Source organism: Gorilla gorilla, chromosome 13 (assembly GCF_029281585.2).
Source record: "Gorilla gorilla gorilla isolate KB3781 chromosome 13, NHGRI_mGorGor1-v2.1_pri, whole genome shotgun sequence".
Lineage (NCBI taxonomy): Eukaryota > Metazoa > Chordata > Mammalia > Primates > Hominidae > Gorilla > Gorilla gorilla.
In genome coordinates this window covers 133142485-133411985 of record NC_073237.2, presented here as the reverse complement: position 1 = coordinate 133411985, position 269501 = coordinate 133142485, and the positions used below count along the sequence as shown (strand labels likewise).

The following is a 269501-nucleotide window of genomic DNA, read 5'->3' as shown; positions in this document are numbered from 1 at the left end:
CAGGCTGGAGTGCAGTGGTGCGATCTTGGCTCACCACAACCTCTGCCTTCCAGGTTCAAGCCATTTTCCTGCCTCAGCCTCCCGAGTAGCTGGGACTACAGATGCCCACCACCACACCTGGCTAATTTTTGTATTTTTCAGTAGAGACAGGGTTTCTCCATGTTGGTCAGGCTGGTCTCGAACTCCCGACCTCCGACCTCCGACCTCAGGTGATCCGCCCACCTCGGCCTCCCAAAGCTCTGGGATTACAGGCATGAGCCACTGCACCCAGCCATGGGAGCAATTTTCTTTAATGTAGGATAGATTAATACAGTGTATGAGATATAAGGGTAGTGGAACTTTGCAAGCAGGAGAGGGATTACAAAGTCCCCACACACACACTTGAAGTCGGTGATGGAGGCAGAACAGGGGAGGGAAAGGGCTGACCTTTCCCAAGGCACAGAGCACCTGGAAGCTGGGCCGAAAAGAGGAGCAAAAGGTCCGGAGAACGAGCTCTAGGGGAGTGGGGGCCAGTCAAGTTTCGGGGTAGCAGAGGTCAACAACCAAGGGAGGTATTTGAGCAAGACTTCAGAGACGGGAGTGAGTGCGCTGAGTGGCACTGGGAGAAGGGCAGTCCAGGCAGGGGTGACCTGGGCAAAGGCCCTGAGACACGTGAGGGGCTGGCAGCAGGACGGAGGGAGGGGAGTGGGTGGTGGGTCAAAGGAAAGCCTAAAAGAGAAGACCTTGTTGGCCACCATCAAGACTTAGGCCTGAGGCCGGGCGTGGCGGCTCACGGCTGTAATCCCAGCACTTTGGGAGGCCGAGGTGGGTGGATCACCTGAGGTCAGAAGTTCAAGACCAACCTGGTCAACATGGTGAAACCCCGTCTCTACTAAATATACAAAAATTAGCTGGGCGTGGTGGCGGGCACCTATAATCCCAGCTACTCAGGAGGCTGAGGCAGGAGAATCGCTTGAACCCGGGAGGCAGAGGTTGCAGAGAGCCAAGATCGCGCCACTGCGCTCCAGCCTGGGCAACAAGAGCGAAACTTCGTTCCAAAAAAAAAAAAAAGACTTAGGCCTTTACTCTCAGTGCAGTGGGACCCACTGTGGGGTGCTGAGCAGGGGGGCCTGATCGGACACATCTTGTGAATCCATCCCCTGGGCTTCTAGGTGGAGAACGGGCTGAGCGTGGGAGGTGAGGGACTCGATGCGTCTGCAAGGGATTGGGGGCTGACCACAACTGGACCCACAGCCACCCCCAGAGGCTGCCCCACCCTGGAAGGAAGGAAAGGGCATCCCTGAGGCTGTGGAGGGCAACCTGCATTTCCCGGCTCGGAATCCTCCTGGGAATGCAGGGAGGGATGCAGAGCCACTGTGCTCCGCCGAGTGGTGTTTTTTTGTTTTGTTTTGTTTTGTTTTGTTTTTTTCTGAGGCGGAGTCTCGCTCTGTGGCCCAGGCTGGAGTGCAGTGGCACAATCTCGGCTCACTGCAAGCTCCATCTCCCAGGTTCACACCATTCTCCTGCCTCAGCCTCCCGAGTAGCTGGGACTACAGGCGCCCGCCACCACACCCGGCTAATTTTTTGTATTTTTAGTAGAGACGGGGTTTCACCGTGTCAGCCAGGATGGTCTCGATATCCTGACCTCATGATCCGCCCGCCTCGGCTTCCCAAATTGCTGGGCCCGGCCCGAGAGGTGTTTTTTAATAAAAAATTTTCTGGGCTGGGCCCAGTGGCTCACGCCCGTAATCCCAGCACTTTGGGAGGCCAAGGTGGGTGGATCGCTTGAGGTCAGGAGTTTGAGACCAGCCTGGCCAACATGGCAAAACCTGTCTCTACTAAAAATACAAAAATTAGCCGGGCGTGGTGGCGATCACCTATAATCCCAGCTACTTGGGAGGCTGAGGCAGAAGAATCACTTGAACCTGGCAGGTGGAGCTTGCAGTGAGCCGAGATCGCACCACTGCACTCCCGCTTGGGCGACAGAGCGAGACTCCATCTCAAAAAAACAAACAAACAAAACTCTGACCGACTGAGAAGGAGAAATCAGAGCATACTGCGCCCCATAGACCCATCACCCAGATTAAACACTATCCAAATATTCACAGATTTGCAACCACTATTATTATTATTTGTATTATTATTTTGCTGAACTAGGTACATTACAGCTAGTAGGCTATTTTCCTTCAAATTCTTCGAGACTTGTCTGTAAAAGACAACACTGTCCTACATAGACTCCAGGCAGGGCAGAGTTTTATGCGGCTCCTCCTGTCCTCCTCGCCCTCCACTCTCCGTGGGCAGGCCCTGGGTCAGGGTTGGAGCGCTTCGTTGGTCTCCGGAACAGCCAGGCCTCTGGGGCGGGTCCTGGAGCCAGGAGTAAGGGGCTGGGGAACTGGGGGACCCGGAGGGGTGCCTGGGGATGGAAGCCGCCGACACTGACTGGGGCAGCCGCTTGGGAGGACCCGGAAGGCCACGTCCCGCGGCGGTGTCCGCTGAAGCCTGGGGCGCGCGCCGCGTGGTGTCCGTGTCCCGCCCTCCCGGCACCCCCAGTCTGGGGGTCTGGGTCCGTGCGGAGGTAGAAAAGTCCCAGAGCTGGGGCTGGGGCCCGTGCTGAGGAACCTCCCTGCCACGGAGCCGAGGCTCGGTCCCTCCTGGGCTAACGCCTGCCCAGAGGGGCAACAGGGGGTGACCCGGCCCCTCCCCCAGGGCGCCCATGTACCTGGCCGCCCCCCGCCACCCCTCCCTGCCCCCAAGAAACGCACAGCGCCACAGGCATTCAGGGTGTTTATTGCGCTTGGGGCCAGGGTGTGGAGGGAGGGGGCTCTTTGGGGAGGGCTGGGCGCACGGAGCAGCTGACCCCTGCGGGCACTCAGGGGCTGGACCCCTCACTGCAAAACAAGGAGCAGGTGGGGGGCGTCCCCTGCCTCCGCCTCGTCCCGACGCGCAGCCCCGCGGTTCCCCAGGCTGCTGCGGCTCGGATCCGCCCGGGGGGCCCCATCACCCCCGCTGTCGTCCCTAGCTGCCCCGAAGGTAGAGGGCCCCGCGGTGCAGCCCACCGAGCTGGGAGGGCCCATGGTCCGCGGCTCCGCGCGCCCGCACACTGGTCTGCAGAGAGATCGGGCCTGAGGCGCCACCCCGCGCCCCCTTCCCTGGGACGGAGGCCCCCGACCTGCCCCAAGGCGATCTCCTCCTGGGAACACTGGCCTGGGCAACGTCTCGCCCTCCCCCGACCCAGACAAGCTGGGTGTGCCCCGGGCACTTCTGTCCCGAATCTGAGATCAGTGGAGTGACCAGGGCCTGGCCCTCCCAGCAGGGATGTGACCCGGGGCCTGGCCCTCCCAGCAGGGCTGCCGGCACCGCTCACCCGACTTCGGCAGCAGGACGCCCTGGCTGGGGCTCAGGCCCACTTGGGGCGCCAGTAGCTGCATCTTCTGGGCGCCTTCGGGAAACAGCTCGGGCGCTCGAGCTGAAGGTGGGGAGGGCGGGTAAGCTAAAGGCAAGGGGCTGGAGGGGCGAAGAGAGGGAGAGAGGGGCAGGGAGGGGCCAGAGGGGCAGGGAGGGGCCGGGACCCGCGGCCACAGACACCAGGAGCCAGCGGTTCCGCCTTCCGCGTGCAGAACGGGCTGGTGCAGGCACAGGGGTGACATCCCAAACCCGAAGCGGGGGTGTCTGGGTCTCCGCCCCGCAGCCCGCCCACCGTAGAGCTGCAGCCACTGGTTCCGCAGGCCCCCTTTCCGCGTCTCCAAGTACAGCAAGGCAAAGTGCTGGTAGTCGGAGAAGGCCACTCGGATGTCAGTCAGGGCCATGGCTGGAGGAGCGAGAGCCGCTGACCCCAGGCCCAGGGCACCTCCCCCCCCAGCGTGGGACCCCTCACGCCCCGGCCCCAGGTGTCAATCCAGCAGTCCGCACAGCCTCCAGGGCCCCCACTCCACAGCCCTGCCTGCTGCCCCACCTCACCTGGGTTGCTGAACTGCCCCTGTACAGTACAGCACCCTTGGTGAAGGTCGTGTCCATTTTCTGGCACCCGCCATCGGGCCTGGGGAGAAAGAGCCCCAGTTCCCTGAGTGCACCCCTGCCCAGCGCCCAGGCCCAGAGCCTACCTTGCTGTCTCTGAGCCCAGGGTCCCCTGTTCACCCTCACAATCCTTAGAGGACATGGGACTTTAGGATGACCTTAGAGGTGGGGACACTCCTGCTGGGGGTGGGGTGGGTATTAAGTACCTGTTCACAGGCACACAGCCTAGAATGCAGGGCCTCCAGGTCCCCCTTCCAGACACAGACACACAGAAGACACACACATACACACATGCACACACACGGAGATAGACACAGACACAGATACACTGACAGACACACACATACACACATGCACACACACGGAGATAGACACAGACACAGATACACTGACAGACACACACATAGACACGCACACAAGACACACACAGAGATAGACACACACAGACAGACACAGATACACAGATACAGACACACAGACGCATACAGTGATACACACATACATACTCAGAGGTACACATCTACACAGAAGACACACATGCATACACACACACACACAGACAGACACACATGCAGAAATAGACAAACATACACAGAGACACAGCCACATACAGTGATAGACACACAGACACAGAGACACAGCCACATACAGTGATACACACACAGACACAGACATGCAGACACTTTTCTCAACACCAGGCCTCAGGCAGTGCTTCCTCCAGGGCCTGGGTCCCTCTGGACTCCGTGTGGCTGCCATCTGGGGCTCTGCAGCACAGAGCCGTTGAGGACCCGTGATCTGACCTCGATGTGCTGGGGACACCGTGGTCCCTCTGGACCTTCATCTGGCCTCATGCTGGCCCTCCTCTGAGGTTGAGTCTGATGGGCTCGTGTGGTCACTTACGTGGGGTATCCAAACTTGAGGGCCAGGTCACCGTTCCCCAAGGGGGTCACTAAGACCACAGCCATCTTCATGGTGTCCTTGGAGTCCAGGAAGTCCTGGTCATCTGACACCACCCCGACCATGTACCAGGTGCCCTGGAACTGCAGGGCAAGTGCAGGGAAGGCTGGGAGGCCGCCCCTGTGCCCTGGGCCTGAGCCCACCACATTCTGCCCCGACACAGCTGCTTCCTGGCCAGGGCAGGGGCTGCTGTACACATCTCGACCCCGATGCAGAACTGAGGGAGGGGGGCCTCAGTACATGAGCAACTGGCCCTCACCAGCCCAGCACTGGCCTGTCTGCAGCTGGCACCCAGGGGGTACGGCTGGATGGGTGGGGCTGTGGCAAGGTCACAGGTCTATGTGGGGTGGGTGGGGGACAGTGAGGCACAGGCAACTGCAACTTGCCCCAATTTTGGGCCCTGGGGAGTGTTGGGGGATGCAACTGAAAAGGTAGGATGGAGGCTGCAGTCTTCCCCAGCCAACCCCTACTCCAGTCAGACGGAGCAGGTGAGGTGGGGGTTTCCCCTGCCCCTAGCCCTGCTGAGCCTGGATCAAAGAGGGTGTGGACAGGGACCCGGGGTGCAGCACCAAAGCCGGGAGGACTCATTGGAGATGAGGAGGAAACAGGGCTGGGCACACCTGGCTGGCATCAAAGTTGGCCTGGATGGGGACCTGGGCCTGGCCTGGGGACGCCCAGAGCAGGGCAAGGAGGGAACTGATCAGCAGAGCCCGAAGCATCGTGCAGCAAGATGGCGTCTCCTCCGGACACGGGAGCAGGGCAGAGCTGAGGTGGCTCCTCTGTAGGCTTTACGCCCCTGAGGTGCCCTGGGGCGGCTGGCCTGGGACTGCACCCACTGTGACAGGCTTCTGATCAAGTTGCACCCTGCAGCGCTCTGGCCTGGCTCCCTCCACCCAACCCCAGCCATCCGTTGCCTTTCCTCCGGGGTGGGGCCGGATGCCTGGCAGCTGAGGGTAGTTCTGACGGGCCTCTGGGCTAGGGGGCCTGCTGCTCACCCATCCTGCCTCTTCGGCCTTCTGCAGCCCCTCTGGGATGTTGGAATCCCCCCTACCTTGAGCTCAGGCACAGCCCTAAGCCCCCTTCTCCGGGAAGGCCACCCAGAAGCTCACCCTCACCTCCAAGCCTCAAAATGCTTGGTGCCTCTGCAGGGTCTGCCTCGTGGGGGGCCTGGTGGGCAGGTCACAGTGAGTCCTGCACATTGTGTACCTGAGAATGGCTGCCTGGGTGGGAATCTGGAAGGGAGCAGGGTTGGGCAGGGCACTGGCCGGGCATGGTGTGGCCGTGGTGCCAGGGCTCTGGTGAGTGGACAAGGCTGTGATCTGGAGGCCCAGGTCAGAGGGCAGGGGGCGCTCAGGGCGCCAGAAGGGATATGGGGTAGCCTGTCCCCAGCCCACTCCGTCAGTCTGTCCTGATGCGGGGTGGAGACACTCTGGCATGTTTCAAACAAATGTTTCTTTTTGTCCCCTGAAACCCTTATCTCTGCCCAATCTCAGTGCGTTAATCCCACACCTCAAGATACCCAACAGGTCCAAAGCTCCTCTGGGGCCTCGAGCCTCAGGCCTCTCCTGCTGAGGGGGTGACAGGCTGGGGTTGGGGGTGCAGGGCACCTGCCTAAGGGATTAGATGAGTCACTGACCCCCCAGCTCAGCACCGGCCTGGTGGCAGTGGCAGCTGAGGGGGTATGGCTGGACGTGTGGGGCTGTGGGGCAGGGGCACACGACTGTGTGGGGTGGGTGGGAGACAGTGAGGGACACCCCCTCCTAGCTGTCCTGACTCAAGACCCCAATGGGAGCAAACACTAGAGGGCCTGTTCCTTTGTTGACGTCAGGCTGAGATTTTAGAGAGGGAGGTCCAGGTGGCCAGGGCCAGGCCCAGGACGGGTGATGACAGCGCAGACAGCCAGGAGCCAGCCCTACTGACTTGCTTCCGGAGTTTATTTTGCAGGATGAAGCCCGAGTGGGCAGGGGTGCTTTGGCGGGGAGCCGGGGCAGGGACTCGGGGAAGGAACAGAGCAGAGATATCCAGAGCGTGGGGGTCACCTGGCTGGCCGGGATCCCAGCTTCAGCCCTGGGGAGTCCTGAGGGGTGTGACCAAAAGGCTAGGATGGAGGACTGCAGTCTACCCCAGCCCACCTCCACTCCAGTCATGGAGCAGGTGCGGGCTACCGGGACTTTTCTCTGCCCCCAGCCCCACTGAGCCCCGCTGAGAGCAAGATCCATCCCTGGGGCTTGGATTCCCGCTGCCCCAGGGTCTACAGACTCCACCCTTCCCAGCCCCAGGGTCCACAGACTCCACCCTTCCCAGCCCCAGGGTCCACAGACTCCAGCTCCAGCCTAGGCCTCCCTCCTGGGGGTGGTGGGTGAATCCGCCCCGAGCCTGCTCTCCGAGCTGTCCCACGGCATCCATGTAGCGTCCTCGGCCCTCCCCTTCCATCCCCTGTTCCCTCCCATCCTATCTCCCCCACCCTGGTTTCCTCCTAGCCCAGGAGCCAGACGCCCTTGCTGCCAGGTGGTCCCTGTGGTATAGCCCCTTGGCCTTGTCTGCCTGGGGCCTCGCACCTGCACCCCCCAACCGTGAGCCTTCAGGAGTCAGCCCTGTTCCAGCCACTGGGACAGGTTTTCCTTCCAAGCCTCACACCTGTGCACCCATCAATGTGGGCAGCCCCAGTGTCTCCCGCCCGGCCCTGGACGGCAGCCATCGGGAAGGATGGGTCTGCAGCACCAGGCTGTCCTGGGGCCCTGATCCATCCCATCGCAGAGTGGGTTGGGTGGATGTGTGTTGAATGAATGAATGAATGAATGAATGGAGTGGCTCACCTATTGTTCCGTCATGCACTTATCTGCCAAGAAAGAAGCCGGGGGCTGTCGTCAGAACCCCAGACTTAGGCCAATTTTCCCACTGGGCTTCCTGTTCCTCCCCTAACGCAGAACTCGTCTTGACTGAGTCCCCAAACTGCACAGCCCCCCCATCACCTCCCACCTCTCCCTGGCCCCTGGAAACAAAGAGAGGGCCTTTCTCTACCTCTGCCAAGAGCAGGCTGTCCACCCCTAGGAGGCTGTGCCTGAGCCCAGTATGGTTGGTTCCCCTGTATCCCCCATGGGCATCCTCTACCCTATGCCCCCCACCAGGCTGAAGCCCCACATCCTGGGAGCTGCTGGGGCCTGGCACAGAGTGAGCACCTGGTCTCCATGTCCCCCATGGAGGGGGCTCCTCATGAAGGGGCTGCGGGAGGGAGGTTCTGACTTGAACACTCACCCCCTCTGTCCCTGGCCCAGGCCTCGAGCAGGGCGGGGCCACCTCCTCCCCTCTGCCTCCCCCAGTCAGGAGACTGCCTGCCTGCCTCTAATCTGACCTTGATCCTCTCCCCATCAGGTTAGGACCCCTCACCGGTTTGGGGCAGGAAGACAATGGTATCCTCTGTGAAGCCCTGGGCCTTGCAGAAGGCGGTGAATTTCTCCTTTAACTCAGCCCTGGGGGTCTGGGTTCGGCCTGGGACAGGGTGGAGACGGAGCCGGCCTCAGCGGGGGCATGGTGTGTGCCCTGCCCTGGGTCTTGGGGAGCCCCCTCGGGTCAGGCCTGTGTGTGGGCGGCGTCCACGGGGCACGTACTGTACAGGGTGGCCATGCGGAAGTCCTCGCCAGGGCCCTTGCTGCCCTGGCTGTACAGCAGGGCGTACTGGTCATAGTCGGTCTCCACCACTGACACGGAGTAGGTGCTGCCCCAGTCTGGGAACCCAAGAGACAACCCTGTCGGGGACTCAGCCCCCCAAACCTCACCTGTGCTTCAGGGAAGGGGTGCACCTGTGGGCTTTGGGGGCACTCAGCCCCTCGGCTGGCCCGGGATGCTCCCCCACCCGGCTGCTCTCCAGCCAGTGCCCTGCTCTCGCCTGCACAGCCTGTGAACCCTCTCCCCAAACCAGAATCTGGGGGAGCCAGGCTCAGAAAACCAGGATTCCTGGTGCAGCCGCAGAAGTCGCTGCCAGAACCGGAAGTGAAGAGGTTTCCCCGTGGGAGCCATTCCCCAGGTGGGAGTGAGGAAGCCCCTGGGTCCTGGGGAGGAGAATTAGGAGGAGGCATATGGAGGGGCCTTGGGGGCTGCTTATGTGGGGAAAACTCCAGAGGGCAGGGAAGGGGCCTGACAAGACAATGGTGGGCTCCAGAGAGGATCCAACCCCCTGGAGGAAGGGTCTCTCTGTCCCTAACACTTGTGCATGGGCAGTCACGCCCAGGCCTGGCCTTTGCCTCTGACGCTGGTGGGGCAGCCATCACCCCCCACCCCATGGATCTCCGCGGCAGGGGGCTGGCCCAGAGTCGTCCCGGCAAGTGTCGCCCCCAGGCTGGGCCCAGGGGGCCGGTGGAGGCCCCACTCACGGGGACTCCGGTAGCTGTAGGAGCCGAGGGACCCCGCGGTCTGCAGCAGCATGGTTCGGGTCTCACACTGGTTTTTCCTGTAGGTGGGTGACCTCAGGGTCAGGGGTTAGGCCCGAGGGTGTTCCTGGACCTCTCCGTCCCAGAAGCCCACCTGCCCGCTGTCCCACCTGAGGAAGGTGGAGGTCAGGTTGAGGCCACCATCAGCGGCAGGGGCCACCACCGACTTGCACATGGACAACGCTGCCTTCTTCTCCCGGAGCCAGCTCGAGTTGGAGGCGAGGCCCGCGCTGAACCAGCGCCCCAGGAACTGCGGCGAGCGACCCCCACCCGCGTCGGCCAGGACCCTCCGGACCCACTTGCGCCTACCTGCGGGGGCGCCTCTGCCCTCTACTGCTCCGGTCTCCAACCCGGCCCCGCCCACACGCCCAATCCCCCGAGCAGCCACGCCCCTCACGCCCCGCCCCAGGAGCTGACCCCGCCCCTCACATCCCCGCCCCAGGAGCTGACCACGCCCCTCACGACCCCGCCCCAGGAGCTGACCACGCCCCTCACATCCCCGCCCCAGGAGCTGACCACGCCCCTCACGACCCCGCCCCAGGAGCTGGCTCCGCCCTTCATGGCCACAACCCGGGAGCTGACCACGCCCCTCACGCCCCATGCCCCCCTAGGAGCTGACCCCGCCCCTCACGTCCCCGCCCCAGGAGCTGACCACGCCCATCAGGCCCCCGCCCCGCCCCAGGAGGTGGCCCCGCCCCTCACGTCCCCGCCCCAGGAGATGACCAAGCCCCATTTCCCCCTCCCCCGGAGATGGCCCCGCCCCTCACGCCTCAGCCCCAGAAGCTGGCCACGCCCCTGACACCCAGCACCCGCGTCTGGCCACGCCCCTCCCGAGGACAGTCCCTCACCCTCGCACGCCGCCCACCAGCCAGCTTCGGCCCCTCCGCCCCCGGTCCCGATTCTTTGCCCTGGCTGAGCGCCTGGCCCATACAGCGGGCGGCAGAGGACGTCGTATTCCTGGCGGGGATCGGGTCGGGTCTTCGGCTCAGCTCTGCGGACCGCTGGGGGTCTCCTCGACGCCAGGGAGGGGCGCGCGGCGCGGGGACCCGCGCTCCGGCGCTTCCCCGAGCAGCTCCCGGGCGAGAGCGCGCGTCGCCGGCTGTCTGTGCGGTGCGCGTCCCTCCCAACCCCCACCGCGCACGGAGTGTTTGTCGCCATCCCTGTGCCCCACCCGCCCGTGTCCTGGCACCCAGGTGTGGAACGTGCGCTCGTGTGTCCTCTGGGGGTCGCGTGCCCACAGGGGTGGACGTATTTGGCTGGCGTGGGCGCGTGTGTGGCCCGGTGTCTGCGTGGCCCATCAGGGGAGACGGGACGCGATGCCCAGGGAGGGCTTCTCGCGGGCAGCCTCCTTGGGCAGCTACCCAGCCTCCTTCCTGCGCGCCCGCTCAGTCCCTGGCCGGCACTACCCGGCACTGCGGGACTTCGCTCCCTCCTCCCAGGGAGAAGACCCAGCCAGAAAGTGCCCTTCCCCTGACAAGGTCCTGTAGCCCTTGGGGATGACGCAGGAAAGCCCCTCACCTTGTCCTGCTGGAAGTTGGGCTGCACGGAGACCTGGGCCTCGGGTGCTGCCTGCAGGTCGCCCAGCACCCCCAGCAGGGCCAGTCCCATCCACAGCGTGTGATGAGTAGCCATTCTCCTGCAGCAGAGCGGGTGTCCGGGGCCTGGTGCCAGTGGTGTGGGAGAGCGAGGGAGGTGTGCGGGAGGAGCGGAGGGCACTGAGGAGACCCCTATTTATGGGCCAGGCTTGGCCTCCACCCGGGGCCCGGGGACAGCCCACTGAACACTCGTGATGCTGGGGGATGGGGTGGCCAGGCACAGCTGCAGCCTCGTCCCCCACAGGGCGCTTATGCAAGAGGCCTGGGCCTGCTGCCCCAGCTGAGGCAGCGTGGGGGTGAGGCAGAGGCCCCTGCCCACTGGTCCCAGAGACAGAGCTGGCAGGGACCTTGCCCACCCTCCTCCTGCTGGCAGGGCCTACCAACCCAGCGGCCCTGATAGGGCAGGGGCTGTGTTCCTCAGCCATGCCTGCCTCCGAGGCCTCTGGTGACTTCCCACTGGAGGCCAGGACCCACATCTCACAGCCCCTACCATCATTCCCTTTCCGAGCCCTGCCACTCCAGAAGGGGACACAAGCTCCACTTCCACCCTGAGAGTTTGGTCCTGAAACGCCCAGCGAGTGAAGTGTTGATGAGAAGCTCAGGCCAAGGTAGAGAAACTTGATCTGGCCCGCAGGGTCCCGAGGGCCAGGTGTGCTGGGCATGGCTTCCCCCATGGCCAGCTGTTGGGGCTCTGATAGTGACCCCTGGGTGCCCATTTCAGCCTGGGGCACCTTTGGGCTTGAGCACGGGCCCTATCCCTTGCCAGAGGCCCCAACTTCTCCCAGCAATCCCCCCACCCCAAGTCTGCCCCCTGCCGAGTCTGGGCCTCCCCACCCCGAGTCTGGTCCAGACTCGGGAGCACCCCGTGGGGCTGTCCTGTTACCCCAGCGCTGCACCCAGCTCCTTGGGCCCCTCCAGCTCATTGGCCCTGGCTGGGGCCCTGTCACAGGTCATCACAGGCAGGCACATGCGGTGGGCCCTGTCTGGATTCTGTTGGAACTGAGCTTCCCTGGCAGGCATGGTGGGGGAGCGCTGCTGCTGGTCTGAAGGTGAGCCCGGGTGGGGAGCTGGGAAATGTACATGAGAGCAGGAGTGAGTCGGATAGGGTGGGGTGGTGAGCTTCTACGGGGCTGCTGGTGACCACTGGGGGCTGGAGCCCGTCTTCTTCCTGGATTCTGTGGCCCATCCCTTGCTGGGGGCACACGAGCCCGGGAGTGGGCTGGCGTGGACTGCTTCCTTGTTCCCCTTCCCCAGTGCCCGGGGGTCAAGGAGCCCAGACTGGGGGAGGCGCATGCCTATGTAGCAGCAGGGGCTAGTGGGCAGCACTGGTGTCAGGGCTGGTGGGGGTGGCCGGGTAGCGTCCCAGGCAGAGGCCAAGGTGAGGGAGTGAGTCCCAGGGAGCCGGGAGGCACCTGAGAGGCAGGGAGAAGGAGGGCAGCAGTGCAGGGGGGCCAAGGCAGTCCTGAGAACCCACTCCTCCACCCGGACCTCCCATCAACCCCTGCCTGAAGCAGCGGTGTGCTGCTGGCTCAGATGCCATCTGTGCCCTAGGCTGAGAGGGAGAGTCTGTTGGAACAGATAGGGGTGGGGTGCCTAAACCCGGGACCCCGCGTGGCCCCCAGGCCTGGCTCAGCTACAGAGCTGGGGGCTGCCGTCAGGACAGGGGAGGGGCAGGAAGAGAGTTGTGGCTGGGATATCACCACAAGACTGGCCTCCTGCCCGCTGCCAGCTGAGTCCCGGCTGTCATTCCACTCTGGTGGGGCTGGTGGCCCGCTGACTGGCCTGGCTGGAGGTCCCAACCCAGGCTAGGCTGGTCCAGGACAAGAGCGCCTCCCGGTGGTGAGCAAGCTCTGGGGCGTGGTGGCAGGTGGCCCAGGGCAGGGAGACCCAGGACACGTGGCTCTGGGTCTGAATGGCTTCCGTCTGGGCAGGCCTGGGTCACCTGCCAGGGAGGGACTCTGAAGTCTGACGGGGCCAGGTCCTCCCATAGCCAGAGGGGTTCCCAGGGATCTCGGGTGTCCAGCCGTCAAACCCAGTGCCTGGAACAGGGACCAAGCCCCTCCTCTTCCCTGTTTTCTAGTGGGCAGCAGAAAGCCCAGCAGGCCCCACGTCCCTTCTCCTCCCTGACCAGTCGTTACCGAGACCATATGGTCACTGGCGCCTGGAGAGCTGGAAGAGCCAACAAGATGATGCTTCGGTTCAGGACGGACTCCTCAGTCCCTGTGGTCAAGATGGCCAGCGGGTGGTCAGAGACACTCCCCAGACACGGTTGAGTGAGGACCAGCGAGTGGGAGCTGCCCACGAGCCCTGATTCATGGGTGCACCTGGGCCCACCCCAGGGCTGGAGATTCATCTCTCACCACATCCAGGAAGGGCTGGGCAGTTGCCAGCTCCTGGCATGCCAGATTTCTCCCCTCCTCCCCCCGCTAGGACTGTGCAAGGTGGACAGGGGCAGGAGGGGCCTTCGCAGAGCCTCTTGCAGCTTGGGCAGGGACAAGGACCACCCTGCACACTCTCTGTGCCCTTCCCTTTGCTCTGAGCTTGGCTTCCAGGCAGTACCTTAGTGGAGCCTGGCGGAGGGCTGGGCAGGAAGGAGGCTGGCCGCCCCACCCCGCTGCTCTGGGAACCAGTCGCTTTGAGTCACAAAATGCAAGGACTTGGCCTCCACCCTAAGAGGTCACCAAGGCCATCCCCCTGCCTGCGGCCCAGGCAGGTCAGAGACAAGCCTGGTGGCCTGGGCCTGAGCTCCCAGAACTGACCCCAACCTTTTCCTGGAGGGAAGCTGTCTCCACCCTGGGGCCCCGGCCAGCATCCTCCGGGGGCAGTGGTGCCCCTGTCCAGCGTCCCCACCAATGGTTTGCCCTTGAGGGCCGAGGCTGTCCCAGTGACTGGTGGGAGCTGAGCTCGACTGAGTGTCCACCAGCCTCAAATAAACTCATGGGGACCTCGTGAGCCCCACCCACCTGCAGCCTGGGATCAACTCCCCCAGCCTGGGACTGGGGAGGGGCAGCCTCTACACCCCACCTTTCAGAGGTACCCAAGCCTCACGGCCCCAGAGGCTCACTCCTGCCAGAGCTGCCCAGCTGAGGATCTTCCATAGGGGAGGGCAGTGCCCGGGATCACTGAGACGCTGTGGAGTGTTCTGGACAATTCAGGGGCAGAGCGGGAGCACCCCTGAGATTGTAGCCAGGGAGACAAGGGCCGGGTGCGGTGGGGGCATCTCAGGGCTCCTCTGGGGCAAGAAATTCTCCCCGAGGCCTCCCTGCGTCAAGGGAGCTGCTCTGTGATTGAAGGAGGCCTGAGCGGACGGGCCACGTGGGACAGCCCCTCCTCAGGGCATCTCTGAGCTGCTCAAAGCACATGGGACCCACTCTTCACCCAGCCCTCCTCTCTGTGCCTGTCTGTTTGGGTGTTCACTGACATGGGGGACGGCCACCTCTCTGCTCACCCTTTCTGGCTGCCTCTGGCCACCTCTCCCAGCACCACCCTGGAGGTCAGGCCCGCCCAGCAGCCGGGGACGGGGCAGAGGACAGGGGAGCCCGGGACAAGCCAGAGGACAGGGGAGCAGATATGTCCCTGGGACTTGAGGCTCATATGTGCATTGCTGGCCATGAGGTCCAAAGACGGTTATGGCCAAGCTGCAGCCAATTCTGCAGCTTTGGAGCCAGGGCTAGGCTGGCTGGCTGTGGGGGACAAAGGGCAATTTGCGGGTGCTGAACGATCTGTCCAACGTGGGGTCCAGCAGGCTGGTCAGAGGCTGCCGCATCCCAAAGGTAGCAGGGCCGGGAGGAGGGGGCGGCCCAACCCCCAACACCACACCCACACCCACACCCGACACCCGACACCACACCCCCACCCGACACCACACCCACACCCACACCCGACACCCACACCCACGCCACACCCACACCCACACCACACCCACACCCGACACCACACCCCCCCACCCCCACCACACCCACACCCACACCCCCACCCACACCCCCACCCCCACCCACACCCGACACCACACCCACACCCACACCCACACCCACACCACACCCACACCCGACACCACACCCCCCCCACCCGACACCACACCCACACCCACACCCCCACCCACACCCCCACCCCCACCCGACACCACACCCACACCCGACACCACACCCCCCACCCCCACCACACCCACACCCACACCCCCACCCACACCCCCACCCCCACCCGACACCACACCCACACTCACACCCACACCCACACCCACACCCCCGGCCTCGAGAAGCTCAGCTCCAGGATCCCGGTGCAGTGGACCTCTGAGGCCCAGTCTGGCTTCAGGAAGCGCCCAGCTCGGCCATGGAAGGTCAGGGCTAAAGTGTCCCCACCTCGCCCATTTAGGGGCTGGGCGGGAGCTCCCCAGGACGGCAGGGTCTGGGCAGGGGCCAAGCCTGGGAGGGCCTCGCCTAAGGACCCCTGGGTCACTGTAGCACCAGGCTGGGCACCGCTCCCCACAGAGACCAGAAGCCGGAAGGACCATTCAGCGCAAGGGGCTGGCTCCTGCAGGGCACAGGTGGAGACCCGATCCCAGAGGCTGCTCCCCACCTCTGTGCCCACCCCCGGTCAGGGCTGGGCCTGGATCTTCAGGGACTCCTGCCTCCCATCGGGGGAACGTGGGGTGGCACACAGGGAGCCTGGGCCCACGCCTCTGAGATGGGGGCTCCTGCCTCTCACTCTGGGGTTCCTTTGAGGCAACCCAGGGGGATGGGGCCACAGATCTGAGAAGAGCCAGCGGTGAGGGAAGGGCGCTCCTAGCAGGGGCAAGGGCTGCCAGGTGCTGTGGAGCTGGGCAGGGACCCTTGGTCACAGGCCTCCGCAGCCTCTGGTCACCCCATGGTCCCAGCCCTCCAGCCTAGGGCAGTTTCTGCTGGGCGCCATGGAGGGTGGCCTATGTTTGAGGATGAATCTGGCTCAGTTCACCAGAGAGCGTGGGACGGGCCAGGAGAGCACCCAGCTGGGAGGGAGGCAGCCACTGGGGGTTAGATGAGGACAAATGTCCGAGCTCAGCTCCTCCTGGGCCTGGAACCTGGGCTGCTCCCCGAGGCCCTGCCCACCCATCACCCTGTGCTCAAGGACAGTCGGGTCCGGCTCCTCCTGGCACAGACTGTTTATTTCTGATGGGGTCGTGGGGGCAGGTGTGATTGAGCCTCCCACGGGGAGGGGGCACCAGTGAGGCTGGGATGGGCGGTGAGGGTGGGGCCGCCAAGGGCCGGGCCAGGCTCCAGTGTCCTCAGGACAGAGGGTGGCCGGCCCAGGCAGAGAATCACAGAGGGGCTAGAGTGAGAGGAGGGAGAAGCAGAGATCTGCAGGAGAGAGAGGGGTGGAGGGGGTGCCAGGGCCAGGAGGAAGGAGGGCCTTGTGGATCCCAGCATGGCCCGGGACCCCCAGGACCCCGGCAGTCACACTCGCGGCTCACCACGGGCTCTTCTGTGAGCCAGGAGTGCTGGTCAGAGGCCCAAGGGTCCAAGGCCAGGGCCGCACGACCTCTGACCCGGGGGCTCCTGCCTGCCCCCAGGGCTGCCTTGGGAGCTGCAGGTGGCCCAGTACAGGGGACCCAGGAGCTTGGGCAGAGACCCTCAGAGGCCCTGGGTTGGGGGGGGACACTCCAGGCCACAGGTGTGTCCAGGTCTGGGCCCCGCAGTGTCCCCCACACCTGGAGCAGTTGGTAGCGAGGCTCCGGCAGGGCCCCAGCTCACTCTCAGCTCTCAGAGCCTCAGCTGCTGTGGCCTCAGCTCATGGCCTCCCTCTTCCCACGGGGCCCCTGCGTCTGGGGGGCCTGGCCTCTTCCAGCTCAGAACCCTCTTGCCTCAAGCTTGGCCTTCCCGGCCATGGCTCCTTGGGTCAGAAATGGGGGCTGACAAGGGCTTCCCTGCAGCCCCTCCTCTGGCACTGCCGTCCCCTCCGCCTGCCGTGTACATGGGGTGCCTCCAGTGACCCCGGGTCCTGCCAGGACCCTCTGGCACCTGGCCTTGACCTCCGGACCCCGATGGTCTCCTGGGCAGTTCTCCCTGCTGGGCTGCACGGACAGGGTTGGGGCTGGTGCCTCTCAGGTTGTGTCATTCGGGCACCAGACACCCTCTCCTCGGCGGACACTGCTGCCCGGCCCCAAGCTTTGGCCTGCAGGGCTCTGGGCCAACCTCCCCGCATCAGTGTGGTCTCTGCTGCCTATCCCACACCCCGCAGGCCTGCCGGGGCCAGTCTGGGGCAGGAAGGGAATGTGGTCAAGGCTGATGCCCAGGATCTGGTCAAATCTGATAAATTTCTCCCTCAGGTCTAAACCCAGCTCCTTCCCCTGCCCTGTGCCAAGAAGGGGGGTGAGCCCTGGTGAGACCCCTCCCTCCCCAGCCCAGCCCTCAGGGGGTCCTGCGTGGCCCCTTCCCGCCGTGCTCAGGGCCTCACTGAGCAGCTTGGCCTGGGTCCCTTCTCCTGGTGCTTGGTCTCGGCATAGCGTCCATCTCGTCATTTTCCAACCCCACTTCTGCACGGAGCAGGCAGGGGTCAGGCAGGGCTCAGGACCCTACTGCTGGGGACAGGCTGCTGATCATGCCCCGTCTGGGGCCACACCAAGACCTTCCCTGGAGTGTCCATTTTAATTTATTTATGTTTTTCGAGTCAGGGTCTTGCTTTGTTGCCCAGGCTGGAGTGCAATGGCACGGTCACAGCTCAATGCAGCCTCCTGGGCCCAAGCAATCCTCCCTCCTTAGCCTCCCAAGTAGCTGGGACTACAGGCATGCACCACCACACCCAGCTAATTTTTCAATTTTATTTTTGTAGAGATGGGCTCTCCCCATGTTGCCCAGACTGGTCCCAAACTCTTGGCCCCAGTTGATCCTCCTGCCTCGGCCTCCCTAAGTGCTGGGATTACAGATGTGGAGTGTCCTTAACCTGGGGCAGTTCTGGGCTTTTCTTGGGGTGTCAAGCAGGGAAGACTCACCCTCCCGGCCTCCAAGGGGGTTCTGAGCTGGCTGCTTCTCTGGGACAGGGGTCCTGGCCCAGCGTTTGCAGGGTGGGTCCCTGTGGGAGGAGGTTGTGGTGGGGAGAGGCTGGGGTGAAGGCTTTGGGGAGGGGCAGGTCGGGTGAGCTGGGGAGGGGAGGCTTCCTGGCCTCCCGGAGGGTCCTGTTACCCACTCTTCCTGAGGCTGCTCTTCCTGGCAGCCCGCCTGTCCCCGCCTCTGACCACGTCCCCTCCCCGTGGAAGTTCTCACTGGATGCATGGAATTGGGATGTCCCAGCCACAGCCACCATGTCCCTGGGCCCTGCACCCTGCCCTGATCTTCCCCTGCCCCTGGGTCTCAGGACAGGCTCCTCCTCCAAACTGCAGGCCCCGGGAGAGGAGCAGGGGCCCCACAGCTGTGCTGAGGGTGTGGGTGAGCTCCCTCAAGGCAGGCGCTGCCTCCTTCCACCCACGGGGTCCGCCCACCTGCCTGTCTGTATGAAGGGTCTCCACCCCACAGCCCTCCGTCTCCCCTCCCCAGGCAGTCCCATCACCTGGCAGGGGCTTTGGGCACCCAGCTTCAGCTGAGCAGGCTGGACGTGACCACAGCTGCCACCAACATCCTGAATTGGGACCTGCGCTCTGGCCTGAAAGTGTTGACCGCCAGCCCCAGGACACACCACTCCCCCAGAACTGCAGGGGCTGGCAGTGGGCAGGGCCAGGACCCCCTCCCCAGGCAGGGTTCCCAGGCTGGGCTGGCACCCGTGACTCTGGCAGGAGTCTGGATCTGACAGGGATGGGTGACCCTGGCCAGTGGGTGGGCAGCCTTCCTGAGCCTCACTTTCTCCACTTGCACAGAGGGTGTGAGCTCTTCCCACCTGGCAGGGTTCTCCAGTGCAATGGGGGCCATGCTCACTGTGGCAGTCAGGCCCATCGGCCCAGCTGCACCCTCCTTCCTCCTTCCCCATCCTGGAGGCCACTCACCCGCTCCTTTCTGAGGCCAGGCTGGAGACAGATCTTGTGGAAAGGCAAGTTCAGGCCCCTCTGGGGGCCCTGGCGCTGTGGCTGGACCGTCCCCAGCAGGGTGAGGCCCACCCACAGGAGTCCCAGGGCTCCACACAGGGCTGCAGGGGGCAGGACTCTGGGGCAGCAGCCGGCCTGGCAGGGGGTGAGGATGGGGGTGGGGAAGGGGGTGGGTGAGGGTCTGGGCTGGGACCCCCTAGTAACGAGGTCCCCTGCTGGCCCCCACCCCAGGACAAGCAACCTCTTTTTCTCCAAGTGCAGGAAGGGTGAGATTTTGCCCCTCTCCGTCCTCAGCAGCGGGGCTAAGGCGCGAGGCAGGGCAGAGGGAGGCTGGGCTGGGGAGGCAGGGGGCCCTCCTTGGACTCGGCCCAGCAAAGATTGAGGAGCGTGCCTTCCACTGGTGCCCACCATTCCCTGGTCTCAACCTTGGGAGGGGAACCGGGGTGGAAATGTGGGCCGAGGGTGGGCACCCGCAGAGACCACCAGCTCCCAGGGAGGCCCCAGGCCTCAGCTCTGATTCCCAAAGCCCGGGTCCCTGCCCTCGTACCCCTACGTCCATCCTCAGAGCTGTCGCCCCGAAGGCTCCCGGCCAGCCCTGGGTCAGGGTGTGATGGCAGAAGACACCGTGCGAGAGTCCACTGTGTGCCCAGCATGGGTGGCCGCCTGGAGCCTCCCTGCCCTGTCCTGCCCTGAGGCGTCAGCAGGATCAGGCCAAGCTGTTCCCTGGCCCGGGGCAGGCTGCAGAGCGCTGGTGGTGGGTGGGACGGAGTGTGTCTGTGCTGAGGCTGCTGGCACCCACCCTGCTCTGCCCACGGGTCCAGTCTGGGCCAGGACCTCCCAGATGCAGCCCCACCCCCGTCCTCCAAGCCTCCTCTCTCCTGGGTGCAGCAGGTCTTGGCCCCACTCCCCCAGGGCCCTCAGCCCACCTGCCTCCCCTCGACAGCTGCTGTGCGGGGCAGCTGCGGACTTCTTACCACCCTGGTCCTGTAATGAGGCCCCTGGGGATGGCTGACCCTGGGAGGCCGCTGCTGACCTTGGCTGGGGCTTCCCCAGAGGACCTTGGCCTTGGCCTTTGCCTGGCCACAGCCCAATTCTCAGGGGTCCCAGGGAATATGTGCATTTCTGAGTTCAGGGCTTGGTGACCCAGGCGCTGGGCTGTGAGGGTGCGTCAACTCTGGGCCCGCTGGCAGAGGCGTGATGGGCAGGTGGGCCAGAGGATGTGGGCGCAGGCTGGAGGGTCCAGACACCTCCCACTGGGCCCAGCAGTCTCTGGGTTCCTCTAAGGCCTTGGGGGGCCTCTGTCCTCTTCCAGGATCCCAGCAGCTCCCTGGAGCTCAGCGTGCATTGGGGAGCATCTTGTGGGTCTTTGGTCTCTGCCTCACCCCCAGGTGCCCTGTCCTGGGCTACCCACCCTCCCTCAGGCCTGCTCACAGGGCACTTGGGTTATCTCTGGAGGGCCCTGGGCCAAGGGCAGCCCAGCCTGTGTCACGAGCTGCAGCCAGGTTGCTAGAGAGCCCGGGCCTCCTCGCCGAGGGCTGTCAGGGCTCAGCTCTGTCCCAGGCAGGAACCTGGTGGCCGGCAGGTGATGGGTGACATGACACGGGGACCTCACCTTCTCTCACTGTCTCCTCCACATCCAGCCTCCCTCAGGTCCCTCCGTGTGACTAAGGCTTTGCACAAACTCCCAAGGACCCCCCCCCCGCCATGTGCCCTCTGAGCAAGCGAGCGGTATTAGAGGCGTGGCAAAGAGGTCACAGATGGGGCCCGGCTGGTGTGCAGGGGGCTCAGGGGCCCCTCCCTCCCAGGAAGAAGCCCCTCCCCCACCCTCCCAGCCACGCTGGGGTGAGGGCTGCCGGGGCGTGGGCAGGGGAGGGGCGAGCCTAGAAGGGAACCTGCCACAACCCTTGGTGGGGACTGACCCTCACCAGACCGAGAATTAAATAGAAACAAAGATGTAATAGGGGCCGGGCACGGTGGCTCACGCCTGTAATCCCAGCACTTTGGGAGGCCGAGGTGGGCGGATCACAAGATCAGGAGATTGAGACCATCCTGGCTAACATGGTGAAACCCCGTCTCTACTAAAAATACAAAAAATTAGCCGGGCGTGGTGGCGGGCACCTGTAGTCCCAGCTACTCGGGAGGCTGAGGCAGGAGAATGACGTGAACCTGGGAGGCGGAGCTTGCAGTGAGCGGAGAACGTACCACTGCACTCCAGCCTAGGCGACAGCAAGACTGTCTCAAAAAAATATAATAGTAATAATAAAAATTAACTTCCCTTACTTTTCTGATATTTAAAGATTACAACATACTTCAAGAACATGACTCATTGTTTTTACTTAAAAAGTGAGTTTTATCTTTTTCTTGTTTGCTTCACATACTACACTGATGTAAATATCCTTTTAAAAATTTTATTTATTGAATGTAAACTTTTATTATTATTATTATTTTTTGGATATAGTATCTTCCTCTGTCGCCCAGGCTGGAGTGCAGTGGCATGATCTTGGCTCACTGCAACTTCCGGGTTCAGGGGTGGTAGACGCCTGTAGTCCCAGCTACTCGGGAGGCTGAGGCAGGAGAATGGCGTGAACCCGGGAGGTGGAGCTTGCAGTGAGCCGAGATCGAGCCACTGCACTCCAGCTTGGGCGACAGAGCGAGACTCTGCCTCAAAAAACAAACAAACAAACAAACAAACAAAAACAAATAGAAACAAAGATGTAATAGGAAGATCCAAGTCAAAAGCTGACTCTTGGAAAAAACTAATATAGTTTAAAACTATAAAAACTAACACAGGGCCAGGTGCAGTGGTTCACGCCTGTAATCCCAGCACTTTGGGAAGCCAAGGCAGGTGGATCACATGAGGTCAGGAGTTCAAGACCAGCCTGGCCAACATGGTGAAACCCCGTCTCTACTAAAATACACAAATTAGCCGGACATAGATGGCGGGTGCCTGTAATCCCAGCTACTCAGGAGGCTGAGGCAGGAGAATCGCTTGAACCCAGGAGGCAGAGGTTGCAGTGAGCCGAGATTGCACCATTGCACTCCAGCCTGGGCAATAAGAGCAAAACTCTGTCTCAAAAATAAATAAATAAATAAAAATTTAAAAAAAACAGTTACTTTAGAATTTTATATATATATATATATATATATATATATATATATATTTTGAGACAGAGTCTTGCTGTATTGCCCAGGCTGGAGCGCAGTGGTGCAATCTCAGCTCACTGCAACCTCCCCTCCTGGGTTCAAGTGATTCTCCTGCCTCAGCCTCTTGAGTAGCTGGGATTACAGGCACCTGCCACCATGCCTGGCTAATTTTTGTATTTTTAGTAGAGACGTGGTTTCTCTATGTTGGCCAGGATGGTCTCAAACTCCTGACCTCAGGTGATCTGCCTGCCTCAGCCTCCCAAAGTGCTGGGATTACAGGCGTGAGCCACTGCACCCAGTGTAGAATGTTTTATATTTACAGAAAAAAAAATGTGAAGACAGATCAGGGAGTTCCTGCGTGCCCCTCCCCCAGTTTCCCTCTCGCTGGCGTCCTAATTCTCATGGTCCCTTTGTCACAATCAGTGAGCCAGTGTTGGGATGTCGAGTCAGCTGACATCCAGGCTTTCTCCAGATTCCCTTAGTTACTGAAAGTCCCTTTCGCTCCAGGCCACCATGTGACATTCTGTCTCTCTTCCACGGGCTCCTCCTGAGTGACGTTTCTCAGCTTTTCCCGGTCCTTGATGACCTCAGCAGCCTTGAGGGGCGCTGCTCAGGTGTTTGTGGGGCGTCCCTCGGTTGGGCTCCGTCTGCTGAGTTTCTCACGCTGAATCCGGTGATGGTCGTGAGGAAGAGAATGGGGGCGGGGCTTCCTCCCACCACATCACACAGGGGACACCATCAGCGCGACCTTCACTGCCCATGTTGACCTTGGTCACCTGGCTGAGGTTCCTCCACCCTAACCCTGCGCCTCTCCGTCTTTTTCTCTTTGAACTGTCCTCTCTGGATGAAGTCCCTGTGTGTGGCCCTCACCTCCCCCAGAAGGGGAATCCACACACATTTGCAACTTTGCTGCACCGAGATCATTTGTCTCTGCTCTCCCATGGGTGGGCACAGCCCTTCACTGACATCGTGTGGACCTCAGGTGTTTTACACTTTGGCTCACACCCTAGTGTCACATTCGGTTGCGTGGCTCACATCGGGCCAGCTGCAGCTACTGGCAGCTCTTCCATTGGCTTCTGCGTCCTTCTCTGCGAAATGGTTTTTTTTTTTTTTTTTTTTTTTTGAGATGGAGTTTTGCTCTTGTCGCCAGGCTGGAGTGCAGTGGTGCGATCTGGGCTCACTGCAACCTCCACCTCCTGGGTTCAAGCGATTCTCCTGCCTCAGCCTCCTGAGTAGCTGGGACTACAGATACTCGCCACCACACCTGGCTAATTTTTGTATTTTTTAGTAGAGACGGGGTTTCTCCATGTTGGCCAGGCTGGTCTTGAACTCCCGACCTCAGGTGATCCGCTCTCCTCTGCCTCCCAAAGCACTGGGATTACAGGCATGAGCCACCGCGCCCGACCTCTGCGATATGTTTTGATGCACACACCCACGAAACTATCATTGCAATCAGGGGGCAGCTGTGTTGGTCGCCCTAAAGATTCCCTGAGCCCCCCTGGAGTCCCTCCCTCCCTCCTCTCTCCACCACCTCCCCTGCCCCCAGGCCACTGCTGTGTTTCTGTCGCTGGAGATGAGCCTGGGTTTCTGGGGCTTCGTGTCCAGTCCACGTGCACCACCGTTCTCGCTGCCTGACGCCCTCTGCCCTCCGCTCTCTGCCCCGCGCGGTTATTTTGGGGCTTGCAGGTTGTTGAGAGCATCAGTAGCTCCTTTGTTCACTGCTGGGCAGTGTCGCGTTGCGCAGATACATCACAATTTGTTCTTCTTCACCTGTGGGTGGACCTGGGGGTGTTTCCAGTTTGGGGCCATTACAAATAAAGCCACCGTGGGCACACGCATCGTGCGTGGGTGTGTGCTATATCTCTTTTGGGTAAATACCCAGGAAGGCAATAGCCAGGTCCTATGATGGTGTAGCTTAATTTTTAAAATACTGACGCACTGTTTTCCAGTCCTTTCAAGATAGGCCTTTCTCCTTCCTGTAGCCGCCTTGGGGGGTCAAGAGCACCCAGGGAGCAACACCAGGGCTCCCTGGTCCACTCGAGGCCGTGGGAGTGGGAGAGAGTCTCACTGAAACCCCCGAGCTTGCGGCAAGGCAGCAGAGGACCTGGCGTGCCTGTGGCTGAGACTGGACAGAAGTTTCTTTCTGTTTCTTGCAAACATCCAGTCATGGAGGCTTCCAGCGCCAGGTGTGCGGCCCGCCCCCTCTCCAGGACAGCTTCCCGGGAGCGCACCTGGCGTCCTGCTCTCTGTGCAGATTCAGCCACCGGGCCACACAAACACGGCCGGGGAAGCAGGGAGCTACAGCCTAGGTTTCCATGTCAAGCCAGAGGAGGTCCCTCCCTGGGTGTGGCCCGAGTCTCCTTCCTCTGCCGAGCAGGGAGTGGCAGGTAGTGTGGGGGCTGGAGAGGACAGGCGGCTTTGATGCCGGGCGGTCAGGCAGGTGCTGAACCCTGGGGCACTGCCATGCCCACAGCTGCCCAAGGCAGCAATCGATGGGTTCACGGACCCCCTGCCCGTCTGAGGTCAGCGCCAGGCCTGCAGGACCCCTCGTCAGCGAGCGTCTGCCCAGGGTGCCCCACGGTCACAGGGGGCTGAACCCCGGCGCTGTCCAGCCTGAGGGGAGGGGGAGAGCAGAAGAGAAACTACCCCAAGCCCCAGAACCACCTCCAGGGCCAGGGTGGGCACGGTGCTCCCTCTCCCCTGCCAGGCCTGGGATGGTCCCCCCTGGAAGGGTCACAGGACAGTGTGGGTATGAGGTGGGCCCCCTCCCCCAACTCCCAGGTGCCTCTGAAGGGGTTCCCCGAGCCTGTTTGCTGCTCCCTGAGCTGACCCCCAGCCCCAGCCCTGCAGCCCACCCACCCCATGCCTCGCCTTGCCGCCCAGCGGTGGAGTCTATTCTCCCTTCATCCAGGGGCTTCCGCTGGCTCTGGAACAGCAACCCCCAGACCCCAGGCCCACATCCTCAGCCCGGCCTTACAGCCCACCCCTCTCCTCCTCCCTGCCCCCAGCCGGCCCCATCTCCTGGGCTCATGGCCTTTCCTGGTTTGGGAGGTCAGCGATGCCTCCAGGGCAGGCCTGGGGCCCTATCGACAGAAAGAGGACGCCTGCCTTGAATGGGGAAGGACCCGCCGGCTTCACCATCCAGTGTGGGGTTCTCTCATCCCACAAGGACTCAGACCCCATGGGAAAGGTGCTCTGTGCTGGCCTCTGGCCCCACTGGCATGTGGACTGCCTCCTCTTCCTCTGTCTGACATCTGTCTGCCAGGCTGGGCCGTCCTCACGCTGGCATCTGCCACGTCTCCTGCCCTGAGCACTCCCAGGCCCTGGGCTCTGTGCCCCGAGTCAGGCAGGGACGGGGCAAGACGCTCATCGGCACCCTCCCAGCCAACTCGGGGCCGGCCTGAGGATCCCTACAACCCTGAGCCCCCTCCCAGGGCAGAGTCCCCGTGGGGACAGAGCCAGGGACCCACTCTGATCACCACTGAAGTGCACAGTTGCTGGCTAGATGGAAAAAACCCAAATCCCAGTTAATACATATAAACCTAAGAAATAAGACAATTTCCTGCAAAACAAAATAGCTTTTTCCACCAGCATTCCTCTCCAACAGGGCCCACACGTCCACATCCCTTGGGAGATGTTTCAGAAGAAACAAGGGAGACTGTATCACAGAGCAAAGGCCCTGCGTGCATGCGTGTGTGTGTGTGTGTGTATATGTGCCTGTGTGTGCCTGTGTGCATGTGTGTGCCTGTGAGTGCCTGTGTGCATGTATGTACCTGTGCACGTGTGTGCGTGTGTGCATGTGTGTGCCTGTGAGTGCCTGTGTCTGTACACGGGTGCCTGTGTGCACACGTGTGTGCCTCTGTGTGTTCACATGTATCTGGCATGTGTACGCCTAGGCAGGCGGTGCACACAGAGATGGAGACAACATTTCAGCCTCCCTGATACATCCTGGGCAGCTGCTCCTTCCTCACCATGGTGACTGTACCCACAGCCACTCCTTCTTTGAGATCCCACAGCCCCAGCGCACTCCTATTTCTGGTTTGCCAAGAGGACACTAGGAGGTGGCCTCCCCAATGGCCCACCTCAGGAGAGCCCCTGGGGTGGGCGGAGCTGCCTGGGGTTGGCTCTGAGGATGCTGGGCTGCCCCTGCACAAGGCCCCCCACAAACTTCACCCCCTTCGTCTTAGTCAGCTTTCTGTGGCTATAACTGAATACCTGACATTGGAAATGTACAAAGAAAGTAAATTTATTTCTTACAGTTCAGGAGGCTGAGAAGTCCAACGTCGAGGGGCCAAGTTGCAGTGTGGCAGAGGGCAAGAGCTGCCAGCTGAGGTCTCTCTTTTCTCGTAAAGCCACCAAGTCCCCCATGGGCCCAACCCTGAGGACCTTATCTAACCCTAATCACCTCCCAGAGGCCCCACCTCCAACCAACATGTGAATTCGAGGGCCGGGCAAGGTGGTTCACGCCTGTAATCCTAGCAGTCTGGGAGGCCAAGGCAGGAGGATCACTTGAGCCCAGGAGTTCGAGACCAGTTGGCCAACATGGAGAAACCCCATCTCTACAAAAAAACTTAAAAATTAGCCAGACGTGGTGGCGCACCTTCGGTCCCAGCTACTTGAGAGGCTGAAGTGGGAGGATCGCTTGAGCCAGGGAGGTCGAGGCTGCAGCAAGCAGAGGTTGCGCCACTCCACTCCAGCCTGGGCGACTGAGCAAGACCTTGTCTTAAAAACAAAAAAAAGTGGATTTGGGGATGAAATGTCAACACATGAAATCTAGGGACACGTTCATATCATAGCACCCCGTTTCCAGCAGAGGGGCCCTGGGGACTGGGAGGCCAGATCCTCCCCACACCCTAGGATTAGAGAGGGGCCCCTCGGCCCACCTGTCCCCCTGTGTGGGGGCCCTGGTGGCTGTCTTGATCCTGTGGGCCGTCCTGCCAGGAGCCCCGAGTCCCCGCATTGTATGTATGGGGCACGTGGGGTGAGTCTTGGGGAATCGGCGAGCCGGGGCCAAGTTTCTCACGCCAGGAGGTTACTGGGAAAACGTGCTTCCCAGGGACCGGGGGAAAGGTAGCAGGGCCTAGGGTCTGAGGGGGTCTCCAGCTCAGCTCTGCACCACAGGTCTGGCCCCCCATGCCGCCCACTCAGTCCCTGGATGACTCTGCCCCCAACCCTCCTTCTTCCTCCTGCAGAAAACATGCAGAGGCAGCGCTGGAAAGCCCCAGGCAGCTGGTCCCGGCCCAGCAGGCCCAGATGGTGGCCGGGAGGGCGCTGCTCTTGGCCAAGATAAAGAGACCGGATCAGGCAGGGCCTGAGGGACAGGGAGTGCTGGGCCCAGCTGAGCTGGGCGGCCCTGGGCTCAGGGGCCAGCAGGAGCCCCCGCCCTGCCCAGCCAAGGCTCCAGGTTCCATTCCCAGCAGCCCTGCACGCAGTCCCCTCGCAGGCCCTGGTGGGTGGGGCTTCCACTTGAGTTCCTGAGGAGCCTGGCCTCTCCCTTCATCTGTGTGCAGCAGCCCCAGGCTTTCCAGTCCTGGTGTGTACCCCTCAACTCCTCCTGCAGGGCTCAGGGCCCCGGCTGCCGAGTCATGCGCTGTGAAGGGGAGTGTGGAGGAGAAGTGGGCCAGGCAGGGTAGATCCACGGCCACCATCCGTGGCCTCACGGGATGCCTGGTCCACCAACACAGCTCTGAGCTCCATAGTCAGTGCCCAGCGGCCTCATGCTCTGCGCCAGGCCCTGCAGACATGAAGGCAGGGAGGGTGGGCTCTGCCTGGTGGGAGGGGGTCAGTGGGTGTTCTGAGAATGTGAACATGAACGTGTGCTGCACCCCCAGACCCAGACCCGGGAGCTCAGCACTCAACGGGAGGAGTTTCACCCACACACGGCAAGAGGTGCACGTGGGGGCATCCAGCGTGGCATCACCACGTCCCACCGTGGGAGCCGTCTCACAGCAATATGGGCACCTGAGTCGCACACCTCGATGAACACCCACGTGAGCAAAACCTGATCCTGACGTGGAACATTCCAGACCCCCTCCACCTCCTGCCAGCTGCAGGCAGCGCTCCGATCCCCAACACAGAACATTCCAACATTCCACACCCCCCCAGCTGCAGGCAGCACCCTCACCCCTGACCACAGAACATTCTACCCCCCCCCCAGCTGTAGGCAGCACCCTCACCCCTGACCACAGAACATTCTACCCCCCAACCCCCCAGCTGTAGGCAGCACCCTCACCCCTGGCCATAGAACATTCTACCCCCCCCAACTGTAGGCAGCACCCTCACCCCTGGCCATAGAACATTCTACCCCCCCCCAACTGTAGGCAGCACCCTCACCCCTGGCCATAGAACATTCTACCCCCCCAACTGCAGGCAGCACCCTCACCACTGGCCACAGAACATTCTACCCCCACCCCCAGCTGTAGGCAGCACCCTCACCACTGGCCACAGAACATTCTACCCCCCACCAGCTGTAGGCAGCACCCTCACCACTGGCCACAGAACATTCTACCCCCCCAGCTATAGGCAGCACCCTCGCCCCCAGCCACAGAACATTCTACTCCCCACCCAGCTGTAGGCAGCACCCTCACCACTGGCCACAGAACATTCTACCTCCCCAACTGCAGGCAGCACCCTCACCACTGGCCACAGAACATTCCATCCCCCGCCCCCAGCTGTAGGCAGCACCCTCACCCCTGGTCACAGAACATTCTACCCCCCCCCGCCCCAACTGCAGGCAGCACCCTCGCCCCTGGCCATAGAACATTCTGCCCCCCCCCCAACTGCAGGCAGCACCCTCACCACTGGCCATAGAACATTCTATCCCCCACCCCTCCAGCTGTAGGCAGCACCCTCACCACTGGCCACAGAACATTCTACCCCCCACCCCCCCAGCTGTAGGCAGCACCCTCACCCCTGGCCATAGAACATTCTACCCCCCACCCCCGTAGCTGCAGGCAGCATCCTCGCCCCCGGCCACAGAACATTCTACCCCCCACCCAGCTGCAGGTAGCACCCTCACCCCTGGCCACAGAACATTCTACCCCTCCCAGCTGCAGGCAGCACCCTCACCCCTGGCCACAGAACATTCTAACCACCCGCCCCCAACCAGCTGCAGGTATCACCCTCACCCCTGGCCACAGAACATTCCACCCCACCCCACAGTGTCCCCACCCCGGACGCAGCAGCCACAGACCTGATTTCTAACAGTGGAGAGGAGCTTGGCCTGTTCTAGAACTTCGTAAATGGAATCACATAATGTGTGGCCGTTTGTGTCTGTTTTTGGACACAGACCCAGCCCCGCACCCAGGTCAGGCCACTCTTGAGGTCAGGGCACAGCTGTGTCCACCTCCCCACCACACACCACACGCCCTCAGATGAAGGTCTGCACGGGAGCAGGCCCAGGACCCACAAAGACAGAGCAGCGCTAAGGGGACCTTCCCACTCCGCCCAGGGGCTCTGCAGCCTGATTCTGGGAAAGCAGTGTGGGCCCAGGTGCTGGGCGGCTCTGGCAGGTCTTCTACCACCTGTGCCTCACTTTCCTGGTCTGGGGTGCTGGGGTGGATACCCAGGAGCCTCCGGTCGCCCCAGGTCTGAGAAGTGTGAAGAGGAGCTGGGCCTGGTCCCCGTCCTGGGCCTGTGAACAGCCTGGCCCAGACCCGAAAATTCCATTCCCACCTGCCCAGCCCCTCCCAGACTGCCTCTTGGTGTCTGAGTGGGCGTGGGTGGAGCGCTTGTCCTGTGGGGCAGCCCAGGGAAGGTACCCGGTGGGTAGAGTGCCCCGAGGGGGCATGAGCTCTGGGAAGGGGTATCGCGGGGTGAGGACTGGAAGGGACCCTCCCCACCGTGAGCCGTGCGGGAGCTGCTTCCCACCAGAGCCCACCGTACCCAGCCCGAGCCCTGGGTGGCCTGTCTGTGGTCACCGTCACCGTCACAGTCTCCTGTGGTCACCGTCGCAGGCACAGGCTCCGTGTGGCTGTGGCGGGCCCTGGACAAGGCTGAGAGGGACCATAGCTGGCCTTCGGGTAAAGGCCCCCTCTGCCACCACAGGGGCTGATCCGGGAGGTGGTGGGGGCCACTGGAGGCACGGAAGCCAGCCCTGGGTGCAGCCCCTCCACCCACCAGAACTTACCTGCTCCCCAACCCCGCTGACCCTGTTCTGTGGGAGGGGCAGGCACAGGCTGTTCCCAGGCCCTGCAGGCCCAGATGAAAAGAGATTCAGGCCAGGGTAAAGAGATTCAATCTGGCCACCCACAGGGGCCTGGGCTGCCATGCTTGGGGCATGGGGGTAGGGGCCAGCAGGACACCCCACCCCACTGGGCCAGCCTGGCTTGACTCCAGCAAGCAGACAGGTGGGCAGGCGGGCTCCCTCTCTGGTCTGTGTCCAGCCCCAGGCCTCTGGGCTCACATGCCGGCAGACATTCCTGGACCACCTGCCTGTCCTCTCCTGGCCTCGGCTCCACGCCGCCAGCTCCCAGCCCCGTCCCCTCGTGCAGACATGGGGAAAGGGTCTTCAGCCAGAAAGGGGTGGTGCCCCTGGGGGACTTGAGGGGCGGAGGTTCACACAGGGCCCACTACCACCAGGGCCAGAGAGAGTTGTATCACCCCAGGAAAGATGGGATGAGGGGGGCTGTGGTAGCTGGAGTCCAAGACAGGGAGGGCTGTGTGGAGGGGCCCCCTGACCACTGATGGGGGGACACAGCCTCCACCCAGGATTGAAGACTTCTGGGAGAGAGACCATCTGCAACCCAGGTGGGAATGAAGCGGGCCAATGGGACTGTACAGCCACTCCGGCCAGGGCCAGTGACACAGAAGGGGGTGGCTGGGGCCCTGGATCCAGCCAGGCCTGAAGTCCGCCCTCCCCATAGGAGCTGGGAAGGAATGCAGGCCTAGGCAGCATCTCCTGTCTCCCCAGCCAGGAGTTGATGTGGAGGGAAGGGGAGTGCGCTGGGCTTTGCAGAGGCACCGCCAGGGAGGAGGAGGGTACCATCAGGGAGTCTTATTCTCTGCTTGTGCCTTTGTCCGGGGAGCTGGCCACCACCGGAGGGTACAGCTGGGTGCCAGGAAGGCGGTGGCTCCCACCAGCACATGGTGGTCATGATCTTGCAGCCGGGGTTATGTTCCCTGCCTTGGGGGAGGGAGGCTGGCAGGGGCAAGGTGACCCTGCCAAGTGACCAGCCAGCCTTCCTGAACCTCACAGTTTCTCCATCTGTGCAGAGGGACTGAAAAGAATTTCCGCTGGCAAAGGCTGTGCCAGGTCAAGAGGGAGAAGGTGGCCTGCGGAGTCTCTCTTAGGTTGTCAGGGGCAGGGCAGGGCTCTCTTCTCAAGCTGAGCCTCTCTAGGCCACTCCTCTCTTTTGGCCTAGGTCCTGTGCCTGGACTCCATGCAGAAGCCATCCCCTGCTGCAGCCAGGCATCGGGTGAGGGCGTGGCCCAGGCCCCAGGCTGGTGAAGGCCCAAGTCCTGGCCCTGTAGAGTGAGTCTCACCCATGGGGACACCGTGGCCCAGTAGGAGGAGGGATGAGGGGAAGGAGTAAGAGAGTAGAGAGTGAGGCCATTGCTCTGGGGGACCTTGTGTCTGACTCCCACCCCAGGGTTGAGGGACACCTCCTTGACGCGTTCAGGAAAGAACACCCAACAAGCCCTTTCTGCCAAAAGACAGCCACCTTCACTCTCAATCTTCCTAGGGTTAAATCCAATATATGCCAGGCCGTGGTCCAGAATTTCTGACACCCAGGCTTGTGTCCTCACAACCACACAGTATAGAATGTCTCCCAATCCAGACAACCAAACTTGCTGCTTTTAACCTCAGCCTCCCCATCTACGGCACAAGAAAAAAAGAGCAAAAAAGCATCATCCATCCAACTATCCATCCACCCACCCTTCATCCATCCATCCACCCACCCACCCATCATCCAACCATCCATCCACCCACCCATCATCCTACCGTCCATCCATCCACCCATCATCCAACCATCCATCCCTCACCCATCATCCAACCATCCATCCACCCACCCACCCAATATCCAACCATCCACCATCTACCCATCATCCAACCATCTATCCATCCACCCACCCATCATCCAACCATCCATCCACCCATCATCCAACCAGCCATCCACCCACCTACCCATCATCCAACCATCCATCCATCCATCTACCCATCCATCCATCCACCCACCCAATATCCAACCATCCATCTATCCATCTAACCGTCTATCCACCCATCCACCATCCAAACATCTACCCACCCATCCGTCCACCCAGCCCTTCATCCATCCATTTATCCATTAATCTACCCATCCATCCACCCACCCATCTACCCATCCTTCCATTTATCCATTCATCCGCTCATCTGTCCATCCATCCACCCACCCAACCATTATCCAACCATCCATCCATCCATCCATCCATCCATCCATCATTCAGCAGCTTTCTCTGTGTCAGGCGCCATGTTGGAATGTGGGATAGAGTGATGGACAAAGCAGGCCTGTGCCTGCCCTTGTGGGAGTTGTGTGTTGGGGAGTCAGACACACAGAAAAGGTTGAATTGTGGCTGCAGTAAGCACCACAGCTGGTGTCGTTTGACTTGATCATGGGGATCCATCTTGTTGGGGCCGTCAGGGCAGGGAGGAATTCCAGTCTGTCTGCTGTCTCTGTCCATCTTCCAATTCCAGAATCTGCTTGGATCCTGTACAGCCTGCCCAGCAGGAGGTGCACATGATGGCAGAAGGATTCTAAACAAGGGCCATGCTTCTGAGCAGCGGGGTGCTCCTGGTGGGTGAAGGTTAGGCACCAAGTTGGGGGTCTCTGGATGCTCTTTGCTCTCTAGCAAGGCCAGAGACCACTAGGGTCCATGGCCACCCTGGGTGGTGTCCTGCTCTCCCTGCCCGGAGGACAGTGGGAGCCGAGATGGACACAGACATCGGAGGGCTGAGAAATGGGTTGCTCTGGCTGGCCGGTGGGGGTGGGCGTCCGAATACAGCCATCTTGCAGGGGTGTACAGTCAGGGTTGGGGGGGCTCAGGCTGGGAGTGGGTGTCTGGGTTGTGACCTCAGACCCTTTGTGTCTCTGTGCCCAGCAGGCTCCAGCCCGAGGCTGCTTGTCACCGCCTCCCCTCTCCCAGGCCTGGGGCATCTGCACCAGGGCCTCCTCCTGTTCTGGGACCCTGGTAGCTCCAGGCCAGCTTCCCTGACAGAACAGCCGCTGCCTGGGACAGCTCGGGGTCTGAGTGTTTCCGGGGCAAGCTCCAGCCCGGCTGCATCTGGCATGGCAGCCCCGAGTGCTGACCAGGGTGGAGGTGGAGAAGGGCCTGCGAACTCCCACAGCCAAGGGCCCAAGGGGCAGGGATGGAGGGGCCTTGGCCTGGGAACGACCTTGTACAACCTGCAACCATGGGCAAAGACTCACGCATGAACACACATGTGCATGCCCTCACTGACACAGACACACACTGGCCAGAGAGAGCCGGCTGGGGGGCCGTAGTGTGCCCAGAGAAGGAGCTGTTGCAGCCCTGCAGGGTCAGCGGTCGCCTTGCTCCCATCTCTTTGCCCAACCCAAGGTCACAGTGGTCACACTCTGGGGCTCTGGGCTTGGTGCATTTATTCAGGTTTGAGAGCTGAGGAGGGCAGAGCTCGCGCAGCTGTGAGGCAGGGCTGGGCCGGACAGGAGCTGCTTCATCCTTCAACAGACACTGGCCTGGGGTGACCAGCCTGGTGGGGGAGATGGAGTCGGGATGGAGGACAAAGGGGGAGCAGGGGACAGAGCCCAGGAGGAAGCAAGGGAGGGCACAAAGGAGGGGCAGGTGGCTTTGGGTGAGAAGCAGGAGGGAGAAAGGGGACCAGCAGTGGGTCTAGGGGAAGGGGCTGGGGTGAGGGAGGCTGAGAAGGGGCAGAAGATGTGGCCCACAGCGGCTCCCAACAGCCCCAGGTCCTCAGGAAGCCCCTCACCTGTGCCTGTCCCCATGGGCCCCCAGACTCACTGCAGACCCAGGAGGCCTGGCATAGCGAGTGTGCAGGTGTGTGCAGGTGTGTGCAGACCAGCACGTGTGCCTGTGCACGGGTAGAGAGCATGTGTGCCAGTGTGAGTGGCGCGTGTGTAAGTGGGTGTTCGCATGTGGAGGCATGTGCCAGTCTGTACACGTTTGCTCATGCGTGAGTGTGTGTGCATGTGGTTATGCACATGTAAAGGACCAGAGGCAGGAATCAGAAGGGCACGGTGGGCATCCCTCCAGGAACAGGAGGGGCTCAGGCTGACCTCGCCCTCCCACAAGAAGAGTCAGGCCTTGGGGGCCGGGGCTGTCTGAGTGGTCAGGCTGGGGCTGCCACCCAGGGCAGGCTGCTGAGGTCCAGGGCACCTCCTGGGATGAGTCCAAGCTCCTTGTGAGCAGGGATGGGTGAGGGGAGGAGGTGGCCCAGGACAGGGGACCCAGAGGGAGGAGATGGCCCGGGACAGGGGACCTGGGGTGGGAGGAGGTGGCCCAGGACAGGAGACCCGGGGTGGGAGGAGGTGGGCCGGGACAGAGGACCTGGGGCGGGAGGGGCAGGAGGAGGTGGCCCGGGACAGGGGACCCGAGGCGGGAGGAGGTGGCCCAGGACAGGGGACCCAGAGGGAGGAGATGGCCCGGGACAGGGGACCTGGGGTGGGAGGAGGTGGCCTGGGACAGGAGACCCGGGGTGGGAGGAGGTGGCCCAGGACAGGGGACCCGGGATGGCAGGAGGTGGCTCAGAGCCTGGGTTGAGCACAGGGACCCAGGAGCCTGGAGACCCCTGAGTGCAGGCTGGGGCTGAGCTCCCTGGGTAGACACTGGGTCCAGCTCCTCTAGGGTCAACCAAACTCATTCCTGCGGTCCCCGTGCCTACTGCCCAGCATGCCTGCAGGTGAGCCATGTTACCAGTCACATCTGGGAAGACAATGTTGTCATCCGAGAGGCCCTGAGCTCTGCCCAGGCAGATGAACTGGTCCAGCGTCCCAGGAGGCAGCAATCAGCTACTGCCTGCGGCCCAAGGAGCCCAGCGTGGGTCTGTGCACTTGGCAGGGGGTTGGGGGCTGGGTAGGTGGGAGATTGAACTATCTGTACCCCCAAGTCACTCCAGGCGGGGTGGGGAGGCAGGGTCTGACCCAAAGCCTGGAAGGAGGTGCCTCCAGGGCCATACATGGGCCCAGGACGGGGTGGGAGGCTCACCCAGCAGGCTGATCCTGAGGACGGCCAGCCTGCTCGTGTGTCTGCGGGACAGCATCAGGGCGAACTGGGTGTAGTTGCTGTCCACCACCCGGGTCTCCTCTCTGTCCGCCCCGGGCTCTGAGGGGACACAGATGTCACGTCCCTGTGGGCTAGCACCCCGTCCCTCCCTCCTGTGACCGGCTTACCCACACCGTGGTCCACAGTGAACTGCCCGGGCTGGGCTGCCGGTATCAGCACATAAGACCATGTGTCACAGTGCTGGCCTCTGTAGGAGGGGACAGGTGGAGGTGGAAGGCTCCAGAAGCTGGCAGGTCCATGCCGAGGTGGGCCCCTCAGGAGATTTCAGCCGCTTATTCAGAGGGACCCACGGCGGGAGTGGCCAAGTGTCATGAGTGGAGATGATGTCTAACTATGTTGCTCAGGCTGGTCTCAAACTCCTGAGTTCAAGTGATCCTTCTGCCTCTGCCCCCTGAAGTGCTGGGATTACAGGTGTGTGCCAGCGCGCCCGGCCCCCGAAGTGCTGGGATTACAGGTGTGCGCCAGCGCGCCCAGCTGCCCACACTTTTTTGTATACTCCCCAGCTGGGTTTGGTCATTGGCAGGCAGAGTCATGAGGCTGCCTGTGCTGGGACGGGGCCCATGGCGCACCTGAGCCACTGGCGGCTGGGACCCAGGCCTGGGATCCTCCTCACCCGCTTGGAACGGCAGGGACAGCCACTCACCGAGTCATGGCATTCCACACCTCAAAGCGGCCATCATCACTTAGCTCGAAAGTTGCGGTGAAAGCGTTCAGCAGCGCCCTGTGCTCCGGCCTGAAGCTGTTGCCCGCCAGGCCCAGGACGAACCATTCCCCCTGGAACTACAGAGGCGGTGGTGGGCAGGGGCGGCGGTGGGCAGGGGTGGCAGTGGGCAGGGTCAGGAGCCCCCTCCCGCCCTCCCTGGCAGCTTCTGGACCCCTCACGGAGCAGTGCTCCCGGCTGGGCCGGCGCCAGGGACACTGGCAAGAACCGGAGCCTACTCTGGGTCTGGCAGGGACATGGTGACCCTGGCCAGTGGCTGTGCGGCCTTCCCGAGCCTGTTTCCCCTCACACACAGAGGGAGCGATGGGCTGGGGTGACGGCAGGGAATGGGTGCCAGGAAGGTCTGCGCTGGGCCCTCCTCTGCTGGAGGTCAGGGGCCCACCTGGGGTGCTCCTGGAAGCACGGCTGGTCCTGGCTCTCTGGGCAGCATCCCCAGGCCTGCTCAGCCACCAGCCTCTCCCTGCACTCAGACCCAGCCGGCTGCTTCTCCTTCCGTCAAAACCCCTGTACCTGGTTTCCTTGGAAGCTCTGCATCGGGGGCGGGAGTGGCGGGGGGGTTGGGGTCTGGGCCTGCAGGACTTTCAGCAAGGAGAGCCACAGCCACAGGCCACACAGCAGCCTCATCCTGGCAGCTGCTGGGCCCACAGGGACAGAGAGAAGGAAGTGGCCATAGGCAGGTGACCCAGAGACCCACCTCTTCATGCACGTACCCAGCAGGTGACCCTCCCAAGGGGGTGTGCCCCTCTGCCTCCCTCCTCAGGACTGGCAGGAGAGGTGGTGCCCAGGGCAGGCTTGGTGTGGGCTGGGTGATGCGGGCTCTCCTCAGGTCCCACCCACCCACCTGCGGTCTCTTGGGTTCCAGCCAGGTGGGGTAGGAGGGGCCCCCAGGTCCACCTTCCACCTCTTCTTCTCATTTCTGAGGCCCTGCCCCCTTCAGCCCCCTTCCAAGTGCCCCATGCTGGGGGTTCAGAGGCCCCACGCAGCCTGCCCCAGCCTTCCTCCCTGTCACAGAATGTTGTGTCCCAGGCAGACAGCGTGACCTGCCGCAGCCATAAGGGACAGGGCCCAGCTGTGGCCAAACCCGGGCATTCCCCCTGCAGGGCCTGGGCCTGCCAGCCGCCCCCCAACCCCCACCCTGCCTGGCTCCGCACATGCCTGAACCGCAGCGTGGGCCGTGGCCCTGGAGCAAGAACAGGACCAGGGAGGGGCCCTGTGGCCATGAGGCCGGGGTGGAGGTGGCCCGAGCAGGCGAGGAGGGAGGCTGGGGCCTGCAGAGCACCCAGGCACCCTGTTGAGGACAGCTGGGGCATTTTAAACGCAGTCTCTGCCCAGAGGGAGGAGCAGGGCTGGGAAGCCCCACTAATGGGAGTGGGCACCCCATGCTGGTCCTGCCTAAAAGAAAGGATTAGTAGGCCAGGCACAGAGGCTCATACCTATAATCCCAGCACTTTGGGGGGCCAAGGGGGGAGGATCGCTCGAGCCCAGGAGTTTGACATCACCCTGGACAACATAGCGAGACTCCATCTCTACAAAAAAATTTAAAAGTTAGCTGGGGGTGGTGGTGCACACCTGTGGTCCCAGCTACTTGAGAGGCTGAGGTGGGAGGATTGCTTTAGCCCAGGAGTTTGAGCCTGCAGTAAGCTATGATTGTGCCACCGGACTCCAGCCTGGGCAGGACTGAGATCTCATCTCTAAAAATATAAAAATAAGATGTAAAAAGCGGGCTGGCAGGGAGGGTATTGGCAGGCTTGGGGCTTCTAGCTGTCCTGGCACCCCTTGGACGATGGGGCTAGGGAGTGGAGTCCCCTTCCTGACCTCTCCTCCCATCCTCACAGGTAGCTGAAGCCTCTGGGTGCTGGACTCCATGTTATGGGGTCACCAAGGGTGAGCCAGGTGCCTCCCACTCACCGTGTGCCTGGCCTGTGAGCCTCTGTCCAGGCCACCTCCTCCCCCAGGTCTCTGTCCTGGCCGCCCCCTCCCACCCCAGATTCCCTGTCCTGGACGCCCCCTCCCACCCCAGATTCCCTGTCCTGGCCACCTCCTCCCCTCATCCAGCCCTGCTTACAAGGGACTTAGGCTCATCGCAGGAGGTGCCCTGGGCCTCGGCAGCCTGCCCTGGGTGGCAGCCCCAGCCTGGCCACTCAAAGAGCCCAGCCCCCAGGACTTCAGGGCTCCAGGGCTGGGCTCTGTGCCAGGCCTCACTGCCCACGTAGAAGGGCAGCTTGCTGTGCCTTGTCTCACCAGCACAACGCTAGCGTTTCAGGAGGCTGGCCCAGGAAAAGAAAAGTTGGAAATAATCTGTTCATTCCCCTGAACTCCCCAGAGGCGCCTTGGACTCTCCACCATCCGCCTGGCCCCAGCCAGCCTAGGAGCGCCTGTCCGCAGCCCTAGGGTCCCGCTCTCAGCGCAGCAGGCACCCCTCCCGGAGCCCGTCTTATCGCAGGGCACTGGGGAGATTTGGGATCACAGCACACAGCCCATGTACAGGACAGTCCCCGCTACGGACCCCGCCCATGCAGGGCCCTGCGGGAGGAAAACCGGGCCTTCCCTGGCCAGCCCGAGACCTACAGAGACTGAGCAGCAGAGGTCGGGTGGGCCGAGTCCTCGACACAGAGGAGGGTCCCTCGGCTCCAAGCAGCGCCTCAGGCCCCATGCTCCCTCCCCCAGACCCACTCCTGCCGCCCTGGGGGGTCTGTGTGTGCCTCCAGGTAGCCACTGGCTGCTGCCGTTAACCTCTGTGCCCCCCCCGTCCCCTGCAGGAGCCTCCCGCACATGACAATCGGTTCGGCGCACCTCCTCCCCCCACCGCGGGGCAGACGCAGGTGCTGCTCCTCCCGTCTAACGCGATTGGTGGAGGGTGGGCACGTGACATCCGCCGCCCAATCAGGGCCCTGCAGGTGCCTTTGCCTGGCTGGGCCGGCGGCGCTGGAACGGGCCGTGCAGGACGCGGGCCTTGGGGCACCTGCGGGGCTCCCGGGGGAGTCCTGGCTCTGACCTCGGCCTTCCATACAGCCTGGGGTGGGCGGGCCGGGCGCGGCAGCACACGCCAGTGAGCCCAGCGCTTTGGGAGGCCGAGGCGGGAGGCGGTGCCCGGGAGCTTGCGTGCCACGGGGAGGAGCAGCCGCGCCTTCTGCAGGGCGTCCTTGAGAGGCGGGAGGGAAACCGCCGCTTCCACTCAGCACCCTGGACCCCCAGCCCACCGTGGGGACCGGTCCCTGGGGCCTCTCCCATTGACCCCTCCCATCAGATCCTCTCTTCCCTCTGCTTCGCTCCCCGGCACCCCTACCCCCAACCCATCGCCTTCATCTCTGCCTCCCCACAGCAACAAGGACAGACTTCCCCTCCACTGCTCTTCCTCCGTTCCCGGAAAACTCCCGGCCTGTCCTCTGCTCACCCTCCCCTCTCTCTTCCCACTCCCCGGGCAAAGACCTTTTCCCAGACACGGTCCTGGGCGCTGGGAGGCCCCTTGGGGGTGGGGTGGGGGGCCAGGGGTGGTTGGGGCGTGGCTGAGGAGGAGGGTGCCTCGTCCCCACATGGAGGAGTCCTGGCCCACCTGTCCCTCTGAGCACCTGCGTGGGCAGGGAGGACGGGCACGGCACCCGACTGTCGGCCCTGCCTGTGGGACCAGGGGCTCCGGGGGCCCCACACAGCACTCTCACGTCCAGGCAAGGCGGGGGCACCCAGGACAGTCCTGGACTCCTGACCCCGCAGGTCTTGGGCAAGACTGCTAACAATTAAATGTTAGTTTCTATAGATGAAAAAACTTTTTTTAAAAATAGAGATGAGGTCTCACTATGTTGCCCAGTCAGATCTTGAACTCCTGGCCTCAAGCGATCCTCCTGCCTCAGCCTCTCAAAGTGCTGAGATTAAAGGTGTGAGCCACTGTGCCCAGCCAGTTTGCATAGTTTTGTCGTTTGTTTGTTGTTGTTGTTTAAATAAGTTGAGACAGAGTCTCGCTCTGTCACCCGGGCTGGAGTGCAATGGTGCAATCTCGGCTCACTGCAACCTCTGTCTCCTGGATTCAAGCGATTCTCCTGCCTGAGCCTCCTGGGTAGCTGGGATTACAGGCGCCCACTACGCCCGGCTATTTTTTTTGTATTTTTAGTAGAGACAGGGTTTCACCATGTTGGCCAGGCTGGTTTCAAACTCCTGACCTCAAGTGATCTGCCCGCCTCAGCCTCCCAAAGTGCTAGAATTACTGGTGTGAGCCACCGCGCCCGGCCATTTCCATAGATTTTTTTTTTTTTTTTTTTTTTTTGAGACAGAGTCTCACTGTCGCCCAGACTGGAGGCAGTGGCATGATCCCGGGTCACCACAACCTCTGCCTCCTGGGTTCAAGCAATTCTCCTGCCTCAGCCTCTGGAGTAGCTGGGATTACAGGCGCCTGCCACCATGACCAGCTAATTTTTGTATTTTTAGTAGAGACAAGGTTTCACCATGTTGGACAGGCTGGTCTTGAACTCCTGGCCTCAAGTGATCCACCTGCCTCAGCCTCCCAAAGTGCTGGGATTATAGGCGTGAGCCACCATGCCCAGCCAAATTTTGCAAACTATTTTAAAGAACAATGATTCACACAGAGCTGTCGTGATTTTATGTAGTGTTTGAAATTTAACTAGAGCTCATTCAACGCTTCTGTGAAAATGAAATTCCTTGTAATCCTTGCGCTGCACATCCTCTGGTCCCAGAACACACAGCCAAGTGGCCACGCACTTCACTCAGTGCGGGAACCCACCCAGCCCTGCAGTCAGAGGCGTGGAGGGTCAGGCTGGGCCACTCTGCCACCAACCACAGCACCCAAGGTCATCGGGTGGGTCTCTGGCGCCACCCCTCGGAAATTCAGCCCTCCCTGAAGCTTGTGACCGTGGCCAGCTACCCGACTCCTCCTGCCCCCAGATGAGACCCTCACTTTCTGTTTGGGGGATGTGGGGCCAGGCATGGAGGAGGCTTTCCTGGGGCTCAGGCCTAGAGTCTTCCCGGCGTTGCCAGCTCTGAACCCTGAGCCCTTCTGCTGCGCCCTGCTCTATATCTCATGGGTCTCTGGGACATGGAGCTGGAGTGGGGGAAGGCGATGCAAGGGTACGACCTCCTGGGCCCTTCTCCTTCCCAGGTCCCGGCAGTCAGGGCCCCTGCCTCCCCTTCCCACCACCTGACTTGCCTGCCCTCCTGGGGTCTAGCAGCTTAGTAAACAGGTGGGCACGGCAGGGGGAGCCCCGCCCGTGGGATGGGGACCCCCCTGCAGCAGCTGCTGGCTCCTCCCTGCCCCCACCCAGGCTATGTGCTTTGGGACCAACTCCAAGGTGCCTTCTCCTCCCATCCCTGCCCACTGTGGCTGATTGGTGGCTGATCCCTGGACTTGTAAGTTCCTAGGGGGAGGGACCAGCCCACCTGGTGGTCCCAGGGCCCGGCACACAGTGGGCCTTCAGAAATGCTTATCAAACAAATGCCAGTGGCCGCAGGCAGGGCCTGAGAGGAGCAGCTTAGCGGCCAGGTCCAGGCCCAGCGTGGCCAAGCCATGCCGGGTTCCTGACTCTCCGGCCCTAGCCCAGGGGCTGCCCCGAGGGCAGAGCTGGCCCACCCCCACATTCTCCTCTGCTTCCTGGTTTCACGGGGGACGTGGGAGTGGATGAGGTGTGCAGAGAGTGCAGTGGCTGTGGGTGGACAGCACCAACTGCTGCCACCAACACGGGCCAGCTGGTGCCAGCTCGGCTCGGAAGAGGCCAAAATGGGCAGTGACGGGAGACAGCTGGCCTCCCACGGGGGCGGAGGAGCAGCCTGGGGGCTGCAGGACAATGGCCCAGGCAAGAGCAGCCTTGGAGTGAGGCTGGACGCCCCCAGGTCCCAGCAGGGCACAAGGTGGGCATATGCCAGAGAGGATCTCCCCTCCCAAATCCCAAGAGCCGCTGAAATCGGCCCAGTGCCCACTGCGTGGACTCCAGCCAACAGGGAGCGCCGGGCTTTTAAAGAGGCGGGGTGGGGGCAGAGAGGGCCTTAGTGGTACTGGCGCCGGTCCAGAGTGGACAGAAAAGAGCCAGAGAGGGGTCTGAGACATTTAATAAGAAGGTACCACTCCACCCACTGTCCTCTGGGGCAGCCGGCAGAAGACCCCCTGCCGCGGGTGGAAGGGCCCTGATCTGAGGCTGGTTTCACGGAGGACGGGCAGCGGGCACCCCACTGGTGGGGCCGTCTCTCGGGGCACTGACTTCTCAGCACTGGAGCTGTGCGCTGGCCTCACCTCCTCACTTCTGCAGCAGGGATGAGACTCAGCCGGTGGCAGTGGCCCCCCTCACCACGCCGGCCTCACCTCCTCACTTCTGCAGCAGGGATGAGACTCAGCCGGTGGCAGTGGCCCCCCTCACCACGCCGCCATGCTTGCCCCGCTGTGCACTCACCGTCCAGGACGTGGAACTGGTCTGCAGCCTCGCAGAAGCCTGGGGTCCCAAGGCAGGGGTCAGGCTGGACATCAGCCCAGAGAGTGGGGGTGGCTGAGCTGGGGACCTGCTGGGGACACTCACCATACTTGGGGAAGTAGAAGATCTGGTCCTCAGTCAGGTGGGCCTCCTGGACCCGCTGCTCAAACCCACTCAGGACCGAGTCGCTCACAGGGAGCGAGCGGGCTGCAGGGCAGAGAGGGTTCCTGGGGTCCTGGCACCAGGCGGCGTGGAGGGCTCTGGGAACGGGGTCTGTGTGTCCCCTGCCCCCTCGGGGCCCTCTCCCTGCTCCCACACCAGGCCTGTCTGTCACTACTCCCTGGGCCCCTGTTTAGTAGGAGGGTCAGGATGGGAGAGAGGAAGTGTGTCCCCGTGGGCTCACCCAGCCCCTCGGGGTGGCCCAGTGAGTTTGCAGAGCTTGAGCGCCTGCCTGGTCACAGAGGCTGGCCCCCACATACCGTAGAGCTTCACTGACAGCTGCCCCGCCCGCTCCAGGTACAGGACAGCGAAACTCTGGTAGTCGGTCTCGGCGACAACCACGTGCACAGCCCCTCGGGCGCCTCGGGCTGGGGCAGAGCCACGGTAGCCACATCAGAGAGCCACAGTGGCTGCGTCACCCCCCACCCACATGCCCTGCAGCCCCTGCCTCACCTTGAAGCAGGAAGCGGCCGAGGACCCCTGTGTCTCCATAGAGCTGACGCACCTGCCAGCAGATCCCATCCCTGGGGGGGCGGGGAGGAGGCACCACAGGCTGGGAGACCCCAACCAGGAATCCTAGTCCAGGCCACAGCAGGGGTGGGGTCAGGGGCCAGAGCAGGGCTGAAGTCTGGGGGCTGAGAGGAGGGTCGGGGTTAGGGTGCAGGGCTGCTCTGGGACTCACAGCTTTCGGAAGGTACTGACAGCCATGGCTGTGCCCTGGGGAGCCACATGCAGTGTGGTGGCCTCGGCCCGGTGGCCCTGCTCCTGCAGGAAACGGCAAGCGGAGCCCACAGCCACAAGGAGCCAGGTCCCTGCAAACTGGGGGCAGACCATGGGAGAACTCGAGGGCACTGTGGGAGGGGCCCTCACCTGCTTCCCTCTACCACCCCCCCACAACTTCACCCTCTCCCCCCGACACACACCTTCTACCTGCCTCCCTCTACCCTCCTCCCCCGGCCCAACAACTTCACGTTCCTCCCTCTACCCCCCACAACTTCTACCTGCTGAGCATCAAAATTGGCCTTGGGCTGGATGGTGCTGATGGGGGATGGGGGCCGGGGTGGCCTCTGAGGCCTCTGGCCCAGCGAGCCAGCTGCCAGGAGCAGAGTCAAGAGGGTTGCGGTCCCAGGGGGCAGCATGGTGGCGGCGGCAGGGTGGCAGGACTGTGGGAGGCCAAGGGTAGCATCACCAAGTCCCAGAACAAAGTCTACTCTGCAGTCACAGAGCCCAGCCCAGGAAGTCCATGTCCATCCTTTGCCTCCCCAACCCCAGCCCTGGGGCAGCCCCACCCCCCACCTCCAGCCTCCTTGTGAGCCTAGCTTCGATCTGCACTTCCCGGCAGGGCCCTGGCACCATGTCCTATGTACAAAGTCCGAGTTGACCTCTGGCTGTTTATCCATTTTTCCTGCACCCCTGATTTCCACGACAATCCTTAGCCCTTTACACATTATCTTCCTTAAACCATCACCCAGTGGTCTTATCTCCATGGCCAACGTCACGGGGTTCATGAAGCCACTTGCTCAGGGCCCGGCAACAGGGAGCGCCGGAGGCGGGTCCCGAACCAGCGGTCGATGAGCCTCGCCTGCAACCCCGCCCACGACCGCCGCCCGCTGGCCGCAAGGGGCGCTGTTCCCACGCGCCCGAGTGCGCGCAGGCGCACAAAGAAAAGCCGGCCAGGCCGCCGGAGCCCAAGGCGCAGGCGCACGAGGGGCGCATGCGGGCTACCCGCGCGCTCGGCCTTCCTCGGCCATCGATGCCTCGGGGCTCGTGGCGTCGAGCCTGGCGGGCTCCCCGTTGGGCGGGGGCGGCGGTCCGAGAGGCTGCGGCAGCGGAAGCGGGTCCGGGTCGCGCAGGGCGGGGGCGGCGCAGCGAGCGGAGGCGGCCGTGGTGAGTGCGCCTGCGGCCCTCGGGGGTCCCGCCTCGTCGGCCCCGCCCGCCTTGGGCGAGTGCAGGAGCCCCGAGGCCGCCCGTGCGCTCGTCCCCGCCGTCCGCCCCGAGCCCGCCGGGCAGAGCTTCTCCAGGGCCGCAGGGCGGAGGCCACTGCCTGGCCGCCCCGAGCTTCCCCTCGGCGGAAGCCCGTCCCCGGACGGCGCCCGGTGTCCCCGTGCCTCGCGTGCGGCGGTCCGGGCCCTGGCGGGCTGAGGGGCGCCCGCTGCCGGCTGCAGGAGGCCGGGGGATGACGCGGCGGAGAGGGGCCGGCCTGGCCCGCCCGGAGCTGCCGGGTCCTTGGTTGGGCGGCGGTGCCCGGGCGTCCCCTGCAGACACGCAGTCCCGTGGAACTCCCGGCGGGACGGTTGGGGCTGGAGGAACAGGACGCCCGCTCTCGGCCTCCCTTCCCGGGCCTGGGCTGAGGGCAGCCGTTGGTGGGTTTCAGGGCCGCCTGGGCAGAATGTCACGATGGACGAGGGCGGCACGCCCCTGCTCCCCGACAGCCTGGTCTACCAGATCTTCCTGAGCCTGGGCCCGGCCGACGTGCTGGCCGCCGGGCTGGTGTGCCGCCAATGGCAGGCCGTGTCGCGGGACGAGTTCCTGTGGAGGGAGCAGTTCTACCGCTACTACCAGGTGGCCCGCGACGTGCCCCGACACCCAGGTCAGTGGCGTGTGGGGCCCCTACCCACGTTCTGCAGCCAGGGCCCCGGGCCCCTGCGCTTGGGGGTCAGCCTGGCTGGGGGCCCGCCCCGCGGCCCCGAGTGTCCATGCTCACACCCTCACCCTGATGGAGGCCTGTCCGGACACAGCACAGGCGCCCCTCAGAGCTTGGAGGTCAGAGGGTTCATTGGGTCACTTGGGGGGTGGGGGGTACAGGGGTCTCTGTGAGCTACAGGGTTGAATCCCCCAGCCGAGGCCTATGCCATGACTAGTGGGTTCCAGGGGCACCACGGGGCCTGCCAGGACTGCTGGGGCCACACTCAGCTCGTGGCCGTGACTGCGAGGAGGAAGGCCCGGGCCCAGGACTGACAACTGCCCACCCGCAGCGGCCATGTCCTGGTACGAGGAGTTCCAGCGGCTGTATGACACGGTGCCCTGCGTGGAGGTGCAGACGCTGCGGGAACACACAGACCAGGTCCTGCACCTCAGCTTCTCCCATTCCGGGTACCAGTTCGCGTCCTGCTCCAAGGACTGCACTGTGAAGGTGAGGATGGCCAGGTGTCCTTCACACCCCACCCAGCTCTGCTGCAGCACGGAGGTCCCAGGACCCAGGCGTTCCAACCAGGTGGTGGTGGGGGGTGGGTCAGGCCAGAGGTGACACAGCAGCCTCCCTGCATCCAGCGGAGGGACCACAGAGGATCAGGAGCGGTGCAGGGTGGCCCTCAGTGCTGAGGAGAGGGTCCCACACACAGCCGCCTGCTCCAGGGGCAGGCTCCTCTGCTCTATACCAATGCCCCCCGAGTGGATGACAGTGGCTGGAAGGGGTCCCTGCTCCCTGGTGGCCTCTGAGTAGGGCTGGCAGAGCTGGGGCCTCATGGCCGTGTAGTAGCAGGCCCCCGCCCCACGACCTGGCCAGGCGATCACTGCAGCCGCCCCTGCCGTACAGATCTGGAGCAACGACCTGACCATCTCGCTGCTGCACAGCGCGGACATGCGGCCCTACAACTGGAGCTACACCCAGTTCTCCCAGTTCAACAAGGACGACTCGCTACTGCTGGCCTCGGGGGTGTTCCTGGGGCCGCACAACTCCTCATCCGGTGAGATCGCTGTCATCAGCCTAGGTGAGCACGGGCGGCGGGTGGACCCTGCCCCCGCCCCACGCCGACAGCCTGTCCAGCCCCGGCCTCCCCACAGACTCCTTCGCGCTGCTGTCCCGCGTGCGGAACAAGCCCTACGACGTGTTCGGCTGTTGGCTCACCGAGACCAGCCTCATCTCGGGGAACCTGCACCGCATCGGAGATATCACCTCCTGCTCGGTGCTGTGGCTCAACAATGCCTTCCAGGTGGGTGCGGGGCTAGGGGCGGGGCTGCCCTCCCCGGGGCCTGGCGCCCACCTGGCACGTGCCCCCGCCCCCAGGACGTGGAGTCAGAGAACGTCAACGTGGTGAAGCGGCTGTTCAAGATCCAGAACCTCAACGCCAGCACCGTCCGCACGGTGATGGTGGCCGACTGCAGCCGCTTCGACAGCCCTGACCTGCTGCTGGAAGCCGGCGACCCGGCCACGTCCCCCTGCCGCATCTTTGACCTGGGCAGCGACAACGAGGAGGTGGTGGCTGGCCCGGCCCCCGCCCACGCCAAGGAGGGCTTGCGGCACTTTCTGGACCGCGTGCTGGAGGGGCGGGCGCAGCCACAGCTGTCGGAGCGCGTGCTAGAGACCAAGGTGGCCGAGCTGCTGGCCCAGGGCCACACCAAGCCACCTGAGCGCAGTGCCACAGGCGCCAGGAGCAAGTACCTCATCTTCACCACTGGCTGCCTCACCTACTCCCCACACCAGATCGGTACACCCCTGCCGCCATGCTGCCCGCCTCGGTCCTAGGAGCTTGGGGGAGGCTGGGCAGGGGTCCTGAGGGGCAGACGGCAAGCAAGTCCACAGGCAAAGCTGGGATCGTTCACTCGCCCCTGGGGTCACAAGCCCAGACCTGGGGCCTGTGGGATGAGCAGTGAAAACAAACGCAGGCAGGGCCGCTGGCCAGCAAGCAACTGACGGGCCTGATTCAGGTCTGGGGCCCCCGGAGCAGGCAGTGCCCACGGACCTCTGTGGTGCTCACAGCCCCAGAGACACCATTGGGGTAGGGAGCTGCCCTGGAGTGATGTCCCTGGGGCATTGGACAGGGACCCTCACCGTAGCCCTCCCTGCAGGCATCAAGCAGATCCTGCCACACCAGATGACCACGGCAGGGCCCGTGCTGGGTGAGGGCCGGGGCTCCGACGCCTTCTTCGACGCGCTGGACCACGTCATAGACATACACGGACACATCATCGGCATGGGCCTGTCGCCCGACAACAGGTGGGCCTCTTGCCAGTGTCCCAGGCGGGGTGTCCGCAGGCGGCCCATACCTAGCACAGTGCCCCTCGCCCAGGTACCTGTACGTGAACAGCCGTGCGTGGCCCAACGGTGCGGTGGTGGCCGACCCCATGCAGCCGCCACCAATCGCGGAGGAGATTGACCTGTTGGTGTTCGACCTCAAGACCATGCGGGAGGTGAGGCGGGCTCTGCGTGCACACCGCGCCTACACGCCCAACGACGAGTGCTTCTTCATCTTCCTGGACGTCAGCAGGGACTTCGTGGCCAGGTGCAGGGCGCGGCGTGGTGCGTGGTGCGTGGTGCGTGGTGCGGGGCGGGCGTGGGCAGCAGCAGGCGGGCGGCCGGCTCATCCAGGCGCTGTTCTGCAGCGGGGCGGAGGACCGGCATGGCTACATCTGGGACCGCCACTACAACATCTGCCTGGCCAGGCTGCGGCACGAGGATGTGGTCAACTCAGTGGTCTTCAGTCCCCAGGAGCAGGAGCTGCTGCTCACGGCCAGCGACGACGCCACCATCAAAGCCTGGCGCTCCCCACGCACCGTGCGCATCCTTCAGGCACCTCGCCCACGGCCTCGCACCTTCTTCTCCTGGCTTGCCAGCCAGAGGCGCTGAGGTGTGCTGGGTGCACTGGAGCCACCGGGACCCCTTGAGGACATCGCCAGGCTCTGTGTCTTTTTCCCGAGCGGGAGAGGTGGAGATGCTTGTAGCAGTTACGCCTTAGGAAGGGGACAACGAGGCCCCGCCACGCGCTCACACGCAAACCTGCTCACGCAGCTGTGATGCTTGGCACAGGGTGGCCAGTGCAGATGGAGCCCAAGGCCCCCTCGGCCTCCTGGCCAGCTTGGGGTACACAGGATACTGGGGGTGCTGCTCCTCACTCATCCCCAGGCTAGGGGTTCACCCGCCCCAGCTGGCCTCGGCCCGGGGCACCTTCGGCTGGTCCTGTGGGGCCCTGGATGGTGGCCCAGTGGTGGCAGGGGCTGCTCCTGGCTGTGGTTGTGCGCCCGGGGCTTGGGAGCGGCCAGTCATGCTGCTGTGGGCCCAAGTGTGTTGCATGTCCATGCACCACCCGTTCAGGGCCCTGAATAAACAGTTGGCAACAGCACATTGTTGTCCAGTCTCTCTCTGCAGGGAGGGAGACTGTAGGCACTGCTGGCACAGTGGAGTGGACCTCATGGTCACTGCTGACGGGTGACGTTACCGCTGGCACAGTGGTCCTGCTGGAGTGAATGTTGCGGTCACTGCTGACAGGTGACATGTGCGTCTGAGGTCATGTGCTGGTGCCAGACTTTGTCACACTGCCCTGTCCTCCCCCTATGACCTCCAGGGAGATGCCTGGCACATCTGCCGGGGCTGGCAGCATGCAGGGCCTGCCGTCTGGGTCTAGGGTCAGTATGCCATGTCACTCCCAGTGCCAGGGCAGCCCCCACAGTCAGTCCTGTCCTTGGAGTTCCTCGGCTGCTGGGTCGAGAGTCGGCAGGCCGTGTCGCTCCCAGTGCCAGGGCAGTCTCCACAGTCAGTTCAGGCCGGCGAGGATGGGACCAGGGGCCCAGAAGTGGGAGCAGAGGTGGAGCTCCAGCTGGACCCCACAGGCTTTGCTGGAACTGCACCAGGAGCTCAGGGGGCCCGGGGCGATGGTGGTGACAAGGAAGATGGCAGGAGTAGAGCCTGGCACTCGGGTCAGCTGCCCATTATAGGAAGCACACGGAGCTTGTGGCTCCAAACATGGCAGCAAGCAACCCCGTACAGAGGAAGGACGCAGAGGAGACGAGTGAGTGTCGAGGTGATGGTTCCCCTGAGTCACGTGGGCTGCAGGTAGAGACCCTGGGGCCGAGCTCGAGCACCGACGGGGTCAGGGACAGCACCACCAAGAGAGGCTGCGCCACCCAGAGGGACGGAGCCTCTGCCGTGCTAACTCCTGGTCTCCAGCTGGGAAGCCCTGGGGACCACTGCAGTTCATGATAAAACCCCCAACGTGGGCGAGAACAAGGAAAGGAAGGAAGACACACCAAAGACCCCCAGACAAGATGAGCTGCCCTGAGACTAACACCCTCAGAAGGGTGCTGACAGATTCTGTAAATGCAAGCACACCACGGGCAGGCTCCAAAGAATTGAGCAATTTCCTGAAAAGGACTTAGCTACGTTCACATTCAAGGAGACTAACAAAAACATTCCTATACACCATAAAACAAAAGTGGGGACAGAAATCAAGAGGACTTGGACATTTCAAAATAAAAAGGGAGCCAATTAGACAGTGGAAAATGACAGGGCGAGTGACTGCATCAAAAGCTTGATACGTAGGCCGGGCGCGGTGGCTCACACCTATAATCCCAGCACTTTGGGAAGCCAAGGCGGGCAGATCACGAGGTCAGATCGAGACCATCCTGGCTAACATGGTGAAACCCCGTCTCTACTAAAAATACAAAAAATTAGCCGGGCGCGGTGGCGGATGCCTGTAGTCCCAGCTACTCAAGAGGCTGAGGCAGGAGAATGGCATGAACCTGGGAGGCGGAGCATGCAGTGAGCTGAGATTGCACCACTGCACTCCAGTCTGGGCGACACAGCAAGACTCTGTCTCAAAAAAGGAAAAGAAAAAAAAAAAAATTCTTGCTATGTGGAAAGCGCTAGACCAGACAGACTCAACGAGAAGACGAGGCAGCAGAAGATGGCACAGAAGAGACGAAAGAAACACAGCCCTGGGAGGGGAATGGAGCGGCATGCATGCCCCCACCCCATCTACGGGGCGGGGGTGGAGACCCAGTGTTTAAAGAGAAAGTGACTGAATTACCAAAAGAACAGAAGTCCTCAGAAAACATATGCTGAGGTCAGGCCGGGCGCGGTGGTTCATGCCTGTAATCCTAGCACTTTGGGAGGCCGAGGTGGATCACTTGAGGTCAGGAGATCAAGACCAGCCTGGCCAACACGGTGAAACCCCTTTTGTACTAAAAAAAAAAAAAAAAAAAAAAAAGGAAAAATTAGCCGAGCGTGGTGGCACACACCTCTAATCCCAGCTACTCAGGGGACTGAGGCAGGAGAATTCATTGAACCCGGGAATGAGCTGAGATTGCGCCACTGCACTCCAGCCTGGGCGACAGAGTGAACTCTCTGAAACTGCAGCTATGAAACTTGTGCACGGGGCCCGGAGCAGCTGCCGGAGAGCTGGGTCAGGGAGCAGCAGCAAGATCCCAAGTTTCGCAGAACTGGTGCTTGACCTAACATCCATGACCTGAACTCCACGCAGCCGCAACACCGGACGTGAGTGCTGGGGCCAGGCAGAAAGCCCAGAGCAGCCCTAAGGGCCAGGGAAAGGAACCCACGCCGATGCGCAGCGTCAGTGAGGCAATGCCCTGGGTTTACCCTCTTCTCCATTCTTTTGTGACCCTGATGGCAGTGGGAGTGGTGGCTACAGGAACCCATCAGAGCCAAACTTGGGGCCAGAAAGTCCCTCACAGCTTGGTGCGGCTGTATTGAGGGTGGGACCGCCCCCGTTAGCTTTCCTCCCCTGCCCTCCTGCCACATAGACTCCAACGTGGCCCAGTCAAGGGCACGTCACTGTCTGAACTGACAGTGAGTGAGCCCAGCAACCAAACCCAGCGTGGGGAGCTTGGGAAGCACCCACATGGGGTGGCTGTGGATGCCGGGCTCAGCTCACATGCAGACACACGGGTCCAATGATCACACCATGGACGTGGGGAACTGCAGACCAGCCTTGGGTCCCAGACCAAAGACCAGCAGCTCTGAAGACAGGAGTCCACGCAGGCGGGAGCAGTGTGGGCCTGACCCTCACGGGACCAAGTGCCTGCTAACCAAAGACACCCACGCAGGCGGGAAAATTGTGGGCCCGACCTTCACAGGACCAAGTGCCTGCTAACCAGACTTCAACATTTCCCACAGGATTCAAACATGACCCAGATCTCATAAAGTCATATTCAAAATGTCTAGAATATAGCCCAAAATTGCTTGACACACGAAGAACCACATTTCAACTTGCAGCTGGGCACCACGGCTCACACCTGAAACCCTAGTCCCCTGGGAGGCCACGGCTGCAGGGAGCAATGACCGGGCTGCTGCACTCCAGCCTGGGTGACAGAGACCCTGTTTCTAAAAAATAAAAATAAAAAATAAAAGATTCAATGTGCAAAGGTAAAGACCCATAAATTCTATTTCCCAAAAACAATTAGTAGCTTTTTTAAAAAAACCACACAACAAATTTTTATTATTTTTTAATTTTTGTAGAAATGAGGTCTGTGTTGCCCAGGCTGGTCTCAAACTCCTGGGCTCAAGTGATCTTCCAGCCTCGGCCTCCTGAAGTGCTGGGATTACAGGCGTGAGCCACTGCACCGGCCAACACAATTCTTAAAAGGCACTGGGATTCCTCTGCTTCAAGATCATTGCTAGGCTAGAAAAATAAAGCTTGTTCTACCAGAAATCACAAGTAAGAACTGAGTGTTCTCCAAGGCAGAAATTGTAGAGTCTAGTGCCATTTCAGGCAATGATGACTAAGCTCTGAACCCCAACATCCACAGCTGCCCATCAGAACACTTAAACCAGCTCGGAACAGACCAGCACAATTCGGCTTCATCAGACAAGGCCACCGTGCTCTTCTAAGATGCTAATAACCCCAAACAGGAGGTGCTGAAACCAAAATGAAAGACAGTCTTTGAGGCTAGCTGCCACACCAACTGTGAGTTCCTTGTTATGCCCCCCTTCTATAACATTAATAAAGGAAATATTTTACTGCAAGGAGTATTTTATATGCCACTAGCCATGAATTTTTGTCATTAGTTACTACATAAATGTCGCCTAGTGCCTGCCATTATCCACATGGCACAACCATTTTATGTCTACAATTCACTTCTGTATTTACAGAATCTTTGTGATTCCCATAAGTACATTAGCAAAGCTTTAACATCGAGATGCAATCTAACATCCATGACCTCCATTGTTTTGCAGACAGCAATGTAGGAGAGAGAGGTTTTTGTTTTTTTTTTTCTTTTTTGAGACAGAGTCTCGCTCTGTCGCCCAGGCTGGAGTGCAGTGGCGCGATCTCAGCTCACTGCAGGCTCTGCCTACCAGGTTCATGCCATTCTCCTGCCTCAGCCTCCCGAGTAGCTGGGACTACAGGCGCCCTCCACCACGACCGGCTAATTTTTTTGTATTATTTTAGTGGAGACGGGGTTTCACTGTGTTGGCCAGGATGGTCTCGATCTCCTGACCTCGTGATCCGCCCGCCTCGGCCTCCCAAAGTGCTGGGATTCCAGGCGTGAGCCACCACACCTGGCTGAGGATTGTGCTCTTTAAAACCGTTTTATGACATTTGGATTTACAAAATCTGAACACCTTACAATCATTGCAGATGAACATTATGCCATGGCCCCAGGTAGATGCACCCTGGACAAAAACTCACACTTCCCGATATGCAGGGGGAACCTGCAAGTCCTCACCAACCAAACGCCAGGCTTGGGAGGAAGTGACACAGACACAGATGCTGAAATTATCTGACAAGGACTTTAAAGTAGCTACTATAAATATGCCAGAGAAAGCAATCACAAACATTTTGCAATGGATGTAAAAATATGAAAGTCTCAGCAAAAAAATAGAAGATGTAAAAAGGACCATTCATACCAAGATTAGGTATCTATAAAAAGAGAAGGAAAAAGGCTGGGCACGGTGGCTTACGCCTGTAACCCTAACATTTTGGGAGGCCAAGGCGGGCAGATCACCTGAGGTCAGGAGTTCAAGACCAGCCTGGCCAACATGGTAAAATCCTGTCTCTACTAAAAATACAAAAAAAAAAAAAAAGGCCGTGCACAGTGGCTCACGCTTGTTAATCCCAGCACTTTGGGAGGCCGAGGTGGGCGGATCACAAGGTCAGGAGATCAAGACCAAGTTCCAGCTACTCGGGAGGCTGAGGCAGGAGAATGGCGTGAACCCAGGAGGCGGAGCTTGCAGTGAGCCGAGATCGCGCCACTGCACTCCAGCCTGGGCAACAGAGCAAGACTCCATCTCAAAAAAAAAAAAAAAAAAAGACAGGTTCTCACTCTGTTGCCCAGCCTTGAGTCACCGGTACAGTCATGACTTACTGCAGCCTCAACCTGCAGGCTCAAGTGATCCTCCCCACCTCAGCCTCTCAAGTAGCTGGGACCACAGGCATGCACCACCACACCCAGCTAATTTTTATATTTTTTGTAGAGATGGGGTTTTGCCATGTTGTCCAGGCTGGTTTTGAACTCCTAGGCTGAAGTGATCCGCCTGCCTCGGCTTCTGTAAGTGCTGGGATTATGGCGTGAGCCACCACAACTGGGCTGCAGCCTCTTTTTAAGGGCACTAATCCCATCCACAAGTGTTGCACCCTCATGATCTAAAAAGTCCTGCCTCCAAGTATCATCACACTGGAGATTATGTTTCAACACAGGAAACTGGGTGGGGGGGCACAAACATTGTCTTCTCTTAGTCTGTTTTTGCTGCTATAACAGAATACCTGAGACCAGATGATTTATAAGGAATAGAAATTTATTGGCTCACAGTTCTGGGGGCTGGTAAGTCCCAGAGTAAGGTGCCAGTGTCTGGTGCAATCCTTGTTGTGTCACGGTGGAAGGTGGAAGGGCAAGAGAGGGCCAAGCTCATCTTATTATACCAGCACCAGTTCCAGCCTATCCTCCCTCTGACCTAATCACCCTTTAAGGATCCCACCTCTTAACACTGTTACAATGACAATTAGATATTAACATGAGTTTGGGAGATAAAAACATTCAAACCGTAGCATTCCATCCCTGCCCCTACACCAATTCATGTTCTTTTCACATACAAAATATACTCATTCCATCCCAATGGCCCCATTCAAAAGTCCAAAGCCCAGAGTCTCGTCTAAATCAAACATGGGTGAGACTCAAGGCATGATTCATCCTGAGGCAACTTTCCCTCCACTGTGAGCCTGTGAAATTAAACAAGTTACGTGCTTCCAAAATACAATGGTAGGGCAGGCACAGAACAGACATTTCCATTCCAAAGGGATAAATTGTAAAGAGGAAAGGAATAACAGGCCTCAAAAGCATGTCCAAAGTCCAACAGGGAGAATACTACTAAATCCTAAGCCTTGAGAATCATCATCTTTGACTCCAAATCCTGCCTTCTGCACGCCGTGGGGTGCGGCTGGGTCCTCAGGCTCTTGGGAACCTCACCCCTATAGCTTTGCTGGGCTCAGACCTCACACAGCTCTCTTAGGTTGGAGTCTCGTGCCTTCAGCTCTCCCAGGCTGGCAATGAACACTAGAGGCTCTCCAGTTCTGGGGTCTCAGGGGTGGCCTTATCCCCAAGGCTCTACCACATATTGCCCTAGTGTGGGCTCTCTGCCATGGCTCTGGCCAGGAGACTTGTGACATCCTGTGTGACACCCAGTGGATGAAGCCATGTTCCCACAGCTCCTGCAAGGTTGCAGAATCGACACCACCAAGGCTTATGACTTGTACCTTCCCTGGGTCCACGTGAGACAGGCTGGAGTGGGCTTAGGGGGTCTGCACTGGAATGCAGACAGCAAAGACTTGGGGTGGCCCTGGCCAGCAGGCTCTAAGGTCCACACCCTACACCTCTCTTTTGACATATTTCCTTCCCAAAGGCCTTGGCACTCTGGGCCTCTGGTGGGAGGGGCAGCACCAGGAATCTGAAATGCCTCTGGGCCATTTTCCCACTGTCCTGATGAGCAGCCTCTGGCTTCGTTCTGTCCATACTAAGTTGCTTGGCCACACACTTGGTCTGTTCTCCTAAAGACATCTTATTACTCCCTAAATGGGCAGGCTGAAAATCCTTACGATCCCTATTCTTTCCTTGTTAATTATAAATTCCATCTTTAATTCGTTTCTCTTCTCACATCTTACTCTCTGCAGTTAGAAGAAGACATGCCACACCCTGAGTATTTCTTCAGCCAGATATCCCAGTTCCTTCCACAAAGGAAGGACTGGGCATGGACACCGTTCAGCCACGTTCTCTGCCACTTTATAACTAGGATGGTCATTCCTCCAGTTTCTGACACCTTGTTCTTCATTTCTGTCTGAGATCTTACTACCAGAATGGCCTTCATTGTCCAGATTTCTACCAACATTCTGACCATGACCACTTGAGTATTCTCAAAGAAGCTTCAGACTTTCCCTACAGTTCTCTTCTGAGCCCTCAACAGAATCACCCTTTACACTCCATGAATGGCATCTAAGCTTCTTCTCGCTCCTCCAAACTCTTCTGGCCTCTGCCTACTACCCAGTTCCAAAGCTGCTTCCACATTTTTCGAGCATTTGTGATGACAACAAACCCACTCCTGGTCTCGATTTTCTGCCCACAGCACCCTGATACCAAAACCAGACAAAGACAATACAAAAGACAATTATAGACAAATGTCCCTCATGAACAGAGATGCAAAATCCTCAAAAAAAATTTAAATCAAATCCAGCAATATATAAAAGTGATAGTGCACCATAACCAGGTAGGGTTTATTCCAGGAATGCAAGGTTGGTCCAATATTTGAAGATCAACATAAGTCACCATAATTAACTGTACAGGAGAAAAACCACATGAATATATCACTTGGTATAGAAAAAGCATCTTTTTTTTTTTTTTTGAAGACAGTTTCCTTGTTGCCCAGGTTAGAGTGCAATGGCACGATCTCGGCTCACTGTCACCTCCGTCTCCCAGGTTCAAGCAATTCTCCTGCCTCAGCCTCCCAAGTAGCTGGGATTACAGGAGTGCACCACCACACCCAGCTAATTTTTGTTTTTAATAGAGATGGGTTTTCACCATGTTGGCCAAGCTGGTCTCAAACTCCTGACCTAAGGTGATCCGCCTGCCTCAGCCTCCCAAAGTGCTGGGATTACAGGAATGAGCCACCAAACCCAGCCATTGAAAAACATCTTGATAAAATGTCTAGTCATGATATATAAAAAAAAAAACCCTCGAAGCAAACTAGAAGTAGAAGGGAACTTGCTCAACCTGATAAAACAGCAATCACCAAAAATCCCCGTGGGTAACATGATACATAATTGTGAAAGCAAGAAAGCTTTCCCCAAGAGTGGGAATGAGGAAAGGTTATAGACTCTTACCATTACTATTCAACCTTATAAACGGGAAGTCAGCCAATGGAACAAGGCAAGCAAAAGAAATAAAAGGCACAGAGATTGAATAAAAAGAAATAAAACTGTCCTTATTCATGGATGACATATTGTTCACACATAAAATCCCCCCAAATCTATAAAAACAAAATCCTAATCTCCTACAACCAGTAAGTGAATTCATCAAGGTTACGAGGTATAAGAAGAACACATAAAAATCAATTTTGTTTTCAAACACTGGAAGTATACAGTCAGAAACCAAAATTCAAAAAACAACCTCTTACAACAGGTCAAGAAACAAAGTAAGCTGTGGGATAGGAAGCAATAAATACATAAGTAAAAGAAACACTGAAGCATAAACCTACTACAACATGTACAAGATATGTATACTGGCTGGGCGTGGTGACTTTTATGCCCATAATCCCAGCACTTTGGAAGGCAGAGGTGGGCGAATCACTTGAGTCCAGGACACCAGCCCAGGCAACATGGCAAAACCCTATCTCTACAAAAAATACAAAAATTAGCCGGGCGTGGTGGCACACACTTGTAGTCCCAGCTACTTAGGAGGCTGAGGTGGGAAGATCCATTGAGCCCAGGAGGTGAAAGCCACAGTGAGCTGCGATCGTGCCACTGCATTCCAGCCAGTTCAACACACACATGAAATACTACAAAACGCTGATAAAGACTAGAGATAGACTATGTTCATGGATTGTCTGACTCAACACAGATGTCAATTCTCCCCAAACCGATGTGTAGACTTCACGCAATTCCAATCAAAATCCCAGAATTTTTTTGTGGTTGACTGTGAAATATGTATGTACTGTCAAACGAACAAAAATAGGGAAAACAATTCTGAAAAACAAGAACCGGCTGGGCATGGTGGCTAATGCCTATAATCCCATCACTTTGGGAAGCTGAGGCAGGCGGATCACTTGAGCCCAGGAGTTTCAGGCCAGCCTGGACAACATAGAGAGACTCTGTCTCCGGCTGGGTGCAGTGGCTCATGCCTGTAATCCCAGCACTCTGGGAGGCCGAGGTAGGCAGATCTGAGGTCAGAAGATCGAGACCACGCTGGGCAACATGGTGAAACCCCGACTCTACTAAAAACACAAAAAAATTACCTGGGTGTGGTGGCATGCACCTGTAATCCCAAATACTTGGAAGGCTGGGGCAGGAGAATCACTTGAACCAAGGAGTCAGAGGTTGCAGTGAGCCAAGATGGGTCACTGTACTCCAGTCTGGTGACAGAATGAGAGTCTGTCTCAAAAAAAAAACAAACAAACAAAAAAAAAAAAACGGAGACTCTGTCTCTACTAAAAATTTAAAAAATTAACCGAGTGTGGTGGTGTGCCTGTGGTCCCAGCTACTTGGGATGCTTGAGGTGGGAAGACCTGCTTGAGCCTGAGGTCTCGAGGGTGCAGTGAGGTAGGATTTGTACCACTGCACTCCAGCCTAGGCAACAGAACGAGACTGTGACTGCCTTTAAAAAAAAAAAAAAAAAAAAAGGGCAGAGCAAAAGAAAAAAAAGAAAAGAAAAAAGGAAGGAGGGAGGGAGGAAAAAGGAAAAAAAGAAAAAGAAAAACAAGAATAAAGTTTGGCCAGGTACAGTGACACATGCCTATAATCCCAGCACTTTGGGAGTCCAAGACAGGACAGTGTGAGACCAGGAGTCTGAGACCACCCTGGGCAACATAGTGATATTCTGTCTCTACAAAAATTAAAGAAAATAAGCTGAGCACGATGGTGTGAACCTGTAGTCGCAGCTACCTGGGAGGCCTAGGTGGGAGGATCACTGGAGCTCAGGGGTTTGAGGCTGCAGTGAGGTAGGACTGCGCCATTGCGCTCCAGCCTGGGTGACAGAGCAAGACCCTATATCTTAGAAAGAAATTAAAAAAGAATGCTGACAACACAAAGTGCCCACAAGGATGTGGAGCAGCGGGAACTGTGGCTCATGCTGGCATTCCACAACAGGCTACAGCTATTCTGGAAAGTGCTTGGCAGTTTCTTTTGAATTTAAAAATACACTTACTGTGTGATCCAGCAGCCCCACTGCTAACTACCTTAATGAAATAAAAACTTGCTCAACAACCTGTACACAAATGTTTATAGCAGCTCTATTCAGACCTGCAAAACATTAGAAACAACCCAAACACCCTTCAACAGGTGACGAGACAAACTGATCCATCCATAGAGCACTACTCCAAAAAAAAAAAAAAAAAAGAGAGAAAACAAATGCTGATGCACGCATCCTGATCAATCTCAGCGGCGTTCTGCAGATCCCGCTGCTCCCAGCCACGCATTGTAGGGACTCCATTATGGGACCTTCTTGGAAAGACATAACTACAGTGGTGGAGGACAGGTGCGTGGCTGCCACAGGTCGGGGTGGTGACTATGGGGAAAGTGGAACAGTCTTCTGAGACGGCAGGGCTCGCCTGTCTCCCAGGTATGGTGCTTACCGACATCTGCACAGGTGTGAACATCCATGGAATTGAATGTTCCATGAACAAAACAAAAGAACAAATCAATTTTACTATGTGAAATTTAAAAATGTTATTAGAGGCCAGGTGCAACACCTGCAATCCCAGCACTTTGGGAGGCTGAGGTGGGCAGATCACCTGAGGTCAGCAGTTCGAGACCAGCCTGGCCAACATGGTAAAGCCCTGTCTCTACTAAAAATACAAAAATTAGCCAGGCGTGGTGGCTCACAGCTGTAATCCCAGCTACTCAGGAAGCTGAGGCAGGAGAATTGCTTGAACCTGGGAGGGGGATGGTTGCAGTGAGCCGAGATTGTGCCATTGTATTCCAGCCAGGAAGACAGAATGAGATTCTGTCTCAAAAAAAAAAAAAAAAAAAAAACACTTCCCGAGGGAGATGTAAGGTGACACAAAAGTTCGGCAGTTCCTCCAAGAGCTGAACAAGCAGCCCAGCAGCTCTACTCCTCGGTATAAATATTCAAGAGAAATGAAAACAAATACACGTCCCCATAAAAACTTGTTCGCAAATGTTCACAGCAGCATTTTCAGAGTAGCCAAAAAGTAGAAACCACCCAAATGTCCAGCAACGGGTGAATGGATAAATAAGGTGTGGTGCATCCATACAAGAGAAGATTATTCAGCCATTAGAAGGAATGAAACTCCGACGCATGCTGCAACACACAGGAACCATGAAAATATCTTGCTGAGTAAAAGCAAAGGCCACATTGATATGAATGTCCTGAGTAGGCAAATCTATAGAGACAGAAGGTAGGTTTGTGGCTGGCTGTCAGGGGCTGAGCGGGAGGGAACAGAGTGACTGCTAAGGGAAGGTTTCTCTGCAGGGTGATGAAATGTCCCAAAATTAGGTAGTGACGATGGTACCTCTGTGGGTTTGCACAGAGCCTGTCACTTCCCCAGAAGGCCACGAGACGGCTGGGCCAGGCCTGCCCACGGGGCTGCTCCAGAGCATTTTGTCCCTCAAGGGCCTCGGTCTGCTTCATGGGAGCTTCTTGGTGTGGCCGCCAGTGCCTAGGGAATTGTTCCGAGTGCAGACCTCTGCCCCTTCTGCAGCCTGGAGCCCGACGCTGCTCTCACTGCGTGGGGGGTGCGGTCCTCAGCTCTTCCCCAGGTTCTCCAGACCTCCATCTCCACTGCAGGGAGGTGAGGGCCAGGAGGACCATCCGGCTGCTCTGGCAAAGGACCTGCAAGGTAGCTGCTCTGCCCCGTCTTTCAGTTGATCCACTTTTAGACTCTGCTCCATGCCAGGGCCTCCCGGTGTGGCCAGCTTCCCCCTCAGCCCTCTTCTGCTCAGCAGCCACCCACCAACCCACTTCCCACCTTCCAAAATGGGTTCAAATCCTTTGTGGGATGTTGGCTTCTTCCCCATCTTTGTCCCTGGGGGAGGATTTTTTTTTTTTTGGTCCATCCCTCTCATTTCACAGTTCCATTTCGTTTTAAGTGAGAAGAGATGACCTCAATCAATCTGTTTTAACAAACTGCAGTGACCCAGCAAAACCTGTCACATACAAATAAATCCCCAAATATAGAAGCCCAGTATGTTAAAGACAAAACTTCAGAATCATTAGACGAAAACATGACAGTGGTTTCCAGCCTCAGGGAAGGTCAGGATGTTCCGAGTCGGTCGGAAATAGCACCATTCATAAAGGATAAGATCAGCTCATCATGTGTAAGGCTTAAGCTTCTGCACATCAGGAGCAACAGAAACACAGTTCAAAGACACAACCGAGAATCTGTAATCAGGAATATCAGGAACCCCTACCAACCAGCAGAATAAGACCCAGACCAACAACCAGAAGAAAAATGAGAAAAATACATCAACGGGCAATTCGCAGGGGAGAGAATCCAAGGGAGAGGTAAGCGTGGTAAAGACGCCTGACTCCGCCGAGTCATCAGAGAAACACATGTGACAGCGATGCCACTTCACTTCACACACAGCACGCTGCAGCATCTCAATTCCAACAACACGAAGCACGGGCAGGGATGGGAGTGATGGGAACCCTCCCCTGGTGCTGGTGGAAGGACTGGATGCAGCCCCTCTGCAAAGCAAGCTGGCAACTGCTAAAAAGGGGAGGCCTAGAAATCACCAACCCTCCTTCCAGGTTGACAGGAGACCCACGAGAGCAGGTCTGGCTGTCTCCAGTCACCAAACCCTGAAGACACGGGAAGAGACTGGAAGGTGCTCTCTAGGGAACTCACACACGGCAGTCAGAATCCACCATGCAGAGTGCCTAGCACAAGATGCATTAAAAGTAGCCAGGCTGAGTCAAAAGCCCAGCTACCTGCAGCTGACCCAGTGGATGGTTTCTGCATTTTTAATGCAATACTCTTATTTGTGAATACAGAAACATACAGATGCAAAATTCTAAAGCCCAAGGAGAACCGGAACGCCTCAATTCCCGCCACGTGGCCCGGGGAGCTGAGGTGAGGCCGGGAAAGGGAACAGCAGGGCTCTGCAATGCTTGCTCTTTAGGCCCAGTACACACTCACGGAACACAGACAATGCCCGTCGGTCAGCTCCGTGCCTGAGTTATTTTCTGTACTTTTCTATGGTCAACTTCTCAAACTACAACAGTGCGTGAAGACGTCGAGAGGGGACAGCACTTTATCCTGGACCCCAATACAGATGCCCAGTAGGTCCCAGCACAGCTGCCCTGACACCGAGTGTGAAGCCGTGCCTACGCCTGCCTGCACTGTCCCAAAAACACACCACAGGGGCGGTGCAGCCAGGACCCTCGGTGTGGCCAGGACGCTCGGTGCGGCCAGGACCCCCGGTGGAGTCAGGATGCTCGGTGCAGCCAGGACCCCCCAGTGCAGCCAGGACCCCTGGTGCAGCCAGGATGCTCGGTGGAGCCTATGCACAGAAAGGCAGGACCAGGGCTGGCTCATCCTCATCCTGCTCTCACAGGAGTCCCTGGGGAGGCCCAGGAGAGGAGATGGACAGGGAAGAACATTCCAGAAGAGGGAACAAGGCTCAAGAAGAGAGAGCTTACAGCAGGTGAGGAACAGAGAGAACAGCCTGGCTAGCTAGAGAAGCAGGCAGGGGCTAGGCACCCCGTGGGGAGGGGTCTGTGAGAGGAGAGGCCAGGAGGACCCGTAGAGGGTCACCACTGCCAAGGCTGGAAGCCACAGGCAACCTGGAATCAAATGGATGCCACTGACCACAGAGATTTGAATGGTTTAATAACTCTGTCTCGTGAGCTAGATGGCAAGCTCTCACACTTTACCCGCAGGCTGTGCTGTGCACCCCCCACACAGTGGTCTGAGCAGAGGCAGCGTGGGACCAGACCCTCTCCCACAGCCAGCCTGGCCAAGGTGGCACAGACCAGAGCTCTGTGCAGACAAGCACCCAGGGGTCTAGGAACGCTCCCTTCTCTCCAGGGGCCAGAGGGGAGAACCAAGCTGCTCGGCCTTCCTTGCTCTGGCCAGCAGGAGGCCCTTCTCCTGGAGCAGCCCTCCTTTCTGCCTGTCATGCCCGAGGAACACAAGGCCATCCACTGCGCTCCTGCTACGTGGGCACTGCTGGGATGTGCTCCCACTCTGAGTGTCCCCACCCAGGGCCTCTCCCTTCACTGCACAGGACAGCAAGGGCAGCTTGTGCTGGGAAGCACCTGAAGACCCTCGGCCAATGCCACCACAGCCCTTGGCTAAGCCCGTCTGCCAGGCCCCTCCACAGTCTCTGAAATCTGAGGACTGGCTGGTGGCTCCTTCCCCCGTGACAGTGAACTTGGCTGCAGGCCGACACCCTCCCAAGCGCCCAAGCGCGGCCCCTGCCCACTTGTGAGACCCTGGCCCAGCGTGGTGGCCCCTCCGTGAGCCGGCTGTGCCTGGCTGCCCCCAACCCCCGGACACCAGTAGGGGGCAGTTAGAGCCCTGTCAGGTCCACAATGGCCTTGATGAAGATGGCATCGTCCCGCACGTAGGAATTCTTTGCCTCCATCTTGGAGACGGGGCAGAAGAGGGGGCAGCCGCTTGCGATGTTCATGTCGTTGACTGGCCTCTGAAAAGAGGATGAAGTCACATCGGGCCTGAAGGCGTCAATCACGTGCTCCCGATTATTCTGGTCGAGCAGCATTAAGGTCACCTGGAGGAGAGAGCCCCAGGGAGGGGACACATGTCTGTGGGCCGTCTCTCTCTGGCTCCCGAGGGTCTGGACACTGGCAGGGCCACTAGCAGGAGGCCATACCAGGACCCAGGCCAGAGGCTGAGGCCCAGCCGAGACCACGTGGTGGGCGGCCTTGCTCCTGCCGCAGCGCCCGGGCTCCCCAGCCCTCCCCAGCCACCGGCATTCCGCTTCTCTCTGGGGAATGTGTGTCCATTCTGGCCTTTCCTGTCCACTGACATATGGAGTCCTAGACTAAAGCTTACCACTCCTGAACTTGAATTATTATTAGGAAAATGCAAAAAATAACACATCTGGCAAAGACATTTTCTTGCCAAAGAGATCATGAAGCACCCACTGCCCACTCGTGAAGAGCACTTTTCAGGGAGAACCTGAGTCTGCCTCTGTCAGGACTGTGAACCTGGACGCCCCAGGACAGACAAGGGCCTGTGGGCCCTCCACACCCCCTCCCCCACCCAACTCTGCTCTGCCTACTCCACTAGCTATAGGGGGTGGGGGAAGTAGCAAGTCTGGGCCAACTGTGGCAAAAGGAAGGGACCTTCTCATTCCAGTCTAGTCTCTGGATCTTCAATTCCACAAAATAATAGATTCTGATTTTCAAAATAGGCCAGGCACAGTGGCTCACTCCTACAATCCCAGCACTTTGGGAGGCCAAGGTGGGCGGATCACAAGGTCAAGAGATCAAGACCAGCCTGACCAACATGGAGAAACCCCATCTCTACTAAAAATACAAAAATTAGCTGGGTATGGTGGTGCATGCCTATAGTCCCAGCTACTCAGGAGGCTGAGGCAGGAGAATCGCTTGAACCTGGGAGGGGAGGTTGCAGTGAGCCGAGATCATGCCACTGCACTCCAGCCTGGGCGACAGAGCAAGACTCCGTCTTAAAAATAAGTAAATAAATAAATGACACCTCCGACGAAGAGGGCTCCAAAGCTGTGTTCCTTCCTCTGCACTCTCTCTCCAGGGCAGGGTTTTCAAACTACTGGTCCAGATGCCCATCAACATCTGGAGTCCTCGGCTAAAGCTGGGCACCCCTAAACTTGCATTATTTTGTGCTTTGTCCTTTTGTTCATTTATTTAGAGCCCGCTCTTGCTCTGTTGCCCAGGCTGCAGTGCAGTAGCATGATCTCGGCTCACTGCAGCCTCAACCTACTGGGTTCAAGCAATGCTCCTGCCTCAGCCTCCCGAATAGCTGGGAATACAGGTGCACACCACCATGCCCGGCTAATTTTTCTATTTTTTTTGTAGACATGGGTTCTCACTATGTTGCCCAGGCTGATCTCAAACTCCTGGGTTCAAGCAATCCTCCCACCTCAGCCTCCCAAAGTGCTGGGATCACAGGGATACACACTCCCCCCCGACTCGGCCTTGTGCTTTTTCTTAGTCATATTTATATTTGACAGGTCAGGAAGCCAGTTGCTTGTGTCACAGACCAGTGCTCAGAAATCATGGAAACAACAAACTACCAGAGCTCTCCACCGCGTGACACAGCATCACAGGGTGACGTGCCTACTGCAGACACCTGGTCCAGCGAGCCCAAGCCACCCTGTCCCGCACAACCCTGCACCACAGAAGCTGCACTGCCCAGAGGGACTCCCAGGTGCGGCCCTAGTGAAGCCTGCAGGGACGGCCTCACCTTCTGGTTGAAGGGCCACCGCAGCAGGGCGTCATTCGGGCCCTTCATCACCACAAAGAAGAGGGACAGGTGTGTTCCTCGCCCGGTGCCATCGCCGTTCAGGTAGATACGCAGACACATCTTGTAGCCGTACCTGCTGGTGTAGAAGGCTGGGGAGGCAGGAGGGGCGCCTGGTGAGCTGACACTCAGCAAGGGCGGGGCAGGGCTCTTCCTGCCTGGCTGCCCTCCCCCAGGGACAAAAACACCTACAAAGAAACATTCAGGTTCTGGGGTACAAAGAAAAGTTTTTTTTCCTCAAACTATGCAGTTAGTTTCCAATGAAAACAAATTTCATTACAAAAAAAAAGTAGTACTTAGAAAAAGTTTTTTTTTTTTTTGTTTTTGTTTTGTTTTTTTTTTTGAGATGGAGTCTCACTCTTGTTGCCCAGGCTGAGTGCAGTGGTGCAATCTCAGCTCACTGCAACCTCCACCTCCTGGGATCAAGAGATTCTCCTGCCTCAGCCTCCTGAGTAGCTGAGATTACAGACGCTCGACACCACACCTGGCTAATTTTTGTATTTTTAGTAGAGATGGGGTTTCACCATGTTGGCCAGGATGGTCTCAAACTCCTGACCTCAGGCAATCCACGCGTGTTGGCCTCACAAAGTGCTGGGATTACAGGTGTGAGCCACTGCGCCCGGCCAGAAAAAGCATTTCTAAGAATCCCGAATGTAACCCCCAAAACTTAAGAAGATGAGCAGAGCCACATGGCGAGATCCACTAAATGCAGTGGTTGGGATCTCGGCAGAGCCACAGAGGGAGCCCTGACCGGCCCAGGGCTTAGGGTGGGCCCCAAGCCTGCCTCAGAAGAGGCGCTGGCTAGAGTGAACCCCGAAACAAGAAGAGTCGACTTCCTTCCCACCCAACAAGACACAGACGTGAGTAACAGCCAGAACCCGGCAGAGGCTGCTTTCCAAGTCACATGACAGAACACTGTGTGCAAAGGTCTGCACGCAGGGACCCCACTGTGGCGGCACCAGGACCACCCTTCCGTCCTCGTCCTCCACCGCGTGCCCCCAGGCCCGTCCTCCCCATCCTCCCCATCCTCCCCATCCTCATCCTCCACCGCATGCCCCCAGGCCCATCCTCCCCATCCTCCCCATCCTCCCCATCCTCGTCCTCCACCGCGTGCCCCAGGCCCATCCTCCCCGTCCTCGTCCTCCACCGCGTGCCCCAGGCCCATCCTCCCCGTCCTCGTCCTCCACCACATGCCCAGGCCCATCCTCCCCGTCCCCGTCCTCCACCGCGTGCCCCCAGGCCCATCCTCCCCGTCCTCCCCGTCCTCGTCCTCCCCGTCCTCGTCCTCCACCGCATGCCCCCAGGCCCATCCTCCCCGTCCTCGTCCTCCACCACATGCCCAGGCCCATCCTCCCCGTCCTCGTCCTCCACCGCGTGCCCAGGCCCATCCTCCCCATCCCCGTCCTCCACCACATGCCCAGGCCCATCCTCCCCGTCCCCGTCCTCCACCGCATGCCCCCAGGCCCATCCTCCCCGTCCTCGTCCTCCACATGCCCCCAGGCCCATCCTCCCCGTCCTAGTCCTCCACCACATGCCCAGGCCCATCCTCCCCGTCCCCGTCCTCCACCGCGTGCCCAGGCCCATCCTCCCCATCCTCGTCCTCCACCATGCCCCCAGGCCCATTCTGCCCGTCCTCAGCCTGCACGGGTGCCGCACACAAGCTGTGTTCACCAGCGTTGCTTAAAGCAGATGTTCCACACAAACAGGTCCTCTTGCCTGAGTGCAGCTCCCAAGAAGACCACCTCCGTGGCAGGGCCTCCACAATGCTGACCCTTCACCCCACGCTTAGTGCAGAGCTCCCAGCATATACAATCGGCTGAGCCAGCAGCTGCAGAGGGAAGGTCGCCACCAGAAAGCAGTGCTGACTTTCCCAGCCCTGGAGGAACAGGGCCATGCCCTGCAGGCTGCCCAGACTGTTCCCTCGAGTTTCCCCTAAAACAATCTTTCATTTTTCCAGTCTCAACTCAGAGAAGAAAGAGAGTGTGAGTTTTGTTTCTGGTCCCTGCTGAAGGCCTTGGCAGGAGGCACCACACAGAACATGGCGGCCCCTCCAGATGACGCTTGGGTCTCTTTCAGCCTCGAGGGTGCCAGAGCACAGGACTGCCATGGCCCCCAGTGCTGAGTTTCACCAGCAGTGCCAGGCTAAATTCAAACAGGAAAGGTGCCTACAGCATCTCGGCCTTGATCCTAGAACCTAAGATTCTATTAGCAGGTTCACCAACTCAGCCTAAAAATAAAGTCTGCACGAGGGTGTGTTCTGAGCCATGGCAACAAAGCCCAAGAAGGGAGTGACTGAGTTGGGGCCGAGATGATGGCTGGGGCTGCCATGAGATCAGCCAGGGCCTTGACAGGGTGGGGGCCGAGATGATGGCTGGGGCCGCCACGAGGTCAGCCAGGGCCTCGAGGGACAGCAGGGGGGCCGCCTCTGGACTGCAGCGCCCAGAAGCACAGTCCTGGCAGGAGCCTGCAGCTGGGCAGCCACCACCCCACCCCCTCTCCAGCAGTGCCCTCCAGGGGAGACCCCACGAGCACCCTCTCAAGAGACCCCATAGTTGGGGTTTAAAAAAAAAAAAAAAAAAAAAAGGTGGGGGAGTGTGAGAAACATCCTCCCTGAGCTCCGTGTAGAAAATGAACCTGGGAGGGGTCAGACTAGCTCAGCCTCAAGGCCCTGGGAGCCATGTCCCACCCCCACAGCCACCCCCACCCGCCCTGTCTTCCTGGGAGCTGTGATCAGGCAGGAGAGCCTGTTGATGTAATGTCTGCTTTAGGGCCGTGTGCCAGAGGACCAAGCTGTGGGTGACGAGGGGCACACCTCGAGGGCTGGCATGGCAGGAGGGCAGCCAGCCCAACCCCCCCACCCCGACCCCTGCCCAAGGGCACCCACCGGCCAGCCCATATTCAGCTACCCCACTTGCCACTCAGGGAGGTGTAGCTGCTCCCGGTATCACTGGGGGTCGTATCCCAGCCCCACCCTTGGGAGCCATCCTATGTGGTCACAGGGGTGAGGGGACCCAGGTGCCAAGTAAACAGCAGCTGCAGTGAGGTGGGGGTCCTAGAACCACACCTGGGGAGAAGATGGCGGGTGTGCGGCCAGCCACAGCTTCCTGGCGCTTCCTGGCGAAGTCTGAGATCTTCCAGATGAAGACCCCATCGTAGGTGGATGCCTCCATCTCCAAGACCTTCTGCTCCAAGTCAGCCATCGCCAGGTCCTTGAGGCCAATGCTCCTCTCCAGCTGCTGCACCTGCCGGGTGCCAAGACCACCTTCCCTCTTACAGGAGGGGTGCGGGCACGAGCCCCTGCCTCCCACACCCACCAATTTCCAGCAGGACAGTGCTCTTGGGCACCCCTGGGCTCCATGTTTCTCATGTCCACTCCCTGCACACAAGAACCCAACCCCACCCTCACCAAGAGGTGGTGGCTCCAAGTCCACACAGAAGCTCCCGGCCAGCAAGTGTGCTCAGAAGCCACACCAGGCCATGCACATCCCCATCCATGGCTGACTCTGCCCTCCCATCAGAGAGAAGAGGCTCCCGCCCACGGCCTGGCCTCTAGGACCTTCCAGGGTTTGGGTCCCTTAGATGACAGGACTCAGAAATGAAGGGGGCCAGAGTCTCCCCTAAACCACACTGGACTGGGGTTTGCAGATGGAGTTCTACACTGTCCGGGCTCTAAAGCTCCAGGACCTGCTAGAACCTGCTGGGGCACGGACACTATCCCCCTTTACACTGTCCTCCTCGTGGCTGGCCACCCGGCAGGCACAAACCTTGCTACTCAGGGCTTCAATCTTGTCTTGGTCCAGCCGGTGCTGCCGGCTGCAGGCCTCGGCAGTCATGGCCACCCTCTCCACCTCCCGGTTCAGGACGCAGACAATGTTCTCAAAAGTGGCCGTCTTCTTCTCCAGGCTCTCACACCTCTGCAGGAGCTCTGACCCCGCGTGGCTCTGGTCTCCCGAGAGGGGCTTTGCCTCCAGCACCGAGCTCAGTAGCATGGCCAGGTGCTCCCGCAGCCACTGCGCCTCGTGCTCCTGCTGTTTCTCACCCTCTACCTGCAGACACAGGGCAGGGAGGCTGCTGGCTCCATCCACCATTCGGCTCCCACCCAGGGACGGCCACCAAGACGTGGGCCTCAGCTGAGCTGAGGAGACAGGCCAGGGTCAGAGATAGGGATGCCTGGGTGGCCTGGTCATGGCTGATCCTTCTTGTGTATGACAGACTGAAAGTCAGGTGTGTTTAAAGAACATGAAGCTATAGAACTTAGTTGCAGCCAGGCACAGTAGCTAGCAACTGTGATTCCAGCACTTCAGAAGGCCGAAGCGGGAGGATCATTTGGGCCCAGGAGTTGGAGACTAGCTGGGGCAACATGGCGAAACCCCACGTCTACAAAAAATTTTTAAAAATTAGCTGGGCATGGTGGTGTGTGCCAGTGGTTCCAGCTACTCAGGAGGCTGAGGTGGGAGGATCACTTGAGCCCAGGAGGTTGAGGCTGAAGTGAGCCGAGATCATACCACTGCATCCCTGCCTGGCTGACACAGCGAAACCCTGTTTGGAAGAAAAGAAAAAAGGGACGGGACAGGACGAGATGAAGGGACGAAGGGAAGAAGGGGAGGGAAAGAGGGAGGGGGAGGGACAGAAAGGAAGAGAAAAGAAAAAGAAAAGCAACACACCATTTTAAAAAAGCTACTCATGACCAGGCATGGTGGCTCACGCCTGTAATCCCAGCACTTTGGGAGGCCAAGGTGGGAGGATCACCTGAGGTCGGGAGTTCGAGACTAGCCTGACCAACATGGAGAAACCCTGTCTCTACTAAAAATACAAAATTAGCAGGGCGTGGTGGTGCACGCCTGTAATCCCAGCTACTCGGGAGGCTGAGGCAGAACTGTTTGAACCCGGGAGGTGGAGGTTGTGGTGAGCCGAGATCGCGCCATTGTACTCTAGTCTGGGCAACAAGAGCGAAACTCTGTCTCAAAAAAAAAAAAAAAAAAGCCACCCACAAGTTCCAGAGAAGCCTGGGCAACATGGTGAAACCCTGTCTCTACTAAAGATACAAAAATTAGCTGGGCATGGTGGCACACGTCTGTAATTCCAGCTACTCGGGAGACTGAGGCATAAGAATAGTTTGAACCCAGGAGGGGGAGGCTGTAGTGAGCTGAGATGGTGCCACTGCACTTCCAGCCTGGCCAACAGAGCGAGACGCTGTTTCGAAAATAAATAAATAAATATAAAAATAGGCCAGGTGCAGTGGCTCACACCTGTAATCCCAGTACTTTGGGAGGCTGAGGTGGGCGGATCACCTGAGGTCAGGAGTTTGAGACTAGCCTGGCCAACATGGCAAAACCCTATCTCTACTAAAAACACAAAAATTAGCTGGGCCTGGTGGTGTGTGCTTGTAATCCCAGCTTCCTGGAAGGCTGAGGCAGGAGAGTACTTGAACCCAGGAGGTGGAGGCTGCAGTGAGCCGAGATGGCACCACTGCACTCCAGCCTGGGTGACAGAGCAAGACTCTGTCTCAAAAATAAAATGAAATAAAACAAAATAAAATAAAAAATAAAAAGCCACCCACAGGGGAAGGTGAAAACACAGGGGTGGAAGCTAGGCCTCCTTAAACATACCTCATTTTATAGACTTGACTTTGCAATTAAATTATTTTCAAATTTCCACAACAAAATTTTAAAATGAGGCCAGGTACGGTCATGCCTGTAATCCCAGCACTTTAGGAGGCTGAGGCAGGAGGATCACTTGAGGTCAGAAGTTCGAGACCAGCCTGGGCAATATGGTGAAACCTCATCTCTACTAAAAATACAAAAATCAGCTGGGTGTGGTGGCACACAGCTGTGATCACAGCTACTTGGGCCTTTCATCACCTACTTGGGAGGCTGAGGCACAAGAATTGTTTGAACCCGGGAGGCAGAGGTTGCAGTGAGCTGAGATCATGCCACTGCACTCCAGCCTGGGCGACAAAGCAAGACTCAGCCTCAAAAATAAATAAAATAAATAAATATATATATATATACACATATATATATAAACAAAACACTCAAAAAATTACAGTAAAAGAAACAAATGGACCTACATGTGTACCCAGCTAGAGGCACGACCACCCAGAGAGCAGAAGGGCACTCAAGACACAAACAGCTGGACGAGAGCTCGCCCTGCATTTTCTCAGAGAGTGCTGCTGCTGGGACCATGCTGTGTGCAGCGTGGAAAAAGCAGGCCCTGGCTGAGCCTGGGGTGGGTGTGCCAGCACGGGGAGACCCTTTGTGTAAACGGGAAGCGAGCATCGCCACAGACTCATGCTGTGTTCTCTCTCATTTCTCAACACCAAGAGGCCCAGAAACAAGGAGCACAGTGGCGGCAGCAAGCACCACTGAGGCCCGGGTGGTCGCTACGCAACCTCCCGCACGGGAAGCCTGGGCTTCCTGGAGATGGCAGATGCCACGTCAGAGCAGGAAACAGACAAGAACACGGACAGCAGAAGACTATTCAACGCAGACAAAGAAAATGGAAGCAGCCACGGTCCTTTTCACCGTTATTAGGAAAAAAACACAATACCTAAGGCCACATAGAATCAAGTCAGCAACTGACTCTACCACAAACGCCGTCAAGACATCCCTGTCTTCAAGCAAGGAAGGTGCCCGCCCAGCGAGCTGGCCAGGGAAGGGTCTGCACCCACGGCCTGCCCCTCTCCACCAATAAGGCACACACCTCAGCTGGGGGCCACCTCTGGGCCCAGTACTCCTCGAGGGTCCTGACCTCAAGGGGCTCCTGTTGTACAGGGCAAGACCGACAAGAGACAAGGACATGAGGTGCTGGTGACAGAGGGGCAGAGTCTGCAGAGGTGGAGCAGGGGGGTCCACCTGGAGAGACCCAGGCGCCTGGCCATTGTGCCAGTGCCCAAGTGCCTGGGGTGGGCACAAGTGGGCATGCCCAAGGAAGCTCAGGCCAGCGAGCAGGGCAGAGGAGATAGCTGAGGGGAGGGAAAGATCACAGGAGCAGGCCACTCTGAATGAGAAGCCAGGAGGAAGAGCTGTGATCGATTTCCATTTGTGAACAGGCCAGAACGGAAAAGAACGGGGGTCCCATAAGCGCCTTAGCCTGGGTCCCAGTGAGAGATGAGGATGACGTGGACAGGGCAGTGACGGTTGGGGGGACCATTTGAGGGCAGACGAGACCTCTGTCAGCCCGAACGTGAAGCATGAGGCGAGAGGAGGGGCCCGAGTGCCTGCTGGTGGCGGAGGGCTCAGCAACAGCCGCTGGGTTAGAGTGCTACCCTTTTCTGTGTGAGATGGGGGCAGGGAGACGGCAGCCAAGGAGTGGTCGTGGCGAGCCGGCCGGGTACATCTGAGACGTGCACTCAACACCCAGGGAAGCTCAAGGCGACAGGTGGGCACACACACTGGGCATCCTCAGAGGCAGGTGGCAGTCAAAGCCGGGCACTACAATGCCACCAGGAGGATGGGAGTGGACAGGGCTGCCAGCCCAGAGACCAAGCTGGGGACACTCGGACAGCCGGGGCAGGAGGAGGCAGCACTGCAGAGGCGGCTGAGGAGCAGCTGGAAGGAAACCAGGAAGCACTGGGCTGGAGGCAGAGAAGACCACACCCAGGACGAGGGGTGGCCCCCAACCTCAGACCCCGCAACTCACCGTCTCGAGGCAGCCGACGGCGTGGAATCTGCAAGGGACTCGACACTTGCCACAAGTCTTGACGTGGTCCTGAAACTACAAGGGAATGACGTCACAGAGCCATCTTTCTCTGTTCTGATGCATTTCAGCACTTCCACATAGACCACAGTGACTGACACAGAGGTTACATGACCTGCCCCGTTGGCCTCTTCACTCTCACACTGAATGAAACCCAACAGCCCATTTCCAAAGCGACACGCTCACACACCTGTGCACACACACGTGCAAACATGCACACTGTGCCAGTAACTGAGATGGGCAAGCATTTCGGGACACCTGTGGAGACCCCAGCTTGTGTGTCACATGGCACGCCTGTCCCTCTATCACAGTCCACAGGACATGCGGTGCTGAGGCCTCAGGGCCTGGGTTCAAAACCCAGAATCAAACGCCCACTGCTCACCTGGTGCGCGGTGGTGCAGGATGACACAGACACAACATGAAGCAAAACGTAAAATCCAGAAAGGGGCCAAGTGCACACAGACACTCACATACAACAGGAACATCGAACCAGGGAAGAAACAGAGACTAACACTGTGGTATCTGACATGGGTCTAAGGATGCAGGAACAGCCCGAGGAAAAACATGAACCCCAAGTCCCTCCTCCATTTCCCAGGTGACATGGCAGGTGTGTTGCAGCTCTGAGTGTGAGAAAACCAAACCCACACACGCCAGACGCAGCACAGGATTTCATACCCGGAAGGAGGGAAATGGCCGTAACTGTGAATCAGCTTCCAGAAACAGTCACGTAAGAACCTTGAACAATTTCCCCCAAAACAAACAAAAACCAAAAACACTATTTAGTGGGCAGGAGTCATGAACAGCAAGAGAAGCACAGATGGGCTCGGTCACACCACAGCTTGGGAAACGCCCGTCAGAACCGCCTGGAGGCTCTGCTGTCCCTTGCCACCCACAGGAGGTTGGTCTCAGGGTCCCTGAAACCCAAGGATGCTCGAGTCCCTGATGGAAGATGGCAGAGTGTTTGCACAGAGCCTAAGCACACCCTCCCTCATACCTGAAATCAGCTCTCGGTGACTCATGACCAATACAATGTGAATGCTGCGTCAATAAAAAACGTCCGCGCGTGTTCAGTGCATTTTTACCTGAACATTTCCAACCTACGGTTGGCTGGATCCACGGCGTGGACCCCCGATACAGAGGACTGATGTGTTTCTCACACATCACAGCGGCAACGTCCAACCTTCACACCACACTCTGCTAGCAAGTCTCGGGAGACGGTGCTCCCACAATGCTTATGGGAATGCAAATTTCTGAACGACCACGCGGCACTGCGGATGGGGAGCCTAACGCATTTCCCTCTGACGTCTCAGAATGCACCTTTTTTGTAGTTTTCACTTTGGTGCCATGTAACCATTTTACAAAATTACAAAACTTTTTTTTGAGACAGAGTTTCTCTCTTGTTGCCCAGGCTGGAGTACAATGGCATGATTTCAGCTCACCGCAACCTCTGCCTCCCAGGTTCAAGTGATTCTCCTGCCTCAGCCTCCCAAGTAGCTGGGATTACAGGCATGCGCCACCACACCCGGCTAATTTTGTATTTTTAGTAGAGACGGGGTTTCTGCATTTTGGTCAGGCTGGTCTCAAACTCCTGAGCTCAGGTGATCCGCTCGCCTCCACCTTTCAAAGCGCTGGGATAACAGGCATGAGCCACCGCACCCGGCTTTTTTTTTTTAAAGGGCAATCTTTAAAACTCAAAAGCAAAATGAAACAAATGGGCCTCCATGGAATACTGAGACAGCCGCCTGCCCAGAGACGCTGCTTCGAATGACTTATGACACAGCAACTCAATACAGACTCTAAAAGCAAAGAAAACTTCGTCATCCCATAATTTGCCACGGATCAGACTCAGTGCTACTGACACTGTTCTTATGTACAGCAATGTCAACAGGAACCACGACTTTCTGTAGAAAGGAGACAGCAACATGGAAGTTGGGTAAGAATCTGAAATGCAAACATCAGTGTGAACCCACAATGTATTTTCTCTTAAAATAAAGCAAGGATCCCTCTGCTGTCACTGAAGTATTTTCGGATGAAACACTGGGCTGCGGGAAGAAGTGGAGGCAGGAATGAAACAGAACTGTCACTGGGCACCCCCCATCTTGAGCCACAGCAGGGCCCCAAGTTCTAATGTGCTCTCTCTCATCTGTCCAGGCTCAGAAATTTCCACCACAGGAAGCTGAAGAAGAGGCCAGGAACCTGGCATGTGCGCAGCATGCTGGGAATGGGGGTGCGATCGCCCAGGGAGAGTAGGTGTGGGAGAAGGCACTGCTGGAAACGAGGAGACAAGTCCCCCAGGCTGCCCACGGCAGGGCCGTCCATGGAACTGGAAGCCAGCTGGGCACCTGGCCTCTGTAAGCCTCAATTTCCTCATCTGATAAAGGGTGCCCTAGGGTTCCTGTGAGGGCAGCAGGGCAACCCCCAGGCCCCCAGGAAACACTAAACACTGCCCGTTTGTGGTTCCTGCCAGCATCACCATGAAGGGGCAAACACCTTATCAAACACGAGGTGTCCGTGACCGCCGAGGCTTCTGGCTGTTTGGCCATGAGGCCCAGGCCCACTTCTCCTATCCAGCGAGCCCCACAGGCCAGCCTCCAAAGGACCAGGTCCCAACATATGCCGCCCCATGCTCGGCTCAGCCCTGCACATGTCCCAGGCAGTGGTGAGGAACCCGACCAAGCCCTGGGAGCATGGTCACTGAGAAAGGCTCCAGCAAAACCAGCAAAGATGGAGAGGAGGGGCTGGGAGGATGAGATGGGGCCTGAAGGGAGGCAGCTCTGGTGCCTCTGCACAGCTCTGACTGATAAGACAGCAGGCCAATAGTTTACATCGTCAAAGAACAAAAGTAAATCTTTAAAAAAACCCTCACATTTTAAAAGAACCTGAAGCAAATGAACTATATACCACAGCTGACATAAACTCAAAGAAAAAATGTATTCCAGTTCACCTCAGAACATGGTATGTAGCCAGGCACGGTGGCTCACACTTGTAATCCCAGCACTTTGGGAGGCCGAGGCAGGTGGATCACGAGGTCAGGAGTTTGAGACCAGCCTGGCCAACATAGTGAAACCCCGTCTCCACTAAAAATAGAAAAATTAGCCGGGCATGGTGGTGGGCGCCTGTAATCCCAGCTACTCAGGACACTGAGGCAGGAGAATCACTTGAATCCAGGAGGCAGAGGTTGCAGTGAACCGAGATTGCGCCACTGCACTCCAGCCTGGGCGGCAGAGTGAGACTCCATCTCAAAAAAAAAAAAATTCCTTTATAATAAGAACATGGTATGTGGACCCTACATCTTCATAAGATGTACTTCCAAGAACAAAAAGAGCTTCGAAGAAACAGGTGGCCTCATCATCAGTGGCCTCATCATCAGAAGCCATGTTGCTGGTTTTTGTTTATTGTTTTTTTTTTTTTTGAGCTGGAGTTTCACTCTGTGGCCCGGGCTGGAGTGCACTGGCGCGATCTTGGCTCACTGCAACTGCAACCTGTGCCTCCCGGGTTCAAGCGATTCTCCTGTCTCAGCTTCCCAAGTAGCTGGGATTACAGGAGTGCCTGTGCCACCACACCTGGCTAATTTTTGTATTTTTAGTAGAGAAGGGGTTTTGCCATGTTGGCCAGGCTGGTTTTGATCTCCTAACCTCAGGTGATCCACCTGCCTTGGCTTCCCAAAGTGCTGGGATTGCAGGTGTGAGCCACCACAACCGGCCTTGACTTTTTGTTTTTTTAGACAGGCTCTCACTCTGTCACCCAGGCTGGAGTACAGTGGTGCGATCTCAGCTCACTGCAACCTCCACCTCCTGGGTTCAGGCAATTTTCGCACCTCAGCCTCTCAAGGAGCTGGGACTACAGGTGTGCACCACCATGCCCAGATAATTTTTGTATTTTCAGTAGAGACGGAGTTTCACCACGTTGGCCAGGCTGGTCTCAAACTGGCCTCAAGTGATCCTCCCGCCTCAGCCTCCTAAAATGCTGGTATTACAGGCGTGAGCCACCATGCTCAGCAGGTATTTTTAATTTTAAACCTACTCTATATATAACATAAAACAAATATGTTACCAGTGTTAGGAACCAAGATTTGCAACACTAAAAAAAGATAAGAGAGGCCAGGCACAGTGGCTCACGCCTGTAATCCCAGTACTTTGGGAGGCCGAGATGGGTGGACCACCAGGTCAGGAGTTCAAGACCAGCCTGGCCAAGATGGTGAAACCCTGTCTCTACTAAAAATACAAAAATTAGCTAGGTGGAGTGGCAGGTGCCAGTAATCCCAGATACTCAGGAGGCTGAGGCAGAGAACTGCTTGAACCTAGGAGGCAGAAGTTGCAATGAGCTGAGATTGCACCACTGCACTTCCAGCCTGACGACAGAGTGAGACTCTGTCTCAAAAAAAAAAAAAAAAAAAGAAAGAGATAAGAGAAAATCCCAAGCACGCCACACACATTAGAAACACCTGAGAGCACTCTCAGCATTCTCCTCTGGAACGGGCCAGAGGGCACAGACAGCCCCAGGACACCCTGCACATAGATGCAGCCCCTATATGTCAGCCTGCATTGAAGGGCCAGAGTTCCATGCCTAGACAGGACTGCCCTGAGGAAGCAGGCGGGGCGCAAGAGATTCATTCTCAGAGAGCCTGAAAGGCCCCTCAGTCTGAAGAAGGGGCCCTGTGAACATCAAAACAAAGATGCAATGGGCTGGGGCAGTGGCTCACACCTGTAATCCCAGCACTTTGGGAGGCTGAGGCAGGTGGATCACCTAAAGTTGGGAGTTCAAGAACCAGCCTGACCAACATGGAGAAACCCCATCTCTACTGAAAATACAAAATTAGCTGGGTGTGGTGGTGCATACCTGCAATCTCAGCTACTCGGGAAGCTGAGGCAGGAGAATCGCCTGAACCCAGGAGGCAGAGGTTGCAGTGAGCCGAGATCACACCATTGCACTCCTGGGCAACAAGAGCGAAACTCCGTCTCAAAAAAAAAAAAAAAAAAAGACGGGAAGGATGAAAATGCACCATGCACAGAGAAAGCCCCGTGTTCACAGTGACGGGTGGGGACAAAGCCCACCAGACACCACTGCGCTGCTTGGGCGCCCGTCTTCGTCTTTCACTCTGGAAACAGTCTCAAGGAAAGAATCACCTCCTAACTCCTCTGTACAACCCCCTCAGGACAGACAAGGGCTGGCGCAGACTGGGGCACACGCAGAGGGCACCTCTCGGGGGCACCTCCAGGCCCCACCAGCAGGGGACGCAGCCTCACAGACACGGGCCCCAGGCAGGCGTCCTGGCCTCTGAAGGGGGCATGGCAGCAGCCACAGCCTCTATGGTGCTCCAGTCTCCAGGTGAAGGGAAAGGATGCTTTCAGACAACACTCGGCCAAGCTCACAGTGCGGGACATTTAACAGACAAGTGGAAAGAGGTGAGGAGACAGCCCTGTCCCGTCCCCCAGCCCTACCCGTTTCAGGACTTGGGCTGTGACCTATATTTAAACAGAAGCAAACCAGAAAGACAGGCACACACCTGTCAGGCTGAGCTCGCGGGCGGGCCTGGCCAGCCTGACCCCTCCTGTAGCTGCCCAGATGGGGACTGCCACCTGTGAGGCCTCCACATCGGACCTCTGACACACAGAGCAGGTGCCCCTTCCAGAGTTTCAGCCTCTCTGGACGAGCTACCCTCACCTCCAACAAAGGAGGCAGTTTGGGAAAATGTTTCCATGCGTATTATTTCCCAGCTTCCTTTCCTAAAGGTGTCATCTGCAGCAGTTAACTCTCAACTGGGAGAGAAGCCATTTTCCTGAAAGTAGTAAGGACACCAGGGACAAAGTTCTGCCAGGCGAGCCACCCACGTTTCACGGCTGTGGCAGCAGACCAGACTAGGGCGCCCAGTCTCCACCCCGACCGCTTGCTGCAAACATTCAGCTTCAAAGTCAGTAACAACATTTCTCGTAAGCCGCACATGGAGGGCGATGAGAACTTTAATGTTTCCTTTTCAGGATAACTAGGAAGTGACCTGCCGAAAAGTAAGCAGCTGCGTACACTGGAGGATGAGGAAGAGGGCTCGCGACTCAGCCACCTGGCCCCCGGCCCACTCAGGAGAGCGGCCGCCACCCTGAACGCATCCATGACCCAGCGTTACAGGGGCTTTGCACTGCTGTTCCTTTGGGCACAAGGGTCATAACCTGCCCCACCCCCACCCACGGGACCCTCATGTCCAACACATGGGCCCCGACCCGCGGTCCTCCAAGGAGGTGAAGGACACTCACCTTCTCCCGGGGGATCTTCTTCTTGCCGCAGCCGTCACAAGTTAAGGGGAACTTGGGGCAGACCTCGTGGTGCGCCTTCAAAAGAAGGGATCAGGAGTGTGAGGGTGGAGGGCGGCACACAGTGCTCAGGCTGGGCAGCGCCGAGGGGCCGCAGGAGCACGTGGTCACCCTCGAGCCTCGCAGGACAGTGCTCCTCCCGGGCAGGATCCTGCCAGCACCACCCAGGAGCCTCGGAGATCTTAACGCTTTGTTTGTTCTGCCAGCTCAGGGCAATGCGAGGGAGACCCAAGCCACCAGAGGAGAATTGGAAGCCACGTGAAATAACGGCCCCGGTGAAGATGGGGAAACGCTGCTCCCGCTGGGAGGCGAGGCCGGTGGGAGGGCCTGGCGGATGGGCAGGGCTGGCGGCGTGCGGGACGTCTCCAAGACAGACCCTGACATGCTGCTGCGGAGGGCTTGGCACCCCAGATGTGCTACGGTCAGACCCGTCCATCTGACAGTTTACAGGGAAGTGCAGACGGGTCTCAGCGAAGTGGGGCTCCTGAAGGACAAGAGCCCAGGAAAAAAGATGCCATGGGCCCCAGAGGCAGAGAGAGACCCAGAGACATTTCCACCAAAGGCAGGAACCCAGTATGGATCGTGATTCAGATACACCAAGGCAAAGACAGACAACAGGGACACAGACACAGGCTGCAGGCCATGTGAGCAATCACAGCTGCATCTCAGACATGGCGCTAGCGACTAGCTCTGTGCACCGCAGAAATGCGTTCTCACCAACGCTTCGGGGAAGGCGAAGTCAGACTTGAGCAACTGTCTTGAGGGCAAAGCCCAGGCCTGGCAAGGACGGACGCACACCCACCACCGCACTCTCTACCTGATGCATTTAGACTTTTCTAACACAAAAATGTTTTTTTGTCTTAAAAACAAACTTTTTTTTAATTTTTTTTTCTTTTCTTGTTTTTGAGACGGAGTCTTGCTCTGTTGCCCAGGCTAGTGTGCAGTGGTGCAGTCTTGGCTCGCTGCAACCTCTGCCTCCTGGGTTCAAGCAATTCTCCTGCCTCAGCCTCCCAAGTAGCTGGAATTACAGGCACTCGCCACCATGCCTGGTTAAATTTTTTTTTTTTTTTTTTTTCCCGAGACGGAGTCTCGCTCTGTCGCCCAGGCTGGAGTGCAGTGGCGCAATCTCGGCTCACTGCAAGCTCTGCCTCCTGGGTTCATGCCATTCTCCTGCCTTAGCCTCCTGAGTAGCTAGGACTGCAGGCACCCACCACCACGCCCAGCTAATTTTGTTTTTGTATTTTTAGTAGAGACAGGGTTTCGCCATGTTAGCCAGGATGGTCTCGAGCTCCTGACCTCATGATCTGCCCGCCTCGGCCTCCCAAAGTGCTGGGATTACAGGCGTGAACTGCTGCACCTGGCCACTCCTGGCTAACTTTTTGCATTTTTAGTGGAGACAGGGTTTCACCATGTTGGCCAGGCTGGTCTTCAACTCTGGACCTCGTGATCTGCCCGCCTCAGCCTCCCAAAGTGCTGGGATTACAGGTGTGAACTGCCGCACCTGGCCACGCCTGGCTAACTTTTTGCATTTTTAGTAGAGACGGGGTTTCACCATGTTGGCCAGGCTGGTCTTCAACTCCGGACCTCGTGATCCACCCGCCTCAGCCTCCCAAAGCGCTGGGATTACAGGCATGAGCCACCATGCCCAGCTTACAAAAATGCTTTTGAAAGGCCTCGGCATTAACTTTACATCCATTCCCAGTTCTGCCAAGAAACATCCACCCGCGTGTCTCCAGGGAAAGGGCCGAGGGGGTGGAACGAGTGCAAAGGGGCCAACGCAGCCCCAGTGGCCAGCACGCAGCTCTCCAGCTCAGCCCCGCACGGCTGCAGCCACACAGGCTGCTGCTCCACCCCACGCACCTTCACGTCTGCTCCGCAGCAGGGCGCCCGGCAATGCCGGCAGCTCAGGCTTCTCTCCGGGCACTCGTGCTCCAGGTGGCGCTCCTTTTCACCAAGGCGGACCAGGCCTTTGCACGCGGGACATTCGGTCAGCATGAGCGGGCAGCGGCCTTCGTGGCAGCTCTAGCAACAAAAGGAGGAAGCGTCAGTAGAACTCGCGTGGGACATTCGGGCAGCCACAGCTTCACCCGGGGACACAAGGCGATGTAGCGCTGGCTTGGTGTCCGCATGCTGGTCCTGGGGGCCGCCCTCTGCAGATAGCTCTCAGGGCTCCCACAGGTGGGAGGGCAGGAGGAAATCGAATCAGTGTGTCCTCGTCTCCACTCTCTTCACCGAACACTGAGCTGAGGGGATGCTCTGCCATGAGGGTCTCTGTGTGGGTGCCTTGCCACCACCAGGCTCCCCGATCTGCCCCCTGAAACAGCCAAGTGCACAGTCCCTGCTCTGCGCCAGCGGGTCCCTGCCACACACACCAGCTCCTAACCGAGAAAGCAGGCCACGCTTGATCTGATGACCAAGCCCAACGCGGTCCAGGCTGAGTCTTGCCAGTCCCAGCCCCATCCTCATTGCAGGTGGGAGGTGTGAAGAGGTAGGGAACACGCACGGGAGATAGCATGCGGGCGGCTGGCCTCTGCCTCCAGCACCAGGAAGCCAGCAAAGGCCTGAGGCGCAAGCCCACCAGGCCAAGGTGCCAGGAGCTGGGTCTAGCTGCACAGCACACGCATCTGAAAGGGCCGAAGCTGCGAGGAAGACAGGCGAGGGCCAGTGACACACAGGAAGGTCACTCAGGCACCTACACGTTCCCACACACTGAGCCACCCAGGAGCTGGGCAGAGGCCCTGCCCTCCTGGAGCAGACAACCTGGTATAGTGACCACCGGTGCCAGAACACCAGGGAAGGCAGGCAGTGGAGGCAGGGCCGGGGAAGGTGCCACAAGATGCAGACTGCAAACTAGGGAAGCGGGAGCCGGTGCTGCAGGCTAAGCGTCAGGCGAGGCAGAGGACTGTGGACCGTCCACAGATGGCAGGGTGGCAAGGGAAAAGGACACAGAGGGAAAGGAGGCGGTGCCAGCTCCTCGCCACACCCAGGCCAGGAAGAATCAAGAATGTAGGATGCAGAACCCAGCCACCTCTCCAGCCCACTGCTGCCCCAGGCAGGGCTTCCCCGACCATCTTGAGGGCTCTGCCTGAATGTGAGGGGTCAGGACAGCAAGGTGACGGGATGTGGCTGAACCCTTCCAGGACTGCCTGGCAGCTGTGCTTCTCACAGACTCTAAGGTTGGGAAGCCGCAGCAGTCACAGGAGGAAGAACGGGGTGGCAGGCACTACAAAGGTGCTAGTGTAAGGGGAGAGAGGGCCGGATTCAGGATGTGTCTGGGGAGCCACGTGGACCTGCCGGCAGACTGAACGTGCCGCTTACAGGGACACAGAGAAGTCAAGAAGGACTCTCAGGCCTCTGGCCCAAGCCACAGGAGGTCCCACCTGCCTCCATAAGGGGCTGGTGAGGTGCAGAAATAAAACTAAACAGGGCTTTTTGTTTTGTTTTTTGAGACAGGGTCTCACTTTGTCACTGATACGGTTTGGCTGTGTCCCCACCCAAATCTCATCTTGAATTGCAACTCCCATAATCCCCATGTGTTGTGGGAGGGGCCTGGTGGGAGGTCATTGAATCATGGGGTGGGTTTTTCCCGTGCTGCTCTGATAGTAAGTCTCATGGGATCTGATGGTTTGATAAAGGGCAGTTCCCCTGCACATGCTCTCTTGCCTGCCGCCATGTGAGACGTGCCTTTCTCCTCCTTTGCCTTCCTCCATGATTGTGAGGCCTCCCCAGGCACATGGAACTATGAGTCCATTCAACCTCTTTTTCTTTATAAACTACCCAAGTCTCGGGTATTTCTTTATAGTAGTATGAAAATGGACTGATACAGTTACCTAGGCTGGAGTGCAGGGGTGAGAATACAGGTCACTGCAGCCTCGACATCAGCACCCACATAGCTGGGACTACAGGCATACAGGCACACACCACCACACCCAGCTAAATTTCTTTGTATTTTTGGCAGAGCCATCTTGGTTTTTTTTTTTTGAGATGGAATCTTGCTCTGTCGTGCAGTGGCACGATCTCGGCTCGCTGCAACCTGCAACCTCCACCTCCTGGGTTCACGCCATTCTTCGGCCTCAGCCTCCTGAGTAGCTGGGACTATGGGCGCCCGCCACCACACCCGGCTAATTTTTTTGTATTTTTAGTACAGACAGGGTTTCACCGTGTTAGCCAGGATGGTCTCAATCTCCTGACCTCGTGATTCACCTGCCTTGGCCTCCCAAAGTGCTGGGATTACAGGTGTGAGCCACCACGCCCGGAGGTAGAGCCATCTTGCCCAGGCTGGTCTTGAACTCCTGAGCTCAAGCAATCTGCCCACCTAAGCCTCCCAAAGTACTGGGATTACAGGCATGAGCCTCTGTGCCTGGCCAGAGTTAAACATGTCTTTGGGAGAAGTCTGCTATGACTGGGAACAGAGAAAGGGAATGGAAGTCAAAGGAACAGGGAGTTGAAAATCTGCTAAGTTTCTTCAATCATGATAAACATAAAATGTATCTTCTTAACCATTTTCAAGTGCACAGTTCTGTGGTATGAAGTACATTTCACTGATGTTATGTAACCATCACCACCATCTACCTCCATAACACTTTCCATTGTAGAAACCTGAAACCCTGTCCCTGTTAAACCCTAACTCCCCATTCCCCTCCTCCAGCCCCCAGCACCATCTACTGGCTCTCAATTTGACCACTCCGGGGACTCTGTCAGTGAATTCACGCAGTCTTTATCTTCTTGTGCCTAGCTTAGCTCACTGAGCACAACACTAAGTTTTGAGACAGGAGAGACTACAGCATATTCTGTACCGATGGGCACAACCCGGAGAGACGAGGACAACGTGCTGAGAGGAAGGTTCCTGAGAGGCCAGGGCAGCAGAGGACCTGGCTGTGGGGCCCTTCATGGGGTGGGGAGTGGGGGTCAGCAGCTCCATGGAGAGCTGGCTACAGCTCAGGAGCCCCAGGTGACTCAGGAAAGGTTAATGCTACTTCCCCCGAGAGGGGAGACCCTGCTCTGGACAGCACAGGCACTTGGGCTGGCTTCCATTCAACCTCCCCGGGGAGTGTTCCTCCCAAACCTTCACACAGGCACAGCAACTACTCCTTAGAGGCGCCCCAGGGCACATGGGCCCAGCCCTCCAAGACCTCCAGTGGCACTGGCCCAAGCTAAGCAGGCTAAAAGAACCAACTCCCTGAACCCAACAGCGCCTTGCACTCTGCTACCCACTGACGGGACGCGACCCAGCCCTCGGCCACACTAGTGTGTAACAAGCCACCATCAAGCTGAATCAAAGAGGAGCCTCAGCAACCATTATGACTTTTATGAAGCAACTATTCTGGCTTATGAAACCTAAAAACGAAAGCACAAATAGTCAATGTTCTTAGATTTAATTAAAAGACTGTTCTTTAGGCCAGGCGCGGTGGCTAACGCCTTGTAATCCCAGCACTTTGGGAGGCCGAGGCGGGTGGATCACGAGGTCAGGAGATTGAGACCATCCTGGCTAACACGGTGAAACCCCGTCTCTACTAAAAATACAAAAAAAATTAGCCGGGAGTGGTGGTGGGCGCCTGTAGTCCCAGCTACTCGGGAGGCTGAGGCAGAAGAATGGCGTGAACGTGGGAGGTGGAGCTTGCAGTGAGCCGGGATCGTGCCACTGCACTCCAGCCTGGGCGACAGAGTGAAACTCCATCTCAAATAAATAAAAAAGAGTGTTCTTTAAAACACAGTAAAATGGCCGGGCACAGTAGGTTCCCACCTGTAATCCCAGCACTTTAGGAGACCAAGGTGGGAGGATCACTTGAGCCCAGGAGTTTGAGGCTGCAGTGAGCTATGATCCCACCACTACACACTAGCCTAGGCAACAGAGCAAGACTCTATTTCTAAAAATAATAATAAAATGCTCATAGGTGAAATGATATGACATCTTCATTTGCTTTAAAATAAGCCAGAAAAGAAAAAAATACGTGTGGGGGGTTGAAGGGCTGAAAGTAGGCTGGCGAAGGCTGGCAGGTGCTGTGGGGCAGCATGTAGGCCTGTGGGGCAGTGGCATGCCTCTACTCTCAGCCTCACTGCTCAGATGCGCTGCATGCTCGAAATGTCAAAAATAAAATCTTTCTTGGCTGGGCGCGGTGGCTCACGCCTGTAATCCCAGCACTTTGGGAGGCCGAGGCAGGCGGATCACAAGGTCAGGAGATTGAGACCATCCTGGCTAACACGGTGAAACCCCGTCTCTACTAAAAATACAAAAAAAATTAGCCGGGAGTGGTGGTGGGCGCCTGTAGTCCCAGCTACTCGGGAGGCTGAGGCAGAAGAATGGCGTGAACGTGGGAGGTGGAGCTTGCAGTGAGCCGGGATCGTGCCACTGCACTCCAGCCTGGGCGACAGAGTGAAACTCCATCTCAAATAAATAAAAAAGAGTGTTCTTTAAAACACAGTAAAATGGCCGGGCACAGTAGGTTCCCACCTGTAATCCCAGCACTTTAGGAGACCAAGGTGGGAGGATCACTTGAGCCCAGGAGTTTGAGGCTGCAGTGAGCTATGATCCCACCACTACACACTAGCCTAGGCAACAGAGCAAGACTCTATTTCTAAAAATAATAATAAAATGCTCATAGGTGAAATGATATGACATCTTCATTTGCTTTAAAATAAGCCAGAAAAGAAAAAAATACGTGTGGGGGGTTGAAGGGCTGAAAGTAGGCTGGCGAAGGCTGGCAGGTGCTGTGGGGCAGCATGTAGGCCTGTGGGGCAGTGGCATGCCTCTACTCTCAGCCTCACTGCTCAGATGCGCTGCATGCTCGAAATGTCAAAAATAAAATCTTTCTTGGCTGGGCGCGGTGGCTCACGCCTGTAATCCCAGCACTTTGGGAGGCCGAGGCAGGCGGATCACAAGGTCAGGAGATCAAGACCATCCTGGCTAACATGGTGAAACCCCATCTCTACTAAAAATACAAAAAAATTAGCCGGGAGTGGTGGGGGGCGCCTGTAGTCCCAGCTACTCAGGAGGCTGAGGCAGGAAGAATGGTGTGAACCCGGGAGGCGGAGCTTGCAGTGAGCCGAGAACGCACCACTGCACTCCAGTCTGGGCGACAGAGACACCATCGCAAAAAACAAAAAACAAACAAAAAGAAACCTTTCTCTTGGCACTCGGTACTTGAAATCTCCAGTGGGACCAGGGTTGCCCTGCAGCAGATACATCTACACCAGCACCATCTGTCTCAGTCTTCTCCCCACCCACAGCAGACACAGTTAAAAAAAAAAAAAATCAATATTTATTCAGCCAGAATTCAAACTAAACATTTGACGCAAATACAGTCGTCATCCCTCTGAATGTCACTAGAATGTCCATGAGGCCGAGCATACTTGGCTTTTCCTGGCCTTTCCGCTGCTCGTGCAGCCAGCCTATGTCCTCTCTGGAAAGTCTCCCCGCACCCCCGCACCCAGCTGCCAGAACGAGTAGCTCAGGGGCCCGCTGCGGAATTCAGTTCTGCTATTGGCACTCAGCAAGCACTCCATCAACATTTACCTAAAGTTTTAAAATTATTCGATTTGGCCAGGTGCAGTGGCTTATGCCAGGAATCTCAGCACTTTGGGAGGCCAAGGTGGATGGATCACTTCAGGTACGGAGTTCAAGACCAGCCTGGCCAATGTGGTAAAACCCCATCTCTACTAGAAATATAAAAAATTAGCCAGGTGTGGTGGCAGGCGCCTGTAGGCTGAGGCAGAAGAATCACTTGAACCTGGGAGGTGGAGGCTGCAGTGAGCCGAGGTCACGCCACTGCACTCTAGCCTGGACAACAGAGCAAGACCCTGTCTCAAAAAAATAAAAATAAATAAATAAAATCATTCAGTTCCTAGAAAGGCATCATTGCAAAGGACAAACATTCAAAAGCTAAGCAGGATTTTCCCCTTTTCCAATAAAGTTCCGACCATCAAGGAGGAAAGGCAGCCTTAGCCTCAGTACTGTGTTTACAATAAGGCCCCAACTAGCAGCACACTCCGAGCACCCAGAGAGCAAAGAGAGGCGGCTCCGAGGGGCAGAGCTGGCTCTCAACTGTATAGATAGGTTGATTTCCGTCCCCATGTGTGACATTTACAGCCAGTGAGAGGTTTTATCAACAAAATCAAAGGCCACAGCCAAGCTATTCCAGAGCAGTGCCCGCCCCTCCCACATGACCAAACCCGGCTCCTCTCAGGGACTTTCCAGAGCTCTCAAAGGTGCAGCCAGGGACTTTCCACCCTGAGTGCCTGCAGGACCGCATGGTGCCCCAGGCCAGGGGCTGGCCATAGTCCTTGGCCCTCAGCCGGAGGCCCTCATAATTGTCAATGTTGCATCCCATGAGCCTGGAGGTGGTAGAGACCCCAGAGGACTCAGGGTCCAGTGCAGAGCTGGGAACTATTATCCCACCTGTCCCCCAGACACTCCTCAGTCCTCTCAAAGGGTGGCATGGCGCATAGCACCCCTACTCCCTGCAGCCAGCTGGTACCCCAACCCTCCCAGGGAGACCCTGACCCTGGGCCACCTTCCCAGGGAGCCATCTCCCTTGCAGACAGCACTGGGCAATGACCAAGCTGCATCTCTTTCAAGGAGCAGGGAGTGGGGGGTACGATGCCATGTGCCACAGCCGATTGTGCAGCAGAGCCACACAGGAGCCTAGAAAGCTTTGCATCGCACGTCGTGGCTGAGGGCGGTCTGGCATCTCTGCCCACAGAGGTAGGAGTCTCACTCTAGGGCAGCGCCCTGAAGCTACCGCTCTGTGTCCAGGATACAATCCCCGTGCTAGGGAGGAAAGCACATCTTGTTCACCCCAGACACAGCTGGGGCAGTTCTTCTGAAAAAACGAAACTTGGAGCCCAAAGACCACAAAGCAGAGTCTGTCAAAAGATCGAGGGAGGTGTGGCCAGGCTCACAGGGCGGGGAGTGTGTGAGGAGAAGAGGGATGCGTGGCCAGGCTCACAGGGCGGGGAGCGGGAGAGGAGAAACCCACAGTAATGCAGGTCCAATTCCAACCCAGCCGGTAACACCCCAGGGTCTGGCTGAGCAGGAGATCCCAGCTCCGGCCCGGGCAGGAAGCTCCCCTAAGTGCAGAAAGCCAGGATTCTGAGCAAACAGCCCTCACAGCCTCACCAACCTGGGGCTGGATTGGATGGCATCAAGGTACTGCCTCACTTTGAGATTCCAATGTATGACTCGGTACTCACTGAACAATGACCCCCGTCTCCTCCATTCTACTTCCTGTACCCATGGATCTGATGACTCTAAGGGTGGCCCCTAAGTGGAATCACAGAGGATCTGTCCTTTGGTAACTGGCTCATGTCACTCAGCACACTGTCCTCAGAGTTCATCCCTGGGGAGTGTGTGTCCAAATCGCCTTCCTTTTTAAGGCTGAATCATATCCCACTGTGTGCACAGATCACACTTCCCGTGTTTATCCATTCATCCGCGGACACTGGGCTGCCTCTACCTTTGGGCTCTGTGGACAGTGTTACTCCAGGAATCCTGTACAAGGATCCCAGAGAGAAACCTCTTAAAGGGCATTCATTACAAGAAGGAAGACTGCATAACTTGGCGAGCTGTAGTGGCCTCGACTAGCTCTCTCAGCACCTCCTGGCCTCTACACTACAGGTGAAGTTTCCAAATGCCTAAAAGGTGATGTGAGAATCACACTGAAATCCCCAGTGCGCCAGTGCAGGAAGGCGCGCACGGCTCGCCCAGCACACAGGGACAAACCACAGCCAAGTGAAGTGCGGGCCACTGCCTATGTTGCTGTGACCACAGGACAAGTGTGTCCATTATTTCTGCAATTTCCAGTGTCAACACAATTCAAAATAAGCAATCCTTTGTGGATACAAGAGACACAACAAAAACCCCCACCAAACTTGAAAGCTGCAGGTCCTGGTGCACAGTGATCTCCCCTTCATTCCCAGGAAATGCTACTGCTCAGATAACCATGGCATTCCCAGGGCTCACACAGGCACCTCCAACCCTCACAGCCACCCCACGATGGTGGGATCCTGCACCCCCATCGACAGACAAGAAACCTGAGGCACAGAGAGGGTAAGTACCTCGCTTGAGGTCACACAGCCCAAGCTCCATGGTGCAGGTCTGTGCTCTGCACTACTTGAGTTTCTAAATGGACATACTCTAAGGAGCAGCTCCGTCTCTTCCTCCACAGACATCAGACAGGCTTCAGCCCCAGTGAGAGGAACGTGCAGGACAAGGTCATAACTGCTTGGGGAGCATGGACGACTCCCGACTGCTGGAGCTTCTGTCATCATGCCACACGCAGGCATCTTTACCTCGTATTCTTTCAGGGTCCCCTTCCAGGTGCATCCATCACTGGGACAGACGGCCGGCAGGCTCTCCACCTCCCTGCGGGCAGCATTATCTGGGAAGGCCTGGGGAGAGGAACATCCCTCGGGTTAAACCTCCTCCCAGACTCCCTGCAGCAACCAAGGAACACAGACCACACGTCCAAACCAACCAACACTGCGTCACATCGCCTTTCCAGGCCACTCCGGGAGCAGAGGATGACTCTCTCATTCCTTTTTATTTTTGGACTCACCTTGATGCCAAAGTTTCCAAACCCTAAACTTCCGGAGTCTGCTAAGGGACAACTTCCGACGGCCCTTTTTTCTTTTTTTTTTTTTTTAAAGGAGGGGTCTCACTTTGTAACCCAGGTTGGAGTGCAGTGGCATGATCTTGGCTCACTGCAACCCCCGCCTCCCAGCCTCAAGCAAGCCTCCCACTTCAGCCTCCCAAGTGGCTGGGACTATAGGCGTGCGCCACCACACCCGGCTAACTTTTTGTATTTCTGGTAGAGATGGGGTTTCACCATGTGGGCCAGGCTGGTCTCGAACTCCTGACCTCAGGTGATCCACCCACTTTGGCCCTGCAAAGTGCTGGGATTACAGGTGTGAGACACTGAGCCCTGCCCGATAAGTTTTTTGCTTTTTGTAGAGACAGGGTCTCACTCTGTTGCCCAGGCTGGTCTCAAACTCCTGGACTCAAGCAATCCCTCTGCCTGGGCCTCCCAAAGTGCTGGGATTACAGGTGTAAGCCACTGTGCCCAGCCCCACCCATGTTGTAAAGGAAATTAAGACATTTTCTGTTCAACATTTTTAGCTTCAAGACATTTTACTTACCGAACTGCTTTCTAAAATAGAAATGCCTTCTTCATATATGCCCTCGTGAACACAGGCAGCACAGTTCTGAGGCCCAGAGCTAGTGGGGAAAAAAGACAAAAAAAAAAAAAAAACCCACTGTGAAACCTAATACAAAAAATAAACACCATTTGCTTCAGTTCAAAAACCTAACTCCACACCACAGTTTAAACTTTCTCATCTTTAGCGAAATCAACAGCAGGCAAATGTTAACAGGACATATTTTAAAGCCCAGTATTCACAGTACACTGTTTTTATCACTCCCTGTTTGTGAGGAAGGCGCGCCTGAACCGCCAAGGACACCTGCTGCAGTAACTCAGGTATTGCCGGCTCTCCCGACAGGCCGAGCTGCTGCCGATGTGCAGAGGCCACACCTCTCAGACCACTCGCTGCAAGGAAGGCGGCTGTCTTAGCTGCCTAGAGCAGCCAAAAAGTGAGCAGTAGGCGGCACTCTACACTTTCCAGTACTCACATTAAAGATAATAAAAAGATGAAATTAACTGTAATGATGCACTATATTTAACCCCATGTATCCAAAATCGTATTTCAAATTGCTATTTTAAAATTATTAATTTTACATTCTTTGTGGTAAACCTCCGAAATCCAGGGAGTATCGATAACTGGAGCACATCTAAGCTGGACCCAGCTCTGCTGGGAGCTACCAGGCTGGGCAGCGTGGCTCTAAAACCAGCCTAGCCTGCCTGCCCCTCCTCCCAGCCTGCAGGCCCCATGCACCTGAGGATGCTGGCCAGGCAGAAGGAGCAGTACCGGTGGCCACACTGCGCCTGGAAGGGCCTGCGGAGGACGTTTCTGCAGGCGGAGCACAGGTACTTGGCTTCCAGCTTGGTCCCCAGGAGGGTCTTGGAGAAGCCGGGCTGTAGCAACTCCAGGGAGCCAGGGGGGGTCACGCTAGCTGCAGCCATGAGAGCTGTGACCCCCGTGAACAACAAAGCCCTAAGGAAGAACACACAGCATGTTACACCTCAATTCCAGAACAGTCCTCGAGAGAAAATCAAACCAATGGTGATCAGTAGCAGGCGATGGTGAGGGGCCGGGTCCCCACTGACCTGCGGTCAAGACTCAGAGAAGCAGAATCGCAGAGCTTCAGGGAGCCTTGGAGACCCTCTAGTCCCATCTCCCGCCGCTAGTATGGAAACTCAGGCTCAGTGAGGCTGGGGACCACACAGCTGGCGTCCACACAGCCAACCCACAGCTCCAAAGAGGCACAGACGCACGGGCTTCCTGCCACGCACACCCCCCTCCCCAGCTAGGGGAACAGGCTGCCTTCCTGTTAACACTAATGGTCAGAGGTTCTCAAGGCTCTAGGCCCTTTGGTCTCCCCCATGGTTCCTGCAATAAGCATGTTTTAGAGTGGTGGATGCCTTCTGAAATATATCTTACCAAACTCACTGGGCAGGAGACGCCTGCCTGCTGGCACTCAGGCTCTGAAGGCACTCAGGAGAGAGCCATGCCGCCAGACCAGCCCCTAGAGCAGGAATGTGGCACACCTGGGGCTGGCTAGTGCACTCCCTTTAGCTACCACGGGTTCCCCTCCAGCCCCGACAGCGGGAATGTAGCACACCTGGGGCTGGCTAGTGCACTCCCTATAGCTATCACGGGTTCCCCTCCAGCCCCGAGAGCGAGAGCGGGAATGTAGCACACCTGGGGCTGGCTAGTGCACTCCCTATAGCTACCACGGGTTCCCCTCCAGCCCCGACAGCGGGAATGTAGCACACCTGGGGCTGGCTAGTGCACTCCCTTTAGCTACCACGGGTTCCCCTCCAGCCCCGACAGCGGGAATGTAGCACACCTGGGGCTGGCTAGTGCACTCCCTATAGCTACCACGGGTTCCCCTCCAGCCCCGACAGCGGGAATGTAGCACACCTGGGGCTGGCTAGTGCACTCCCTTTAGCTACCACGGGTTCCCCTCCAGCCCCGACAGCGGGAATGTAGCACACCTGGGGCTGGCTAGTGCACTCCCTTTAGCTACCACGGGTTCCCCTCCAGCCCCGAGAGCGGGAATGTAGCACACCTGGGGCTGGCTAGTGCACTCCCTATAGCTACCACGGGTTCCCCTCCAGCCCCGAGAGCGGGAATGTAGCACACCTGGGGCTGGCTAGTGCACTCCCTTTAGCTACCATGGGTTCCCCTCCAGCCCCGAGAGTGGGAATGTAGCACACCTGGGGCTGGCTAGTGCATTCCCTTTAGCTACCACGGGTTCCCCTCCAGCCCCGAGAGTGGGAATGTAGCACACCTGGGGCTGGCTAGTGCATTCCCTTTAGCTACCACGGGTTCCCCTCCAGCCCCTAGAGCAGGAATGTGGCGCACCTGGGGCTGGCTAATGCATTCCCTTTAGCTACCACGGGTTTCCCTCACTTCAGACGATACATATGGCCTTCAGAGCCCTCCATGTGCCAGCCCTGCCCTGGCACCTTACTTCCACTAGAACTCAGTAAGCCCCACCAAGGCATCCACAGACGGCCTCAGCGCCCTGCACCATGCCCTCTCTATCTGCCTCTCTAAGCACCAAGGCCACCAGTGATGGCCTCAGCCACTCAGTGCCATGCCCACTTTTCCTGCTTCTCTGAGCATCGTCCAGCCAATCCCTGCACCTCACCCTTCCTTTTGGATTAACCGCAGCTCTTCCTCCCTCAGCGTCTCGGGCAGAGACTCCACTGGGCTCTGCTCTCCTTACAGAGCATCCCCAGGTGGGTTTCTCTCTCCCCTTCCGAACATGGAGCCCCTGTTGTGCGGGAACCTCAGGAAGGGGCCTGGTCAGGGTTGGGCTGATATTGAGGACAGAGGAAGGGAACAATGAGGATGCCTAGACCCATTCACTGGGCAGAGTGAGCAGACAAGGAGAGCCAGCAGTCACCCGGCACACCAAGCATTTCCTCGAGGTCTGTCTCCCTCTCAACGAACTACAACTCTCACGCCTGTAATCTCAGCACTTTGGGAGGCCGAGGTGGGCAGATCATGAGATCAGGAGTTCGGGACCATCCTGGCTAACACGGTGAAACCCCATCTCTATTAAAAATACAAAAAATTAGCCGGGTGTGGTGGCGGGCGCCTGTAGTCCCAGCTACTCAGGAGGCTGAGGTTGCAGTGAGCCAAGATCGCGCCACTGCGCTCTAGCCTGGGTGACAGAGCGAGACTCCGCTCAAAAAAAAAAAGCAGGGGGAGACAGGCACTTGGTTCCCCCCAACCCTGTAAGCAGTTTGGGTAAAGCTTGAGTCCAAAGACTTCAAAGCTTCTAGCTGAAGTGAAGATTGTTCACACGTGCTGGCCCTATTAAGCACAAGGAACTTCCACGGCACAGACGCCCAAGAGAACAGACTCGAAACACAACCGGACAGCTACCATGGAGCTCCCCAAGTAGCAACAGGAAGCTGTGGATGAGAAAGGCAGACCCATGCGTCTCCACAGCCTCACACCCGGAACCAGGGCCGGTCATGAGGACCCGAAACCCACTGCTCCTTCACAACAGCCTCCAGTGCCTTCTTGCGCTCCCCGTGGGGGCACGTGTCACCTGATGCTCGCCTGCCATGCTCCCCCTTCCAAAAGCAGCCCGAGGGCCAGGGCTAGCTCTAAGTATGCTCTGTCCCCAGTCCTGGCCCCTGAGAGCCCAGTGAGAGGAGGCAGGAATTGGGGTCATCTCTCTGGCAGGGAAGCAGTCTTGATTCAGGGAACTGGGGACAGCTAGAGAGGGACTTCCAGTGGGGGTGGGGGGGCTCACTCCTAGAAGGTAGACTCCAGGCAGAGCAACCTGGGAAAGAGGTGGAGGAAGAACAGCGGCATGGTGTCGGCTGAGATCCCCAGGAGGCAGCCCAGGGAGGCAGGGACTGACAGGCAGGCCCCGGCCTAAGTGTGGAGGGTGGCCTCCAGAGTCCCCTCCCAAGAGGGCAACCTGGGGTGGCATTTTATTTACTTAAGGAATGACTTCTCAGAACCATTCCTTTTTTTTTTTTTCCTTAAACAGAGTCTTACACTCTGTCACCTAGGCTGGAGTGCAGTGGAGCAATCTGTCACTGCAACCTCCACCTCCTGGGTTCAAGCAATTCTCATGCCTCAGCCTCCCAAGTAACTGGGACCACAGGTACATGCCACCACAGGCGGCTAATTTTTTGTATTTTTCAGATGGGGTTTCACCATGTTGGCCAGGATGGTCTTAAACTCCTGGCCTCATGTGATCCAACCTTGCCCTCCCAATGTGCTGGGATTCCAGGTAGGAGCCACCGTGCCTGGCCCATTCCAACATTTAAATGGCAAATGCATTTTCCCTTTTTTCTCCAGGAAGGACAGTAGATGCTGACTGTTCTGTGCCTGGACGACAACCCCAAGATGGGGGCCTTGCTGTCCTACTTGAGCCTGACTGATGCCTCCAGGCAGGCTGTTAGGTCAGCTCAGCCACAGGTCCTAACACTGCACACCTGCTCTGCTGTCCTTCCAAGGCCCAAGTTGCCAAAAGAGTGTCCCGGAAGCCTTAGGTCACTTGCCTCCTCAAAGCAGCATGGACCCACCCACCAGGCAGAACGGCAGCAGGAAGACTGTGGCCCCAGGAGTGAGGAAAACGAAGCGCCACTGTGTGCCCCTGACACGGTGGCGTGGGTCACCCGGCCCCAGAGCTGCTCACCTGAAAGGGGCTGACCTCTCCCAGCAGGCCCAAGACCGGCAAGTTTTGGATGAACCCAAAAGGCCAGAACACTGCTGAGGCCCTTCTCTCCTCCTCTCACCTCTGCCCCGGTTGCTGTGCCAGAAAGAGGTCTTCCCAGCTCTCAGGACCGCTCCACCATTCACTAGGGACTCAGCCAAACCCAGGAGGCTTTCATTTTTCTTTAGAAACAGGGTCTCACTGTGTCTCCCTAGCTGGAGTATGCTGTCTATTCACAAGTGTGATCATTGCACACTACAGGTTGGAAGTCCTGGGCTCAAGCGATCCTCCCGCCAGTTTCTCCAGTGGCTGGGACTACAGGTGAGCGCACCTCCATGCCCAGTTATCCAGGATGCTTTCTGAGCCCATTCCTTGTCCAATCACAGGCCAATTCCACTGGCTCTGCCTCCATGCTGCCAGCACTAGCCCCTTCTCTGGCCCCGACCCTGCTCTCTGCTCCTCCTTCATACCCACAATAGGGCACCCCTCACTGAGGGCTCCCTAGGAACATCCTGGGCACTCAGAAGGAAACCCAGCCACTGGGTTTAGCCCCATCTGGCCTTGTCCCCCACCATCCTCTGATGCCCCCAATCCCCCTGCTCTCCTCTGTTCCCTTAACACCTTTGCCCTGCTTGGAAGAGCCCCGGTGCTGGTCCCTATGGATCTGCACACCTGCCCCTTGGCAACCCTGAGGTGGGCCTAAGAAGCCTGCGCCCAGGACAAGGCCCAGCAGCCTTCCGAGACTTGCCTCCAACTCCCATGTAATGTCCCCAGATCTCAAAAAGTGGAAGGAAAGTTTACCTGTAAACCCCTGAAAAAGGGCCACTACCAGCCAGGTGTGGTGGCTCATGCCTGTAATCCCAGCACTTTGGGAGGCCAAAGCAGGCAGATCACAAGGTCAAGAGATCGAGACCATCCTGGCCAACATGGTGAAACCCCGTCTCTACTAAAAATACAAAAATTAGCTGGACATTGTGGTGTGTGCCTGTAATCCCAGCTACTGTGGAGGCTGAAGCAGGAGAATTGCTTGAATCCAGCAAGCAGAGGTTGCAGTGAGCTGAGATCATACCACTTCACTCCAGCCTGGGCGATGCGGCAAGACTCCATTTCAAAAAAAAAAAAAAAAGGCCAGGCGCAGTGGCTCACACCTGTAATCCCAGCACTTTCGGAGGCCAAGGCAGGAGAATCACGAGGTCAGGAGTTTGAGACCATCCCGACCAACATGGTGAAACCCCATCTCTACTAAAAATACAAAAATTAGCCGGGCGTGGTGGTGCACGCCTGTAATCCCAGCTACTCAGGAGGCTGAGGCAGGAGAATCGCTTGAACCTGGGAAGGAGAGGTTGCAGTGAGCCGATATCGCACCACTGCACTCCAGCCTGCGCTTTGCAGCGAGACTCCGTCTCGAAAAAAAAAGTAAAAAAGAAAAAGGGTCACTACCACACAGACCCCAAATAGGAGGTGCTTTTTAAGTTAGAAAAACTTAGGCCCCAAGACAACCATCCTCAGCTCTCTGCAAACATTCCCCAAAGTTTCCTTGACCTGGCTCACCAACGAAAGCACATTCCAAGTGTCTTCCCCAGACGGTGTGCCAACCCTGCAGACCCATGGGGCCGGCCCCTCTAATCCTCTACAGGAGAGACACGTGGGCTGCCAAAACTGACGCCGCATACAGGACTGGGGAACGCAGAGTGCAGCGACCTCATCCCTGACCTGCGCTCACTGACCTGAACAGGGCTGACTCTTAAGAAACTGTGATGAGACTGTCAGTCACCTGTCTGCCCCCCAAAGCCAGCAGTGGTGTGCTTTCAATCCCAGCTTCTGAATCTGTAATTTAGTGAGACCTTGCATTCGTGTGGCACTTCAGAGTTCAGAAAACATGCTTATAACCTAAACTTACTCCTCCAACCACCCAACAGAAGGGACGCTGGGGCTCTGCCTGCCCAGTGCTCAAGGTCCCTTGGTGGGGAGGCCACACCTGTTTCTCCCACTTTCTCGAAGGTGGGTGCACCTGCTCCTGTGGGCGGCAGAGCTATGCGGATGTTCCGGAGCTCACAGATGCATACCAGCCGTGGCAAACTGAGGTGGGAGCCTGCTCACCAGGACTGCACCCTCAGCGCACATTTATCATGGCATGTGGAGATGTGCTACATACATGTACGTCACTAAAAGGTTCACAGAACTACACTTCGTCTTCATAAGAGGCATTCTGAGTGTTCTATTTTCTTTCTTTTGTTCTGGTCAGAAGCTATTACATTGATTTCATGAGCCACTAATGGTTTATTTGTTTATTCATGTGAGACAGAGTCTTGCTCTGTCACTCAGGCGGGAGTGCAACGGTGTGATCTAAGGTGCAACCTCCGCCTCCCAGGTTCAAGCGATTCTCCTGCCTCAGCCTCCCGAGTAGCTGGGACTACAGACGCCTGTCACCATGCCCGGCTAATTCAAGTGATTCTCCTGTCTCAGCCTCCCGAGTAGCTGGGACTACAGACGCCTGTCACCACGCCTGGCTAATTTTTGTATTTTTAGTAAAGACAGGGTTTCACCAAGTTGGCCAGGCTGGTCTCGAACTCCTGACCTCAGATAATCTGCCCACCTCAATCTCCCAAAGTGCTGAGATTATAGGCATGAGCCACTGTGCCTGGCTGAGCCACTAACAGTTTAAAAAGGTTTAATGGTTTTAGAACAAAGTGGCTTTTAATCCACTTTGGACAAAGAAATTTTCTATTTTTAAATATCATTGGTTTTTAAGCCACATTCTTTTTATTTATTTATTTTTTTGAGACGGAGTCTCGCTCTGTCGCCCAGGCGGGAGTGCAGTGGCGCGATCCTGGCTCACTGCAACCTCCACCGCCCAGGTTCACGCCATTCTCCTGCCTCAGCCTCCCAAGTAGCTAGGACTACAGGCACCGGTCACCATGCCCAGCTAATTTTTTGTATTTTTTTAGTAGAGACGGGGTTTCACCGTGTTAGCCAGGATGGTCTCAATCTCCTGACCTCGTGATCTGCCCGCCTCGGTCTCCCAAAGTGCTGGGATTACAGGCGTGAGCCACCGCGCCTGGCCTTAAACCACATTCTTTAGGACAAAATCCTATCTTATACTTATTATAAGATGTTAAATAGGATATAAAATGTGAAGAACCCTATGAGTGCAGTCATGCCAGTGTACGAATGGGGCAAGAAAGTAAAATAAAGGATCGTTTTGCTAGGGTAGACAGATTCAGAATGGGCCGGGCACGGTGGCTCATGCCTGTAATCCCAGCACTTTGGGAGGCTGAGGCGGGTGGATCACCTGAGGTCTGGTGATTGAGACCAGCCTGACCAACATGGAGAAACCCGTTTCTACTAAAAATACAAAATTAGCCGAGTGCAGTGGCTCACGCCTGTAACTCCAGCTACTTGGGAGCCTGAGGCAGGAGAATCGCTTGAACCTGGGAGGCAGAGGTTGCAGAGAGTCAAGATCGCACCACTGCTCTCCAGCTTGGGCAAAAAGAGCGAAACTTCGTCTCAAAAAAAAAAAAAAAAAAAGATTCAGGGTGAGCCTTCTTTTTTCCCAATGTCACTGAAGAGTGTCCTGGTGCATCTTTCAGACAAAGCTTGATTCTTTTCATATCGACATTCCTCCTAAATGCGCTCTTGAAGGTGGAGACAGAGGTGTGCCCTCCCTGCCCTAGGCATGCTTGTCAGACATAAAAGAACCACAAAAATGGGCCGGGCATGGTGGCTCACACCTATAATCCCAGCACTTTGGGAGGCCGAGGTAGGCAGATTGCTTGAGCTCAGGAGTTCAAGACCAGCCTGGGGAACATGATGAAACCCTGTCTCTACCAAAAACACAAAAAATTGGCTGGGCGCGGTGGCTCACACTTGTAATCCCAGCACTTTGGGAGTGCCGAGGTCGGTGGATCACCTGAGGTCACGAGTTCAAGACCAGGCTGGCCAACATGGTGAGACCCCATCTCCACTAAAAATACAAAAAATTAGCCAGGCATGGTGGTGCAAGCCTGTAAGCCCAGCTACTCCAGAGGCTGAGGCAGAAGAATCGCTCGAACCTGAGAGGCGGAGGTTGCAGTGAGCTGAGATCATGCCACTGCACTCCAGCCTGAGCAAGAGCGACCATTGTCTCAAAAACAAAACACACACAAAAAAACAAATCTAAAAATAGAAAAAATGGCCAAGTGTGATGGCATGCATCTGTGGTCCCAGCTACTCAGGAGGCCGAGGTGGGAGGATCATGCATCTGTGGTCCCAGCCACTCAGGAGGCCGAGGTGGGAGGATCACCTGAGCCTGGGAGGAGGAGGCTGCAGTGAGCCGAGGTTCACAACAAAGTGCACGTCCTCCACCACCGGCAGACGCTTCTCACAGACACGGCCTCACGTGGCCATCGTGACGTCCTGACACGGCTGGAAGGTCGGGGATCATCATTCCTGTTTCCAAATGAAAACACAACCCCAGACAGCCAGGACACGGCAGGCAGCCCGGTCGGGGGACCCTGAGGTCCCACTGATGCCCACACTAAACTCTGGGGTTCTTTGTGCTTAGAGATTCCTTAAACATTTTATTTGAATCTCATTCATAAATACATTTTAAGAACTAATGAAAACCACCACGAAGGCTCAAAAGTGCTACACCAAGATTTTAGCACACTTCTGACAGTGCCCCAATTTGCGCACATGTTGGAATCCAACTTCCACTGTGCCTAGCACTTACCAGAACCTCCTCCGGCTTAGACTAGGGAGCTCTCAGTGGCCTACACAGGAGGCAGGAGGAACTGAACTGAACACCATGGTCACCTGAACCAGACACACAGACTGAGACCTGGTGCGTGGCCGGACGGCATGGGCTGCTCTTGCTTTCTGTACGTATCATAAGAGACGTGAGGGGTCAGCTAGGAGCGATTCAACCTGGAAACGAACAATGTGCTGCTGGTTTTTTCAGGCTTCCAGATCAGTTTTACTCTAAAACTCCCAATTCTATCAGGTAAGTCGGCTAAAAACAAAAGTGCCACCCCCGTGGTGACCGGCTGAACGAGCGTGCGGGGGGGATTCTCACACACGCGGTGACGGGCTGAACGAGCGTGCGGTGGGGACTCACACACGCGGTGACCGGCTGAACGAGCGTGCGGTGGGGACTCACACACACGCGGTGACCGGCTGAACGAGCGTGCGGTGGGGACTCACACACACGCGGTGACCGGCTGAACGAGCGTGCGGTGGGGACTCACACACACGCGGTGACCGGCTGAACGAGCGTGCGGTGGGGACTCACACACACGCGGTGACCGGCTGAACGAGCGTGCGGTGGGGACTCACACACACGCGGTGACCGGCTGAACGAGCGTGCGGGGGGGATTCTCACACACGCGGTGACCGGCTGAACGAGCGTGCGGGGGGGATTCTCACACACGCGGTGACCGGCTGAACGAGCGTGCGGGGGGGATTCTCACACACGCGGTGACCGGCTGAACGAGCGTGCGGTGGGGACTCACACACGCGGTGACCGGCTGAACGAGCGTGCGGGGGGATTCTCACACACGCGGTGACCGGCTGAACGAGCGTGCGGGGGGGATTCTCACACACGCGGTGACCGGCTGAACGAGCGTGCGGTGGGGACTCACACACGCGGTGACCGGCTGAACGAGCGTGCGGGGGGATTCTCACACACGCGGTGACCGGCTGAACGAGCGTGCGGGTGGGATTCTCACACATGCGGTGACGGACTGAATGGGCATGCGGGGAGGACTGTCACAGATGTAGTGACCGACTGAATGAGCATGCGGGGGCGACTCTCACACAAGCGGTGACCGACTGAATAAGTGTGGGGGGAACTCACACATGCGGTGACCAACTGACACAGTGGCTTGCACCTGTAATCCCAGCTACTTGGGAGGCTGAGGTTGGAGGATCACTTCAGGCCAGGAGTTCGAGACCAGCCTGGGAAACATAACAAGACCTCAGGTATAAAAATAAAATAACAAAAAAGTTAAAATGGCAAAGAAATGTCAAGAACAGGTTTTAAGGCCGGGCATGGTGGCTCATACCTGTAATCCCAGCACTTTGGGAGTGCCAAGGCAGGTGGATCACCTGAGGTCAGGAGTTCGAGGCCAGCCTCACCAAAGTGGAGAAACCCTGTCTCTGTTAAAAACACAAAAATTAGCCGGGCATGATGGTGGGTGCCTGTAATCCCACCTACTCTGGAGGATGAGGCAGGAGAATCACTTGAACCTGGGAGGCAGAGGTTGCAGCGAGCCGAGATCGCACCATTGCACTCCAGCCTGGGCAACAAGAGCGAAACTCTGTCTCAAAAAAAGAAAAAAAAAAGGCCAGGCGCAGTGGCTCACACCGGGCGACAGAGCGAGACTCCGTCTCAAAAAAAACAAAAAACAAACAAAAAAACCCACACAAACAAAAAAAGAAAAACAAACAAGTTTTAACGTAAAAAAGCACCTCAGCGGTGGCTCACACCTGTAATCCCAGCACTCTGGGAGGCCGAGGTGGGCGGATCACGAGATCAGGAGATCAAGACCATCCTGGCTAACACGGTGAAACCCCGTCTCCATTAAAAATACAAAAAATTAGCAGGGCGTGGTGGTGGGTGCCTGTAGTCTAGCTACTCGGGAGGCTGAGGCAGGAGAATAGCGTGAACCCAGGAGGCAGAGGTTGCAGTGAGCCGAGATCGTGCCACTGCACTCCAGCCGGGTGACAGAGCAAGACTCCCCTCCACAGGAGAGTGGGGGCATCTGGCACCCTTGTTGATGGTAGGGCTGAGCTGTGTGTTCCCTTCACAACGGGACACCCCCACAAGAAATCAGAGGCCTTCACTAAGCTGGAGTCAACAGGCAGCTGAGACCTGGCATCCTGACTCTGGTGTGGGAACGTGGTTTGGTGGCATCGGTGACTCTCAAAAGGACAAGCTGTATTGTTACACAAGTCAAACACTGCCCAAACCATGACATCAAATCAGATATGGGTGCAACCTGGCCGCTGCAGGGGTCACCTAGTCGCCGCAAACGCTTGGGTTCAACCCAGGCCTCGCCCTTCTCACAAGCAGACTCCAAGATGCCCCAAATGCTGGAGATTCAAACTTCCTCAATTCATGTCTCCACCAACAGCACACAACTGCTTCATACAATACTGGACTCCACGTAAGAGTTCACTGGGTGGCACCCGATTCTTTTTGAGATGGAGTCTCGCTCTGTCACCCAGGCTGGAGTGCAGTGGCGCGATCTCGGCTCACTGCAAGCTCCGCCTCCCGGGTTCACGCCATTCTCCTGCCTCAGCCTCCGGAGTAGCTGGGACTACAGGCGTCGGTGGCACCTGATTCTAACCCACTTCTATAAAAGCTCATCTGAGTAATACTCAGGAACACTGATCTGCATGCAGCCATGAATATGAGGCCCTCCAAATACTAGAAGTTAACTTTAAAACTGTAATTTCATGGCTGGGCGCGGTGGCTCATGCCTGTAATCCTAGCACTTTGGGAGGCCGAGGCGGGTGGATCACCTAAGGTCAAGAGTTTGAAACCAGCCTGGCCAACATGATGAAACCCTATCTCTACTAAAAATACAAAAAATTAGCCGGGCGTGGTGGTGCACGCCTGTAATCCCAGCTGCTCGGGAGGCTGAGGCAGAAAAATCGCTTGAACCCAGGAGGCGGAGGCTGCAGTGAGCCGAGATCGAGCCACTGCACTCCAGCCTGGGCAACAAGACCAAAACTATCTCAAAAAATAAATAAATAAAATTATAATTTTATATGTAACCCCATCTTTTTCAGGCTCAAAAGAATACCAAATAGAAGCTTGATAACAACCTAAACTCTTAACAATTGTTTATACAGAAGTATCAGAAGCAAGCGTGGTAGGAGAGGAGCTCTTGAACCTCACAAGAGTCCACCCATTAATACATTCAGTTCCTCTTATTAAAAACTAGTGCTATTAACAGGGAGAGAGATTGAGTTACAGGGCAGTAATTCCGTCCCTTCAAAATCATGTGGCCACAGAGCAGGGTCCGTTCTCAGTCCTAGTTTCCCTTGACTTGACCCAGACCAGACTCCCTCCTCCTCCGAGCCCCGTCTTCACTGGCTGCCAGACACCCTACCCCCTGTCGGCCCTACACCGAGTGGGGGCTTGGTGCTCTTCTGCACTGACCCTCAGCCCTCAGGGCCTCAAGATGACAACTCCAAAATACCCAGCTCTGGCCCTGACCGTTCCCCTGACCCCAGGCTGCCCATCTGGCCGCCTCCCGAGAGGCCGTGGGCGCTGTGACTCCTTCATCTTGGCCTAGGAAGCACCAGCCTTCAGCTGCTCACGCCAGGTTCTTGCAGACTTTCCAACTCCTCTTTTTCTCGGCTCTACCTTCCACAAACATCCCCTGCTACTGCCAGGCCCAGGCCCCGGCCCCGATCCCGGCCCCGTCCACCGCAGCCCATCCCCGCACTGGCTCCTTGCTGCCCCCGACCGTGCCAGCAGCCAGAGGCACTTTTCACCCAGGCTCAGCGTGGGTCTCCCCAGCCACTCAGCAGGAAGGCAGCAGAGTCGGCTCCGCCCCCAGCCTCACTGGTCTTCCCCGACCCCTGGCTGGGGGGCGCTGGCAAACTCAGGGGTCGGAGGCGCCCCTGACCCTCCCGAGCACGCAGCCGGGTGAGGGTGCGGGGCTTCGGGGACACGAGGGGCCCACAGCTGAGCGTGGAGGGGCGACAGGGCGCGGGGGAGCGACGGACCCGGGGCGGGGCAGGGCCGGGTGGGCCGCCCACGGGCCTCAGGCGGTACTGGGAGCCGCGACCCCGCGCAAAACCCCGGACCGTGCCCTGGCGCTGCTCCGAGCACGGCCGCGCGCGTTCCCGAACTTTCCCGCGCCAGCCACGCTCGGACTTGGTTTCCGGCCCAGCAGCTCAGAGAAATCCCCTCGGGCTGGCCCCGCCCCCGCCCCCGCCCCGCGGCCTCTCCCGCCCCCGCTCCCGCTACGGCCCGGAGTCTCCCTGAGAGGTGCCCGCGCCTGCGCCCGACCCCGCACCCGACCCCGCGCCCGCGCCCGCGCCCGACCCCGCGCCCGACCCCGCGCTCGCCTCACCCAACGGTCGCAGCGCGCCCGGAACTAAGGGCCCGCCCAGCTACCGCCCCCAACGCCGCCGCCGCCGCCGCTCCGCCGCGGGCTCCTGACGGACGGACATGGGAGCCAACCAGCGAGCCCTCAGGAAGCTGTAGCGAGAGCCATTGGCCAGATACGCCCCGCTCCGAGCGCGCCTGACGGACTGACGCCGGAGCCAACCAGCGAGCCCGTAGGAGCCGCAGCGGGCGCCGATTGGTCGGCGCTGAGACGGCATGGGTAGTCGCCCTCTGCTTTTTCCTCAAAGAGCGCGCCGGGGCGTTGGTGCGGGGAGCTGGTGAGGTGCTGCGCTGTGGGGTCCGCGCTAATTGGGTCCCTTCCCCAGGTGCAGCGAGACAGCGAGGCCCTTGCTTCTCCTCCCGTGGCCCCGGTGCGGAGACCCCTGCCGCACACCCGAGAGGTGAGCCGGGAGCCCAGGTCGGGCGACACCGGTTCCCACGAGGCGCGCGTCGCGCGCGGGACGCGGGGCCCTGGCGGGGCGGCCGCACCTACCCGACACCTGCGGGTCCCTCCGCCTCCCCCGGTGCCGGGCGCAGAGCGGCGCCTCAATTTGGGTAACATTTATGAGAAACAGGACTAAAAGAATACTGCACACTTAAGGTATTAAGGATATGGGGTCTCCTTTTTGGGGTGAGGTAATGCTCTGCAACCAGACAGTGGTGACGGCCGCCCGACATGGCCGGTGTGCTAATCTACTGGGTTGTGCACTTTATTTTTTTTTTTGAGGCGGAGGCTCACTCTGTCGCCCAGGCTGGAGAGCAGTGGCGCGATCTCGACTCACTGCAACCTCCGCCTCCCGGGTTCAAGCGATTCTCCTGCCTCAGCCTCCCGAGTAGCTGGGACTACAGGCGCCCACCACCACGCCCGGCTAATGTTTGTATTTTTGATAGAGACGAGGTTTCACCTTGTTGGCCAGGCTGCTCTTGAACTCCCGACCTCAAGTGAAAACACAACCTATGGCCTCCAGACACTCAAATGAAAACAGTGGCCTTGGCGGCCAAAACAGGGGCTGCCCTAGGAGTCCTGTGGGCTGCATGGGGGAGGCGGCACTGTCATCTGCCCAGGAGAACGGGAGCTGCAGCAGGTTCTCTCTGGCGGTGCACGGGCTAGCACTGGACACACCACCCCCTCTCCATCCAGCGTTTGGTAAAATGGAGACCTTTCTCCCCGCTTTGCAGAGAAGGAAACGTTCACGGAGGTAAGTCTCCTCCGAGCATTCAGACCCGGAGACCACGGGACTCCTCGAGGATGGAATACACTGCAAAACAGGGCAGGCTTTGAAGTTGCATAATTTACACAGGCCACGCTGTCCCCAGGCGCCAGTGCCACATTTCATATATGTTACTTGGTTTGCAGTTGGAATTCCCCTCCGCCCCAAACCCACATTCCTGGGACAGCAAGGCCTTGAGATGGAACTCAGGAAGCCATCGGATTCCATCAACGTCATCACCCCTGAGTTTGCTGCAAGCAGCCATGGAAACGTTCCAAGTCCGCACCTGCAGGCTCAGTGAGGTTGCTCAAGCCCAGTAACTAACTGAGCTCTCAGAAGTAAGAAGGCGTCTCCTCCTGGCTGCACCTGGGAGGCTCAAAGCTGTCCTGAGTCTGCAGCAGCCAGCTCGGGATGAAAAAGGGTTCACGTGGCAGTTCATGCCTATAATCCCAGCGCTTTGGGAGGCTGAGGCGGGAGGACCGCTTGAGCCCATGAGTTCGAAACCAGCATGGGCAGCATGGCGGAACCCCATCTCTACCAAAAAAAGGAAAAAAAAAATTAGCTGGGTGTGGTGCTGCACACCTGTAGTCCCAACTGCTTGGAAGGCTGAGGCAGGAAGATGACTGAAGCTCAGGAGGTGGAGGATGCAGTGAGCTGTGGTTGCACCACTGCACTCCAGGCTGCGAGATAGAGTGAGACCCTGTCTCTTTTTTTTCTTTTTTGAGACGGTGTCTTGCTCTGTCACCCAGGCTGGAGTGCAGTGGTGCGATCTCGGCTCACTGCAACCTCTGCCTCCCGGGTTCAAGAAAGTCTCCTGCCTAAGCCTCCGGAGTAGCTGGGACTACCGGCGCACACCGCCACGCCCGGCTAATTTTTTTTGTATTTTAGTAGAGACAGGGTTTCACCGTGTTGCTCAGGCTGGTCTCGAACTCCTGAGCTCAGGCAATTGCCTGCCTCAGCCTCCCAAAGTGCTAGGATTACAGGCATGAGCCACTGCGCCTGGCTGACCCTGTCTCTTTTAAAAAAGAAAAAACAGCCAGGCACAGCGGCTCATGCCTGTAATCCCAGCACTTTGGGAGGCCGAGGCGAGCAGATCACCTGAGGTCAGGAGTTTGAGACCAGCCTGGCCAACATGGTGAAACCCCGTCTCTACTAAAAAAATACAAAAGGCCGGGCGCGGTGGCTCACCCCAGCACTTTGGGAGGCCGAGGTGGGCAGATCATGAGGTCAAGAGATCGAGACCATTCTGGCCAACATGTTGAAACCCTGTCTCTACTAAAAGTACAAAAATTAGCTGGGCGTGGTGGTGGGCACCTGTACTCCCAGCTACTCGGGAGACTGAGGCAGGAGATTCACTTGAACCCGGGAGGCGTAGGTTGCAGTGAGCCGAGATTGCGCCACTACACTCCAGCCTGGCGACAGAGCGAGAATCCATCTCAAAAAAAAAAAAAAAAAAAATACACAAAAGGCCCAGCACAGTGGCTCATGTTTGTAATCCCAGCACTTTGGGGGGCTGAGGTGGGTGGATCACCTGAGGTCAGGGGTTCAAGACCAGCCTGGTCAACGTGGTGAAACCCCGTCTCTACTAAAAATACAAAAATCAGCTGGGCGTGGTGGCGCATGCCTGTAATCCCAATTACTCAGGAGGCTGAGGCAGGAAAATCACTTGAACCTGGGAGGCAGAGGGTGCAGTGAGCCGAGATTACGCCACTGCACTCCACCCTGGGTGACAGAGCAAGACTCCATCTCAAGGAAAAAAGAAGGGGTTCACCTGTTTTAGGACACTCTACTTCCTTCAGGGTAACGGGAAAGTCATTCTAACAGCTTTCAGACAGTGGCCTCCAACTTGGGGTGACACACCTCACTGGTCCTGGATGATGACAGTGTTGAAGGGCTGAGTCTGGGACCACCTCAGCCCCACCCCAAGTCCAGAAAAGGTTTCCCAAGCTTGGCAAATGCCCACAGCCCTCGAGAGCAGGTAGTGACCAGGATGACTGCCCCGTGCCGCCCAGTCTCAGAGTACTTGCTCCAGTGCTGCTCTCATGAAAATGGCTTTAATTTATACTGCTCTGTTTCCAGAAGATTGGCACAGACACTTAAAAAAAAACTGGCTGGGCATGGTGGCTCACGCCTGTAATCCCGGCACTTTGGGAGGCTGAGGTGGGCAGATCACCTGAGGTCAGGAGTTCAAGACCAGCCTGGCCAAGGTGGTGAAACCCCGTCTCTACTAAAATACAAAAATTAACTGAACATGGTGGCAGGTGCCTGTAATACCAACTACTCAGGAGGCTGAGGCAGGAAAATCGCTTGAACCTGGGAGGCGGAGGTTGCAGTGAGCCAGGATTGCGCCACTGCACTCCCTCCTGGGTGACAGAGCGAGACTCTGTCTAATACTAATATTGATTGTGATGACAGGCCTGCAAGGCATAGCAAGTTGATACCAGCCTGACTGAGAGACGGAGGCACACACTGTGGGGAAGCAGCCTCCCACCCCGCCCACCAGCTTGGAAGCTGTGACACCTTGGCCTGGGGACTCGCCTTGTTTGCTGGCTGGAAAGGGGTGACTCACTCTGGCCATGGCGCAGCTCAGGGGATTCCCACGTGGGCTCCTTCCTGCCGAAAAGAAAGCAAAAGTCAGCCACCCAGGCCTCCAGCAGGGGCAGGGGGAGGGCATGTCCCCGGGCAGTCTCAGGAGAAGCCCCAGCGCCCTCTCACTGCCTGAGGATGGGGGTTGCAGGAGCAGGAAGGAGGGCAGCAGTTGGAACCTGGAGATGGACACATGCAGCTGCTGTCCTGGGCTCCGTGTCCTGATGAGGGTGCCAGTGTCCCTGGAGGGGCGGCATGACCATGGACCACAGCAGATGCTGCCGTGGATGCCAGCCACTCACTGACCTGGCCAGGGAGGACCCCACAGCTACCCACTGGGCCTGCAGAGCACGGGAGGTGAGGGGCCGCCATGCCACTGGCATCTGCCCTGTGCCCAGCAGGGCTCTGTGGATGCATCTGAAATCCAGCAGCTGCGTCTGCCCTCTGTGCCCAGCAGGGCTCTGTGGATGCCTGGCTTCCCTTGGGCGTGGTTGGCACCCTCGAAGGCTCACACCTCATGTCCTTTTACTCAGGTCTTGGGACGACAGAGCCCAGCTTGCAGATGGAGCCAGGAGGCAGAATGTCCAAGCTGGGCCCCCCATGGGACCATGAACAAGGGACACCCTTCTGTGCCTGGTGCTGTCCCCAGGGGAAGTGCCCACCTCAAATAGCCGCAGTCCACTTACTCACACCGAGAGCTTGCCTCTTTTTTTTCAGACGTTTGCATGTCAGCCCTGTGCTGCAGCCTCCGAGGGAAGCTGGTTTCACTCTCACTCTGCAGTCATCTGACAGGAGTGTTTCCAGGAAGGCAGCCGCAGCTCCGGGCCAGAGTCCCCTGCAGCAGCCCCAGCCCTGGCCTCACCCCCTCAGGCCAGTGCACGGGGCACAGAGGCTCCCTCCTCATCAGCTCCCCAGGGGGGCTCCCCCAGGGCAATCCCTGATAAAAGGAGAAAGGCCTGGGGAGGGGTGGGACCTGGAGGCAGGTTTGCTTCAACGCCAGACAGTGGGGAAGCTCTTGTCCTCCAACTCAATGGCATAGAACCTTGGGGGGAATCTGAAGCCCACCTGTCCAGGGCAGGCCTGGGGCTGGCTGCGGCCAGGAGACCCTCAAGCACGTGAACTTGTGCTGTCACACAGCAGCATCCGTGCCAGCAACCGTGGGAAAGAATGGATTTCTGTCAGCTTGTGTTTTCTGTGAACTTGGGAAGGACACACAAGAAAGTAATAGAAGATTCACACCTGTAATCCCAGCACTTTGGGAGGCCAAGGCTGGATCACTTGAGCTCAGGAGTTCAAGACCAGCCTGGGCAATATAGTGAAACCTCCGTCTCTACAAAAAATGCAAAAATTAGGCCGGGTGCGGTGGCTCACACCTGTAATCCCAGCACTTTGGGAGGCTGAGGCAGGCAGATCACCTGAGGTTGGGAGTTCGAGACCAACCTGACCAACATGGAGAAACCCCGTTTCTACTAAAAATACAAAAATTAGCCCGGCGTGGTGGTGCACACCTGTAATCCTAGCTACTTGGGAGGCTGAGGCAGGAGAATCACTTGACCCTGGGAGGTAGAGGTTGTGGCTGAGATTGCACCATTGCACTCCAGCCCGGGCAATAAGAGCCAAATTCTGTCTCAAAAAAAAAAAAATAGCTGGGCGTGATGGTGCACGCCTGTAGCCCCAGCTACCTGAGTGGCTGAGGTGGGAGAATTGCTTGAGCCCAGGAGGTTGAGGCTGGAGTGAGCCATGTCTCTGCCCCCGCCTCCTAGGCACCTGCCAGGACCAGTCACCACAGTTGCACTTCACACCCACAAACTCTAGAGGTCTGTGCCCACACTTGGTCCCAGCAACTGTGACCATCTGGCCAAGGCCACCCAACCCTCCACCCAGGATGCTCCAGGTGGCTGGAAGGTCCCCACCCACCCTGCCACAGCCACATTCTCCCAGCCCTACCGCCACCCTCCCCAGTGGGGCCTCCCACTTTTTTAGCTCTCGCCCCTTGGTCCCGGGACCAGGGCAACTGTGACCATCTGCAACCTCTGCCCCTGGGCCACCATGTTTCCACCATCCTTCCCTGCTTCCCTGCACACCTCTCCACCTGGCACCTCCCCACACTGTGCTCACCTGCCAGGGCCCTGCGCTTAGGTCCTTCTAGGTTCCCTCCAACTACCCCCATTCTGCAGCTAGCTGGGCCTAAGGGAAGTTGCTCCCCAGGGTGGGGCGTCACTGCTGGCGGAGAAACCTGGGGATGACCTGGGCCACTGGCTCACTCTCCTTAGCCACATCTGCACAACATGCCAGTTAAAAAAAAAAAAAGCTGCTGCCATCCCAGCAATTTGGGAGGCCAAGGCGGGCGGATCATGAGGTCAGGAGTTCAAGACCAGCCTGACCAACATGGTGAAATCCTGTCTCTACTAAAAATACAACATTTAGCCGGGCATGGTGGCACGCAACTGTCATCCCAGCTACTCAGCTGAGGCAGGAGGATCACTTGAGCCTGGGAATCTGAGACCAGCCTGGGCAACATGGCAAAACCCCATCTCTACAAACAATACAAAAATTAGCCCAGAATGGTGGTATGCGCCTGTAGCCTAAGCTACTAGGAAGGCTGAGGTGAAAGGATCACCTAAGCCTGGGGAGGTCGAGGCTGCAGTGAGCTCTGGTTGCAGTGTGTGCACCACTGCACTCCAGCCTGGGCAACAGAGCAAGACCCTGTCTCAAAAATAAAAAAATACGCTAAATAAACTTTACAATACAAAAGTGGTGGATTAAAATTTCCATTACCGGCTGGACACGGCTCATGCCTGTAATCCCAGCACTTTGGGAGGCTGAGGCAGGTGGATCACTTGAGGCCAGAAGTTTGAGACCAGCCTGGCCAACATGGTGAAAACCCACCTCTACTAAAAATAACAAATTAGCCAGGCGTGGTGGCTCACGCTTATAGTCCCAGCTACTCTGGAGGCTGAGGCACAGGAATCACTTGAACCTAGGAGGCGGAGGTTGCAGTGAGCCACGATTGCACCACAGCACCCCAGCCTGAGTGGTGAGCAAAACTCTGTTTCAAAAATAAATAAATAAATAAATAAATAAATAAATAAATAAATAAAAACTAATATGATGGTATAAGTACCCTTTCCCCCTTGCTTTTGGAAAAATATGTTAATGTAATGGACATTTTTTGTTGTTGTTGTTTTTTGAGATGGAGTCTCGCTTCTTCGCCCAGGCTGGAGTGCAATGGCACAATCTCAGCTCACTGCAATCTCCATCTCCCGGGTTTAAGTGATTCTCCTGCCTCAGCCTCCCAGGATTACAGGCACATGCCAGCACGCCCGGCTAATTTTTGTATTTTTAGTAGAGACAGGGTTTCACCATGTTGGCCAGGCTGGTCTCGAACGCCTGACCTCAAGTGATCCTCCTACCTCGGCCTCCCAAAGTGCTGGGATTACAGGCATGAGCCACGGCACCCGGCTGTAATGGACGTTTTCTAACCAGATGTAGTGGTTATGCACCTGTAGTCCCAGCTACTTGGAAGGCTGAGGCAGGAGGATGGCTTGAGCCCAGGAGTTCAAGGCTGTTGTGAGCTATTACTGTGCCACTGTACTCCAGTCTAGGTGACAGAGCGATATTCTGTCCCTACAAAAAAAAAAAAAAAAGTAATGGAATTTTTTTTTTTTTTTTTTTCTGAGACAGAGTCTCACTCTGTGGCCCAGGCTGGAGTGCAGTGGCATGATCTTGGCTCACTGCAACCTCTGCTTCCCAGGTTCAAGCGATTCTCCAGCCTCAGCCTCCTGAGTAGCTGGGACTACAGGTGTGAGCCATCACGCCTGGCTAATTTTTTGTATCTTTAGTAGAGACGGGTTTTCGCCATGTTGGCCAGGCTAGTCTCAAACTCCTGGCCTCAAGTGATCTGCCTGCCTCAGCCTCCCTAAGTGCTGGGATGACAGACGTGAGCCACCAAACCCCACCTCATTCAGCTAAGTTTTTTTTTTTTTTTTTAAGTTTGCAGTAGAGATGGAGTCTTACTGTGTTGCCCAGGCTGGTCTTGAACTCCTGAGCTCAAGCAGTCCTCCTGCCTTGGCCTCCCAAAGTGCTGGGTTACAGGTGTGAGTCACTGCCTGGCCAACATATTGGGGTTTTTTGTTGGTTTTTTGTTTGTTTGTTTGAGATGGAGTTTTGTTCTTTTTGCCTAGGCTGGAGTGCAATGGTGAGATCTCGGCTCACTGCAACCTCCGCCTCCTGGGTTCAAGCGATTCTCCTGTCTCAACCTCCCAAGTAGCTGGGATTACAGGCGCCTGCCACCACACCCAGCGATTTTGTATTTTTAGTAGAGATGGGGTTTCACCGTGTTGGTCAGGCTGGTCTTGAACTCCTGACCTCAGGTGATCCACCTGCCTCAGCCTCCCAAAGTGCCGGGATTATAGGCGTAAGCCAAACCTATTGGTTTTTTGTATTAATTAATGATAACATTATAGTCCAGTTTCTGACTTTGAGGTTTTTTTTGTTTTTTTTTTTTTTTTGAGACGGAGTCTCGCTCTGTCGCCCAGGCTGGAGTGCGGTGGCGCCATCTCGGCTCACTGCAAGCTCTGCCTCCCAGGTTCACACCATTCTCCTGCCTCAGCCTCCCAAGTAGCTGGGACTACAGGCGCCCGCTACCACGCCTGGCTAATTTTTTTTTTTTTTTTGGTATATTTTAGTAGAGACGGGGTTTTACCATGTTGGCCAGGATGGTCTCGATCTCCTGACCTCGTGATCCGCCCGCCTCGGCCTCCCAAAGTGCTGGGATTACAGGTGTGAGCCACCGCGCCCGGCATGGCTTTGAGTTTTAACATCTACAAGTTTGACAACTTTGTCAAAATTGATCTTTTTCTTGTTGTCATGATACTCCAGCTATGTTTATCCACCTATTTTTCCTCATGGTCAATCAGAAAACACTTTATTCACTTGAATTTTGAAAATTGTCTTTCACTTAAAGCCACAGATACACAAAGGTAGGAAGAACCTTGACCACAGGACATAGTGTTTGGTTTATAAAACTCCCACTTCACAGGACATTCTAGACATTGTGATTCTGTCTGTCTTTGTTTTTTTAAGGTGATCCTAGTGACATTCAGATCTCTCTGCAGTCAAAATAATTGTAAATTCAAATGAAAACTCCCAAGTGGCCCCACACGGTGATGATTATACAACTAATGTCCTGTTTTGCTGTGGAAGACAGGAGCCAGGCCAGGCACGGTGGCTCACGCCTATTATCCCAGCACTTTGGGAGGCCAAGGCATGTGGATCACCTGCGGTCAGGAGTTCAAGACCAGCCTGGCCAACGTGGTGAAACCCCGTCTCTAATAAAAATACAAGAATTACCCAGGTGTGTTGGCGGGCACCTGTAATCCCAGCTATGTGGGAGGCTGAGGCAGGAGAATTGCTTGAACCCAGGAGGCGGGGGTTGCAGCGAGCCGAGATTGCACCATTGCACTCCAGCCTGGGTGACAGAGGGAGCTACTGGGAAGGCAGAGGCACGAGAATCACTTGAACCCAGGAGGCAGAGGAGGTTGCAGTGAGCTGAGATGGCACCACTGCACTCCAGCCTAGGAGACAGAGTGAGACTGCCTCAAAAAAAAAAAAAAAAAGGTGGGGGGCAAGTTGTGCCGACAGTGGACAGAGAGGCCTTGGGAGCTACTGCACAGCAGGGCTGCCTACTGGGGCTTAAGCCTCCAGAACTGTCTGGGACCCCCAGAACTTCCCCTCATCAGCCAGCACAGCCAGGCGACTTTCCCCTCCTCACTCCCACAGCAGGCAGGAGACAGTGGATTTGGGGGCTCTCCAGCCTCAGGGGCACCAGGCTCAGCTCTTCTCCCTTGGCTCGCTGGAGGCTGGCAGTGGGGAGGCCACTTCCCCATGGGTGGGACCATGTTGCTCTCTGGGACCCCAGTAGAAATGGCCCTGTCCCACCCCATCATCCTGCAGTGGAATTAATACTGGAAAGTCCCGCCGGGCACAGAAGGCTGCTCTGCATGTGGGCTGACCTTAGCAAGGATTGCCAGACACAGGGAAAAAACAGAGCCCTGAACCAAACAAAAGAGCGGAGAGGGAGGGTACAGGCACCAGAGGAGAATGTGAGAAGAACCAAATTAGTAATCTTAGAAGAAAAAAGAGAAGAATTTGTGAAATAGAATGCTATAAAATTCAATGCTATAAAAAGAACTTAAGAGAATATAAGAGGAGTCAGATGTCGTGGTACATGCCTATAATCCCAGCTACCTGGGAGGCTGAGGCAGGAGGATCACTGGACCCCAGGAGGTGGAGGCTGCAGTGAGCCAAGATCACACCACTGCACACCAACTGGGCAACAGAGCCAGATACCGTATTAGAAAAAGACAAAGGAAAGAGAGAGAGAAAGGAAAGAAAGAAAAAGAAAGAAGGAATATAAGAGGGAGCCCTTCTAAATAAAAAATGTGATATCGAAGTTAAGAAAAATGTTAAGTAGAAAGGTTATACATTGAGGAAATCTCCCAAAATTAGAACAGAACGAGTTGAAAAACAGGAAAGACTGGCCAGGCGCGGTGGCTCACGCCTGTAATCCCAGCACTTTGGGAGGCTGAGGTGGGCGGATCACCTAAGGTCAGGAGTTTGAGATGAGCCTGACCAACATGGTGAAACCTTGTCTCTACTAAAAATATTAAAAAAATTAGCCAGGCATGGTGGCAGGTGCCTATAATCCCAGCTACTTGGGAGGCTGAGGCAGGAGAATCGCATAAACCCGGGAAGTGGAGCTTGCAGTGAGCCAAGATTGCGCACTGCACTCCAGCCTGGGCGATAAAGTGGGACTCCGTCTCAAAAAAAAAAAAAAAAAAGTTGGTTGGGCATGGTGGCATATGATTGTAGTCCCAGCTACTTGGGAGGCTGAGGCAGGAGGATCACTTGAGCCCAGGAGGTCAAGGATGCAGTGAGCCACAATTGAGCTGCTGCACTCCAACCTGGGAAACAGAGCAAGGTCTTGTCTCAAAAACAGTAATTAAAAAATAAAAATAACAGAAACTGCTACCATCAGACTGGGTGCCAATATGTAATAAGAGAGGAGGGAACGTTTTCTGCCAAAAAGTAGGAAGGACAGATGTCCAGAGAGAGGGCCGCACTGTCCCTGGGTGTGATGTCCATGTGTCTTCATTGTGGTGGAGCCGGGGAGGGTCCCGGGGCCTGACGGGTGCTTCTCACTGTGGGTGGTGCAGCAGCTGACACAGATGGTGGGGAAGAATGTGAATTGAGTAAGTCGAACGGCCCTAGGAAATTAGGCGAAACCTGGTGCAGTTGTGTGGCCTGCTCTTCTTCTTTTGCGTATCAGGGTCTCAACTTTTCTTAGAGGAACTTATCTAGATACAGCATGTAGTATCGGCGGTGACACAGACATTTTCTTATTTAACCAATGACCACTCAAGGATTGCTTAGTTTAGGTTCCATTAAGCTACCAGCAGAAGGCACTGATTGTGAAATTTCACAGCATTACCCTGCAAAGTGGAAAGGTACCATTAAGAGGGATAAAGGTTTTGTTATGATGTGGAGTCTCATTCCTTTGTCTTGGGAAGGCTGTCTACAGCATTTAAAGATCAGCTTCTCCTCCTGGTTTGTAGTTTGAATGTCTCTGGTCATAACATCAGACAGTTTGGATTACAGGCTTGAGCCACTGCACCCAGCCCCATCAGTTTCTTTATTACAGTTCTGAAAGTTTTAATTTAGCTCATTGACCTTAAAGTTATCAGAAATCTGCTGGGCGCGGTGGCTCACGCCTGTAATCCCAGCACTTTGGGAGGCTGAGGCGGGCAGATCACGAGGTCAGGAGATCGAGACCACGGTGAAACCCCATCTCTACTAAAAATACAAAAAAAATTAGCCGGGCGCGGTGGCAGGCACCTGTAGTCCTGGCTACCCAGGAGGCTGAGGCAGGAGAATGGCGTGAACTCGGGAGGCGGAGCTTGCAGTGAGCCGAGATCACGCTACTGCACTCCAGCCTGGGCTACAGAGCAGGACTCCGTCTCAAAAAAAAAAAAAAAAGTTATCAGAAATCTGTGTTCAAGAGTACTTGTTAGAGTCTTTTCCATGAAAACCAATTTTGGACTGTACCTTATTCCAAATGCTTTCAGAAAGCCATTGTGAATGATAAAAACTTAAAATAGCCACAGTTAAAAATCCGATGACAGTTCCCAAGTGACAAGGAAACTTAGTTACTTCCATTACATGCAGCATGTTAAGATAGCAACCAGAATGGTGACTACCAGTGTCACATCAGGGCCATCAGACTTTTATAATTTTCATATAATTTTTAGAATACATTAATAACATATCCAGATCCAGGTGTGGTGGATCATGTCTGTAATCCCAGTAACTTGGGAGGCTGAGGTGACAGGATCACTTTTGGCCAAGAGTTTTAGATCAGGCTGGGCAACATAGCAAGACCCCACCTATAATAAAAATAAAATAAATTACCTGGGTGGTGGCACATGCCTATAGTCCTACCTGCTTGGGAGGCTGAGGTGGGAGGATTTCTTTTTTTTTTTTTGAGATGGAGTCTCGCTGTCGCCCAGGCTGGAGTGCAGTGGCGCAATCTCGACTCACTGCAGGCTCCGCCCCCCAGGGTTCACGCCATTCTCCTGCCTCAGCCTCCCGAGTAGCTGGGACTACAGGCACCCGCCACCACGCCTGGCTAATTTTTTTTGTATTTTTAGTAGAGACAGGGTTTCACCGTGTTAGCCAGGGTGGTCTCGATCTCCTGACCTTGTGATCCGCCCACCTCGGCCTCCCAAAGTGCTGGGATTACAGGCGTGAGCCACTGCGCCTGGCTGGGAGGATTTCTTGAGTCTAAGATTTTGAGGCGGCAGTGAGCCATAATCATGCCAGTACGCTCCATCCAGCCTGGGCAACAGAGACCCTGTCTATAATAAACAAACAAAAACGTATCTATACAAATATAACTTTAGGAAAAGTTCAACATAACCAAAATTATGACTAACATTAAATTTTCATGAATTTTTATAATTTGTGGAACATTTATACCAATAAATACTAATAAATATAACTGAAAGAGTGTTATCATTTGACAACTTATCAAATAAATCTTATCATTTAATATCTCTACAAGGTGAGACGTATATTCTTTGAGGCTCTTCATGAACCGAAGTGGAAAATCACAAAGTTAAATTTAGGTCAAAAAGACTTAACTTAGGATATTGATCCTGGGGAAGCTAGTCAAAGATGTCAAAAGATTCAAAACACTTAATAAAAATAGAATCATAGTAACCAGAGTGATAATCAAAAAACATTGGGCTGGGCGTGGAGGCTCACGCCTGTAATCCCAATACTTTGAGAAGCTGAGGTGGGTGGATCACAAGTTCAGGAGTTCGAGACTGGCCTGACCAATATGATGAAACTCTGTCTCTACTAAAAATACAAAAATTAGCTGGGCATGGTGGTGCGCACCTGTAGTCCCAGCTACTCGGGAGCCTGAGGCAGGAGAATCACTTGAACCCAGGAGGCAGAGGTTGCAGTAAACCAAGGTCATGCCACTGCACTCCAGCCTGGGCAACAGAGAGATACTCTGTCCCTGGGAAAAAAAAAAAAAAAGACTTCAAAAGCAATGTATGACACAGGTGACCAATTTTTTCAGTTTTGTATTAGTGTATTTTTAATAGAAAAGATCAATATTTAGAAAGACTTACAAATAATTCCAATTATAGCTAACTTAATTACACACAAAATACCTTTCATAAATTCCCTTTTCACAAGTCTTATCAAAACTTACTCAGACCAGACCAGGCGTGGTGGCTCATGCCTGTAATCCCAGCACTTTGGGACGCTGAGGCTCACCTGAGGTCAGGAGTTCAAGACCAGCCTGGCCAACATGGCGAAACCCCTCTCTACTAAAAATACAAAAACTAGCCAGGAATAGTGGCATGTGCCTGTAATCCCAGCCACTCAGGAGGCTGAGGCAGGAGAATCACTTGAACCCGGGAGGTGGAGGTTGCAGTGAGCCGAGACTGTGCCACTACACTCCAGCCTGGGCAACAGAGCAAGACTCCGTCTCAAAAAACAAAAACTTACTCAGACTATTGATGACATGCTTGGACTTTCTGTTTTGTCCTATGGTTCCGCTTTCTTTCCTTATCTTTTTCTTTCTTTCTTTCTTTTTTTTTTTTGAGACAGGGCCTGACTCTGTTGCCCAGGCTGGAGTGCAGTGGCTCTATCTTGGCTCACTGCAGTCTTCACCTCCCAGGCTCAGGTGATCTTCCAAATTCAGCCTCCCAATTAGCTGGAACTACAAGTGTGTGCCACCATGGGCAGCTAATTTTTATATTTTTTGTAGAGATGGGGTATCACCATGTTGCCCAGGCTGGTCTTGAACTCTTGAGCTCAAGTGATCCACCTTGCCTCAGCCTTCCAAAGCGCTGGGATTACAGGCATGAGCCACCACACCTGGCCAGTTTCTTTTTCTTAAATAACCGGTCACTTTAGGACAAACATTTACCATATGTGATTCTTTCTCATTTAAAATTATTACCTCTCTCTTTTCTTTTCTTTCTTCCTTTTTTTTTTTTTTTTTTTTTTTGAGACAGAGAGTCTCATTCTGTTGCCCTGGCTGGAGTGCAGTGGTGTGATCTTGGCTTGCTGTAACCTCTGCCTCCCAGGTTCAAGTGATTCTCCTGCCTCAGCTTCCTGAGTAGCTGGGACTACAGGCACCCACCACCATGCCTGGCTGTTTTGTATTTTTAGTAGAGATGGGGTTTCACCATATTGGCCAGGCTGGCCTCAAACTCCTGACCTTGTGATCCGCCTGCCCCAGCCTCCCAAAGTGTTGGGATTACATGCATGAGCCACCGTGCCTGGCCATTTCTTTTTTATAAACTTACTTACCAAAATATATCTTCATATCCATAACTTCACATTTCTCTTTCCTGCTTACTGATTCCTATCTTATTTCATATTTGGAAATAACCTTGAAATAACCTCCAAATTAGACAAAATTATTCTTTAAAAAAATAAAGATCACATTTTATGCCTTTTTTATATTTTTTCTCATCAGAAGCACGTTATTTGGAAATGATCCACACACTTAAAGAACATCTGTTATTTAACATAACACAACTTTAAAATTTAAAGTACATGAAAAGTTCATTTATAAGAATTAATTGGCTGGGCTCGGTGGCTCACACCTGTAGTCACAGCACTTTGGGAGGCTGAAGTGGTGGATTACCTGAGGTCAGGAGTTCGAGACCAGCCTGGCCGACATGGTGAAACACCGTCTCTACTAAAAATACAAAATTTAGCCAGGTGTGGTGGCGTGCACCTGTAGTCCCAGCTACTCGGGAGGCTGAGGCAGGAGAATTGCTTGAACCCAGGAGGTGGAGGTTGTAGTGAGCTGACATTGTGCCAACGCACTCAAGCTTGGGCAACAGACGGAGTGAGACTCTGTCGCAAAAAAATAAAGAATGTATCCGATTTACATTTATGTAATTATTTATTTATTTAGGGCACATTGGCATTGTGTGTACTAATATACTTATTTTTAACAGATTACCTAGATTACTTACGAAAACTGAGCTATTGGCTGGGCACACCTGTAATCCCAGCACTTTGGGAGGCCAAATCAGGCAGATCACGACGTCAAGAGTTCAAGACCATCCTGGGCAATATGGTGAAACCCCGTCTCTACTAAAAATACAAAAATTAGCTGGGCTTGGTGGCATGTGCCTGTAGTCCTGGCTACTTGGGAGGCTGAGGCAGGAGAATCGCTTGAACCTGGGAGGCGGAGCTTGCAGTGAGTCAAGATCACGCCACTGCATTCCATCCCGGGCGACAGTGTGAGACCCCGTCTCAAAAACAAAAAAAAGAAGACATAGTGAGAGTGGAGTAAGCATGTCACTTAAGCATGTGGAAGTGAACACCCAAAAGTACAAAGCAGCTGTGAAACTTGGAAGCAGTAACCTCTGGGGATTGGGAACATGGTGGGCAGAGGGACAGGGGGTGACCACTGATTTTTTAAAAATCCGAGCTGTCCTGTGAGACTTTTATTATTTATTTATTTACTGGGACAGGGTCTTACTGTTGTCCAGGCTGGAGTGCGATGGCATGATCACGGTTCACCATAGGCTTGACCGTCCAGGTTCAAGTGATCCTCCTACTGCAGCTTCCTGAGTAGCTGGGACCACAGGCACACATCACCACACCCAGCTAATTGTTTGTATGTTTTTGTAGAGACAGGGTTTTACCATGTTGCCCAGGCTGGTCTCGAACTCCTGGCCTCAAGCGATTTCCCACCTCGGCCTCCCAAAGTGCTGCATTGTGGGAGGCTGAGGTGGGAGGATTGCTTAAGCCTGGGAGGTTGGGCCTGCTGTGAGCTGTGATCACGCCACTGCATTCCAGCCTGGATGCCACAGTGAGACCTTGTCTCTAAATAAATAAATAGTAGGAAAATGTTTCCGACGTGGTGAATGTGTGGTACTATATAGTCCTAAGAAGCTCAGTGGGCCAGATGTGGTGGCTCACGCCTGTAGTCCCAACACTTTGGGAGGCCGAGGCGGGCGGATCGCCTGAGGTCAAAAGTTTGAGACCAGCCTGGCCAACATGATGAAACCCATCTCTCCTAAAAACACAAAAAATTAGTCAGGCGTGGTGGCAGGTGCCTGTAATCCCAGCTATTCAGGAGGCTGAGGCAGGAAAATCACTTGAACCTGGGAGGCAGAGGTTGCAGTGAGCCTAGATCATGTCACTGCACTCCAGTCTGGATGACAAGAGCGAAACTCCATCTCAAAAAAAAAAAAAAAGAAAATTTGCTGGGCATGAACCCAGGAGGTGGAGGTTGTAGCAAGCCAAGATCGTGCCACTGCACTCCAGCCTGGGTGACAGAGCAAGATTCCATCTCAAAAAAACAAAATAAAAAAGCAGCTCAGTGAACCCAAGCAAGGTAAATACAAAGGAAAATATGCTTGGGCACATGCTAAGAAAACTGAAGATCAGGCTGGGGGTGTCGGAACATGCCTGTAATTCCAGTATTTTGGGAGGCTGAGGTGGGAGGATCACTTGAGCCCAGGAGGTTGAGGCTGCAGTGAGCCATGATTGTGCCACTGCACTCCAGCCTGGGCAACAGTGTGAGGCCCTATCTCAAAAAAAAAAAAAAAAAAAAAAAAAAAAGAAAAAGAAAAGAAAAAGAAAACTGAAGACAAAGGGATAGTCTTGAAAGAGCCAGAGGACATGCCACATTGTCACATAACCTGCTGGGGAACCAGGACACAAATGACTGATCACTGATTCTCACTGGCAAGGATGGAAGTTGGAAGACAATGGGATGACGTTTATACAATAGTGTATCCTTCAAACACAAGGGCAAAATAGAGACATTTTCAGTTAAATGAAAGATGAAACTACAGCAGATGGTACTAAAAGGACCAAAGAAAGGCTGGAGGGAAATTATGCCAGAGAGACGCTAAGATCTGCAGATGGAAATGAAGAGACTTTTTTTCTCCAGAAGTCTTTGGAATTGTCTTTTCTCCATGCATGAAGCTAAATGGATAACTGGTAGACAGACTGGTGCAACATCTCCAGTGAGGTATGAGAGGCTCACCAGATCCCCCAAAGCTGCTTCTTTGTACCAGCTGCTTTCCTCTGGGCCCGAAGTTGGAAGAATCCAGGAATAGGAGGGAGTGCATACAAATGACCCCGGAGTGGGACGGAGTGGGCAGTGAGGACAGCCTCACACAGACACCTGTATCCATCATGCCTTGGTGCAGGGAGTGCCAAGGACAGGGCACAAGTGACTTGTGGCATCAGGCCTGGACTCCTGATGGAGGGCCAGATGGGACAACGGCTGTCTTGGTGGACACCTGCAGAGGACAGCTAGATGTAGCTGTCCCCTCTCTCTCAGCCCAGGCTCACTACGGAGCTAGCTGAGCCCCACTTGCATGGGTCTCCCAGGCTCTGAAAAGGGCCTCCCAATGCGTTCATGAGATCAGGTGTTGGCTAAGTTTGTGATGTTAGGAGGCCTGAGCTGCAGTGTTAACAAGGCTGCCTCTTTCCAGGCCAACTCCACCTTCATCACACTCTTCCTGGGGGCTGGTGGCACTGGAGTGACTAAGCATTTTTGCCACACAACAAAGGGGGACTTGAGTGGAGATACATCCAGTCAGAGTTTATGGGATATTTTTTTTTTCTTTCTTTCTTTTTTTTGTTTTTCTGAGACAGCAGAGTCTTGCTCTGTCTCTAGGCTGGAGTGCAATGGTGCGGTGTCGTCGACTCACTGCAACCTCCGCCTCCCGGTTCAAGCAATTCTCCTGCCTCAGCCTCCTGAGTAGCTGGGACTACAGGCACGCACCACCATGCCCAGCTGATTTTTGTATTTTTAATAGAGACAGGGTTTCACTGCGTTGGCCAGGATGATCTCGATCTCTCAACCTCGTGATCCATCCGTCTCGGCCTTCCAAAGTGCTGGGATTACAGAAGTGAGCCACTGCGCCCGGCCACAAGGGATTATTTTCATTCAGTGGAAGCACATCCTTGCTGGCTGTCTGAGGCTGTTGAGTCCTTAGCCGAACGGAGCTTGGTGCTGGAAGTCGGCGGGAAACAGAGAAGCAAGGTTTGTATGGACGGAGCCATCAGTGTGTCCGCAAGGTTCTTCCAATCATCCGGTGTGAAAAACGGTAAGCAGAAGACTCAACTTCCCACTGCCTGGTTAGAATTACAGTTGTCTCCTCCGCGGAGTGCATTTGGTAATGCAGCATTTCCAATTTAATACAGCATTTATGTATGTTTTCTTTTTGGATGGAGACTGCATTTATCAGGTTCCTTGTTTGTGGAGCATCTATTCAAAGCCCGGAAGTCAATACTATGATTAGGGCCTGCGGTGGCTCAAGCCTGTAATCCCAGGCTTTGGGAGGCCGAGGCGGGAGGATCACGCGAGCTCAGGAGTTCCAGACCGACGAGCCAGGGCGGCACGGAGACCCCATCTCTACCCCACAAAATACAAAAATTAGCCAGGCGTGGGGGCCGCGCCTATAGTCCCATCGCTTGAGCGCAGGACGTCGAGGCTGCAGTGAGCTGAGATCTCAATGTTGTGCTCCAGCGTGGGCCACAGAGTGCGACCCTGTCTATAAAAATAAAAATCCTAAAAAAGTTGTTCAATAATAATGTATAATGACCCTTCTCATTATACAAAACGACTGTAAAATAGCTGGAAAATAGGGTATTACAGAATTATTGTCATATAACATATACGCTTTATACATTACAGAAAATAAACATCATGCAAAACCATTCATTTTTGCAACCGATGTTTTCACAGTTTTCCATTCTTTTTCTTTTTCTTTTTTTTTGAAACGCAGTTTCATTCTTGTTGCCTAGGCTGGAGTGCAATAGCACGATCTCGGCTCACCGCAACCTCCGCCTCCCGGGTTCAACTGATTCTTCTGCCTCAGCCTCCCCGAGTAGCTGAGATTACAGGTGCCCGCCACCACGTCTGGCTAATTTTGTATTTTTAGTAGAGACGGGGTTTCTCCATGTTGGTCAGGCTGGTCTCGAACTCCCGACCTCAGGTGATACGCCTGCCTCAGCCTCCCAAAGTTGTGGGACTACAGGCGTGAACCACCGTGCCCGGCCTGCATTCTTTTTCTTAAAGAGTCCCACCTGCGGATCACGAGATCAGGAGATCGAGCCCATCCTGGCCCGTCTCTACTAAAAATAAAATAAAATAAAATAAATAAATTAGCCAGGCGTGGTGGCTGGCGCCTGTAGTCCCAGGTACTCGGGAGGCTGAGGCAGGAGAATGGCATGAACCCGGGAGACGGAGTGAGCCGAGATCGCGCCACGGCACGCAGCCTGGGCGACAGACCAAGACTCCATCTCAAAAAATAAAAGTTAAAAAAAAAAAAAAGTGTCCCACCCCACGCTGCGTTTCGGGCCCCACGGCCCTGGTCTTCGAGCGCAGGTCCCAGCCGCGCAGGCGGCAAAACAAAGGGGGGCGGCCGCACGGCTAAAGCGGAGACCCCGCGCCCCCTCCGCCCGCGTGGCCCGGCCGGGGTGCGGGGCCCGGGGAGGCGCGTCGGGGCGCAGCCGCCGCCCGCGTGTGCTCGGAGGCCGCGGGGCCCGGGCTCCGGGGTCCTCCCGACCTGCACCCCCAGCGGCTACCGCGCCTCGCCAGGCCGGGCCCCGACGTCGCCCTCCCCACGTCGCCGGCGCCCGGCCACGACGTCCCTCAGATGAGCCGAACGCCGAATGGCCCCGCGCACGGGAAGTGCCCGCCCCCCGCGTGCCGCCAGCCAATGGGACGCCGGAAGCGGGGAGGGGCCGAGGGGACGTAGCGTCGCCGCGCCAGGTCTCTAGCAGCTGCCGCTGAGCCGCCGGACGGACGCTCGTCTTCGCCCGCCATGGCCGAGAGCGACTGGGACACGGTGACGGTGCTGCGCAAGAAGGGCCCTACGGCCGCCCAGGCCAAATCCAAGCAGGTGCTTTGCTGACTGAGGAGCGGCCGGGCCGGGCGGGGCGGACGCTGGGCCGGGGCCACGGACCGTGGGGCAGGGGGCTCGGGGAAGGGCAGGCGGGGCCTGGGACAGGGCGCAGGGGACGGGGACAAGGCTGGGGTGCCGGGGGCAGGACGGGGTTCGAGGGGCGGGGCGAATCGCAGGGGTAGGAGGACCGGGCCAGGACAGGGGTGGGAAGGTGGGGGGCGGACCCAGGTAGGGATGGACGGACCCAGGAGGCAGGGGGCGGGCGACTGGAGGAGGAGAGGAGCAGGGAACCGGACGGGGCAAGGGGCAGGCGATAGGGCCGGGACCAGTGCCAGGGTGGGGCGGGGAGGGGATAGGGGCAGGGACTGTTGGTGGGGACAGGTGTGAGGGCAGAGGCAGGAGGTGGGGACGGGAGCGGGGACAAGGCTGGGGGCCTTGTGTGAGGGTAGGGGACGGAGAACCAGGGTGGGCACTGGGAACGGGGGCAGGGATGGAGATGGGGACAGGGCTTGGAAGAACAGGGATTAGAGTGGGGTACAGGGCTTAGGACGGGGGTGGGGACTGGGGCAAGCAGCAGGAACCAGCGATGAGGGTGGGGAATTGGGGTTGGGATAGGGCTGGGGCCATTGGACAGCAGTTGAGGGCCTGGGGCGGGAGACTGGGTGACGGGGCAGAGGTTAGTGACCTGAGTGGGAGCTGGGGACAGGGGGTAGGCTCCTCCCTGAGAGTTTTCTCTCTGCCTGGGACCTGCTTGGTTCTACTGGTCTCCGCTGGTCAGATACTGCCCAGGGAGCCTGCCTGGGTGCATCACAGGCTGTAGACAGTGCCTGCTTCAGGGGACCCCATGAGCAGGTGGACCTTGTTGCACAGGTGGAAGATGGGCGTGCCCTGAACAGTACTTGTGGAAGGAGATTACCAATGTGGCTGATGGATCCGAGGGTCAGTTGTGAGTCTGATGTAATAGGGAGGACAGTTTAGTCACCGCCTCTGCCTCATTCGTACCCTCAGGTGGCCTAGGGCTGAAGCCTTTGAGGCCAGTTGGGCCAGGATGTGCTGGGGCTCTGGTGACAGGGATTCATTGGTCTGCCCTACCCTTACTGGTTGCACAGTCAAAACCAAATTCACTCTCCTTTTCTTTTAAAGGAAACTTAATGGCCACAAGCTAGGAGTCATGGGAATAATTGTGTGGCAGCATCTGTGAGCAGATCACACTTAGGATGCTCCACAAGTCACTTCTCTGAAGTGGTAGAAATGTTGGCCGGGCGCGGTGGCTCACTCCTGTAATCCCAGCACTCTGGGAGGCCAAGGCAGGTGGATCATGAGGTCAGGAGTTCAAGACCAGCCTGGCCAAGATGGTGAAACCCCGTCTCTACTAAAAATACAAAAAATTAGCCAGGCACGGTGGTGGGCGCCTGTAATCCCAGCTACTCGGGAGGCTGAGGCAGGAGAATTGCTTGAACTTGGAGGGCGAAGGTTGCAGTGAGCCGAGATCGTGTCACTGCATTCTAGCCTGGACAACAGAGTGAGACTCTGTCTCAAAAAAAAAAAAAAGTTAAGAAATACATTATATTAATATTCAGTGACTGTAGATGAGATAGCATCACTGTTATTGGTGATGTTTCTGGGGAGCCTACAGGCTTCCATGAGATGTGTCATCTCCGTGTTACTATGGGCCAGATTCAGGGAGGCCACACCAGGCCAGTATTTGGTGTTCCTTCCTACTTTTGCAGTAGAGTCCAGTAGAAAAGTAAATCTGTGCTAAATATGATTTCTCAAAAAGAATCCACTAACGCATACCAGCTATTCAGGAGGGAGGCTGAGGCCAGAGGCTCACTTGAGCCCAGGAGTTCCACACCAGCCTGGGCAACATAGCAAGACCTCAACTCTAAAAAAAAAAAAAAAAAAAATCCCTAGTGTGTCTTTCTCAACAGCAAAGGAAGTGGTGTTCTCTTAGCAGTTAATTGTGACTTTCTTAGACATCTGATTGTAGAGGCTTTTGTATAATGAGTTTGGGGTTTTGTTGTGTTTTATTTTTTGTAGAGACAGGATCTTACTGTGTTGCCCAGGCTGGTCTCGAACTCGTGGCCTCACGTGATCCTGCTACTTCAGTTTCCCAAAGTGCTGGGATTACAGGCATAAGCCATGGTGCCTAGTTGAGCTTAGGTAACTGAACCCAGGACTGCATATCAGTCCTTGGGCACCACTAGTCCTTAGCAGTGTGCTAACTGGCTAACAGCAGGCCTGAATTGGTGTGTGCTGGATACTGTCAAAGCTAATTTTGATCCACTGATGTTTTCTAATTTTCTAGGCTATCTTAGCGGCACAGAGACGAGGAGAAGATGTGGAGACTTCCAAGAAATGTAGGTACTTGTGTTTCCGCTTGCAACATGAGGCTGTGCTGTGGGGTCCATGTGCTGGGGGGTGTGGTGTGCGCGGCGCCCCCGGGGACGTTGTCAGCTGAGTGCCTGCCTGCACCGGTGCTGGCCGGAGCCCTGGGAGGCAGCCATCTTCCCAGAGCAGCTCTGGTTGGCATGAGTACAGCTGCCTGTCCTCATAACTGAGAGAAAACTCTGGAAGTCCACGCCCTGAGGTGTGTGAACTTGGGACAGCCTGGGTTCCCATGTCCCCTTGAGTTCAGGCAGCCTCTGGGGTCTGGTTACCGCTTTGAAATGGTTTTTCTTCAGGTTAATTCCAAATCCTCTCCTCTGCTTTTGCCTCACACCGACTCCAGGGGCTGCTGGCCAGAACAAACAACATTCTATTACCAAGAACACGGCCAAGCTGGACCGGGAGACGGAGGAGCTGCACCATGACAGGGTGACCCTGGAGGTGGGCAAGGTGATCCAGCAAGGTCGGCAGAGCAAGGGGCTTACGCAGAAGGACCTGGCCACGGTGAGGCTGCGCCGGGGCTCTCACTCCTGGGGTTGTGGGTTTGGGGAGGGGGATGGCCGGTGTTCAGATAGCACGGGGAGGGCGGGCTCCACCCCCCTGGTGCCCCTGCAGGGAATGCCTCGGGAAGCCAGGTCAGCCTGGCTCTCACTGCCTCTCGCACAAAACCCAGCTGCGTGTGGGTGCGTACCCCAGGGGCCCCAGAAGCTACTGTTCTCAGGCGATGCTCCGCGCCTGGTTTTGCAGCAGTCCTAGTGGAGCTGATGTGTATAAAGCACATCTTCTCTTTAGAAAATCAATGAGAAGCCACAGGTGATCGCGGACTATGAGAGCGGACGGGCCATACCCAATAACCAGGTGCTTGGCAAAATCGAGCGGGCCATTGGTGAGTGTCCCTCCACCCTTCACCGGGTCCACTGAACAGGGAGGCTACCCGCTCCCATCTGGGGTTGGTGAGAGTGGGACTCGGGGGAAGAAGATGGCCCTGGGGGTCCCCTGTTCTCTGAATTCTGGAGCTTTGCTTCTCCAGGTAGTACAGACTGAGGGATGGTGGGGTCTCTGCAGGCCTCAGGAAACCCCTAAGAGCAAGTGGAGTCCGAGTCCCTTCCCCTTGCCAGTTCCCGTCAGCCTGTGCTGTTGGCCATGGTTCTCTGAGCCTGAGCACAGCGGGTCCGGGCCCTGTCAGCATGGGGCCGGAAGCCAGTTCCACAGAGGACCCCGGCTCCGGTTCTTCCGGAGAGGGGTGTTCATGCTCTGCTGTCTAAGATGATCAGACTCATCCTCTTCAAAATTAGATGTGAGAACCAGGAGTGCTCGTGTGCTGAGAGCCCAGTGAGGCACGGGAGCGGCGTGGCCCCCCTTCCCTGGGAAGATGTTGAAGAGGGGCAGCGTTGGGGGGAGGAGGGAGCTGGCGCTGCAGTGGCCAGTGGCTGTGGCTCATTTCAGGCCTCAAGCTCCGGGGAAAGGACATTGGAAAGCCCATCGAGAAGGGGCCTAGGGCGAAATGAACACAAAGCCTCGAAATCAGTGCGCTCCAGCTGATCTCGTTCCGCCGGTTCCCCTTGGCCGCCAGTTCCGTTCCCCTCACGGGCCGAACGGAACAAGGGGTCCAGCTTGCGGGGGACCCTCCCCAGCCCATTCCTGCTGTCAAACAAACAAAACCTTGCAAAGCGTTGGGTTCTGCTGGCTGTTTTTCTCCCTACATCGCGTTCCTCAGATGAGGGTGCAGAACTCCACCTTCCTGTCCTGGGGTGTCTGCCCAGTAGCGGTTGTGGCTCAGAGGCCTCGGGGAGCTCTGAGCACCACCTTATACAAGGGTGAGGGGTGGAGGCCCGAGGCGCGGAAGGAAGAGGGGCGGTGTCACTGGGCGCTGCTTTCTCTGATGCAGCTCTGAAGAGAAGCTGGGAAAAGTTCCTGCCCTTGGCGCTGGGGCCAGATCGTCCGGTCCTGCTCTCAGCTCCCAGGCCCCTAGTTGTGGGGAAAGCTGGTGAATTTTCATGACTGATGCCCGGGAGTGGGCTGCCAGGGGGAGCTCTGAAGGTCTCTGCAGGGCCATTTCCTCTTCGCCCATCTGGGTGGACAGTTGGTGGGCACTGGTCAGCCCCACGGCACCTGAAGATGAGGGACGGCAGTAGCCGTGCCCAACTGCCGCCCTCTGCTGGGACTTAGTCCCCAGGGCGGATGGGAGCCTAGCAGCTGGCAAGGGTGCTGTGCTGTGCCCTCCAGCACCGCATGGCTCCTGGGGGCAGATGTGTGTTCATGAGGCAGGGTAGGGCTTTCCTGTGGGCAGGAGGGGGCCTGGCTGCACAGGTCTGGGTATCGCTACCCTCCCTGGGGACAGCCACCCACAGCCAGGCCTCAGAGCCACAAGACCAGGCCCTCACCATGGGGCAGTGGCCAAGTCACCCACATGGAGGAGCAGAGCTCTGGGAGCTGAGGTTAGTGACGTTGACCCTGTGTTAGGATGGCAGTCCTCTGCTGGTGCCCCAGGCCCGGTGACAGCTTCACAGGGTCACCCTCCTGCTCAGGCATGGGGGCCAAAGGGAAGGGCTCAGCCGCAGCCTTGAGGCACCCACTTAGCTGGCCACTGCGACCCACAGCCCTGGGGCACCCGGTGACCTGGGCACTGCGACCCACAGCCCTGGGGCACCCGGTGACCTGGGCACTGCGACCCACAGCCCCTGGGGCAGCTCAGGCTTGTACCACAGTGGGCCCAGCTGGGGCACTTCTCCCTTCCAGGCCTGCTCCATGCACCCTGTGCCCTAAGGGTCATCTCCTCTGCATGCCCCTGATGCTGTGGGTCAGTTTCACTGTTGTCCTCAATAGATGCAGAGCCCCTAGCTGGTAGGGCCTGCCCCGTCCCTTGTCCTGGGTGGGTCTGTGTCCTGATGAGAGAGGGTCCCCTTGTCTCTGGTTCCTGAGCTGCATCCAGAAGCAAGCAGGCGCCCCTAGCACGTCACTTAACACTGCAGCCCCCACCCTCACTGGCTGGTAAAGTGTGGACACACTGACTTCACCCTGGGAGGTTGGGTTGCCCTCGTGGGCCAGGGTGTTTATTCACAGAGCAACAGAGTCAGCACAGGGCAGGAAACGCCCAGGCCTCAGCATGTCCTGAGACCTGCAGCCTGTCCCAGCCTGGGCAGGGCAGGTGTCTGGTCCCTGGCTAGGGTCTGACCAAGTGCTGGATGTCACGTGAGGAAGCGGGGCCTTCTCTGGGGTGGTCTACGGATCGCTGGTGACAGATGCCGGGAGGGTGACACCATCCTAGGAGGAGGAAGAGGAGCTTTTTTTTTCTTTCTTTCGTGAGACGGAGTTTCGCTCTTGTCAACCAGGATGGAGTGCAATGGCACGATCTTCGCTCACTGCAACCCCTGTCTCCCTGGTTCAAGCGATTCTCCTGCCTCAGCCTCCCGAGTAGTTGGGATTACAGGTTCCTGCCACCATACCCAGCTAATTTTTTGTATTTTTAGTAGAGACGGGGTTTCACCATGTTGGGCAGGCTGGTCTCAAACTCCTGACCTCAGGTGATCCGCCCGCCTCAACCTCCCAAAGTGCTGGGATTACAGGTGTGAGCCACCGCGCCCGGCCAAGGAGGAGGAGCTTTGACAGTGGTGGCTGGGAGAGGCAGGGCAGGGAGGGCAAGGATGGGCCTTGCACAGGTGGGGGCTCCTCCCCGGGGGGTTGTGTCCCTCCACTGCCCGCCCTCTAGCGTCACAGCTGAGCACAGAGGCTCCTGCCCACCCATCCCCAGGGGCTCCTACCTCATTGAAAAGGATGTTGTCAAAGCCGGGGGCTGTGGCCTCTGTGTTGCTCTGGAAGGGGCAGCTCCCCCTCTTCTGCAGCCAGCGCCGTCCCCCAAGTCCCAGCAGCACCAGGAGCATGAGCAATAGGAGGGCACTGCCAACCACAGCTGGCACAGACCCGGGTACGGCTGTGTTCCCTGTGGGCCATAGGGACACGTGAGCCCTCCAAAGCAGCCCCCACATCTGGGGCTAAGGAGGAAGCCTGGGGCTGCCTGGTCCCCTCAGCCTCTGCTGGCTCCTGGGGGTTCACCCCTATTTCAAAGGCAGAGAGTATTGGTTCTGCTATCACAAGGATGGGGCCTGGCAGACAGGCAGCTGCTGTCTGCAGACTTGGTGGGGCTCATGGCCCCAGGCGAGATTCTTTACCTCACCAAGTGAGAGCAGTCAGTGGCTGCCCTGACCCGGCTGGCGGTTCCTCCAGGATGGACCTTGCCCTGGGTGTGGGCACAGGGAGCACAGAGGCCACAGCCAGGCAGGGCAGGCCCCAGAGGCTGCACCCCAGGGACAGCCCAGCCCGGGCAGCGGCCCCAGGGGTGAGCAGGGCAGAGTGAGGAGGGCACAGGGCCTGGGCCTGGCAGCTCTCTTGTCCTGTCTGGGTGCAGCATGCTCGCAGCTCCTGGGACCACACACTGGTAAGCCTGGCAAACCCCGAGCCATGCTGGCCCCTTGGGCCCTCCTCCGTGCCTCCACTGCAGCCCAGGGCTCACCCGGGCTGGGGGCAGGCTGCTGGCAACACTGCCCGGCCAGATACTCCACGTCATCCAGGGCAATGGGCCCCAGGGCTGGCTGGCCGCCCAGAGTGGCTTCAAACACGATCTGATGGGGAAGGAAAGGAGTGTGTGGGCCCTGGGTGGAGGAGGAGGAGGCTCCTTGCCCACAGCCAGCCTCACCTGGAACTCCTTGGCACTGGCTACCTCCACCTGGGCCTCCAGCCACTGGTGCCGCCGATGCCCGCCTGCGCCCCACACAGCCAGCTGGCCCTGGGCACTGTGCAGCAGCACCTTCAGCTCCCCCTTGTCTGAGAGCAGGGCCAGGGCGTGTCAGGCCTGGGGTCCTGGGGCTCCTGCACGCCTAACCAGGGGCAGGCTGGGGAGGCCACCTCCCCACCTCTGCTCCTGGACCCCTGCTGCCCCCGTTGGCCAGGCACCCATTGGCCCAGCCGGACTCACAGAAGTGCTCAGGAAAACCCATGTGGTACCAGAAGCGGAGGCAGGAGGCTGGGGTGGCCGGCAGAGGCTCGCTGCGCAGCCAGGCGGCCCGGCCCCCGGGGCCCAGCACGCCAGTTTCAAAGAAGGCAAAGTGGCCTGGGAACAAGAGGAGGCTGATGCCCAGCTGATGGGCAGAGCCAGCCCTCAGGGCCCGAGCAGAGGCTGGGTGAGCAGGGCCTCCTCTTGATGGGGCATGTACTCTGTGGGTGGGCAGCAGGAGGCCAGGTGGCTGTGTGTGCCTCCCCACCTGGCGCCAGTGGGCACGTACCTGCCTCTGTGCCCAGGGTGTGGTCCACAGGGGGCTGGGGGTAACGAGAGGGGGTGGCTCCCCCGCCCCAGTCCCAGCTGTATCCGCCCAGGCCGGGCCAGGCCAGGTGGCTCCAGCCACACAGGCCAGACTCAAAATCACAGGAACCTGCACGACATGGGTGGGTGAGTGGTGCTGCCCCACGGCCCAAGCCCTGGGCACCACTACGAAGGGAAAGGGCCAGGCAGGCGCCCCAGAGCAGGGCTGAGGCCACGGCAGGGCTCCCACCTGGCTGAGGGCAGGGCCCGTCCTGGAGGAGCAGATCATCCAGAGCCACGTAGGAGTGTGCCACGCCTGCGGCCACTGCCTCAAACACGACCTGGCGGGTGCAGGGCAGGGCAGCCTCAGCGGGTCCAGGCAGCCCTCGGGGGAGGGGGAGGGGCACCCCACCCTGCACTTACCCTCCAGGCTCGCTCGGCCTGCACGTCCACACTGCCCAGGTGCCAGGCAAGCCCGCCGTAGGCACTGAGGCTGAGCACCTGGTGCCTCCTGCGCTCCTCCAGGTAGACCCGCAGGGTGCCTGCCAGCAGGGGCGGCCCAGGTCAGCAGTGTGGGGAGAGCACCTGCAGGCCCTGGTCTGAGCTCCCAGGCTCCCAGCCTGGCGGGCGCAAGAGGCTCCCCAGTGGCCTCAGCACAAGGCTGGTGGGGACACCAGGCCAAGCTTCCCTGAGCCCACTGGGGCCCCCTCCCCAAGCCCCTCACCTGGGCTGCGGAGGCTCCCGTGGTACCAGAAGGTCAGACAAGCAGGCTGGGCCAGGGGCCTGTGCTCCTTGGAGGTCAGGGAGGCTGTCTGGCCCCGGGGCAGTGCGTCTGGGCTTGTGTCCACCACCATGTAGTGCCCTGGAGGTGCCAGCATCAGCCTGCCAGCCCCTGGCCAGCCCCTGAATCCCTGCCCCTGCCAGGCCCCCATACCTTGGGCTGTCTCAGTGGTATGGTCTGCTGGGGGGCCCCAGGCAGCATGGCCCGAGGCATTGGCCTGCCGCCTCCAGAGACCTTGGCCTCCAGGGGAGAAGCCGCAGTCTGAGTCCTCAAAGGAGCAGTAATTAGGGGCCCAGCAGGGGCCCGGCCGCACGGCCACATCGTCCAGCGCCATGGTGCCGTGGTATCCGTCCCGGAGGCCCTCGAACAGCAGCTGGGGGTGGAGGGTGTCAGCTGGCCAGGGGCCCTGCCCTGTCCTCCCACCCGGGTGCCAGGCCTCACCTGGTACTGGGCATGGGAGCCAGGCTGGTGGGAAAGGGTGGCCCAGGCCTCGTGCCAGCGGTTGCCCTGGGTGCCTGACCGCGACCACAGGTGTGTCTCCTCCCCTTCCCGTCTCATGGCTAGGCGCAGAGTCCCTGCAGGGAGGGGACCAGTCCATAACTGATCTCTCTCCTGTGCCTTGATGGGTGTCAGAGCGGGGGACTCTGAACCCCCGGGGGCCTCGCCACAGGCTCTGCCCTGTTCCCAGGTCCACTCACCAATCTGGGGCCCATGGAGGTGGTACCAGAAGCTGAGACACTCCGTGGGCGCTGCTGGCACCTGGGGCCTGGAGAGCAGGTGGGCACTGTGGCCCCAGGCCAGGGGGTCTGTGGGGTCCAGGAGCACAAAGTGGCCTGCAGGGGGCATGGGGCTGTGCTGCAGAGATGCCCCACTCCCGTCTGAAAGCCACCCCCTGTCTGAGCGCCCATCCTACCTTGGCCTGTGGTGTGGTCGTGGTCAGGGCCGCGGCTCTCCACCCAGCGCCAGTGTGTGTCTGAGAGGTGGCCTGGGTACCAGCTGCATGTGTCCCGCTCAAAGTTACAGGAGATCTCTGGGGGTGGGGCCAGGTGGCGTCACACACCTTCTCCCCTCCCCCTCCAGAGCCCTGAGAAGGTGGAAGCTCCGGGGTCCCTGGAGGAGTGTAAGGGGAGCACCCAGGTGGGAGTGAGGATGGGCATCAGGAACCTCTGTCTCTCTCGGTGGTCACTGTGGGGCTACAGTCCCTCAGGGTCACGTTGTCCACCCCAGCTCCCTGCTGGTCAGGGCCATCCAAGTCCACCAAACCGACAAACTCCAGCTTCATGGGGTAGGGGGATGAGGAGGACCGTTAAGTCAGGGCCCGCTCCAGCGGAGCTCCCACTCTGGGCTGCCCTCCTCACCCGGAAGGGCCGGCGGCGGGCCCCTAGAAGGACCTTGTCCACCTTCCAGATGCCTGCACTGCTGCTCAGGGCCTGCCATGCGAGCTCCCGGGAGCCGTTGTCCACCACAACTAGTGCCAGGAAGCCTGGCCAGCAGGGCGGGGGGCACTGTGGGTCACCCGGCCCCAGATCCCTCCCACTGTGCAGGGAGCACCCAGGGGCTGGCCAGGGAACTTGCGGAGGGTGGCGGTACCTCGGGGCTGACTTTGTAAATAATAAGCCAGGTAGAGTTCACAGCTGGGGCCAGAAGGGCCAAGGAGGGGTGTGAGGACCCGGGCCTCAGCGCCTAGCTGCCCCCAGGCCCGCTGCAGAGACAGGAAGTGCCCTAGGGGAAAAGCATGGTGCTCAGAGCCTCATCCCTTCCAGGGCCGCACTCTGTCCCTCAGGGATCCCCAGTCCAGAGATCCTCTGTAGTGCAGAGGCAGAGCAGAGACCCCTCTGAGGACGCTGCTCACACCCGGGCAGGGGCTTGAGCCTTGGGCCTTGGGCCTCACCAGCAGCAGCTGCACTGGACCCCTGGCTCTCCTGGGCTGAGACACGCCGCCACTGCAGCCGCCCCACGCTGGCGTCCTCCCAGCCCCCGGCCTCGGGGGACTCAAAGTCTGTGGTGCCTGGAACAGCAGCCGGCACTGAATGGCAGAGTCCTCAGAGTCCTCAGCCTGCCCCGGCGCCTACCCCCTTGGCTCTGCAGCAGGAGGTCTGCAGGAGGTTGAGCCCCTTTACCGCAGGCCTGCTCGTCCTCGCCCCCTGCGCACTGCTCCTCGAAGTCACACAGTTGTTCCGGGGGCACACACAGGTCCCCGCAGGCAAGATGCCCCTGCTTGCAGGAATCCTGGAGCCGCGAGCTGGGCGGCAGGGGCTGGGGGGCTGGGGCCCAGGGCCCAGGAGGCAGCGGCTGCAGGGTGGACACCTCTGTGGGGGCAGAACTGGTGTCAGGTGGCAGGGATGGGGAGTGCTGTGCCTCTCCAGGGCAAGGCAGGGTAGGGCAGAGTCAGCAGGCTCACCCGAGACTGGTCTGCAGTGGTCAGACAGGATGAGGTCGTCCAGACCCACGACGCCCCCCGGGCCTGTCTGCCCGGCCAGGAGGATCTGAGGGCAGAGGGGCTCAGGGGGTGCCCAGCCTATTTCCCCCTGGGGTCTGGTCCCTGTCCACCCGCAGTGGGTGCCTTGTGGGTTCCCCTCCCCTGCCCACAGCGCGGCTCCCCAGACCCCACCCTCTTGCTGTTCCCTACCTGGAAGGGGTGGGCGCTCTGGATGTCAACACGGTCTCGGACCCAGGCGGTCCCCAGCTCCCCTCGGCGCCTCCGCAGCAGGACGGGGGCCCGGGGGGCGCTGGGCCCCAGAGTCTGCAGGAACAGCTGGAGGCAACCAGCCTCAGACCCACGCAGGTACTGATAGAAGACCAGCTGTGGAACCAAGAGCTGGCTGGGGGCCTGCACCGGGGCAGCCAGCACGGAGAGCACGGAGGCCCTGTGAGCCCCACCCATCTCACCGAGCAGTTGGAGGTGCCTGAGGCTTGGAATTCGGGGCTGGAGAGTATAGCAGGGGTGCCAGGCTTGGCCACGGAGACCAGGAAGGAGCCTGCGGGAAAGGACGGGAGTGGGCCAGGGCCGCTGGGTTGTGGCCGCGTGGGCAGGGCCTGGGCCGGGTCCTCTGTGGGCCTCACCCTGTGCACTGTTCCGGCTGTGGTCACGGCGTGGCCAGGAGGGGCGCTGAGGACCACCAGCGCTGTGGTTCCGGGACCAGCCTTCCGAGCGGTTCCATGGGCCCAGGCCTGTCTCAAAGTCGGTGGCTATGTGGCGGCCTAGGGCAGGAGGTGGGCGTGTCAGGGCCACCAGGCAGGGCTTCCTGAAGCCGTATGGCCCCAGCTCCAGGGGGGCCCTGGCAACCACACCCCCGGAAGGACCATCCAAGGATCCAAGGTACCCCCTCCTGGATGAGTGCCGGGCCCCCACCGAGGCGTCCAGTCTCCCAGCCTCACGCCGGGCCCCCCACTCTGGCCTCACCACAGGTGAGTGGGTTCTCATCAGACAGGTCCCCGCAGTTGTCTTCCCCGTCGCACAGCTGCTGGGGCTCCACACAGACCTTGTTCTGGCAGTGGTGGTGTCCCAGAGGACAGTTGGCCTGGGGGGCTGGGTGGGGCAGGGTTAACCCTTCACCGAGGCCCCAGGAATGGGAGACCACTCGGGGGCAGACAGGGTCTGAGCAGGGGAGTGGGCAGGTGGGGCCCTCCCGGAGGTGGAACAGGAAGAGGCGGTGCCTTACTGGGCAGACCACAGTCCCAGAACTCTAGGTCATCTAGAGCCACAGCGCCCCTGTGGGTGGCATTTCGGGTGGCAGAGAAGGTCACCTGAAGAGAACAGGCCCTCAGGATCTAAGTCAGGGCCCAGACCCCTCCTCAAGGCCCCCACTCGTCCAGACCCTCCCAGCTCACTCGGAAGTCACCCCGGATGCGGCCTGTGGTCACTGCCAACTCCTGCCAGCCAGGGCCCCAGGGCCCTGTGCTCTGCCACAGGGTCAGGGTCTCTGCGCCATGGGTCAGCTCCACCCGCAGTTCAGCCACATCTGCAATGTCAGGGGTCCCAGGGCAGCCGCGGCCCTGCTTGTCCCCAGCTGCCCACCCGCCCTCCCCTTGGGCACCCCCCATGAGCCTTGGGGGTCCAGGGTGCACCTCCAGAGGCCGCGTGGTACCAGAGCCTCAGCTTGCAGGAGGAGGCTGCCTCTCGCAGGGTTGGCGAGCGCAGGGCTGCGGTGGATGCCTCTTTCCCTTGGTGGGTTCCAACGGCCATGTACCAGCCTGGTGCAGGTGAGAGGTCAGGAGACGGGGCAGGGAGCATGGAGGGTGTTGGGACGGGCGCACAGAGACTTGCCCTGGCCTCACCCAAGTCGGTGCCCAGTGTGTGGTCTGAGTGAGGCCCAGGACCCTCCAGTGCGGCCCCTGCCCTGTCTCGGAGCCAGCTGTAGCCTGAGGTACTAATGTCCCGCCAGCCGCAGGGGTCCTGCTCGAAGTCACAGGTGAAGGGGGCGCCCAGGGTGGGCGAGGCCCCGTGGTAACCTGGGAGAGTGGGTGGTCAGTTGTGCACCAGACCTGCTCGCACTGGCCCTGCCCGCCCATCTGGCCTTGGCTCACCACACTGGGCCTCATCTGAGCAGTCTCTGCAGTCACACACGAAGTTGCACACGGCCTGGCCAGGGCTCCTGCAGTGGTTGGGGACCCAGGCCCAGCCTGAGGACCCTGCTGCTGGGAGGTTGACAGCCAGGGTGGCCTGGGGGCAGGGTGACCAGCCATCCCAGCCTGCCTAGGACTATTCAGTTTTAGCACTGGACATCTTTTGTCCAGGGATGCCCCTCAGACCAGGAGATGGGGCAGGGAGGGGCTGGGACCCACAGAGAACTCCCACCTGGCTCAGGACCAAGCACAGCACGTTCCTGTTTCCAGCCCTGAAGAGGCTGGGGAGGGGGACCTGGGCATGCGCAGGGATGAGGACCCGACCGTGGGGCACCCCAAGAAAGGTAGCAGGAACCCAGAGTGCCCAGCAGGGAACTGGGCACTGGGAGGGCGACCCCCAATGGGAGGCATCGACGGGCGGCCCAGGGCCTCCACAGGCTCCATCCAGTCCAAGGGTGGCAGATGAAGGCTGGCAGAGCTGGGGGCACCTCCTGAGCCCTGTTGTCCCAGACTGGGAGGGGAGTCTTGCCTCTTCCTTTGCTTGGCAGGCCCGAGGACCCCATGGGCTGATTCCAGGTCACCCCCCTTGCAGGCCGGCCAAGGTAGTACCTTGCAACCCTCCTTCCCTTTGGGGCTCAGGCGTCAGCCCTGGTGCCCGTCACTGCCACACAGATGGTAGGCTCAGAAGCCAGGGCCCCTGGTCCTGCCTCAGGAGTGGGACCAGACTACTTACCCAGGAACAGGACCAAGGCGGGCAGCAGGTGGCTGGGCAGAGGCATGGTTGGGCCAGAGGGAGCAGTGCGGCCACACAGGGTGCCTGGGAAGTTCCGTGCGGTTATCAGCCTGCGCTGGCCCCGCACGCTGACTCTGCTGTTAAGTGGAGGGCCCCTCGGCCCGGCCCCACCCAGTGCTGACGGTGCCAAGCATGAGCCGTGAAAGCGGCCCCAGGAGGGGGCCTCTGACCCAGGGTCAGCTCCCACCTGCCCGGCTCCCTCAGACACAAGGTCAGGCTCTTCCACCCTGCTCTGCCCTGCCTGGTGAACGGGAGGCTCCCACTGGAATGGGGAGGGACCCAGGCACCCCACCAGGACTCTGCTCGGCAGTGTGGGGCGGGCAGGGGCCGCCGTGGCCTCTCACTGTGCCTCTGGCAATAGCGTGGTGCTGGCCAAGGTCAGGACTCAACCAGTCCAGCAGCTGCAGGAGTCCAGCACGTGCACCAGAGCTGGTCCCTGCGTTCTCAGCCGCGGTGAACCTGCCTGTAAGTCAGGCTGTGGAGGATCACGCCGTCATTCATTCGTCCTGAGCAGCCAGGTGCTGTCCGGTGCCAGATACAGGGTCCCTAGGAGCCCAGAAACTTCGGATTCTCATGAAACAGACTCATGCTTGGGGCAGGGTCTTTGGGGCTGGGGAAGGAGTGTGGCATTTGGGGCCAGGCCCTGTGTGTGATTTCCCATGGTGTGACCTCGGAGCTTGTGTCACTGAGCCTCAGTGTTCCGGTCTGTAAAATGTCATCATGACAGTGCCCGTCTGGAGAGGCTGGCCGGAGGACCAGTGAGCTGACAAAGGTGGGCGTGCCCTGTGTACAACCAGCCCTGGCCCCCAGGGTGCCCCTGCACCACCCCATGGAGTCCCACTGTGTATGGGGCTTCCCAGGGCAAGGCCTGAACCTGTGTCCTGCCCACAGCCCTGCCGGGTGCAAGAGGGACCTGGGAGGGGCCTCCAGAGTCAATGTGAGCCTGTGGGGTAGATGCAGCTGTGCGACCTGACCCTGGATACTGGTAGGCCCCATGGGGCTGGTCATGGCAGGAGCCTGCAGGTCATGGAAGGAGCCTCAGGGCAGACAGGACACTGGGGAGCCCTGGGATGGGCTCACAGGAGGGAGCACTGGTGGGCGCCCCAGGTCTTGGCCAGCCCGAGGGACCAGGCCCTGACTCCTCTCGCAAGGGCTTGCCAGGCCTTCTCCAAGATGCCCTGGAGGACGATGGCCGTGGGAAGAGCAATCAGGCCATCAGTGGGCCCCTTTATCAGACCCCAAAGGGCTGAGTGTGCACGGCCACTCCCTGGGGCCACTCCTGTGTTCCCCCACCCACCTGCTTTAGTTAGGGTCTGGGGGCCCCCGGAGGTGGTGACGCAGGGTGCGGGAAGCCAAGGACAGAGTTCAGAAACTGGCAGGTGTGGCAACACATTTAATTCTGTGGCCAGGCTAGCCTGTCTCCAAGGCCTGGTGGACAGCACGTCACCAGAGACTGCCGCAGGAGCAGGCAGGGCCAGCCCTGCAGGAGGAGTGCAGGCAAAGGCGGGGGCTCTGAAGTGGCTGCTGGAGGCAGCAGGCCCCGGGCTGGGAGTGCTCAGTAGCCGTTGTTAGCCCAGGTGACCTCGTAGTCAGGGTACTTGGCTTTGATTTTCTCAGTTGAAATGGCGTGCTGGGCAGGACCATAGGCCTGGAGAGAGAAGACGCCTGCTGGCACCACCTGGACCCTTCAACCCGATACCTGGCTCTGGGCATCCAGCCACCAGCCACACCAGAAGCGAGTGTGGGAAAGGGATAGGCACTGCCTGGGGATGCCAAACCCACCATCCCGACCGCCCTTGGGGGCTCCCCTGGGGAGAGGCGACCTCCACAGGCAAGCAAACCTTGATGGTGGATCCTGGGGCCTGAGGCGCCCAGAGGGACGCACGAGGGTCTCATCTGCTGGTGGTTTTTGTGAAGAGCACAGGCGGGGACTCTGAGCTCCACCCAGGTACTGACTGCCTCTGGGGGCCCAGGGCCCAAAGTGCTGGAGGACAGTTAGAGCCCAGCAAGGCCTCCCAAGGCAGGGAGAGGAGACAGCCGGCCATGTCTGGGGGTCTCCGTCCCACCCCTCAGGTCTGGCGTGTGCTCCATGGGGGAATGCAAGAACACAATGGGCCCTGGAGGGAGGGCTCTGCCGCCGACCCTGGGAGAACCCCAGGAAGCCTGCGTGCTCAGCTGGGGCCACGGGTCAGGGCAGCAGGCTCAGGTGGGCCTCGAAGCTGGTACTGGGGCCTCCGGCAGGGCGGGACGGGGCTGCGGCTCACCATGGAATAGCCGTACACGTGAATCTTCTTGTCCTGACTCTGGTGGGAGATGCGCCCGCCGCCCAGACACTCACAGTCACAGCCTTGCTTCTGCATGTCGCCCGACACTTTGTCGTAGATGTCCGCTGGGATGGGAGAGCGGCCTCAGGACGTGCCCTGGCCGCCCTCGGAGGCCGCGGGAGGAACTCCCAGCCGAAGGGGTCTGAAATCCCAGCTCTGAACAGCCCCTTCCCCAGGAGAGACGAAGCCCCTTGAGGCTGGGACAGGGATGAATGAGCGAAGGAGGGTGGAACCGGGGAGGGCGCGGGAACTGGGAGACTGTTGGGGAGGGTGTCAGGCCGTGTCACGCCTTTCCCGCCCAGGACCTCAGCCTGGGTCAAACCTAGCAGGGGCAGGGCTCGGAGCAGAACGCAGTCCGCCACGGCCCGCAGCCCCGCCCCCGTCCCGCCAAGCCCCGCCCCGCCCGCCCCGCCCCCGCCTCGTCAGCCCCGCCCCCGCCTCGCCAGGCGTGCCCCTCGCACGCCCGCAGGTCCCGCCCTCACCATGGTACTCAGCCCACTTGTAGCCGCGCACGATCTCCTTGCTCTCTGCAGCCGGAGCCCCGGAGCGGGGAGCCGAGTGGACTCGGATCAGCACATACTTGAAGACGCCGTCGGAGTCGATGTCCACATCAGGAATGTGAGCGAGGTCCGCCGCCGCCATGTTCCTCCTCCCGGAGTCCCCTCCTCCCACCCGAGCCGGGGGCCGCTTGTACTGCGGGAGGCGGGCTCTGCGAGAGCGACGACCAATCCCGTCGGGGAATGCTTCCCAAGGCGCAGCGCCTCAGCCAATTGTACCGCCGACCGAGGCACGTGCTGACCAATCGCAATCCAGTTCCTTGCCGCCTCGCGGCTCCGCCAGCCCCGCTTAAAGGAAACGTGGAATCGGGAACGGGTGGTGATGAAATCCAGCCAACGGAAAAGTTCCTCTCTAGCGGGGTCCGGTGGCACCCTTGGAACGGGGGAGTTAGGCGGCCCGCGAGGCTGGGGCAACGAGGGAGGCCTGAGGGACTTGCCAGCCCTGACCTCCTGTCCCGCACGTAGTCCGAAGACCACCCTCCCCGTGGCCCCCACCGCCCAAAGGCCTCCCTCTCTCCCCCTTCCACCGCCCGAAGGACTCCCCCTCCCCGCTCTCCACCGCCCGAAGGCCTCGCTCTCTACCCCCTCCACCGCCCGAAGGACTTCCTCTCTTCCCCTTCCATCGCCCGAAGGCTTCTCCCTCTCTCCTCTCCACCGACCGAAGGCTTCCGTCCCCAACCCCGCTACCCGTACAAGGAGGCAACAGCAGCCGCTACATTCAAGTTCTATTTTACTTGGTTCGAAAGCTCTTGCCCCCTGGAAATTATTCTGGTCCAGGGGCGTTCCTGGCCGGCCCTCAGGGGTGGGGCCGAATGCAGAGGCCCTGGGGTCGGGGGCGCGGGGCGCGGCGGCGGGTAGGCAAGCGGGACGCCTGGCCGGTGCAGACGCGCGGGGACGAGATGGGCGCGCCGGGTGCGAAAGCAGGAGCGGAGGCGGGGGTGCCCAATTTCTCTCACTTGGTGCCCCCTCCCCTGGCTCCGAAGTAGGGCTGGGGACTCCAGGAGGGCCCTTGCGTTTGGCCTCCACCCCTCTCCCGGATACCCCACCCTCCAGAGAGCTCTGGGCGCGGACCAGGGTGCACTTGGGGGACAGGTGGAGGCCGGGCCGCCGGGCTTGCGCCTCCACGCCCGCCGTACGGGGTGCGGCCAGAGCGGGTGTGCGGGGACCTCTCGGGACAGGTCAAGCCCCTTCGGGTGGGCTTCCACGCTTACCAACTAGCTCTCTCCCTCACCTGCTCGCACCACGCTTTGCCCTCCAGGCTCCCACCTGGGAACGCCCCGTCCCTTGGTCCTTCCTCTCCTAGCCAGGTGTCAGCTCTGGCCAGGCCCACGTGCTCTGCTTCCCCTGTTCAGGTCCCCTGCCCCTTCGGCTGGGAGACTTGCATATCGGCCTGAAGACCTCCCTGCGGTTTTTCCCAGCTCCTGCAGGGCCCAGACTGCAGCGGCTGGAGGCGAAGGGACGGCAGGGCGCGTGGCATCGTTAGTGTGCTGGCTCCGACCAGCGGGAACGCACTGCGCACCGTCCGCCCTGCCCACCGCCTCGGCGGGACGCGCTCGCGCACACGGACGCACAGAGGTCGACCAGGGTGTTCTCCAGCGAGGAGGCAACACAGCCGCGGGAGGCGGGGCGGGGCGTGTTTAAAGTGACAGACTGGGCTTTGGTTACGTCGGGCTTCTGGATGACGGGAAACCGGAGTCGGGGAGGCTCCAGCGAGAGCCCCGCGGACCGACGGGGACCGGATCTGTACGGGTGGGGTCTGTGCAGTAGTGACCCCTCCGAGGGAAGGCAGAGCTCGGCGGTCCTCAGGCCCACCCCGCCTCCCAGCGGGGAGCACCGAGGGCGAGGACCGACTTCTTCTGGGGATCCTCGAGGGCGAGCTGGGAGAGGGAGCAGGCCCGGAGGAGGGAGAGGGGTTGCTGGGGGTGGGAAGGCGAAAGGCCGGTGAGGAACACTACGGGGACGAAGGGCCGGGGGGTGGGGGCCTGGGCGGAGCTGGAGGCGGTACTGAGCGGAGCTTGGAAGGCTGGGGAATTAGAGGCGGGGCCTAGAAGAAGGCGGGGTGGGGCCCTGGCGGGGCTCGGGGGCGGCCCTAGGTGGGCCGGGCGGGGCCTGAGTGGGCAGGGCAGGGTTCGGGCCAGCGCCTGGGCTGGGCCTGGTGGGCCCGGCGCCTCACATGATGTCGTCCAGCAGGTTGGCGCTGGCCACCCAGTCGAGCGCGCGCGGCTCGGAGGCGGCCATGATCATGCACATGAAGGGGCGGCCGGTGCGCCGGTCCGTGGGGTAGATGGTGGTGGGCGTGAAGCGCCTGTTGGCCTCGACGAACTCACAAAGCTGCTCGTAGACGCGCGGGAACTCGTGGCGCAGGAAGACGCCGCGCAGCCGCAGCTCGCGCTGGATGTGGATGAAGGCCACCTCGCGCGCGCGCCGGCCCGCCTCGCCGTCCTGATCCAGGCCCGCCGTGCCCGGCGGTGGCGTCAGGATCAGCGTCTCCATGTCGGGCTCGCGGCTCCGCGCCGGGGGCGGCCGCGCGGGGCTGCCGGCCGCCAGCGCTACCTTGGCGAACTTGCGCACTGTTGGCCCGTGGCTGCGTGGCGCGGGCGCGGGCAGGGCGGGTGTCCCCGGTGGCGCGGTGCCGGGTCCCACGGCCACGGACACGCTGAGCAGGAAGCACTCTGCCGGTTCGTAGAGGCGCCCAGCGGCCGCCAGCTCGCGCGCGTAGCTGCCCAGGGGCGCCGCGTGTGTGGCCAGCTCACGCAGCGATAGGTAGGTGGGGGATAGCAGCAGCCCCTCCAGGCCAAAGCGCAGGAAGTTGTCGGCCGAGCCTGGACTTGGGAAGCCCAGGAAGAGCACGCCGCGGCCGCGCGACAGGAAGCCGACACGAGCGATGCGCGAGAAAGCGCGGTGCACCGGGCCGCTGTCGCGGCAAAACTGCAGCACGTGGCGGCACACGCTGCCCACGCGGCCGTACACGCAGCGCGCCTTGTGGGCGTCCCAGTCCTCGCGGCGGCACAGGCGCGAGCAGTAGTAGGTGTAGCAGCTGTGGCAGGACTTGAAGTAGAGGCAGGCGTTGAACATGGTCTCGGTGCGCCGGCAGCGCGCATTGGAGCAGGTCATCAGGTCGTCCTCGTCGGCGCTGGGTTCGGGGGACGCGTCGGCCGCCTCTCCCGGGGCCGCGGGCTCCTCGGCGCTGCCGGCCGAGGCGGGGGGCGAGCGTGGCGGCGCCAGCGCGGGGGCCCCGGAGCCCGCGGGCCGCGAGTCCAGCAGTCGGCGCAGTTGGGGACCCAGGCAGTCGGCCGCGGGCTCTGAGGCCTGGCCGGCGGGGGGTCGCGAGTCGATGACCAGGTCCGTGATGAGCTCGTCCAGCTGCTCTAGGCTCCGCTGGCGGCCAGAGGTGGGGCCGTCGGGGGCCGCGTGGGGAGGTGGCCGCGTGCGGCCCCCGGGCAACTCCCAGGCCCTGGCGCTCGGGCGCTCGGTGGCGCGCAGATCATTGTCAGTGATGGTGATCTCGGGCGTCACGTACCAATTGCGGCCCAGGCCCTCGCCAGCGCGGCCCTTCTCCGTCAGCGACGTCTCGGACAGGGACAGTGCGGCGTAGCGTCTGGGAGAGGTGGACAGGTTCACGACGACGGGCGGGCGCCGGCCTTCGGGGGACACGCCTCGCGGCTCCCGCACCTCGCGCCCCAGCAGGTTCTCGTAGCTGCGGCCGCGGCCCAACAGGTCTTCTCGGCGCGGCCCCGGGGCCAGAATGTTGTCCCAGGAGCGCGAGTAGTGGCGGCTGTCGGTGGCCAGCCGGGGCGGACTGGTGCCGGTGCCGCCGTGCCAGGAGGCGAGCAACGGGTCGGGGTCAGAGGGCGGCACCACTTGCAGGGTGCGGTACGGTCGCGGGCCCCAGTCCGCCCAGGCCGGGCTGCTGCGCGGGTGCGGGTACGTCCGAGCCAGGACGTCGCGCTCGCGGTACCTTCCGAAGTCCTCCGTGTAAAAGGGGCGGGCGGTGGAGTGGGCCCGGGGCTCCTCGGGGACATAGCGGGGCCCGTAGGGCAGGCTGTAGGCTCGTGGAGCCTCCCCATAGTAGGAGCGGGAGGGCGGTTCCTGGATTGGGAAGGTGCGCACCTCTCCTGCGTAGTAGCCGCCCATGCGCCTTGGACTGGGCCCTGGGAGCTCCTCGGACGGATAGGGCCTGGGGCAGTAGGCGTCGAAGGTTGGGCCGGGACTGGCTGCGAAGCTGCCCCGGAAGCCTTGGGGCTCCTCTGTATAGAAGAACTGGGTGGGGCCCGGCGGGGTGGTGAAGGGCAGACTGCGGCGCTCGGCGTAGTCCCGGGGCCCAGGCAGGGGCCCGTCGCAGTAGAACGCCCGGGGATCCGCACAGTATGAGTCGCTGGGCGTTGGGGTGCGCGACAGCGCCATGTGGCGGGGCCCGGGCACCGTGAGGCCGTGGAACTGCGGGGCGGGGCGGGCCCAGTGCGCGGCCTCGGCGGGCCCGCAGGACCGCGAGCCCCGGGTGGCGTGCTGGAGCACTGCGTCGTCTGGCTTGATGTCCAGGCGGCAGCGCACGTGGGGGGCGGGACCCGCGGGTGGCTCGGGCGGTGCGCAGCGGCCCGCGGCGGCGCACAGGGGCGCGATGCGGCCGGGGCCGCCCCGCTGCGGCTGCAACTTGATGGGATGCAGCTCGTTGGCAAGGGCGCGGAGCGCCGGGTACGCGGGCTCCCGGCGCGGCGATGCCTCGGCCCGCGCCGCACGCTGGGCCTCCCGCCCTCGGCGGGGCAACACCGGCGGCGAGGCGGGCGCGGGCGTCAGGCCCGGGGGCGCGCGGGGCGCACTCTTGGAGCGGGCGCGGCGGCGTGGCTCGGCTTCGCGGGTCCGGGCGCGCGGCACAGCGGACTCCTGCGGCGGTGGCTCCGGCAGGGTCTCCATGGCCGGCCCGTCCAGCGCCTCCAGGAAGTCGAAGCTGCGGCAGTGGCGCTTGTTGAAAGGCGCGGGCTCAGCAGGCCGGGCCACGGATCGCTCACATGGCGAGCGCTTGGACGCGGGTCCCGGGGTCGCCACCTTGATGTCCTGGTACACGGTCGACACCAGCAGGTCCGGAGGGTCCGTACGGGTCATCTTAAAAGAGGTCCCCAGGCTGGCGGCTCCAGCTCACACTGCCTTGCGGGGCTTTTGCCCTGGGGGGAGACGCGGGTCAGGGCGGCCCCCTCCGCAGCCCAGGCCCCGCTACTCCCCCACGCTGGCCCGGCTTACCTGGGGCGCAGCGGGCGGAGCAGCCCTGGCTGCGGGCCTGGGCCGAGAACGCGGGCGCTTCCTCCATGCCGGGGTCAGAAGCACCTGCGGGAGGAACCCAGCTGTCCAGGCGCCCGTCCTGCCCGTCCCCCCGTCCTCTCCCTGCGATGGGGCGGGCGGGCCAGAAAGGCTTAGCCGTGGTTGTGGTTCCCGCGGCGGGAGCTCCTGCGTGAAGCTCCAGGGCCTCCCCTCCCCCGACTAGTGACGGCGGGGTCGGCTCGGGTGGACCCCTTTCTAGTTGGGGTAGGGGAGTGGGGGCGTGGTCCTGGGGCTGCGCCCTCTGGTGTCCGCAGCTAGAAGGACGGGCCGCATTTGGGCCTTATTTATAGGTGTTGCCCCGGGAGACGTCAGTGACTGCGCCCCCATCACAGCGCCCACTGCAGAGCGACCCCTCCGATCGCGCACAGTCGAAGGCGAGTCCCTGGGTCTCAGCCTTAGCCAGCTCTGCACCAAGTGGGTGACACCAACCACCCCACCTGCTGGCCAGGCCGAGCACAGAGCCCCGCCCCCAGCACTGCAAGGACCCACGCCTAGGTGCTCAACTTCCCGTGAGCCCCAGGCCAGAAAAATGCCCCCAGAGAGCATACCTGGGCCCTAAATCTCCCTTTCCTTTGCCGACACCTTTTCTGACCCCAAGTATCTTTGGGTGGTTGAAACAAGGCCCCAGCTTTGTGTAAACGCACAGGACACCCCCCTAGGGTTTGCACGGCAGTCCCAAGCCATCGAGCTATGAGCTCGTGGCAGCCCCTCCTCTGAGCTGCGCACCAGGCCCGGAAGCTGCCCACTGGGGGTGGGCAGGGCGGAAGGTGGGGGAAGCCCCACTGCTTTGCAGGAGACGGCCCTCCCCATTCGCTCAGAAGGTTCCATGGAAACCTGCATTTCTTAGGCCCCCACGCGGCAGGCTGGCCAGGGTTCAGATGTGGGCTGCCAACCCCTCTGTGATCCCAGAGCCAGCTGGGGGGTGCGTCAGAGAGTGGCCACAGGCCTGGCCTCTGCACACCCAACACCTGGTCTGGGGGGTCTACCCCAGAGTGAGCTGGGGAAAGCGGGTACCTGGCCAGGCCCCTTGCAGGGCAGAACCTCAGGTGGATGGGCCTCTCGGGGTCTGGCCGGGTGCCTCCTCTGTGTCCCAGGTGTGCAGGGGCTTCCTGCTGGCAGGGCTGTTTTTCTGGGTCAGGGCCACGAGTCCCAGGCCTTGTGCCCATCCCAGCCTCCCCCGCCCACCCCATCTCCCCCCTCCAACCCACCCGTGGCAGGACTGTCTACCCTCCTGCTCCCTCTTTTTTGCTAAGCTCAAGGCCAGGCCGGAATCCGGCCGGATGACAGGGTGTGAGGCTCCACCCCAGGGAGGTAACAGTCAGCCTTGCTGGCTGCAGCTGTCGGTGACACCCCCTCCCGTGGGGATGGGGGTGGGGTCGGCCCTCTCCTGGGCCCAAGGCCTTCTGGAGCCCACGGAGATGGCTGGCGGCCTTCCCCACCTCCCAGCCCTGCCTTGCCTTGCCTTGCCCTGGCTGGGAGCGGCCCTTCAAGGGATACAGCCGGTGTTGCCTGGGGGCGGGGACTCCCCATCCTTTCAGCCGCCCTAAGGCAGCCTCCCCCGCCCATGACGGTCACACACTCAGCAACTCGGCCCCTAGCCCCTTACCTGGGTGCTGCTCTGGCTGTGCCCCGGTGGGCTGTGCCACCCCCAGGTCGGCTCCTATGTGTCCCCGGCACTGCTGCGTCCCCGGCACGGGCAGAAGCTTCCAGGCAGCAGCGCGGATCCTGGCCTGGCTGCTCAGTGCTGCCCCTGATGGCAGCTGAAGGGGCTGTACTTAAAGGGGCCGCACCCAGTGGGGGCTGCACCGTGGAGCTGGGGATCATGAGCTGCACTGGCTCCAATTTGGGGCTGTGCAGAGCACAGGGTCCCTGCAGCACCCCCAAGACACAGACCTCAGTGTCTAAACAGGAGCCCTGTGGCCCAGAGCAGCCTGCCAGTCCCGTCAGTGTCACCCCAACACACTTGCCTGAGAGGAGGGGCCCGAACCCTGGCCTGGGCTGCAGAGATTGGTCAGGGGCATCTTGGAATTCGCATCTCCTGTCGGGCCAGGCAGGAGCAGATGGGCTACTCTGTGCCCCACTGGCCTCTCCTCAGGCCCTATCTGCTTCAAGGCTGCCAATGCCAAAATCTTGGCGGGTACCTGGGGCCAGATGGCCCCTGCAGCCTCTTGTGTCCCCAGGATGCCATCCTCTCTGGGTGAGGCCACTCCTGCATCCAATGTCCCTGCCAGCCTGGGAAGGCCTGCACGTGACCTACCATACCTGCCTGGTAATGTCCTCGTCCCACTCTGCCAGCCCCTCCCCAAGGCATTGGGCCTGGGAACGTTCTAGCTTGGCAGAGGGGTGGGGAGCTGATGCCCTTGGCTCTGAAGGGCAGGACCTATCCCATTCTGCACTGTTCAAAGCAGGGCCCACTGAAACCCCAACATAGCCGTCCATGGTGTGATCCTGGCAAGTTCACGTACTGTCAACCCATCCCCACACCAGGAGAACCCCTGAACCCGGCCCTGACCTCATGGGCTGTGGGCTAAGGGGGCCAGGCTAAGCTTGCTGTGGGCCACAGCACCTGCTCAGGGACTGCAGTGACTGCCCCACACCCTGGGGCCACAAGGCTCCCAGGCAGAGGAGCCTCCAGCTTGGCCACCTCCTCCCCTTCACTGGCACACTCTTCCTGCCTGCCCTGCAGGGTTCTCATGGCAACAGTAGCTGTGGGGGTGGAGGCTGGGCGCTGCTGACAGCTGGAGGGGGCAGGAGCCTGAAGGCGGGGGGCAGGGCTGCAGGCGGCTGCCTGGGAGCCTTGCAGAGTGGACTTCCACCTCCTGGGGCTGAGGTCGCCAAGCGTGCTGTGTGCAGCTGCTGAGCCCGGGCACAGGTGGGCTGGAATGTACCCAGGGTGTGGCCAGACTTGGTGGGACGTCCTCACACCACTGCTGGGCAGCCTCCTGCCAACCCACGGCAGCCTGGGCCCGGGGCAGCGGGAGCAGAGGTGCAGGGAGAAGAACAGACACACGCAGAGTGAAACAGGAGTGCTTTATGGTCTGAGTGGAGTGTTTGGGAGGAGTGCCTCCCGGCTCCTGCCTTCGGGCTCACCTGAGCGGGGGCGCAGCTGAGGCCACTGTGGGAAACACAACCCCCACTCCCAGGAGAGGCCTCACATGCTGCCTTCGGTCTCGCCAGCCTTCTAGCGTGGGGCCTGGGCCGCCCTTTAGGGTGCGTCTGCACACCCGTGTTCAGGGCTCCCGGCCGGAAGCGGAGCCATAGGCATGCTGCGGCCCCAGGTGAGCGCAAAGGGCAAGCAGGTGCCAGGGCAGCGCGCACCCCACAGCCAAGCGGCCCCTGCCCAGCCTCTGTAAACAGACCCTCACAGGTCCCTCCTGGGCCTCAGTCACATCCCTGAGAAACACTGGCGGCTCTGCCCCGAGAGGGCCAGGGTGTCCACCGAGCCTGGCTGAAGCCAGCTGTCCCCTCCCTTCTTGCAGAGCAGGCTCACACTGGGCCTGAAGGCCCAGCACCTGCAGGGCCCAGCCTGGGGACCACCAATGCCCGGCCTCTTCCAGCTCAGAAGCGCACACGGCAGCCACCGGGCAGTGGCAAAGGCGATGGTGCAGAGGCAGATGCCTCCCCAGGCAGTGACAGGCACGCCCCCCGCCCCAGGGCGGCCACTGCCCGCGCCGGCCTAGAGCTCCTCGTAGTCGCCACCCCCAGGGTGACGGCCGCCCGGGGCCCTGCCCCCCAAGAAAGCCTCCAGCTCATCAGCAGCCGTCCTCTCCCTGCCGCGCGGGGGCCGCTGCTGCCGCCGCCGCCGCTCCTCCTTGCCCTCCTCCTTGTCCTTGCTCTTCTTGTGTTTGCTCTTCTTCTTGGCAGACTTTTCTTCCTCCTGAGGAGCACAAGGAGGGGGCGCCATGGAGTCACAGGAAGCCAGAGCCCTGGTCCCAGGACCGCATGCCACCCAGTCCTGGCCTGCCAGGAAGGGGAGTAGCCAGTACCTCTTTGCCTTTTTTCTTCTTCTTCTTCTTCTCCTTAGAGGGGGCTTTGCCCTCCTTACCTGCACAGACAGGACAGACAGTGGCTCAAACTCAGGCCAACGGGGACCCCAAGCCGGGTGACAGGACTTCTCTAGAAACTCACAAAGCAGTGAGCCCCAGCCCTCCAGGAGGCCCTGCTGATGGACAGGACCACACTGCAAACATCAGCTCCTGCAGGGGGCTGCCAGGAGCATGGCACAGCATCCTGGACTCAGGAGAGGACCCCGGCCAGCGGCCAGCAGCTGGGAGGAGGCCCACGTTCTACCCAAACTCCAGCAGGCTGACCGCACTCTGGTGCCCCCACCCACCTTCCTCACTGCTCTCCTTGGGTCCGGCCTCCTCCAGCCCCAGCCCGAAGAGGTCCGAGTCATTCTTCAGTCTGAAGGCGGGGAGAGGGAGCTTGGGGGGTGGGGGCGGCTGGGCAGGGCCCTCATCCTCGTCAGTCACATCGGAGGGGTCATCTCGCACGGGAAACTCATCCTGGAGCAGGGAGAGCAACTGGTCAGGCCATCATCCCTCCCACACCCCCAGGGGTTGTGGGATCTCAAACCAGGCCGGCAAGGCCCAAGTGTGGGGACATGAGATGCCTCTTCCAGAAGCCTCCTCCCACTGCACCCACCCAGACCAGGCCTGTGGGAGGGACCCTGGCCACCTGGCTGACCTCTGCCCCGGGAGGACTCGTCTTACCGCCCTGCGCTGTGTGTCTGATGCCTCGCTCTCAAAGTCGGGGTCATCCATGACGAAGGACAGCATTTGTGCAGCAATGGGTCCCTCGGGGTCACTCTCCGACGAGGAGGCCTGCTCACCCTTCCCCGGCTCCATCTCAGCAGGGGGCCTGGTGCTGCTGCGCTTCTCCGGACCTGTGCGAACAGAGGCACCGCCTGGCCAGGGGGGTGCTGCAGTCCTCGTGGGAGCTGTCCCCCTCCGTGGCTTCGAAGCTGGTATGGAGGACCTTTGTGGACAAGCAGAGGGTCAGTCAGGGTCCTCTGGAGGCGTCCTCTGGAGGCCCCACCCCGGTCTCCAGGCCGCACCTGTGGGGACACCTGCCCTTACCACTTGGTCTCTGGCTCTGAGCACTGCTGGGGAGCTGGGGCAGGGCCTTGTGGGGGACCTGCCACTTCTGCTTCCTCCTCACTCGAAAGAGTGATGTCTTGACTGGGGACGGGGCCTGCAGGCAGCGGGGGACTCCCACGTGGCTGGTCTTCGAGGTCCACGTCGTCCTGGAACCCTGCCACCATCGGGTTGCCGCCCAGGGCCTCCCCATCACTGCAAAGCGGTCAGGGGCCACGGGGTAGGGATGGCTGGCCGGGCTCACGGGCCTTGGTTCTAGGCGCCCTGGTACCCAGCACACCCTGGCCGTGGGGCCACCCCACCCCAGGTGCTGTGTTGTGGAGAGGCCCCCTCATGGTCGTCACAGGGCTTCTGAGCAGGAAGGGGTCGGGGGCACAAGTTGGACAGTGTTGCCCTGCGGCCGGTCAGTGGGTGGAGGATGTGGAGCCGCACAAGTGGGCACTGGTGGAGGAGGCGGGCCCAGCTCAGGGCCACGGGGCTTTCTGTCCTTTGTGTATTTCTGGAGGAAGCCGCTGCCCCACAGCAATGGGTGAGGCTGAGGTGCTGAGGCCACTGCGGGTGGAGCCTGTCCAGGGCTGTCCTGGGACCAAATGCAGGGCTTTGCTGCAGGCAAAATTTGGGGCAGCTTGGCAGAGAGTGGTGGGAGGGGCTGGCAGATGGCTGGGGAGGCGGCTCTAGCTCCCAGCTCTAGGACCTGCAGGAAGCCGCCCCTGTCTCTGCAGCACCTGGATCCTGGCCCTGTGGAGACCACATCTGGTGGCCTGAACCTCCCATATGACCTGCAGTGGCCTCTCCAATGGCTTCCATGTGGAATCTGCCCACAGAAGACCCCAAGGTGCCCCTGTCCTCTCCAGGGTGTGGGCAGAGCAGGTGGCCAGGCCTTTCTGATGTCTGGAAGCCCCGTCCAAGCCCTTCCCTTGTCTGCTCCAGCCACAGAGCTGCTCTGTCCTCAGCCAACAGTGACCAGCCGGCGGGGGGCCCCTTCTGCGCCCCTAGGAAGCCAGCCCCACCTGCTGCTTGGGCACCCTGGAGGCTGAGGGGCAATGGGAGAGGAAGCCCAGGCCCACCCCTCACCTGTCGCTGTCCTGCTGGGCAGCCTTGGCTCCCACCTTCTTCTCGTCCCTGGCGGGGGTCGTGTCTTCCAGGAAGCTGCGGTCCAGGCGGTCGTCGGGAACAAAGTCCTCCACACTCTGGACTGTTGCTGGGGCCTCTGCGGCCGGGACTGGCTCTGTGAACAGTGATGCTGGGTCCTCTTCACTCGGCACCAGAACCCTCACTGCACCCAACCCCAAGCCAGGCCCACCCGGGATGTGCCCATGGGACTGGGACAAGCAGGAAGAAGCATGGAGCGCTCCGAAATCCAGGACCCCACCTGTGAGGGCCTGGGGGTCTGGGACCAGTTTGGGAGGGGCAGCTCCAAGGGCCTACCTGGAGGTGGAGGGGCTGCCTCGGTGGCAGGTGACGTCCCAAACAGCCTAGAGATGATGCTGCGCCGTGGGGCGGGGGCTGAGGGGCACGCAGGTGGGGGCAGGGCCTCTGAGGGTGGTACAGGGGGCAGAGAGGATGGTGGGGCGGCATTGAGGGGCAGCTGTGGGGCGGGCTGGGGTGTGCCGGGGCTGGAGCTCCCCGTGGACACGGCGCCTGCAGGCACCACTGGTGACTGGGAGCCCGAAGATGGGCTCTGCCCGTTGGCCGCCAGTGGGGACGCATGGCCGCGGCTGCGAGCCTCCATCATCTCCAGGAAGCTGAAAGGCAGAAGGCGGGTGAGAAGCCTGGCTCCCCTGCCTCTCCCTGAGGCCCTCAGGTGACAGGGGGCTCTCTGCTGCTGCTGCTGGGGCTGGGAAGAGCCGCTGTGTTCTGGGCCACCAGCCCCACAGGGGCCATCATCCCCATCCACTTCCAAGGGCAGCAGTGCCGGCCAGGCACGGTGGCTCATGCCTGTAATCCCAGCACTGTAGGAGGCCAAGGCAGGCAGATCACGAGGTCAGGAGGTGGAGACCGTCCTGGCTAACGCAGTGAAACCCCGTCTCTACTAAAAATACAAAAAAAAAATTAGCCAGGTGTGGTGGCGGGTGCCTGTGGCCCCAGCTACTCGGGAGGCTGAGGCAGGAGAATGGCGTGAACCCCGAAGGCGGAGCTTGCGGTGAGCCGAGATCACACCACTGCGCTCCAGCCTGGGCAACAGAGCGAGACTCCATCTCAGAAAAAGAAAGAGCAGCAGTGCCGAAGGGTGGGGACAGCAGGCACCAGCGTGCATGTGTCCAGCTCCCCTGAAAGTCACTTCGGATCTGTTCTGAGGCACAGCTGTTGGGGGCTCCATGCAGAGGTGGCCAGATGGCAGCAAGTGGACCTTCCCATGAGGGGGGGTTTCTGGGAAGAGGAGGGGGCTGGGGCTTGGTGGAGCACGTGCGGCCATCGCAGCATCCAGCTGACCCAACTCTCAGGCCCAGGAAATGCCAGGATTGGTTCAACAGAGAAGCGCCCATGCGGGGGGCTCCATTCTGGGGCTGGCCTGGCAGCTGGAAGCCACGGGTCCCTCTCCAGGCATCAAACTGCCTTCCCTCTCAGTCTCTTGCTGTGTCTGAGCCAACAGCCAGATCCAAGGTGACCCACAGGGCTCTCCTGCTGGAAACAGAGACCTCCTGGGGGGCCTCAGGAGGGCCACTGATTCCGTGGTCCCTGCCTGGGTCCCAGGGGAGGCACCAAGCCCCTAGCTGTGCAGGAGCCTGAGGCAGAGAACGGGCCAGCTGTCCCACTGGCCGCAACCCCCGGGGCTATGCACTGGCCAGGCCCACTCAGGAGGATGCTCTGAGCCGCCCTCTGCTGTCGAGGACCAGAGACCTCCATGTCCTGGCCTGTATGCCTCTTCAGCACAGGGAGCTCCCCAAAGTCAAGCAGCTCCCCAGAAAGCACACCCCGTGCTGGCATCACTCTGGGAGGCCAAGCCCCTGATGGGCAGGCAGCCCCTGATGGGCAGGCAGCCCCAGCAGCACTCCACGAGCACCAGCACCTGGCCACGGTCAGCGGTGCTCAGAGCGGCAGGCACAGCATGACCTGTATGAGGAGTCCACGCCAGGGGTGACTGTGAGGGGGCTGCTGGGGGCAGTGCAAACCTGAGTCCTCCTCCACCCGTGCCCCAAGAGGACTAATTTACCCCAAACAGGGGACACTCCCCTCTGCTGTCTCCTTGGTGCAGCCCATGGCCCGGCACCACGGCCACGCCCGCAGCCCCCACACCGCCCGCACGGGCGGGTCCGGCCACGCACATGCCGTAGTTCTGGTCCTCCGTCTCCTGCTGCACCGACAGCTCCTCCAGCGTGGCGTCCATGTCCAGCTGGTTCGTCTCCAGCTGCCGCAACAGCGTCTCCCTCTGCAGAAAGGGAGCACGCAGGCCTGAGCAGGGCTCCTTCCTGCTGCGGGTGCCCCAGCCCCACAGCCCCTGGATGCACAGGGGACGCCTCCTGCTGACAAAACCGGGAGATGCTGCAGGGCTGGCTGCTCAGCAACTCATGGAGCTCTGGGCTGGGCCTCACTTGAACCACAGAAGCCCAGAGGACTCCTCTGCGGTGGCCGGCACGACACCTACATGCCGCCAGCATGGCTTGGGGGACAGCTGTCAGTCACAGGCATAACCCTCAACAGAAAGCAGCCCCACCCACACACGCACCTCCAAGGGTGAAGAAGCCTCACCTTCACCTGGGAAACAGAGCCCCTCTGCTCCCCGCCACGCACACCTCCTCTGGTGGCAGGACACAGCCCCGGTGCACGCATCGCCACCGTCCCACACCCACAAGCAGCTGGCTCTGGAGCAAACCGCTGCCCTCCTGGCCTGGAACCCCAGGCTGCTCTGGTGAGCTGCGGGTCCCTGTGGCTGCTCACTTTAGATTCAAATGAAATACGAACGCCGGAGCCTCACGAACTCCTGACCTCAGGTGATCCAGCTGCCTCAGCATCCAAAGTGGGAGGATGACAGTCGGCAGCCACCGTGCCCGGCCCCTTCTCTCTTTTTTTAATAGAGATGGGGTCTCGCTATGTTGCCCAGACTGGTCTCTAATTCCTGGGCTAAAGGCATCCTCCCACCTTGGCCTCTGCTGAAATTACAGGCCTGAGCTACCTGCCTGGCCTCTCCTTTTTTTTTTTTTTTTGAATCAGCTTTTTCAGAGATTTTTTTTTTTTTTTTTTTTTTTAGAACAGGGTCATGCTACATTATATTGCCCAGGCAGAAGATCTGGAACTCCTGGGCTCGAGCTGTCCTCCCACCTCTGCCTCCCTAACAGCTGGGATTATAGGCGTGAGCCACTGCACCCAGCCTGGACAGGTTTTTAAAATAAAAATGTGAGGCTGGGCGTGGTGGCTCACACCTGTAATCCCAGCACTTTGGGGGACCAAGGTGGGCAGATCACGAGGTCAAGAGATCAAGACCATCCTGGCCAATATGGCAAAACCCCGTCCCTACTAAAAATACAAAAATTAGCCAGGCGTGGTGGCAGGCGCCTGTAATCCCAGCTACTTGGGAGGCTTAGGCAGGAGAATCGCTTGAACCCAGGAGGCAGAGGTTACAGTGAGGCGAGATCGCACCACCGTACTCCAGCCTGGACAGAGTGAGACTCCGTCTCCAAAAAAAAAGAGTGTATTAAAGTCATTAAGGTCCCCGGGCTATAACAACAACAAAAAAATGTGATTTACAAAGAGAAATCTACAGACTTGTCAACCAAATGTAATGTGTGAACTCTGGATCCTACTCTGAATACTGACCAAATATCTGACGATTGGAAGAACTCTTTGGGAATTTTATTTTTTTCAATTCGTTATTGTGGCTTAGTTCTCCAAGAAAAACCTTCTGTGAGTTTAACGTGCGGTATTACATTAGGTACTACGGTCAGGTTAAAAAAACAACTGATTTTTTTAGAGATGTGTTTGAAATATTTTTAGGTGACATAAAGAAGGCCTGAAATTTGCTTCCAGGAAATCCAGGGGCAAGACAAAGAGGAAACAGAGGTCCCGCTGCTGAGACAGGCGAGGACATCAGATCTGCTTGAACACATCCATAGCAAAAGGATAGTCGCACACAGCTCAGCCCTACGCTTCCAGCTCAAGACTCTGTCCAGGGTCCCGTTCTCTCCCTGGGAGGCTTTGGAAGGGTTTGGAGGGCAAACCATTAGGGAATGGAGCAGCTGAGCAGTGGGGAGCTCTCTAAGGAGTAATCAACCCAGTGATGAGGGGAGGGGACGGCTCTGCAGGAAGGAGGGGCCTCCCCAGCAGTGCCGGCACAGGACAAGTCTGACTGCCGCCTTCCTTCCAACCCAAACGTCCCCAGCAGCAGTCCCAGCCTGCAGGCATCCTCACTTCTTCTGACACCAGGAGGACAGCACAGCCCCTTTCCTGGGCAAGCCTGACATCCTTCTGGAGAAAGACCAAGGCTGCTGCAGCTGCAGCTGGGCCCCAGGTCCCCCAGACACAGTCAGGGCAGCCCAGGGCGAGGAGGTTCAGGTCCCCCAGACCCAGTCGGGGCAGCCCAGGGCGAGGAGGTTCAGGTCCCCCAGACCCAGGTGGGGCAGCCCAGGGTGAGGAGGTTCAGGTCCCCCAGACCCAGCTGGGGCAGCCCAGGGCGAGGAGGTTCAGGTCCCCCAGACCCAGGCGGGGCAGCCCAGGGCGAGGAGGTTCAGGTCCCCCAGACCCAGGCGGGGCAGCCCAGGGCGAGGAGGTTCAGGTCCCCCAGACCCAGTCGGGGCAGTCCAGGGCGAGGAGGTTCAGGTCCCCCAGACCCAGCTGGGGCAGCCCAGGGCGAGGAGGTTCAGGTCCCAGACCCAGGCGGGGCAGCCCAGGGCGAGGAGGTTCAGGTCCCCCAGACCCAGGCGGGGCAGCCCAGGGCGAGGAGGTTCAGGTCCCCCAGACCCAGGCGGGGCAGCCCAGGGCGAGGAGGTTCAGGTCCCAGACCCAGGCGGGGCAGCCCAGGGTGAGGAGGTTCAAGCCTCATCGTTTGCTGGGCTACTTTGCAGCCACAGCTGGCCTGGCCCTTGTTTCCACAAGGGAAAGTGAGTTTAGTCCGTAGACCAAAGTTGGTTCCTTGGTTTTGACACAAGCACCAGGGAAATGTGAGATGTGAACAGCGAGTACCTCGGCGGCTCACGCCTGGCATCCCAGCACTTTGGGAGACAGGTGGGAGGATTGCCTGAGCCCCGGAGTTTGAGGCCGCAGTGAGCCATGATTGAGCCACTGCACTCCAGCCTGGGCCACACAGCAAGACCTTATCTCAACAAACAAAAACAACCAAAAACACTGGGGGAAACTGAGCAAGGGGTCCCCGCAGAGGTGGAGGGGCTCCTGGAACTGGGTCTAGCCCTCAGGACCCTGTACCCTCTGCCACCCAGAGCAGGCAGGTGCAGTAGAACGTTGGGCCCTTGCCAGCAGCCAACCTCCGAGCAGGCCCGCAGCTTTCCCAGGGGTTAGGACGGAGACCCGTCGCTACACAGGAGACACCTGGAAAGAGGTGAGAGACCAGCAGCCACTCCCCCCACACGGTGAGTGCTTACCTGAAGCTGCAAAAATGGGATATTGAAGAACTTATGAAGGTACTTTAGACCGAAGCTGTTCTTCATGGAAGACTCAGCATAGCGGAAGTAGGAGGAACCTGGAGGTCTGCTTTCAGAAAGGGAGAAAGATGCAAGAGAAAGACCCTTGCCCTGGTGCCAAGGATCACCCCTGGGCCCACAGCTGTGGGTCCGCACTGCCCTCCCTCCTCCTGCAGGCTCCTGAGGCCACAGGACCCTGCTGAGCCCTGCTAAGCAGCTAAGCCGAGTGCCCTTCTGCAGGTGACCCCACAGTGCCAGCACTTCACCCTGGCACACAGTCCTGGGCACACAGTTCCCCGGCACACAGTTCCCGGCCCTGCCATCGGGGAGACCCAGGCTTCAGTGAGCCCCACTCAGCGGCGTGACCCACATCCCCCAGGCCCCATGCTAACATTAACCCCTCCCTGGGCCTCTGCCTCAGCACCCTCCCCCGCGCACCGGAGCACCGGGCAGGGTCCCTCGGGAGCAGGGCCACCGCACCCACCTGTCCAGGTTGTCGATGAAGTCACGCACGTCGTCCGGCAGGATGACTCGGTGCTCGCCCATGTCCCGGTAGTTCCCCAGCACGCACACTGGCACGTGGGTGGGCACTTTCGGAAGCTCCCGGAGAATGTAATTGAAGGTCCTCGGAGAACAGGTGAGGACCTGGCTTAGTTTCAGCCCTGCGACGCCCTGTCCCTCCCTGGAAAGCTGCTGTGCGCCCAGGCCCGAGGATGGTGGCTGCTTCTCATTTCCAATATCCAACCCAGCAGAAGCATGCCTCGTGCATGCAGAGCTACAGGGAAGTGCCTCGAGGGCCTTCGCACCCCTCAGCCTGCAGCCCCCGCCCGTCCCTCTCCCTGACGGCAGGTACTTGACCGCACCCCACACTGGAACGCCCCTGCCTGTCCCTGCCTTCCCTCAGAGCACCCCGTGTCCGCATCCCTACAAAACCACCTCTGGCTTCGTCTGCGTCCACCCTCATCCCGCACTGTCCTCTGTGCCCCTTGGTGTCCACTCTGTGGCTGGCCCTCCAGGCTCCCTGCCCACCGGGGCAGCCGAGGACAACACCCTGGGGTGCCTCTGTGGCTGCCGGTGAAGCGGGCTGTTTGGAGAGCCTTGTCTTAAGCAGACATCTCCTGGCACAGATGGCAAGTCTCCAGAATCTGCCTGGCGCGGAACTGCCGGTTTCCCAGCTGCATGGTTTTCCAAATGGCTTGTGAAGGAATAACCAGCGCTTCAAGTGACAAAACTTCCCCACGACTGAAAGCCAACACAAGGGAGTAAAAAATGCAACATCCTGTTTCTAACTTCATTTTCTTTCATTTACACGCAGTCATTTAAATGGGCCCCTCACCAAGGCCGGCCCAGGGGCACCTCTGGCCTCCTAAGCAGGTGGCCTTCTGGTGTCTCCTGCCTCTCGTGGCTGTGAAGGGCCTGCGTGGTGCTTGAAGCCGCTGTCTGAGCCAGTGTTTTCCATCCTTCCTGCTGGGCACCAGGGGCTCCAGACAGAGCATTGCTACCATAGGCATTGCCTGCCCAGGCTGGTGCTGCCAACAGGGTCTCCGGGCCCACAGGTAAGCGCCTTTGCCGCGTCTTCTCAGGCTGGCTCAAGTCTCGCTGCCACTCCTGCCCACTCCTCGCATGGCAGCCCAGGCGGCTGCAGCTCCCTCCAGGCCGTTCCTGTGGCAGCAGTGGGAGGTGCCGTGGAGGCCACACTGTGTCCACACTCAGCTTCGCTTGGGAAAAGCCACTTCCCACCCACCAGGCTGGCCTGCTGCCTAGACAGGAGAGGCCGGAGGGAGAGGAGCACCACTGCTCGCCCAGGTGAGGCCAGCGTGTGCGCGCCCGAGCTGAACTCGTGCCCTGGGTGGGGCCGCCAGCCCCGTGTGTGGTTCTCCTGCCATCCGTGTGCCACACCCCCACCGAGGGCTCTCCTGAGGGTGCCTGCGGTCAGTCCTTGGCGGTGGTGCTGAAGGCTGGGAGGGCAGGCACGGTTCCCAGCATTGGCAAAGGTTGGCAGAGGCCCAGAGCATGGCTGGTCAGGTGCTTCAAGCCGCCCTCAGGCCTGGGCTGCTGATGCGTGCTGAGTGTGCAGCCCCGTGACAGGCGGTACGCTTAACCCTAGTGTGGGGGTCTTCCCAAGTAAGAGAAGCTGCTGACGAGGCCCCCAGGCCAGACCCACTGCTGGGAAGAGCAGATGCCTGGACGCATCGGGCACGCTGCTCCTGGTGCTCCGGGCACTGGCTGTGGGTAGGAGGGGCCTGCACCAGGACACTGGTCTTCACGCGGCCCTCGTTCCTCTAGGAGCCTTGCACAAGTGTGTGTCCGCAGCACCCCCTGCTGGGGCTCCAGTGCGTCCCTGGGACACTGCACTCCTGAGGAGCGGAGTGGATCCCATGCGACTCCACAGTGGACTCTGGGGGCTTGCGCCTGGTCCCCCAGAGATCGTCCTGTGTGCCACTGCCCTTGGCTGATTTCGCTGTCATCTTCTTGCTAGAATGAATCTTGGCTGTGGGTCCTCCTAGGTCATGAAGATGGAGGTCGCGGGGAGCCCCCAGCACAAGCAGCCACTTGCTTCTGCCAAGTCTCAGATGGGTTTTCAGGAAGAAGAGTGGGCTACGGAAGGTGCGTGCCTTGCCCCAGATGCCTTTTGCAGCCGGCCCACGCCATCCCGCCCCATAGGCACAGGCATAGTCGTTGCCCAGCCCGACATCCAGGCCAGTGCCCCTTGTGGCTGAGCCGCCACAGCTGCCCAGCAAGAGTCCCTCGGCCCTGTAGAACGATGCTGCCCTAACCATTACCTGCTGCACAAAGAGGGCGCTCAAGGGGCTAGGGGGGTGAGAGTCACAGGCAGCTGCCCCCGCCAGCTCCCTCTTACCACTGCTTGGTAATGTCGAACATCATGACCACCCCGTTGCAGTTCTTGTACACGTCCAGGAACTCAGCATCCAGGGCCATTTCAGACTCCGCCTGGGGACAGGAGGGAGCAGGTGTGAGACTGGCCCAGGCTGGGCCCCACCCATGTGGCCCACAGTTTTAGAAAAGGCTGGATAGTCTTCTACTCTGAAAAGATAACAGCCATTTCCATTTGAAAACGATATGCTGAAGAGATGGGATAGCTAAACATAGGTTCGCCCCAAAGGGTCTGACGGTCAACACCAGCCTCGCTGGTGGCTCCCTGAACAAGCCCCCTACCCAGGACCTCCCACTAATCACAGCAGTGTCCGCCCCAGGCCTCACGGATAACCAAACCACCACTCGAAAATAGAAGTGGGTGCTGGACTACCAGCTGCCCTCGGCTAGATGTGCGTTCCGGAAGGTTCCAGTGCCCACAAACAGGGTTAGCTGCAGTGCTGTGGGCAGAGTCCCTCCACCCCATGCTCTAAAGGGAGTGGGAGGCACTGCACGGAGGGTGCGAGGCCCTGGGTGTGTCGGGCTCAGGTTGGGTTGGCCCCAGGTGGCTCCGGTGAGCGAAACTCACGCCCATGGCACTGCGAGATGTGTCCTGTGCTTTGAAGGGCCGAGCCCACCGAGACTGGGATAAAAGTTTGGCGAGTTCACTTAAATACCTCTCAGGTCACTCAAATGCAAATAGGGGTCAGTCCAACGTGATGTCTGTCGAGTGCAGGTGAGCCGGCCACCCCCAGATACAGCCATGGCAGTGTGCGGTTTTCAGAGCAGTTGGGAAGGCCAGCGGCCCCCGTGGCCACAGCATAACTGGGGTGCTTGGGGTCAAAGGCGTGTGAAGCGCTGGGTACCGGCTCACGCACCCTGGGGCCCTGAGCCACTGCTACCCACTGTGTACCTGGCACTCACCTCCTGGGGGTCGTTCTCCATCTTTAAGCCGTCGCCTCGCTTTTTGCATTTTCCTTATTTAAAAACAAACAAAAATTACAAGGTGGAACCCCTGGGCCTTGGGCCACAGGAGGAGCATGGTCCCCCCACAGCCACTCAGCCCCCAGCTCCGGCGGGTGCCCTGCTCCACCACCCCAAACAGCCTGCAGCGTGGGCACCCACAAGCTCTGGAGCAGCGGGACCTGGGCGAGGCCCCTCTGTCGGCTCTGGAGGCAGGGCTGGGCTGGGCCTGGACAGAAGGTGCTAGTTGGGGCTGACGGGCTCAGCAGCTCCTGGACAGGCTGAGGTGGGATGGCCCACAGCCCTACACCACGAGGGTTTGCTGCTGAAGGAAGGGCCCCCTCCCCCCAGCTCCCCCAAGTCCAGGGTAGGAGGAAGTACAAGAGATATGGTGGGAAGGTGCGGGGCCTCCCCCTGGGGTAAAAGTGGGGAGATGAGCGCACGGACTCTCAAGGCAACAACCAGCCCAGGAGGAAAGGAGAGGAGGGCAGGGATTCCAGCCCTGAAATGGCCTCGGGAGGGAGGAGGGCAGCTGTGTGGTGTCCACTGTCCAGGTCCCCCTGAGCCTCCGCCATCAAGGTCACCATGGCTCTCCTGAGAATGAGAGGTCGTGGTCCCCTCCCTTTAACTCCACAATGCTGACCTGAAGAGAAAGGCTCCAGACCATCCTGGGAACTCTGGGGGTCCCAGTCTTGGAGTCACGGACTGGGACAACAAACAAAACCCCTAAGAACAGATGTGGCTCATGTGTTTAAAACGCCACGTCCACTTCATTCCACAGCTTGTTTCTGAACTGCTCACCACGATGTAACCCAGTCGGGGGGTCAGCCCCTCCCTCACAAGGTACAGGGGACAGAGCCAGCCCGGAGGAGCCTCCCCAGTCTGGCCACAAAGGGCTCAGCAGAGTCCCCAACACACACACAGCACAGCACTGCTGGCTGTCGGGGGCCTGCACCCAGGAAGGATGCTCACAGCCTAACCAGCACCCCCCGGGCGAGCCATTGAGACTGGCCGGATCTGCTCTGGGGAAAGCAGGTGGGACTGGAGGGGAGCCGGGTCCTGGCTGACCAGGCGGAGGTGAGGGTTGTCGGCTCACCTGAGGCTGCTCCATTCAGCCTCCCTCTTGGCAGCCTGCCCCATGCAGCGTCAGCTAAGCCTGATGGCCTCGCCTTCCTCTCACCCTTGAGAACTCACCAGGTGCCCACAAGGCCTCGACCCCCTCCACTGCACTCCCCACCGGCTGCCCTGGCTGCTGTGGACAGTGCTCACACCTCGCACAGTGGGCACTGAGTCAGGGCGGGGATGGAAGGCACACCGGGCCCCATCATGAAGCTGGGGACCTTTTCCTCCTGAGGGGCTCTGGTTTAGGCTGAGTGAGACTCTCCCGGTAGGTGCTAACAGGTGGGTGCAAGGGTACACATGTAACCCCAGAGGAAGCCCAGGGCCGGGCGGCCTCTGCACCCACAGGCCTCCACACCAGCCCCGGGCACAACAGGCCACCAGGAGGGGGGCCCCATCCTAAGCCGTGGAGACCACACCTGTTACAGTGCCCAGTTATGAACCCCACTCTGGGCAACCCTGTCTACGGGAAGCCTGTGCCCGCTCCACGCACGGGCAGACCCAGGAAGCCAGAGCTGGAGGCACAGGAAATCTCTGCAGCTCCGAAAGGGGCCAGGATGGGGGTCAGGACAGCCCTTCCTGAGCCACCTGGGGGCCACAGGCAGATCTGATAGCTTCTCCTCACAGTGGGGACGAGGACAATGATAGGGTGGTGGGTGGCCACCTCTCTAACACCAGAGACCACGCAGAGCTCTGCAGACACAGCATCTGGAACACCAGGTCAGCACGGGCCACAAGAGTCCAGCGCAACGTGGTGGGAGCCGCAGGGGCCCAGCACCCCTGCAGGAACTGCATGAGCACCTGCCTCTAACCCCCCATGGCCAAACCCACCCCAACAAAGCACAGGTGGAGGGAGGGGAGCATGCGCCATCCAAACAGACACCATCACACAGAGGCGGTGGCCGCCTTTCCAGCAGAGCCTCGTAACGAGGCCACAGCCAGGCCTGTGAGGCTGGGGCGTGCACGTGGCCAGCCCTGCACACACCACACATGCACACGGACCATGGGCCCCGGGGAGGGCCATGAGCTCCACCCTGAGGACTTAGAGGAACTCATGACCTTGTGGCTGAGGAGGAGACCAACGACGTCGAGGACACCCCGGGGGCTGATGCTGCCCTCCCATGGTCCCCAGAGTGCAGGTCTGTGTGGCTGGGGATCCCTGGCAGGGACAGGAGCGCAGGAGCTGGGTCCTCAGCTATGGGCAGGGGGCCGCCTGGTGCTGGGCTACTCCGCCAGGCAGTGCAGGAGGAGGGCTCCCAAAATAGCACCCTGGGCCTTGGGGCTCAAAGCACACCCCCCGGCTGCACCTGCCACCACCGTGCACGCGGTCACTCAGAGGCGGGGAGTATGCTAAAGCAGCAAAGCATGCAGTGCCACAGGAGGGGCTGCGCCACGCTGCGGGATCACTACTGGATGTGGAGGGGAGCAGAGCAGCAAGACCGTGGGCACCGTCCACGAGGATGGTGGGTGATGCATGGGCGCCGGGGGAAAGAAAGGAAGCCTCTCTGCGCAGAGCACACAGTCCCAGAGAGAAGCAGACACAGAACAGAGACGCCTCACCTTTGTCTACCACATCCCAGACTTCAACCTTCACGATGTCATCCGTGGCTGAAACAGGGAGAATCCTAAAATTAGTGCCCAACATGAAGTTCCCAAGGTGCCACAAAGCGGTCCAGCTGGTGTGGTTGTCTGTGCCCCGCAGCCACCAGCTCCCACCAGGACTTCCGAGTGTCCAGAAGCAGGGGATGTGTCCTCCCCAGACGACCACACGGCGGCTCCTTCAGGCCTTCGCTCAGACACAGCTTCAGTGACAAACTGAACGCACGGTATCTCCCTCCGCAGCCCCAATCCTGGGCACGGCCCCTCCCTCCAGGGCCCCAATCCTGGGCACAGCCCCTCCCTCCCGGGCCCCGATCCTGGGCACGGCCCCTCCCTCCCCGGCCCCGATCCTGGGCACGGCCCCTCCCTCCCCGGCCCCGATCCTGGGCACGGCCCCTCCCTCCCCGGCCCCGATCCTGGGCATGGCCCCTCCTGGCCTCAGCATACTGGAAGGGGACCCTCCCGGCTGGGTCGATGTCTGTGTTTTTGCCCATGGACTCCATGAGAGCAGGTACGCTTCTGCTGACGGGTGCGAATGAACGGGCCCGCCTGTGTCACCTTCTGACCCTGTTTCTTCATCCAGTGACTGGCCTCTAGTTCACTTTGAGGGAGGGGGATGTAAGTAATCACTGAGGGCGGAGGCCGGACCCTCCCTTTGGAGCCACGTGAGAGGCCCCAGGCCTGCCCCACACCGCACCATCACAGCTGGGCCTGCTGGTGCCAGCCGCTCCTCCTGAGCTCCCATGACTGTGCTGTGTTGTGGGGTGTGCTGGGGACTGCGGGAGCTGATGGATGGAGCCTCCCGCCCACCCAAGGATTCCAAGGGGAAGGGAGAACCAGAGGGGAGAGGCACGCCCGGGGCCCTCACACAGCCAGGCATCGGCCCCCACACCAATCACATCCACGTCGCCTGAGCAGAGGGGCATGAACGCTGCCATCAGCCTCACCCCAAACCAGGAAGAGGGTGCGGTGGCAGGCAGAGCTTCTGTGCGCTGGCCCTGTGGGCTCTGTGTCCTGTCAGCCCAGCACCACCCTCCCAGGCCCTAGAGAGCAGCAGATGCCCAGCAACTCCACGGCTGTTCCTGCACAGCAGTCCAAGTGTCAGCTGTCACCACGTGGCAGCTGAAACTCATCTTTGCCTCCCACTAGTAACCCACTAGTTTTTTTTTTTTTTTGCAGTGAAAAGGAAAGGTGTTTAAAACAGCCCTGGGTGGGAGTGGTGGCTCATGCCTGTAATCCCAGCACTTTGGGAGCCCAAGATGGGTGGATCACGTGGTCAGGAGTTCAAGGCCAGCCTGGCCAAGATGGTGAAACCCGGTCTCTACTAAAAATACAAATAATTAGCTGGGTGTGGTGGCGGGCGCCTGTAATCCCAGCTACTCAGGAGGCTGAGGCAGAGAATTGCTTCAACCCGGGAGGCGGAGGTTCCAGTGAGCCGAGATCTCACCACTGCACTCCAGCCTGGGCGACAGAGTGAGACTCTGTCTCAAACAAAAAAAAAAACAAAAAAAAACCCAACCAAACCAAAAAACAAACGAACAAACAAAAAAACCAGCCCCAAGGCTTTTTGCTGTCACGATTCTGAACACACAGGGCAGCTGCTCTGCCTCCCACAGCACGAGCCTCGCCACAGCCGTCACCTCCCCCACCTTCCTGCATCTACCCAGCCCCAGCCCACCCACACCCAACTGAGACCTGGGGGAGGGTCTACCCACCATCGAGCCCACCTCACTGAACCTTTTAGTGACACCAACTTTCCTCAAGGGCAAGGCTCAAACAAAGGTCTTATTACTGTTTCTGGTGTGGAGAAGATGTCGGACTGGGGCCCAAGAAAAAATACCATGTGCACCAAGAGGGTGCAGGCAAGGGAATGCTCCTCGGAATGTACCTCTTTTCAGCCCCCGAGGCGCCCGCGTGCCCACTCACCTGCGGCCAACGCTGCCCCAAGCTGAGCCTCCTGGGTCAGTGGGGCTTCATGAAGCTCACCCAGGCAGCAGGGTGATCCACCCCAAAAGAGCCCCAGAGTTCATGCCAGGACCCCCACGCCAGCAGGGTCCCTCACAGACAAGAACTCTTTGGGGAGACCCCCTCTGGGGAATGCATCTCCCAGGAACCAGGGCTGAGGGAGGAGAAGCCTGGAGCCCGAACCACTGGGGCACCCACCACACTTACTCTTGTAGCTCCAGTGGATGCTGGTGACCTGGATCTCCTGTGTGGGGATGTACTCCTCCACGAACGGCCGGCCCTGCAGGCGGTGCCACAGCGCTGTCTTGCCCGTGTTCCTGTCTCCCCGGATCACTATCTTCACTGGGGACCAGAAGAGAAAAAGAAAAGGCAAATTAAACGAACCGAACCCAAGCTGCAGCTTTAAGAGCAACTACAAAGAGAGCGGGTTCTGCTGCCACCTGTTTTATCTTTCTTGCTAGAATCAGACCAGGTGACCGGCAGGCAGGGGAGGAAGACAATGGGTGGGCACCATGGCAACCTCTCCCATCAGGAGGACACCTGGCGGCACACAGAGCATCAACGGCGACCGGGGCCCAGGGGGCAGCTGGGGGTCCTCCTGGGCTGCTGGAGGCCACAAGCCAGGTCAGGCTTTCTACTTGGAGGACGTGGTTCTGCCCTAGAGCCCACCCCTGGGACCCCTGATGACCCTCAGGGTCAGGGCCCACCACCTGAGGAGCTCTCCACAGCACCCCAGGCTTCTGCGGATTGCTCCTAACCAGGTTTTCTGCAGCCCTGGAGTCTTTTTTTTTTTTTTGAGACGGAGTCTCGCTTTTTCGCCCACGCCGTACTGCAGTGGTGCTATCTCGGCTCACTGCAAGCTCCACCTCCCGGGTTCGCGCCATTCTCCTGCCTCAGCCTCCCGAGTAGCTGGGACTACAGGCACCCGCCACCATGCCCAGCTAATTTTTTGTATTTTTAGTAGAGACGGGGTTTCACCGTGTTAGCCAGGATGGTCTCGATCTCCTGACCTCGTGATCCGCCCGCCTTGGCCTCCCAAAGTGCTGGGATTACAGACGTGAGCCACTGCGAGCCCTGGCGTCTTCAGCGCACAATTCTACAGAACTCGGGGCCTGCATCCCAGCTCACGCACAACGCGTGTGTGCCGGGTAGCCCCGGGCCTGGGCCTGCTTGCTCCGGGGCTGGGTTGGAGAGGCCACTGCCCAGCTTGCTTTGAAAATGTGACAGGGGAGGGAGGGCAGCTGGGAGGGGAGCACGGAGTTAGCAAAGGCGGGAGGTGGCTCAGAACGGGTGGAGATGGGGATGGACCTGGTACCCGACTGGACTAAGAACAGACAGCCTGCGGAGGTGCTGGAAGAACAGGATCGAGAATGACCGAGAAGCTGTGCGGACGCAGCAGCCAGCACTGAGACAGCTGCCCTCGGACCTGGGCAGACCCCGAGAGCTTCTCACACAGGCCTTGCTGAACCCACCACAGGCACGGGGGAGAGAGAAGCCCTGGCCGTCCTCCACGTTTCCAGGAGGGGAGAGCCAGGGAAGCCAGGGAAGGCAGCGGGGTTGGTGGGGAGCAGAGGCAACCAGGGAGCACGTCTGCAGGCTCCTCCCACTTCCCCAGGTCTCAGGTCTCCCGCCCGCTCCCCCATCTGTGTCAGGTCTGCAGCCTCCTCTCACTCCCGCAACGCCCCCCCAGGTTTTCTGTCAGGGGGACCCCAAGCTCCCAACGCAGAGGGCGCCCGGCCTCGAAGCTCTGAGGGGCCCTGGGCTGTCCCTGTGCCCCACCCGGCTCCTCTCTCCTGGCCCAGTCCCCTCCTTCTACCTCAAGGCACCTGTTCCCACAGTCATTTCTTCTCCCCTGAAGCTTGTTAATTTCCTCGCCCATCCTAGGTACCTCAACGCGCCAACTTTCAACGCCTCTGGTCCTATCTCGTGTGCCAGCCAGCGCTGCGGCAAAACCTCCAGAGGGGACCCGGGAGCCCTCACGGCCACGGTGGCGGCCGCACCGGCCGGGGGCAGCCAGGAGGCTCCGCGCTTCTCCCGGCCGAGCCCACCCCGCGGAAGGCTGGGCCCTCGTTCCCCTCCCTCTCCCGCGGAGAACTTGGAGAACAGAGGCCGCCTGCAGCGCCCTCCAGCCCGGCGGCCCGGCCTGTGGAGAGCACAGCAGCCCCAAGCGGAGCCGCAGGCGCTCAGCGCAGCCGGGAGGGAGTCAGGCCCCAGCGCGGCGGGAGGCCCGAGACGGGCCGCGGCGCCCTCCCTCCTCCGGCCCGAGGCAGGAACCCGGGCGCGGCCCACAGCTCTGGGCTCAGTCGGGCGGCCGCCGTCCCCCCAGATGAGCAGCAGCCCGGGCTCGCAGGGACTGCCCGGGCCGCGCACGCATAGCCTCGCTGGGCCCTCGAGAGAACGGCGGCGCCATCCACGTCCGTCCCGCGGCCCCGAGGTCCACGGCCTGAGAGGCGGCCCCGCCCCCCCGCCCCGCCCCCGCTCAGGCTGCCCACGCGCTGTGCTTCCCGGTGGCTTCCACATGCGGTGGTCCCGTCTCCGGGTCTTTCCCGGGGGTGGGGCGTTAGCAACGCGGAGAGCGCAGAGACGGTCACAGCGACCGCCCGTTTTCCCGCGGCCAGAACCAACGCGCTAACGTCCCTTGGTCCCCGCATCTCGGCTCCTCAACCCTACGGGACAGAACCCACTTCCTTCATTTTGTAAAAACGGCACATGCTCTCTGTAAGGAACTTAAACAAGGTAGACAAGCACAAGGATCAATGTTAACAAAGCCTCCCGATGCCACTGCCGGAAACCAGCCCTCATGAACGTGGGGAGCTCATTCCAGGGATCTGGCCACAGTTTGGCTTCTGCAGAATGTCGGACAGTTGGGGTCACACAGAATAATTTCTCTCACTCAGCGATACGCACTTAAGGCTCATGCAGGCGTCTCCACGGCTTGAGAACATCTTTTCAGGACTAAATAATGTTCCACCATCTGGATGCACGGAGTTGATCCATTCATCTACTGAAGGACGTCTTGGCCGCACTTTTCCTTGAATTTCCATTGATATTTTTCTCTTTTCATAATATATATTATTCGGATACTGCAACACCCACACTCAGCCTCTATTTGTTTTTTTCATATCATTTACCAGCTGTCATTTTGCTGTGAGATTTTCCCTTTATTTTCTAAACCTTCCTTTGATTTTATTTTTGCTTTTTAAAAATTATTATTGGCCGGGCACGGTGGCTCACGCCTCTAATCCCAGCACTTTGGGAGGCCGAGGCGGGCGGATCACCTGAGGTCAGGAGTTCGAGACCAGCCTGGACAACATGGAGAAACCCCGTATCTACTAAAAATACAAAATTAGCCGGGTGTGGTGGTGGGCACCTGTAATCCCAGCTACTCAGGAGGCTGAGGCAGGAGAATTGCTTAACCCCAGGAGGTGGAGGTTGCAGTGAGCCAAGATCACACCACTGCACTCCAGCCTGGGCAAAAGAGCAGAACCGTCTCAAAAAAAAAAAAAAAAATTATTTTTACAAACAGGGTCTCACTGTCACCCAGGCTAGAGCCAGCACAGTGGCACCATCCTAGCTCACTGCAGCCTCAATCTCCTGGGCTCAAGTGATCCTCCCACCTTAGCCTCCCAAGTAGCTCAGACTACAGACATCTGCCAGCTAATTTTTTTTTTTTTTTTTTTGAAGATGGAGTCTCACTCTGCTGCACAGGCTGGAGTGCAGTGGTGTGATCTCAGCTAACTGCAACCTCCACCTACTGGATTCCAGTGATTCTCCCATCTCAGCCTCCCAAGTAGCTGGGACTACAGGCGCATGCCGCCATGCCTAATTTTCTGTATTTTAGTAGAGATAGGGGTTCACCATTTTGCCCGGGCTGGTCTCAAACTCCTGAGCTCAGGCAATCCACCCACCTTGGCCTCCCAAAGTGCTAGGATTACAGATGTGAGACACCACCCCATGCCTAGTTTTTTTTACTATTTTTTTTCTTAGAGACGGGGTCTTGCTTTTTGCCCAAACTGGTCTCGACCTCCTGGGCTCAAGCAATCCTCCTGCCTCGGCCTCCCAAAGTGCTGGGATTACAGGTATAAGCCACGGCACCAGTGAGGATGGTCCACTTTAATCAATGTTCCTTGAGCCTTCAGGTCCAGAGACTTTCTCTGAGCCTGCGGTAACCCTTCACATTTCTACCCGCTCTCTTTCATTTTGAAGTATATTCTGCATATGGCATCACTGTAGCTGTGGCACTAGGACTATAGCTAGAGCAGCTTTCTTATGGTTAATGTTTACCTAGTGTCTTGTTTCCAACTCCTAACTTTCAACCTTTTGACACCATTATGTTTTGGATGTGTCTCTTATACACCACATAGCCAAATTAAAGAAAAAAAAATTCCTCGAATCTCACATTCTTTCGAGCTGGTGAGTTCTGTTTACTGACAACTGCTGCTGCCATGTTATTTTATGATTTTTAGTTACAGCTCTGGTTCCCTTGCCCCTCCCCCAGCCTTCTATGCCTTTGATGAAAGCTGGACAAGGTGGTTTTCAGAAAGTATTCTTTCTACCTGGTATTTATTTGGAAGATTTGCAACCTGTTTCTACACTTTGGGAACCCTTAAGTTTTCAACACTCACATCCGCTGCAGTGAAGTCTGAAGTTAACACTTCTTCTTAATAATAGTATAGAGATCTGAATGCCTTGACTGTCCAGCTTCACCCTGGGCTGTGTTACTTCTGGTAGTTTCTTCTTTTATATACCCTATGTAAATCATGATCACCACTGATTAACATAACCAACGCTTATTCCTTTTCTTTTTTTTTTTTGATTAAGTCTCACTCTGTTGCCCAAGCTGGAGTGCAGTGATGCAATCTTGGCTCACTGCAACCTCCACCTCCCGGGTTCAAGTGATTCTCCTGTCTCAGCCTCTCGAGTAGCTGAGACTACAGGTACGCACCACCATGCCTGGCTAATTTTTGCATTTTTTTTAGTAGAGATGGGGTCTCACTATGTTGGCCAGGCTGGTCTTGAACTCCTGACCTCGTGATCCACCCACCTTGGCCTCCCAAAGTGTTGGGATTACAGGTGTGAGCCACCGCACCTGTCACACCAACGCTTATTTCATTTTCACCACATATTTACCAGTTTCTTTGCTTACCTTTGCTTTTTTTTTTTTTTTTTGAGACAGAGTCTGGTTTTGTTGCCCAGGCTGGAGTGCAGTGGTGAGATCTCGGCTCACTGCAAGCTCCGTCTCCCGGGTTCATGCCATTCTCCTGCCTCAGCCTCCTAAGTAGCTGGGACTACAGGCGCCCACCACCACGCCTGGCTAATTTTTTGTATTTTTAGTAGAGACGGGATTTCACCATGTTAGCCAGGCTGGTCTTGAACTCCTGACCTCGTGATCCACCCACCTTGGCCTCCCAAAGTGCTGGGATTACAGGTGTGAGCCACTGTGCCCGTCATTTTTTTTTTTTTTTTTTTTTGAGACAGAGTCTTGCTCTGTTGTCCAGGCTGGAGTGCAGCAGCGCGATCTCAGCTCATTCCAACTTGTGCCTCCCGGGTTCACACGATTCTTGTGTCTCAGCCTCCTGAGTAGCTGGAACTACAGGCGCCTGCCCTCATGCCTGGCTAATTTTTGTATTTTCAGTAGAGACAGCGTTTCACCATGTTAGCCAGGCTGGACTCAAACTCCTGACCTCAAGTGATCCACCTGCCTCAGCCTCCCAAAGTGCTGGGATTAGAAGTGTGAGCCAGCACCCGGCCCCCTTTGCTTTTTGAAATCCACTCCTGTGTTTCGAGCTCAACTCCACCTCTCTGAAGAATAACCTTCAGTATTTATTTCTACAAGAGCCTTTGCACAGTGAGCCTCAAGCTTCGGCCGAAGTGGAGCCAGTCACACAGCTCTCAAGTGCTCATCAGACAGAGACCTCAGTCCACGTCGGCCTCCCCACAGCCCACGTCGGCCTCCCCACAGCCCACGTCGGCCTCCCCACAGCCCACGTCGGCCTCCCCTCAGCCCACGTCGGCCTCCCCACAGCCCACGTCGGCCTCCCCTCAGCCCACGTCGGCCTCCCCTCAGCCACAGGTTTGCTGGGAGCTGGTCACCAGTCCACCGCATGATCCTCTCAGGGAAGTCTTTTTGTTCTGGTTGCATCTAAGATGTTTACTTTTTAATGTTTTGAAAATTTCCAATGATGTATCTAGCTGTGGATGTTTTTAAACTCTGAACTTCTTGGAGTTTCCTGTATTTCATGAACTCTGGAAAGTCCTCAGTCTTCCCTTTCTCCTTTCCTGCTCTCTTCTCCTTCTGGAACTTGTACTGGACATGGGCTGGCATCGCCTCCTCCCTGGGCCGCACATCTCTTCCCGACACTGCTCCTCTCTTCAGCTGAGTTAGTGCTGCTTCTCCTGTGTGCTGACTGATTTAACGTTAATGACTATGTTTTTCATTTCTAGAGGTTTTCATTCTGTTTCTTTTTCAAACACAAACTGTCTGCTCATGGTTTTTTGTATTGTTTTATTTATAATTGACACAATAATTGCACATATCATGGGCATACAGTCTTGACTAGTCTTAAGGTTGCTTCCTTTTACATCTTTATCAATTTTAACATACATTTGTTTTCTATTATCTTCACATTTTGAGAATGAAGAGTCTTATTTTCTCTCCCTTGAAATGAAATTTACTCCTTTTAAAAGCTAATTACCCATATACACACCTACTATATGGCCACAAACTCTTTTTTAAAAAAGCTAATTACAAGAAATCCTGTAACATCAGAAATAAGGCAAGTAAAATAATCTGATTTAATTATTTTAAAAAATTAACCCCCCCGCCCTTTTTTTTTTTGAGACGGAGTCTCACTCTGTCACCCAGGCTGGAGTGCAGTGGCGCGATCTCAACCCACTGCAACCTCCACCTCCCAGGCTCAAGCAATTCTCCTGCCTCCAACTCCTGAGTAGCTGGGATTACAGGCATGTGCCCACCACACCCAGCTAATTTTTGTTATTTTTAGTAGAGACAGGGTTTTGCCATGTTGGCCAGGCTGGTCTCAAACTCCTGACCTCAAGTGATCCACCCACCTCGGCCTCCCAAAGTGCTGGGATTACAGGAGTGAGGCACCATGCCCAACTTAACCTCTACTTTTAAGTTAAAAAGTTAGGCTGGTCGCAGTGGCTCTCTCCTGTAATGCCAGCACTTTGGGAGGCCAAGGCAGATGGATCGCTTGGGCCCAGGAGTTTGAGACCAGCCTGGGCAACATGGTGAAACAGTCTCTACAAAAATTACAAAACTCAGCCAGGCATGGTGGCGTGCACCTGTAGTCCCAGCTACTCAGGAGGCTGAGGTGGGAAGATTGCTTGAGCCAGGGAGGTAAAGGCTGCAGTGAGTCAAGACTGCACCACTGCACTCCAGTTCAGGCGAAAGAGCAAGACCCTATATCAAATAAATAAATAAATAAATAAAATCAATTTCAGAATCTTTTTTTTCTCCTGCTGGTCCCTTGATCTTGGGTTTTGTTTTCTTTTTTTCTGCTTAACTTCAGAATCTTAAATGTTGGCTGCAATAAGCTAAGTGATTCTCCTGGAAAACCTTTAGGATTCATCCAAGAAACGCTAAGAAGCCCTGTACTTACCTGTACTTAACCTCATGGTAAACCTGCTCTTTTACTAAACGGGATGTGAACACGACCTCTGTTCTAAGCTTCTTTTAGAAGATACAATGCAGAAAACACAGAGCTCTATTTGAGGCCCTGAGCCTTTCTTACCCTGATTCAATTTAACTCCTTCACATTCCTGCAGCTTTCCTGCAAAATATGGAATAATTTTCTTACATTTTCATACCAAGAAGAGCTTATGATTTATCTCAGATGCATGAAGGTTTAACTCCTAACCAGGCCCTCTCACAGTGCCAGCAGCATCTCCTGGGCCCATTACAAGGGCCCAGCCACCTCTCCACCCTGACAGCCTGTGCTGCAGCTGGTGTCAGCCACACCTTGCTCCTCTCCCACTCTGCACCCTGCAAAGATTTCCCATCCTCAGCGGCTTCAGACTACTTGGTGTTGAGGCAGGTAAAAACCAAGGTGACCCCAAGAAAATGGCTGCTCCCCCAAAGGAGGCAGGAGGAAGTGAAGATGAAGAAATGTCAGAAGATGAAGTAGATGACAGCTGTGGAGAAGAGACTGTCACACCTCAGGAGAAAGGCAAGAAGGCTGCTGCAACCCCAGCCAAGAAGGTGACAGTTTCCCCAACAAAAAAGGCTGCAGGTGCCACACCCACCAAGAAAGCAACTGTCACTCCAGGCAAAGCAGTCGCCACACCTGCCAAGAAGGGAGCCATACCAGGCAAAGCACTGGCAGCAGCTCCTGGCAAGAAGGGGCACCCCAGCCAAGGGGGCAAAGAACGGCAAGAATGCCAAGAAGGAAGACAGCGATGAGGAGGAGGATGACTCTGAACCAGCAGTGATGAAGGCAGCAGCGGGTGCCCCTGCCTCAGGGGATGAGGACGATGCTGAGGAAGATGGCTCTGAAGCAGCACCTGTGGAAACAACACCAGCCAAAGGAAAGAAAGCTTCTACACATGCTGTTCCTGGGAAAGCCAAGAGGATGGCTGGGAATGAAGATGAAGACGATGATGAGGACAAGGATGAGGGTGACCATAATGAAGAGGATGAAGTGATGAAGACGACGAAGAGGAGGAGGAAGGTCTGTCAAAGAAGCACCTGGAGAATGAAGGAAATGACCAAACAGCAGCTTCTGAAGCCAAGAAACAGAAAGTGGAGAGTGAGAAGCACAGAACCAACTGCCCCTTTTTTTTTTTTTTTAAGACAGGGTCTCACTCTCTCGCCCAGGTTGGACTGCAGTGCCGCAGTCTTGGCTCACTGCAACCTTCACCTCCCAGGCTCAAGTGATTCTCCTGCTTCAGCCTCCTGAGTAGCTGGGATTACAGGTGTGTACCACTACCACCCGGCTAATTTTTGTATTTTTAGTAGAGACGGGGTTTCACCATGTTGGCCAGGCTGGAACGTCTTTCAATCTTTGTTGGAAACCTGAACTTTAACAAGTCTGCTCCTGAGTTAAAAACTAGTATCCATGGGCCAGGCCTGGTGGCTCACGCCTGTAATCCCAGCACTTTGGGAGGCTGAGGTGGACAGATCACAAGGTCTGGAGTTTGAGACCAGCCTGGCCAACATAATGAAACCCTGTCTCTACTAAAAATACAAAAATTAGCCAGGCGTAGTGGTGCGTGCCTGTAGTCCCAGCTACTGGGGAGGCTGAGGCAGGAGAATCACTTGAACCTGGGAGGTGGAAGCTGCAGTGAGCACCACTGCATTCCAGCCTGGGTAACAGAGCACAAGACCCTGTCTCAAAAAAGAAAGAAAAACAAAAACTAGTATCCATGATATTTTTGCTAAAAATGATCTTGCTGTTGTGGATGTCAGAATGGGTATGACAAGGAAATCTGACTATGTGGATTTTCAAGCTGCTGAAGACCTGGAAAGAGCCTTGGAACTCGCTGGTTTGAAAGACTTTGGCAATGAAATTAAACTAGAGAAACCAAAAGGAAAAGACAGTAAGAAAGAGCAAGATGTGAGAATACTTTTGGCTACAAATCTCCCTTACAAAGTCACTCAGGATGAATTACAAGTGTTTTGGCTGGGCGCAGGGGCGCAGTGGCTCACGCCTGTAATCCCAGCACTTTGGGAGGCCGAGGCGGGCGGATCACGAGATCAGGAGATCGAGACCATCCTGGCTAACACGGTGAAACCCCGTCTCTACTAAAAATACAAAAAATTAGCTGGGCGTGGTGACGGGTGCCTGTAGTCCCAGCTACTCGGGAGGCTGAGGCAGGAGAATGGCGCGAACTTGGGAGGCAGAGCTTGCAGTGAGCTGAGATCGCGGCCACTGCACTCCAGCCTGGGCGACAGAGCGAGACTCTGGCTCAAAAAACAAAAAAAAGTGTTTGAAGATGCTGTGGAGATCAGATTAGTCAGCAAGGATGGGAAGAGTAAACGGACTGCTTATATTGAGGTTAAGACAGAAGCTAATGCAGAGAAAACTTCTGAAGAAACGCAGCGAACAGAGATCGACGGCCGATCTATTTCCCTGCACTATCATGGAGAGAAAGGTCTAAATCAAGACTAGAGAGACCACTTGGAGGGGTAAATCAAAAACTCTGGTTTAAGCAACATCTCCTACAGTGCAACAGAAGAAACTCTTCAGAAAGAATCTGAGACAAGGCAACTTTTATCAAAGTGCCCCAGAACCAAAATGGCAAATCTAAAGGGTGTGCATGCACTTACAGTTCGCTTCATTTGAAGATGATAAAGCAGCTTTAAATTCCTGTAATAAAAGGGAAACTGGGGGCAGGGCAATCAGGTTGGAGTTGCAAGGACCACCTGATGCCAGGAGCCAGCCATCTAAAACTGTCTGTCAAAGGCCTGTCTGAGGACACCACCGAAGAGGCTTTAGTCATTCGACGGCTTTGTTGGGCAAGGGTAGTCACCAACCAGGAAACCGGGTGCCCCAAAGGCTTTGGCTCTGTAGATGGCAACAGTGAAGAGGATGCCAAAGGCGCCAAGGAGGCCGCGGAAGATGGTGAAATTGAGGGAAACAAAGGTAACTTGGACTGGGCCAAACCTAAGGGCGAAGGTGGCTTTGGGGTTGTGATGGAGATAGAGGAAGCTTTGGAGGATGAGGTGGTGGCAGAAGCCAGGAAGGCTTTGGTGGGCGAGGCAGCTTCTGGGGAGGCAGAGGTGACCACAAGCCACAAGGAAAGACGACAAAGTTTGAACGGCTTCTGTCCCTTTGTCTTTCCCTCTCCCATTTGAAAGAAAGAACGCTGGGGTTTTTATTCTGTTACCTGATCAATGACAGAGCTCTCTGAGGACATTCCAAGACAGTCTACAGTCCTGTGGTCTCCTTGGAAATTCGTATAGACAACATTTCAAGGGTAATACCTTCCTTGTTGGTTTTGACTCGATATTCATATAAACTTTTCTTTCTTTTCTTTTTTTTTTTAAGATGAAGTCTCACTCTGTCGCCCAGGCTGGAGCGCAGTGGTGTGATCTCGGCTCACGGCAACCTCTGCCTCCCGGGTTCAAGCGATTCTCCTGCCTCAGCCTCCCGAATAGCTGGGATTACAGGCATACACCACCACACCTGGCTAATTTTCGTATTTTTAGTAGAGATGAATTTCATCATGTTGGCCAGGTTGGTCTTGAACTCCTGACCTCATGTAATCCGCCCACTTCAGCCTCCCAAAGTGCTGGGATTACAGGTGTGAGCAACCGTGCCCGGCCTGCTAAGTCCCATTTCTAAATTCGCACCAGTGTCTACTCAGAGAGGACTCTGGTTGTCCGAGCTCCTGGGCCAGGCCAGTATCAGAGCTGCACAATAATGCTCACTCAGGAGCAACTCCACAGAAAAATTCTGCACCAAATACAACTGATATTTTGTGTCCAGTCACAGTAGAAAGGGACAGACTAACTCAGGCAACAATCTTTGTTCCAAATAATTTCAAATAATCTTCCTAATAATTTTATAAGCAAATAATTTCAAAATTGTGTAAATCAAAATTAAAATCCCAAGGCCTGCCAACCATCTGAATGGACTTCCTCTTCTAGGCCAGGGCCATCCAAATTTCATCTGAAAGACTGGTTCAGGCCATTATGGGAAGAGGGGAGTCAGACAGGCCTCATTGTGGCCTCCTCCCTTCTAGAACTCAGGAAAAGCTCACCAGCATTTAACATCAACACTGACTTTAAGTCTGATAAGAAACATAATCTGGCCAGGCGCGGTGGCTCACGCCTGTAATCCCAGCACTTTGGGAGGCCAAGGGGTTTGGACTACTTGAGTAGAGGGGTTTGAGCCCAGCTGGGCAACGTGGTGAAACCCTGTCTCTCTAAAAAATACCAAAATTAGCTGGTAGTGGTGGTGCAATTTTTTTTTTTTTTTTTTTGAGACAGGGTCTGACTCTGTCACCCAGGCTGGAGTGCAGTGGCACAATCTCAGCTCACTGTAACTTCTGCCACTTGGGCTCAAGCGATTCTCCTGCCTCAGCCTCCTGAGTAGCTGGGATTACAGGCACCCACCATCACACCCGGTTAATTTTTATAGTTTTAGTAGAGACGGGGTTTCGACATGTTGGCCAGGCTGCTCTTGAACTCCTGACCTCAGGTTGTCCGCCTGCCTCGGCCTCTCAATGTGCTGAGATTACAGGCGTGAGCCACCGCGCCCGGCAAAAAAACACAATTTTTTAAAACTACCTCTGACCTGGAAGCCCCCACTTCAAGTTGTCCCGCCTTTGTGGACCAAATCAACATATATCTTAAAATGTATTTGATTACTGTCTCATGTCTAAAATGTATAAAACCAAGCTGTGCCCTCCACCTTGGGCACATGTCCTCAGGGTCACCTGAGGGCTGTGTCACGGGCCATGGTCACTCATATTCAGCTCAAAAATAAATCTCTTCAAATATTTGACAGAGTTTGACTTTTTCATCCACTATGGTCCAATGTCTCATTCGAGTTTTTATTCTAAAACCAATGGGCGTCCCACACGTCTGCCGGGACCACTAGCAACTCCGAGCAAATGCCCAGGAGGAGAGCCCAGACTCGTGGAAACCCGCAGCAGTTCCCAGAAACTCTCACCCCCAAAACCCTCGACTCTGTCTTGATCACACTGCTGGTCTGTTACGCTATGTAAAATATTTGAGAAAATAAATACCAGAAAGCCGGGCATGGTGGCTCACGCCTGTAATCCCAGCACTTTGAGAGGCTGAGGTGGGCAGATCACGAGGTCAGGAGATTGAGACCATCCTGGCTAACACGGTGAAATCCCGCCTCTACTAAAAATACAAAAAATTAGCCGGGCGTGGTGGCCGGTGCCTGTAGCCCCAGCTACTCGGGAGGCTGAAGCAGGAGAATGGTGTGAACCCGGGAGGAGGAGCTTGCAGTGAGCCGAGATCACGCCACTGCACTCCAGCCTGGGCGACACAGTGAAACGCAAAACTCTGTCTCAAAAAAAAAAAAAGAAAAGAAAAGAAATACTAGAAACTTTCTATTCTAACACAGAAACTCAAAAGTTTTAAAATTGCATGTTATTCAACTATAAAGATAACATCTTTCTAAAATGTAATTTAGGTACAAATCCAAATTTCTCTCTGTCTCACCACCTTTCATTCAGTTCTAGGAGATCATAACCTGTTCTCCAAGTACCGGAGACTGGCTTTTCTCCTCTGGAAGGACCCCATTGCCCTTTTTAGTCACACTCGCCCAGGACCACACAGGGGTGGTCCTGGTGCATGAGGTGGACCTCGCCCAGGACCCTCGGAGAGCCTTTTCAGAAGGTGAACAGTTTCCAGGTCCAGGCCTGATTTCCCAGGGACTAATACTGAGCTTAGCCAATACTGTAAGCAATAAAATTAAATAAAGGATCCAAATGCAGAGTCTAAAAACTGGCGTAAACTCAGTTATTTTGACTCAAAATTCTCTTCTCCGAATGCCAGCTATGTATAAAGTTTCAATTATAACACATTTAAAATCAGCTTTTATTTTTATTCAAAATGCACCACTTTATTTTCCTTACCAGACAGCCACGCATTAAGCACGTTCCAGTCACGTGACTTCAGCGAGCCCCCAGGCTTCCACGGGAGTCTGGGAGCTCCTGGACAGAGGAGTCCTGAGATTTCAAATAGTCAAGCCTTCTCCCCAGCCACAAGTTCCTTTGATGCTTGGGTTACTGAACACAAACGCAGTGAATTATTTGTCTTCAACATAATCCGTTTCTGTTCCTAAACGTGTTGGCTGCGCTTTCTTTCTGATGAGCACTCTGACTCTAATTTGAACTTCATCAAAATCTTCTTTGTCGTCGTATGTTCTAGAGTATAAGAAAGGCCAATACGGCCCTTGGTTCGGACATCAGCTTTCTTTTTTTTAAATTTTTTTTTCAAATTTTTTTTTCGTACTTTTAGTAGAGACGGTGTTTCACTATGTTGGCCAGGCTGGTCTCGAACTCCTGACCTCGTGATCTGCCCGCCTTGGCCTCCCAGAGTGCTGGGATTACAGGCATGAGCCACCGTGCCCGGCCCGGACACCAACTTTCATACCTAGATGCTCAGACTTATCTTTAAGAAGTTGTTTTATCTTGCTTACTGCTAAAGGTGTCTGGGTGAGGGTGGCCCGAGTGGTCTGCAGCTTCCTCTTGCTCACAGGCCGGGGGACTAAGAAAGGCGACATCTTCACTGTCCTCCTGGACTAGCTCCAGCCCCAGGAACTACGGCCTCTCTCCGTGCACACGGCAGGCGAATTCATGAACTTGCTTTTAAACCTGCACAAGAGTCTTTCTGATCATTAGTTCTTAAAATTCTACATTACCATGGAAATATCACGGAGACTCTAAGGCTCCCCTTAAAGTGACCAAAAAACTGGATAGGCGTAGCGTCCTAAAACCTCATAGAAACATACGGAAATGGCTAAGAGGGAAGCAATGTCAAAACAGGGAACCACATAAAAGCTTTCAAAAACTAATGGGAAAGAGCCCGCAAGATGGAAAAACTCATAAGAGGTCGAGGACAATTTACACAATTTATAACAAACGAATGGAGCGTCCCAGGCACTCAGGAGTCCGTAAATGACTCCTCCTTCCTACGAGAAATGGGATGTCTCCTACAGTCGCAAGTCAGCCCGTGCCTTCTGGAGCTTTTCTAGATACGTCTCTTACAAACGCTTCTTAAAAAAAAAAGGCGAGAATGTGTGGCGTAGCTAATATTCTGTCTTCAAACTCAGTAGGAAGTCAACAAAGAAAAATCCCGCTGAAAGCGCCAAGGCCGGCTGGGTTCCCCGCACCTCCTGCAGGTGAGTGGTGCCCGGGGCTGGGCACCGTGGAGCGTCGGGGGCGCGGCGCCCCGGGCCGGCGGGCCCTGCTTGGCATTATGTAATCACCCCCGGGCCGGGCAGCCGGGCCAACCCCGCCGCCGCCGACCCGCTCCACTGCACAGCGCGGCGGGAGCGACACGCGGCAGACGAGTGCGGCTGGGAAACGACCCGCGGCTCGGGGGCCGCGAGGACCCGGCCCTGGCCTGGCCTCTCCTCGCGTCCCCTGGCCCGTGCCCCCGCTCCCGGAGCGCCCGGCGGGCCCAGCGCACCCCACAACCGGCAAGCAGGCGAGACCGACACCCACCACCGCGCGGCGCCCGAGGCCTGGGCTCGGAGACCCGCGCGGCGCTCCCGCGCCCCCCCGGCCCGCCGCACTCACTGTTGTACTGCACCCCCTTGGCGAAGCGCCTCTGCAACGCCTGGTTCATGGACTGCAGCCCGGCGGGGATGTTCTTGTCCCGGCCCGGGGCCTGGTCCGACCCCACCAGCTTCTTCAGGGCGGAAAACATCTTCCCGCTCGGACGTCCCAGCCCGGGCGCGGCCGGCGAGCTCAGCGGCGGCGGGGAAGGGGTGCGACTGGCACCATGTCCCGGCGGCCCCGGCCTCCCCGGAGGCCGGAGCCGGCGCGGCCAGAGGCCGGGGTTCCGGCGGCGGAGCGCAGTCCCGAGCGGCGACTCGGGAACCTCAGCCGCGGCTGCTCCGCTCCGGCCCCCGCGGCCGCTCTCCAGGCGTCAGCGCCGCCATCTTGGCGCCGGCTCGGCGGGACGGGAGGGGCACGCGGCTACGGGGCGCCGCGAGGGCCGTGGGGGCGCGGCGCGCGCGGTCGGCGCATGCGCACGCGGTTCTGGCGCGCAGTTCCCGGCCCGGGCTGCCTCCTTACGCAGAACCTCCCCCGATCCTGCGTGTCCCGTGCTCCTCTCCGAGACCCCGGTCGCCCCAGCGTCCGCAGCAGTCTTGGATAAATGTTTATTTGTGTAGCAAAGCAGGGAGCGGGGCGGCAGGGCTACTTCTTTTTCTTGGCCGCCTTGAGCTTCCCCTCGATTAGCCGCTGCGCCTGCCTCTTGATCTCGGCGCGCGAAGGGACGTAGCTGTGGTCCATGTCGGCGAACTGGAAGGTGTCTGCGGGCGGAGGCGGCGGCTCGCACACGGGGCTAGCCCACCTAGGCGCAGCCGCCCGACCCGCCTCTCGCTCCCGCCCTCCACCGACCCGGGCCAGGTGCCTTGCCCCGGGGACAGCCCCAGCGTGCCGGGAGGACTCAGCCCAGCCCATTCGCAGCGGCTCACGCTGCCCTGCCTAGCCTTTCCCGCAGAACCCCCAGTGGAAGCTCCGGCCCAGGCCTTCCCCGCGCTCCTCCCTGCTCCAGCCCTGGTGCCTCTCCTCCGGGCCTGTCTGGCATGGCATGCCTCCTCCTTTCGGAGAAATTAACAAGGTATTTCAGTAGCTTTAGCCTCCCCATGGCATCACTAAGTCACCTCCATCAATTAAAGTCCTGCAGGTACAACTGATGCACCCTGTAGCCCCGCTGTCCCTCCAGGATGTCCCGGTGGGATGGGAGCCGGCGCCACCCCGACCTCTGTTCCAGCCACCCGCCTGCAGCCCGGGCCCCAGTTCCGGGGCCTGTACCGATCATATCCTCCTCCCGGTCCTCAAAGCTGATCCTGGTGTTGTACTTCTCCATCAGAGTCGAGGACTCCAGAGTGTCCCTCACCTTTGTGTCGCCCTGCAGGGCAAAGCCCCCTTCAGCCGTGCAGACACTCTGAACGGGAGCCTGTCAGCTTTGAGGGGACGTGGGCTGTGCAGGTTCCTCCCAGCCCGGGGCTACCTCCTCGGTCCTGGACACCATCTGCACTCTGTCAGCCAGGTACGTGAGCTTCCCCTCGCAGTACGCCAGCTTGCTGTTCAAATCGAGGGTGTCGGAGAGCACCACTTCTCTCTGTAGACCGGGAGGAGGGTCTCATCTCCCCTCTGGCCCTGCCCAGGGACCTGGTGTGTGGCAGCTCAGCCTCACTCCCGGTACCTGGGTCGCAGGCAAGGTAATGCCCATCAGCCGGACATAGAGGTTGTCGATGCCCATCTGGATGGTCAGCAGCAGCTCCTGGCCCTTGGTCATGTTGCTGTGCGCCAGCTGGAGCCTCTCTTCTTCCTCTTTTAGCATGTCTGTCATCTTCTCAATGGACTTGGAGCTGCAGAAGGCAATAGGGACACAGCAGTGAGGGGCACAGGCCCGAGAGTCATGGTGCGCCACCCAGGAGCCCAGTCCTGGGTTGGGTGCTGTGCCAGAATCAGGGACTCGGAAGCTCAGGTGTGTGCAAGTGGAGTCCCCTGGCCCTTCTGTGGGACACACAGGCTTGTTGGCAGTGGGTACACTCCCAGCTCCCAGCCTGGCTGCAGCCCGGGGCCTTCGGGAGACTGGGGTGGGTGGCCCGCAGCCCCGGAAGCCCGGGGCACCTGATGGAGCTAGGCTTCTGGCGGAACTTGAGCACGGCCTCCTCCAGCTCCAGCTGCTTCACCAGGGCCTTCAGCTGCACCCGCCGCTCCTCACAGTCCTCCATCTGCAGCTCCAGGTTCTCCTCCGTGTTCCTCTGGGCCAGGAAGCGGCTAGCGATGTCCTGGCCAGTCCGGGGGAGAGAGAAGCAGGTGTGGGCCGGGAAGGTGGGCAGAGGGGGCTTCACAGAACTTGTTTCTTCTGGGCCCCTCCTAGAGGCTAGTGCACTTTCTCTGTGCTCATTCACAAGTGCGATCACAGCTCACTGCAGCCTCAACCTCCCAGACTCAAGCGATCCTCCCACCTCAGCTTCCTGAGTAGCTGGGACCACAGGTGTGTGCCACCACACTTAGCAGGGGTGAAGCGCTTTGTGGATGTCATTGCACACGACCCTAATGGCAGGCAGAGAGGGTAGATAACCCCATGTAGAGATAAGGAGATCATCACTGAAGGACGTTGTGTCACTTGAGTCACTTGTCTGACAGTGGACAAGCTTGTGTCAGGGCAGTGGTTGGGAGCTCAAGGCCTAATAATAATAAACGCAGATACGCGGATGGGATTAAGATAAAAGGATTTGGGGCAGCCGAGGGAGTTGCCACTTTGTGTGTCCATTTCAGAGCGCCTCAGACCCCAGCCCAGCTCAGCCACCCTCCTGCCATGCTCCGGGAGTGCCAGGGAGCATTACCCAGACGTGAGAGGCTCAGCCACCCTCCTGCCATTCTCTGGGAGCGCCAGGGGCATTACCCAGACGTGAGAGCACCTTACAGCACTCTTGACCTTCTCCACCACAGCAGTGACGCCCGCCTGGTATTCCATTTCTGCTGTGGAGGTCTCTTTTCTCCTCACTGGCAGAGCAGAGGGGAGGGGCAGTCAGCATGCAGGGATGGCTCAGGGGCTCTGTGTAAGGCTGTCAGACACCTCTGTACCTGCCCAGCTGCTGGGGAGGCCACCCAAGACACAGGCATCCTTCAGAGATGCCTGCCCCCCCCCCACCTGCTCCCTCCTCAGCCCAGCCCTGCAGGGATGCCCCAGGCAGCCCCAGAGCAGAGGTGGACCCGGAGTGAGTGGCGCAGCACTGTGGGCCCGGTGGTGCTTCTCAGAGGCAGCTTAGGGGTCAGGATGCTCATCCTCTGCAGAGTCACTGGGGACTGGGCCCTTGGTGCAGGGCCCTTCGGTGCTGGGGCCAGCATCTCTGAGGCCACATTTGGCTACAGGCTCTCAGCCTCCGGAGGGAGAGGCAGGGACCTGTCCTTCCCTTCACCCTGGTGACCACATGTCACACCTGGCCTCAGGGTGACTTGATCCGTTGGCCCGACTCAGTGCCAACCTCTCCCTGGGACCCTGGCTGGGGGCAGGTGGGGAGCTGAGTGCTTACATTTCAGGGTCTCCGTGCTCATCAGGTTCGAGGGGAAGTCCAAGTCCATCTGGCCCTGATGGGAGGTGGGGGTGGGGAAGGGATGAGACATCCTTTGCAGGGAGTGGGCCCCGAGTGGTGGCCCTGAGCCTGTGTCCACCCAGCTGTCATGGGGATGGGCAGCCAGCCAGGCCCTGGCCTGGGGCTTACCCGGCGGTACTTCTCGCTGGTCTCCTTCGTGTGGATCTTGTCAATCAGCTTCTTCTGCTGGTTGAGCCAGTTCTCCCTTGCCCGGCGCTCCTCGATGAAGGACGCCTCCCTTTGCCTCATGTTCCTCTGGGGACACGTGGGTGGGCACAGGGTTGGGGAGCTGTCTCAACAAGGCCCCTAATGGCAGTAAAGCCAGCGGGCAGTTGGCCATGCTCACCTTACTAGACTTTGGAACTGCATCCCCGGCCAATGGCCACACCCTTTTCCTAAACCACTTGTGCCCGTGGCCCCTCAGCTCACGGCCCTCCTTGCCCATGCCTCAGAGCATGTGTCAGCCCAGATGCTCTGCTGCCCTCCAGCCCCTGGCCCCCAGCTGCCTCCTGGCTAGGTCCACCTAGAACTCACGGAAGTGCATTCAGCCTGCCTGAAGACAGATTCATCCTCTTCCCCAAAACCTGGCCTCTTCCAGTGTGCCCTTGGGCAGCTAAAACCGTCATCTGCCAACCCCTGCTCACGCACCCCAGACACTGCTCTCACCCTCGCCACTCTCGTTGCCAGCGCTTAGTGGGGTTGCCTCTTGAGGAGTTCTCAGCTCCGTCGCTCCTGGCCACCCCTTCTCCACCCCGGGCATGCCCAGGTGATCAGCGCTTCTGCCCTGGCACCTTCCAGTCCCTGCAGCCTGAGTACACCCTTTCTGAAGCACAGACCTGGTCACATCTTTCCTCCACCTCCTCCCAGGGCTCCAGGTCAGTCCTTGGGCCCCCAGCCCAGCCGCCTCCGTGGACTCCTGGGGCCTGTGCCTCTGCAGCCTCCACTGCCCTGGCCACATGCTGCTCCACGTATCACGCCCCTCCCGGCCCAGGGCCTTTTCCCAAGTTGTACCTCCTCCTCCCTAGCCCTGGCCACACCTGACCTTTGCGGGTTCACTCCCTCAGCCCAGCTCAAGCACTGTCTTCCTGGAAAGCCATCTGCCACCCCACCTGTTTCTGCCGAGCTGGCTCAGGGGCTGTGTGGCATTTCTTCATGGACCACTGGCTGAGTGCCACCCACTTCAGGAGGACAGGGTCTGCCTGTCCTGGTCCCTGCTGTATCCCCAGAGCCTTGCAGGGACCTTGGCACAGACTGGGTGAATAGGTGACCCCCGCCCTGGCCCGGCCAGTTCTCTCCCTCTCCTCTACTTCATGGCTCCTGTGCTGGATGGGACCCGCTCTGTCCAGTGGGTGAGCAGAGCAGGCTGGCCGGGCTGGCCACTGGATCCTTCCGGGGATTGTAGGCAGTGTGGGCATGGGGGTCTTCTGAGAGACCCTGGCCAGGAAGACACAAGAGAGCCAGCCCTGGAGGGCCCCTGGCCCTGGGCCCTGAGCTCACCTTGACCTCATCTGAAGATCCAAGAGAGCCGGCCCTGGAGGGCCCCCAGCCCTGGGCCCTGAGCTCACCTTGACCTCATCTGAAGATCCAAGAGGGCTGGCCCTGGAGGGCCCCCAGCCCTCGGCCCTGAGCTCACCTTGACCTCATCTGTGATCATCATGGCATCTTGGGACATGATCTTCATATCCGACAGCTCTGAGCAGTAGTTGACCACGAGGTTCTGCAGCTTGTCCAGCTCGATGGGGTATCCTGCCAGCACCTGTGTTGAATGGGGTTCTCTTGTGGCCCCTACAGAGTGGGCTGCAGTTGCCCCGAGCTTTTATCCCCCGACTAAGAGCCCTGAGAACAGTGATAGGTTCTGCTCTGTGGCCCCAGCCACCTCCCCCACTCCCCGCTGGGCACAACGCTGATGAAAGGTGTTTCACAGGGAGTGGACAGTGCTGGCCTGGTGGACTCTTTCACCACCTAGGGTCCAACAACCCAGAGAGACTGAGTTTGTGATGAAATGCTCTGCAGAAAAGGCTGACTGAAACCCGGGGAGGTTTGGGGACGGCTCTGCTTTGAAGTGAAACAGAGGGGCTCAAGACATAGGCTTGGGGTCAGAGAGTCAGGATTCAAGGCCAAGGCAGCTTCTGACCAGCTAGCTTAGCTGTGTGACATTGGGAAAGTTACTTAATCTCTCTCAGTGTCCCCATTTGTAAGATGATGGCTTGTTCAGAAGGTTGCCATCACGATGAATTGAGAGTGTAAAAGGAATTATTTAGCCCAGAACCAGGTACATACGTGCTCAGGATAGCTTTGCTATAGTGGTTTGTTTTTAGTAACTACAAGTATAGGCCAGGTGCGGTGGCTCACGCCTGTAATCCCAACACTGGGAGGCCAGAGGCAGGCAGCTCATGAGGTCAGGAGTTAGAGACCAGCCTGGCCAACATAGTGAAACCCTGTCTCTACTAAAAATACAAAAAAATCAGCCGGGTGTGGTAGTGGGCGCCTGTAATTCTAGCTATTCGGGAGGCTGAGGCAGGAGAATCGCTTGAACCCGGGAGGCGGAGGTTGCAGTGAGCCCAGGAGATCTCACCACTGCACACCAGCTGGGGCAACAGTGTGAAACTCCATCTCAAAAAACAAAACAAACAAAAAAACAAAACTACAAGTGTAGAATCTTCATTTTTAAAAATATGGATGACTATGGGAATTATTGTTTGTTTTTTCCTTTGTTCTGAGACTGAATCTCACTCTATCACCCAGGCTGGAGCGCAATGGTACGATCTCGGCTTGCAGCAACCTCCGCCTTCTGGGTTCAAGTGATTCTCGTGCCTCAGCCTCCCGAGTAGCTGGGATTACAGGCACGCACCACCATGCCAGGCTACTTTTTGTATTTTTAGTAGAGATGAAGTTTCACCATGTTGGCCAGGCTGGTCTAGAACTCCTGACCTCAAGTGATCCGCCTGCCTTGGCCTCCCAAAGTGCTGGGATTACAGGCGTGAGCCACCATGCCCAGGCCGGGAATAATTGTTTTTTAAGTGTGTATGTTCTAAACAGAAGAAGGCGCTACCAGGGGGACAGAAAGAACCCAGGCGAAGGAGGGGCATGGACAGGGGTGGGGAGAGGGGTGGGCCCAGGAAGGATAGAGGGGCAGGGCTTCCAGGTGAGCCAATAGGACCAGGGGCCAAGGCAAGAGGGACAAGCAGAGGACGGTGCTGAGAGCCACCTGGGCTGGGACCGCAGCAGGAAAGAGCTGCGATGCAGCCCCCGTCCACCACTCTCCTCCTAAACTGCACTTCCATGCTGTCACCTTCCCGAAGCATGGCTCCCCAGAGCTCCCCTTTGCCCAGTCTTAGGGTGAGGGTGTTTGCAGCTGGCTCCCCGCCCCATCCACAGGTTGCTCCTCTTAGCACCTGCTGTGCTCTCCCTCCCTATCTACAGCCCATCTGGAGTACGTTCTGCTTTGTGGCAGCCCGAGGGGCGGTGCTCAGCCTCCCATGAAGGGGGTCTTCCCTCACAATCGGACTGCTGGCTGTCTTTGGCCTCGTCTGCAGGGAGCAGGGCGGGTGGGCTGGCTGGGACGGCAGCAAGCCCTGCTTACAGGCCCAGCGGACCCTCAAAGGTGCAAGGACTTTCTGAGGGTGCAGGACCTGTCTGACTCTCAGAGGCCCAGGCAATGAGAAAATGACAGGCAAGATACAAACAATACCAAATCATTTAATACGTGCAAGAAAGTCCGAAGAATTCTGATATACCCCACGATATGCTTTTTTGGAATAGCCAAAAATGAAGTTTAAAAAAACGTTTTCCACATGCCTCGGCGTCCTGCGTAGCCGATGGTCAGGCAGAGCTCCCTCTCCTTGGCGGGTGCGGGGCGGCTCCGCCCCAGGACGCTCCCGCCCCTCCCAGATCCCAGCCCCTGACCCCCGCCCTTCCCGGGCCGCTGGGCTCACTGTCTTCAGATAATCCAGCAGGTCCAAATACAGCAGGTGGATGTTCTGGCTGGTGATGATCTTGATCATTGTCTTCTCGATGTTGTTCTCCAGCTGGCGGATGATCTGGGGCGGACCGAGGGCGCAGTGAGAGGGCGTGGGGACCGGCCGCCCGGAGGGTGTCGGGGCTGGGTTTTCTCCGGAGAGGGTCGTGCTCTCTTAGCCCCCCCCTCCCGTGAGCCCTCCCCAGGGGACCCGCAAGTCCCGCCCCCTGTGGCCCCGCCCCTCCCGTGAGTCTTGCCCCAGTGGACTCCGCCCCGCCCTCCCAGCCCCGCCTCTCCACCTGCAGCAGCCGCAGCTCCTCCTTGCTGGCGTCGGGCTGGCTCCGCAGGCTGGCCAGCTCCAGCTGCATGCTCTCCAGCTTCTGCCCGCGCCGCCGCACCAGGTGGATCAGTAGGTTGTGCATGTTCACGCGGTCGAAGACGCACTTGCGCAGCTTCTCCCGCACCACCTGGGTCGGGAAGGGCACCGCCCACTCGTGGTTGCGTAGGGGGCCGCCATGGAGCCCGCCAGCAGGCGGGCGGGTGGAGGCTCGTGGCAACCCCACAGGGAACCTGGGGCTGGGCACCTGCTCCGTCCCTCGTCGGCTCCGCAACATCTAGTGGGGGGGGTGCTGGCAGGGGTGGGGAGGGTTGGGTCTCGAGGCCCCTCCTGCCTGTACCTCCATGGTGCTGCGGCAGTGCGCCAGTCGCAAAGGCAAGTTTTTCCCGCAGGCCTTGGAGATGGTCCACTGGTCATACTGCGGAGCGGCGGCGGCTGAGCTAGAGCGGGCCCTTTGCGCACCCGCAGCCGCTGGCTCCTCCAGGCATTCTCCCCAGGGCCTCTTGTATCCCACGCTAGCCCAGTAGCGAGATCCCTGCTCCTACGAGGAGCAGAGAGCCGCGGGACCCCATCCTGGCCATCCAAGTTCGGAGGCGACGTGGTAGGGGGGTATGCAGAGGAGGGCCCGGGTGTCCCCTAGCTGGCCGGAGAGCCAGAGGGGGCCCCTCCTGCAGGATGTGGGCTCACAGATGCCAAGCCCTCGGGTTGGGTGGTGGGAAACCTGCCCACCGGATGCTGGGGTGACTGGAGCCCAGGGCACAGGTCCTAGCAGAGCCCCTCCTCACATGCCCCCTGGATCCAGAAAGATTGGGGTGGGGGTGGAGAGGAGGTGCCCGCCCTCGGAGTGTGTGTGTACTCAGCTCCTGCCTTGCTCTCCAGGCAGAGGGGAGGGGCGGCGTTTGTGCACCTTCTTGGCCAAAGCCCAGTCCTGGGCCCCGCGGCGGATGTTGCTGCGCAGGAGGGCCAGCGTGGCCTTGTTCTGGTCCGTATTCTCTTTCACCCCTTGGATCTGGAGTGCCCGACACTGCTCTGTGGGCAGGTGGAGGGGACACAGTGGCTAGGATTGGGCCAAGGGCCTGGCCTGGAATCCCCCGGGGGAGGCTCGCATCAGGGAGGCCCCAGGGTCCAGGGGGATGCCACCTCCATGGCCAAGATCCCTCCTCCCGCCCTGTCCTGGGGGACACCGCTCCACTGCCCAGCAGCAGCTGTCTGAAGGGCTCTCAGTGGACAGGTGCGGGGAGGTGGACAGGTGGGGAGGGTGAGGCAAAGGAGAGGGATGGCAGGGTCCTGTGGTCCCATCCAGATTTGCTGCCCATGGAAGCAGGCGGGTGTTTTCCTGTCCATTCTGGCTTTGGGGCCCGTGTTGCTCTTATGCTCACGTCTCCTTGAAGCCCCTCTCTCCGATTTAGTCCCTCCATGCAGGTCCCTTTGATCCCTTCTCCCAGCTCTGTCAGGGAGTGGGCAGTAGGGGGGTCTGTTTTCCCCTCCATGTCCTGGATTGTCCCTGTATTAAAACTAAAAGTCCTAGGCCGGGAGCAGTGGCTCACACCTGTAATCCCAGCACTTTGGGAGGCCGAAGTGGGCGGATCACCTGTGGTCAGGAGTTCGAGACCAGCCTGGCCAACATGGTGAAACCCCATCTCTACTAAAAATACAAAACTAGCTGGGTGTGGTGGTGTGTGCCTGTAGTCCCAGCTACTCAGGAGGCTGAGGCAGAATTGTTTGAACCCAGGAGGTGGAGGTTGCAGTGAGCTGAGATTGCACCACTGCACTCCACCTGGACGACAGAATGAGACTCTGTCTCAAAAAAATAAATAAGCCAGGCGCGGTGGCTCACGCCTGTAATCCCAGCACTTTGGGAGGCCGAGGCGGGTGGATCACCTGAGGTTAGGAGTTTGAGACCAGCCTGGCCAAGATGGTTAAACCCTGTCTCTACTAAAAATACAAAAATTAGCTGGGCGTGGTGGTGGGCACCTGTAATCCCAGCTACTCGGGAGGCTGAGGCAGGAGAATCACTTGAACCCGGGAGGTGGAGGTTGCAGTGTGCTGAGATTGCACCATTGCACTCCAGCCTGGGTGACAGAGCGAGACTCCGTCTCAAAATAAATAAATAAATAAAAATACAAATACGAAAATTAGCTGAGTGTAGTGGCGCACACCTGATGTCCCAACTAATCAAGAGGCTGAGCCAGGAGAATCGCTTGAACCCCGGAGGTAGAGGTTGCAGTGAGCCGAGATCATGCCACTGCACTCGAGCCTGCGTGACAGAGCAAGACTCTGTCTCCAAACAAACATCCCCTAAAAGTGAAGGGGGCCTGCCCCTCCACACCTGCGGGTATTTCTCGTCAGGTGGGATGAAGACTGAGAAAAGAAATAAGACACAGAGGCTGGGCATGGTGGCTCACGCCTGTAATCCCAGCACTTTGGGAGGCTGATGCGGGCAGATCACGAGGTCAGGTGATCGAGACCATCCTGGCTAACACGGTGAAACTGCATCTCTACTAAAAATACAAAAAATTAGCCGGGCATGGTGGTGGGTGCCTGTAGTCCCAGCTACTTAGGAGGCTGAGGCAGGAGAATGACGTGAACCCAGGAGGCGGAGCTTGCAGTGAGCCGAGATCGCGCCACTGCACTCCCGTCTGGGCAACAGAGCAAGACTCCATCTCATAAAAAAAAAAAAAAAAGACACAAAGTATAGAGAAAGAACAGTGGGCCCAGGGGACTGGCACACTCAGCATGCGAGGACCTGCACCAGCCCTGGTCTCTGAGTTCCCTCAGTATTTACTGATCATTATTTTTACTATCTTGGTGAGGGGAGTGTAGCAGGGCAACAGGTGGGGAGAAAGTCAGCAGGGAAACATGTGAGCAAAGGAATCTTTATCATGAATAAGTTCAAGGAAAGGTACCATGCCCAGATGTGCACGTAGGCCAGATTTGTTTCACGTTACACAAACATCTTAGTGTAGCAAAGAGTAACAGAGCAGTATTGCTGCCAGCATATCTTGCCTCTAGCCACAGAGCGGTTTTCTCCTATCTTAGAATAGAAGGAATGGGAATGGTCGGCTTTACACTGAGACATTCCATTCCCCGGGACGAGCAGGAGACAGATGCCTTCCTCTTATCTCAACTGCAAAGAGGCCTCCCTCTTTCACTACTCCTCCTCAGCACAGACCCTTTACTGGTGTCGGGCTGGGGTATGGTAAGATCTTTCCCTTCCCACGAGGCCATATCTCAGGCTATCTCAGTGGGGGGAAACCTTGGACAATTCCCAGGCTTTCCTGGGCAGAGGTCCCTGCGGCTTTCTGCAGTGCACTGTGTCCCTGGTTAATCAAGAATGGAGGATGGCGATGACTTTTACCAAGCATACTGCCTGCAAACACATTGTTAACAAAGCACATCCTGCACGGCCCTAAATGCATTAAACTTTGATTCAATACAGCACATGTTTCTGTGAGCACAGGGTTGGGGCTAAAGTTACAGGTTAACAGCATCTCAAAGCAGAAACAATTTTTCTTAGTACAGATCAAAATGGAGTTTCTTATGTCTTCCTTTTCTACATAGACAGTAACAATCTGATCTCTCTTTTCCCCACAAAAAGTTGTGCACCCAGAAACCCCCAGACAGGAAAGGGAGACTGGTCACGGCGGTGCAGGCTCACCCTGGAGCTGAGTGATGGTCTTCAGCTCCTGGGTCTGCTCTTCCACATCTGTCTCACTGTGCCTCCTCATGGCTGCTCTCAGGCCCCCCGAGGGACCCTTTGTACCTCAAAGCCTCCCTGGGCTCAGCTTGCTCAGAGCCACCACTCAGATTGTCCCCAGAACCTCAGCCCATTATGATGAGAGCCAGGATTCTCAGTGCCTGGGCAACCCTGGAATTGCAGGGCCTCCTGCCCCACTCTGCCCCCAGCCACCTTGGGGTGGCCTCCAGACATGTGTCCTAATTGAAATGAGTCTCCTGGCAGCTGCTCGAGGCTTAGGAGCTCTGCCGGGCGGATGTGCTTTGAGGGGAGGTTTGTGATGGGTCTGCAGCACTGGCAGCTCACACCTGCACTGGGTTCCCTCCCTGGCCACCCCCATGCCCCAAGCCATCCTCCACAAAGCAGCAGGACGAGCCTCCGAAAACTATTCTGATACTGCCTTACGGGACCTCCCTCTGCACCCCCCACCTCCAGCCCCAAGTCCAAACTCCATGCCCTGGGTAACCTGGCTCTTGGGACACCCCCGCCTTATCTCTTCTGACTTCTGTCCCTGACCTCTCTGTGCTGTCTGGAGCCCACTCTGCTTCACCCCCACTTTCCTTTGGGAATTACTGGGTCTTGGGTTCATGTGTCACTCCAGAAGGGGTACGTTCTCCATCTCTGCACCCCCTCCACCCTTCCCTTAGAGGGGAGTGCCTGGAGCACCAGGCAGCCTGGAACTCTGTGGGGTATGCACGAGATGGGGTACACACAAGATGGGGTACTTTTTTCCAGCCTTGCCTTAGTAGGCTCAGGCGGCCATAACAAGGTGCCACTGGCCAGGTATGGAGGCTCACGCCTGTAATCCCAGCACTTTGGGAGGCTGAGGTGGATGGGTCACCTGAGGTCAGGAGTTCCAGACCAGTCTGGTCAACATGGTGAAACCCCGTTTCTACTAAAAATACAAAAATTAGCCCAGTGTGGTGGTGGGCGCCTGTAATCCCAGCTACTTGGGAAGCCGAGGCAGAAGAATTGCTTGAATCCAGGAGGTGGAGGTTGCAGTGAGCTGAGATCGCGTCACTGCACTCCAGCCTGCATGACAGAGTAAGACGCCATCTCAAAAAAACAAAAAACAAAAAAACAAAAAGACAAGGCGCCACTGACTGGAAGATGTGAAGAGCAGCCTGGAGGCTGGGGGGCTGAGATCACGCACGGGTCAGCAGGGCTGGTGTCTCCTGAGGCCCCCCTCCTTGGCTTGCAGATGCTGTCTTCTCCGTGTCCTCACGTGGCCGTCCCTCTGTGTGTCTGTGTCCTAATTTCCTCTTCTTATGAGGACACCCCAATGACCTCATTTTACCTTAATGACCTCTGGAAAGCCCCTGTCTTCAAATACAGAGACATGCAGAGGACCTGGGGGACAGGAGTTTGAGGGGACCCAAGCCAGCCTGACAATGGCCTTTGCCCATGTGCTGTCACATAGATCCCTTCCCTTTCTGGTCACTGTTTTTGGAAAGCCAGTCCAGGCAAACTCCAGGTTCTCCCTTCTCTCCCTCCCACCCAGGCCTCACCCTCAGGGTGCTGGGATGTCCTGCTAAGGGTGTGGTCTGCTCACCTCCCCCTCGTTCTTGGGGGCCAGGCTTGGAATCTAGCTGAGGCAGAGCCTACCTGCTGTCCTTCTTCCTCAGATATAAAACACCTGAATTTTAGTGGGCGCATGGCTGCCCAGAGCAACTCTGCCTTCCTGAACATCCCGGCACCGGATGCGCCTGATGACTTCGTTCAGGCCAACAGAGTGAGAGCAGCAGTGGCAGGCAAGCTGCCCTCTCTCCTGCCTCTTAAATGAGATAAAGACACAATGGCCAAAGCTGGTGCAGCCGCCTGGGACCATGAGGCAGATTTGGGAACAGAGACCACTATAGCAGAGAGCAGACTGAAAGGAGCCTGGTCCCTGATTCCCTGTCAGCCCTGGACCACTCACTTGGACTTTTACATGAAAGAAAAATAAAGCTCAGCCCGGCGCGGTGCCCAGCGGCTCACGCCTATAATCCCAGCACTTTGGGAGGCTGAGGTGGGCAGATCACATGAGGTCAGGAGTTTGAGACCAGCCTGGCCAACATAGTGAAACCCCGTCTCTACTCAAAATATAAAAATTGCCGGGTGCAGTGGCTCACGCCTGTAATCCCAGCACTTTGGGAGGCCGAGGCAGGTGGATCACCTGAGGTTGGGAGTTCAAGACCAGCCTGACCAACATGGATAAACCCAGTCTCTACTAAAAATACAGAATTAGCTGGGCATGGTGGCGCATACCTGTAATCCCAGCTACTCGGGAGGCTGAGGCAGGAGAATCGCTTGAACCCGGGCAGCAGAGGTTGTGGCAAGCTGAGACTGCACCACTGCACTCCAGCCTGGGCAACAAGAGTGAAACTCCATCTCAAAATAAATAAATAAATAAATATTAGCCAGGCGTGGTGGTGGGTGCCTGTAATCCCAGCTACTTGGGAGGCTGAGGCAGGAGAATGGCTTGAACTGGTGAGGTGGAAGTTGCAGTGAGCCGACATCACGCCATTGCCCTCCAGCCTGGGTGACAGAGCGAGACTCTGTCTCCAAACAACAACGACAACAACACAAAAAACAGAAAAATAAAGCTCCATCTTGCTGAAGCCACTGTCACCTTGAGCTTCCTGTCACTCTGAAGGCCCAGTAGGTACTCAATAAACTTTCTTTCCAGTGCCTGGCAAGGTGAGGCATGGGAGCTGAGCTGGGTCGGGGGCAGCAGGGCCCATGCTGTGGGTCTTTGGTGCTGTGGGGAAGCCAGCTGTAACCATGATGGACTTGTGGAGGTTCCGTCTGGTCTCCACCTCTTCCTCCTCTTGGGGCTCGGGGCTCTGTGTAGGCTTGCCCACTCAGAAGCTTTCCCTCCACACAGACACGGCTACAACAGGCTAGCTCTGCCTCTGGGGAGTGACTTCGGCTAATAGATGAGTGGGGAATGACAGGCAGGTGGGTGTGGCCCACAAGTCCCTCCTCTCCCAGCAGCCAGGCTCTGGCCAGCCTGGCCCCTTTTGCTCTGCCCCTACATGCCAAGTGCTACAGAGGCAGACCCCCATACAGAGAGGCTGTGGTGGTGTCACGTGGCCTACAGGGCTGGTGCGAACGTCTAATTCTGGGGTTCAGCGTTGGGAACTTCCCTGTACATCCTCAGTATATAACTTGCATGTGATCCTCATATATCAACTGTAGGGTAATAAAGGTTTCATGTGACCTGTCATCATCTTACCCTTCTGATTTGTTTTTCACCTGGTCAGGTGGAAACTTGGGTGGAGAGAAGGATAAGCCATTTATTAACCCCACACCCCAAGCACCAGCTGTCACCTTGGACTTGTTGGAGATGCAGGGGCTAGAAAGGAAATGACAGAGTGTACCAGCCCCTTGTACCCCGTGTCCCATAGGTGGTGGCCCCCAGACACACCCTCTCTGCTGGCAGTGCAGAACATGCATCCCAGTACCCTAGAGGAGAACCACCACCCCAGGGAGAGCCCTTTCTGCTCCAACCTCCTGGGCAGGTCCCAGGTTGGGGCAGCAGCCGTCTGCAGGTGTTTGTCAGGCCTGGCCATGCATGCGGACAGAGGATACGACTGGGGTACCCTAGGGTGTGGGGAGGGTCGGCCTGGGGTCAGGGGGCATGAAGGCTGTGTTCCAGACTCCTCCTGCCCCCAATCCTCTGTGCCCCGGCTGGAGCTCTCCTAGCTTCTCTGATCTGTAAAAGGCAAAGAGAGACAAGCTCGAACCACATCCATTGTGGCTTGGCATCCCTGTGCCCATTTTATCATGGCAGAAACTGGGTTCCGTAACAAGGACAACAGGCAGTGAGGGCCAGGCCTGGGTCCAATGCAGGGCTTCTCAGTCCAGCCTCACTCCTCTTGGGTGCCCACGTGGCTGCTGTGGCCTTGCCACACCCTTCACTCTGCACCCTTCCTCTCAATCTCAGGGGCACCCCAGCCCCTCTTGGTTCTTTCTCCTCAAAGGGAGCTCTCCAAGATCTGTCTACTGCGCCCACCCCCAGCTCCAACCCATCTGGGAGTCACATGCTAAGGAGGCCAGGCCAGAGGGAGGGACCTTACCTAGCCTATCGCATGGTGCACCCAGGCTTGGCTGCCCAAAACTCTGGGTGCTGGAGCTGTGGCATTCACTTCTCGCTAACCCCCAGGCTCTCTCACCTGTGCTCCTGTCTTTGGGGAGCTGCCCGGTCTCCAGGAAGAGCCAGAGGTTGTTGCATTTCTCTGACTCCACTCTCGTCACCCCGTAGCTGACCACAGAGCCTGCAACTGTGGAGCAGGAAATGGAAGAGGGCTGGGGCCTCTGTGCTTCCCAGGCTAAGAGAACCGGGCACAGGCTACTTCCTGACAGACGTGGTGGGTGGGCTCAGGTGGGGCTCCCGCCGAGACCTGGGGCTCCATGTCAGAGTCAGGGACGCAGAACCACAGCCCCAACCCTAGCAGAAACCCACCCCTCAAAGAGCCCAGGCAGGGGCCCTGGAGTACCCACCCACGGCCACTAGGAGGCTCCACTGCAAAGGGTATGGAAACTTCCTCTGAATGAACATCTGCAAGCCAAAGGCCATGCCGGTGCCTGCAAAGAGCCGAGGTCCCCATCAACCTGTACCCGGGGACGGCCAGGGCCCACCTTGCCAGGCCCCCAGCACCTGCGGGCAGGTGACTTGGCGCCCCCTGCTGGGGAGCCAGGGCAGGGCAGGAGGGTGCGTTCTCTCCCAGCCGCAGGACACCTGGTCGCAGCCTACCTGTGACGAAGGTGAAAACGCCCTTCATGAAGGCGTGTGACTGGCATGCGGCATACTCCCCGAGTCCCTGGGGTGGCAGAGGGGGGTGAAGTCTCTATTCCCTACCCTCTTCCTTCACCGCCTCTCCTGTCCCTCCTCTGGGCACACCCTGGCTGTGGAGGAGTGAGACCCTGGGCGCTTGGACACGTCCCACCTCCCCTATGCCCACCCGGACGCCCTGAGCCCCTTAGCAAGAGAGTGCCCCCAGCCTCCGCCACTCTTCCCTGACGAGGGCACCCCCCCGCCCCAGCCCCCCGCCTCGCTCAGGTCAGCTTCTGGGGTCTGAGGCCCGCGTCCCAGACCGGCCTTCTCACCGGGTGCTTGGCAGCCACGGCGTCGTCCACCCGGGACAGACCCAAGTTCACCATGGTTGACAGGGCTCGGGGAGCGGGCCTGCGTAGGCGCAGGCGGAAGGGCGGGGCGGGAACCTGGGGGGTGTGGCCTAGAGGACAGGCCTGCGCATTGCGGGCGGAGGAGCGGGGCCCGGATCTGGGGGCGAGGCCTAGGGACGGGTCCGCGTTGGAACAGGCGGAGGGGGCGGGGCCTAGGAGACGGGGCCTGAGGGCGGGGCCTGAGAGACGGGACTTTGGAGACGCGACCTGGGGGCGGGGCCTGAGAGACAGGACCTGGGAGCGGGCCTGCGCAGGCGGAGGTGTCGGGTTCTAAGAGGCGGGGCCTGCCGGGTGCAGGCGGAGGGGCCAGGGCCTTGGATTGGGGGCGCAGCATGGATCGAGCCTGCTAGAGCGGAAGGGAGAGGGGTGGGGCCTGGGGCCTGGCCACGCCTCTGGGAGCTTGGGCCCTGTGACCTCCGGCGACGACTGGGCGGGGCGAAGGCGGGCACCGGGCGTGGCGTGGCTGAGAGCTTGCGCTCTTCCCCCCGGCCGGGCCTCATTCCCACACTTGCAGAGGCCTAATGATTGTCAGAGTTATTTTGCTTGAGGACTACAATCAGGGATTGAATTTCTCATAAGCCACCACGGAGTGGGGATGTATAAAATTACTGTTTAGCAAAGTGGTTCTGTAACCAGCAGCTTAGTAGCTGAGCCTCAAACTCCTTTTGTTTTGCATGACAGAGTCTTTACTTTTAAATAATTATCGATACACCAAGTAATAACATGTACAGGTTCTTGAATTCTATCATCTACTAATTTTGATTAAGAGAAACTAAAATCAGCCCAAACAATTCCACTAGTAGTCACTGGTGTAACCATTAGCAAGAACGGACGACTTCAAGTCAGGCTGCTGCTTCACACAGGTTACAAATAACTATTTACTACTTTTTCATCGATAAAGTCCCTGATCTTCAAGAAAGTCCTAGGGAAAAAAAATAACCCCTTCCTTTCTTCAAAGAATTATTATGTGATTTTTTTTAACTACATCAAAGAAAGAAAAAGTCAACACTGATATACGTGTTGCTTGAGCCAAAAGGCATGGGAAAAAAGACAACATATAACCATTAAATTCCTAAGAAATATGAGGTAAAAAGATGAAATCTTGGCCAGGCGCGGTGGCTTACGCCTGTAATCCCAGCACTTTGGGAGGCCGAGGCGGGTGGATCACAAGGTCAGGAGTTAAATACTAGCCTGGCCAAGATGGTGAAACCCCGTCTCTACTAAAAATACGAAAATTAGCCGGACGTGGTGGCAGGTGCCTATAATCCCAGGTACTGGGGAGGCTGAGGCAGGAGAATCACTTGAACCTGGGAGGCGGAGGTTGCAGGGAGCCAAGATCGTGCCAATGCACTCCAGCCTGGGCGACAGAGTGAGACTCTGTTTCAAAAAAAAAAAAGGCTGAAGTCTTTAGATAATTTCTAAGTCTGTACAAAAAAGCTAGATTTGCTACTCTCCAAAATGTGGAAGGACCTAGTCTATAATATATGGAAATAATTTAATGCCATTTGTGGGGAAAAGAGAGATCAGACTGTTACTATGTCTATGTAGAAAAAGGAAGACATAAGAAACTCCATTTTGATCTGTACTAAGAAAAATTATTCTGCTTTGAAATGCTGTTAATCTGTAACCTTAGCCCCAACCCTGTGCTCACAGGAACATGTGCTGTATTGACTCAAGGTTTACGGGATTTAGGGCCGTGCAGGATGTGCCTTGTTAACAATGTGTTTGCAGGCAGTATGCTTGGTAAAAGTCATCGCCATTCTCCATTCTCCATTAACCAGGGACACAGTGCACTGCGGAAAGCCACAGGGACCTCTGCCCAAGAAAGCCTGCGTATTGTCCAGGTTTCCCCCCACTGAGATGGCCTGAGATATGGCCTTGTGGGAAGGGAAAGACCTTACCGTCCCCCAGCCAGACACCCATAAAGGGTCTGTGCTGAGGAGGAGTAGTGAAAGAGGGAGGCCTCTTTGCAGTTGAGATAAGAGGAAGGCTTCTGTCTCCTGCTCGTCCCTGGGAATGGAATGTCTCGGTGTAAAACCCGACTGCACATTCTATGTACTGAGATAGGAGAAAACCGCCCTGTGGCTGGAGGTGAGACATGCTGGCGGCAATGCTGCTCTTTACTGCACTGAGAGGTTTGTGTAAAGTCAGACATAAACCTGGCCTACGTGCACATCCAGGCACAGCACCTTTCCTTAAACTTATTTATGACACAGATTCCTTTGCTCACGTTTTCCTGCTGACCTTCTCCCCACCATTACCCTATAGTCCTGCCACATCCCCCTCGCCGAGATAGTAGAGCTAGTGATCAATAAATACTGAAGAAACTCAGAGACCAGTGCTGGCGCGGGTCCGCACTTGCTGAGCGCCGGTCCCCTGAGCACACTTTTCTTCCTTTATACTTTGTGTCTTATTTCCTTTTCTCAGTCTCTTGTCTCCACCTTGTGAGAAATACCCACAGGTGTGGAGGGGCAGGCCCCCTTCATCTGGCACCCATCGTGGGTTCCGTTCTGTAAGGTGAAGATACGCTATGGTGTGATAGTTGAGGACAAAACGAGTACGTCCGTGGTCAGCTTCGCGGTAAGCTTGTGCGCTCGGAGGAACCCAGGGTAACAATGGGACAAACTGAAAGTAAATATGCCTCTTATCTCAGCTTCATTAAAATTCTTTTAAGAAGAGGGGGAGTTAGAGCCTCTACAGAAAATCTAATTACACTATTTCAAACAATAGAACAATTCTGCCCATGGTTTCCAAAACAAGGAACTTTAGATCTAAAAGATTGGGAAAAAATTGGCAAAGAATTAAAACAAGCAAATAGGGAAGGTAAAATCATCCCACTTACAGTATGGAATGATTGGGCCATTATTAAAGCAGCTTTAGAATCATTTCAAACAGGAGAAGATAGCGTTTCAGTTTCTGATGCCCCTGAAAGCTGTGTAATAGATTGTGAAGAAGAGGCAGGGACAGAATTTGACAAAGGAATGGAAAGTTCACATTGTAAATATGTAGCAGAGTCTGTAATGGCTCAGTCAGCGCAAAATGTTGACTACAATCAATTACAGGAGGTAGTATATTCTGGACCATTAAAATTGGGGGGAAAAGGTCCAGAATTATTGGGGCCACCAGAGTCTAAACCACGATGGCCATCAACTCCTCCTGCCGCGGTTCAGATGCCTGTAACATTACAACCTCAAATGCAGGTTAGACAAGTACAAACCCCAAGAGAATATCAAATAGAAAAGGAAAGAGTCTCTATCCCAGCAATGCCAATCCAGATACAGTATCCACAATATCAGCTGGTAGAAAATAAGACCCAACTGCCGGTAGCCTATCAATACTGGCCGCCAGCCAAACTTCAGTATCGGCCGCCCCCAGAGTATCAGTATGGACAGCCAGGAATGTTTCCAGCACCACAGGGCGGGGCGCTATAGCCGCAGCCGCCCACTATGAGACGTAATCCTACAGCACCACCTAGTGGACAGGGTCGTGCATTATGTAAAATTATTGAAAAGACAAAACAAGGAGATATTGAGGTGTGGCGGACCCCGGTAATATTAGAACCCATACCACCTGGAAAAGGGGCCCAAGAGGGAGCGCCTCCCCGAGCTGATGCCAGAAATGAGTCCTTTTCTATGAAAATGCTAAAAGACATGAAAGAGGGAGTAAAACAGTATGGACCCAACTCCCTTTATATAAGAACATTATTAGATTCCACTGCTCATGGACATAGACCCATTCTTTATGATTGGGAGATTTTGGCCAAATCATCACTCTCACCTCAACTTTAACAATTTAAGACCTGGTGGATTGATGGGACACAGGAACAGGTCCGAAAAAATAGGGCTGCCAATCCTCCAGTTAACACAGATGCAGATCAAGTATTAGGAACAAGTCAAAATTGGAGCACTACAAATCAACAAGCAATAATACAATATGTGACCATTGAGCAAGTTAGAGCTATCTGCCTTAGAGCCTGGGAAAAAAAACCAAGACCCGGGAACCACCTGCCCCTCATTCAATACAATAAGACAAGGCTCTAAAGAGCCCTACCCTGATTTTGTGGCAAGGCTCCAAGATGCTGCTCAAAAGTCAATGGCCAATGAGAATGCGCGTAAGGTCATAGTGGAGTTGATGGCATATGAAAACGCCAATCCTGAGTGTCAATCAGCCATTAAGCCATTAAAAGGGAATGTCCCAGCAGGGTCAGATGTAGTCTCAGAGTATGTAAAAGCCTATGATGGAATTGGAGGGGCTATGCATAAAGCTATGCTAATGGCTCCAGCAAAAACTGGGGTTGCTTTAGGAGGACAAGTTAGAACATTTGAGGGAAAATGTTATAATTGTGGTCAAATTGGTCATTTAGAAAAGAATTGCCCAGCCTCAAATAAACAGAATATAACAAATCAAACTACTACAGCCAAAAATAAAGAGTCACCTGGCCTGTGTCCAAGATATGGAAAAGGAAAACATTGGGCTAATCAATGTCGTTCTAAATTTGATAAAAATGGGCAACCATTGTCGGAAAACTGGAAGAGGGGCCAGCCTCAGGCCTGGCAACAAACTGGGGCGTTCCGATTCAGCCTTTTGTTCCTCAGGGTTTTCAGGGACAACAACCCCCACTGTCACAAGTGCCTCAGAGAACGGGCCAGTTACCACAATACAACAATTGTCCCCCGCCACAAGCGGCAGTGCAGCAGTAGATTTACGTACTATACCAGCAGTCTCTCTGCTTCCAGGGGAGCCCCCACAAAACATCCCCTCAGGGGTATATGGCCCACAGCCCGAGGGGACTGTAGGACTCATCTTAGGAAGATCAAGTTTAAATCGAAAGGGAGTTCAAATTCATACTGGTGTGGTTGATTCAGATTACAAAGGTGAAATTCAACTGGTGATTAGCTCCTCAATTCCTTGGAGTGCCCGTCCAGGAGACGGAATTGCTCAATTATTACTCCTGCCTTATATTAAGGTTGGAAACAGTGAGAGAAAAAGAACAGGAGGGTTTGGGAGCACTGATCTGGCAGGAAAGGCTGCATGTTGGGCAAGTCAGGTCTCAGAAAGCAGACCTGTGTGTAAGGCCATTCTTCAAGGAAAACAGTTTGAAGGGTTAGTAGACCCTGCGGTGTGGGCGGGAAGCCACCCAGGTGCTGAGGCACGAGACCGAAGGCACAAGCTGTTCCAGTACAATCAAGAAAATAGTTAGGATAAGAGAAAGTTATATTCGAAATAGGATATAGAGATGATTATATATGGATATTATCAATCATTAGTTTTCTGTATTAACCTTTGTATGATTATTATAACCAAAGAAAAACCAGGCCACACAGAGTTAGGAGCTGAAGGGACATTGTGAGAAGCGACCAGAAGACAAGAGTGTGAGCTCTCTGTCACGCCCAGATAAGGGCCGCTTGAGGGCTCCTCGGTCTAGCGGTAGCATCAGTGCCTGGGAAGGCACCCGTTACTTAGCCGACCTTGGCCTAGCGGTAGCGTCAGTGTCTGGGAAGGCACCTGTTACTTAGCAGACCTTGGTCTAGTGGTAGTGTCAGTGTCTGGGAAGGCACCCGTTACTTAGGGGACCTTGGTCTAGCGGCAGCGCCAGCGCCTGGGAAGGCACCCGTTACTTAGCCGACCTTGGCCTAGCGGTAGCGTCAGTGTCTGGGAAGGCACCTGTTACTTAGCAGACCAGGAAAGGGAGTCTCCCTTTCCCTGGGAGAGTTAGCGAGCACTCTGCTCCACCAGTTGTTGTGGGGGACCTGACATTCCCCAGGCCTGCCCGCAGTCATCGGAGGCTTCAACGTCTCCCTGTGGTGCTTCAGTGGTCACGCTCCTTGTCCACTTTCATATTCCGCCTGTACACCTGCTGCTTCTCTTAAGTTCTTAGACAATAGCAGTAGCAGAATTAGCTAAAGTATTAGTCTTTGATCTCTCTGATAAGTGCATAGAAGATATGCTAACGTCTGCTGTCCTCCCTCTCTGCTTCAGCTACCACAAAGGGAAAGTCCCCTTGTCATGTGGACACGTGACTTGCTTGTCCTTATCAATCACTTGAGGTGACTCACACTCCTTACCTTGCCCCCTTGCCTTGTATACAATAAATAGCAGTGCGTCCAGGCCTTCGGGGCCACTACCGGACTCTGCGCATTGGTGGTAGTGGCCCCTGGGCCCAGCTGTCTTTCCTACTATCTCTTAGTCTCATGTCTTTCTTTCTACAATCTCTCATCTCTGCACATGAAGAGGAAACCCACAAGGTCCTGTAGGGCTGGACCCTACACTGGGGCGGATGTCTCTATCATTGTTTTGCATCAGTGGCCAAGAAATTGGCCAAAACAAAAGATGGCTGCAAGTTTGGTGGGCGTAGGTACTGCCTCAGAAGTGTATCAAAGTACTATGATTTTACGTTGTTTAGGGCCAGATAATCAAAAAAGTACTGCTCAGCCAATGATTACTCCAATTCCTGTTAATCTGTGGGGTTGAGATTTATTACAACAATGGAGTATGGAAATCAGTATGCCTGCTCCATTATCCAGCCCCACGAGTCAATAAATCATGGCTGAAATGGGACACGTACTAGAAAATGGACTAGGAAAGAGTGAAAACGGTATTGAAGTCCCAATTGAGGCTGAGGGAAATCAAGGAAAAAAAGGGAATAGGTTATCCTTTTTAGGGACGGCCACTGTACAGCCTCCAAAACCCATTCCATTAACTTGGAAAACAGAAAAACCTGTATGGGTAAATCAGTGGCTGCTACCAAAACAAAAACTGGAGGCTTTACATTTATTAGCAAAGGAACAATTAGAAAAGGGACATATTGAGCCTTCATTCTCACCTTGGAATTCTCCTGTGTTTGTAATTCAGAAAAAATCCGGTAGATGGCGAATGCTAAATGATTTAAGAGCCATTAACGCCATAATTCAACCCATGGGGGCCTCTCCAACCCACCCTCTCTGGCCCTCATGGCCCTCTCCGGCCATGATCCTCAAAGATTGGCCTTTAATTATAATTGATCTGAAGGATTGCTTTTTTACCATTCCTCTGGCGAAGCAGGATTTTGAAAAATTTGCCTATACTATACCAACCATAAATAATAAGGAACCAGCCACCAGGTTTCAGTGGAAAATGTTACCTCAGGAAATGTTAAACAGCCCAGCTATTTGTCTGACTTTTGTAGGTCAAGCTCTTCAACCAGTTAGAGACAAGTTTCCAGACTGTTATATTGTTCATTAGGTAGATGATATTCTATGTGCTGCAGAAACGAGAGATAAATTAACTGACTGTTACACATTTCTACAAGCAGAGGTTGCCAACGCAGGACTGATGATAGCATCTGATAAAATTCAAACAACAACTCCTTTTCATTATTTAGGGATACAGGTAGAAAATAGAAAAATTAAACCACAAAAAATAGAAATAAGAAAAGATACATTAAAAATACTAAATGAGGCCAGGCACAGTGGCTCACACCAGTAATCCCAGCACTTTGGGAGGCCAAGGTGGGTGGATCACGAGGTCAGGAGATCGAGACCATCCTGGCTAACACAGTGAAACCCCAGCTCTACTAAAAATACAAAAAATTAGCTGGGTGCAGTGGCGGGTGCCTGTAGTCCCAGCTACTTGGGAGGCTGAGGCAGGAGAATGGCATGAACCTGGGAGGTGGAGCTTGCAGTGAGCCGAGATCGCACCACAGCACTCCAAATTAGTTGAAGAAAATTCGATCAGCACAAGTAAATAGACTAGATCCCTTGGCTCCACTCCAACTTTTGATTTTTGCTACTGCACATTCTCCAACAGGCATCATTGTTCAAAATACAGATCTTGTGGAGTGATCATTTCTTCCTCACAGTACAGTTAAGATTTTTACATTGTACTTGGATCAAATGGCTACATTAATTGGTCAGGCAAGATTACCAATAATCTAATTGTGTGGAAGTAACCCAGACAAATCATTGTTCCTTTAAATGAGGAACAGGTTAGACAAGCCTTTATCAATTCTAGTACATGGCAGACTGGTCTTGCTGATTTTGTGGGAATTATTGATAATCATTACCCAAAACCAAACATCTTCCAGTTTTTAAAACTCACTACTCGGATTTTACCTAAAATTACCAGACATAAACCTTTAGAAAATGCTCTGACTGTGTTTACTGATGGTTCCAGCAATGGAAAAGCAGCTTACACTGGGCCAAAAGAAGGAGGCCTTGAAACTCAATATCATTCAGCTCAAAGAGCAGAGTTGGTTGCCGTCATTACAGTGTTACAAGATTTTAATCAGCCTATTAATATTGTATCAGATTCTGCATATGTAGTACAGGCTACAAGGGATATTGAGACAGCCCTAATCAAATATAGCATGGATGACCAGTTAAACCAGCTGTTCAATTTATTACAACAAACTGTGAGAAAAAGAAATTTCCCATTTTATATTACTCATATTTGAGCACACACTAATTTACCAGGGCCTTTAACTAAAGCAAATGAACAAGCTGACTTGCTAGTATCATCTGCATTCATAGAAGCACACGAACTTCATGCTTTGACTCATGTAAATGCAGCAGGATTAAAAAATAAATTTAATATCACATGGAAACAGGCAAAAAATATTGCACAACATTGCACCCAGTGTCAAGCCCTACACCTGCCCACTCAGGAGGCAGGAGTTAATCCCAGAGGTCTGTGTCCTAATGTGTTATGGCAAATGGATGCCACACATGTACCTTCATTTGGAACATGTGTCCATATAACAGTTGATACTTATTCACATTTCATATGGGCAACCTGACAGACAGGAGAAAGTACTTCCCATGTTAAAAGACATTTATTATCTTGTTTTGCTGTCATGGGAGTTCCAGAAAAAATTAAAACTGACAATGGAGCAGGATACTGTAGAAAAGCTTTCCAAAAATTCTTGAATCAGTGGAAAATTACACGTACAACAGGAATTCCCTATAATTCCCAATGACAGGCCATAGTTGAAAGAACTAATAGAACACCGAAAACTCAATTGGTTAAACAAAGAAAAGAGGGAGACAGTAAGGAGTATACCACTCTTCAGATGCAACTTAACCTAGCACTCTATACTTTAAATTTTTTAAACCTTTATAGAAATCAGACTACTACCTCTGCAGAACAACATCTTACTGGTAAAAAGAACAGCCTACATGAAGGAAAACTGATTTGGTGGAAAGACAACAAAAATAAGACATGGGAAATAGGGAAGGTGGTAATGTGGGGGAGAGGTTTTGCTTGTGTTTCACCAGGAGAAAATCAGCTTCCTGTTTGGATACCCACTAGACATTTAAAGTTCTACAATGAACCCATCGGAGATGCAAAGAAAAGCGCCTCCGTGGAGACAGAGACACCGCAATTGAGCACCATTGACTCGCCAGATGAACAGAATGGTGATATTAAAAGAACAAATTTTTGAAGCATCAAAAGCCCATTTAAATTTGGTACCAGGAACTGAGGCAATTGCGGGAGTTGTCGATGGCCTCACAAGTCTCTCTCTCTCTCTTTTTTTTAGATGGAGTCTCACTTTGTCGCCCAGGCTGGAATGCAGTGGCAATATCTCGGCTCACTGCAAGCTCCGCCTCCCAGGTTCATGCCATTCTCCTGCCTCAGCCTCCTGAGTAGCTGGGACTACAGGCACCTGCCACCACGCCCAGCTAATTTTTTTGTATTTTTTTAGTAGAGATGGGGTTTCACTCTGTTAGCCAGGATGGTCTCAATCTCCTGACCTCGTGATCCACCCACCTCGGCCTCCCAAAGTGCTGGGATTACAGGCGTGAGCCACCATGCCCAGCCGGCCTCGCAAGTCTTAACCCTGTCACTTGGGTTAAAACCCTCGGAAGTTCCGCTATCGTAAATTTCGTGTTAATGCTTGAGTGCCTCTTCTGTCTGTTGTCAGTCTGCGGGTGTACCCAACAGCTCCGAAGAGACAGCGACCATCGAGAATGGGCCATGATGATGATGGCGGTTTTGTCAAAAAGAAAAGGGGGAAATGTGGGGGAAAGAGAGGTCAGACTGTTACTGTGTCTATGTAGAAAAAGGAAGACATAAGAAACTCCGTTTTGATCTGTATTAAGAAAAATTCTTCTGCTTTGACATGCTGTTAATCTGTAACCTTAGCCCCAACCCTGTACTCACAGAAACATGTACTGTGTTGACTCAAGGTTTGAGGGATTTAGGGCCGTGCAGGATGTGCTTTGTTAACAATGTGTTTGCAGGCAGTATGCTTGGTAAAAGTCATCGCCATTCTCCATTCTCCATTAACCAGGGACACAGTGCACTGCGGAAAGCCGCAGGGACCTCTGCCCAAGAAAGCCTGCGTATTGTCCAGGTTTCCCCCCACTGAGACGGCCTGAGATATGGCCTTGTGGGAAGGGAAAGACCTGATCGTCCCCCAGGCTGACACCCATAAAGGGTTTGTACTGAGGAGGAGTAGTGAAAGAGGGAGGCCTCTTTGCAGTTGAGATAAGAGGAAGGCATCTGTCTCCTGCTCGTCCCTGGGAATGGAATGTCTTGGTGTAAAGCCCAATCATACATTCTGTTTACTGAGATAGGAGAAAACCGCCCCGTGGCTGGAGGTGAGACATGCTGGCGGCAATGCTGCTCTTTACTGCACCGAGAGGTTTGTGTAAAGTCAGACATAAACCTGGCCTACGTGCACATCCAGGCACAGCACCTTTCCTTAAACTTATTTATGACACAGATTCCTCTGCTCATGTTTTCCTGCTGACCTTCTCCCCACCATTACCCTATAGTCCTGCCACGTCCCCCTCACCGAGATAGTAGAGCTAGTGATCAATAAATACTGAGGAACTCAGAGACCAGCGCCAGTGCAGTTCCTCACTTGCTGAGTGCCGGTCCCCTGGGCCCACTTTTCTTCCCTTATACTTTGTCTTTGTGTCTTATTTCTTTTCTCAGTCTCTCATCTCCACCTGGCGAGAAATACCCACAGGTGTGGAGGGGCAGGTCCCCTTCATAATTTCATAAGACTATAACTAGAGCTGTGCTAAACTTCATATTTCATGAGGGCATCTAAAATGCCAATCCAAAGAACAGGTGCTTCTCTCTTCTTCTATCCATTTATGCGGTAGTTTTCATGGATTTCTGGCTGAATGTCACAGACAAAAGCCAAGAGGTTATCCCAGACTTCATCCCTGTTGTGAGGAAAGTAGGTCTGGAGGATGGTCATCTTCTCCTGGGTCTCCTTCTCCACTTCGGTGCTGCCAGTGCCATGGATTCCAGTGCCGCAGCTTCCTTGGCTTTCAACTCTTTCTCCCTCTGCAGGTGGTACTGTTCAATTTCAGCCTGAGCTGCTTCTTTGGCCTGTGTCAGCCTCCAGTTCTTTCTTTTTTTTTTGAGATGGAGTCTCGCTCTGTGGCCCAGGCTGGAATGTAGTGGCAGCGATCTTGGCTCACTGCAACCTCTACCTCCCAGGTTCAAACAATTCTCTGCCTCAGCCTCCTGAGTAGCTGGGACTACAGGTGCATGCCAGCATGTTGCAGGAAGTCAGGGACCCCGAATGGAGGGACCAGCTGGAGCCGCGGCAGAAGAACATAAATTGTGAAGATTTCATGGACATTTGTCAGTTCCCAAATAATACTTTTACAATTTCTCATGCCTGTCTTTACTTTAGTCACTTACTCCTGTTATCTTTGTAAACTGAGGATGTAAGTCACTTCAGGACCACTGTGATAATTGTGTTAACTGTACAAATTGATTGTAAAACATGTATATTTGAACAATATGAAATCAGTGCACCTTGAAAAAGAACAGAATAACAGCAATGTTTAGGGAACAAGGGAAGACAACCATAAGGTCTGACTGCCTGCAGGGTCAGGCAAAAAGAGCCATATTTTTCTCCTTGCAAAGAGCCTATAAATGGACGTGCAAGTAGGAGAGATGGGGAGGAGATGGTGTTGTTAGTCTAGTTTGAGGGTCGCGGAGCTGGAGGCCTGGGGAGGAGCCAGTGTTGATCCAGTTTGAGGGTCGGGGAGCTGGAGACCCTGGAGGAGCTGGTGTTGATCCAGTTTGAGGGTCGGGGAGCTGGAGACCCTGGAGGAGCCGGTGTTGATCCAGTTTGAGGGTCACGGAGCTGGAGACTGAGGAGGAGCTGGTGTTGATCCAGTTTGAGGGTCGGGGAGCTGGAGACTGAGGAGGAGCTGGCGTTGATCCAGTTTGAGGGTTGGGGAGCTGGAGACCCTGGAGGAGCCGGTGTTGATCCAGTTTGAGGGTCGGGGAGCTGGAGACTGAGGAGGAGCCAGTGTTGATCCAGTTTGAGGGTTGGGGAGCTGGAGACCCTGGAGGAGCCGGTGTTGATCCAGTTTGAGGGTCGGGGAGCTGGAGACTGAGGAGGAGCTGGTGTTGATCCAGTTTGAGGGTTGGGGAGCTGGAGACCTGGGGAGGAGATGGTGGTGTTCTAGTTTGAGGATTGCAGAGCTGGAGGCCTGGGGAGAAGCCAGTGTTTTTCTAGTTTCAGGGTCGTGGAGCTGGAGATTTGAGGAGGAGCTGGTGTTGTTCTAGTTTGAGGTTCGTGGAGCTGGAGAATCAGGGTGGTGCCAGTGTTGTTCTAGTTTGAGGGTTATGGAGCTGGAGATCAGGGGAGAAGCTGGTGGTGGTGTTCTAGTTTAAGGGTCATGGAGCTGGAGACCAGGGAGGAGCTGATGTTGTTCTAGTTTGAGGCTCGTGGAGCTGGAGACCCAGGGATGAGTTGGTGCTGCTGTTCTAGTGTGAGGGTCATGGAGTGGAGACCTAGGCAGGAGCATTGTTGTTTTAGTTTGAGGCTTGTGGAGCTGGAGACCCAGGGAGGAGCCGGTGTTGTTCTAGTTTGAGGCTCGTGGAGCTGGAGACTAGGGAGGAGCTGGTGCTGCTGTTCTAGTGTGAGGCTCGTGGAGTGGAGACCTAGGCAGGAGCGTTGTTGTTTTAGTTTGAGGGTCGTGGAGCTGGAGACTTAGGAGAAGCCAGTGTTGCTGTTGTTTAAATTTGAGGGTTATGGAACTGGAGAACTGGGGCCGAGCCAGTGCTGCTGTTCTAGCATGAGGGTCGTGGAGCTAGAGGCCCGTGAGGAGCTGGTGCTTCTGTTGTTTAATTCTGAGGGTCATGGAGCTGGAGACCCAGGGAGGAGCCAGTGTTGCTGTTCTAGTTTGAGGCCCGTGGAGCTGAAGACTTGCGGAGGAGCAGGTTCTTCTGTTCTAGTGTGAGGATCATGGAGCTGGAGACCAGGGAGGAGAGGTGTTCTAGCTTGAGGGTCGTGGAGCTCGAGACCCAGGAAGGAGCTGGCGCTGCTGTTGTTTAAGGCTGAGGGTCGTGGAGCTGGAGATTTGGTGGGAAGCTGGTGCTGCTGTTGGTCAAGTCTGAGGGTCATGTGGCTCGAGTTGTGCAGAGGAGCTGGTGCTGCTGTTGCATGTTGAGGGTCATGGAGCTGGAGACCTAGGGAGGAGCCAGTGCTACCCCCATTTAAGTCAGAGGGTTGTGGATCTGGAGCTCTGGGGGAGGAGCCCGTGCTGCTGTTTAACTTTGGGGAGGATCCGGTGCTTCAGTTGAAGTTTGAGGGTTTGGGAGCTGGAGACCCAGGGAGGAGGCGGTGATGCCGTTCTATTTTGAGGGTCGTGGATCTGGAGACCTGGGGAGAGGCTGGTGCTGCTGTTGTAGTTTGAGGGTCATGGAACTGGAGGAGGGGAGGAGCCAGTGCTGTTGCGCCTCATGTCTGAGAGTTATATAGCTGGAAACCCAGGGAGAAGCCGGTATTACCGCTTTTAAAGTCTGAAGGTCGTGGAGCCTGAGACCCAGGGAGGAGCCGGTGCTGCTGTTCAAATGGACCCTCCCCAGGTCTCCCGCTCCACCGCCGTCAAACTACAACAGCAGCACCAGCTCCACCCTGGGTCTCCAGATCCACAACCCGCAAAGTACAACAGCAGCACCGGCCTCTCCCCAGGTCTTCCGCTCCACGACCGTCAAACTACAACAGCAGCACCGGCCTCTCCCCAGGTCTCCACGACCATCAAACTACAACAGCAGCACCGGCCTCTCCCCAGGTCTCCCGCTCCACGACCGTCAGACTACAACAGCAGCACCAGCTCCACCCTGGGTCTCCAGATCCACGACCCACAAACTGGAACAGCAGCACTGACTCCTCCCCGGGTCTCCAGCTCCACAAACCCCAGACTCATTCTAGTTTCTGTTTCAACTTTCTCCTGTCTTTTTGAGACAGGGCTCTGTTGCCTCAGCTGTAGTTTTGAACTTTGATGTGAAGGAATTCTCCTGGGTGGCTGCTCCTACACTGCGTTGGGTCTGAGCATCTGCTCTATGTCTATTTTTGTCCTCCATTCCCTCCCTGAGACCCACCCACATTGACATGGTTCATTTTCATTGCTACGTGATCTCCCGTCTCCATTCTCTTCCTGAGACCCACCGACACTGACATGAGTCTTTTTCATTGCTGCATGATCTCCCGCCGTCTGAGGGGAGCATGGGAAATGTCTTCATCTTCCTGTGGATGAGAGTTCAGCCAGGCTGGGGCCCTGAGGACTGTGCTGCTGGGAACGCTCTTGGGCCTTTCTTTTGTACACAGGTGCACATTTCTCCTGGCCAGTAGCTTTTAGTTTTTACAATTTCATCCCAGGTAAGAAATGTAATTTTCCTCATAACCCACAAAACACACCCTTTCATATGCAAGGATACCAAAAACAATTTCACATCATTCTTAGCAGTGGCTGAGGGTTCCTGTTGCTCTCCATTCTTCCCAATCCTTGCATTGATTGGGCTGTGGGCTTTTTGCCGTCTGGTGGGTGACACGTGATACCTCATCCTGTTAGCTGAGACCCTGAGATCCTCTTCATGTTTTTATTGCCCTTTCCTTCACATTTCCTTTTCTGTGAAGGGCTGGTTCAACTCTTTTTTTTTTTTTTTTTTTTTTTTTTTTTTGAGACGGAGTCTGACTCTGTCACCTACGCTGGAGTGCAGTGGCACAATCTTGGCTCACTGCAACCTCCACCTCCTGGGTTCAAGCAATTTTTCTTCCTCAGCCTCCTGAGTAGCTGGGACTACAGGCATGCACCACCATGCCCAGCTAATTTTTTGTACTTTTAGTAGAGAGAGGGTTTCACCATATTGGCCAGGCTGGTCTTGAACTCTTAACCTCGTGATCCACCCACCTCGGCCTCCCAAAGTGCTGGGATTACAGGTGTGAGTCACTGTGCCCAGCCAGGACTGGTTCAACTCTTTTGCCCAGTTTCTGTTTAGTTGTCTGAATTTTTGCCTTTTTATTTTTTCGTTTTTTTTTTTTTTGAGACGGAGTCTTGCTCTGTCGCCCAGGCTGGAGTGCAGTGGCACGATCTTGGCTCACTGCAAGCTCCGTCTCCCGGGTTCAAGCCATTCTCCTGCCTCAGCCTCCAGAGTAGCTGGGACTACAGGCGCCCGCCACCATGCCTGGCTAATTATTATTATTATTATTATTTTGTATTTTTAGTAGAGACGGGGTTTCACCATGTTAGCCAGGATGGTCTTGATCTCCTGACATCGTGATCCGCCCACCTCGGCCACCCAAAGTGCTGGGATTACAGGCGTGAGCCACAGCACCCGGCGTCTTTTTTTTTATTATTATTATTTGAGACGGAGTCTCATTCTGTCATCCAGGCTGGAGAGCAATGGCACAATCTTCGCTCACTGTGGCCTCTGCCTTCCGGGTTCAAGCGATTCTCCTGCCTCAGCCTCCAGAGTAGCTGGGATTACAGGCGTGAGCCACCATGCCCAGCCAATTTTTGTATTTTTAGTAGAGGTGGGGTTTCACCATGTTGGCCAGGCTGGTCTGGAACTCCTCACCTCAGGTGACCTGTCTGCCTCAGCTTCCCAAAGTGCTGGGATTACAGATGTGAGCCACCGCACCTGGCCTGGCTTTTTCTTTTTCAAGAGGACTCTTTATAGATTATGCCCATTCATTCTGATGACTATCTGTGTGGCAAAGATGGGTTTGAATCCACCAGGATGAACCTGCAGGATCCCCTTTCTGGGGTGGGAGAGGAGACAGAGAGGGGTAGAGGGGCACGGAGAATCAGAGCCGAGAGGAGGCCGAGTCAGGCGGGGACTGCAGGCTGCTGTGAGGACGTGGCTCCACCTCTGAGCCAGGTGGGATTAGCAGGGGATTTTACCCAGAGGAGGCATGGGGTCTCCCTTATGTATTTCTGCCATGGTTGGCTCAGTTGAACTCACCTCTTGAACAAGACTTGGCCTTGGCCACCCAGAGGCCCCTGGCCAAGAGCTTGACTCCTTGCATGGCCACTGACACATCCATGTTTGGTGCACACATGGCTGGGCAGCCCCGAGACCGGCTCCGCCTGGGCCTCTCATTGGTGGCATTGCTCACATTTGTCCCCTCCCAAGTCTGGCCTATTTATGAGCCTCATCACACCTTGGCATGAAGAAGGAGGTTTGGCAAATAACCCATAAAGCATCTTTTAAAAGGTTAATGGTCACTGTTGTGGGGAGAAATGGCCACTGAGCTTGGATGCTCTCTTTGCTGATGTGGTTTTCTCAATTAAGTGAAAATAAAGAGCCATGCCTCTTTGCACGTACCTGGTCTGATTACCAAGCAGCCAAGGAGGCCTTGGGGTGTCTTGGAAGCTGGAACCATCAGCACTGTGTGAACTACAGGTGCTTCTATATAAGCTGCTCCCAGGTGAGGGGAGCGGGTCAGGTGATCCCAAGCTCCGCTTCCTGCTCGACATGAGTGAGCTGTGTGTGCAGAGTTGGTTGTGGAGGAATCCCACGGTCTGGCCAGTCACCTGTAGGAGGGCAGGGTTGATGCTGTTCTCATATTCGTCATCCACAGTGCCTGGCAGTTGCTCCAGGCCATGGCAGGCATACAGGTGTCCAACTGATCTTAGATAATGAGGGACCTGCTCCGCAGCCCTGAGGGTAGGAGGGAAGTCAGCTTGAGAGCTTTCCTGGGTCATGCCTCACCTAACTTACATGGCGTTTCCAGGAGAGAGGGCTACTGGCGGTGTCTGTGTATCAGTCAGGATGAGTAACAGCAGCTGCTACAACAACAGCTCCCAACGCTCAGAGGGATGCACACGAGGATTCTTTCCTGCTCTTGTCACAGTCTCACGACACTAAAGATATGTGTCATTCCACCTGCATTCCTATAAAGGAATACCCGAGGCTGGGTTAATTATGGGCGGGGCAGTTCCCCTGAAAGGACTGTTAGGGGACAAGTACCTGTGACTGTGATGTGCATCTTGCAAAGTCCTAAAGGGAAGTGGGTCAAATTAGCTTTCTCCAGCAGACAGGGAGGGGCACCCATGGCAAAATCCCTTCACCTGGGAGCAGGTGTGGTCCTTGAGTCCTATGTCGCCTGTTTCTTCCTCCATCTTGACCTGCAGGCCTGATGTGATCTGACCTCTGCCTGCCTCTCTGACTCCATCTCCCCTCCCGCTCCTGTTCTTTCTACCAATTAGGTTACAGCCTCGGTGAATGTGACAAGGACCCTGAATCACGGTGGCTTAACTAAGACAGAGGTTCATTCCTTTCACATGAAAGTCCAAGCCAGTCGGGGAATTCTTCTCTATGCAGTTTTTAGGGTCTTAGCCTCCTTCCATCTTGCTGTTCTGACTTCCTTAGGGTGTAGCTTCCCCCTGAGAGTCCATCCTGTCTCCTGCCAGCCAGCAGGGAGAGGAGAAGGGGAAAAGAGGGCACAAACCTTCCTTCCTCTAAAGGCAGCCGCTGTGCACAGGCCTCGCCTCCCCATTGGCCACAGCCTGGTCACATGGCCACTGCTTGCTGCAAGGGATGCTGGGAAGTGTAGTCTTCATCCTGGATGCCAGTGCCCACATGGGTCCCTCCTGAGGCCGAGGGGAGAGAGGACATGGGAGAGAGTTGCTGGTCTCCCCCGCCCTGGGGTCAGGGTTGACTCCCCGGGTGATGGTTGTTCTTGTGTGTTGACTGTGTCTACACATCAGTTCCACTATATTGTGTGTCTGTTCTGGTGAGGTCTGGATGCCTCCAGGCCTGAGCAGGAGAAACCAGCATCAGGATTTGTTTTGTTTTGCTGAATCTAGGATCACATTGTTGCAGGAAGTAGCTGGCAGCTAATGATGGCTGTTGCTGGGGGATCTGCTGGCCTGTAAACCAGGGTGTTCATGTGGCTGCTTGGGCTTCCTTTCAACATGGCTGCCTCTGAGCAGTTGTACTTCTCATGTGCCAGTGGACTTCGAAGACACAGGAAGTAGCAGTCTCCAGGCCAGTTTAGCAGTTTCCAGCAGTTTCCAGGCCACTCCCTGAACTGGCACAGCATCCCTTCCACTGTATTCAATTGGCCAAAGTATAACAGTAAAACAGTAGAACTAACATAACTCACTCCATTTGTGTTCAAGGGGCCTTTACCCATCCTGCACGTAGGCTAGGATAATTTCGGAGCACTGAGATAATATGCAAAAACAGTAATCATGTAGTTTTAAAAACTAACTCTGAGGTTGAAAGTATATAAACAACTAACAATATTTTATTAAATATGTGTAAAACATTGCGACCTGACTAAGGACAAAGAAGTTCCCAACCTCCTCAGACTCTTGCTGGTGCCCAGATGTTTGTGCTCATAGGTCACTTCTTTTTTTTTTTTTTTTTTTTTGACAAGTTCTATCACCCAGGCTGGAGTGCAGTGGTGCCATCTCAGCTCACTGCAACCTCCACCTCCTGGGCTCAAGTCATCCTCCCACCTCAGCCTTCTGAGTAGCTGGGACTACAGGTGCACACCACCATGCTAGGCTAATTTTTGTATTTTTTGTAGAGACAGGGTTTTACCATGTTGCCCAGGCTGGTCTCGAACTTGTGAGCTCAAGTGGTCCACCTGCCCTGGCCTCCCAAAGTGCTGGGATTACAGGTTTGAGCCACCCCACCCAGATGAAGGTCACCTCTTTTTGAGACGGAGTCTTGCCTGTCACCCAGGCTGGAGTGCAATGGCACCATCTCAGCTCACTGCAACCTCTGCCTCCTGTGTTCAAGTGATACTCCTGCCTCAGCCTCCAGAGTAGCTGGGAATACAGGCATGTGCCACTATGCCCGGCTAATTTTGTATTTTTAGTAGAGATGGTGTTTCTCCATGTTGGTCAGGCTGGTCTCGAACTCCCGACCTCAGATGATCTGCTCGCCTCGGCCTCCTGAAGTGGGAGTGTTGGGATTACAGGCGTGAGCCACCGCACCCGACTGTAGATCACTTCTTGATCCTAACCACCTTATCTTTCTCTGCCCTTAACATAAAAAGAGCCTGAAATTTGTACCCACCTGAGATGGCACATTAGGACTCTAGTCCACCATCTTCTTGGTTTGCTGGCTGTCTGAATAAATTGCTTTCTTCCCACCAACTCCTGTCTCTTGAGTTTTGGCTTTTGAGCAGCTGAATGTGTGTTCAGTTACAAAAGCAGTCACAAGGTGCCCCTCCCGCCAAGATTTAAGGGGTGGAGAATTAAACTGTCACTTTGAAGAAGAGAGTTCAGGACTGCCCCTTCCACCCAAGACAGCAAACGGGCCAGTCCTTGAGCAGGTAGATGGGGAGGGGAGGTGGCAGAGCAGACTGAGACTTACAGCAGAGTGCTGGTGGGGAGGACCATGGGAGGGACCACAGACTCAAGATCTGTGTTGAGAAGGATTTCCAGGAGGCTGGGAATGGGCCTGTCTTCCCTGAAATTAGTATTTAGAGAGAATCTGGAAGAAAACCACGCTCTCAGAGTTAGGCTTTGGTGTGGAAATCAAACATTTGCCTGCTACACTGTTTTCTTTTTTTTTTTTTTCTTTTTTCTTTTTTTTTGACACAGAGTCTCGCTCTGTTACCCAGGCTGGAGAGTGCAGTTGGCACTATCTTGGCTCACTGCAACCTCCGCCGCCCGGGTTCAAGTGATTCTCGTGCCTCAGCCTCCCCAGTAGCTGGGATTACAGGCGCCCACTACTATGTCCAGCTAATTTTTTTATGTTTTTAGTAGAGACGAGATTTCACCATGTTGGTCAGGCTGGTCTCGAACTCCTGATCCCAAAGTGCTGGGATTACAGGCATGAGCCACCACGCCTGGCTAATTTTTTTGTATCTTTTTAGTAGAGACAGGGTTTCTCCATGTTGGTCAGGCTGGTCTCGACCTCCTGACCTCAGGTGATCTGCCCACCTTGGCCTCCCAAAGTGCTGGGATTACAGGCGTCAGCCACTGTGCCCTTCCTGTTACATTGTTTTCTGGATGGTGGGAGACGGGAATATGCAAATGGACAATGAGCAGACCCTACCAGGACAGAGCTCTGATTCCAGCACCCAGCGGGAAGCCCACAGCAAGCCTGGAGCAATGGCCCCCGTGGCCAGGACGTGGGTAGTAACTGGCAGCTGTATTTCATTTTGACCCAGCTTCCGACAGGGCCCACCTGGAGCCAGGCAAACATGCTCCCGGAAAGTCCTGTCGGACGCCCTGCGCCTTCCCATTCTCTCATTCTTGGGGTCCTGATCCAGACGCTAGAAGAAGGGTTCTTGGACCTTGTGCAAGAAAGAAGTTGGGGCAAGTCCGCAAAGTGAAAGCAAGTTTATTAAGAAAGTAAAGAAATAAGCTGAGCACGGTGACTCACACCTGTCATCTCAGCACTTAGGGAGGCCGAGGCAGGTGGATCACTTAAGGTCAGGAGTTCGAGACCAGCCTGGGCAACGTGGTGAAACCCTGTCTCTACTAAAAATACAAAAATTAGCCAGGTGGCACGCGCCTGTAATCCCAGCTACTAGGGAGGCTGAGGCAGGAGAATCCCTTGAACCCGGGAGGCGGAGGTTGCAGTGAGCCGAGATCGCACCACTGCACTCCAGCCTGGGTGACAGAGTGAGACTCTGTCTCCAGAAAAATTTAAAAAATAAATAAAGATAAAAAAGTTTATAGATGATGATTCAGGGAGAATTCGTGACTGCGTAATGATTTTATTTTGAGGATTATCACCAGAATAAAACGTTGACGATCTCTTTTTCCAATCCTGGCTCAGCGCTGACACACTTTCAGGAGGGACGCTGAGAGGCAGGCGGGGTGCGGGCAGGTGGGGTGCGGGGAGCCCGGGGCCCAGAGAGCAGAGCAGAGCAGACTGCCCCCTGGTGGAAGAACGGAGGGACGCCACCAGCACGCGGAGGGGAGCCATGCAGATGAGGCTGCGTGAGTGATGAGACTGCCCAGGGAAGGGGAGGGGGCTCGGGGCCCCCTGGTGTTGTCCTGCAGGGCAGACCCCCCTCAGCAGGGCAAAGAGAGAGAGGAAGGTTTTTCCTCCTCCTCTGAGGGCAGAGGTCTTGGGTTAGGAAGTGCTATTAGGGGCAGGGTGCAGTGGCAGGGGCCTGGGCCACTGGGGTGGGGGCGAGGCCTGGCGTGGGGGAGACAGATGAGTGGCAGCCCTGGCTAACCGAAGCCATTGGGAATTTATTGGAAGAATATCTGAGCTCAGAGGATTAGCGGAGGCTGGAGAACAAGCAGGTGGGGACTGGAGCAGCTCTCAGGGCAGGAGCCAGGAGCCCAGCAAGAGCTCAAGGGGAAGGGGTGGCGGGGGGGGGGCAGTGCATGGGTGGGATGGCGGGGTGGCGGGGGGCAGTGCATGGGGGGGTGGCGGGGTGGCCGGGGGGGGGCAGTGCATGGGGGTTGGGGTGGGAGGGGACTGAGCTCTGAGAAACGACCCCAGTTCACTATGTCAAAAAGGAAAAAAAGGCAAGGCTCAGTGGCTCACGCCTGTAATCCCAGCACTTTGGGAGGCCAAGGCGGGCAGATCACCTGAGGTCAGGAGTTTGAGACCAGCCTGACCAACATGGTGAAATCCTGTCTCTACTAAAAATGCAAAAAAAATTAGACGGGCATGGTGGCTACTGTTATCCCAGCTACATGGGAGGCTGAGGCAGGAGAATCGCTTGAACCCAGGAGGTGGAGATTGCAGTGAGCTGAGATTGCACCACTGCACTCCAGCCTGAGTGACAGAGTGAGACCCCGTCTTAAAAAACAAAACAAGGCCAGGCACGGTGGCTCACGCCTGTAATCCCAGCACTCTGGGAGGCCGAGGCAGGTGGATCACAAGGTCAGGAGATTGAGACCATCCTGGCTAACACGGTGAAACCCTGTCTCTACTAAAAATACAAAGAATTATCCGGGCGTGGTGGTGGACGCCTGTGGTCCCAGCTACTCCGGAGGCTGAGGTGGGAGAATGGCGTGAACCCAGGAGGCGGAGCTTGCAGTGAGCTGAGATTGCGCCACAGCACTCCAGCCTGGGCGACAGAGCGAGACTCCATCTCAAAAAAAAAAAAAAAAAAAAAAGGAAAAGAAAAAAGAAAAGAAAAGAAAACGAAGAAAAACCACAAATAAATAAAAGTTGAGGTATGATGTATGCACAGCTGCATTCGCCCCTTTGAGGGCACAGTTATGTGAGTTTAGATAAATGCAAATGTTCATGGAACCAGTGCAAGTGCGACAGAGCAGCTCTGGTGCCCAAAAAGCTTCCTCGAGCTCCCTTGCGGTCAATCACTGCCCGCACCTCAGCCCTCAGAGCCACTGGGAAGCCCCCTGCCCTGTGGGCTCACCTGTCCTAGAACGTCGTGTAAAAGGAGTCGCAGATCGCAGCCTTTTCCACCTGGCTTCTGTCCCTCTGCAGGGTGCACCTGGGATTCAGCCACCTTCATTCCTTTTACCCCTGAGTGTCCGTCACATGCTGCTCATGCAGAAGTGCTCAAGTTCGCTGTAAACATAGTTTTCATTTCTCCCAGGTAGAGACCTCCATAAGTAGGTAGGTTGGTGGAATGTTTCACTGCATGAGAGTCTGCCAGGAAGTTTTGCAGTGTGGTCCCGTCTTGTTCTTCCCGCAGAGGGTGATAGCTCTGCTGACTCCTGGCCCTCACAGGCTCTAGGGATTGAGCCTGTTTCTGTGGAACGCCTTCCATGGTCTGCGAGGTGCACAGAGGGGTCTCGAAAAGCTTCCAGGTTGCATCTTCCCATGGACTGATGCTGAGCGTGTTCTCATCTCCCATCCGGATGTTTTCTTTCGTGGAGTATCTTTTCAGATCTCTTGCCTTTTTATTTTTATTTGTTTATATATATTTTTTGAGACGGAATTTTGCTCTTTCACCTAGCTTGGAGTGCAATGGCGCGATCTTGGCTCACTGCAACCTCCCCCAACCCACCTCACTTCGGGTTCAAGCGATTCTCCTGCCTCAGCCTCCCGAGTAGCTGGGACTACAGGCGCCCGCCACCATGCCCAGCTAATTTTTGTATTTTGAGAAGAGATAGGGTTTCACCATGTTGGCCAGGCTGGTCTCGAACTCCTGACCTCAGGTGATCCACCCGCCTCGGCCTCCCAAAATGCGAGGATCACAGGCGTGAGATGCCACACCTGGCCTCTTTTTATTTTTAATGGAGTGGCTTGTTTTCTTATTACTCGGTCTTGGGAGTTCCTCATGGATGCTGGATTTCAGTCTCGTCTCAGGTGTATGCGTTTTGTAGATGGCTTCTGTAGGGACCAGCCCCACAGGGTTGGTGGGTTTCTCCCTGTGTGCTGAGATGAGAGAGCATAGAAATAAAGACACAAGACAAAGACATAAAAGAAAAGACAGCTGGGCCTGGGGACCACTACCACAAAGACATGGAGACCGGTAGTGGCCACGAATGTCTGGCTGTGCTGATATTTATTGGATACAAAGCAAAAGGGACAGGGTAAAGAGTGTGAGTCATCTCCAATGATAGGTAAGGTCACGTGAGTCACGTGTCCACCGGATGGGGGGCCCTTCCCTGTTTGGCAGCCAAGGCGGAGAGAGAGAGAGACAGCTTACGCTATTATTTCTGCATATCAGAGACTTTTAGTATTTTCACTAATTGACTACTGCTATCTAGAAGGCAGAGCCAGGTGTACAGGATGGAACATGAAGGCGGACTAGGAGCGTGACCACTGAAGCACAGCATCGCAGGGAGACGGTCAGGCCTCCAGATAACTGCGGGCGGGTCTGACTGATGTCAGGCCCTCCACAGGAGGTGGAGGAGTAGAGTCTTCTCTAAACTCCCCCGGGGAAAGGGAGACTCCCTTTCCCTGTCTGCTAAGTAGCGGGTGTTTTTCCTTGACACTGACGCTACTGCTAGATCACGGTCCACCTGGCAACAGGCATCTTCCCAGACGCTGGCATCACCGCTAGACCAAGGAGCCCTCTGGTGGCCCTATCCGGGCGTAACAGAAGGCTTGCACTCTTGTCTTCTGGTCACACCTCACTGTGTCCCCTCAGCTCCTATCTCTGTATGGCCTGGTTTTTCCTAGGTTATAATTGTAGAGCAAGGATTATTATAATATTGGATTAAAGAGTAATTGCTACAAGCTAATGATTAATAATATTCATATATAATCATGTCTATGATCTAGATCTAGTATAACTCTTGTTATTTTATATATTTTATTAAACTGGAACAGCTCGTGCCCTCAGTCTCTTGCTTCGGCATCTGGGTGGCTTGCTGCCCCCAGTTTTCCTGCTGTATCTAACTGCTGGCTTAGGTGAACTTGTCAGGGGCGTGGCTGGGAACTGGAACCTCCTGAAGACCAGTGGAGGCCACAAGCAGAAGCCCTCGGCTCCTTCCCTTCCCTGATGCTGGGGGCCAAGGGTCTTTCTCTGACCCTGTCCCCCCTCACGTTACCAGTGGAGGGTGTCCAGGTTCTTGGCATTTTGAACAAAGAATTGGACAAAACACACAAAGCAAGGAAAGAATGAAGCAACAAAAGCAGAAATTTATTGAAAATGAAAGCACTCTCTACAGGGTGGGAGCGGGCCGAGCAAGCAGCTCAAGGGCCCCGGTTACAGAATTTTCTGGTGTTTCAATATCCTCTAGCAGTTTACCATTGGTTACTTGGTGTATGCCCTACATAAATGAAAAGGATGAAGTCAAAGTCATTTTCTCAGCTGAGCATACTGTCACGCCTGTAATCCCAGTACTTTGGGAGGCTGAGGTGGGTGGATCACCTGAGGTCGGGAGTTCAAGACCAGCCTGATGAACACGGAGAAACCCCGTCTCTACTAAAAATACAAAATTAGCTGGGTGTGGTGGCGGGTGCCTGTAATCCCAGATAGTCAGGAGGCTGAGGCAGGAAAATCGCTTAAACCCGGGAGGCAGAGGCTGCAGAGAGCCAAGGAGTGCACCACTGCACTCCAGCCTGGGCAACAAGAGCAAAACTCCATCTCAAAAAACAAACAAACAAACAAACAAAACGAAGTCATGTACTCGGTATGAGCCCTACGTAAACGGAGAGGATGGAGTGAAGGTACAAAGCCATTAACATTCCCGTCATCTTTGGTGTTTCCAGTTGATTTGGTTCTAGGACGCCCTTGGGCTCCCTGCGTCCAGGCCCTCTTCTCCTGCCTCACTCTCACTCCAGAGGACTGGCAGTGCTGGCCTCCCTGGCAGGACTCCCGCCCCTGACCAGAGGGGTCTGGGCGTGCTCCGAGGCCACCTGCTGCTCCTTGCCCAGTGTCCCGGGTGCTCTGTGGGGACACAGAGAGGTCACTTGGGAGGTTCCCGCCTCTGCCAGACCGCGGCGCCTTCCTGGCATCATTGCCCCCTGCACGCTTATACAACCAGTGATAAGGCGGTATCCAATGCCGTAATCCTCCCCAGGGCCAGCCCAGCCCTGTCTGGTTCCGTCTGGTCCCTGGCCTGCTTGCTGGGAGCCCAGCTGGGGGCTGCATCGGGGGTGGTGGGGGTCTGAAGTGAGGAGTGCCCAGGCCTCTCTCACAGTGTGGGGGCACAAGCTCTGCCCTGGACACTCTGCCAGTGTGACCCTACCCCCCATGTTGGGGGTGAGAGAATGGGGCTTTCTGGGTGGCCAGATCCCAGGAGAGGGGGCCTAGCCAGACCAATCCCAGCCCAGCTGTCTGCAGCTGTACCCCAAAGGCCCTGGCCCAGCCCAGCCAGACAGAGTGTGGACAGAGGGGCTTGGGTGCGAGTCCAGGCAAGGCAGGACAAGTCTCTGCTGTGGCTTGGCAGTGGCCCCGTGATTGGTGACATGTCTGGCAGGCCTAGGGGACAAATCCTCAGCCCGGGTGCATCAGGCCAGAGCCTGGCTGTCTGGAGCCCTCCAGGAAATGACCCCCCGGGCTGGGGGACATCCGAGTGATTGTGCCAAACAATGGACAAGGGGGCCGGAGTCTCAGAGCCGAAGTGCCTTCCGCTTCCATCTGCTCCGCCCAGGAGCAGGTGCACCCAGGTGGTGGCCTGGGCTATAAAGCTGGCCCCCTGGGGCTTGGGGACTCAGCACCAGGGGCTGGAGGGCAGGGGATGATGTCATTCCTGCTCGGCGCAATCCTGGCCCTGCTCTGGGCGCCCACGGCTCAGGCTGAGGTTCTGCTGCAGCCTGACTTCAATGCTGAAAAGGTACCAGGGGCCTCTGCTGTCCTGTGGTGGGTGGGAGCTGGGCCCCTGCCGGAGACAACGTGATAATTGTGACAACTGCCTTTCCTGGGGCGCTTGCTCTGTGCCCGGCCAGGCACGTGCTATAGACCCACTGTGCGCTTAATCTTAAACCAACCTGTGAATGGATCATTACTGCACCCACTTCACAGCTGGGAACTGAGGCTCACAGCTGCACTGTGACCTGCCCTACTGCACCCACTTCACAGCTGGGAACTGAGGCTCACAGCTGCACTGTGACCTGCCCTACTGCACCCACTTCACAGCTGGGAACTGAGGCTCACAGCTGCACTGTGACCTGCCCGAGATGAGTTCCTGTCCACCTGGGCTCAGCTCACACCCAAGAGATGGCCACTCCGAGACCCCTTGCTGTGTGACTTCTGAGTTGTCCCCTGGGTCCCTGGGCAAGGAGGGCCCTGCTGCTGGCTGTCCTGGCCTGCGGGTGACTAAGCCTCCGGCAGTTCTCAGGCTTCTGGTACGTGGTCTCCATGGCATCTGACTGCAGGGTCTTCCTGGGCAAGAAGGACCACCTGTCCATGTCCACCAGGGCCATCAGGCCCACAGAGGAGGGCGGCCTCCACGTCCACATGGAGTTCCCGGGGTGAGTTACTTGGGCTGGGCTGCCTGGGCTGGGCTGGGGAGCCGAGGTAGCTGGGTGCCATGAGTGAGCCGGCTGTGCACCCCCAGGGCGGACGGCTGTAACCAGGTGGATGCCGAGTACCTGAAGGTGGGCTCCGAGGGACACTTCAGAGTCCCGGGTAGGTCCTGCCTCATCTGCCTTCAGGGGTGCTGGATGCCGCTTCTCTGGGGGTGATGTGGGGCTGACTTTCCACCCGGGCCCAAGCTGTCCATCCCAGTCTCCAGCCCCCTGCCCGCCCTCCCCGCCCCTCCTCTGTCCTCGGGGAACAGGCTCACAGCCCAACAGCAGGGGCAGGCATGGGTGGGGTCGGTGCCCGGGCCCATCCACTTCTCCAGCCTGATCGGCCGCCTGCCTCTCCGCAGCCTTGGGCTACCTGGACGTGCGCATCGTGGACACAGACTACAGCTCCTTCGCCGTCCTTTACATCTACAAGGAGCTGGAGGGGGCCCTCAGCACCATGGTGCAGCTCTACAGTGAGTGCCTGTCCCACCTCCCCGCACTGGCCCCTCCCCAACTTCCCACAGGCCCCGCCCCCGTTCTGCCTACCCCCGCCCCGCCCGCCTGCCGCCCCGCACCTCCTCACAGGCCCCGCCCCTCCTCACAGGCCCCGCCCTCACCCCGCCGCCCCCCGCCTTTTAGGCCGAGTTTAGGCTCCGCCTCCTCATCCCCGGGCCCGCCCCTTCTGGTGCTGCCCCATGCCCTCTCCTGCTGTGACCCTTCGCACACACTCCTGGCCTGGCCAGGACCGGGTGGGGTGGGAGCTGGGCCCGCGGTGCTTTGGATGTGGAGGAGGTTGGCTTGGGGGAGGGTCCCGCGGTGCATGCGCCTCTCTGGCCTCCTGAGAGTGGTGCCCCGCCCTTCCCTGCTTGGCTCGCTGCCTGAGTTCTGGGGCTGGGGCTGAGGTTCTTTTTTTTTTTTTTTTTTTTTTAATATGGAGTCTCACTCTGTCGCCCAGGCTGGAGTGCAGTGGCGCGATCTCAGCTCACTGCAACCTCCGACTCCCCAGTTCAAGCAATTCTCCTGCCTCAGCCCCCCGATAAGCTGGGACTACGGGCGCCCATCACCACGCCCGTATTTGTATTTGTAAAAATATAAATAATTTTTTGTACTTTTAGTAGAGACGGGGTTTCACCGCGTTAGCCAGGATGGTCTCGATCTCCTGACCTCGTGATCCGCCCGCCTCGGCCTCCCAAAGTGCTGGGATTCCAGGCGTGAGCCACCGCGCCGGCTGGGGCTCAGGTTCTTTAACTCCTGGGGACTCCCCGGTTGGAGCCGACGGAGTGAGGCTGGAGGCTTCCAGGCTGCAGGGAAAGATGCTCAAGGGGTAGTGGGGCCCAGGAGGACAGCCAGACCACCCCAACCTCCCAGACATCTTGGTGTGAATTGGGGAAGGGGGCCCCAAGTTTCCTTCAGCCAGGCAGGAGCTTTATGCCGCGCACAACCTGCCCAACCCAGGGTGGCGGCCTTGCTCTCAGCCCTCAGGCAGGTGGAGTGAGGCCAGGAGACCCCGTGCTGCACTCCCGTGAGCTGCTGAGTTCACAGTGACCTCTGCTCTTCCCAGGCCGGACCCAGGATGTGAGTCCCCAGGCTCTGAAGGCCTTCCAGGACTTCTACCCGACTCTGGGGCTCTCCGAGGACATGATGGTCATGCTGCCCCAGTCAGGTACCCTGGCAAGCCCCGCCCGCCCCATGCCCCCCAGCCTTGCCCTCCCTTCCCATGAGCCCACCCTTCCTTCCCCTCACAGCACAGGCAGTGTGCGGGCAGCAGGTGGTCTTCTCTTCCAGGGGTGGGCTGGCAGCCCCTGCAGCCCCTACCCCACCTCCCCCAGAACAGACTACGGGAGAGGCTTTGAGCAGCGCTGGGAGGGAGGCTCTGGGCTCCACTCTCTGGGGATGGTGAAGCTGTCCAGTGGCCCTTTGCACCCAGGGGTTGGGGGCTGCGGGAAGCGAGGGCAGTCCTGGACGTCAGCATCTCACGGATGTCTTCCTCCCCACAGATGCATGCAACCCTGAGAGCAAGGAGGCGCCCTGACACCTCCGGAGCCCCGCCCCCGCCCTTCCCAGGTGGGTTATCCAGGCCCTGCAGGGGCTGCCCTGGTTGCCTCTCCCCTCCCTATCGCAGCTTGACATCTGGTTGTGTCTGCCCCATGCCTGCCCCGCTGTTCTGCCTGGCAACCCCATGCTTCAGGCCTCAGCTTAGACATCACCTCTCCCAGGAAGCCTCCCTTGATTTCCTAAGGTACCCATCACAGAGTACCACAAATGGGGCGACTTAAAACAGCAGAAGTTTGGCCGGGTGCAGTGGCTCATGCCTATCATCCCAGCACTTTGGGAGGCCGAGGCAGGTGGGTCACCTGAGGTTGGGAGTTCGAGACCAGCCTGACCAACATGGAGAAACCCCGTCTCTACTAAAAATACAAAACTTAGCTGGGTGTGGTGGTGCACACCTGTAATCTCAGCTACTTGTGAGGCTGAGGCAGGAGAATCGCTTGAACCCAGGAGGCGGAGGTTGCGGTGAGCCGAGATTGCACCATTACAGTCCAGCCTGGGTGACAAGAGAGAAACTCCATCTCAAAACAAACAAACAAAACCAGCAGACGTTTATCTCTCCCAGTTCTGGAGGCTAGAAGTCCAAAATCAAGATGTCCACGGGGCTGGTTCCTCTGGAAGCTCTGAAGGAGACTCCCTCCCACACCACGCCCCCAGCTCCCACGGCTGCCGCTGTCCTGGGCATTTCTTGGCCTGTGGAAGCATCAGCCCTGTCTCTGCCTCCGTCCTCCCACAGCCACCTTCCTTCTGTGTGTCTGTGTCCAAACTTCCCCCTAGTGTCTGTGCTGCCGAAGCGAGCGCCCCACGGCCCTCTTCTTATGAGGATGCCTGTCCTTGGATTCAGGGCCCGCTGTAAATGCAGGATGATCTAATCTCCAGATTCTAAACTAATGGTATCTGCAAAGACCGTTTCCAAATAAGGCCACGTTCGGAGGTTCCAGGTGGGCCTGAAGTTTTGGGGACACGATTCAACCCACAGCTCTGTGTCCCCGCTGTATCCACACAGCCCCCGGCTCCCTCCCCAGGGCAGGGTCCTGCCTTGGAATTGTGGGAGCCTTGTCTTCTCCCTCAGGGCCCAGGAGGGCAGACCACAGCCTTCGTGCGCAGTGCCCCTCACAGGAGCCACGTGCGGGCGGGGTCTTGCGGAGATCTCCCCCTAAACCGGACGCCGGGAGACCGCTGGGTCCCTCGCTGGGGCTCACTGCCAAGAATTTGGGCACAGCCCACATCACGTGTCTGACGTGACAGTCACCGGCGTCTGGAGGGACACTGGCCCTTCCTGGCATGGCGGGAGGAGGTGGGGGGCTCTGAGGCGGGGCTGTTTCTCCTGCGTTTCCGCCGTGCTGCCGCTGCGTTTCCTGCATCTCTGCTCCTCTCCAGGAGCTTCACCTCCACTCCCAGGGTCCTCTCCCTGGAGACTCGCCGTCCTGCCTGGGGACACTGGGGCTGTTCAGCTTTGCACAAGTCTGCACCAACGTCTCCCTGCACACCCCCGCTGGGCTGGGAAACATGGGGGGCAACACCAAATCACCCTCCTCCAGAAGGTTCTGTGGGCAGAACATGTAGCCCCATCCCCCCATGATCTTGAAAAAGCAGCTTTCGGGGTAGAGTGCCCCGCCTGGGCCACCACGGGTGACCGTGGAGGCTGTGGGTTCTGTGGTGGCTTCATGGACATTCCGGATCTTTTCTTGCCATGCAGCCCCCTTCACCGAGGACCAGGCAGAGGCCGTGGCTCACTGCCACTCAGCCAGAGACTGGGGCATGGCGCTGGGTCTTCCCGCGCTGGGGAAGTTGGGGAAGTGCTGGAGCCAGGGATGGCCTCTGGGGCAGCCTCTCGCCTGGGGCCTGTGGGGCAGCAGTGGTAGCTGGTGTGTGTTTCCAGGTTTGCAGGAGTTTTGGGAGCAGAATGAGCTCTCCCTGGCCTGTCAGTGGTGGCTTTGGAAGAGTGATGCCCAGCTTGTGGGGAGCAGGAAGGGCGTTTGCCGCGGGAGTGGGTGATGGAGTAGGCGTGCATTTTCTACGCAGGTGGAGCCAAAGCAGCAGGTGCCTTCGCCCCTGGAGTCGAGACCCACAGCCCTCGGGGACCACCTGGAGTCTCTCCATCCTCCACCCCCCGCCTGTGGGATGCCTTGTGGGACGTCTCTTTCTATTCAATAAACAGATGCTGCAGCCTCATGGCCCTCACCTCTTTGGACATGCCCTGGGGGAGGGCATTGCGGGCCCCTGACTGACCCCAGCACTGCTGGGGAGACTGAGGCAGGGAGGCAAGTGTGAGAAGGCCCTGGCCGAGGGAGCAGGACGCAGGGGTGAGACGGCAGGAGGCAGGGGTGAGAGGCCCTGGGGAGGGGCAGGGGGCAGGGGTGAGGGGCCCTGGGAAGGGGCAGGGGGCAGGGGTGAAGGGCCCTGGGTGAGGGGGCAGGGGACAGGGGTGAGGGGCCCTGGGTGAAGAGGCAGGGGACAGGTGTGAGGGGCCCTGGGGAGGGGCAGGAGGCAGCAGCCACTCTTGGCCTGTGTGGGGGCTGCACCCACAGGAAGAATGGAGCATCCTGGCCCAGTCCCTATGGGTCTGCAGTGCTGTGGGGAACTGGGCACCCTGTGAAGATGGCCCGGCCACTGGGGCTGTGCTGGGCACACAGGCCCCGGTGCGGGGGGCGGGAGCTGGGGGAGCTGCAGGAGGCCGGGGAGTTAGGCCCACTTGGGTTTTGCCCCTCACCACTGATATGATCGTGGGCACCTGGTTTACACCCCTGGAAATGGGTCACCGTTGTGGCCAGGGGACTGCCAGCCAGCCTGAGCGCTCCACAGCAGACCCACAGACATAGGTAGCTGTCCCACGTACTCCTCGTTTCAAAGATCAGGAAACTGGCCCAGCGTGGTGGCTCACGCCTGTAATCCCAGCACTTTGGGAGGCCGAGGCGGGTGGATCACTTGAGGCCAGGAGTTTGAGACCAGCCTGGCCAACATGGCAAAACCCCGTCTCTACTAAAAATACAAGACTTAGCCGGGCGTGGTGGCACACACCTGTAGTCCCAGCTACTCAGGAGGCTGAGGCAGGAGAATCGCTTGAACCCAGGAGGCAGAGGCTGCAGTGAGCTGAGATTGTGCCACTGCACTCCAGCCCGGGCGATGGAGCAAGACTCTGTCTCAAAAAAAAAAAAAAAAAAAAAAAATCAAGAAACCGAGGCACAGAAGGGTTGGGTAACTTATCCAAGGCTGCACAGCCAGGAAGAGGCCGGGCTGGCTGCAAGCCTGGGTGATCAGGCTCCAGGGCCGGGCTCCACACTGCCCCCAGGTGCTGATGCCTGGTGCAGCAGAGGCCTTCCTCACTGTCACTGTCACTCTGGTCGCTGGCGCTGTGCCTCCAGCCTCCGGAGCTCTGACTGCCCACTGCGTCTGGCACACATTTCAAAGGGCCAGGCGTGGGGTGGCACAGGAAAGTGCTGGAGGCTCTGGTCCGTTGCCCATCAGTGCCCACAGCCCTCGCAGCGCAGGCCAGAACGAGCCCAAAAGAACAAGTGTCATGTGGGGTGGGGGTCACCGAGCCCCAGGTGGTGTGGGTGGATCTCCTCTTCCTCTCAAGCCCCAAGACGGCCCCAGCAGCGTCCACCGCTGTCCACACGCCAGGAGGGTGGCTGGGCAGGCTGCTGTCTAGGCCAGGCTAACCCCTGCGGTGGGCATGGGTGTCACCAGGGCCGGATGGCGCTTGTGCAGAAACCCACGTCTCTGAGCTGCCAGCAGCCAAGCTGTCCTGATGACATTCCTGGGTGGGCGCACAAGCCTGCACTGTCTGTATAGAATCGGCCCAGGCTGTGCAGCAGGGGAACCCGGAGCCCGGACCCCGCCACAGAGGCCAGGCTGCCGTGCACCATCCTGGGTGTCCTCGTGGTGCTCCGGGCGCAGGTGGCAGCAGCCATGGAGGAGCTGGACCGGCAGAAGGTGGCTTCTCCTTCTTAGTTGGTGGGGCTCCTCCTACACCCCCAACCCCTCAGGCTCAAGGAAGGAGGCCTCTCCCGGTGTGGGGAGCTCTTGGGGACGCTGGTGCCTGACTAGACACTTCCTGTTAGCGGCATTTTCTTCTCCGCTGAGTCTGTGCCGGCTGCTGGGCCAGAGGCACATTAGCAGGCCCAGAGAAGGTAGATGCTGGAGACGAAGATTCTTTCCTCCCGAAAATGATAGGGTTTTTAAAAGTCTCAGCGGAAGTCCCGTCTCTGGGTGGGTTGCTGAGGGCAGGAGGCCCATCCCCTGGCGTGGTTGGCAGGCTGGCGAGCTGCGCTGCCCGAGCCACCTGTTCTCTGGCGTTTCTCACTCCGCCGCGCCCTGCGGGCTTTCTTTTCCGGGCCCCTGCTCCTAGGTCCCGCCTCCGAGGTCAGGCAGGGCCTGTGGTTCCTCCCGACATGTCACAGAAGCCCCAGGGACTGTTTGGCAGCTCTAGATGGCCCAGTGGGGAGGGGCTGCCCTGTGGGCATTGCTGTCTGATGGCCTGAAGGCACCGCTTGGAGAGACACATGCCTGGGGACAGTGGGCTCACAGGTGTCTTGCTGCTTTGCCACCGAGCCTCACAGCCATCTGCTGACCTCTCAGAGCCCAGCAGGTCCCTGCCCGGGGGTTCGTGGAATGCCCCTGGGGGTCTCAGACCCACTGCTCAGCTCTTGGCCAGGCTCCGTATCTCTCTAGATTGGATGATTCTGGAGGGAAGTCGGTGTGGCCTCCGATCAAAGCCTGGTGCTGACGGCCCCGAAGTGGGTGGAGGACTTGTTCCTCACCTTGAGCGGGAGTAACCTGACCGTGAAGGTCGCATATAACAGGTAAGAGGCCTGGGGGCTGCTGGAGAGGAAGAGGCATGCATGGCCGGGGACTGGGCGTGGGTTGCTGCATCCGCTGCAGCGTGGGGTCTGGGCTGAGTGCCGTCCCGCTGGTGGGCCAGCACTCCCTGTGCCCGTCTGCCTGAGCCCTCGACCCCCAGGCTCCTGGATCTGCATTTTATCCCAAATATAAGCATAGTGTTTTAATGAAGCCCCGTGAACTTAGAAGGAAGGAAAAGGGGTGTGGGACAGGTGGCTGGCTGGAGGAAACAGAATCCCCAGGGGAAGGCCCCACCTGGCACATTCCCCGCCTCATCCTGCTCCAGGCCCTGGGATACTCCACAGTGCTGCCTGTGCCCTTCCTAAAGACACAGCCCCACTCCGGGAAGGAGCCCAGCAGGCGGGACACAGGCTAGCAGTTTCCCGATGGGCACTTTGCTGCCTTTCAGCTCAGGAAGCTGTGAGATAGAGAAGATCGTGGGCTCAGAAATAGACAGTATGGGAAAATTCGCTTTTCTTGGTAAGTACAGTTGCCCTGTGATGACAGGTGGAACCCAGCTGTGCACACAGCTAGACCTTATTGTTCCCCATGCTGTTCCCTGCACCGTTCCCTGCACTGTTCCCCATGCTGTTCCCTGCACTGTTCTCTGTGCTGTTCCCTGCACTGTTCCCCATGCTGTTCCCTGCACCGTTCTCTGTGCTGTTCCCTGCACTGTTCCCCATGCTGTTCCCTGCACTGTTCTCTGTGCTGTTCCCTGCACTGTTCCCCATGCTGTTCTCTGAACTATTCCCTGTGCTGTTCCCCATGCTGTTCCCTGCATTGCTCCCTGCACTGTTCCACATGCTGTTTCCTGCACTATTCCCCATGCTGTTCCCTGCACTTTTCTCTGCGCCATTCCCCATGCGTTCCCTGTACTGTTCCCTGCACTGTTCCCCATGCTGTTCCCTGCACTGTTCCCCATGCTGTTCCCTGCACTGTTCCCCATGCTGTTCCCTGCACTGCTCCCTGCACTGTTCCACATGCTGTTTCCTGCACTATTCCCCCTGCTGTTCCCTGCACTTTTCTCTGCACCGTTCCCCATGCATTCCCTGCACTGTTCCCCATGCTGTTTCCTGCACCATTCCCCATGCTGTTCCCTGCACCCTGCACTGTTCCCCATGCTGTTCCCTGCACTTTTCTCTGCGCCGTTCCCCATGCATTCCCTGCACTGTTCCCTGCACTGTTCCCCATGCTGTTCCCTGCACCGTTCCCCATGCTGTTCCCTGCAGGGTTCCCTGCACTGTTCCCCATGCTGTTCCCTGCACATTTCATGCCCCAGACCTTCCCATTCTCCCACCAACACACTGGATCATCCTTCAAAAGCTTCTGTAGTGTCTCCAACCACTCAAGTGCTGGGACTGGGTGGGGGCAGGATGGAGGCAGACCCTGCAGACCTTGACCTTCGAGGTCCGTCCCCCTCAGAAGTCCCCCCCAACGCCATGGCCGGCTCCTGAAGGCCACAGAGAGATCCACGTGCTGGACACCGACTACGAGGGCTACGCCATCCTGCGGGTGTCCCTGATGTGGCGGGGCAGGAAATTTTGCGTCCTCAAGTACTTTAGTAAGCTTGGCCCTGGGGGGCTCTGCCCAGCTGCTGCCCTCCCAGGGACTGCCCGCCCAGCCCCCCTGTGCCCCACAGCTCGGAGCCTTGAGGACGAGGACCGGCTGGGGTTCTGGAAGTTTCGGGAGCTGACAGCAGACACTGGTCTCTACCTGGTGGCCCGGCCTGGTGAGCCCAGGGGCCTTGGGGTGGAGGCTGGGCTGGGCCCTGTGGGCTGACTCTGCAGCTCCTCATGCTGGCCTATCCTGCAGGGCAGTGTGCCGAGCTCCTGAAGGAGGTGAGCCTGACCCCCGGCCCTGGCCTGCGCTGAAGTCCTGGGCCCCTGGCCCAGTCCCTGGCCCTGTCAGGAGCCCCCCGTGGCTCCACCTCCCGGCCCTGGGCTGGGGCCTGTTCACCCCTTCCTGTGAACGGGACACCAAACACCACTGGTGGGCAGCTCCAGAGATGAGTCTGTCTCCTGGTTTGGAAAGAGCTGGAGCCTCCAGGGTGGTGACCCTAGGCTGCCAGGCAGGGACCCTGGGAGGCTGGGGTCACGGGGTGCAGAGCTGGGTGGGGCAGGGGAGCAGAAATGGCGCCTTTTCTTTGGTGTTCCGTGCAGGACTGCCGGCTGCTTGTGCCCCCGAAGGTCCCGTCGGGGGTGGGGCACAGATCCTGCGGGCGCTGCCTCAGGGCTCCCATGTTGGGCACTGCGAGAACCCAGTGTCTCCCTCACCTCGCTTTGTCTTGGCCCTAGAGGCTGGGCCTGTTACCCCATTTTGCAGATTGAGAAGGCGCTCAGGGAGCTGGGTGCTTTGCGCAAAACCAGGCAGCGAGGACAGAAGCCCCCGCCGTGTGGCCCTCATCGCAGCCCCGTGGGGCCTCCAGAGACCACACGGTCCTGAGCCCCTGCACTTCTGTGTCGCAGGAGCTGATTTAATGGAGTTCCTGCCTCAGACCACGAGGTTCGGAGCGCCCGCCCACCCCGGCCCCTCCTGGGCACCCTGCCCACCAGGTCACCTGCACCTGCTCTGAATAAACTGTGAAGTCAAGCCACTGCCTGGTGTGTCCTTCCGGAGGGCCGATGGGTGACAGGTGTGGGGGGACTTGCCCGCCCCAGGTCTGGCAACAGGAGGTGTGTTTTCCATGGCTACTGGACAAACAGTGCGGCTCACATGCAAGGCAGCAACCCCTGCCCTCCCGCCCTGCTAGGGTCGTGGTCAGGCTGCCCCAGGGTATAGACCAGAGACAGAAACAGGGCTCCTGGTGGAGTCTCAGCAGGTCTCTCAAACACATGGAGGCCACACCCCTCCTGCCTGCATCCTCCATGGCTCCCCACTGCCCAGGGCTCCAGGCTCACGGCCCGTGCTGAAGGCCCTACCCGATGGGCCCCGCTTCCGGCCTCCCTGGACCCCCAGCTGCCCAGCCCTGCTCAGTGTCCGCTTCCACAGTGGGCTGTCACCCCGTGGCCTCGGCTGCCACCAGCCGACTGCATCGCTTTCTCCTCCCGCCTGGCCTGGGACACGGGAAGGGCAAGGAAAGTGACAGTGTCAGCCCAGAGGTTCTGCGCCCAGGCCCCTGGGGATCAGCAGGTGAGACAACCCAGGCTTACGAGGGTGGCTGCCTCGTCGGGGCGGCGGAAAATGATACCTGAGGTCGAGTGGTGCCGGGAGCTCTGGGGGAACAGCCTGAGTGGGAGGACCTCGCCAGCCCCCAGCACGGCCGGGACACCAGAAAGGCCCTGATAGGAACAAGGACTGCACCCTACATGCGCCTCAAATCCAGAACCGTGCCCCCGAGACCCACAGGAGGGACATGTAGAGGCTGCATTCTGACAAGTTAGGGGCTCCTGGGAAACAGCCGTGACTTTGCGCAGCTGTGCCTGGCCGAAGCCCACGGGTTCAAGGAGCTTAGCCTGGACTTGGATTTCCTGCCGGAGGGGCTGTCGCTCTCGCTGTCAGCTCAGGCTCCCGTGACAAAATACCCCAGACTGAGCACCTTAAACAACAGAATTGTATTTCCTCACCGTTCTGGAAGGTGGAAGTCCAAGATTAAGGTGCCGGAAAATGCAGTTTCTGGTGAGGGCTTCCTGCCCATTTGCAGAAGGCAGCCCCTCGCTGTGCCCTCACCTGGCAGGGAGCGCTCTCTGGGTGCCTCTTTTTCTCCTAATAAGGACATCAGCCTGTTAAATTAGGGCCACTCCCTTTGACCTCACTTAATCTCGATCGTCTCCTAAGAGTCCCATCTCCTGAAACAGTGACCATGGGATCTGGGGCTTCAACGCAGGCATTTTGGGAGGGCAGAATTCATCCCATGTAGGGGTGGGTTGCCCCTACACACCTGTGGGTCTTTCTCGTAAGGTGGAACGAGAGACTTAGGAAAGAAAAAGACACAGAGACAAAGTATAGAGAAAGAAATAAGGGGACCCGGGGGACCAGCGTTCAGCATATGGAGGATCCCGCCAGCCTCTGAGTTCCCTTAGTATTTATTGATCATTCGTGGGTGCTTAAAGAAAAGGGGGTTGTGTCAGGGTCACAAGACAATAGTGGGGAGAGGGTCAGCAGACAAACACGTGAACAAAGGTCTTTGCATCATAGACAATGTAAAGGATTAAGTGCTGTGCTTTTAGATATGCATACACATAAACATCTCAATGCTTTACAAAGCAGTATTGCTGCCCGCAGGTCCCACCTCCAGCCCTAAGGCGGTTTTTCCCTATCTCAGTAGATGGAGCATACAATCGGGTTTTATACCGAGACATTCCATTGCCCAGGGACAGGCAGGAGACAGATGCCTTCCTCTTGTCTCAACTGCAAGAGGCATGCCTTCCTCTTATACTAATCCTCCTCAGCACAGACCCTTTACGGGTGTCGGGCTGGGGGTCGGGCTGGGGGACGGTCAGGTCTTTCCCTTCCCACGAGGCCATATTTCAGACTATCACATGGGGAGAAACCTTGGACAATACCTGGCTTTCCTAGGCAGAGGTCCCTGCGGCCTTCCGCAGTTTTTGTGTCCCTGGGTACTTGAGATTAGGGAGTGGTGATGACTCTTAAGGAGCATGCTGCCTTCAAGCATCTGTTTAACAAAGCACATCTTGCACCGCCCTTAATCCATTTAACTCTGAGTTGACACAGCACATGTTTCAGAGAGCAGGGGGTTGGGGGTAAGGTTATAGATTAACAGAATCTCAAGGCAGAGGAATTTTTCTTAGTACAGAACAAAATGGAGTCTCCTATGTCTACTTCTTTCTATACAGACACAGCAACAATCTGATCTCTCTTGCTTTTCCCCACAATCCCAGAACAAAAGTCAGTGCTGTTTAGAGGGTGACAGTAGATGCAGGGCTGCCGTCGTCAACAACATCCTGCCCAAAAGTCACTGGACGTCCAAAGACACAGAAAAATATGACCTATGTTAAAAAAAAAAAAAAAGAAAAAAAAGTTACTAAAAACTGACACCGAGAAGACCCAAAGTTGTATTCAGAAGACAAAGGTCTAAAACAGCCATTATAAGTAGTTAAAACAAAAGCAAGATATACTCTAAGGAAAGAAATAGTGACAAGATAGCATTAAAGGACCAATTGAGAAAGAAAGAATTAAGGAGTGAATGTAGGAGATCAGATCAGGAAATCAACAGAGAAATGGAAACTATAAAAAAGAAAAAATTATGGAACTGAAAAGTACAATAAATGAAAAATTTACTGGAAGGACTAATAGGAGTTGGCCATGGCAAAAATAATGTCCATGGATTTGAGCACAAATCAATGTAAATTATCCAATCTGAGGAACAGAGAAGAAAATGGTTGGTAGCACCTCAAAGATCTGTGGGGCAAGATCAAAAATGTAAAGTAGCCTGAGAAAGAGAAGAGAGTGAGAATACATGAAGAAACAGTGGCCAAAATAACCCAAACTTGATGGAAACATCAACTTAGATAGCCCAGAGGCTCAGAGAAACCCAGGCAGGATGAAAAAGAAAGCCTCACAAAAATCACACCTGGGGACATTATAGTCAAAGCACTGCCAACAAATGATTTGGATAAAAATTTAAAGAGATCTGTGGGTAAAAGACAGGGCACATCCAGGCTTGGTGGCTCACGTCTGTAATCCTGTAATCCCAGCACTTTGGGAGGCTGAGGCGGGAGGATCACTTGAGGTCAGGAGTTTGAGACCAGCCTGGGCAACATAGTGAGACTTTGTCTCTCCTTAAGAACAAACAAAAAAGGGCATGATATAGTTTGGCTCTGTGTCCCCAACCAAATCTCATGTGGCATTATTGTAATGCCCAATGTTGGAGGTAGGGCTTGGTTGGAGGTGATTGGATCATGGAGGCAGATTTCCCCTTGCTGTTCTTGTGACAGTGAGTGAGTTCTCAGGAGATCTGGTTGTTTAAAAGTGTGTAGCACTTGCCCTTTCATTCTCTCTCCTGCTGGCCATGTAAAGATGTACCTGCTTCCCCTTCACCTTCAGCTATGATTGAAAGTTTCCTGAGGCCTCCACAGCTGTGATTCCTGTAAAGCCTGTGGAACCATGAGTCAAGTAAACTTTTCTTCATAAATTACCCAGTCTCAGGTAGTTCTTCATAGCGATGTGAGAATGGACTAATGCAGGGCATAAACGGGGGAACACAATGGCTGTCTTCTCATGGCGAATGGAAACCAAGAGATGACGAAAGGCCATTTTTACACTGCTGAAAAAAAATCAACGAAGAGCTCTATATCTAGGACAAATATCCTTCGAAACTGAGGGTCAAATAAACATACTTTTAGACAAATGGAAGTGGAGGGAATTTATCTCTAGCACAGCTTCAGTACAATAAATAAATGCCAAGGATGTTCCTCAGGCAGAGGGAAATGACTCTGGATGGCCACTCAGGTCTGCAGGAAGAAGATCCGTGTGACAAGCGGGGACCAAGTGAGCCCACTGGAACCTGCATTCCTTGTCCTCCATTTGGTTACTTAATTATATCAGCATGGACTCAGCAGTTCCTGTTTTCTTCCATAGGTTACAATTTATGACAATCATTTCTACCCAATGGGAGTGCCTTCAAAGTGGCTTCAGAGTGTTGTTGGTACATTCCCTGATTCCTTGGGCACATTTTTGCTTTTTGGCACAAAAAACATTCCAAGTTCCTCTTATGTTTTCTGTACACAGGCTTTGAATAATTCACCAGAGTCCTGGTTCCTTTTCATATAGAATGGTGTTTTGAGAAACCAAGCTCTGAGTGTTGGGTGTGCTTTTACTTTTACTGGGTCCAATTTTATCTAAACCTTCTCAACAGACAGAGCCTGGACTTTCCTTCCTCCCCTTCCTCCCTCCTTCTTCTTCCCCTCCCCTGCCTCCCTCTCTCTCTCTCCTTCTTCCCTTCCCCTCCCATTTCTCCCTCCCTCTCTCCCTCCTTCCTCCCCTCCCTGCCCTCCCTCCCTCCCTTCCCTCCTTCCTTCCCTCCTCCCTCTCTCCTTCCCTCCCTGCCTCTCCCCATCTGTCTACCAAAATCAGAGTTCACATGGATACTTCCAATTCCAATCCGATGCCACAGGGTTCACTTTAATCTCTCCCCTTTCTATATGTCTATATTTATAATTCTCTTTTCCAACACAGAGAAAGCCATTATCCTTGATATATTTACTCATTTGGTCCCTTCTAGAGCACATGGAAAGTAGTATCAGAATTGCTCACCCAAACCACTGTTAGTCATGAGCCTGCCCACTAGAGCTTAGGATGTGTTTACAGCTCTTTCTGCCGTTAGCCCGAGAATACAGAGAAAAACTACTGTGTTCAGAAGTTACCGGGGGCAGTCCTTTCCCCTTCAGTGTGGCTGTCATTTATTTATAATACAACCGTATCCCTTGTTAGGAATTTGTTTATTTTACTTTTGAGTATAATATACCAAATTACCTTGATTCCAAAGTCAAAACTATACAAAAACGTTTACTCAGAAAAAGTCTAACTTCATCCCCCAACTCTGTTCCAGCTCCCCGCCCCGGCAGGGAACTAGTTTCATTAGACTCTGAGGTTTATCCTTCCTGTGTTTCTTTCTTTCTTTTTTTCTTTTTGCGATGGAGTCTCGCTCTGTTGCCCAGGCTGGAGTGCAGTGGCACAATCTCGGCTCACTGCAACTTTCACCTCCCGGGTTCAAGTGATTCTCCTGCCTCAGCCTCCTGAGTAGCTGGGATTACAGGCATGCACCACCACACCCGGCTAATTTTTGCATTTTTAATAGAGACGGGCTTTCCTAGAGATGGGCTTTCACTATGTTGGCCAGGCAGGTCTCGAACTCCTGACCTCAGGTCATCTGCCCACCTCGGCCTCCCAAGTGCTGGGATTACAGGTGTGAGCCCCCACGCCCAGCCTCATTCTTCTGTTTTGTTTCTTGTTTGTTTTTGTTTTGTTTTGTTTTGAGATGGAGTCTCGCTTTGTCACCCAGGCTGGAGAGCACGGGCACAATCTCAGCTCACAACCTCCGTCTTCTGGGTTCAAGCGATTCTCCTGACTCAGCCTCCTGAGTAGCTGGGATTACAGGCGCCCACCACCACGCCCGGCTAATTTTGTATTTTTAGTAGAGACGGGGTTTCACCAGGTTGGCCTTGCACTCCCGACCTCAGGTGATCCTCCCGCCTCGGCCTCCCACAGTGCTGGGATTACAGGCGTGAGCCACCGCACCTGGCCCTGGTTTTAATGGTGTAAAGGCTTAAGGTATTTTTCCTATGATCCCTGTTTTACATAGTGTTTTTATTATATTTATATTAATGAAATTCTGTAATTTCAGTTTGTATTATTTTTCTTTTCATCTGAGAATATTTTTAAAATTATGTTTAAAATGTTCCAGGCTGGGTGCAGTGGCTCATGCCTATAATCCCAGAACTTTGGGGACTGAGACAGGTGGATCACCTGAGGTCAGGAGTTCGAGACCAGCCTGGCCAACATGGTGAAACCCCGTCTCTACTAAAAACACAAAAATTAGCCAGGTGTGACGAGTAGCTGTAATCCCAACTACTCGGGAGGCTGAGGCAGGAGAATTGCTTGAACCCAGGAGGCAGAGGTTGCAGTGAGCTAAGATCGTGCCACTGCACTCCAATCTGGGCGATAAAGGGAGGCATTGTCTAAAAAAAAAAGAAAAAGAAAAGAAAAGAAAAGATAAAATATTCCAATTTTCTTGTACTGTGGTCAGAGAAGGTTGGCATATTTCCACTTTAGGAAGCTTACTTACACTTTCTTCATGGCCTAATAAATAATCAAGTTGTGTGCCTGTTTAACTCTCTCTTTTTTTTTGAGGCGGGGTCTCACCCTATAGCCCATGCTGGAGTGCAGTGGTGCAATCATAGCTCACTGCAGCCTTGAACTCCTGGGCTCAAGAGATCCTCCCACTTCAGCCGTTGAGTAGCTGGGACCACAGTCACACACCACCAAGCCCAGATAATTTTAAAATTTCTCCTAGAGGTGGGGCGTCATTTTGTTGCCCAGGCTGGTCTGCAACTCCTGGGCTCAAGCGAGACTCCCAAGGTGCTGGGATTCCAGGCGTGAGCCCCCACACCCGGCCCGCTGGCCCCCTCGCCTAACCTGTGTGCCCATCCTCTCGGCTGACACTTTGCTCTTAGAAAGTGATGACCACTCAGGGCTGGGCACAGTGGCTCACGCCTGGAATCTCAGCACTTTGGGGGCGAGGTGGGCAGATCACTTGATGTCAGGAGTTCAAGAACAGCCTGGACTTCCTTACCTCCCCTCCCTCCCTCCCTCTTCTTCCCCTCCCCTGCCTCCCTCTCTCCCTCCTTCTTCCCTTCTCCTCCCCTTTCTCCCTCCCTCTCTCCCTCCTTCCTCCCCTCCCTCCCTTCCCTCCTTCCTCCCTCTCTCCATCCCTCCTTCCTCCCCTCCCTCCCTCCCTTCCCTCCTTCCTCCCTCTCTCCTTCCTTCCGTCCCTCTCTCCATCTGGCTACCAAAATCAGAGTTCACATAGAAACTTCCAATTCCAATCCAACACCACAGGGTTCACTTTGATCTCTCCCCTTTCTATATGTCTATATTTATAATTCTCTTTTCCAACACAGAGAAACCCATTATCCTTGATATATTTACTCATTTGGTCCCTTCTAGAGCACATGGAAAGTAGTATCAGAATTGCTCACCCAGGCCGGGCGCGGTGGCTCACGCATGTAATCCCAGCATGTTGGGAGGCCGAGGCAGGCAGATCACGAGGTCAGCAGTTCGAGACCAGCCTGACCAACATGGTGAAATCCCATTTCTACTAAAAATACAAAAATTAGCTGGGCGTGGTGGCGCGTGCCTGTAATCCCAGCTCTCAGGAGGCTGAGGTAGAAGAATTGCTTGAACCAGGGAGGTGAAGGTTGCGGTGAGCTGAGATCGCACGACTGTACTCCAGCCTAGGCGACAGAGTGAGACCCCCATCTCAAAAAAAAAACAACAACAAAAAACAGAATTGCTTACCCAAACCACCGTGAGCCATGAGCCTGCCGATGAGAGCTTAGGATGTGTTTACAGCTCCTTCTGCCATTAGCCTGAGAATACAGAGAAAAACTACTGTGTTCAGAAGTTACCGGGGCAGTCCTTTCCCCTTCAGTGTGGCTGTCATTTATCTATAATGCAACTATATCCCATGTTTGGAATTCGTTTATTTTACTTTTGAGTATAACAGTATAACATACCAAATTACTTTGATTCCAAAGTCAAAACTATACAAAAACGTTTACTCAAAAAACTCTAACTTCATCCCCCCACCCTGTTCCAGCTCCCCACCCCAGCAGGGAACTAGTCTCATTAGACTCTGAGGTTTATCCTTTGTTTTTGTTTGTTTGTTTGTTTGTGTGTTTTTTGAGACGGAGTCTTACTCACTCTGTCACCCAGGCTGGAGTGCACTGGTGCAATCTTGGCTCACTGCAACCTCCGCCTCCCGGGTTCAAGCGATTCTCCTGCCTCTGCCTCCCGAGTAGCTGGGATTACAGGCTTGCGCCACCATGCCCGGCTAATTTTTGTACTTTTAGTAGAGATGGGGTTTCGCTAAGTTGGCCAGGTTGGTCTCGAACTCCTGACCTCAGGTGATCTGCCCGCCTCGGCCTCCCAAAGTGCTGGGATTATAGGTGTGAGCCACCACACCCGGCTGATGTAGCGTGCTGTTTTGTGGCTACCTTGAGAACCAGGCTCCCCGCAGCCCTTAGGGACACTAGTGGGGCTGGCAGGTGTTTCCTTCTCAGAGGCCTGGCCCAGCTGCTCGGCTTCCTCCTTTTTGTATTTTTATTTTATTTTAGAGATGGGGTCTTGCTCCGTCACCCAGGCTGGAGAGGAGTGGCACGATCACAGCTCACTGCAGCCTCAACCTCCTGGGCTCAAGCAATCCTCCCACCTCAGCTTCCTGAGTAGCTGGGACTACAGGAGCATGCCACCATGTCCAGCTAATTTTTAAACTTGCTTGTAGAGACGAAGTCTTGCTATGTCACCCAGGCTGGTCTAAAACTCCTGGACTCAAGTGATCCTCCCGCCTCAGCCTCCCGAAGTGCTAGGATTACCGCGAGCAGCCACGGCTCCCTCCTGAAGGCTCCAGGCCTAAGTGTCCTGCTCCCTTGTTCTGTGGCTCAGCCCCTGGGCAACTCCTGCTTGCCATGGCTGTGGCTGGCACCTCCGTGGCCCCACTGCCCGGTCAGTCTTTGCAGGCCCGGCCCCCAGTAGCTGTGTGGTTTCTGCCTTCCTCCTGCACTCTGGTGGTCACAGGCCCTGCTGCGTGGGTACAGGGCAGGTGGCCAGGGCTGCAGCGTAAGCTCTGAGTGCAGGCGGCCCTGGGCACTGGAGCCTTGTTGCATGGACGTGCTCCTTGCACCCTTGTTGATGAATGAGCGAAGGCGTGTGGGAGTGAATCCCAGAGGGTGCAGGCCACGGCACTGGGGGAGGACCCTCCCGGCTGCCTCCCAGTGGGCTTCAGGGGCTCAGATAGACCCTGCCGAGCACCTCTGTCCTCTGCTCCCGGACGGGGGCTGCAGAGAGCTCTCAAGGGGCCTTGGGAGGCACGAGCAGGCCAGGGTCCCAGGGAGGGGAGGCAGGAGGCAGCAGGGCTGGATGGTGGGCTGCAGGGGTGGAAGGAACAGGACAGTCTGTTCTGGGGGTGCTGGCTGTGGGGGACAGAGGCCAGGCCACAAAGCAGAATGGTGGGTGGGCCAGGAGGAGGTGGGAGCCTTTTTCAAAAGGCTTTCAGGGACTTTTTATATTTAATGATTGAAACAAAAGATATCCAAAACCGCAGCTCCTAAGAACCACTTGTTCTCGCCCTGGTTCCTCTCCTTGGGCTTGACCTTGGCCTCCTGCCGGGCCTGGCAGCGGACAGCAGTCTCCCTGCTTCCCAGACTGGGCGAGGGAGAGTGTGGGTCCCCAGGAATGGGGGAGGTGGTGCGGCTGGCTTTAGGATGCCCATTCTGGAACCTTCTGGTGGAAGAAAGCAGGGGATCAGTACAGTATGGTTGATCCACACACTCCAGATCCTCTCCTGGCTGTGCAGCTGGTCTGATCTGGGCTCAGAGGCTGCCACTGCTCAGTGCTCCCCTGGGTAATTTTGCAGGAGGCCAGGAGGGTTCCTGGCAGTTAGTGCCACCCACACGGAGAAATTCAGAGCCATATAAATGGGTCTCCAGGGCCTGGAGGGACTGCACATCCTGAGCCTGCGGCGCAGTGTAGACCTGGGAGGATGGGCGGCCTGCTGCTGGCTGCTTTTCTGGCTTTGGTCTCGGTGCCCAGGGCCCAGGCCGTGTGGTTGGGAAGACTGGACCCTAAGCAGGTACAGTCCTCCTGGGGGTGGGGAGAGCTGGTCCTCGGGGGCCAGCCCCTCCTTTAAGGCCACACAGCTTCTGGGTCCCCCAGGGCTAGCCCAGACCACCATGGGCAGTGGGGAATTAGTTGGGTCAGCCCTTGGGGAGTCCCACAGGCAGGAGCCTCAGGGCAGGAGGGGTGGATGCTGGAGGGTTGGAGGCTGGAGGGCTGGAGAATTGGAGGCTGGAGACTGGAGGTTGCAGGGCTGGAGGGTGTAGGGTTGGAGAACTGGAGGCTGGAGGGCTGGAGGCTGTAGGGCTGGAGAACTGGAGGCTGGAGGCTGCTGGGCTGGAGGCTGTAGGGCTGCAGAACTGGAGGCTGGAGGGCTGGAGGCTGGAGGGCTGGAGAGCTGGAGACTGGAGGCTGCAGGGCTGGAGGCTGAAGGTTGGAAGGCTGAAGGGCTGGAGCCTAGAGGCTGTAGGGCTGGAAGGCTGGAGGCCGGAGAGTGGGAGATTTGGAGGCTGGAGGGTTGGAGGGCTGGGGGGTTGGAAGCTGGAGGCTGGAGGGCTGGAGAACTGAAGGCTAGAGGCTGCAAGGCTGGAAGGTTGGAGGCTGGAGGCTGGAGGGCTGGATGGTTGGAGGGTGGAGGCTGGAGGCTGCAGGGCTGGAAGGCTGGAGGCTGGAGGGTTGGAGGCTGGAGGCTAGAGGGCTGTAGAACTGGAGGCTGGAGGGCTGGAGAGCTGGAGGCTGGAGGGCTGGAGATCTGGAGGCTAGAGGGCTGGAGAGCTGGAGACTAGAGGGGTGGAAGGCTGGAGGGCTGGAGGCTAGAGGCTGCAAGGGTGGGGAGGCTAGAGGGCGGGAGGGTTGGAGGCTGGAGGCTGGAGGGCTGGATGGTTGGAGGGTGGAGGCTGAGGCTGGAGGTTTGGAGGCTGGAGGCTGAGGCTGGAGGGCTGGAGGCTGGAGGCTGGAGGGCTGGCGGCCCTAACAGGAGCCGCCTCAATGCAGCTTCTTGGGCCCTGGTATGTGCTTGCGGTGGCCTCCCGGGAAAAGGGCTTTGCCGTGGAGAAGGACATGAAGAACGTCGTGGGGGTGGTGGTGACCCTCACTCCAGAAAACAACCTGCGGATGCTGTCCTCTCAGCACGGGTGAGTGGGCGGGCCCTGCCAGGCCTTCCCGCAGGCAGGACTGTGACTCAGCCACATCATGTACTTTGCACATCTGCTCCCGGGCACCGCGGCCTGGGGGCTTCCCACGGCCCCTCTGCACCCCTGTCACTTTTCCCACTGGGCTCTGTGCAGAGCCACCAGCCCTCTGCCCAGCTACTCACCTCTGTGTCCCTGGGGCCTCCAGGTGGCACTCCCACCTTCAATACCACGGCGGGCACTGCTCTGACTATGCTTCTTCATGCATCCCTGTCCTGGGTCATCTGGGCTGCAGGCTGTGGTCAGAGCTGGGGAAGCCTGTCCTCTCAGCAGGCCTTTTTCGGGAATTCTGTTTAAAGGAGGATAACGCATTCGGACCTATGAACCACTGGTTCTTTCATAACATAAATCCCCAAACAATATGGTTCATGGATGCTGTTGGCCAGACTGGCCTTGTGGCCTCAGGCCGGCGCACCCGACCACATGCATGGCTGGTGGCGGCGTGCAGGGGTCGGGTGGGCCAGGCTGTGGGGCGGCCGTGCTACACAGGGGACACCTACAGGGCAGCCGGGCTGTGGGGGTAGCCATGCTGGGGCAGGAGTCAGTGCCCGCCTCCCTTTACAGAAGAGTGGCCTGCTGGGTGGCGTGGTGGGCGTCTACTCCCTGGCAGGCTGGCGGCAGAGCCCAGGCCTGAACCACTGAGCCAGGCACGGGGCCCAGAGAGAACAACCTGCCCTCCTCACCAGCGTGCCTTCCCCCTGCACCTGCGCCTGCAGGGTATGGGCAGGGGCCCCACTGCACCCCCCGGGCCAGGCCTGGCCTCAGGGCGAGCTGGGACCAAGGGGCTCCAGGCTGAGGTGGCAGCTCCCACGTGGCTTTCCTAGTTCTTCTTGCTGTTTCTCCCGCATGGACTTAGCCTCAGTTTCCTTCCTTGGCAAACACCACTGCACCTTTGCTGGGTTTTGCTCACTCTGGGGACTGACCACTTAGGGAGCGCCGGCCCCTTCCCCCGAGTCGCAGGCAAACCCCCACCCCGCCCCGTCCTTCCCCTGAGTCGTGGGTGAACCCCCACCCCACCCTATCTTTCCCCCGAGTCGTGGGTGAACCCCCACCCCACCCCATCTTTCCCCCGAGTCGTGGGTGAACCCCCACCCCACCCCTTCTTTCCCCCGAGTCGCGGGCGAACCTCCCGTCTGTCGAGTCTCCTGTTGTGTCCTCAGCAGCATTCAGCGTTCCTGGTGGAGATCTGGCACTGAGGATCTCTCAGGAGGTGAATGGGAGTGTCCGCCCCTCTCAGGACTCCCACGCGGTCTACTCTCCGAGAACAGGTTTCCGGGCATCGGGGCATCTGGCAGAAGATGGAAGCTCTGGCCTCACTGCCGGCTGGCCTGGCCTGGACTCCTGAGCTCCGTCTCCTCTCACCGGGCCCCGGGGGCTTGACCCTGAGTGGGTGACGGGCCCCTTCTTTTCCAGGCTGGGAGGGTGCAACCAGAGTGTCATGGAGCTGATAAAGTGAAACTCCGGATGGGTGTTTGAGAATCCCTGTGAGTCTGACGGCCACGGCCTCACCCAGGCTGTTCTTCCCTGCAGCATCCCCAGGCCCCCTGCAGGCAGGGACGGAGGGCTGACTCCACTCCCGAGTGCCAGGAGGCTACAGGTTCTGGTCTTGGTATTGCTGCCCATCCTGAGGGTGAAGAGATGCCCCTGGACAGAGGACTGGAGGGGCCACTGCAACCTCTGCCTCCCATGTTCAAGTGATTCTCCTGCCTCAGCCTCCTGAGTAGCTGGGATTATAGGTGCGCACCATCATGCCCAGCTGATTTTTGCATTTTTAATAGAGATGGGGTTTCCCCATGTTGGCCAGGCTGGTCTTGAACTCCTGACCTCAGGTGATCCACCCACCTCAGCCTCCCAAAGTACTGGGATTACAGGCGTGAGCCACTGCGCCAGGCCTGTTTGGTTGGGTTTTTAAATTTTTTTAAAATTTTTTTGAGACGGTGTCTCACTCTGTTGCCCAGGCCAGAGTGCAGTGGCACAATCTCAGCTCACTGCAAACTCTGCCTCCCGGGTTCAAGCAATTCTCCCACCTGAGCCTCCTGTGTAGCTTGGATTATAGGCACCCACTATCATGCCTGGCTAATTTTTGTATTTTTGTAAAGATGGGGTTTCACTACATTGACCAGGCTGGTCTTGAATTCCTGACCTCAGGTGATCCACCTACCTCGGCCTCCCAAAGTTCTGGGGTTACAGGTGTGAGCCACCGCTCCTGGTGGGCTTCTATTTTGTTTTGAATGGTAAGTCCTGTGGTTTGAATGTGTCCTCTCCAAAATTCAGATGTTGCCAGTGTGAACATATCAAGAGGTGGGGCCTTTGAAGAGGCGATTAGGCCATGAGGTCTCCTCCCGTGTGAATGGGATGAAGGCCCTTCTGAAGCAGCACCCTGCTAGGCTGCTCTGCTGCTACGGGACAGAGTAAGAAGGCCCTTACCAGATGCCAGACACTCGCCTTGTTGAGGGCTCCTCCTGCATGAATGGGATGAAGGCCCTTCTGAAGCAGCATCCTGCTAGACTGCTCTGCTGCTACAAGACACAGCAAGAAGGCCCTTACCAGACGCCAGACACTCACCTTGTTCCCAGACCTCCCAGCCTCCAGAACTGTTCTGTTCTTTATAATTTACCCAGTCCCAGGTATTTTGTTATAGCAGCACAAATAAACTAAGGCAGTAAATAAATAATTTCCTTAAATTTTTTATTGCAGTAAAATATACAGAACATAAAATTCACCATTTTAACCTTTTTTTTTTTTTTTTTTTTTTTTTTTTTAGACAGGTTCTGTCTCTGTTATCCAGGCTGGAGTGCAGTGGCACAATCACAGGTCACTGCAGCCTCAAACTCCTGGGCTCAAGGGATCCTCCCACCTCAGCCACCTGAGTAGCTAGGATTACACACTATGTCTGGCTAATTTTGTCCAGCTAATTTTCACCATGTTGCCCAGGCTGGTCTGGAACTCCTGGCCTCAAGCAATCTGCCCACCTTGACCTCTCAAAGGACTGGGATTACAGGCATGAGCCACCACACCCGGCCTGGCCTTAACCTTTTATTTTCTTGAGACAGAGTCTCGCTCTGTTCCCCAGGCTGGAGTGCAATGGCTCGATCTCGGCTCACCACAACCTCTGCCTCCCGGGTTCAAGCGATTCTCCTGCCTCAGCTCCCGAGTAGCAGGATTACGGGCATGCACCACCACACTCGGCGAATTTTGTATTTTTAGTAGAGATGGCGTTTCTCCCTGTTGGTCAGGATGGTCTCAAACTCCCGACCTCAGGTGATCCGCCCACTTTGGCCTCCCAAAGTGCTGGGATTACAGACATGAGCCACCGCGCCCAGCCTGCCCTAACCATTTTTAAGTGCACACTCCAGTGGCATTAAGTACATTCACACTGTGCGACCATCACCACCATCATCTTCTCCAGATTTTTTTTTTTTTTTTTTTGAGACGCTCTGTCACCCAGGCTGGAGTACAGCGGCTCGATCTCGGCTCACTGCAAACTCCGCCTCCCGGGTTCACGCCATTCTCCCACCTCAGCCTCCCAAGTAGCTGGGATTACAGGGGTGTGCCACTATGCCCGGCTAATTTTTGTATTTTTAGTAGAGACCGGCTTTCACCACGTTGGCCAGGATGGTCATGAACTCCTGACCTCAGGTGATCCACCCGCCTCAGCCTCCCAAAGTGTTGGCCTTACAGGCGTGAGCCACCGCACCTAGCCCGGGCTGACCTGCACAGAAGTGCCATCTACCTACCCTCTGACCTCTGTCATGTGACCCGGGGCAGGGGATGTGACATCTCCACCTTCTAAGTACCCCACTGTCATGGGGCAGCTCCTCTCTCAGGTGCTGGGGCTCAGGTCCTCTCCTGGGTCTCAGCAGGTCATGGTCTGCTCAGGGGCTATGCATATTGGTTTCAGTAAGTGCTTGGTAGATCTATCCCCCACCATGGAGCAAGTGCTGGGTCGGGTGCAGTGGACTCAGTATCTCTGAAGGAGGAGATGTCTCTTGCCCTCTCTCCACAGCTAGAGCTTTCACTAGCTACAGAGCTACAGCCAACTCCTGCACCAGCTCAGAAGGTAGAGCCAGCTCCGGCTACAACTCAGGTGCTAGTTCCAGGATGAGAGCCAGCTCCAGCAACAGCTCCAGCAGCACACCCAGAGACAGGGGCAGCTCTGGCCACTTCTGTGCCAGCTCCACTATAGCTCCAGCATCCGCCCTCTAGCCAGGACCAGCTCCAAAACCATTTGCATGGTTAGGGCCAAATATCAGCATCAGGTTCAGAAAAAGAGCCAGGGCCAGCATCAGCTACAGGCCCAGCCTCAGCACCGCGGCTCACACCAGTGCGGGTTCCTGTGCCAGCTCAAGAACCATGGCCACAGCCAGCACAACTCCAGATCTCACTCCAGCTGCCGCAGCAGCTCTACCACCTACTCCAGAAACAGAGGCAGCTCTATCACCAAATCTGGTGCCACCTCCGGTGACTGCTCAGGCACTGGCTCCAAAACCACTTCCAGAGTTTAAGCCAGTTCCAGGTGTAGACCTCAAGCCAGTGCCAGGTTCAGAGGAAGGGCCAGCTGCAGCACCACCTCCAGAGCCAGAGCTGGCACTAGATATAAAGCGATGGCTGATTCCACAACCAGAACCAGAATTAGAGGCAGCTCCAGAGCCACAGCCATCTCAGACCTGCACCAGCTCCGGCACCAGCTTCAGAACGAGAGCCAGAGTTCCTGCCAGCTCTAGAGCGAAATCCAATCAAGAACCAGCTCTAGCACCATATCCAGAGCTAGGACCAGCTCTGACGCTTTTCCCAGGGCAAAGACTAGCAACAGCAACACAGCTAGAGGCAGCTCCAGAACATCAATCCCCGGGGCAGACCCAGCTTGTCTCCAACAACCGTGTCAGTGCTAGGACAGAGCCTGCACCATCTCTGGAGGTGGAGCTTGCTGTGGTGCCAGCTCCAGCCCCAACACCAGAGCTAGAACCCAGCCTGCTGGTGGGGCCACACAGGGAGGAGCCTCAGACCACGCAGTTGCAGCCCAGTTGCAAAGCGTCCTGGGGTCCTGCGCTGGGGCTTTTCTTAGGAGCCCTGGGGTGTTTTCTGGCTTTGCAAAGGCAATGAAAATTTGAGTTGAATTTATCACCAGCTCCTGCTCCCTCTAAGCCAGTACCCGAGCTGGAGCCAGCTCCTATGCCAGCTCCCGCACCCCGGCCTTCCTGGCCTTTGCCTGTGGCTGCAGAGAGCAGGCTGAGCGAGAAGCCTCATCTCCTGGTGTCCCCTCCAGGCCTAAGGCTAGAGCGGTCTGCGCTGTGCAATGCGGAGGCTGCCCAGCCCCAGGACAGCAGCGCGGCCTTCCTCCCGGCCCCTGCGGCTCAGGCCTGTCATCCCCTGCTCTGGAGCTCGCGTCCTGGTCCGAGTCCCGGCTCCACCGTTCGCAGCCCGGCGACCGCGGCAAGTCGCTTGGCCGCGAGGCCTTGGTGTCCCGCCCTGCGCGGTGACCGAGGTCCCAGGACACAGCGCAGACAGGGCGCTAGTCAGGCCTGGCCGGGGTAACCCCGCCTGCCGGGACCCTCGCCCGCCTCAGCACTCATTAGGCGCCTGGTGTGTACCCGCGCCCATGGCCGACACCGGCAGAGCCCCTGGTGGGGAAGGGACGGAGCGCGTCGCGGGAGCCCCATGCTGCCCGGGGTGGGCGCTGCTCGACAGTCACAGGAGCCGCCCCAATGGCTGGGGCCACCGGGAAACACGGGCTCGTGGAGCGTCCTCCTGACCCGGCCCGGGAATCCTCCGCGAAAACGGGGAGCCGCGCGTGTCCGTGGCGTGCCCGGCACCCGGCGCGGCCCCGGCTGCTGGCCCCGTGGGACGGTCGCGGTGCAGCTGCTCTGCGTGGCGAACCCACGCGCCCGCCCGCCAGCCACTGAGCAGCGCCCACGTGCGGGCCCGGGGAGCTGAACGGCCTGGGACCGCTGGGGGGCGCTGCTTGGGCGGGGCGGATTGACTCTTGCGGGCCGCCGTACGCGCTATAAAAGGCGCGGCGCTTCCCTTCTCGTCCTCTGCGCGCGCCGGCGGCTGCCATGGTGGGTGTGAGGCTTGGTTTCTCCTCCCGGCCAGTTCTTGAGCGCCTCCCTGGGCCTCGCCCTGCAGCCTCGCTCTCCCTGGCGCTGCGCGGCCTAGGGGACTGGGCTGCTGGCCTCCGGGTGCGGCTCTGACCTGGGGCGTCCTGGCCGCGCGAGCCGCGGGATGGGGGCCCGGGCCCCGGAGGAGGCGCCGCTGCTGTGCCCCTTGGTGGAGAGGGCGCTGCCGGCTCTGCGCGGTTTCCAGCCAGGAAGCTTCGGGAAGCCTGGTGAGAGCTGAGTGCGCGAATTCGGATCTTAGAGAAAAGCACCCCGTTCACCCACGACCCTTCCGCTCCTGCTGCTGCTTCCCTGAGTCGCTCAGGCTGTGGGAAGATGTTTGTCGGCATCTTTGAAAAATTGATTTCTTATGCTGCGTCAGGTGGTTTCCTTGTCACTGTGGCTGCTCAGCGGGAGGCTGTTCTGGCGGGAGGAGGACTGCTTGGTTGTCTGGTGGGCATTCCACCTCGTGGTCCTGCTCCCTTGATACCTGCAGGGGATCAGCAGCCCGCGTTCCGTGGCCACTGTGTTGTAACTACATCTTCCCCTCCCGCAAATTAAGCGTAGAGTAAGGGGAGAGAGTAACATGGGTCGGATTTTTCTAGAACGGCCCTTGTGACAGTGAGCTTTTTGGTGGCAGGGACCTTCTTTGGTCCGCCTTCCTGGAGACCAGATGCAGCAAAACGCAGTCTTTTTTTTTCGAGACAGTCTCTCAGTCGCCCAGGCTGGAGTGCAATGGCGCGATCTCAGCTCACTACCATCTCTGCCTCCTGGGTTCAAGCGATTTTCCTGCTTCAGCTTCCAGAGTAGCTGGGATTACGGGCGCCAGCCACTAGGCCAGCTAACTTTTTTTTTTTTTTTAGACGGGTTTCACCATGTTGGCCAGGCTGGTTTTGAACTCCTGACCTCAAGTGATCCGCCCGCCTCGGCCTCCCAAAAAATGCAGTGTTTATGTGATGCTCCTCTGGTGTTTGCAAGATTTATACAAAATTGCGGTTTCTTTTTTCTCTAGGACGTCTGCTCACTGGAGACGACACGTGCGTGGGGTGTTGGGTAAGTTGGTGCATTGGAGCTGGAACAGGGTCAATCCTCCAGTGTAACGAAGCCCTGCTGTGCAACATCTTAAGTGACTGGAGGGACCAGTCGGTCTTGTGTTCACATTGAGGCTAGAAGCTGTCTCTCCAGGGCAATAAAAACGGATTATTTCGTCTTCAACAGGACACTGCCCCTAGAGGCGTTGCAGCTGTGGCTGCCGTGTCACATCTGTGTCATTAGGTGGCAGAGATTAGAGAGGCTATGTCTACGCTCAGCGTTCTGCCCCGTGAACGTTTGAATGTTTGATAGTCTGACACTCCTGTTTTGTGGACAGGCATCTGTTTTCCTTGGGTGGGCCCTGTGAGTGGGCTTTCTAACCCTCGCGCTGGGCTAGGCTGCCCTCTAGGGGTCTGAAGGGATAGTGGGAAGGTGGAGGGTGCCTTCACCAGGAGCAGCCTTCATGAGTGAGTTTTAAGAACCTGTGAGGATCGGTCAGGTCGTGTGCGCTGGGTCATGCCGTACACCGTGTCAGGATCACGCAGGACAGGACTGGGGAAGGGTTTGCTGGCGTCTCAGTTAATAGCAGTAACGGCAGCCGCTTGTGTTCTTGATTCTTTGCCAAGCATGCTTGTTATTCAACACGGGAAGGAGGTGACTTCGCCTGTGATGGACTTCCAGTGTGAGCACTGGCCAGAGTGACCAGGCCGACCAGCACCAGCCCTGATCCAGGTAAGAGGTGAGGTGGAGGCTTGCCCTCCCTCCCTGGCTGCCGGGTGCGTGTGAGCGGCTGCCCTGCAGATGCTGTCCTGGACCTGTCGGCACCACAGACAGTTGCTCTGCTGTGCCTGTGGCCTCGGGGCAAAGAGAAAGTGGCGATTTCTACACTCAGTGCTCGGGAACCAGTGGGCACTGAGAATGGTTTATGGCCTCACATTACTTGCAACGAAAGCCAGGCAGCATTTGGGTTTTCGCTTTTGGAAACCATCTTACCTGGTTTGCTCCATGAGGGAGGGGCACAACATCGCTAGGAACCCTGAGGTGTAGATATGTATAAATGAGCTGTGTGTGTATCTGAAGCTCGGGCACTTGTGGGGTTACCAGGAGTGTGCGTCTCACTCCCAGGCCTCGTTCTGGAAACGATTCTGTAGGTCTGTCTGGGAGGCCTTAGGCAAGTTTGAGTAAGAACAGTCGAGCTGGATAAACAGGCTGTTCCTTGTCTGGCATTATTCATCCCAGGGGGGCGGGGGCGGGGGTGCAACTCCTGTGCACAAAGGAAGGGCCCTGGGTAGGGGTCAGGAGCTGCCTTGCCCAGAGATGTGTCTGGGTCACTTTGGAAACAGGAATCCTCTCCCCAAAATGGGTAGCAATGGGGGTACAGAGGCCAAAGACGCAGCTGCACGTCCTGCAGTGCCTGGGACGCCCCACAGTGAAGAGTGATGTGGCCCAAATGTCAGCAGTGCCAGTGTCAGACTCCTGCTAAGAGATAGTATCAAGAAAGATAACTTCAAAATACACTTTCTGGAGGCCGGGCGCAGTGGCTCAGGCCTGTAATCCCAGCACTCTGGGAGGCCAATGCGTGTGGATCACCTGAGGTCAGGAGTTCGAGACCAGCCTGGCCAACCGCCTGAAACCCCATCTCTACTGAAAATACAAAAATTAGCCAGGTGTGGTGGCGCAAGCCTGTAATCCCAGCTATTTGGGAGGCTGAGGCAGAAGAATTGCTTGAACCCGGGAGGCAGAGGTTGCAGCGAGCCGAGATCATGCCACTGCACTCCAGCCTGGGCAACAGAGTGGGACTCTGTCTCAAAAAAAAAAAAAAAAAAGTACAGTTTCGGGATTTCATAAATTGGGTTCCCTGAGGGTCATTTGGTGAATCCGGGTTAAAGAACCCTGGTCTGCATCACTGTCCTTGTTTGTTTTTCAGATGCAGAGGCCAGGATGTGGGCCCAGCCCTGTGCCAGGAGGCTGGCTGGAATAAAGGTACAGATAGAAGCCTCACCCGCTCTGGGACCACTGGCACTCGGTGTTTGCAGCCTCAGAGCCCACCTGCCCCCAGGGCCACAGCTGCAGCTCCTGCCCTGCTGTCATTACAGGGATGGGCAGGCTGGCATGGGAGCACCTGCTGCCCCTGCCTGGGTGTTGCTGTGTATTCCCGCCAGCCAGGGGCCACTGCCAGGACCACCCCTCCCTTTTCATATCCCGATTCTTAAGTTCTGCCATTGTGGTATTCTGGTGGAAAAAAAAGAACCGCTTGGCTGTTTTTGAACTGCCTGGAACCTAAGATCCTGAATTTTGTTTCCCCCCCAAGTTGGAAAATCTATATGGAAAACATTTATTTTAAAATACAGGATGAAGTGAATTAAAAGATTTAAATGCACATTTCTTTAAGGATAATATTTCTGTGTTGGCAAAATTTGAGAGTAAATTGGTCTTGAATGGAATGGATTGTCTTGACTCACACATTGCGGAGCAGAGCCCGCCCTGAAGAAAGGTGTTGCTGTGGTGGGATCTTCCCACGAGGGTCCTTGCCTGTTCTCCTAGGGGATGGTTGCGGGGTGCCCTGGGCTACTGGGGAGAGTGTACGGGGCTGGAGAAGACGGCCATTCCTGGGCTGTTTCCTAGGGAATGAGTTGTACATCTCATGGCTGGATTTTGTAAAATCAGTTTTTAAAATACCGCATATATCTGTTTTTTTACTAGAACACCTTTTTCTTGGTCTGTTGTGCCACAGCCCAGGTTTGGGGAGTACTGGTCATTGACCGTTTCAGAAGCCGCTGTGTTTGGGGAACTGCCCTGGCGGCTTCAGAGGTGTGTGGGTTGAAGGGCAGGCAGCTCTGGAATAGACCTCACCTTGGACTAACTAACACCTGAGGGCTGCCTCGCCAGGATTCAGGGGCTCAACCCCAGCCTGAGTGCCTGGGCTGGGTGGATCCACAGCGGGGCGAAGGGTCCCACACACAGCATCGATGGGGGCTCAGGGTGCTCAGCCCTGGGCATTACATAAAAGCTGTTTATTGACATTACGTTCTTCAGAGTAACAAACCCCCTTGGAGGACTCTCCTGCCGGGATGTCCGTGTCCGCCTTTGCTCTGAGCTGGGGTCTCATGTCTGTGGTGTTGGAATCCAGAGCTCTGACGGTAGGGGAGTGATTTTGCAACAGAGTTGCATTTCACATCTTCTGACAGGATCCCTTGAGGGAGGGCTGGACCCTGGCACCTGGCCAGCTCCAGGAAGGGTGGCCAGGCCCCTCACTGCCCCATCAAGAGTACTTGGTGTTGGAGATCTTCTTCCAGAGCAGAGTCTTGAGGTGGCTGAGCACCAGCGAGTGATGGGCCTCCACCTGGCTGGCCAGCCCGCTCAGCGTGGTACAGGTGCGCAGCTGTGTGCCCAACTCCTCGCGGAGGTCGGCGGGCGCGCCAGGCAGCAGGTAGCCCCGTAGCAGTGCGCACACCTTGGCCAGGTTGGGCTGGATGAGGTCGCCCTTGCACTGCCTCATGAGCCTGTCACACGGGGCCCTGCAGTCGCGCCCGTAGGTGCAGTCGGTGCTGTGCTCGCAGCGGCGGCCCTGCAGGAAGCGGCGCACGGTGGCCTCGGGTGCCACCTGCTGCAGGTCGGCCATCTTGAAGTCGTAGGTGGCTGTGTAGCCCACGTTGGCCAATGTGGTCTCACACATGTAGAAAGTCCCGTAAGAGCCGTGGAAGAGCTCCTCCACGAACTCCAGCAGGCCGATGGCGATCTTGGCCCGCCAAGGCCATGCAGGCCCCAGCCACTGCTGGAGAGCACCCTGCAGGGCAGACGGCAGCAGTGGGCGCAACAGGGGTGGAAGGGCGGCCGCATGCCAGGCGCCATGCGGCACGCCCTCGGTGAGGTAGAGGTCCCCACAGTAGCCCAGCAGTCTGGAGGCGTGCTCTTTCTCCTGCAGGGACAGCAGCAGCAGGAACTCGTTACGCTGCAGCAGGGCCCACACGGACTTGGCTTCCGCCAGGGACACCCGGTTGTCCTTGTTGAAGTCAGCCATGAGCAGGACCTGGCCAACCAGCGCCGGCAGGGAAGGCAGGTCTCCCAGGTTCGCCTGGCGTTTGGGACCAAAAGAAAGGAAAAGCCAGTTGATTTGATGTCTGGGAGCATGACCTGGCCTTTACCTGGTCCTCCTGGCGGGGTGGTCTGCCGGCCAGACCAGCACATCTGCCAGGTTAGGGGTCCCAGCCCACAGCTACATGGGTGGAGGACGCAGCCAGCAATGTGTCAGCTCACTCTGCTGGCCTGTGTGGCTGCTGCCAGACAGACCTCCCGCCTCCTGGCAGCCTTGGGTGCACCTGGGGAGCTCGGGGGTGGGCACCTGGGCAGAGAAGCCTCAGAGCTTCCCTGAGGATGAGAATCGGCACAGGGCGGAGGGCACGCACTGGCTGAAGCCCTGGGAAGCGGCCCCTCTCCACAAGCCCTGGTCTCCATTCGGGGCACCTGCCCTGCTGGACCCAAGGCCCTTGACTGCAGGAGCCTCCTCTCGACCTCAGCTGCCAGCCCACCGGCGCCCCCAACCCTTGCCCCCAGCCCTGGAGAGGCTCCTTCCCTGGCAGGGCTCATGCCCAGGGGCTGGGGGATGGGAGGTCTGCCCAGGGTCTACTTGGGCCCATCTATGCCTTTGCGCTGGGCATGTTGGTGCCAGGGCCGCCTGCTGGGCATATGGCCGTGGTGTGGACTCCTGCCCTGCCCCCTAGGAGAGCTGCCTGACCTTGAGGAAGCTGAGGGTCATCTCCCGGAATTCCTTGATGGAGGTGCCCCGGGTGGGCTTGTCAAACAGTACCAGCTCCCGCCGGGGGGCCGCATCCGACCGGGCCTTGGAGTCGAGGGTCTCCTCAATGCCACACTTGATGGTGACATCCTTGTCCCGCCAGAGCCCGCTGTACACCTGGACAGGGCCATAGAGGTCCTCCGTGCAGATGTCCCCCTCCCACTGCATGGGCAGTATCAGCCCCAGGCCCACCCGCCCTGCCAGTGGCTATACCTGCTGGCCTGGGGCCACCGAGAGGCAGGTCCTCCACTCCACCATATGCAGCTCACACAGATCCTGGCAGACGGAGCCCGAGATGATCCCCTTGCGGTACTGGTCACACTGAGGAGACAGGTGCAGGCGTGCCGGGCGGGGCAGCCACACCCCTGCCCCACTGAGCCCCTGCCCACAGGCCCGAAGCTGGCAGGGGCCTCCACTTGCTGCAGTTGGAAAGCTGCCAGCCCCTCACACAGGCAGTGCCGGGGCCCTGGGTCATGCCATTGGTGGCTGCAGGATGGGGCTGTCGGCTGCAGGGGCAGCCCCGCCAACCCTCCGGTCCGGTCCCGTCCCCACCATCCTGGCTCCTGTAACAGGACGGCACAGCAAAGGCCACTGCCTGGACATGAGACACACACCACACCCAGTGTTGACCCCAGGCCAGGGCCAGAGGCAGGAACCTGGAGGCAGCTCTCCGCCCAGCCGACCCAGCTCTGGACCATCCAGGCATTGGCCGGTGAACTAGAATTCACACTAGTCCCTAATATCTACACCACCAGCTGCCACACGCGCTCTCTCTGCCTGACTCTTCATTCCTGCCTCGGGTGATGCCAGGAGGGAGGATGCACCCCCTGACTCATGGCGCCCTCCCTGCCCGGATCAGTGAGACTCTCTGAACCTGTTGCCTATGGTGGTGCTGACTGCACTGCGTCTTCCATCTGAAGGGCCAGGAGCTGCCCCACCCAGGCAGGGCTTTCCCTGGGACGCCAGGAAGAACAAAAGGGTGGGCTCTTGGTGCCAGAGCGATGGATGGTCAGGCTGGCAGAACCTGGACAGGAGTCAGACACGAGCCACAGGGCCTCTGTCAGAGAAGCAACCCCCTGGTCACAGGGCAAACAGCTGGGTGTCATCCCGTGAAGGGCGCCGCGTCCAGCCCCTCTGCTCCCCGTCAGGGCGGGCTGCCAGCCATTCTGCACTGGGCACTCATGGGGGCTCTCACGACAGATCCTGATGCCCAGAGCCACACCTGCATGGCAGCTTCTGGGTGGGTTTCCACTATCTCAGGTGTGGGTCTCCTCCTGTCCCAAGGACTCGGCCTCCATCTTCGGCCCGGCCCAGCCTTCCCCAGGCTGAGGCAGGAGGACAGGCCGCGGCCTCACTGTTTGCCTCAAGTGCAGCCAGGACAGGGCTCAGCGCCAGAGCTGACAGTCTCAAGGGTACCCCTGGGGTGGAGCGGGCAACGGAGCCCCAGCCTCTACCTCCTCTCCCGGCCCTTCGAGGCCAGTGCCCAGGCTCAAGCGCTCCGTTGTCAGAGCTGTTTGTCAAGGCTTAGAAAACGGACCCCTGGGGCCCCACAATGACTCCGGGCCTGTCCTTCCCGGTCCCACAGGCCCCCTCCTTAGCCAGACCCCCAGGGAGACATTGTTAGCAGTAATTACATCAGGCCTGGGGCTGGCTGCCGCCCCTCCTCAGCCCCCCACCCTAGCTCCAGGAGCCTGGCAGCCCCTCAATCCCAGCGCCCTGCGGGAGGTGATGGAGGGATGGAGCTGGCCCGCCCCTCTAGGGGTGGGGGGAGAATTCCTGGATGTACAGCCTCAGTTCCCATGGAGCCTGGCCAAGCAGGCTTGGAAGGAGCTGGGGAAGGGAGCTGCGGAACACCCCGCCCTCCAGGGTTGGGGAGGAGGGAGGGTCCCCGCCCCCCACACACCAAGAAGAGAGATGGGCCAACTGGAGGCCGAGGACCCCGCCACGTGAGTCATGAAGGCAGCGTCCGTCCCGCCAGCAAGAAAACGCTGGCTCTTCGTCAAGACAGAAAAGGAAAATGAAGGAAAACCGCACACTTGTCCAACCCTCCACCTTGCAGGCAGGCCCTTTGCCACCGGAGTCCACTCCTGTCCCCAGACCAGCCAGCTCCCTGCACCCAGAGCCCCAGACCACACAGCCCCTGCACCCGGAGCCCCAGACCACACAGCCCCCTGCACCCGGAGCCCCAGACCACACAGCCCCTGCACCCGGAGCCCCAGACCACACAGCCCCTGCACCCGGAGCCCCAGACCACACAGCCCCCTGCACCCGGAGCCCCAGACCACACAGCCCCTGCACCCGGAGCCCCAGACCACACAGCCCCTGCACCCGGAGCCCCAGACCACACAGCCTCTGCGCCTGGAGCCCCAGACCACACAGCCCCTGCACCCGGAGCCCCAGACCAGCCCCTGTGCCCGGAGCCCCAGACCACACAGCCCCTGCACCCGGAGCCCCAGACGAGCCCCTGTGCCCGGAGCCCCAGGACCGCAGAAGGCTGCTGCCCTGCTCCTGGCACAAAGTGGTGCTGGGGAAGGATCCTGTGGGCCACACTGCTGTCTGCCAGGCTGGGGCTGGGGCCGGGGCTCCGGGGTCCCCCAGGGGTGGGGAGATGGAGCTGCCCCCATGGTCCTGGGCACCTCCCAGCACCTAGCAGAGTGCGGGGAGGCTTCCTCAGAGGCTGAGGCAGGTGTGTGCTTGGCCTCCTCAGGGCCCTTGCTGCACATCAGTCCCCTCACCGCCCAGCCTGTTCCCCGCCTGTAGCAGGGCTCAGTGGGGACTCACGGTCTAGTCCTTGGCCTTGCGAGGGCCCTGGTGGAAGCTGGGACTGGCCCTGCACTGCTGCTGCCTCGCTGTGTGAGCTGGGCCAGCCTCTGCACCTCTCTGAGGCGTCCAATGCCCCGACGAGGCCGGGCAGGGTACCTCCTCTGGGAAGGAGGGGACGTCTCCATGGCCCCTGGGGTGGCTTCGGGAGAGCTGGGCTTGGCCTGACCTCTGGGAAGGCTCTGAGCAGCCAGGGAAACCCCCACTGGGCAAAGGGCCAGGGCACCCTGGGAAACCGACGCTGCAGCTTCCTCTTGTTTGTGGGGGCACCTCCTCCTGCTTTGTGGTCCGGCACCCAGTAGGTGCTCAGAACCTGCCTGGCCACATGAATCCTCTGCTCACTCCCACCCGCCCCCACCCACAACATACCGGCCCCGAGGTCCGGCCCCTCCACCTCCTTGGTCCTTCTAGGAGCTCCAGGGGTGCATCTGATCGGGGCACAGCCCTCCCCACCCATGGCCCCAGGACGAGCCCAATGTGCCACCCTCCGGCCCTGCTGGGCTCAGAGGCCCCCTGGACTTCAAGGGTGAGCAAGGCCTGGTGCCAGGGGCCCGGGGGCCTCCCCTGGGCTGGCATGGGCTCCAAACAAGTCCTGGGCACAGAAGCTCTCCTAGCTCCGGACCCCACACCCCACTCCCCCACTGCCACATCTGGGCCTTTCCACATGTGGCCCCCGTCAGACATGGCTCCGTGGGACACAGGCCTGCCCAGGCCCACCCGGCTAGCTTCATCTACCACCCGGTTGCCAAGAGAGGCGCTCTCCCCATCTGACGGAGGAGACACCGAACCTGGGGTCTCCCTGCACCCAATCCCCCTATGACAACCCACAGTGGCCGCTGCTACAGGCCAGATCCTTCTATGCCCAGGCCTGACCCCAAGGGGAGTGGAGGCATCGGAACCCTGGTCATCGGGCAGCCTGGGGTCAAAATTCAGTGGGGGACCTGCCCAGTTCTGGGCGAGTCTAGGGTTTGCCAGGAAGACAGAGCTGGGATGACCTCCCCTCTGAGCTAGTCACAGGGTGTGGAGAGGGGCAGGGGGTCACCTTGGTGTGCACTCATGTGGACACGTTTGCTCCCAGACACACACATGCTCACATACGCCAGGGGACTTAGCCCTATCTCCCTGAGGTGGAGGCTGTGGGGGACCTTGCCCTGCCACCTGTCTCGGGGGACCCCTGGTCCCAGGGCAGCTAGCAAGGCCACTAAGGCCAGCACACGGGGGTCTCTATCCCGGAGCAGTGAGGCCAGCTGCCCACCCCAGGCTTCCTGCTAAACATCCTCCCTCCCAAAGATTTCTGGAGTCTGCCCTGCCTTCTGCCCCCAGCCCCCAGCCCCAAGCCTCTCCCTCTCTCCTGGGCCCCTGCAGCCGCCCCCATGTCTCCCCCGTCCTCCACACCCGGCCCGAGGCAGCCCCGCACATCTCCCCCGTCCTCCACACCCGGCCCGAGGCAGCCCCGCACGTCTCCCCCGTCCTCCACACCCGGCCCGAGGCAGCCCCGCACGTCTCCCCCGTCCTCCACACCCGGCCTGAGGCAGCTTTGCAGATTCCACCTAGAAACCCACGTGCCTCGTGGGTCCTGGGTCTGGGGAGGAGGGTGTCTCCAGGGCCTGGTGCCCCAGCATCTTGGGCAGCAGGGGGCACGGCCCAGTCCCCAGCCCGCACAAGCAACACTTACAATGACCACCTGGCAGACATGGCCGCGACAGCGCTCCGAGTAGGACGAGTAGTGCACGTACACCAGCCAGCTGCCTGCAAAGACGCCCAGCCAGGCCAGGAAGATGCAGCGGACCCTGAGGCCTGGGAGCCGGCCCTGTGGGGGAAGGGGCTGTGTGAGGAGGTGCCCTCGGGGCACCCAGGCTCAGGGTGCTCTCAACCCCACTTCCCACAGGAAGGGCCTCCGGATCCACCCCAGCCTTCCCCTGCCATCCCCTTGGCCCGCTGGCACCCCTGTCTTCTAGAATCACCCCCAGCTCAGCGACACCCGCTCCTGGCTCTGCCTCTCCAGGGTCACATACCAGGGGCTGCAGCGGCCGGAGGTGGGGGCAGGCGCTGCCCAGACTTTTCAGTGTCATGGGCAGGTACAAATAAATGTCAAAACCAGGGGACTACAGGGTGGCCGATTCTTTCCTCTGCTGAATGAAATTTTTTTTTTTTTTTTGAGAGGGAGTCTTACTCTGTAGCCCAGGCTGGAGTGCAGTGGCGCGATCTCGGCTCACTGCAACCTCTGCCTCCCGGGTTCAAGCGATTCTCCTGCGTCAGCCTCCCGAGTAACTGGGACTACAGGCACGCACCACCATGACCAGCTAATTTTTGTATTTTTAGTAGAGGCGGGGTTTCACCATGTTGACTAGGTTGGTCTTGAACTCCGGACCTCAGGTGATCTACCTGCCTTGGCCTCCCAAAGTGCTGGGATTACAGGTGTGAGCCACTGTGCCTGGCTGAATGAAGGTATTTTTACAAACCCTTCCTATCCTGATCTCATTTCGTAACATCGTCACCTCCGCACAAGGCCAGGTGAGCGTGCCCACCGCGAGAGACACTGCCCCTATTTTTCCCACCGTCCACCGTAATGCAGATTGGTGGGAAGTTCCGGCTGGACCAGGCCCACAAGGAGAACCAGGTTTGGAGAACGGGGCCCCAGGAGCCCAACGCAGCCACATCCTGGAAGCCTTTAAGAGACGCAGGCGGGCCGGGCACGGTGGCTCACCCTGTAAACCCAGCACTCTGGGAGGCTGAGGCGGGCAGATTGCTTAAGCCCAGGAGTTGGAGACCATCCCGGGCAACGTAGGGAAACCCCGCCTCTACAAAAATACAAAAATTAGCTGGGTGCGGTGGCTCACCCTGTGATCCCAGCTCTTTGGGAGGCTGAGGTGGGTGGCTTGCTTGAGCTCAGGAGTTCGAGACCAGCCTGGGCAACATGGCAAAACCCCATCTCTACTAAAAATACAAAAATTAGCTGGACATGGTGACTCACGCCTGTAGTCCCAGCTACTTGGGAGGCTGAGGCTGGAGGATTGATTGAACCTGGGAGGTTGAAGCTGCAGTGAGCTGTGACCCCACACTACACTCCAGCCTGGGTGACAAAGCGAGACCCTGTCTCAAAAAAAAAAAAAAAAGACACAGACTCAGACACCGATGTTCACAACAGCCCAGCGGTGGGCAGTCCTTAAGTTCACAGCCGGGGGATGGAAGAGCAGCTGCATCTATCCTATCCACACTGCGGAGTGACTGCGCCCTGAGAAGGAAGGAGATTCTGATGTCCACCCAGAAGGGAGGAACCCCAGGACAAGAGGCTCAGTGAAACGAGCCCGTCACCAAAGCACAAATCCTGCAGGACCCACTTACACGAGGTCCCCAGTGTCGCCAAAACCATAGAGACAGGAAGGAGAGTAGAGACAGCCGCGGGCTGGGAAGGGACTGGGAGTGTGCGTTTGATGCAGACAGAGCTTCAGTTTGGGAAGCTGGAGAGCTCTGCGGACAGAGGGAGGTGACCACTAAACTGTGCCCTTAAACAGGGTTAAGATGATACACTTTATGCCATGTGTATTTTACCGCAGTTAAAAATTAAGGCCGGGCGCGGTGGCTCACCCCTGTAATCCCAGCACTTTGGGAGGCTGAGGCCGGCGGATCACCTGAGGTCGGGAGTTGGAGACCAGCCTGACCAACATGGAGGAACGCCATCCCTACTAAAAATACAAAATTAGCCAGGCGTGGTGGCGCATGCCTGTAATCCCAGCTACCTGGGAGGCTGAGGCAGGAGAATCACTTGAACCCGGGAGGCAGAGGTTGTGGTGAGCTGAGATGGCGCCATTGCACTCCAGCCTGGGCGACAGAGTGAGGCTCCGTCTCAAAAAAAAAAAAAAAAGGAAGCACGCAGCCCCTGACCCCTGCCTAAAGCTCTGACCCAGATGTCTGGGAGCCGGCTTTTAGGGAGGGCTCCAGGTCACTCTGCCATCCTCAGTCCCTCTGCCTTGGTTTCCCTACTGGCATGAGGAGGCTCAGGCACCGGCTCTAGAGTGCAGGCCTCCAAGCTGGGCTTCCAAGGGTGACAGCCAGGGACAGCTGCATGCCACCTTCCCTCTCCCCAGCCCCCTAGCAAATTTCAGGCCTCTCAGGCACTGGCCAGCAGAGGGGACTTGCCCTATGCAGGGGCTCAGACATCCCTGACCTGCAGCTGAAGGGTGAAAGGCCCAGGCTTGGGGGCCAGCTTCCCCTCAGAGAGGCCCCACTGCTGGCTCCAAGCACTCCCTGTGGCCTCCTGTCCACCTGCGGCCAGGGAGAGGCTGCCCCGGGCACATCCTCCTCCCGGCAGCGCCTGGCCACACCCCCACCTGCCCAAGTCAGAGCCCCCATCAGAGGTGGTGGGCTGCAGCCCAGCTTAGGCCGTGAGCAGGGGACTCCTCCCTAAAATGGGGCCACCAGCTCCTCAACGAGGACAAGGCACAGCCCAGGCAGCTGAGGTCGTTTTTTCTGGTTCTTTCAGGATGGGTGGGCCCTGGTCTCCTGCTTCCCCGGCATCCACTCACTGATGGCCGCCCCAGGCAGGGCTACAGAGGGAGGACCCCCAGCAGCTGGGGAAGGGCCCAGAGCTCCAGTAGCAGTGGGGTCCTGGGGGTCCTGGAGCAGAGGGCGTGGCTCCAGTGTGGGGAGCCCTCCAGGCCCAGGTTGGTCTCCGCCCCCTCAGACCACTTGTCCTGGGCACTGAATCTGTTTCCGGCAGACTTGCTCAAGACGAAAAACAGGAAAGCAGAGAAACAATGGGGAGTGGGTGTTGTTCTGGCAGGATAAGGTCGGACGGCTCCGTCTGGGGTGAACGTGCCCGAGGCAGGGCCATGCAGAGAGGCCCAGCATGGGCGGGGCCTCGGAGGACAGCCAGGAGGAGGGAGGCTGCAGCTGGCCTCAGGCCTAGGGCTGACCCCAGCTGGGGACAGTGACACCAAGCTAGGGACTTACCCAGTTCTGCTCCCCAGAGCCCCGACTGGGCTTGGGCCAGAGCCCCGACTGGGGCCAGCTCTGGTTCATCCCCCAGCTGTTTCGTTGTTGTTGTTCTTTTGAGACAGGGTCTTGCTGTGTTGCCCAGGCTGGAGTGCAGTGGTCCAGTCACAGCTCACTGCAGCCTCCAACTCCCAGCTTCAAGTGACCCTCCCATTAAGGCTCCCAAGGTCCTGGCATTACAGGCAGGAGCCACCTTGCCCAGCTCTCCCCTAGGTCTTGCTCTTCCCCAGCTGCCATCCCTGACCCTGCTGTGGGTCCTGGGGTCCCAAGCAGCTGCTCTGCAAGGCCCCCACAGTGCTCCCTGGCCCACCCTGGCTCCTGGGCCTGGCACAGATGGACGGGCAAAGCTTGAGTGTGGAGGTGGCCTCACTATCCAGGACCTGGGCGGGGGCTTTGCAGGGGCAGGTGGGGACCAGCTCCCGGTGTAGCCACTTGGAGGATAGGGAAGGTCACCCAGGGGATGGGAAAAGCACAGTGGTCCTCAGCCCAGCAGGCTCAGACCGTGGGCCAGGAGCCCCACAGCACTAACCCAGAAAAGCAGTTCACAAGGCCAGGAAACTGAGGCCCTCGCCACTAGAGGGGCAGGCTGGGCTCCCACCAGGGCTCTGGCCCCGAGCCAGCCACCCTGGGAACAGCCAACACCCCTCTGCTGCCATTCCTGGGCGGAGCTCCAAGCATCAGCATCTCTTCTGCAGCTGCTGGTCGAGGCCTTTCCTCGGGGGAGGGGAACACTGTGCACCCCACCTCCCAGCGACTGGGGTGGTCCTCAGACCCCTTAGCTCTCACCCTGCCCCAAGGCTGAGCCGGGACCACCACAATCTGAAGCCCCAATTGGGCACAGAGGGTCTCGCTGCAATCTGTGAGTTGCTAGGTTCCACACACTCTTCCCAGAAGGGGAGCTGAGGCCAGCCAGGCCCTGAGCTCAGGTAGGACCCAGGCAGGGTTCCTCCTGCTGACCCAGGACCACCCTGCGGGGGCCAGGGAGATACAGGCAAATCTGACCAGGACTGACGCCTCCGGCAGATGGCTGGGATCCTGGAGGGTCTGGGAGGGCATCCCATCAGAGGCCGGGCCCCGGATGATTGGAGCCTGATGGGCCTGGCCTGCATCTCCCCAAAGCAGAAGGTGAAAGGGTTCCTGGCAGCTGGAACCCAAGGCAGCCCGGGCCTCCCCTGCGGACCCGGCCAGGCCCCTGGAGGGGACGGTGACTTGTTCAAGGTCATCCCGGGGTCAGGGCAGGGTCCCCGCGCTATGGCTGGCTGATGGGATGAAGGGGCAGGGGGCGGGGAGGTCATGTCCTTGCCAGGGCGTTTCTGTGTGTCCCAAGTTTTCTACCGCAGAATAACACACCTTATTTTTTAAGTGGAGAAAAGAAGAAAGGACTTCTGTGTGGTTTCTGGGCCTGGGGGGCAGGGACCGCCTGCAGGTCGGGGCGAGGGCCTCCAGGCCGCAGCATCCCCGCGCCCGGACCCTCCTGTCGCCTCCACCGCCCCTCCCCCAGCGTCCCGTCCTTCCGGAGCCACTCGCCCCCTCCCCGCTGCCCACCCCGGGCTCATGAACCCTTCGTGTCCGAACCCGGGGCCCCGCTCCGTACTCGGCCCACTCCGGGGCTGGAGCTCGGCCTCCCCAAGCAGAGGCGGCCGGGGGCGGCGGGCGCGCACCGCGCTTACCTGCAGGCCCTTGGAGAAGGGGCAGAAGAGCACCAGGTGCGCCAGGCGCCGCAGCCGCCGCATGGTGGGCTCCGGCCGGGGCTGCGCGGGCCCCGCGGCTCGCTCGGCCTCAGCCCCGGCCCGGCCCGGCCCGCAGCGGCCGCCGCTCCCTCGCCATGCGGGCCGCGCGCCCCCGGGCCCGCGTTAAAGGCGAGGGCGCGCGCCTTTCTGACGGCCGACGGCGGCGCGGCGGGGGCGCGCGGGGGAGGGTCGCGGCGGAGGCGCGCGGGGGCGGGGCTTGGCGCGCGGCCCGCCTTCGACCCCCGGCTCGGCTGAGGAGGGGGCGGGCACCTAGGCCCCGCCCACCCGCAGACCCCGCCCCTCATGCAACGGTGCTGCGGGAGGGGCCGGGGGCGCGCGGGATGGGCCGCGAGCCGGAGCCGGGGCCGGGGGCGCGCCTGTCGGGCTCCTGGGCGTCTCGGGGGCTCTTCCCACGCCGGAGAGAGGCCCCGTGCGCTGCGCAGGCTGCGGGGTTCAGGGCTCCCCACGCGCGCCCCCGGTTCGAGGCCGCAGAGCCAGGGCTGGTCCTTCCCCTGGGTCCTCAGGATGGGGTCAGACGCGCGGAGCCCTGGGCTGGCCGAGCCTGCAGCCCACCCCGGGGTCCGACCCTTCCCTCCTGGCTGAGACCCCGCGCCTTGGCCACTCGCCGGGAGGACACTCCCTTCGCCTCCGCGTGGGTGCTCGGGGATGAGCCGTTGTCGCCTCCACAGGCAGGTTCCGAGTGAACAGAAGCTTTCATTGCACTTCGGTAAACACCTGGGGGGGCTGAGTTGGACGGTGAGGGATGTGGGGCGCAGCCAGCAGCTGCCAAGACTCGCTCCCTCCCCGCGGCCGCCGGCGCTTCCAGCTGCTACGCATCCCGGGCGGCTCTTGCTATCGGCAGGTTTTTAAATTTTAGCCATTTCCCTGGTGGTGGCGTCTCGCTGGGGCTGTGGTTCGAGGGTTTAACACACTTTCTGCGTGTTCAGTTACCACCTGTGTATCTTCTCCAAAGTCTATTCAAGTTTTTGACCATTAATAAAAATCACGTTGTTTCCTTATTATTAAGTTTTGAGACTTATTTACATTTTGGTTTTAATTTTTAATATCTAGAATGAGACTGGGTCTCAGTGTTTTGCCCAGGCTGGTCTCGAACTCCTGGGCTCAAGGGATCATCCCGCCTTGGCCTCCCAAAGTGCTGGGATTACAGGAATGAGTCACCATGCCTGGTCCGAGACTTCTTTATATCTTCTGGATATCTGCCCATTATTACACATGTGATTTGCAAAGATTTTTCTCCCAGTCTGTGGCTTTCTTTTCATTCTCTTAACACTTTCTTTCTTTTCTTTTCTTTTTTTTTTTTTTTTTTTGACGGAGTTTCACTCTTGTAGCCCAGGCTGGAGTTCAGTGGCGCGATCTCAGCTCACTGCAACCTCCGCCACCCAGGTTCAAGAGATTGTCCTGCCTCAGCCTCCCAAGTAGCTGGAACTATAGGTGCAAGCCACCATGCCCGGCTAATTTTTGTATTTTTAGTAGAGACGGGGTTTCACAATGTTGGCAAGGCTGATCTCGAACCCCTAACCTCAGGTGATCTGCCCACCTCGGCCTCCCAAAGGGCTGGGATTACAGGTATGAGCCACCGCGCTCGGCCAACGGTATCTTTCAAGGAGCAGAAGTTCTTGATTTTGATAAGGGCCAATTTAACTATTTTTTCTTTTATAGATTGTGCTTTTGCTTATTTGTTTTGAGACAGGTTCTCACTCTGTCACCCAGGTGGGAGTCCAGTGGCCCAATCGTGGCTCACTGAAGCTTCCAGCTCCTGGGTCAAGCGATCCTCCTGCCTCAGCCTCCTGAGTAGCTGGGACTACAGGTGTGTGCTACCACACCAGGCTAATTTTTTTTTTTTTTTTTTGAGACGGAGTCTTGCTCTGTCACCAGGCTGGAGTGCTGTGGTGCAATCTCGGCTCACTGCAACCTCTGATTCCCTGGTTCAAGCGATTCTCCTGCCTCAGCCTCCCGAGTAGCTGGGATTACAGGCGTGAGCCACCACGCCTGGCCTTTTTTTGTATTTTTTTGTAGTTTTAGTGGAGACGTGCTGAGACCAACTCGGTCGGGGAGACCCTAACCGAGCGGCGTTAGAGGAATTAAAGACGCACACAGAGAAATATAGAGGTGTGAAGTAGGAAATCGGGTCTCAGCCTTCAGAGCCGAGAGCCTCAAACAG

General features: G+C 57.5%; 18 protein-coding genes, 1 long non-coding RNA gene and 2 other non-coding genes across 61 annotated transcripts; 8 read left to right on the top strand and 13 right to left on the bottom strand.

The window, feature by feature from the left end:
• Nucleotides 1-2750: 2750 nt before the first annotated feature.
• Nucleotides 2751-6710, bottom strand: LCNL1 (lipocalin like 1). The gene is given in 5 exon segments (XM_031014465.3): nt 2751-3541; nt 3543-3787; nt 3937-3964; nt 3967-4015; nt 4894-6710. Coding segments are annotated over 5 exon segments (516 nt in total). The 5' UTR covers nt 5016-6710; the 3' UTR covers nt 2751-3469.
• Nucleotides 6711-6866: 156 nt separating this feature from the next.
• On the bottom strand, nt 6867-11210 carry PTGDS (prostaglandin D2 synthase). Of its 2 annotated transcripts, XM_019032976.3 has the most exons (7): nt 10896-11210; nt 9488-9627; nt 9321-9397; nt 8559-8675; nt 8338-8439; nt 7767-7789; nt 6867-7027 (listed from the first exon to the last, which is right to left on the bottom strand). In XM_019032976.3, the coding sequence occupies exons 1-6, from the start codon at nt 11007-11009 to the stop codon at nt 7767-7769; spliced, it is 573 nt and encodes a 190-aa protein (XP_018888521.1). In that variant the 5' UTR covers nt 11010-11210; the 3' UTR covers nt 6867-7027.
• Nucleotides 11211-16097: 4887 nt separating this feature from the next.
• On the bottom strand, nt 16098-19612 carry LOC115935871 (proline-rich protein 31). The gene is made up of 5 exons (XM_031014916.3): nt 19507-19612; nt 18921-19094; nt 17937-18016; nt 17402-17480; nt 16098-16305 (listed from the first exon to the last, which is right to left on the bottom strand). Exons 1-5 carry the CDS (start codon nt 19610-19612, stop codon nt 16277-16279), a joined length of 468 nt encoding a protein of 155 aa, XP_030870776.3. The 3' UTR covers nt 16098-16276.
• A 14071-nt stretch (nt 19613-33683) lies between these two features.
• Nucleotides 33684-37157, bottom strand: LCN12 (lipocalin 12). The gene is given in 5 exon segments (XM_019033157.4): nt 33684-35093; nt 35283-35399; nt 35468-35547; nt 36004-36140; nt 36592-37157. Coding segments are annotated over 5 exon segments (1212 nt in total). The 5' UTR covers nt 36784-37157; the 3' UTR covers nt 33684-34407.
• Nucleotides 37158-42116: 4959 nt separating this feature from the next.
• On the bottom strand, nt 42117-44313 carry C8G (complement C8 gamma chain). Of its 2 annotated transcripts, none has more exons than XM_019033011.4 (7): nt 43709-44313; nt 43390-43526; nt 43161-43231; nt 42968-43075; nt 42594-42695; nt 42471-42509; nt 42117-42392 (listed from the first exon to the last, which is right to left on the bottom strand). In XM_019033011.4, the coding sequence occupies exons 1-7, from the start codon at nt 44213-44215 to the stop codon at nt 42379-42381; spliced, it is 978 nt and encodes a 325-aa protein (XP_018888556.2). In that variant the 5' UTR covers nt 44216-44313; the 3' UTR covers nt 42117-42378. The 2 variants fall into 2 exon arrangements, with proteins under 2 accessions (XP_018888556.2, XP_004048956.3); XM_004048908.5 differs by having other exon boundaries at nt 42117-42323.
• Nucleotides 44314-44477: 164 nt separating this feature from the next.
• On the top strand, nt 44478-48766 carry FBXW5 (F-box and WD repeat domain containing 5). 3 transcript variants are annotated; one of them, XM_004048907.5, is made up of 9 exons: nt 44478-44594; nt 45082-45297; nt 45683-45840; nt 46243-46417; nt 46491-46639; nt 46714-47134; nt 47496-47643; nt 47717-47929; nt 48030-48766. In XM_004048907.5, the coding sequence occupies exons 2-9, from the start codon at nt 45105-45107 to the stop codon at nt 48271-48273; spliced, it is 1701 nt and encodes a 566-aa protein (XP_004048955.1). In that variant the 5' UTR covers nt 44478-44594; nt 45082-45104; the 3' UTR covers nt 48274-48766. The 3 variants fall into 3 exon arrangements, with proteins under 3 accessions (XP_004048955.1, XP_018889480.1, XP_018889481.1); XM_019033935.4 differs by having other exon boundaries at nt 47717-47946; XM_019033936.4 differs by having other exon boundaries at nt 47717-47953.
• Nucleotides 48767-62413: 13647 nt separating this feature from the next.
• On the bottom strand, nt 62414-104019 carry TRAF2 (TNF receptor associated factor 2). 6 transcript variants are annotated; one of them, XM_055350202.2, is made up of 14 exons: nt 103938-104008; nt 100911-101004; nt 100703-100803; nt 99581-99774; nt 90954-91172; nt 90201-90279; nt 89355-89453; nt 80928-81089; nt 79011-79085; nt 72706-72780; nt 68829-69110; nt 68129-68306; nt 65008-65156; nt 62414-63331 (listed from the first exon to the last, which is right to left on the bottom strand). In XM_055350202.2, the coding sequence occupies exons 5-14, from the start codon at nt 91139-91141 to the stop codon at nt 63113-63115; spliced, it is 1506 nt and encodes a 501-aa protein (XP_055206177.1). In that variant the 5' UTR covers nt 91142-91172; nt 99581-99774; nt 100703-100803; nt 100911-101004; nt 103938-104008; the 3' UTR covers nt 62414-63112. The 6 variants fall into 6 exon arrangements, with proteins under 6 accessions (XP_055206177.1, XP_030870491.1, XP_055206178.1 ...); XM_031014631.3 differs by lacking the exon at nt 100911-101004 and having other exon boundaries at nt 103938-103966; XM_055350203.2 differs by lacking the exon at nt 103938-104008 and having other exon boundaries at nt 100737-100803; nt 100911-102104.
• Nucleotides 104020-124064: 20045 nt separating this feature from the next.
• Nucleotides 124065-128302, top strand: EDF1 (endothelial differentiation related factor 1). 2 transcript variants are annotated; one of them, XM_004048906.3, is made up of 5 exons: nt 124065-124238; nt 126550-126601; nt 126973-127133; nt 127422-127515; nt 128076-128302. In XM_004048906.3, the coding sequence occupies exons 1-5, from the start codon at nt 124161-124163 to the stop codon at nt 128135-128137; spliced, it is 447 nt and encodes a 148-aa protein (XP_004048954.1). In that variant the 5' UTR covers nt 124065-124160; the 3' UTR covers nt 128138-128302. The 2 variants fall into 2 exon arrangements, with proteins under 2 accessions (XP_004048954.1, XP_018888919.1); XM_019033374.2 differs by having other exon boundaries at nt 124075-124238; nt 127925-128302.
• Nucleotides 128303-129655: 1353 nt separating this feature from the next.
• On the bottom strand, nt 129656-139423 carry MAMDC4 (MAM domain containing 4). 17 transcript variants are annotated; one of them, XM_055350192.2, is made up of 30 exons: nt 138253-139369; nt 138006-138089; nt 137234-137341; nt 136985-137158; nt 136775-136900; nt 136538-136668; nt 136369-136453; nt 136110-136235; nt 135770-135907; nt 135596-135684; nt 135336-135509; nt 135108-135192; nt 134827-135015; nt 134598-134714; nt 134297-134428; nt 134065-134189; nt 133871-133982; nt 133620-133736; nt 133405-133539; nt 133148-133281; nt 132860-133079; nt 132650-132787; nt 132349-132467; nt 132176-132266; nt 131909-132055; nt 131602-131736; nt 131323-131450; nt 131140-131248; nt 130391-130569; nt 129656-129893 (listed from the first exon to the last, which is right to left on the bottom strand). In XM_055350192.2, the coding sequence occupies exons 2-30, from the start codon at nt 138049-138051 to the stop codon at nt 129852-129854; spliced, it is 3651 nt and encodes a 1216-aa protein (XP_055206167.2). In that variant the 5' UTR covers nt 138052-138089; nt 138253-139369; the 3' UTR covers nt 129656-129851. The 17 variants fall into 17 exon arrangements, with proteins under 17 accessions (XP_055206167.2, XP_055206166.2, XP_055206165.2 ...); XM_055350191.2 differs by having other exon boundaries at nt 137234-137344; nt 138006-139369; XM_055350190.2 differs by having other exon boundaries at nt 132650-133079; nt 138006-139369.
• A 15-nt stretch (nt 139424-139438) lies between these two features.
• Nucleotides 139439-143037, bottom strand: PHPT1 (phosphohistidine phosphatase 1). Of its 3 annotated transcripts, none has more exons than XM_063696898.1 (4): nt 140872-143037; nt 140330-140454; nt 139907-140049; nt 139439-139713 (listed from the first exon to the last, which is right to left on the bottom strand). In XM_063696898.1, the coding sequence occupies exons 1-4, from the start codon at nt 141029-141031 to the stop codon at nt 139509-139511; spliced, it is 633 nt and encodes a 210-aa protein (XP_063552968.1). In that variant the 5' UTR covers nt 141032-143037; the 3' UTR covers nt 139439-139508. The 3 variants fall into 3 exon arrangements, with proteins under 3 accessions (XP_063552968.1, XP_004048953.3, XP_004048951.3); XM_004048905.5 differs by having other exon boundaries at nt 139907-139961; nt 140872-142863; XM_004048903.5 differs by lacking the exon at nt 139907-140049 and having other exon boundaries at nt 140872-142947.
• Nucleotides 141660-149172, bottom strand: AJM1 (apical junction component 1 homolog). Of its 3 annotated transcripts, XM_031014563.3 has the most exons (4): nt 147866-149172; nt 147274-147380; nt 146182-146265; nt 141660-146105 (listed from the first exon to the last, which is right to left on the bottom strand). In XM_031014563.3, exon 4 carries the CDS (start codon nt 146044-146046, stop codon nt 143116-143118), a length of 2931 nt encoding a protein of 976 aa, XP_030870423.3. In that variant the 5' UTR covers nt 146047-146105; nt 146182-146265; nt 147274-147380; nt 147866-149172; the 3' UTR covers nt 141660-143115. The 3 variants fall into 3 exon arrangements, with proteins under 3 accessions (XP_030870423.3, XP_030870422.3, XP_055206170.2); XM_031014562.3 differs by lacking the exon at nt 147274-147380; XM_055350195.2 differs by lacking the exons at nt 146182-146265; nt 147274-147380.
• A 98-nt stretch (nt 149173-149270) lies between these two features.
• RABL6 (RAB, member RAS oncogene family like 6) lies at nt 149271-182121 on the bottom strand. 4 transcript variants are annotated; one of them, XM_004048899.5, is made up of 15 exons: nt 181691-182121; nt 166655-166789; nt 164444-164491; nt 161726-161778; nt 160788-160879; nt 158412-158552; nt 157889-157994; nt 154622-154725; nt 152784-153100; nt 152430-152583; nt 151338-151550; nt 150972-151236; nt 150593-150764; nt 150246-150304; nt 149271-150136 (listed from the first exon to the last, which is right to left on the bottom strand). In XM_004048899.5, exons 1-15 carry the CDS (start codon nt 181818-181820, stop codon nt 149936-149938), a joined length of 2190 nt encoding a protein of 729 aa, XP_004048947.3. In that variant the 5' UTR covers nt 181821-182121; the 3' UTR covers nt 149271-149935. The 4 variants fall into 4 exon arrangements, with proteins under 4 accessions (XP_004048947.3, XP_055206171.2, XP_055206172.2 ...); XM_055350196.2 differs by having other exon boundaries at nt 152430-152598; nt 181691-182085; XM_055350197.2 differs by lacking the exon at nt 181691-182121 and adding an exon at nt 180023-181634 and having other exon boundaries at nt 152430-152598.
• Nucleotides 182122-182263: 142 nt separating this feature from the next.
• On the bottom strand, nt 182264-196421 carry CCDC183 (coiled-coil domain containing 183). Its single transcript, XM_004048897.4, has 14 exons — nt 193186-196421; nt 190435-190556; nt 189868-189945; nt 189490-189657; nt 189168-189272; nt 186866-186988; nt 185362-185487; nt 185173-185227; nt 184542-184642; nt 183761-183921; nt 183330-183495; nt 183135-183245; nt 182936-183032; nt 182264-182430 (listed from the first exon to the last, which is right to left on the bottom strand). The coding sequence occupies exons 1-14, from the start codon at nt 193253-193255 to the stop codon at nt 182315-182317; spliced, it is 1599 nt and encodes a 532-aa protein (XP_004048945.2). The 5' UTR covers nt 193256-196421; the 3' UTR covers nt 182264-182314.
• Nucleotides 196422-196521: 100 nt separating this feature from the next.
• TMEM141 (transmembrane protein 141) lies at nt 196522-198595 on the bottom strand. The gene is made up of 5 exons (XM_004048896.3): nt 198355-198595; nt 198002-198068; nt 197749-197832; nt 197421-197528; nt 196522-196960 (listed from the first exon to the last, which is right to left on the bottom strand). The coding sequence occupies exons 1-5, from the start codon at nt 198406-198408 to the stop codon at nt 196947-196949; spliced, it is 327 nt and encodes a 108-aa protein (XP_004048944.1). The 5' UTR covers nt 198409-198595; the 3' UTR covers nt 196522-196946.
• A 20946-nt stretch (nt 198596-219541) lies between these two features.
• LCN15 (lipocalin 15) lies at nt 219542-229704 on the top strand. Of its 3 annotated transcripts, none has more exons than XM_055350177.1 (7): nt 219542-219584; nt 225107-225441; nt 225528-225598; nt 225843-225953; nt 227042-227143; nt 227478-227544; nt 229555-229704. In XM_055350177.1, exons 2-6 carry the CDS (start codon nt 225329-225331, stop codon nt 227510-227512), a joined length of 432 nt encoding a protein of 143 aa, XP_055206152.1. In that variant the 5' UTR covers nt 219542-219584; nt 225107-225328; the 3' UTR covers nt 227513-227544; nt 229555-229704. The 3 variants fall into 3 exon arrangements, with proteins under 3 accessions (XP_055206152.1, XP_055206153.1, XP_055206151.1); XM_055350178.1 differs by having other exon boundaries at nt 219547-219584; nt 225302-225441; XM_055350176.1 differs by lacking the exon at nt 219542-219584 and adding an exon at nt 221768-224804 and having other exon boundaries at nt 225302-225441.
• Nucleotides 229705-231225: 1521 nt separating this feature from the next.
• Nucleotides 231226-234242, top strand: LCN8 (lipocalin 8). Its single transcript, XM_055350092.1, is given in 7 exon segments — nt 231226-231234; nt 231325-231465; nt 232204-232334; nt 232781-232851; nt 233828-233932; nt 234011-234100; nt 234184-234242. Coding segments are annotated over 7 exon segments (606 nt in total).
• Nucleotides 234243-244588: 10346 nt separating this feature from the next.
• On the top strand, nt 244589-248185 carry LCN6 (lipocalin 6). The gene is given in 4 exon segments (XM_063696224.1): nt 244589-244678; nt 245656-245795; nt 247266-247336; nt 248127-248185. Coding segments are annotated over 4 exon segments (360 nt in total).
• A 441-nt stretch (nt 248186-248626) lies between these two features.
• LOC101154116 (uncharacterized) lies at nt 248627-255359 on the top strand. The gene is made up of 4 exons (XR_002007404.3): nt 248627-252177; nt 252960-253000; nt 253606-253711; nt 254907-255359. It is a non-coding gene; the product is annotated as an uncharacterized lncRNA (long non-coding RNA).
• On the top strand, nt 253169-253300 carry LOC115932935 (small nucleolar RNA SNORA17). Its single transcript, XR_004069033.1, has one exon. It is a non-coding gene; the product is annotated as a small nucleolar RNA SNORA17 (small nucleolar RNA).
• Nucleotides 253783-253918, top strand: LOC115932934 (small nucleolar RNA SNORA43). The gene has a single exon (XR_004069032.1). It is a non-coding gene; the product is annotated as a small nucleolar RNA SNORA43 (small nucleolar RNA).
• A 586-nt stretch (nt 255360-255945) lies between the features above and the next one.
• On the bottom strand, nt 255946-267520 carry DIPK1B (divergent protein kinase domain 1B). Of its 6 annotated transcripts, XM_063696884.1 has the most exons (7): nt 267260-267338; nt 265548-265675; nt 263940-264065; nt 262270-262404; nt 257988-258095; nt 257715-257891; nt 255946-257054 (listed from the first exon to the last, which is right to left on the bottom strand). In XM_063696884.1, exons 2-7 carry the CDS (start codon nt 265614-265616, stop codon nt 256242-256244), a joined length of 1428 nt encoding a protein of 475 aa, XP_063552954.1. In that variant the 5' UTR covers nt 265617-265675; nt 267260-267338; the 3' UTR covers nt 255946-256241. The 6 variants fall into 6 exon arrangements, with proteins under 6 accessions (XP_063552954.1, XP_055206148.1, XP_055206147.1 ...); XM_055350173.2 differs by lacking the exon at nt 265548-265675 and having other exon boundaries at nt 267260-267520; XM_055350172.2 differs by lacking the exon at nt 267260-267338 and having other exon boundaries at nt 265548-267210.
• Nucleotides 267521-269501: the final 1981 nt, after the last annotated feature.

Coding starts and splice junctions, on each gene's coding strand:
- PTGDS (XM_019032976.3), bottom strand. CDS start 11,009: ATGGCTACTCATCACACGCTGTGGATGGGACTGGCCCTGCTGGGGGTG. Junction 9,628..10,895: donor CCAACTTCCAGCAGGACAAG/GTGAGGGGCTTT, acceptor CGCTCGCCGCAG/TTCCTGGGGCGCTGGTTCAG. Junction 8,676..9,320: donor CTACAGCTACCGGAGTCCCC/GTGAGTGGGGCC, acceptor TTGGGTTCCCAG/ACTGGGGCAGCACCTACTCC.
- LOC115935871 (XM_031014916.3), bottom strand. CDS start 19,612: ATGCTGGGCACACAGTGGACTCTCGCACGGTGTCTTCTGCCATCACAC. Junction 18,017..18,920: donor CTGGCCTCAGAAAGGAGCGG/GTGAGTGGCCTC, acceptor CTCCTCCCACAG/GGACCCACCCTGCAAACGCT. Junction 16,306..17,401: donor GACCCAGGCCAAGCTGCTCA/GTGAGGCCCTGA, acceptor TCTCTCCTGCAG/ATCTCTGCTTCTCCCTCCTC.
- C8G (XM_019033011.4), bottom strand. CDS start 44,215: ATGAACCCCGTGACGTTGGCCATGGAGATAAGACCACTGGGTGATGGT. Junction 43,232..43,389: donor GTCAGTACCTTCCGAAAGCT/GTGAGTCCCAGA, acceptor CCGCCCCCCCAG/GGATGGGATCTGCTGGCAGG. Junction 42,510..42,593: donor CTTCTACTTCCCCAAGTATG/GTGAGTGTCCCC, acceptor TTGGGACCCCAG/GCTTCTGCGAGGCTGCAGAC.
- FBXW5 (XM_019033935.4), top strand. CDS start 45,105: ATGGACGAGGGCGGCACGCCCCTGCTCCCCGACAGCCTGGTCTACCAG. Junction 47,644..47,716: donor GGCCTGTCGCCCGACAACAG/GTGGGCCTCTTG, acceptor CCCCTCGCCCAG/GTACCTGTACGTGAACAGCC. Junction 47,947..48,029: donor CAGGTGCAGGGCGCGGCGTG/GTGCGTGGTGCG, acceptor GCTGTTCTGCAG/CGGGGCGGAGGACCGGCATG.
- TRAF2 (XM_031014629.3), bottom strand. CDS start 91,353: ATGGGACTAGAGGGTCTCCAAGGCTCCCTGAAGCTCTGCGATTCTGCT. Junction 65,157..68,128: donor ACCCGCCATCTTCTCCCCAG/GTGTGGTTCTAG, acceptor CTGCCTCCCCAG/CCTTCTACACCAGCAGGTAC. Junction 63,332..65,007: donor GGTGGCCCTTCAACCAGAAG/GTGAGGCCGTCC, acceptor TCTCTCCTCCAG/GTGACCTTAATGCTGCTCGA.
- EDF1 (XM_004048906.3), top strand. CDS start 124,161: ATGGCCGAGAGCGACTGGGACACGGTGACGGTGCTGCGCAAGAAGGGC. Junction 124,239..126,549: donor CCCAGGCCAAATCCAAGCAG/GTGCTTTGCTGA, acceptor CTAATTTTCTAG/GCTATCTTAGCGGCACAGAG. Junction 127,134..127,421: donor CGCAGAAGGACCTGGCCACG/GTGAGGCTGCGC, acceptor TCTTCTCTTTAG/AAAATCAATGAGAAGCCACA.
- MAMDC4 (XM_063696885.1), bottom strand. CDS start 138,051: ATGCCTCTGCCCAGCCACCTGCTGCCCGCCTTGGTCCTGTTCCTGG. Junction 133,540..133,619: donor CGACCACACCACAGGCCAAG/GTAGGATGGGCG, acceptor TGCCCCCTGCAG/GCCACTTTGTGCTCCTGGAC. Junction 131,737..131,908: donor CACCCTGGGCACAGAGGCAG/GTACGTGCCCAC, acceptor TCTTGTTCCCAG/GCCACTTTGCCTTCTTTGAA.
- PHPT1 (XM_063696898.1), bottom strand. CDS start 141,031: ATGGCGGCGGCGGACCTCGCTCACATTCCTGATGTGGACATCGACTCC. Junction 140,455..140,871: donor CAAGTGGGCTGAGTACCATG/GTGAGGGCGGGA, acceptor CTCCCATCCCAG/CGGACATCTACGACAAAGTG. Junction 140,050..140,329: donor ACGTGTACGGCTATTCCATG/GTGAGCCGCAGC, acceptor ACTGTCCTCCAG/CACTTTGGGCCCTGGGCCCC.
- AJM1 (XM_031014563.3), bottom strand. CDS start 146,046: ATGACCCGTACGGACCCTCCGGACCTGCTGGTGTCGACCGTGTACCAG.
- RABL6 (XM_055350196.2), bottom strand. CDS start 181,820: ATGTTTTCCGCCCTGAAGAAGCTGGTGGGGTCGGACCAGGCCCCGGGC. Junction 166,790..181,690: donor CAAGGGGGTGCAGTACAACA/GTGAGTGCGGCG, acceptor TCTGGTCCCCAG/TGAAGATAGTGATCCGGGGA. Junction 150,137..150,245: donor AGAAGAAAAAAGGCAAAGAG/GTACTGGCTACT, acceptor TGTGCTCCTCAG/GAGGAAGAAAAGTCTGCCAA.
- CCDC183 (XM_004048897.4), bottom strand. CDS start 193,255: ATGAGGAGGCACAGTGAGACAGATGTGGAAGAGCAGACCCAGGAGCTG. Junction 189,658..189,867: donor ACTGCCGCAGCACCATGGAG/GTACAGGCAGGA, acceptor TTCCCGACCCAG/GTGGTGCGGGAGAAGCTGCG. Junction 183,033..183,134: donor TGGTGTCCAGGACCGAGGAG/GTAGCCCCGGGC, acceptor TTTGCCCTGCAG/GGCGACACAAAGGTGAGGGA.
- TMEM141 (XM_004048896.3), bottom strand. CDS start 198,408: ATGGTGAACTTGGGTCTGTCCCGGGTGGACGACGCCGTGGCTGCCAAG. Junction 198,069..198,354: donor CCGTGGCTGCCAAGCACCCG/GTGAGAAGGCCG, acceptor CTGCCACCCCAG/GGACTCGGGGAGTATGCCGC. Junction 197,833..198,001: donor CGTTTTCACCTTCGTCACAG/GTAGGCTGCGAC, acceptor GGCTCTTTGCAG/GCACCGGCATGGCCTTTGGC.
- LCN15 (XM_055350176.1), top strand. CDS start 224,709: ATGATGTCATTCCTGCTCGGCGCAATCCTGGCCCTGCTCTGGGCGCCC. Junction 224,805..225,301: donor CTGACTTCAATGCTGAAAAG/GTACCAGGGGCC, acceptor AGCCTCCGGCAG/TTCTCAGGCTTCTGGTACGT. Junction 225,442..225,527: donor GTCCACATGGAGTTCCCGGG/GTGAGTTACTTG, acceptor GTGCACCCCCAG/GGCGGACGGCTGTAACCAGG.
- DIPK1B (XM_063696884.1), bottom strand. CDS start 265,616: ATGAACCAGAGCTGGCCCCAGTCGGGGCTCTGGCCCAAGCCCAGTCGG. Junction 257,892..257,987: donor CGGTGGCCCCAGGCCAGCAG/GTATAGCCACTG, acceptor GGCCCTGTCCAG/GTGTACAGCGGGCTCTGGCG. Junction 257,055..257,714: donor TGACCCTCAGCTTCCTCAAG/GTCAGGCAGCTC, acceptor CCCAAACGCCAG/GCGAACCTGGGAGACCTGCC.